The sequence below is a fragment of the Heterocephalus glaber genome, unplaced genomic scaffold (genome assembly GCF_053883595.1).
Source record: "Heterocephalus glaber isolate CG9 unplaced genomic scaffold, H.glaber_assembly_v1.0 deba00001613, whole genome shotgun sequence".
Taxonomy (NCBI): Eukaryota; Metazoa; Chordata; class Mammalia; order Rodentia; family Bathyergidae; genus Heterocephalus; species Heterocephalus glaber.
In genome coordinates this window covers 24,294,746-24,583,103 of record NW_028258384.1, presented here as the reverse complement: position 1 = coordinate 24,583,103, position 288,358 = coordinate 24,294,746, and the positions used below count along the sequence as shown (strand labels likewise).

Here is a 288,358-nt window from a genome sequence, read left to right as displayed (position 1 = left end):
GAGCTTTCTTTTTAATGTAGGTGCTTATTACTATGTATTTTCATGTTATGCTATTGCTCATTTCATAAGTTTAAATGTTTCATTTTACTAAAAACTCAACAGCCTTCTTGTACATAAATAACAGACTGAGAGAAAAATTAGAGAAACAATCTCTTTCAGAATAGCATCCAAAAAAATAAAATATCTTGGAATCAATCTGATGAAGGAGGCAAAAGACCTCTATACTGAAAATTAGAGCACTTTGAAAAAAGAGATTGAAGAGGATATAAGAAAGTGGAAAGACACCCCTTGTTCCTGGATAGGAAGAACCAACATAGTGAAAATGGCCATACTTCCAAAACTGCTATACAGATTCAATGTAATTCTGACTGAAATCCCAACAGTATACTTCACAGCACTAGAGAAAACCATTCAAAAATTCATTTGGAACCAGAAGAGACCTAGAATAGCAAAAGCAATTCTAGGAAACAGAGACATGGAAGGGGGTATCACAATCCCCAACTTGAAACTATACTACAAAGCCACTGTGATAAAAACAGCATGGTACTGGCAAAGAAACAGGCCCAAGGAACAGTGAAATAGATTAGAAGGTACAGAAACAACTCCAGACATACTCAGCTACCTCATCTTTGACAAAGGAGCCAACCATCCTCACTGGTGGAAAGATATTCTCTTCAATAAATGGTGTAGGAAAAACTGGATTTCAACCTGCCAAAGATTAAAACTAGACCCTTATCTTTCACCAAGCACTAAACTAAAATCAAAGTGGATTAAAGATCTAAATATTAAAACAGAAACACTAATCTTGCTGAAAGATGAGGTAGGTAGAACTCTCGAAGACACTGACATAGGAAAAGACGTTATGAACAAATATGTTGTGTTTTATGTTTACTTGACTCAAGATATTTTCTAATTTAACTTTAGAATATTTCTTGTTTGCCATGGATCTTATTTTTTAATTTTTTAATGATATTTTTGCAGTGATAATGATGACATTCATTGTGAGGAATTGGTATATATACATAACACATCTCAATTCTTTTTTCCCCTTCCCCTAAACCCCCCTTTTTTCCAGCATCAAATTCATTTATTTGTAAGTTCTTATAAAATTAATAATCATAATACAGATTAACAAGCACAGTATTAAACCAAAACTCATAAAACATATAAGAAAATTATACTAAAACAAGGTACATTTTGAATTTTCCTTTGACACATTGATTGTTCATGAACATATTTTTTAATTTCTACATATTTATATATTTTCCATTTTCCTTCTGTTGTTCATTTCTAGTTCTAGTATGCTGTCATCAGCAAATGACATTAGTATATTTCAATTCTCTTAATATGTTCAACACTTTTTTTGTGATCCAACATAACCTATTTTAAGAATAGTCTGTGTACAGCTGAGAAAAATGAATAGCTTCCTGTCATTGAAGGAATGTCCTTTGTGTGTCTTTAAGGTCTATTTGTTCTGTAGTGTTAAGCCTTCTGCTCTTACTAATTTTCTCTATGTGTGTTTTGTCCATTATTGTTAGTAGAATATTGAAGTTTCCAAATGTTATTATATTACTGTTATTTCTCTTCTGAAATCTGTCAATGTTTGATTCATGTACAGTAATAACTCTGTAGCTGAATGTCTCCCAGCTCAAACTTTCCACTACTAAAACATCAAAGTTTAAAAAAAAAATCTCCTCAGCATTTGTAGCTTTGCTGGATAGTTGCACTGAAAGTTCAATTAAAAAAAAAAAAAAACCTATACAAGCCTAGAGTGAGCCATGCATCACATCTTGTCATAGACACAAAGTGGTGAAATTTCAGTCTAAGTGTTGCTCTCTCCCAGACAACATTTAGTGCTTGTGTTAGTGTGTTAAAACACTCGTCATTGTGCTCTTTTTGTGCTTTCTTTGTATAAAATATTATAATTATGTCTCCCAAAAAAGTTAGTGATACCAGCACTGAAGCTTAGAGGAAAACTGTGAGACCCATGGTAGAGTTAAAAAATGAAATAATTGCAAAATTTGTTGAAGTCCAGGAAAAATGAATTTATAAATGTAATTTTGGGGCCTTAGAAAGAATTTTTTTTCTCTTATTTCTTACGGAAAAATATGTTCAGATTTTGAACTTTTCAGTGATCAAAAACGAATTTGGAATGAATTGAGTTCAACAACTAAGGTATCACTGTATTAGGTGTTATGATGGTGGGGGGGTGGGGGCACATATTTATGGAAGTGTTATACACTCATGAATCAATCATTTTGCCTATATAAAGTTCTTTGTCTTATGTGACAGTTTTTAGCATAAGATTTAGTTTATCTGAAATAACTATCTACTTGTCGCGTTTGTCTGCTATTTGAATGGAGTATATTTTTCTATCCCTTTCATTTCAGTCTATGTGTGACTTAATTCTAATGTAAATCAGTTATAAACAACACAGAGTTGAATATTACTTTTTAGTCATTTTGTCATTCTATGTGTTTTAATTATTGAATTTAATTTATTTATATATAAAGGAATTTTTGATGAAAAAGAACTTACTATTGGAATTTTGTTATTGATTTTCTGTCGAAGAATTTTGTTCTTCTGCCATCTGCTTTGTCTCTTTTTTTTCTGTAATGATATGCTTTGATTCTAGCTCATTACTGTGCACATATTTTCTATATGTGTTTTCTTTCTGTTTGCTATTAGGCTTACATAAAATATAAGATGACAACCTATATCTAAATCTATAATAAATACTGATTTATTTTAAGCTTAGAACTTAATTTCTGTCACACACAAATATTCTCCACGTTTACATGTCCTACATAAAAGCGCACTATATACTATTGATTTTTAAATCTACAGTATTTCATATACTGTAACCTTATTTATAGCAATAGTTATTTTTAATATTTTGCCTTTTGGCTTTTATACCAAAGATAAACATGGTTGTTAGAACTGTTAGAATAAATATCATTGTTAGAATATTATAGTATTCTCATATAACATTATTGTTAGAATAATATAGTATTCTCATATATGTAGTAATATATACATATATATATTCTCAGACTGTTGTCTTAATTTTTAACTTAAAAGATTTCAATCACATGCATTAGTCATACATATTTATAGAGATTGATGTGATATTTCAAAACATGCCTGCAGCATCCATTGATCAAATTCAGCCTTCATTCATCCTTTACACTTTCTCAAGTTTTAGTAGTCATTTCTCTACTTTCAGGTCAAACATATTGCTGTTTAGAATCCTGGTATTTCAACTTGAAGAATTCTCTTTTGATTTTTAAAATCTTTTTCAGTTGTGACAACTCTTATCAGTTTTTTTTTCACCTAGAAAATTTTTATTTCTTCGATTTGAATTTAAATTTTTCTAGAAATTTTGTTCTTGTTTGGTTGTTTTATTCTTTCATTTGTACATTTTTATCTTGTTATTTTCAAGATTCTATGCTTATTGATCATTGATAACTTGCTTGTAATTGGTCTTAATGTACACTTCAAACATTTCTACATCTTCGGGCTTCTTTTATCTTGGTATTAATTTCCCACTTTGGTTTCAATCTTTATTTCCTCAAATAAGTCTTCAACCCTTTTTTTCCCCCACTGAGAATTTTATAATGCATTTATTCATTTTGATATTCCATAAGTACTTTAGGATTTATTCATTCTTTTCAATTATTTTTACTGTTTGCTCTTCTACCTGGGTAGTTTCAAATGACCTATCTTCATGTGCAGACTTTGTTTATTCTTCTTGATGAAGTTTTTTAATCCTACATTGAATATTTAATTTCAGTTCTTGTACTCTTCAACTTCAGAATTCTTGTATCTTTAAATAATTCCTATCTCAGTGATGATATTCATATTTCATTTATGCGCTATTTTTCTTAGTTACTTTTCTACCGGTATTTTCCTGTAATTTATTGTGCTACTTTAAGATGATTAAATATTTTTTTGATAATTCATGGATCTCTTTTTTTTAGGATCAGTTTCTGAAGATTTATTTTGGTCCCTTTATTGAGGTGTTTTTCTGTTTCTTTATGTTCCTGGAGCCTTACATTTTTATCTGAACATTTAAAAGAAGAAGCACCACTTTCATTATTCACTAATTTACTCTAACAAGGAGATACCATCACTAATCAGCCACACTAGAACAGTTTTGTGTCTGTCAGACTTATATTTTCTGGAGTTGTACACATAAATTCCTAATGATGTTGGCTTATTAGTTTTTCTTATTTTAGAAATTCCTACCACTTTTCCTCACTAATATCTGATTCATATATTGGAGCCTTTTGTAAATATGCTTAATTTTTCCCTCTCTCCCTGGTGTGCGTTTTCAAGTTGTGTGTTTTCTAATTGCAAAGACATTTGTCAGTTACAACAAACCATCAACCTTTTCCCTTTACTTGTAGGTGTTTTAGGTATCCTAACTATGTAAGTTCCATCAGTGCTTCAGGTGAAGCAAGATAGCAATTTGTCCTGCATGCAGCAAATTTAAATGCTGGAGATTGTGAATGCATACTCCTATCACTCTTTACTACTAAGGGAGAAATTATAGGCTGTGAAAATATCTCCTAATGGCACAATGTCAGCTTAGATATTATTTGGGTAAAGTGAATTTGCTTTTCTCTTGTCTGGAATATTGAAACCTATCATAAAAGCATTTTGACTTGTATGACGTAAAAATAGTATTTTTATTGGGAATAAAGAACTGAGAATTCTTGTTTTGTCAAATTTCAGATATAATTTCCCTTCATGTCTGGAATTTTTTTCTTTATTTTCATAAATTTTTACATCTCTTTTGATATTCTCTATTTAGTGAGTCACTATTTTATTTTACTTTACTTTTTTATACATGGTTTTATTCATTTTTTTTTTCTGTACCAGGGATCGAACTCAGGACCTTGTGCTTGTGAGGCAGGCATGCTGCCACTGAGCTAAATCCCCAGCCCTTTTATTCAGTTTTTGAGCATACTTTTGCACCCAACTCAAAGCAGACGTCTGGTAAGTTCAACATCTGGATACCCTTGGCGACACTTTCTGTCAACTATTTTTTAACCTGTATATAGTCCAGAATTTCCTGCTTCTTAGGGTGTTTCATAACTTCTTTGCTATAAAGTGGGCATTTTGTAATGTGATGCAGTGACTCGTTAGACAGCTCTTCTCTTCTACATATTTTTTGTTCCCCTTTGCTTTATTGTGTTTTTAGCAGTATGTATTTCTTTAGTATTTTTTACTAATTGTCTGAAGTCTTTATTTCATGCACTTTAATGCCTTTCACCCTGGTCAGTTAGGTAGTTGTTGAAGAATTTCTTCAAATTTCTTGAAGCAATTACACTTTCCTGAGCGTCTTTATGTTTGTTGCTGCAGTCTGTCTTCAAAACTTGAGAAATTAATTTACAAAATTGCTTTATCTTCAATTTGTGTTTATGTGGAGCCTCAAAATAAGTGAGGTATGAAATTCTAGGGTCTTCTTGGGTCTTTTGTTGATATGTGCTCTGCTCTATTCATTTGCATAGACTTCTAGATCCCTAAGAAAATGTCAGAGTTTTTGAAAGCTCCCATTAATATTTTCTTATCAGATTTTATTTTTTTATATTTGGTTAGATAGTTGTTTGGAACAATAATACCATAGTATCCAAACAGCTGAAACATTACATAGTTGCAGCTGATTGTTTTCAGCAAACACCTTTGGGATAAAGATTTTCCCAAAGAGCAAGCTGTGAGCCACATCAAGTAACAGGAATACTCTGTAAATGGGGCTTTTACAGGAAGCTTCCATGCAGATTAAACAGTGAAAATGCTCTTGGGATCATACTTTTCAGAGCTTCAAATCTTGTCTCCTTCTACATAAAGGCTAGAAGAATACTATTTTTGATATCTAACTTGGAGCCAGAAGAAGGAAATTGTGAGTAGGGCAATTTAAAAATTTCATACCACCTTCTCTTTTTAATGTGGTTCAAATATTTTTCATGTATGAATTGTATAAAGATTATCATGTCTTTAATTTCACATTTTCTGAAAATGTTAATTTTAATGAAGCTACCAAAGTCTACACAGAATTATGGTCACATTCATCATTGGGAATTTGTGCCTGTACATGATATATCTTGCTTATTCTTTTTTCACCATTACCCTTCACTCCCCTCTACTCTTCCACTCCTCCCTATTTATAAAAAACTCTATTTCTTTTTTCCTTCATTTGTCATATTTTTTTTCTTTCCCCTATCCCCGCTTACTATTTCCATTCTACTTTGGAACTTTTCTTATTTCACATGTTCTATTACATATTTTGGTCCTCATTTACACTTTCAATTTCTTATAACAGAGAAAATATTTGGTATTTACACATGTGGGCCTATTTATTTAATTTAGGAGTATGGCCTCAATGTGCATCCATTTAGCTATAAATGTAACTAGTTTATCATTATTTAAGGGTGAGTAGTTCTCCATTATATTAAAGAAAAAAACCACATATTCTTTATCCAGTTACCAGTTGGTGGGATTTGGGGCTGTTTCTGAAGTTTTAGCAATTACAAAATGTGCCACTACAAACATAGGTGTGCATATATCGCTGTGGTATGATGCTTTTAATTCTTTTGGGAAGATACCCAGCAGCAGAAGAGCTGGGTCACATGGGACCTCTAATTCTAGTTCTTTGAGGCATCACAGTACTAATCCCCAAAGTGGTTGCACCAGTCTACACTCCGACGAAAAATGAAGAGGGTTCTTTTTTCCCCCACAGCTCTGCCAGAATTTGTTATTGGTTGATTTCATGATAGCAGCCATTCTTTCTGGGGTGAGGTGGAATCTCAGCATTGTTTTCACTTGCATCTCTCAAATGACCACTGGTATTGAACATTGTTTCATATGTTTACTTGCAATGCCTAGTTCTTTGCCTGAAAAATGTCTATTCTTTTCAGATGCCCATTTTTGGATTGAGTCTTTAAATTTGGGAGGTCTGATTGTTTTACAGTTCTTTATATATTCTAGATAGTAAAAATTTGTCTGAGGGACAACTGGTAAATATTTTTCCCACATTGAGGGTTGTCTCTTCACACTGTTGGTGATTTCTCTTGCTGTGCAGAAGCTTATTAATAGGAGATCCCACTTGTTGATTCTTTGTGCTAGTTCACATACAACTGAGGTTTCTTATGAAATCTTTTCCTATGCCAATGTCTTCAAGTGTTCTACCTAACCTCACTTGCAACCAGTTTAGTGTTTCTGCTTTAATATTTAGATATTTAATCCATTTCAATTTTACTTCAGTGTATGGTGAGAGACATAGGTCCAGTTTTAATCTTTGGCAAGTTGAAACCCAATTTTTCCAGCACCATTTATTAAAGAGGTTATCTTTCCCAGTGTGTTTGGCTCCTTTGTCGAAGATGAGGTGGCTCAGTTTGTCTTGAGTTGTTTCTGCACCTTCTAACCTCTTCCATTGGTCTTCAGGTCTGTTTCTTTGCTAGTGCCATGATGTTTTTATCACACTAGCTCTGTAGTATAGTTTCAAGTTGGGGATTGTGATACCCCCTACCTTGTCTTTATTGCCTAGAATTGATGTTGCTATTGTAAGTCTCTTCTTTTTCCACATGAATTTTTGGATTGTTTTCTCAAGTTCTGTGAATTATGCCATTGGAATTTCAATTGGGAATGCATTGAATCTATATAGCAGTTTTGGAAGTATGGCCATTTTCACTATATTGGTTCTTCCTACCCAGGAGTAAGGGATGTCTTTCCAATTTCTGATATCCTCTTTGATCTCTTTTTTCAAAGTGTCATAGTTTTCAGAGTAGAGGTCTTTGATTTCTTTCATCAGATTGATTCCTAGGTATTTTGGGTTTTTTAGATGCTACTATGAAAGGAGTTGTTTCTCCTGTTCCTTTCTCAGTAAGTTTGTTGCTCATGTACAGGAAGGCTATTGATTTTTATGTGTTGACCTTGTATCCAGCTACTCTTCTGAATTTGGTTATTAAGTTTAGAAGACTTTTGGTGGAGTTATTGGGGTCTTCTATAGAGTATCATGTTGTCTACAAATAATGACAATTTAACTTCTTCATTTCCTAACTTTATTCCTTTTATTTCTTTCTCTTGTCTAATTGTTGTGGTTAATGTTTCCAAAACTGTATTGAACAGGAGTTGTTATAGTGCACATCTTTGTCTCTTTCCTGATATTAATGTGAAGGATTTCAGTTTTTGATGATTTAGTATGATGTTGCCTGTTGGTTTTTCATAGATGACTTTTAGCTCATTGAGATAAAAACCTTCTATTCCAATATTTAAGGTTTTTTATCATTAATGGATTATGAATTTTGTCAAACACTTTTTCTGCATCTATTGAGATGATCATATGGCTTTTGTCCTTGGCTCTATTAATGTAGTGTATTATACTTATCAATTTCTGTATGTTGATCCAACCTTGTATCCCTGGGATGAATCACACTTGGTCAGGGTGTATGATCTTCATGATTTGCTGCCATTTTGTTCACCAGTATCTTATTGAGGATTTTTGTATCTATATTCATTAGGTAGATTGGCTTTTAGTTCTCTTTTTTGTTGGGTCTTTCTCTACTTTTGGTATCAAGGTGATGCTTGCTTCCAGGAATGAATTTGTGAGTATTGCTTCCCTCTCAATTTCACTGAAGAGTTTAAACAATAGTTGCAATAGTTCTTCTCTAAATATTTTGTTGAATTCAGCAGTGAAGCCAGCAGGACCTGGGATTTTTTTCATTAGTAAGTGTTTTATTACATTTTCAATTTCTTTGATTGATATTGGGTTGTTTAGAATTTTTATGTTTTCTTTTTTCAACTTTGGTAATTCACAGGTATCTAGAAATCTGTTCATTTCTTCTGTGTTTTCCATCTTATTAGCATATAGGTTCTCAAAGTAGGTATTGCTGATCCTCTGGATTTCAGCTGAGTCTGTTATAATTTCATCCTTTTCATTCCTAATTGTATGGATTTGTGCCATTTCTTTCCTTTTTTCATAAGGTTAGCTAAGGGTTTGTCAATTTGTTTTATTCTTTCAAAGAACCAATTCTTTGCTTCATTCATTTTTTATATTGTTCTCTTAGTCTCCATTGGATTGATTTTTGCTTTTATTTTTATAATTTCCTCCCTTCTATGGCTTTAGTTTTGTCTTGCTCTTCTTTTTCTAGAAGCTCGTGTATCAATAGGAACATTCACTGCTATGAATTTCCCTCATAAAACTGCTTTCATTTTGTCCCACAAATACTGGTATTTTGTAGAGGCATCTTATTAGCTTGTAGAGACTGTCTAATTTCTTCTTTGATTTCATCTGTGACTCATTGGTTTTCCAGAAATTCAATTTCCCGGTGATTATGGAGTTCTTGTGGTTATTTTTCCTATTGAGCTCCAATTTCACTATGCTATTGCCTGACAATATGCAACTCTTTTTGCATTTACTTAAGCATGTTTTATGAGCTAGCATGTGTTCTAGTTTGGAGAACAACCCGTGTGCAGATGAAAAGAATATTTATTCTGGTTTTGTGAGTTGAAACACTCTGTAGACATCTATCCAGTTCATTTGTTCAAAAGTTTGGCTCAGTTCTATTATTTTGCTGTTGATTTTTTGTCTCGTTTATCTATTTCTGACAGTGGGGTATAGAGTTCCCCCACTACTATTGTATTAGTGGTCATTTGATTTTTCATGTCTGTTAATATTTGTTTTATATAGTTGGGTGCACTAGTATTTGGTGCATATATTTTTATGCTTTTCATCTCTTTCTCTTGGATTGTTCCCTTTACAAGGATGTAGTGTCTCTCTCAATTACTTTTGGTTTGAAATCCACTTTGCCTACAAATAAGATAGCTATCACTGCATACTTCTGGGTTCCTGTCACATGGAATATTGTTTTCCATCCTTTAATTTTCAGTCTGTGAATTTATTTTTGAATTATATGTGTTTCTTGTATGCAGCATATTGTTGGATCTTGCTTCTTGATCCATTCTGCTTGTCTATTACTTTTGATTGGTGAATTGATACACTTTACATTAATGGTTATACCTGATATGTGTTGATTTGTATTTTCCTGTTTTTACCTCTTTTAATTAATTTTATTTATTTTTCCTCCTTTCCATTTAATTTCTTGCCTTGCTTGATGGCTTCATTCTATTGGGGTTCATGGAGTTGTAATCATCCTTGGTTTTTTTCTAAGATATTGTTTAGAAATTTTTGGAGTGCTGGTTTGGTATTCATGTCATTCCTCAGGTGTTCTTTCTCATGAAAGTATCTTATTTCTCCATCTAGTTTGAAAGATAGTTTTGCAGGATACCTTAATCTGAGTTGGAAGTTGTTTTCTTTTGGGGCTGGGAATATTTCACTCCAGCCTCTTCTTGACATAAAGTTTCATGCTGAGAAGTCTGCTGTGTTTCTGATTGACGATCCTTCTAATTGACTATCCTTTGTTTCTTTTCTCTAATTGCTTTTAATATTTTGTTCTTCAATTAAATTTCTGGAATCTTGACTATTATATGCCTAGGGGTAGATTTTTTTTTTAACTGTGGTTAGTTGGAGTCCTATATGCCTCATTTATGTGTATGTCTAATTCTTTTCCCCTGCTTGGGAAGTTTTCTGCCATTACCTCTGTGAACAATTTTTTATGTTATTTTCACTATCACCTTCTTTTGCATTGACTCCAATCAAGTGTATGTTATTTTTCTTTGCATCATCTAGCAGCTGCTGGATTGATTTCTCTTGGTCCCTTGCTATTTTAAAAAAATCTTTCTTTTCATGGTTGCTAACAGCAGTCCTGTCAGCTATACCTGATACTCTGTCTTCACATTGGCTCATTCTACTTTGTATGCTTTCAGTGGAGTTTTAATCTCCTGGATATCTGTTTTAATTAGCTTCTTGGATTGCATTGCTTTCCTATGCTGTACATTTATGTTCTACATCATGTTCCTGAGCTCCTATATTTTTTGTCTGTTTCTGTTCTAGAGTCTCTAAGCATGTCTTTTATTTTGGTCTCCATCTCTGTAGTAATCTGGGAAATTATTTCTCCTTTGAATTTTTCTAGAGCCTCACTCATTTGTTTTTTTATTTCCTTTGTTATCAGTTCAGCAAGACTAGGTCTTTGGCTTTTGGGATGTTCATTGCCCTCTAGATTTGCCTTTGGTGAGCTGATAGTCTGGGTTTTGGTCTTGTTTAGGTGCTTATTTTTGTTGTTGTTGATGTTTTTGTTTTAAATGATGGGTTAATCTTTGGGTTTTGAGTCTGTAGTGATCCTTAGGTAATCTCAGTTTTGGTATTCCCAGAAGAATCACTAACTAGAACAATCATGTCACTTTAGCCAGACTAATACAATCAGCATCAACAATAGTATCAAACACAGCTTAGAAAATGACACATTGTGGTCATTATTAATCTGTCAGCTTTAGCCCTATGAAGTAGACTTGTGGTTATATATCAAAATCTAGAATCAACCAGAAATATGTTTGCAGTGAATAAACCCTCAAAATAGCAAATTTACCCTCTTGGGAGAAGACTTGGAATTCCTCTTGTGGATAAAGAAATAGAAGAATAGGGATCAGTTAGAGGTAAGGCTAAAGTATATAGGTATATCATACAAACTTTGGGAACCTGGTGAGGGCAGAAGGAAAAGAGAGAGGGAAGGAAAAGAAACAAGAATAGAACAAACTAACAGCAACAGGGAAACTAGAAACTGTGTTCACACTCATAAAAATGGAAACAATTGAGAAAACACACAACACTGTAAAAGCTGGAACAAGAAAGGTGAGAAGAGAAGAAGAAGAAGAAGAAGAAGAAGAAGAAGAAGAAGAAGAAGAAGAAGAAGAAGAAGAAGAAGAAGAAGAGGAGGAGGAGGAGGAGGAGGAGGAGGAGGAGGAGGAGGAGGAGGAGGAGGACGACGACGACGACGACGAGGAGGAGGACAAGGAGGACGAGGAGGAGGAAGAAGAAGATGAGGAGGAGGAGGGAGAGGAGGAGGAGGAGGGAGAGGAGGTGGAGGAGGCAGTGGAGGAGGAGGAGATAGTAAAAATATTCCCTTCAAGGCATGCCACCTGTGGATAATGTGGGCTGCACACAGATCTGTGTTGATTGATCTCAGTGAGGCTACCATAGTCTACTGAAATACATGCTGGTTTCTGGCTGTGAGGCTGGAATTGAGCTCTCTGACCTTTGGGTTTCAATTCTGCATAGTTCTATTGCACGTTTGAACAGCTCATCCTCCTGGTGGAGTACAGGTAGCAGTAGGAGGTATTGACCCCAACTCACCAGCCACTGAGTTCCACTGACTCTTCATTGGAGTGACTCTTTTCACTATATCAATGGGGTTCAATTATCAACAATCCTAGGAGAGGCTCTCTCTCTGCTTCTCACCACTGAGCCATCTTCCTGGGCTCAGAATGATGGCTTTTCTGCTCTCTGTTATGGGAGTTCTGGACCCCAGCAGTGGTGGACTCCTGAGGCATAGCTCAGACCACAGGCCACACTACTCTCCCAGATGGTGATGGCAGGCTCCTAGGGGCAGACCTTGGACTGCGTACTTCTACACAACTTTTATGGAGCAATAGATTTCCAAAAGGCTTCACTTCATCATTATGGAAGTTCATTTTTAAGATGAAATGTAATACTTTGTTTCTGTTCCATCTTTTGAAAAGCATCTCATTATTCCAGCCTATTGAAATGTTTTAAATTTATTGTATCATATATTAACTCATTCAGTTATAACCTGAATTTCCTTTTCTCAATCCTTAAAATATTTGATTTCATTTTAGAATTTATAGATTGATTATGTCCTGCAGGATCCTACTAGAGAATTCTTAGTGAAGAACTTTGAGAGGTCAATTATCTGTTTGCTTTTTGTATCTTCCATTTATCAAAATTTATTCACCCTTACTGGAATAGTGTATATATCTAAATGTATACTGTATCCAACTTCAAATAGATAACATCATTAATATAGGATCGCCTCAATTGAGAACTTCATAACTATATTGGTGCTGCATCCTTTATACACTAAGCTTATGTAAACATATATATATATATACACATATATATATATATTTCTTCATTGAACAGTTGGGCTTAGAGAATGGAGAATTGAATGAACAATTAATTCTGCTTCCCATTCTACTCAATGAAAATGTGCCTTGGCTTGACTGTGAGATGCCATATATGATTTTGGTTCCCCTCTGTCTAAGTTTCAATATACTTCCTGTAATGCAAACATCTTGCCATAACCAGTATGTTTCTTATTTTTTCACAATATGTATTTTTGTGCAGTATGACTCCAAAAGGCAACCTAACTATTTCATCTGGTGCTCAGTAGGAGATAGAAGACACAGCAATCTGTTTCAATTTAAGATTAAAATTGGTTGTGATGGAATCATTCAGAGACAGTATGTAGCTGCTAAACATTGCACTCCTCTAGAGTAGTTATAACTATTTTATATTTATGCCTTATATGCCAACTTCATAATCCATCCTACATTTTCAACTCACATACATCTATGTCATATAGCAAAACTGGGTCATCCCAGAAAAATCATTCACTAAACAGTGGACATCGAATCCATTCTTTACTTTAATAGTTTATTCCTTATTGTAAGTAAGAAAATTTAAACCACCCAAGAGAGATCTAGCAGGAATTTTCTACTGTGGAAATTTATCTTTCTTTATCAATATAGGCTCTTGCCTGAAAATGTATGAGATGTTTTTGTAGCTCCATTTTCTAGACATATCCAAGGGTTCCAATTATTCTACTAGGTTGCAAATTTATCATAGGGTAATTCCTAAAAGTTTATTATAAACCAAGCACAAATTCACTAAAAAACCTTTGTTTCTATAACATTATTTGAGCCCAGAGGCAGAGTAAAGCTTGTGAAATAATCTTAAAGGTAGGAGTTAATTGGTGATCATGCTGTCTAATATGGCTAATTCTTGTATAAAAAGCTTCAGTTAAGCAATCTTTGCTTTCTAAAGGTTAAATTACCAAGAATTGTACTGCCAGGAAAATTATTTATGAAAAGGAAATGAATTTGTTAAGTGAAAAATTTCCCTTTCCTATTTCTGCTTTATTGGTTTAGAGGAGTGAGAACATTTGGAGTCTACAAACAAACAAAAACAGGCAAGGTCAAAGTTGTTGTTTTTAAATTCCCTATAAGTTAGAGTTTCCAGAGTCATATTCAGAATACCTAGCTAACAATTACCAAATGAGCTTGTTAAAAATGTAGATGCACTAGCTTCACCATTCCTCTTCTATTTTCTGAAGTATGTTAGGTTATTCTAACATAATGGAAAATGTGGACAGATACCTCTAGAGAATTTTGATGTAAAGTCCATTTTGGGAAACACCAATATAGGGATTGCAGCATCTTAGAAAATAAAGCTGATTTGTTGCATAAAACAGTGAGAGACCCTTTTGTTTTCATCTTGCTATGCTTTAATTTATTAAAGCTATATTTAATATGCTTTAATCAACAATGGAGGTTTATTTTTTTACTTTAAGAAAGTTCATATCTTTGCCATTTTAAGTTTGGATGAGATTTGGCCTCCTTATTAGTAACACATCAATACTATTTCATTGCCTTGTGATGAGGCTTACAGAGCCTGTTCAATGAGAAGTGCTCAGCCTTTGCATCAGAATCCTGACACCTGTCTCCTGTTTATGATTTAATAATAGTTCCACCTGAACTTGTCTCTGAAGAGAATAGCTTGCTGACCGCAGGGCCACTTTATTGATTTAAAACTGTATGGCTTTCTTTCCAAAAGAGGTTGGCTTCCAGAGTTTGTGAGTCACTTTGTTTTACACAAAGAACTAGAACGGCAATCATTTTGAAAGTTTTCCTTTCTACTAACTCTTTTATTTCCATCAGCAAAACAGATAATCAGTGCAACCCTATCACCATTGTGGAGAAATGTTCATTTCACTAGAGATTTGTCCATGTGTAGGAAATTACTTCTTTATTAGAGGACTACTGGTGAGTCACCAAATGCCTTAGATGAAAGATGGTTATAGATATTAGGTAAGTTTTCCCAATTCTGTGTATGGCTGTTCAACTTCCAAATATCTCTTTGAAATGGAAATTGGTTATATATTATAGTATAGGCAATGAACCAGGTTCTCCATTAGATATTCAGTCAATCTGTTATGCTAAAATGCAGTGAAAAAACAAGGTATCACAGAATTCTGCACTTAAAAGTGTTCTAGGAAGTTACTTTACTAGCTATCTTAGGTCATTTTGAAACAAATTTTAGTGATAATTGTCCACATACAGTTTTCTTCTCATTTTCACTCTCCCTACTTCTAAATCCCATTTATCTTCAGCCCATTTTATTCTTTCTGTCTTTCCTGACTATCCTTGGTACCTAATATATTCTGATAACATTACTCATTACCTAAGATAGTTCATGTTTTTGCATCCAGGGCTAAACTAAGCCTTTTATTAAAATGCTGAGTTACAGCAAGAATTACTTTGACTGTTACACCAAACAATGCTAATTTCAAATTTTAATAACACAAGTAGCAACATGAACTTAGATATGATTTTCAACCTATATAAGCCTCATTTTATGTGTAAAACATGATTCATGGTTCCTGTAGTACAACATATATTAAAAAGAGCCACCAATATTACAAGCAGAGTAAAATCTGCTGATAATACATTTAATTATTGAATAAATTATAACATGAAAATATTCTTCATAAAACTAGGAGAATGAAAGCTCTAAAATGCCTTCTGTAATTGGTAATGATTGAATACAAAAGCACAAAGTGCCATTGATATGGAAAAGTTTTAGATAATTTAATAGATTGAATATAAAGGTAGTTATAGAAGCAAAATAAGTAATGTGTTCTTTTAAGATTTGCTTTTCCCATAACTTCTTGTTTTAAGGTGAAGATTATCTGACTCTAACCAGTAACTTCATTAACCTAACAGAGTTACCATGCCAGTGTGAATTTACAATGTATATGGCCTATCTTGTGTCTGTGACTTGTAAATAGGAACTGGAATTGTATTTACACATCAAAGACCACTAGGGATGAGATAATAGCTAAAAAGGATATGAAAAGGGAAATGCTGAAAAAAGAGGGCGGATACTCACCAGACTGATTTCTGGCATTCCCGCCCACTCGTGAGAAGAAATTTTATTATTTCATCCAAATTCTGTGTCTCTTTGTATTTCTTTCCGAGATTTCTATAACATTTGGTGCGTTGGCCGGGAATTGGGAATGAAATAGCCCTTTTGGGCTTCAGCCCAAACCCCACCAGAGGGAGCGGCTGTCTCCATGAGAGGAAAGGCACGCCCCTCGGACTAATTTCCTAGGCAACAGGACACAGAGATCTGCTCACCAGGTGAAGGATCACGTGAACCCGAAGAGACTACAGAATGAGGACTGCTGTTCTTGTCTCCTCTGTCTCTTTCCTTTGCTGGGTGAGAAACCCCAGGAAACCCCCTAGTTGTTAACTTTCGGTTTCGCCTTGTGATTTTGTATTCTGTAACTTTGGGCAAATACAGCACAAGGGCCTGATCACCCCTTGTGCTTTGCCATTTGGAAAGATAGTTCCTCCCATTTATTTTGGTTCACTTTGTGAACTTTGGGCAAACATAGTGCAGGGGCCTGATCACCCCTTGTGCTTTGCCATTTGGGGAAGTAGCTTCTTTCATTTGTTTTGGTTATGGTTAGGGGGTCACTGGGAGGGAATGTGATAACCTCTGAATAAATGTGTGAGGGAAAGAGTTCTGGATAGGATTGTGTAAAATGAGCTGCAGAACAAGACAGAGGGAGGAAGAACTTGCACTTAAAGACTCCTCCCTGAGTCACAGAATTTGTGTGTGGTTGTGTTTAACAAAGGCACAATGGTGAGCTTAGACAAAAGCCCATCATAGCCTGAAGGGATCTTAAAATGGCCCAGAAGCCCACAGCCAGGCAGGCAAGCAAGTGATCCCCCACCTTTGTTTGTCTTGTGTCTCCTTACAAGGGCACCCATACACACACCAACACTCTGATCTGCGGATCGTGGGGACAGAAACATCTCATCCTACTGTTTTGGAATGCATGCTTAAGAATTTTAAGAAAGATTTTACCAGAAATTATGGTATTAAGATGAAACTCCAAAATTTAGAGCCTTTTGTGAGTTAGAATGGCCCAAGCTTTGCCTAGCTTGGCCAACTGAGAGATCCCTAGATGAGGGTCTTGTCTGGTCCATCTGGCTAACAGTCACTACCCCTGGATGGGAACATCCAGATCAATTTCTCTATATTGATTTATGGCTCAAATTGTGCCACAGAATGCCTCCTTGGCTTCATAAGTGCACCCTGGAAGTGAAAAACAACATCCTGGTCCTCTGTCAGAAAGGGGACAATGTTGAAAAATAACCAAAGTAACCAGTTCTTTCAGATCCAGACTGAGAGAATTTAGACTTTCCCCCTCTTTTTGAGTTGCTAAATTCACAGGTTTGGAGAAGGTGGGGACAAGAGCATGAAAACTGCTTGGCTTCAGAGCACCTTGCTGTGGTCAGACTCAGAGAGGATCAAATAGGGCCTACACTCAAATTTTAAAAATTAGTAAGAAAAAGTAAGTAATGGATTAAAAACAGCTAACAAAGCTCTCAAGAACATAAAGCCAGAGAAAGTAAGAAATTTTACAAGGGTTACAAATTTTAGTTAATTGATAAATGTACCTGTGTTTGAGTTTGAAAAGTTAGAAATTTTAGTTAATTGATAAATATCTGCTTCAGTTTAAAAAGTTAGAAATTTTAGTTAATTGATAAATATCTGTTTCAGTTTAAAAAGTTACAAATTTTAGTTAATTGATAAATATCTGTTTCAGTTTAAAAAGTTACAAATTTTAGTTAATTGATAAATGTATCTGTGTTTCAGTTTGAGTTGATGTTAAATTGGTGTCCTTAAAGTATTGTACATTGCAAATTCTTCAATTGTAACTATAAGGTTAACTTACACTTTTCTGTACTTTGTTGGCTAAAAAAAAAAACCCTCAAGGTTACTACCATTCTATTGACAGCCAACCAAATTTAAAGTGTAACAATCTGAGAATGCAAAAAGGGACACTTTAAAATTTTAACAGCTAAAGACAAGTTTGTGATAAAAGGTCTATAGTGGGATAAAAAATATATTTAAAAGCTATAAGTTAAAGAGATACAATTTTGATATAAAAATTTTTGTATATTGTCTTGTTAAAAAGATAAAAAAAATATACAAGACCACAAGGCCTAGGTATGTTAAAAGATGTGCAAAAGTGATTTATCAAAAAATATGTATGTTTGTTGGTTTCAAGTATGTTATAAAAAGTTTAAATATGTTTACATTAGTTGTCATCAAAGGGTTAAATTCTAAATATGTTACTATAATATGTGTACATTGGTCATCTTCAAAGTGTTTAAGAGCCATCAGGTTAGAATATGACCTCCTTTATAATGAGTTAGAAAAAAAGACTGTTGGAGAAAGGCACAAATATGTCAGACCAAGGTGTGGTATTTGAGATTTGACTTTAATAAGACAAAGGAGGCTAGGTCCAGAGAAAAGGAAAGTCATTTATTCTTTGCTAAGACCCCTCCAAAATGCTTCAATTATTTGATTCCATTTTTGCTACCCTTTATCCTAATTGGGAGGACTGTAAAGAACTTTGTAAAACTTTGTTAACCTCTAAAAATGCAGAGAGTTTTAGGAAAAATTAAAAAAATTAATGCCACTAGAATGCCAGGTGATATACAGAATCCAGACACTTGGCATGAACAACAATTCCCAGTAAATGTGCAGACTGATTGGGATCCCAACACCCAAACAGGACAGGAAAACTTGAGAAGTTATCAGACAGCCCTTTTAGCAGGAATGCAGGCTGCAAGTAAAAGGCCTAAAAATATGATTAAAATGCTAGAAACACAGCAGGAGCCTGATGAGAGCCCTGAGAGATTTTATGAGTAGCTCTATAAAGTTTACAGAATGTATACACCTTTTGATCCTACTGTTCCTGAAAACCATCAGCTAATTAATACAACTTTTGTAATCCAGTCAGCACCAGACATTAGAAGGAAAATCCAAAGACAGGAGACTTGGGAAGACATGAATATAACACAATTGTTGCAATTAGCTGGGAATGTGTATGTGAATAGAGAGACAATGAAAGAAAAAGAGAGTCAAAAAGGAAGATAACAGTATCTATGGGAGCCAAGGAAGAGAAGGAAAAAGACAAGGCTCAAGGAAAAGAAAAAGCAGGACTTGAAGGAAAGAAAAGATACTGGTACATTGTTTCCTCTGATGGAGGACAATGACTGACATAGACCTAGCTCAATGCAGCTAGGCCCCCATGAGCCCATGGTCTATATATAGATAGGGGACCAAAATATGTCCTTAATGGTAGATAGTGGGGCAGAACACTAAGTAGTAACAGCTCCAGTTGCCCCTCTGAGTGGAGAGCACATCCAAGTGATTAGTGCCACTGGAATTTAAGAAAAGCGCCAGTTTTGCTATGAAAGGACATATGAAATTGGAGGACATAAGATGAAACATAAATTATTGTATATCCCAGAATGTCCTATTCCATTATTAGGAAGAGATTTATTATCTAAATTGGGAGCTACAATAACTTTCATTCAACAGGGAAATGCATCTCTGCAGTTAGACCCAGGAAGAGATCTCATCATGATGGTAACAACTAAAAGAGAGGATGAATGACAATGTTACAATGTAGATGATGTTTTCCAGACTCTGCAAAAATTAAAAACTAAGTTTCCTAGAGTATGGGCAGAGGAATTGCCCCCAGGCTTAGCTAAGAATCATCCACCCACAGTTATAAAATTAAAAGACAATTCGGCCCGATTGGTGTAAAACAATACCCAATGTCCAGGCAAGCCCGAATTGGAATTAAACCCCATATCATTAGATTAAAGGAATTTTGACTTATTAGAGAATGTACATCACCTTGGAACACCCCTTTGCTGCCTGTTCAGAAACCCGATGGGGACTATAGGCCAGTGCAAGATCAATGGGCTGTAAATGACATAACAGTAATGCTGCACCCAGTGGTCCCTAACCCCTATGCTTTGTTGGGTCTAATACCCCCAGAAGCAACATGGTTTACTTGTTTGGATTTAAAAGATGCCTTCTTTTGCCTTCTCATCACTCCCCTCAGTCAACCCATCTTTGCATTTGAATGGGAAGACCCGAGTGATGGGAAAGATACTCAGTTTACTTGGACTAGATTGCCACAGGGATTTAAAACTCACCCACACTTTTTGGGGAAGCCCTAGCCAAGGACTTGCTTACCTTCTCTGTGGAACAATATACCTGTGTCCTATTGCAGTATGTGGCTGACTTACTGTTATGCAGCCCAACCCAAGAATGGTACTGGGAAGGCACCAAAAAGTTGTTGCTGCACTTACAAGAAACTGGATATAAGATATTATGGGAAAAAGCCCAGATTTGTGCACAGCACGTTAAATATTTAGGATTTCAAGTAACACAGGGCATGCATTGCTAGGAAATAAAAGCTTATTAGTGCCATCCCTGAACCCCAAACCAAGAAGCAGCTGAGAGAGTTTCTTGGGGAGGCAGGCTTCTGTAAAATTTGGATTCTGGGTTTTACAGAAATCTCTAAACTCCTTTCTGAAGCCCTAAAGGGATAAGAGGAGAATCATCTACATTGGACTGTAAAAAAGAGAAAGCTTTTAAAAAAATTAAAATTGACTTAGGCAGCCACCCCAGCCCTAGGCATACCAGATGTAAAGCGGCCTTTTGATCTTTATGTGACTGAAAGAAAAAAACAAAACACGTGTCCCTTGGAATGCTGACCCAAGAAGTAGGCTCATGGAATCAACTGGTGGCATATTTGTCTCAAAATTTAGATTCAGTAACAAAAGGATGGCCTCATTGTTTGGGGGCCTTAGCAACTTCAGTTCTGTTGATTAAAAAAAAACAAACAAACAAGCAGACATTAGGTCAGGAACTCACTGTGCAGGTTCCACACCTGGTCCTAGAACTGCTAAACACAAGGGAGCATCATTGGCTCTCAAATAATTGGGTTACTCAATATCAAGCCCTTCTCTGTGAGAATCCCCACTTGTGGTTTATTTCTATAAAAACTTTAAATCCTGCTACCTTCTTGCCCACAGAGACAGGCTCTCCCAATCATGACTGCTTGACTGTCACTGATAAGCTCTTTTCTAGCCACCCTGACTTGCAAATGACACCCTTGTCTGATGCTGACTTTGTTCTGTTCACGGATGGGAGCAGCTTCGTGGAAGATGGGGTTCATCATGCTAGAGATATGTGGTAACCATGAAGGATGAGGTGGTGCTAGCCAGGGCTGTTGGTGCAATGTGCTAAGCTCTGGGCACTCATACAGGCACTGTTATGGGCAAAGGGTAAAAAAGGTATATATACATATGGACTTTTATACATCATTGGCATGATTTACCGAGAGTGAGGTCTTCTCATGGCAGAAGGGAAGCTAATTAAAAATAAACAGGAAATTATACAGTTGCTAGAGACAGTATGGAAACCTAGCCAAGTCACAGTAATATATTGTTCAGGACATTAGAAAGGCAAAGACTTCCTTGCACAAGGTAACAATAAAGCTGATCCTGAAAGCCGAGAAAGATAATGCACTCAAAGCCCTGCCCTCACCACTCTGGAGGCTGATGAGTCAACACACAACTGAAGAATGGAAACACCAACAAGGACGACATGGATTATTGTGCTGTGCCAGATCACCACTGCCTTAAGTTTCTTTGTTTTCAAACTGTGTATGTCTAGGCCTAATAATGAAAAGTTTCATGAACAATATGTGACTTTTAAAATGGTAAAATGGAAACCAGAAGACTATCTGTCTACAATATTCTTTGATAAAAACATTATGGGGGACCTGGGGTAAACTTCTGACTGTGGGGGCTATTCTAATGAAAAATTATACTGCAAAGAAAAAACACAAGTTTGGATCAATGGCTCCCTTGTTGGAGGAGCCACTGGTAATTGTAACAATTGTAAACAAGGTCAATGTAATCCTATATCTATGTATATGCCAGCCCCATGGGATCTTATTTGGCTGCAAGGAGTAATATATTTCATTAGGACAAAAAATGGAAATTCGAGACACACTTCAGGTTTTAGAAACCCAACTAGATTGACTGGCCAATGTCATTACAGAATAGGCATGCTCTCGATTTGCTCAGAAAGGAGGGGCTTGCTTATTTCTTGGTGAAGAGAGTTGTTAATATGCTAATAAATCTGGTGTAGTACAAGAATCACTAGGCAAACTAAAAGATCAGATCAAGACTCTTGATGAGAAATTTGGTATAGGAGAGCTGTCTTATGGCATTAATTTTACTTGGGCAGGATGAACAAAGCTTGTATAGGACCTCTTCTGAGTCCCATTCTTGTTATAATATTAATATTAATGTTTGGTCCTTGTGTCATCCAATGGATTTCAAAAATTTATACAGTACCGAAGTGCTACATCTCAAGACTACCAAATGCTAGTGTTAAAAAATGTAGATAAACTGGATAGAACTTGTAATGGATAGAAGAATTATCCCAAAGTAAACAGAGGGAGGAATGATATGGAAAAGTTTTAGATAACTTAATAGATTGAATATAAAGGTAGAAGCAAAATAAATAATGTGTTCTTTTAAGATTTGCTTTTCCCATAACTTCTTGTTTTAAGGTGAGAATTATCTGACTCTAACCAGTAACTTCATTAACCTAACAAAGTTACCATTTCAGTGTGAATTTACAATGTATATGGCCTATCTTGTGTCTGTGACTTGTAAATAGGAACTGGAATTGTATTTACACATCAAAGACCACTAGGGATGAGATAATAGCTAAAAAGGATATGGAAAGGGAAATGCTGAAAAAAGAGGGCAGATACTGACCAGTCTGATTTTTGGCATTCCCGCCCACTCCTGAGAAGAAATTTTATTATTTCATCCAAATTCTGTGTCTCTGTGTATTTCTTTCCGAGATTTCTATAACATCATATGTGACATTTATTATGGCTTCATTAGAGACAATTTATGCCAATTAACAGGAAAGTATTACTAGTAATATTGTCATTTATTGTGAATATTTCAAGAGGGAATATTTGAGATTATCAAAATTGATACTTAAAATCACCTATGTAATAACATATTTAGGTACTAGCTGTATTTCTTTAAAATAGACTAAAATATCTTTTATCTGATTTCTATGATCAATTTTAGATTGGGAAATATGATCACCTTAGTTACTGGGGACCAAGTGAATTGCAGAGTAATTTACTTAGGGCTTTCTTGACAGCCACAACAGTATCAACCCTCAAATGTAGAAAAAAAGGTTTAAAAGCTAGTAAGCTAGAGATTAGTCTCAACAAAAGAAGTAAAAAACCAGTTCATTCTTTGTACACATCCAGAACTTCATTCTAATATGTCAGATCTACATATTTCTCAATGAACTTTCTTCACTGACATTTAGAAATGGAGTAGCTGATAACACAAAAATATTTTTGATAAATGAACTGATTATATTCATTACAGTTATGTGCTTTAAACTTTACAAGAAGTGTTCTAAGCTATGTTATAATATTGAGTAACCTGTGGCTGACTAAAAGAAATTTAGAGGAATTTGAAACTCTACTAAATATATTATGGATTCTTTCTTTCTCTGTCTAATTCTTTATAACACTGAGTACCATATTGGACAGACCATTCAAGAAAAATGTATTTACTGCGTTCTTTGTTGCTCCCATAAGATATAGTTAATCTACATGTGACCGTATGTCAAAGAAGATACCCATGGGATTATGTGAACCTGAGAGAGGTTCCATATATCAGGGACTACAGTGACAGAAGCAAAAACTGACAATATTTTGGAGTTATTTTTATGTAATAAATGTGAATATTTCCTTGCAAATAAAGCCATTTAAATTAGTACATATGTTTTATATACTTTTTATATACTTTTTTTTGTTTTTTAGTATCTATGATTAATCTAAACCATTACCTAGCTAGGCAAGGAAGAGACCATATCTCAATTAAAAAAAATTTTTTTTGGTGCTGGGGATCAGACTTGGGACCTTGTGCTTGCGAGGCAGGCGGAGGAACCACTGAGCTAAATCTTCATCCCTCAATTAAATTCTTATGAAGTCAATCAAAATGACTTATAAAAATCACAGGACTTTTATATATACTCTTTTTTTTTTTTGGTACTGGGGATTTTTATATATATTCTAAAGTCTCAGATACCTGTGAATGATTCTAAATAATCATCTGAATAAAGAACCAAAAGAGAAGAGGATAAAACTCAACTTAATTATGACCTAAATATATTCTTATTTTGAAAATAGCACCAAAGAAGAGATAAAATAATAAAATTGATAGTTTAAATACACAACACATATCGTCTTATTCTGTTAAGATTAAAAACATTAGAAGAAAAAAAGAGCAAAAAAATTACACTTTTAATTTGTTAGTTTACAGAAAAATAAGGACCCTGTTTTTTATGGACCTTATAGTGATTTAGTTCCTCATATAGAAGTTCAAAACCATCTCCCTCCTTTTCTTTCCCATAAAGAATACTTTTCTTTGTAATCTTTCTCAGCAAATGTTTAATTCAATGGAAGAAATATTTTATGATCATAGAGAATGATGGAGAATGGTCTCTCCCTTTTCTTTGGGGTAAAAAGTAATTTATTTGCAAAATAATTTTAACGATCAACCTAAAGGTGAATTTGGCCTGGAGAGGAGAGAAAATATCAACAGCTAGAACAGAACAGAATTATATTATACTAAAGGAGAAGTATTCTCAATAGGCTTCTACTTTTCTCATGAAATTTGTAAATTACGACAAATACACATTAGACATTTATCTAGGATATATATGTATAACCCAAATCTGGAGCCATCCATAGCTCCTGAAACATTATAATCTGTATTTTGATACCAGAAACATTGATATCTGGATGGGGTTTCAAAATACAGGTATTTTATACCTGTGTTTTATTGAGGTGAACTTAATATATTTATTTCAACTGAGTATCTGTGCTCTCTATTTTGTACCTCCAATATGTATAGAAAACCATGATTATGGAACTGATCCTTGCAAATAAAATCATGAAAATTTTTCAGGCTGACAAATTTTAGATTGTTATAATCATGATACTCTCAGAAACCATTTATTTGCTCATTTAACCTGGAAAATTACTTTAGATATGACAACTGTTTACTGGGCTCTTCATAATTCCTTGTTATCACTATCCCTGTGAATTTCTCTTTTCTTTTTTCTTTTTTTTCTTTTTCTTTTTGGTACTGGGGATTGAACTCCAGTCCTTGCGCTTGTGCAGCAGGTGGCAAAACCACTGAGCTAAATCCTCGGCCCTCCCTGTGAATTTTTCAAAATATAATAGAAAGAGGCTAAATAGTGAACAAGCATTTATTTATTCAAACAATTTTAATTATACACTAATTCATAAAGATTTTTAAAATTATCCACTATGAAACAAACACTGTGCTAATTAGTTGTACAAAAATACAGAAAGAATGAGGAAGCAAGGAAAGGATAAAACGGTACGATGACAATTTCACAAGTATACCTAACATGTTAGAACTATGTTGTATACAAACAAAATTGCATTAATTCCCTCCCCAGAATATAAGGCAAATTATCATTGGGTGATGTTTACTCCTAATATTTCATAACTTGAATATTATGACATAAGTTTAACAGTACTTAATAACCAGTATTAAATCTATAAACATTATATTACATAGGAAGCATATTAGGAGAGAGCTATTATAATTGCAATCCTCATTTCTGTAACTCATCATGGGATTTTAGGTGGTATTTAGGACTACCTACTTCTATTACCCATTCTGTATTCTCCCTGGGCTTCAGCAAGCATGTCAGCAGGTCTTTGTTTTTTCCCTGGTGAGGTGACACATATTTTCATTCCTGAATGTTCTGAGCCATTTGTCATCGTGCCTGGATTGGATTGTTATAGTTTCCCATTGACCTTAATAACAAGACATGGTAATACTAAGAGGCTCTGTAAAGGATCTCTTGCATTCCAAATATATTCTACCTTTCCTTCACTGTGGAGTAATAGCCCAATTTCTCCTTGATAGTCTGGGTCAATCACCCCAATGCCAACATTGTAACTCTTTTTGTAGCTTGTTTAGTAACAGGCATAAATAAACAAAAATGAACAGGCAGAAGTCTTGGATCTCACTTCAATGATATAATTTTTGTGCTTCCTGGTAAAAATATCCCCCCTATTGAACTAAGACTTCAAGGTAACAGAACATAAGTTTGGGGGAAACAGGAAACAAACATTTTGCCAGTGGGTCACTAGGAATAATGGTCAGTGATACCATTCCCACTTCCACACCTTGATTTCAGGACCTATAAATCCTGGCTATGGCACACACAACACCATAGAGTCCATGCTGATTCAAAGGCTATACAGCCTTGTGAAGAACCTTGTCTAACTCCTCCAAGTTATTGTCACCTAGCTAGCACAATAACTTCATATTGAAAAGATCATTTAACCTTTCTATAAATGCAGCTGCTCTTGAATAGTAAGGAACATGGTACATCTAGTTAATTCCATAAGCATGAGCCCATTGTTTTACTTCTTTGGCTCTAAAATGTGTTCCTTTATTAGAGTCAATGTGATATGGAATTCCATAATGGTGTATAAGGGATTCTCTAATTCCATGGATGTTAGTTTTGGCAGAAACGTTACATGCAAGGAAGGCAAATCCATACTCAGAGTAAGTGTCTATGCCAATGTGAAGTGCTGTCCTTTCCATGATGGAAGTGGTCTGATATAATCCACCTGCTACCAGGTCTCAGGCTGATCAACCCATGGAATAGTGCCATGTTGACTCAGCATTGGTCTATGCTGCTGGCATATTGGGCATTCAGCAGTGGCTATAGCCAGATCAGCTTTGGTGAGTGGGAATATATATTGCTGAGCTCATGCATACCCTCCATCCCTGCTAACATGACCACTCTTTAGGAGCCCATTGAGCAATAACAATGGTGCCTGAAGAAAGAGTTTGAGAGCTATCTACAGGATGAGTCATCCTATCCACTTAATTCTTAAAGTCCTCCTCTGGTGAGGTCACGTTTTGCTGAGCATTTTCATGAAATACAAATATTTTACATCTCTTGTCCACATGGGGAGTCTATCCACATACCTTTTCCTGAAATATCTTTGTCACCAATTTTCCATTTATGTCCCTTCCAATTTTCTGAACATCTGACCAGACCATTGGATACAGCCCATGAATTAGTATACAGTCACACATGTGGCCATTTTTCCTTTCAGACAAAATGCATTACCAGTTGCACTGCCTATAATTCTGAAGATTTCCCTTCACCATTGTCTTTCATGGATGTCTTGAAAAGGAGCTGTAATGCTTCAGCTATCTACTTGTGGGTGGTGCCTCCATAACATGTAGAAAACTCTAAAAGCCAGGCTTTGGCTTTTTCTTCCTCTGACAGGTACACCCATGAGGCCATAGGTGCATTCTTGTAAACAGAAGACAATATACCAATAGTAGGAGACATGGACATCTGGGCAACTTCTTCATGATACCTATTTATGCATTCTGAACCTGTTCTGGCTCAACTATATATATATATATATATATATATATATATATATATATATATATTCAATTTAATAATAGTCTGTTGCTGTGTATGTCCAAATTTATGACTCAATGGGTCAGATAATACCTTGCTGACAATGAGCAAATCAGGTCACCTGGTAACCTGGTGTGGCATGGTTAAGTGTTCACTTTTCACTAAGGCCCAGTAGCAGGCAAAGAGCTGTGTTTCAAAGGGAGAGTAGTTATTTACAGATGATGTCAAAACCTTGTTCCAAAATCCTAAAGGCCTCTGATATGTGTCCCCCATGGGGACCCGACAGAGACTCCAAACAGCATCCCCCCTTCCACTGGCACTTCAGAGACCACTGGACCTGCTGGATCATATGGCCCCAGTTGCATAGCCATCTGCATAGCAGTCTGAAACTATTGTAGAGCATTTTCTTATTCTGGGTACCACTAAAAAGTACCAGTTTTCAGAGTCATTTGGTAAATGGGCTAGATTAAAACACTTAATTGAGGAATGTGTTGCCTTCAAAATCAAAATAGGTTTTCTAGGCATTGTGTTTCTTCTTTAATTGAAGGATGAGCCAGATGTAACAACTTACCTTTTGTCTTAGAAGAGATATCTCTAAATGCCCCATACCACTAGATTCCTAGGAATTTCACTGAGGTAGAAGGACCGGGAATTTAATTGGATTTACTTCCCATCCTCTGGCTCACAAATGCTTTACTAACAAATCCAGAGTGGTTGCTACATACTTCTCACTTGGTCCAATCAATAAAGTCATCAATGTAATGGACCAATGTGATACCTTGTTGAAGAGAAAGGCCATCAAGGTCCCTGAGACCTAAGTTGTGACACAGTGCTGGAGAATTAACATAACCCTGAGTTACAACAGTGAAAGAATATTGGTAGCCCTGCTAGCTGAAAGCAAATTGTTTCTATGGGCCTTATGGATAAGTATGGAGAAGGCATTTAACAAATAAATAGCTACATACTAACTACCAGAAGATGTATTAATCTTCTCAGGGAAGAACACCACATCTGGTACACCAGCTGAAATTGGAATCACTGTTTGATTCAGTTTACTGTAATCTACCATCACTCATGAAAACCTTTCCATCTTCTGCACAAGTCAAGTGGGAGAATTAAATGGAGATGTAGTGGGAACCACCACCTTTGCATCCTTCAAGTGCTTTATAGTGGCTCTAATTTCTGCAATCCTTCCAGAGATGTTATATTGTTTTCCCAGGCAAAGGCAATTCTAATGGCTTCAATTTGGCCTTCCCAATCATAATAGCCTTCACAATACAGGATAAGGAACCAATGTGAGTATTCTGCCAATTACTAAGTACAATATATCTATCCCAATTATGCATTCTGAAACAAGGTAAATGACTACAGGATGAATTCAAGGACATATTGACCTCCTAAAACCTGACCTCAATAGGGTGCTACTCTTATTGGAGGGCCACAATGATGTTTTGGTTCCCCTCAAGTCAGTGCTAATTCAGAATATATGTCCTGTATTCCACCAAATATCTGATCACTTCCCTACCCACACTGTACAGTTACTCTGGTAAAAGGCCTTAGGACTCTTTGGGGAAGGATAGGAGAAAGATTTTCTGTATACTTTTGTGGTAGTATAGCAGGATCCTTCTTCAAAGAGATTCAAGCTTCCCTTCCTTTAAGGGGTTTTGTGTCTGAAAAATGACTCAAATCCAGGAACTGGTTGAAGGATGTGATTCTCTGTTTCTATGATTTGAAGTAGGTTTCTGTTCATTTGACCTTAAATATTTTTTCAATTATATAAATGTAGTAAAAATTTTATATGCTCCTTGTCTATTTCACTTTTGGGAACACTGGCTAATCAGTCAATGCCATAGGTCTACATGTGTCAAACCATTGTAGTCTTTGTTCTGCTTCTGCTGTCCATTATGGTAAATGTATTCACCTTGTCTTTGGCAAATAAGTGCTGCGACTTAACCCCTGCTACTCTAGGATCCAATTAAACCCATTTTCCGCAAGTTTTCAAAATGAGTAACTGAGGTCCCCACTCTAAGGCCTACCATACAAAGAAGATCAATGACAGGGCTCTTCAGGAATGGCAGTGCTCCTCTCATGAATCTGTTTTTCAAGATGGTATTGAAGGGTACATTTTATGGATCATGACAGTGTGGATTAATTTGAGCATGACAGATCCACTTCAGCATTTTCTATTTCCCTTTGCCTTTGAATCCTCTCATCAACAGTAAACCACAGAATATCAGGCATCTCTAATTCACTCACAGTGGGCCACATTTTGATCCATACTTCTTCCAACTAGCCAATAAACTATTAACCCCCTCCCCTTTTTTTCCTCCAAGAGCTGCAACATTAAATTCAGAATCACTGCTTAATGGGTTCATATTGACAACCTCAGCCTGATTTGTGTGTATGTTTTTGCCTTCATTATGCTACACCCACAAAATCCATGCCCACACTTGCTTATCAGGCCTCTGCTTATAAGAGTGAGAAAATTCAAGAAGTTTTTTGGAAAATAGCAGAATTTCTCATGAGTGACACTATGTACCTCACCTTTGGGAGTGTTCTGGGATTTGAGCCTTGTCATAGGCTTAGATACAAAAGTGGGTCATGAGGGTGGGTCCTGAAGAATGTCATCTTGGTCAACACAGGATTATTTTCCTCAGATACACTAGGAGAGGTCAACACCACAGGGGATGAAGGTGGGATGCCTCCACCACTGTGAGTGGAAAAGTGTCTTTCTCTGTCAAAATAATCTATTTAGAATCTAGGAACTCAACATCCTTAGCCTTGTGATGATCCTTCTTAACATCTCTGTTCCAATTTAAGGGTTTTCATTATGTCCCATCAGGGCCCTCACCTTATTTCAGACACTTTTTGAGATGGAGCATTATATTTATATTTAACTTCTCTTTCTTTAAATTGTGAGCATCAGCACTTATGTCCCAACAATGGGAAAGCTGGCTAATACAACCACTGTGAGCAAATTTGAAAAGACATGGTTGTAGAAAGCTTTTTTTGGTGGGGGGGTGAGACAGGGTTTCACTATAAGTTCAGGCTGGCCTGGAACTCAATATGTACCCCAGGGTGGACTTAAACTCCTGCCTTAGCTCCTGAGTGCTGGGATTATAGGTATGTACCATAACACTTGGCACAGAGAGATTTTTCTACATATTTATTTCATTTCTTTTGGCTATGTACTCAGAAGTGGGAGGGCTGTAGGCAGTTCCTTTAGAAGTGCCCAACCAATGAAAAGTAATCCAGGACCTTCTTGCCTTGAACAAAGAATTAGGTAAGATAAGCCAAAAATGGCACCAAAAGTTTATTTGAAAAGTGCAGGGTAAAGAGGTAAGAGAAAAATTATCTTTGTATTGTAAAATTGGCCTAAAGAAAGGAAAAGATAAAAGCAAAAACAAAAGGGCACTCTCCATCCAGAAGATGAAGATTGGGCTATCGACCAGATTGGGCTATCATGAGGAGTCATGATAATGGGTTCCTTATGCTGTCCACATTTGTGGGAGCCCACTAGAAGTTCCACATATGGGGTCCTAGTTATTATTTGATGCTGTTCTGGAATCTTGTAATTGACTGGTTCCATTTTTTTTTCAGCCCTCTTTGCCATGCCACTTTTTACATCATTTCCCCCTAAGAGACATAAATCCCACAAATCTATGTGGGATGGTGAAGGAGTGGTGGGCTATGCCTTCTATAGCTTCTTCAAGTTGGAAGTGGTTGTAGACCTTACCTATTAGGGATTATATCCTCTGCAACTACCTCTGGGTGTTGTGTCTTGTAGCTGGATTGAAGAAAGAAAAACATGTTAAAAAAATAACAAGAAAGGAATTAGTGACACTCAAGATGTCTGTTTGACAAGAGAAAGAAACTTCACTATTAGCCCAAATGTGAAGAGCAGATCAGAGTCCCATGCTTCTTGTAGAGAAGAATGTACATTAGAGAGGTAGGTATGTAAGATAAATTATCAATAATCTCAGAGCCATTGTCTTTGTAAGATCTTGTTTACTTATTTGTAGCAGCACTGGAACTTTGCTTTTTGAAGAGAACTCTCAAGTCTTCCACAGGATTACAGGAATAACTCTTACTATTTGGGTGATCTTTTTCTTTGAACAGTTCAAGTGGGACTAGATTTAATATAGAAAATTCAATCCAGCTGGAGCACATTTTTGAATTTGTGGCAATTATAGAGTCTGTGAGGTACCTTGTGCACTTTGTGGCATGGCTGGAGCCAGCTACTCAGGGTGCTGAGAAGCACAGCTGCACCCAGCATGAGGAGTTGAGCTATACAGGTGCCAGCAGCACCCCCCCCATTGAAATGAGAAGAAATGTAAACAAGTCTCAGCACCAAACTTCCAGATCACCTAAAGCAACCCCAAAGGAAAATGCAAAGGAACACTCTGAAACTCAATCACCTGGACTCCCTGAATAGACAACAAAAGAAGATCTGGAAAATATGAAATCAGAAATAATTTCTCACATAACACCAGATATTGTGTCCATAGTGCAACACATGACTAATGAATCTAGAACCTAAACAGATAAACAAAATAGAGGAGTTGAGGAACATGATGGAATCCCAACATAAGAAACAAATGGAATCCATAAAACAGATGCAAACATATTTCCAGGAGATTAAAAACTCCATTGAAAGTTTAGGCAGCAGAATGAGTGAATGGGAGGACAGAATTTCAGATATAGAAGGTAAGACTGCAATTAGCAACCAGGAAAAGAAAAAAATTCTTTAAATAGTAAGAAACCATGAGAAACCAATCCAGCAGCTGCTAGATGATGCAAAGAAGAATAACATAAGATAGACAGGAGTGAATGAAGAAACAGGAGAGAGTGCAGAAGACATAAAAAAAACCAAGCTCTGGACAGAGTGATAGCAGAAAACTTCCCAAGCAGAGGAAAAGAATTTGACATACAGATAAGTGAGGCATATAAGACTCCAACTAGCCTTGATCAAAAATAAATCTACACATAGGCATATAATTGTTAAGATTCCAGAAACTTAACAGAAAAACAAAATTCTACAAGCACTTAGAGAAAAGAAACAAATCACATACAAAGAAAAGACCATTAGAATCACAGCAGACTTTTCAGCACAAAACCTAAGGACAAAAAAAGCTTGGAGTGATGTATTTCAAGCCCTAAAGGAAAAGAGCCTCCAACCCAGATTGATGTACCCTGCAAAACTATCTTTCAAAATTGAGGGAGAAATAAGACACTTTCATGACAAAGAGCACCTGAGGAACTTCATGAATACCAAACCAGCACTTCAAAAAAGTTTAGACAATATTCTAGGAAAATATAATGAGGATCATAACTCCAGGGAGCCCAGCAGAATGAATCCATCGGGCAGGACAAGAGATTAAATGCAAAGGGGGAGAATCCTACATAAAGAAAAATTCATGACAAGGATAAGTCAATATGCATCAGTTATAACCATCAAAGTGAATGGTCTGAATTCACCAATCAAAAGAATGAGACTGGCAGAATGGGTCAAGAAGCAAGATCCAACAATATGATGCATACAAGAAACACACTTAATTCAAAAAGAAATGCATAGACTGAAAGTTAAAGCGTGGAAAATAATACTCCATGTGACAAGAACCCATAAAAAAAGCAGGACTAGCTACCCTCTTTGCAGATCATGTGGATTTGAAACCAACACTGTTTAAGAGAGACAAAGAAGAGCAATACATAGTTTCAAAGGGAACAATCCAAGAGGAAGCAATGACAATCTAAATATATATGTGCCAAACACTAGTGCACCCAGCTATATAAAACAAATAATAACACATAAAAAATCAAATAACCACTAATAAAATAGTAGTGGAGGGCCTCAATACCCCACTGTCAAAAATACATAGATCAACTAGATAAAAAATAAGCAATGAAATACTACAACTCAATCAAACACTTGAAAAAATAAACTTACCAGATGTTTAGAGTATTCCAAGCCACAAAATCAAAGTACACATTCTTTTCAGATGCACACGGGTTGTTCACGAAAGCACACAACATACTTGCTCATAGAACATGTTTAAGCAACAGAAAAGGAATTGAAGTTATCCCCTATATATTATCAGATCATAGTGCAATGAAACTGGAGATCAATAGCAAAAGAAACTACAAGAATTTCATAAACACTTGGAAATTAAACAACACACTTCTGAATAACCAATGGGTCACAGAAGAAATTAAAGAAGAAATCAGACAGTTCATATAATTAAATGACCATACCAATGCAACATATCAGAATCTATGGGACTCAATGAATTCAGTCTTATGAGGGAAATTCATATCAGTGAATACTCATATTAGGAAAATAGAGTGAGCCCAATTAAACAACCTATTGCTGAACTTCAAGCTTCCAGAGAAAAAAGAGCATAACAAACCCAAACTTCCTACAAGGGGGGAAATTATAAAGACCAGAGGAGAAAGCAATGCAATGGAGACGACTAAGGGAATGATAGAAAAAAATTAATGAAGCAAAAAGTTGGTTCTTTGAAAGAATAAACAAAATTGACAAACCCTTAGGCAAACTTATCACAAAAAGGAGAGAAAAGGCACCAATCCATGCAATTAGGAATGAAAAGGATGGAATTACAACAAACCCAGCAGAAATCCAGAGGATCATCAATACCTGCTTCGAGAACCTGTATGACAACAAGATGGAAAACACAGAAGAAATGGACAGATTCCTAGACATATATGAATTACCAAAGTTGAATGAAGACCAAAAACGTGTAAACAACCCAATATCATTCAATGAAATTGAAAACACAATTAAAAACTTATGAACTAAGAAGAGCCTTATCCTGATGGCTTCACTGCTGAATTCTACAAGACATTTAGAGAGTAAATATCGCCACTACTGTTTAAACTCTTCACTGAAATTGACAGGGAAGCAATACTGATGAATTCATTCCTGGAAGCAAGAATCTCCTTGATCCCCAAAGCAGAGAAACACCCAACCATAAAAGAGTACTATAGGCCAATCTCATTAATGAACATAGACACAAAAATCCTTAATAAGATACTGGCATATAGAATGCAGAAGATCATCAGGAAAATCATACACACTGATCAAGTGGGATTCATCCCAGGGATGCAGAGATGGTTCAACATACAAAAATCAATAAATGTAATACACTACATCAATAGAGCCAAAGACAAAAACCATATGATTATCTCCATAGATGCAGAAAAAGCATTTGAGAAAATCCAACATGCATTTGTGATTGAAAACCCTACAAAAAATTGGAATAGACAGTCTCAACCTCAATCTGATAAAAGCCATATATGAAGAATCAGCAGCCAATATCATACTAAATGGTCAAAAACTGAAATCCTTCACACTCAAATCAGGAAGAAGACAAGGTTGTCCACTATCACCATTCTTCTTCATTATAGTTCTGGAAACATTAGTCCTGGGAATTAGACAAAAGAAAAAAATAAAAGGAATAAAGATAGGTAATGAAGAAGTCAAATTGTCATTATTTGCAGATGACATGATACTCTATATAGAAGACCCCAAGAACTCCACCAAAAGTCTTCTAGACTTAATAACCAAATTTAGTAAAGTATCTGGATACAAGGTCAACAAACAAAAATCAATAGCTTTCTTCTACACAAACAACAGACTCACTGAGAGAGAAATAGGACAAAGAATTCCTTTCACAATAGCATCCAAAAAACTGAAATACCTAGGAATCAACCTAAAAAAAGAAATCAAAGACCTCTTCTCTGAAAACTATAGCATTCTGCAAAGAGAGATTGAAGATGATATCAGAGAATGGAAAGACATCCCTTGCTCCTGGGTAGGAAGATCAACATAGTGAAAATGGCCATAGTTCCCAAATTATTATATAGATTCATTGCAATCCCAATTGAAATTACAGAAGCATAATCCTTGGACCTTAAGAAAAAATCCAAAAATTCATTTGGAAGAAGAGACCTAGCATAGCAAAAGCAATTCTAGGCAACAGAGACATGGCAGGGTGTATCACAATCCTGAACTTGAAACTATACTACAAAGCTACTGTGATAAAAACAACATGCTATTGGCAAAGAAATAGACCTGAGGAAGAGTGGAACAGATTACAAGATGCAGAAACAACTCCAGACACACTCAGCCACCTCATTGTCAACAGGGAGCCAAAAACTCTCACTGGAGGAAAGATAGCCTCTTTAATAAATGGTGCTAAAAAAATTGGGTTTTAACTTGCCACAGGTTAAAACAAGACGTATATCTCTCACCATGCACTAAACTAAAATCAAAATGGATTAAAGATCTAAATATTACAATAGAAACACTGAATCAGCTGGAACAGAGGTTAGGTAGAACTCTTGAAGACATTGGTTTAGGGAAATGTTTTATGAACAAAACCTCAGTTGCCTGTGAACTAGCACAAACATTCAACAAGTGGGATCTCTTCTTATTACAAAGCTTGTCCACAGCAAGAAAAACAACCAGCAGAGTGAAGAGAAACCCAAAATGTGGGAAAAAGTTTTCCCCTGCTGTCCCCCAGACAAATGTCTACTATCTAGAATCTCTGAAGAACTTATATAAATCCTACCTCCCCAATTTAAAGACCCAGTCCAAAAATGGGCATCTGAAATGAACAGACCCTTCCCAGACAAAGAAGTAGAAATAGCAAGTAAACACATGAAAAAATGCTTAAAATCACTAGTCATTTCAGTGATGCAAGTGAAAACAAAGCTGAGCTTTCACCTCACCTCAGAAAGAATGACTGCTATCTTCAAATCCACCACCAATAAATGTTGGCAGCACTTTGGGGAAAGAGGAACTAGGTATTGCAGTTTTTTGGATGCTATTGTGAAATGAATTGTTTGCCCTATTTCTGTCTTAGTGAGTCTTTTGTTCATGGAGAGGAAAGCTATTGATTTTTGTGTATTGACCTTGTATCCAGATACTTAACTGAATTTGGTTATTTAGTCTAGAAGACTTTTGGTCTTGGGGTCTTCTATATAGAGTATCATGTTGTCTACAAATAATGACAATTTTACTTCTTCAATTCCTATCTTTATTCCTTCTATTTCTTTCTCTTTTCTAATTGCTGTGCCTAATGTTTCCAAAACATTATTGAACAGGAGTAGTGATAGTGTACATCCTTGTCCTGTTCCTGATTTTAGTGTGAAGGATTTCAGTTTTTTACCATTTAGTAAGATGTTACCTGTTGGTTTTTCATAGATAACTTTTGTCACATTATGATAAATACCATCTATTCCAGAATTCTGTAGGGATTATTTTTTACATTAATGGATTTTGAATTTTGGCACACACTTTTTCTGCATCTATTGAGATGATCATATGGTTTTTGTGCTTGGCTATATTAATATACTGTATTACATTTATTGATTTGCATATGTTGAACCATCCCTGCATCCCTGGAATGAATCTCACTTTGTCAGGGTGTATGATCTTTTTGGTGATCTTCTGCATTCTATTTGCCAGTATCTTATTAAGAATTTTTGCATCTATATTCATTAGTGAGATTGGCCTATAGCTCTCTTTTTCAGTTGGGTCTTTCTCTGCTTTGGGAATCAAGGTGATGCTTGCTTCCAGGAATGAATTTGTGAGTACTGCCTCCCTTTCAATTTCATTGAAGAGTTTGAACAGTAGTGTCAATATTTCTTCTCTAAGTGTCTTGTAGAATTCAACACTGATGACATTAGAGCTTGGGCTTTTTTATTTGGTAAGTTTTTAACTACATTTTCAACTTCATTGATTGATATTGGGTTGTTTAGAATTTTTATGTCTTCTTCATTCAACTTTGGTCATTCATATGCATCTAAGAATCTGTCCTTTTCTTCTGTGTTTTACACCTTATTGGCATATAGGTTCTGGATGTAAGTATCGATGATCCTCTTGATTTCTGCTTGATCCATTGTAAATTCACCCTTCTGATTCCTAATTGCATGAGTTTGGATCTTTTCTTTCCTTTTTTTGATAAGGTTAAGGGTTTGTCAATTTCCTTTATTTTTTCAAATAACCAACTCTTTGTTTCATTGATTTTTTGGATTGCTCTCGGTCTACATTGAATTGATTTCTGCTCTGATATTCATAATTTCCTCCCTTGTATGAGCTTTGAGTTTGTCTTGTTCTTCTTTTTCTAGAAGCTTGACATTTAGCCTCACCTTGTTGATTTGAGCTCTCCTTGTTTTCCTAACATCAGTATTCACTGCCATGAATTTCCCTCACAAGACTGCTTTCATTGTGTCCCATAGATTAGATATGTTGTTTTGACATTTTCGTTTAATTGTAGAAACTGATTTTTCCTCTGTTTTCCTCTGTGGCCCATTGGTTATTCAGAAGTGTGTTGTTAAATTTCCATGTATTTATGAAATTCTTGCAGTTCCTTTTGCTGTTGATCTCCAATTTCATCACACTGTGGAGTGAAAATATACTGGGGATAGCTTCATTTCCTTTGCACTTATTAAACATGTTCTATGAGCAAGTATGTGGTCTATTTTGGAGAATTACCCATGTGAAGCTGCAAAGAATGTATATTCTTATTTTGTGGAGTGGAACACTCTGTAAACATCTGTTAAGTTCATTTGTCTAAGAGTTTGATTGAGTTCTAATATATCATTGTTTGTTTTCTGCCCAGTGGACCAATCTCTTTGTGATAGTGGGTTATTGACATCCCTCACTACTATTGTATTAGTGGTTATTTGATTTTTCATGTCTGTTAGCATTTGTTTTATATAGCTGGGTGCACTAGTGTTTGGTGTATAGATATTTAGATTGTCATCTATTCCTCTTGGATTGTTTCCTTTGAAACTATGTAGTGTCCTTCTTTGTCTCTCTTAATCAGTGTTGGTTTGAAATCCACATGATCTGTAAAGAGGCTAGCTACTCCTGCTTTTTTTCCAGTCTCCTGTCACATGGAGTATTATTTTCCACCCTTTAACTTTCAGTCTACGCATTTCTTTTTGAATTAAGTGTCTTTCTTATATGCAGCATATTGTTGCATCTTGCTTCTTGACCCATTCTGCCAGTCTCATTCTTTTGGTTGGTGAATTCAGACCATTCACATTGATGGTTGTAACTGATACATATTTACTTATCCTTGTCATGACTTTCTCTTTCTGTTGGATTCCCCACCTTTGCATTTAATTTCTTGTCGTGCATGATGGATTCATTCTGCTTGGCTTCCTGGGGTTTTGATACTCATTGTCTTTCTTAGAATACTGTTTAAAATTCTTTGGAGTGCTGGTTTGGTATTCATGAAGTTCCTCAGGTGCTCTTTGTCATGACAGTATTGTATTTCTCCATCAATTTTGAAAGATAGCTTTACAGGGTATATAAATCTGGCTTGGAAGTTGTTTGCCTTACAGCTTGAAATGTGTCACTCTAGGCTCTTCTTGCCTTTAGGTTTTGTGTTGAGAAGTCTACTGTGATTCTGATGGGCTTTCCTTTGTATATGATTTGTTTCTTTTCTCTAACTGCTTGTAGAATTTTGCTCTTCTATTGGGTTTCTGGAATCTTAACTGTTATATGGCTAGGTGTAGATTACTCTGATCAAGGCTAGTTGGAATCCTGTATGCCTCACTTGTATGTATGTCAAGATCTTTTCCCCTATTTGGGAAGTTTTCTGCCATTACTTCTATGAACTTTTTAAAATTTCATTTGCACTCTCTCCTGTTTCTTCATTGACTCTGATCAGTCTTATGTTACATTTCTTTGCATCATCTAGCAGCTGCTGGATTCATTTCTCGTGGTCCCTCACCATTTTTAAGAAATTTTTTTCCTTGTCACTATTTGCAATTCTATCTTTTATATCTGAAATTCTTTCTTCATATTGTCTCATTCTGCTGTGTAAACTTGCAGTAAAGGTTTTAATCTCCTGGATATCTGTTTGCATCTGTTTTAAGGATTCCAATTTTTTCCTGTGTTAGGATTCCATCATGTTTCTCAGCTCCTCTATTTTTTTATCTGTATCTGCTCTAGATTTATTAATCATGTCTTGCATTATGGACACATCTGTTGTTATCTGAGAAATTTTTTCTGATTTCATATTTTCCAGATCCTCTTTTGTTGCCAGATCAGGAAGTCCAGGTTGTTGAGTATCAGGTTTTTCTATTTCTTTGCACTTTGGGTTTGCCTTAGGTGATCTGAAAGTCTTGTTTTGAGACATTTTTATGTATCTTCTCATTTAAACAGTTGCAGCCTGCTGTGCCTTTGTTGGGACAACTTTTTGCTAACCCAGTTGTCTTTAATTCTCAACAAACCACCCATCTGCCTTTTCTCTGCTGCTCACCACTGCACTGATTCTTGTGTTCAGAGTGGTGGCCTTCTGGATCCCTGTGCTCTCCTGTTGTCTGGGTGGTGTTCTACCTGGTGCTGTGTGCAGTTGGGATGGTATCCTGGGATGTTTCTGGATAGGGCCTGCCCTCCTATGTAGCTGTTGTCTGGCAGGGCCTTTGGCCTGGGGCTCTCCTCCCCAGTTGCTGGTGTCTGTGTGGGCTTCTGGCTAGGGTCTGTGCACACTTACTAATGGTATTGCTATTGCTTATGTGCCTGTGCAGCTCTTTTCCTAGCATGTCTTTGGCCCTATTAGCTTTTTCTCTTGATCATACTTTCCTAGGAGAAGAGCTTTAGCTTCAGTAACCTGTTTTCAACTGGATGACCTGAATTTTGATGTGCTTCTCAGACAAAGCTACTTTTATCAGTGAAACATACTTCCTCAAGATCTTGGAGGGAGAGGTCACTTATGTCCTGTCTGCTTGCATTGGTCTAGGAGATTACTTATTCACAATCGTGGCTACCTTTGGGGCCTGTTTGCCTCAAAGAATCAGGCTTAATAGTAGTGCAAGCTTTTATAACCTCAGGGGATTCTAAGAACATAGCCTGATACTTGATAAGACATACTTCTGTTAATTATAAGTAACTGTTTTTCTCCAGAATTTCTCTGATCTAATGAGGAATCAAAATCTAGTCTAAGTCCCAAAGTTAACTTTGTACCTTATTCTGTTTTTATAGCTGTAGCTGTGATTGCTTTCAGGCAGGTTGGCCATACAGCAGCCACCCCATCAAACTTCTTTGAAAAGAATTCCACAAGGAGGGGATCTTCTTCTAGCCTTTAAATCAAGACTCCCAAAGCTATTCCTCCCTTTTGATATACATAGAAAAATATGTTGTTGTTTTTTTAAAGTCAGGTACCTGAGTAAGGGCATGTTTTATTTTTCCAGAGGCATTTTCAGTGAATTTTGTCCATTATAGTGGCAGAGACTTGAGACCTTTTACTGCCTCATATAAAGGCTTGTTCTACCTTTAGGTTCAGTCTTTTTCTAGTGCTCTAGCAAAAATGTGAGAACTGTCTATAAACCTCTGTGGGAGAAGTGCCCAGTGTCCAAATTTTTTAACTTGAAACAGGAGCCCTTTATTTGGTTGTCCCTGGGTTTTTCCTTGGATGACATGGGTGGGTTTAAAATATTATCAATTGCAAAAGCTATAATCTTAATCTTTCTCCTTTTTCTCTCCCCTGCATCTCAACTGTTGAACACAGAAAAAGTCATGTCCAGCAATTGAGCCAAAAGTGTCTGTGGCCTCTTATGAAGTTTTTGTAGCTTATGGCAGATATCTGGGGGTGAGTGACAGATGAAATCTTGTCTCTTTAGTGCCTCTCCCTCCCTGGAAGGTGGATCTATATTTGTGTACTTGTAGAAGACCTCTTATAATTGGTTGCAAAACAAAACTGGATTTTCTCATGCACCCCATAAGATAACACTTACTTTACAAAAATTAACACATTTTAATGCACCCTTTTATCCCCATGTAAGAACAATGAGCATATTAAATATCACTTCTAGTCCATGCTGAATATTGTAGTCCCAGTTTGGCTCTGTGGAAGGGAGAATAGCTGTTCCAGGTAGTTTCCTTCCCTTTTTAAATCATATTGTTCATCTGCATAGCTCCTATCCTCTTGCAGGATTACTTTCCTTTAATCTCAAGTAAAACAAGTGGACAAAATTAATTGACTATCTCTCTATGATAAGTCAAAAACAAGATCAAAGTTTGGAAGTCATTAGCAAACTTACTAAGGTCTCCTGAAGTTATGCCTAATTTTTCTTTGGACTGTTGTACATCTGCCACTGAAAAAGGAACCTGCACTAAAGTATTTCCTTCCACCCTTAGGATGTCTCTTATGGTCAGGACAAGTTGTGATCTAGAGAAGTAGGAAGCACCATTTTGTGTTCCACTGATGGGTCTTAATGTGGCCTGTGTGTACCCATTTGGATTTAAGGCTACCTGAAGAGGCTGCTGAGGGAGATGACAATGTTGGGTTGCTGTGGGGCACCAGGTTCTAATGGAGTCCCTTGATTACTTGGAGGATATGAACTTGATTTATTGGCCTGAAGATTGTAAAGGAGAGGTCGAGGTGACCTCCTAGTGTATTAATCCCCCCTATATAAATCAGCAAGAACAAGATCCCCCTGAGAGATAAATGGGAATCTTAGAACAGGATATCTTTGTCTTTCTCAGGGGCCATACTAAGTACCATAGATCTTGAGCATTTCCTTTGATAAAGAGTTACAAAAGCCTGAACCTAAGTCATTTCACTTTACTTTTTATGTTACAAGCAGAAACTCTATAACTGGAGAATACTTTATAGTTTAAAATACCATCCTGTGCCCATCTTTCATCCCCTCCGAGTTTGTATTGAACCTAGACTGTATTACAATACTAGATAATCTGTTCTTGTTTTAAATTGTCAAGATTGAATCTGTCCCATTCATCAAGGATTCCACCTTGGTTGGTGGAATCTGTGTAGTGACAAGATCCAATAGATTTCTCATCTCCTTGCCTTGGGACCTATAAAGAGAAGTAGACAGCTAGCCCTGCACTCCTTAGAATGGCAACCTTGCATAAGGAGGAGACCCAAAATCCACAAGGTGTCCCTTGCGAGACTTTACACAACTGGATAGATGTCTCTATCTAAACACTAGACTGACACTGGCATCATTTACCACAGAAAAAAAAAAACATTGTCTTCATATTGGGACCCATTAACTCATTGAGGACAAGGCCATCTGTTGGCCTGCTTAGTCCAAACTCGCATGGTGTAATGGCAGAAATTTCCCAAGCAAAGTTCTTTTAACCACCTACTTGGACCCCTTGATAGCCTAATTTTTATTTATTCTAAGCCTCTTGATGGCTTAGCTACTATTTCAAGTCCTTTGATGACTCTGCTTAACTAGAGTGAAATCGTATGGGAAAAACTCTTGCATTTATTCTGATGGAAAAAATACAAAGAACTGCAGTGGCTGTTTTCATCTACTCACAGTTACTTTAGTTAGGTTTTTAAATGTTATATGTTGTTCTGTTTGGGCATTAGGCATCAGTCTTTAACTTATCCACTTTTAAACAAGAAAACACAAAAGCCAGCTGGTGATGGCCTCAGGAATACTCTTGAAGTGGCTGAGGCACTCTGTTTCAGTCAAAAGCTTTGGATATTTAAAACAGACAAGTTTTTTCCCCTCTATCATTGGCATTTCTTCTCCAGAGCCACAGTAAGATGACCAGGCATGATCTCCCCACCATATCTACTCCCATTTGCCCAGGGCCACACCTGAGGTCCTCTATTTGTAGCTTCACCACCAAAGTTTTTCCACTGGCAATGGCTGCATGAGTTCTTAAATGGATAGTCTACCATTTTTCTTTTTGTGCAGAAAGAAAGAGAAAGGTTCCTTCCTCATGTGTTTACAAACCCATATGTTGTTTAAAATCAGAGGCTTAGCTTATAAGGCCAGTTTAAAAAAAAAAGAAAAAGAATATAGAGAAAAAAGATGAAAGCAGTTGGTGAGGCATATTCATATACAAGTTATGCATCATCGTGCAACAAGATAGCAGCTGGTCATGTGGCAAGGCAATATAGCTGCTGATCACATGGCAAAATAATTTGGTGGCATTCCCAACTAAAATACAAACTTAGAAAAAGCTACTTACTAGATTAAGTGGAAACCAAGTTAATGAGCAAAATACACATCAAATGCATGGATAACAAAACATACCCACAGAATGAATCCAAGTGGATAGAAAGAAAAACAAAAGCCTGCATTTCTTTTCTCCATCCTCCATGACTAGAAAAGTTGCAAAAAGTTCTCTGCATGCCTTGAGAATAGTCCCCTGTATTCCTGCATTAAGGCATAGAGTGAGGGAAAGAGGGAGAGAACAAGAAAAAAAGAGTATCATGGAGATAAATGAAAATTGTGCCCAACATGTGCATTTCTTTGGTCTCCTGTACCTGAGCTTTACTCTCCTGGTTGGGCATGCCAAAATGTTCTATGTTTTGGGTTTTTTGGGGTTTTTTGTTTTTTTTTTTTTGGCTGGCAATGTGAACAATGTCATCTCCTGGTTGGCTTTGCCAAAATGTTGTTAGGTAGTTTGTCTATAAAATGGCTTGCCAATTAAAAGTATTTCAGGTCTTTCTTGCCTCAAACAAAGAATTGGAAGAGACAAACCAAAAACAATGCCAAAAGTTTATTTGAAATGAGCAGGGTGAAGGAATGAGGGAAGAACTAGCTCTGTAGAGCAAACTTGGGCCAAAGGAAAAGAAGTATAAAAGGAAAAATAGTGCACTCTGTGTCCACATGACACATATTGGGCTATTATGAGGAGTCACCATGGTGAGATCCTCATGACATCTAGTATCTTTTATGTCATCCACATCTCATGAGAGTCCATATGAAATTCTACACACAAGGTCCTGGGAATTATTTTACACTGTCCTGATATCTTATAATTGACTAGACCTATTTCCCCGGCCAACTTTGCCATGCCCTACCTCCTTAATCATAGTTTAGTTTAGTTTTAATTTAGTTTAGTTTAATTTATTGAGGATTTTTCATACATTTTTCAATTTTGGATGTATTAATGTATATTCCAAGTCACTATTCATAAGAGTTCATTTTTCTCCAAATCCTGACCAGCACTTATCTTGTTTTTTTTTTTTTTTTTTAATAACATCCATTCTAAAAGTAACCAGGTGAATCCCATTGTGGTTTTAACTTCTATTTCTCTGGTTATTAATGACATTGAGTATTTTTTCAAGTACTCATTAGGCTTTGTCTTTTTTTGTCTTTTTTTTTAGCTATTTTTTTTAACTAATGACTTTATGTGTTTCTCATATATTTTGAGCATAAAACCTATATCAAATAAAATACTTTCAAACTCTGTGTGCTGAGTCTTTATTTTGTTGAATATTTTCCTTACTATGTAGAAATGTTTTAGTTTGATACACAATTTTTCTAGTCATTTTGGGCTCATGTACAATGTATCATTGTTAAGACCAAACATCATGGAAAATTTTCTCTGTTCTTTCTTCTAAAAGTTTTATTGCTTACTGTCATAGGCTTTAGTTTTTAGTCTACTTTGTGTTGGGTTTTGTATGTAATATAAGCTTCTAATTTAATTATTCTACAAAAGGATATAAGGTTTCTTAATACCATTTTTTGACAAGATTATCCTTTCCCCATTGGATATTCTTGACATATTTGTTAAAAATAAATTTACCATAATTCCATTAATTTATTTCTAGGATCTCTATTCTTTCTCATTGGTTTATATGTTTGTTTTTCTATATAGGTACCTCAGTATTCAGCACTTAGTTTTCAGCTCAGCATGTTACCAACCTGTAAGAATAAAGATCTTTAGCTCAGTAAATCATCTGCTTACAATGGTCCTGTGCTTAGGTGTCTCTTAGCAATGTAATAGGCACAATGATCAGCAGTGATTTAGGAATTACAATTGAATATCTGTTTAAAGTATCTGGATAGGTTTATTGTTGAAGGACATGCCCTGGTAAAGGCAAACTACAAAGTCTGAAATAAATAAATGGGCAGGTGTCAATCCATAATTTAAAAGAAAAATATTAATCAGCAAAACCTGACATTGCTGATGACTGACCACAAACAAACGAACCTGTATGAATTGTCAGAAAACATATTCAAATAAATATTTTAAGAAAAGTCAGTGAATGTTAGAAAATACAGAGACAATTCAGAAATTTAGCCCACAAATTTAATAGATATTAAAATAATCAACTTCAAATGTCCTGAAAGTGAAAAGTGCAACAAATGAAATGAAAAATGTCAGTAGTAAAATTTACAAACAGAAGTAAAAAATCTGAACTCAAGGTCATAATTCAAATATATACAATCTGGGGAAAAAAAGAATAAAAGGAAGTGAATAAGCACATGAAATTTATTAACTATCAAAAAGGCAAATGTACCAACCAGATTGGTTTAATAGAGGGAGATGAGAAAGATAAAGAATAAAAATCTTAAAAATCAAATTTAAAGAAATACTAGTAGAAGAAGAGGGCAAAGTAGCTGACAAAAAATGTTCAGCATGCACCTGCTCCTCCACCAAGAAGAATTACATGACTGCATTTTAAGGTGTCACTGTAACCCAGCAAGGCAGACATAGGAATGCTGCAAGACAAAATGGTATGAAATTGTGTCACAGAGAAAATAATAAAGCAGAGCAGAAATATGACCCTAGTTATAAGGCCAAGGAGACTGTCTGTTGTAGGGGAAAATGAGAACAGTAAATTATCATTGTGCCTGATAGTTGTAAAAAAAAAACAGGAAAAAAAATCTATAGACCAAAATCCCTGATGAATATAATTGTGAAAATTAAAAAACAAACAAACAAAAAAAAAACAGCACATCACAACACATCACAAAGGTTATCCAAAATGATCAAGTTTGGTTTATTCCAAGTTTGCAAGGTGAATATACATACAAAAATCAATAAAGATAATACATAATAATCAATAGAATTAAAAATAAAAATTATTTTCTCAATAGATACTGAAAAAAAAGATAAAAATTAGTATTAACTCATGATAAAAACTCTGAGCAATGTTTGATACTTGAGGATTATATTTAAATACAATAAAGGCTATATATGATAAGTCCACACCCAACATCATACTCAGTTGAGAAAAGAGAAGTGTGTTCTCTATGCTCTGAAACAAAATAGGAACAACCATTTTATTGCCTCTTATTCCATACAGTACTGTAAATTTTGCTAGAATGATTAAACAAAGTGAAGAAAGAAATAGGGAGAAAAGTTGAATTATCTTTGCTTGGAGATGATATAGTCTTTTCTATATATAAAAAGCTAGAGTCATTCCAAAGCTATTGAAAGTCATGAACAATATTAATAGTCACAGAAAACAAAGTTAACTCACAAAAATAAATAGCATTTTTACAACAATAATGATAATGTTTAGAAAGAAAGAATGAATGCAACCCCACTCATAAGAATTACAAAAAGATGAAATACCTAGGAATAAAATTAGTCAAGCAAATAAAAGATTTGTACAATGAAAATTGAACAACACTGCTTAAAAACTTGAAAAAGAGACATAAAAGTAGAAGAACATTTCAGATTCACAGTTTCTAAACATAAATATAATTTAAATATTCATAGTATGTGTCATAGTCACTTTCTTGTTGCTTGGAGAAAATACTCAATATGTATAAAAGAAGAAATGTTTCTTTTGGCTCATATTTTTAGTCCATGGTCAGCTGGCTCCAAATCAGAAATAACATAGTAAAAAGCCCAGCAGAGTACAGCTTTTCATCCCATGGTAGCCACGAAGCAGAAAGGAAAAGAAAGAGCTTAAGAGGGAGATATACCCTTTTAGGTAACACTCCTGATGAACTATCTCTGACCAGGCATAATCACTTATTAGCACACTAAGCTACTGATTTCATTAGTGCATGACTCCACTGATAAGTACAGTATGTCTGTTGTCCATTCAACTCCCCAAAGTCCTATCTTTGAACACATAAGTCTTTTGAGGAACATTCTAGATCTAAGCCATGTTATTTAGAGATTTAAAGAAATTTCCATTAAAACATTAATATTATTCTTTATAAAAATAGAGAAAACAAACCTTAAGTTCATATTAAAATAAAAAACACCTTCATGCCCACACAATCCCTCATGGTGAACTAGAGACAAGCTACACTCAATTGTTCTTCTGGTATGTTTAACAAGTCAACATGTGCACAGCTGAACAAAGAGAGCATGACTAATCACAGGAATGAAGCTTGTGCAAGGTAACAACCATTTGAAACCCAGAAATATTGGTATTTAAAATAGTAAGTTAAGCTGCTACTCAATCGCAGTGATTCTCATTGCATGAGTGTGGTGCATGTGTCGCGTTGAGATATTTTCAAACTTCTTCTTGGAGAGAAGCCTTCAGAAGAACATGCACTCAGTGCCCAGCCTAGCTGCTGCCATTCTCAGCAAGAGTGCCCACATGGACCTGATTCTGAGATTCTGGGCCCTAAGACTGCTATGCTTTCCAGGGATGAGCTTTCTCCTAGGTGCCACTGAACCATAAGCCAGAGAGATCGAGTGGCCTGCATTGTGTCCAGGAGCTGGAAATGTGAAGAATATGTTGAGAGTGTGGAGGATATGTTGGGAGCACAGCAGGACAACCTAATTCTTAGACTTACTGGAGGAGTAATATAAGCACCACGTCATTGTCCTGAGAATATTAGTGGTTTTCAGTCATGGTGAACTAGATGCAGCATCACTAATGAGCCACTCTGGAGCATACATCAAAGCCAACAGTGTACACCATGTGAATGCAAATGTCTCTGGTCTGCTCAGAGACATTCAGAATATTCTCGCCAGTCATACCTACAAGAGCACAGACTGGGGATCTCTGGAATTGTAACCTACAGGATAGATCAGTGGGTCCCAAACTTTTTGACACAAAGGACTATTTTCATAGAAGACAGTATTTTCACTGACCTAGGGGGGAAAGTTTTGGGTGATATATAGTTATAGATATAGATATAGATATCTATATATGTATTGCATTTTATTAGTATTAGAGTATACTATATAATGAAGTAATTAAACAATTTATCATAACGCAATTGGGAATTATGAGCTTTTTCCCTAGAGAGTCCCATCTGTGAGGGATGTAACATAGTGACAAACAAAGCATGTTGCTCATATTCAGTCTAATCCATAATCTCATTGTAGTTTTTGTCACTCCAGAAAATCTTACTTCACAAAGATAAGATGTTGGAAGTGGAAGGAGGTTTTCAGTGCTTTTGTTGAAATCTCACTGCATAGATTTTAAGAAATAGCAGAGGATATTGAAGTATATTCCCCCTTAGCTTTAATCCACAATGTATGGAGATTTGAAGTTATCTCAAACCTACATTTAACACTACTATCATTTGCAATCTCAACTAATTTTTCCTCTTCTTGCAAGGGCAGGTTTCCTCACTTGGCTTATTTAAAATTGGGTCACAGATCCACTTCTTCCTACTTCAAAGGCCTTTTGTTTTTGAGCTCTTATGTTTAAATTCTTTTGAAAGCTGAGATAGGTAGTTGTACACAAGCTTGGAGAAAGAAGACACTAGCTAAGTCTTTTTCAGAAATTCTGTTAATGTTTGAAACATCTAGAAAGTACTGAAGTTCACTCATCACCCCTCACAAATCCAGTTTGGCTTTGAACACATCCATTTTATCTACTAACTTGAGCACAGTTGTCCTTTTCTCTGTCCTTTAGATTGAGTTTGTTGACCATGGTGAATATGACCACGGTGAATATGTCACATGAACAAGAAAGTTTTGCGACCCACTCTGTATTATTGAAATGTGTGGCTAGTGGTGAGTGTTTTTTATAATATATGTGTCTGGAGTGGGTCTCACTACTCAAAAGTTACTGGCCAGTAATCTACCTTCAAAAAGCCATCTCATCTATGTGTATAAAAGCATATGTGTCCCCCGTGTCTATGTCCTCACAGAGCTACATGAGCAGACAGGAGTTAAGGGCATGTAGTTTAATATGGTTGATAATTAGTCACAGTTTGCCTTAATTGCTAAATTTATGTGTCATTTTTGGCTTGGCAGAAGTCTTTTATGAGGGAAACATTGAGTAGACTCACATTCAAAAGTATCCACACTGACCTGAGTAGTAAAACCAGAAAACCATTTAGATGTGGCAACCACTCTGTCCATGCATATACCAACACAGTATGACCAATTCAGTTTCCTTGATGTCTAATTATACAAAAACTTCAATAGTTCCGCTTCTGTCAGGTTGCTTGACAACAAAAGTGTACATAACATTTTCTCATAAAAATCCTTCTGAAAAATTATGTCATATAAATTGAGCATTGTTGCTTTGTCAAAATCTGTACATCCATAGTCTTTTCAATGTGAATTACACACCATTGTGACTCATTAATTCTATATAGTCTTTTTGATTCAATGTACTTGATTATTTTATAAATTTATCTATTTATGTTGCTAGTCAAAAAAGGAATGTCTTATCTTTTGAACTTTTGTCTCTCCTAAATGTTAATATCAAACAACTTTAGCAGCAAGCAGGATCAAATTTTCACTAATAGTAAAGGGCTTTTTAGTTTTAGCAATGCAGTTAGCCACTAAAATTAATCCTTTCAAAGCAGACATATTTGATAAAGTGGAAGTCTTGAATAAGTGGTTCTCTTCCTAAAGTTTATATTTTATTCTTTTGAAAAACTCCAAAGGCTCCTTTTTAATGCACAGTTCTTGGGCTGGGGATTTAGCTCAGTGGTTCCGCCACCTGCCTTGCAAGCGCGAGGACCCAAGTTCGATCCCTAGTACCAAAAAAAAAAAAAAAAAATGAGTTCTTGGTCTCCATGTAGCAAAGCAGTTTTGAAATTTTCATAGGTTTGTTGGAGAACTGGTTATATATTATAAAAAGTAAGCTGGAAGAATATAAATAAACTGCCACAATGAACCTATAATTTAAGGAGGTCTTTTTATTTTCTTTAAATGAAAATTTTTGTTGGCAATCTTGGAGTCTACTGCTGTCTCACCATTGCATCTTTCTCCCTTTATAAATAGGCAAGCCAGTAAACTTTGTTTTTTTAGTTATTTTGGCTAGGGCTATGTTGTGGTTTTTCAAAAGTTTGGAGAACACAAGTTTGAAGTACAGGAAAAAAGCAAGAATGTAAATGACAAGTAAAATAATTGGTGAGCCACATCTGGACTGCAATAAATTTTGAATTCTGACTTGAATCCTGCCACCAGATAGAGCACGTTACTTGCCATTCACTGATAGAATTTTGATATGAATCAGCAAGAAATCAGCTTATAATTATCTTTGAAGTTAAACCTTTGTGGTAATTTTTTTCCTTAAATTTTTTTATTGGTACGTTTTAGGTAAACAATACATTTACATTTATCATTGCATGCTTGTACCTGTGCATGATGTATCTTGGTTCTTATTTTTTTCCCCATTACCTACACGCCCTTCACTCCCTCCACCCTTCCCTATTTACATAGACTTTGTTTACAATTTTTTCTTTTCTCATAATTTTTCCTTTCCCTCCTTTCCTTTCCCCTACTGTTAATCTGTATGTGCAGCCACTTCCCAGCACTATCATGATTGCTTTTGCTCCAGCTCAAATAATCAGGCATTAGATTCTCATAAGGGAGTGGTACAACCTAAAGACTTCATATGCCACAGTTCAGAGTAGAGGTCATGTTTCTATGAGAATCTGATGTTGCCATTTATGACAGGAGCTAAAGCTCAGGCAGTAATACAAGTGATCAGGATTAGGTGTAAATACAGATTAAAGGTCACTTGCTCACCCATTGCTCACCTCCTGCTGTGCAGTACTGGTTTCTGGTCTAGGGGTTGGGGTTCCTTAATATAGACTATTCCATAGGAAAGGTGAGTGAAAAGCTTGGCAGACAACTCTAACTCCACCTATGCCATCATTCTGTGAATAAAATAAAACAAACAAAGACAAAACAAATAAGCATAAAAGCAAAGATCTCACATCCTGGGAGTGAATCAAGCCCTTATATTTGGACAAAAGCTGAGAAGAAGGCTAAAAAAATGGTTTCTGCAACCCTCCTTACATCAGACAGTGTTCAGTAAGTGTGAGCATTATAAATACCTCCACAAGGTTCTGATTCTTTTCACTAATTTTTGCTTCATTTTGCTTGTTTGGTAGATTATTTCTTTCATTTGGTTTTGTATATGTGTATAAATGTGTGTTAGTCTCTGTTTGGCTTCTATAGTATTTTATTTGCTTTGTCTTATTTTTCCCATAACAGTGGTTGCTTCGTAAGGTAATCTAAATTTGTTTTACTGGTAGCATAACAAATGGAATCAATCTCTATCTCTTCTATCACTTCATATTTATATTCTCTTACTTTGTCTTCTTTCTTTATTTCTCTCATACCTTCTCCTGCCTGTCTGTGTTACCCACATTTTTCTTTTCTCTTTCATATATATATATATATGAATATATATGAACATATATGAATATATATGAATATATATATGAATATACATTTGATACTTTATCCAGCAGTTAGGCAAAAGAAAGAAAAAATTACAAATTAGAAAGAAAAAATTGAATTACTTGTATTTGATTATTATATGATCCTTGACATAGAATACCTGAAGAATACCATTAGAAGACACCAATATCTGATAATTAAGTTCAGTAAAGTGGTAGTATGTAAAATCAACACAAAGAAATCTTCAGCTTTATAATACACCAATATTTAATGCATTGAGAATAAATCAGTTTCACAGTTCTATTTACAAGAGGTTCAAAAAACAAAATGCCTAGTACTAAACTTAATCCAAAAGTGTAAGATGTCTACAATAAAAATTAGAGAACACTGAAGAAAATATTAGAATAGAAAATGCCATCTTATTTGTAGATCAGCAAAATAAATATTGCTAGAATAATCATCTTACCAAAAGCAATCTACAAATTCAATGCAAACCCTAGTGCAATACCTAAAATATTCCTCACAGAACCAGTAAAAGCAATCCTGAAATTTATATGGAAGCACAAAAAGACTCAGACTAGCCAAAGATGTCCTAAAGAAAGACAAGCTGGAGGGATCACAATACCCAATTTCATGTTATAATACAAAGCTCTAAAAACAAATCAACTTATTATAAGGACAAAGATTGACATGTACACCAAAACATTTGAAAAATGACAAAGAAACAAATCCATTAACCTAGAGCCATTTGATTTTAACCAAAAGAGCCAAACACATACACTGATATCCACATTCAGAATGCTATGCATAAATACATATCTCTCACCCTGTATTAAGTCAAATCAAAATAAACCAAAAATCTAGACATAAAACAAGAAACATTGAAACTGCTGATAAAAGCATAGCGGAAACACGAAGCCACTGGCAAAGAGACTTCCTGACTAGGACTCCAATAACACAGTAAATAACAACCAGTATGAAGAAATGGGATTACATCAAATAAAAAGAATTCTGTGCAGCAGAAAAAAGTGAATCAACATGATAAAGAGATCTCAGAGAAAAGAGTGCCAAGAAGAAATATTTATTCAAAAGGCACAAAACTTGTGATATGCTTCATCCACATTTGTTCAACCAATAACACATTCAGCTGTCAACATCAATATATTAATCTAGTGTCTTTTTGAAGATTTTTGCATCTACATTTATTAAAGATATTGGTTTGTAATTTTCTTTTTCTAGTTCAGTCCATTGAATCAAGGCAATGCTGGCTTCCAGAAATTATTTTTGGACTATTCTTTCCCCTTCAGTTTCATTGAAAACTTTAAGACATTCCTTAAAGATCTAATAGAGTTCAGCTATAAAGCCATTGGGTCCTGGACTTTTCTTAGTTGGCAGAGTGTTTATTTCTGACTCAAGTTCATTGGCTGTTATCAGACTGTTCATGTTTTTAAAAGTATTTTGTTTAAATTATATTAATTAATGTGTGTCTAGGAATCTATCTATTACTTCTATCTTCTCTGATTTATTGTAGTAGAGATTTTTAAGTAGTTACTAAGTTACTATTAATCTTGTTGGTTACATCAGCATGTATTCACTTTTTAAATTTCTATTGGCATTTACATGGAATTTTCTTTCTTTCATTTGATGTTTGGCTAAGTGATTGTCTACTTTGTTTATTATTTTGAAGAAACAATAAAAAGAATGCAATGAATCATTGAAAACATTATATATCATGATGAAGATGAGTTGTGCTAGATATCTAATCATTACTCAACATTCACAGATCAATAAATGTAATACACTGCATAAACAGAAGCAAACAATCACATGACAATCACAATAGATCTTGAAAAATCCTTTGATAAATTTCAACATGTATTCATGATAAAAACTCTAAAATTTTTAGATGAAGAAAAGACATGTACAAAGGTTTGATTTCAATCTGCTAAAAGCTATGTGTAGCAAACCTATTGCCAACATCATATTAAATGGGAAAATACTGAAAGCTCTTGCTCCAAAACCAGGAACATTAAAACTTCTCCTGTTCATTGTAGTACTTGAAACATTAGCCATGACAATCAGACACGAGAAAGAAATAAAAGTGATATGTGTAGAAAAGGAAGAAGTCAAATTGTCACTTTTGTTCATGACATAATCCTTTAGAATGGATTAAAAAATTATACAAAAGTCTACAAAAATGAAAGACCAAATTCAGCAATCTACTATGATACAAAACTAACACAAAAAATACCATTCATGTACAGCAATAATGAAACCATTGAGAAAGAAATTAGAAAAACAATACAATGTACAATACCTCCAAGAATAATTTAGTATATGGGAATTAACTGAAACCACAGATGTGAAAGACCTATATGATGAAAGCTATAGTATTCTGACAAAGGAAATTAAAGAGGACATCAGCAAAACCTCAGTAGCATGGGAACTAGCAGAAAGAATCAACAATTGGGATCTAATCTTGTTAAAAAGCTTCTGCACTACAAGAGAAACCACCAACAGAGCTAAGAGACAACCGACAATGTGGGAAAAAAAGTTTTAGCAGCTGTACCTCAGACAAAGGACTACTATCTAGAATATATAAAGAACTGAAAAAAAATCAGACCTCCCAAATTCAAAGACCCAATTAAAAAATGAGCATCTGAAATGAAAAGACATTTCTCAGACAAAGAAATAAAAGAAGTAAATGAATATATGAAAAAATGTTCAACATTACTGGTCATTCAAGAGATGCAGATGAAAACACTGAGATTCCACCTCACCCCAGAAAGAACGGCAGCTATCAAGAGATCAACCAATAACAAATGCTGGTGGGGTGTGGAGAGAAAGGAACCCTTCTCCATTGTTGGTGGGAGTGCAGACTGGTGCAACCACTGTGGAAATCAGTGTGGAGATACCTCAAAGAACTAGGGCTAGAGGTACCATTTGACCTAGCTATTCCCCTGTTAGGTGTCTTCCCAGAAGAACTAAAAGAATCATACAACAGCGATATATGTGCACCCATATATATAGTGACACAGTTTGTAATAGCTAAAATTTGAAAACAGCCCAAGTGCCCATCAACTGGAAACTGGATAAAGTAGTGGTTTTTTTTAATAAAATGGAGTACTACTCAGCCATAAAGAAAGAGAAGCTAGAGTCATTTATAGCTAAATGGATGCATATTGAAGCCATACTCTTAAGTAAAATAAATAGGACACACATGTGCAAATATGGAATAGTTTCTCTAGTGTGAGAAACTGAAAGTGAAAATAAGGATTAAAAGGATTAATAATGAATAATTGATACTTTGAAATAGGAAAAGGTCCAAAGGGGTAGGGGTGGTGGGAGGGGAAGAGGAGAGGGAAGAAGGGAATTTAAAAATTATGAGAAAAGAAAAAAAATGGGAATGAAGTCTATGTAAATAGCGAGGGTGGTGGGGGTGAAGGGCCCACCAGTAATGGGGGAAAAAAAAAAAACAAGATACATCGTGTACAGGTACAAGCACGCAATTATAAATGTAAATGTATTGTATACCTAAAATGTACCAATAAAAGAATATAAGGAAAAAAAAAAGAGGACATCAGAAAATGCAAAGATATTGGTTGTTACAGGACAGGAAGAATCAATATTTTCAAAACGGTCATACTACCAAAACTGATATATAGATTTAATGCAACTCCTATCAAAATACCAACAGCATTCCTCAGAGATACAGAAACAATCCTAAAATTTATCTGAAACAAGAAGAGAGCCAAAATAGCATAAGCAATCATGGGCAACACTAGCAACGCAACAAAAATCACAATCTTGAATTATAAGTTTAATTACCAAGCTACAATAAAGAAAATAGCATAATAGTGGCACAGAATCAGGTAGAATGATAGAATAGCATATAAAATGCGGAAACAATTCCAGGAACATTCAGTCATCTGATCTTTGACAAAGGGGCCAAAAATGTGTGCTTGAATAAAAATAGCCTCTTAACAAATGATGCTTGGAAAAGTGATTATACACTTGCAGAAAATTGAATCTAGACCCATATCTCTCACTATGTACTAAAATAAAATCAAAATGGATTAAAGATTCAGCTTAAAAACAATCTACTAGAAGATAAAAATAGGTAACAGCCTTGAAAACATAGGCAGGCATAGGTAAGGACATTTAATGGTGTACCCCTATTACAAAACAAATAAAATAAAAACTCAACAAAGTGGATTATATAAAATTAAAACCTTCTATACAGCAAAGTAAACAACTAATATCATTAAGACAAAAACTACAAAATGATAAAATAAATGGCCAGCTACTCTTCAGACAGAGGGATATTATCAAGAATATATGAAGAATTAAAAAATGGCATCCCAAAGACCCATTCAAAATGGGACATTGTAATGAATAGACACTTCTCAAAAGAAGAAATGCAAATTGTCAATAAAGAGAAAACAATGTTCAACATATTTGACCATGAGACAAATGAAAATTAAAACAACACTGAGATTTTATCCTACTCCAGAAAGAAAAGCTATCATAAATAAATCAAATAATACATGCTAGTGTGCCTTTATGGGAAAAGGAACTCTATTATACAGTTGGTTTGGATGTAAACTAATGCAACCACTATGAAAATCACTATGGAAATTCCTCCAAAAAAGGAAAATTGAAATTTCATTTAGCCCAGATATTCCCATTCTAGGAATCTTCCCAAAAGAGGTAAAGGCATCACATTACAGTGATACATGCCTACCCATATTTATATCAGTGCTTTCATAATAGCTAAAGATTGACAGTGGCCTATGAGTTCATCAACAGATGAACAGATAAAAAACATATTTATACGGTTTTCTATAAACAAGGATAAACTAAGTCATTTGCAGGAAAAGGAATGCACTTTGAGACTGTAATGTTAAATTAAATAAATCAAGCACAAACATAAATATTGCTTGTTTTCTTATATGAAGAATCCAAATTATAAATAATTCATGAAGCAAAACAAACATAATTTGAAATATGGTGATAGATCATTTGCAAATGGAAAGGGATCTATATAGGCAAGGAAAGTGTAAAGGGCAAGGGGAAATAAATGTACTAAAATGCATCATGTACATCTCCCAACTCCCCAGGATTAATGTACTCATTAGGTACAGCAAACATGTACTAATAAACACAAAAAGTAGCTTAATCCTCTGATGAGTATAGTATCCCAGTGATTTATACACTTCTCCATGGGTTTCTTAGTCCAAACAAATTCCTTCAGTCTTATTTTTTATGCTTGTCAACTTGACACTGAAAAACTTTATTTCAACCATATATGCACTTAAAATACAGAAAATAACAATGACATAATTCCATCTATTTTTTCACTATTCCACATACACCCAAATCACACTAATCTTTTTTCAAAGTCTCAATATTTCTAGCATTTCTTAAAATTCTAAATCAATCTCATCTGAGACTCAATAAAAACTCTTAGCTTGGAAACTGTAAAATTCAAAAGCCAAGTTACTTCCACCCAAATTATAATAGCACAGGGTAAGCACTACCAGTGCAAAAGGAAGGAATGTGGGATTTAAGGAATGGCACTAGCACAAGAACAAAACCCATCAGTGTAAACATTATTTTCTGTTGCTCCAGGTCTGGCATCCAGGACACATAGTGATGGGGTAAGAGTTCCAAAGTGCATAGGCAGCCTCATCCCTATGGCCTTGCTGATTGTCCATTGCAGACCAGAACATTGGGTTTGTAGTCAAGATATTTGATAAATATCTTATACTACCACCATCCACAGGTATCTGCTTTTATTTACCTTTTCAAATACCATCTCAACACATTTTTCACTTTTTAAAAAATTAACTTTATTGGTACATTTTAGGTATGCATTATGATCACATTCATCATTGAGAATTTGTACCTATACATGATATATCTTAGTTCTTGTTTTTTCCTCTTCCCCTTCCCTCTCTTCCACCCCTCCATCCTCCCTATTTACAAAAGCTTTGTTTCTGTTTTTCCTTCTTTTCTCATATTTTTTTCTTTCCCTTCTTTCCTTTCCCCCACCTCCCCTACTTCCCGTTCTCATTTAGGAAGCAAAGATTTTTCACTCTTGTCTCCTGCTCCACCTTATAAAGTGACTGTGCAACTGAATTTAGCTTTCATTTGATAAGTAATCTCTCAACAGTTTTCTAGATAATAATGAATAAAAATGGAGTGGGGTAATTATAGAGACCTTTATTGAAAATTCATATTTCTTCTTGACCATGCCCCTGCCGCATGCTCTGAGCATGATGTAACATTCTCTCCTCCAACAGTAGCACTAAATTAACCAGACGGATACATTCTAAAGGTGATATTATTTCTAAAATAGAGCCTAAATGAATCAAATTTAATTTTTATTAAATTTTATGAAAATTTCATTTGTCCTTGTACTTGATACTCGCATATGACAAGTATGAGTGTAAGTAGATTAAAACGTGTGTAAATGGATTAAAATGCCTATTTGAAAAGAATACACTGATTTTATGAAGTCACAGAGAGAGGAACACCTTATCTCCTGAAAGATGTTAGCGAGAGAAGCACCTTAGTAAGATTTGTCTTTCAGAACCATCTTGATAATTCTTTTATGCCTGTAAATGTGCTATTGTGCTCCCCCATACTCTTGCCTCTACCTGAAATTTAACTAACTTCCAAGACTTTTAACTTTTACTAGCTAGGTACAGCCATGACTTATTCTCTTTTACTTTCCTGAGAAGTCCTTCAGAACGAAGATAGGTCCAGCTACAATACCTCCCATATATAACTTTCAGATCTCTGTCATTCTTATCTACTATATTTGTTATTCTGTGGGAATGCCAGCTTGCTAATGATAAAAAAAAAAGCAGCACAGGTGATGTCATTGGCCTCATGCACTCTTACTGAAAACAATGGCAAAATCAATAATTAAACTGATTCCAGAATAATAAAGTTTACCAGCTGGTCAGGAAGCCATACTGTCAGTATTAAATCTGTGCCTAATAGTAGATTCCGTTAGATACGCCCCAACTTTTGAAAAACGTGTTCATTTCATGGACATCTTATGAACCCATGGAAAATAGTTTTTGTGTGGAAACAGGTATTAACTCTACTTAAAACATGGTGATTTGTACTACATTTAGTGATAGTTATAAGAGGTCATCAAGTACTTAAAGAAACAATGCTTTGACCCTGGAAGGCTTTCAGGTCAATCACAAATCACAAGCCAGGGTTTCTACAGAAGATAAATTTCTTCTTTCAGGATGAATGTAGATTCTGTATAGTTGCTCACACATCTTTTTGTGCTTGTATTAATAACCTGAGCTAAGATGAAAGTTAAAATAGAAAACAATAATCACTACTTAATGATAGAAAAATGCTAAAATAGTAAATTTAAATGTTCTAAGAACAAAAAAAATGATCGTTGTGAGGAAATAGTGTATGTAAATTACCTAGATTTAACTATTTCATAACATATACTCTCATGATTTGTATGTGATTTGTCTCCCAAAGGTCCATCTATTGGATGACTGGTCTTCAGTGTGATGATGTAGTAATAGGAATTTCTTGATGTGAGGCCCGGGGAAAATCACTACTGGCCCTGCCCCATGTTTTAGCTTCCTGTTTCTCCATATGATCTCTCACCATTGCACCACATGCTCTGACCATGATGCCATCTCCAATGATATGATATAGAGTGTGGGACCCTTGGCTGAGACAGTACCATGCAGTTTGGACTTTAAGCCTCTTGAGCTGTGAGCTATATAAACCAATTTACTTTATCAATTGTCCAGCCTCAATGATTTTATTATAGTAACAGACCAGGTTAATACAGAAAATTCATAGCAAGGCATGAGGTCATTAGTATAACTACATTTGGAAATTTGAAATCATTATTAAAATTCAACAGAAGTCTTGGAAGATTTTGGAAGTGCAGGATAGAAAATTGCAGAAAAGTACAGAACACTGTAAGTAGATCATTATAGATGACTCTGGTGAGGACTTAGAAGAAGTTGAGACTAGAGGACAAATCTCAGATGGAAATAACGATAATACTTGAAATTTGAATAAAGACTATCCCATGGTGGTGATACAAAGAACTTTCCTGAACTCTGTCCATGTTCTACAACTTTATAGAAGGGCAGATTTAAGAATGATGAGTTTATTTGAAGGAATACATTTATAGACACCAAAGAATTCCAGTTGATTGATCAGCAATGTCAGCTGCTTTTAGCCAGTTTTACAGTGCTACTCAGAGGGGGAAAAAAAGACAGAAATACTTGCAGAATTTGCACACTGGTAAAAAAACTGTGGATAGAGTACAGAAGTGTGCCAACCAGTGACAGAAGCTTATACCAAGGTAACCACTTTCTAAAGAGATTGGCACCACTTGCTAAAGAGATGATTCAAATCATCCAGATAACTGAATGAATGCCTCAAAGATATCTTAGAAACAGTGAAGCCTGTCTCTTCTTTCACATGCACAGCGGATTTCCAGGGAAGAATTGTTTCATTGACCAGGCCCAGGGAGCTAGCTCTTTACAGGCTCAAAGAACAGAGCCACCTCAAGATTCTTGCTTTCCAGTGAGGTGCTTTAAAGCTGCTGCAGTTATGTTGAGAGGAAATATTGAGAGTTATTGAGACCTTTAAGAGGTCAGGCCTAGTGGGAGGTCAATACTGACCTTTTTGTCTAAGCTGGTTTTCTAGCTCACCATGTGATCTTTCCTTTTCACATGTGCTCTGGCACTAATGCCATCCACCATGATGTGATTCAGTCAAGGGAACCTGTCTTAATTAGTTTCCTGTCCCTGCAACAGGATACCTGACACCCACAACTTTAAAAACGAGAGATCTATTTTGTCTCACAGTTTTAGTTTGTGTTCAAAAAGATCCAATCTAGAAACAAGATTTCAGAGGGGCATGGTGGAGGAAAATATAGTCAGTCCATAGAAGCCAGGATGTGGCGCGGGGGCAAGAAAGACTGACTGACTCTGAGACCCATTCAGGTCTCACACCCCCAGTGATCTACTTCTGACTGGGCCTTACCTTCTAATAACAAGTCAGCAATAGCACCCCCGTGATTCAGGCACCTTAGAAACATGACACTTTTAGTGAACATGTCAGGTCTAAATCATAACAGGGCCCTCATAAGAGTCAGTCATATTTCATTTGGACTTCCAGCCACCAAAACTGTGAGTTAAGTAAACCTCTCTTCTTTATAAAGTATTCCACCTCAGGTATTTTATGCTAACAGAAAATGAACTAATACTCAAGTGTGTATATGAGTGTATATGAGTTCATATACATTCAGCATCATATTGTAAATGACTGATAAGTACAATTTTTGTCTGTCAATTTTATAAAGGAAAGAAGAAACCTTAAAGACAAATGTGTTAGCAAATTAGTAGTAAAAAATGTTTGTAAACCCCCTCATTGCTTCCCAAATTCATATGTTGAGGCCCAATTTCCAATATGATAGTATTTGGAAATAAGTACTTAGCAGAAGTCATGAAGGCTAGATGATGCCATAAACATGGGGCAGTGATCTGATGGGATCAGTGTCTTTACAATAAAAGCTACCAGATAGCTGTCTCTTTTCATATGGATGCACTGTGGAGAGGTCATCAGAGGATCTGGCAAGAAGGTGGCCATCTCATAGCCAGAGAGAGAGAGGGAGCGTACTCATCAGAGATAAAATCTTTTGGAATCTTGATCTTAGACTTCTAACCTAAAAAAACAAAATTGCGAGAAAATATGTTTCTTTTGTTTGAATCATCCAATTTGTGACATTTTGTTATGGCAGCCCAAGCAGATTGAACAATTGGTAAGATACAATATTTATACCCTATAATATTCACTTAACTGGTTAGATTCAGGAATTTAGAGATTGAAAGAATGAGGAGGATATTGAAGTCAACTGTAGGTTAACTCCATCATATTGCTTGGCATCTTTATTAATTCAGTGATGTATGAAACAAAGTGAATATAATCTAGCCCTGTTAATCAGATTAATTAAATTAGCTGTTTAGAGGCATATTCATGGGAAAATTTGACAGGTGCAAAAGTGGTGTGAAAATAAGGGATGGATATTATTATTATTATTATTATTATTATTATTATTATTATTATTATTTTCCATAGATCCCACACAACTGGAGCACAAAGGAACTAAACAGCCCTTCTTCAGGATTTAGTTTTTCAAGGATGTTTATGAAGAAAATAGTCTTGAGAGATATAAATGTCTTCTTCCTGAGCAAAGGGCCAGATTTTTCCCTTTCCAAAATAATATGGATAATGTCTTCCTCCAAAACAAAATTCAAACATATTTTCTTAAAAGCCATAATGAAAGATTCTGGTACCCTAAGCTCAACTTTTCTCAGCTGTGATACAAGCTTACTATCTATGCAGAATTCAAGTATATCTATTTTGCCTGCATAATCAAAAAGAACTTGTATGTTCATGACATTTGATGTGCCATGAATAACATATTTTTTTGTCCTTGACCAAGCAGTCTCATTCTTCTACCAACTCACATGAAATTGTGGCAGAATGACACATTAACTTGCAAGTAGGATAAAATCTCAGATTCTTGACAGTTTTTGACAATAGTTTTGTCTCATTCTTTTAAGAGCTTCCTGGTTACACATTTACAAATTATTTAATCAGCATCTTTTTTAAAAATGATGGGTGTTTCATATAATTTACTCCTTCAAAACTGCTGCATCAAATGTCCATATACATTTATCTTTGTGCACATATGAATATATATGCAAGACTGAAAATCTTGTAATAGAAATGCTTCCAAATACACCACTTACCATTGATCTTACCATTGATCTTTCGCTAATTGTTTTTAAGTCACATAGAAAATTATAACTGTTATACTCAAATTAGACATCCCTTTTCTTTATGACTTACAGGTTTTCCTTATTGCTTATGAGTGTTTTTGCTATATGGTTTATTCTCCTATATGCCATCTTAATTTTCTAATAATTCTTTTTTTGTGGTTTTTAAAGTCCATCATTTATCACAGCAGCCCACAGCCATGTCTTGTGTGAATATCTTCCATGTGAAGATTTAACTTTTTAATTATTATACACTCAAAATTGTATCATTTCTAATCTGTTATTTGCCATCTGCTTCTTTGCTACTTTTAGTTAATAATCAAAACATTTTAAAGATAGTTATAAAATTTTTATAAATGTATAACATATACTTTGGCCAAGATAATTGAAGTAATGTTTTCTCTCTCATGGAGAAATTAAAAAATTGGTACATAATTTCCTTTGCATTTTTTTTTCAAATGAATAAACTCTAATGCATGGAAGTGAAGATTCTTGCCCAAGATCCTAGAAAGAATTGTTAATGAGACAAAAACCCATAGTTCCTGTGTGTGTGTGTGTGTGTGTGTGTGTTTATGTTTGTGTTTCCTTGCTTAACCACATTGACTCATATGTGAAGCTAAAAGATGGAAATATTTATAAATAAATATCTAGGAAAGTTACAGAAGAAATTTTTAAAGCCAAAATTGTATATTTAATCTTTCCAGTTCTATTACTTAGCTTAAATCCAAGTTCTTCCATTCTACAGTTTTAGATGTGAACAGCTGCTTGTAATAACATAGGCAGTCTTCTCCAACCTACTGCTTTACGCAGCAGTTTATTCCATGCACTGAAATTAGTTGGAACAATTTTAAGCATTTTCCTGTTTCCTCTATGCACGTGCATTATCAGGATAAGGATTAAAGCATCTGTCCACAAAATTGTATGAAGATTTTACAATATGTCTTGATTACTTGAGGAACAGAAATTTAAAAAGGTAAGAACAGGCAGTCTATAGATAGATCAAGTCATAACAGAAAACCAGAAGAATAGTCGTCAAGGCTAGAATATGGATGAGAAAGGGTATAAATGGAGAGAAGTAGTTCACATCACAGATGGTTCCACACAGAGAGGGGAAATATCAATTTCATAGAGATTTTAATTTAGTAATACATACCACAAATTAAGAAATTGACAATATTCCCCTGCTATTGGTAAAATAAATTGTTATGCTCCAGGTTTTCTTGCTGCATTAATTTTCTGAGGACATTTTTTGCCCAGTCAGCCCCAGTAGTCATACTCTAGCAGTATCTTTTCCTCTGCTTCCTGGCCAGCTGGACCTGCTTCCCACCTAGTCTCACTGAAAAGAGCCCATTATTACTCTCCATCATCATTGTTCTTAATATACTTGGGAAGTTTCTTTAGTTAAAATTAATTTTGCTGGAAGCAGATAATCAATGAAAATAAAAAAGGACATGAACAGGATGTTAGAAAGAAGAATGTAACAGTAAGAGAAAAAAAAAAAAGAAATACAAGGCTACCATAGAGTACAGAAAGGAATTTTAGAAGAATGGAATATTCCATCCAGAAAATAAAAGAAAAAGAATTATTTTAACACACACTGAGAGAGAGGGAAGGGGGAGAGAAAATGAAAGGGAGAAGAAATAAAAAAAGAGAAGGAAGAGAAAGAAGAGGGAGAAATGGGGAGAATGGAAGGAGGAGAGAAGAGAAGAGAAAAGAAGGAAAGAAAGTTATCATGTTAATGGTGGAAGAAAAAATAGTTCTTGGGGTAGTGAAAAATCTGTATTTAGTCATTTTACTCCTAGGAATCTATATAATACAGCTAACTTTTGTAATGTGATAACTTTTCTGAATACTACAGACCCAAGTCATATTACAAAATAGGTACTAGCATTAGCATGTTTTCATTTCACCTGGAAGTGTTAGCCTCATAATCAAGGTATATGTTGTGTCCTCTAATTCTGGTGGTTGGCCCTCATATGGAAACTGGTTATTACTGATTATTTTTCTGGGTTTTTTTTGTACCGGGGATTGTTATTACTGGTTGTTATGGAAGAGAATTATGCCTTTACCCAAGCATTGTATGATTTAAAATTATTGCTCAGCACTCAGAAGCCAAGTTATTTATGAAGGGTTCCTTAACCCTACCCTTTCACAGGCAGTGTCATATTCTCCCAATTCTGAGCTCTCCTATAAGTTATGAGTCTCTATTATTAAGACAACTACATTGTACTGTAATGATTTGCTCTTTCAGTCTTTTCCACTACATTGTGTGGTGTTTGTAGCAAGAGACATTTTACTTATTTTTCTATAAGTCTATCATTTATTGCTCTACCTGAAAAAGTAGTAACTCAGCAAATGATTAATGGAATTAGTATCTATTTTTATTCTTATTTATTTATGGTTTGAATTTTCTCTCTTTGCCTTTCTACCTCAGTTATGTTATAGCCTTTAAATGCTGATCTTGTCAAATGGGCATATGCTTTTGTTTATTTTTTATTTCTGATGAATGGGACTTAATAATTTTATCTGAAATTATCTAAGGCTTCTTTTACTCTTCTTATTATCTACTCATTCTTAATGTCTAGTTTTCTGAATCACTAGGCATATTTCACTAATAACCTCATTGATAATTATGTTTTTTCTATGGCAAACTATGACATAACATTTCCAAGTTATTGTACATTTAAATCTCACAATGTAGTTCAAGGATTTCAATATAAATACATGTAGAAAGACTTCCTACAAGAATATTTGAGCTGTTCCAATTTCTATAATGTGAATTCCCTAAGAAACATCTAATAATACATGTCATTAAGCATTTTAATATGTGGAAGAAAATGAAAATATAAGACTACTTTTCTGATGAAGATAGATGTGAACAAATTTGTATTCTGGAAGTTAAAGATCAAAGATCCTTTGTAGAAGTCGTAGTCATGACCCACTCTTTTTGCCAGAACTGGTTATGGTGAAGTATAGAAAGTTCAAGTCTGTAATTTTTTTATATTAGCACAGGTTTGCAGTACACAATGATCACATTCATCATGGGGGTTTTGTACATATACATAACATGCCTTAATTCTTTATTTGTCCCTTCCCCTCCCCTCACTCCAATCTTCCCCTCTCCATTTGGAAAAGCTCTTCTTCCATTTTGTTCTTCAATTCTTTTTCTTTCTTTCTTTAAATCCTTTTTCCCTTTTATATCTCTTGTTCCCATTCTCATTTGAAAATTTTCATATTCCCTGTACCACTCATACCAGCATTCCTGCTTTTCAAATTGTATGGAAATACACAGAGAAGTTACCTCCCAAGTGCACATAGTTCTTGGTAATAGTAAAAGATAATCTTGATCTACCTTGTTACACAAGTGACTCCATCTGTTCCAAAGTTTTGAAGGTTTATTATTCTCATAATATAGGTATTATTTGTGTCCTAGTAATCTATTAAAAAGTTTTCTGCTTATTAGGTCCAAGAATGATATCTGAAAGAATGTTTCTCACAAAGAGTTTTGCTAATGTTTTGCATCAGAATTATCTCTAAAATTATTTTTAAAATGCAACTCCTTAGGTCTAACATCAGAACTACTGAAGCAGATAAACTGGGCCTGTGGTACAGAATCTTTTTTTTTTTAATATTTGCCCATATGATTCTGATTCAAAGTACAGATTTTAATTAGAAACATATGGTATTGTCCTTCCTTGGATAATTAAGACCCAAAGGACCAAACCTCTAGTGACAGTTTCATAAGTACTTCATATGGGGAAAGAAATTCTTTGGGGAACTAAGTGATCCTTTCTGTCATTTTACAGATTCTATCATATAAACATTATTCTACATTTATGATCAAAATGTCATGTAAGGAAACCAAAGTATACTTTCCCATAATCTCCAGATTCATATCCTATATGCATTTGTATTTCTGTATTTTATGAATTACAGCCTCTGTAATAACTGAAGAGGCTCAAAAGAAAAACATGCTGTAATAAGAAGATGAAATTTATTTTACTGTAGTGATCATTTGTGGCTAAGATAGATGATTAAATCTTAATATATAAGTAAAATATAAAATAAAAGACAGATAATAGAGTAACAGAAAAATTTATTGTAGTCATGCAAGGGCAATGTATCTAAAATGTACTTTGACTTAGTAAAATCATCTTACATATTATATATGTTTTTAGCTTATTAGTCTGATATGATAATTAACTTTCTATATTTTATAAGATAAATAAATGAATCTGATGCTTACAAAGTAAAAGGGTGGTGGAAGGAAGGGGAAAATTGAAATGTGTTATGTACATGTACCAGTTCTCTGTAATGAATATAATCTTATGCACTACAAACATGTACGAATAAAGTCAGAAAATAAAATTTAAAAAATTTTTAAAAATGAAAAAGTGACTAATCTTATGATTGAACTGCTCTCAGAAAAGTCGGCTTAAGATGACTATTGCAAAGGCCATTGTTTTTGGTAGGCATTTCTCAATATTTGACCAATGTAAAGCATAAGCGTTATAGAAAGGACTCAAATTAGGGCTAGAACAATTTTCTTTAACTGTTTCCCCTTGGGTCTCATGTGAAGTCAAGTCTATGATAGATGTGGTTTAATAATAATTCATAATATTTCAAAAGTCAGTGTTAGTCCATTTAAAATACACAACACTGGAAAAAAAAACTTGCCCATTACTGATCATTAGTTTAGGAATATTGAGAAATATTCTCTCAGTTATTCCTCAAAACATTGCCTCACACCAATGTGAATGTTGACAGTCATCAAGTTACCACAAGTGTGTATAACTGAAACTAAAAAAAGTAATAAAAATGTGTGTGGGTGCATTGTTTTTTATGATTTTTATTTTTTTCATTAATTTTATTGGTACATTTTAAGTATACAATATGCTGACATTCATTATTGGGAATTTGTACCTTTACATAATGTATTTTGTTTCTTATTTTTCCCCATTCCTCTCCCCTCTGTTCACCCCCTCCACCCGTCCCTCATTGACAAAGGCTTTGTTTCCATTTTTTTCTTTTCTATATTTATTTACTTCCCTTCTTTCCTTTCCTCTACCCCTCCTACTTTCCCTTTGGACCTTTTCTTTCTATTTCACATTATCTATTTTACTTTTTTTTTTTTCTTTTGGTACCGGTGATCAAACTCAGTACCTTGAGCTTGTGAGGCAGGTGATGGAACCACTGAGCTAAATCCCCAGCCCTACATTATCTATTTCACATTTTGATCCTTATTTACACTTTCAATTCCTCACAACAGAGAAACTATTTGGTATTTAGACGTGTGTCCTATTTATTTCACTTAAGAGCATGGCCTCAATGTGCATCCACTTAGCCATAAATTTTTCTAGTTTTTCATTCTTTATGGCTGAGTAGTATCCCATTTTATTTAAAAAAACATTTTCTTTATCCAGTCTCCAGTTGATGGACAATGTTTTCCAAATCTTAGCTATTACAAACTGCTATTATGAACATGAGCGCACATGTATCACTGTGGTATGAATCTTTTAATTCTTTTGGGAAGATACCCAGCAGGGGAATTGCTGGGTCAAATGGGAACTCTAATCCTAATTATTTCTTAATCAATATGAGTTTACCTTTTAAAAAATTACCAATCCAAAGGAAATTTAGTATTTGAAAGAGGAAACAAATGGGCTCATTTAAAAAAAGAAGTGAGAGCAAGTGTATTTATTAAGAGGAGCAGAAAGCATGTGACTATGCCTTTTCAATTTGCTTTGCTCTCTGCCATCCTCTTAAACTGATACACACCTTTTCACAGCATTAGCTTCTTTTTGTCCTATATCAAATGTCTGAGAGAAAAATTTGATTACTCTGAACATGTAACATAGGGAAAGATTTTGTGTCAACATCACTTGTTCCTCATTCAAGAAGAATAGGCAATCTTATGTCACTGTTCTTAAGGTGTATAGTTTACCTAAATACACTCTTCAGGATATTAGAAAGCATGGTGCAATTATCAGTGGAGTGTACTTTATTCAGTACACGTTTTTCACCAAAGCCTCTTTACCTGAGAATTCCATATAAATAAAAACAAGAACTTTTTGTAATGATACCAGAAGAAATGCTATTGAATGACAATACATAATTTATTATTCATTAACATATTTTTAACTTAGGCACATTGAAAACAAGATATAGGTACAGTCTGATGTTAAAATAAATATGAGGGGCCAGGGATTTTGCTCAGTGGCACTGTGCCTGCGTCACATGCGCAAGGTCCTGTGTTTGATCCCTGGTACTAGAAAAAAATAAATAAATATTAGTTCTTCCTAAGGCATTTAATCTTTTGATAAAAATAAAGAAACCAAGGGCCAGGAATTTAGCTCAGTGGTTTCGCCGCCTTCTACACAAGCGCAAAGACCCGAGTTCGATCCCTGGTACCAAAAAATTAAAAAAAATAGAAATAAAAAAATAAAGAAACCATTTCTACCCCACACTATCAAACTCTCCTCCTTCGTTTATTCTGCTTCATCTATTGACTATATTTGTTGTTTGAATATTGATTCATGTCTTATACCTGTCCTTAACAATCTGTGTAAGAGAGATCACCATCTCTAAAAATTGCACAAACTTTTAACATTAAAATGTGAAGTCATTGTCAATTGTCTCTGCATAACTTTAGTCAGTTACATTACTGCACAAATCTATATAAATCTTAAAACTTAATGAAATTTATTTTCTCAAAACCTCCTCTTCAGAATTTCCTTTTTTAGCTGTTTGCTAATAATTCACAGGAATATAGAATGTTGACAGAATCCAAAAGACCATGGTTCAAGTTAAACAGAAATCACATGTAAATTAGCACAGTGCCTGTCAGAGTGAGTACTCAAAACTACTACCACTAATGATTAATAATTGTTGCAGCCCCAAATTTCTAACTCTACTTGTTGTGCGACTTAACATAATTTTTAAAATTAACTTTATTGGTAAATTTTAGGTATACATAATGATCTCATTCATCACAGGGAATTCATACATAATACATCTTGATTCTTCTTTTTTCCTCAATCCTTCACCCTCCCTTCAAACTCTTCCCCTCATTGTTTACAAAAGCTTTGTTTCCATTTTTTTCTTTCTATTCTCTTTTTTCCCTTCCTTCCTTTTCCCCTCCTCCCTCACTTTTTCCCCTTCACATTTGAATATTTTCCTCATATTTCCCAAATAGAAATTTGGAAAAGTCTATTTCTGAAATTTGAGAAGTGTCTATTCATTTCAGATGGCCATTTTTGGATTGGATCTTTAAATTTGGGAGATCTGATTTTTTTGTTGTTGTTGTTATTTATATATTCTGTATATTTGTAGTTTGTCTGAAAAACAGCTGCCAAAAATGTTTTCTCACTCTGTGGGTTGTTTCTTTACTCTGTTGGTGGTTTCTTTTGCTATGCAAAAGCCTTTAAATAAGATGACATCCTAGTTGTCAATTCTTTGTAATATTTCCTATGTAATTATGGTTTTTGCAAACATTCATGTCTTCAAGTGTTCTACCTAGTCTATCTTCCAGCAGACTTAGTGTTTCTGTATTAATATTTAGATCTTTGATCCCTTTTAATTTTACTTTAGTGCATGGTGACAGATATGGGTCTAGTTTTAATCTTCAGCATGTGGAAAGCCAGTTTTTAAAGCATCATATATTAACAGCACTATCTTTCTTCTAGTGAAGGTGTTTGGCACCTTTGTCAAAGATAAGGCAGCTGAGTGTGTTTGTAGTTGTTTCTGCATCTCCTATTTTGTTCTATTGCTCCTTACATCTGTTTGTTTTTTATTTTTACCAATACTATGCTGTTTTTATCACAGTAGCTTTATAGTATATTTTCTTTTTGGTACCAGAAATTGAAATCAGGACCTTGTGCTTGTGAGGCAGGTGGTGGCACCACTGAGCTAAATACCCAGATGTAGTATATTTTCAAGTCAAAGATTCTGATGCCCCTTTCTTTGTCTTTGTTGCTCAGAATTGCTTTTCCTATTCTAGGTCTCTTTTGGTTCCAAATGAATTTTAGAATAGTTTTCTCTAATTTTGTGAGGTATACTGTTTGGTATTTTTATCAGGATTGCATTAAAACTGTATAACAATTTTGGAAGTATCGCCATTTTCACTCTATTGATTCTTCCTAACCAAGAACACATGATGGCTTTCCATTTTCTGATATCCTATTTAATCTTTTTTTTCAGAATAATGTAGTTTTCAATGTAAAGGTCTTTTACTTCCTTCATTAGATTGCTTCCTAGGTATATCATTTTCTGGATGCTACTGTGGATTCCAGAATTTCTTTCTCAGTGAGTTTGTTACTTATGTACAGGAATGCTATTGAGTTTTGAGTGTTCACTTTGTATCCAGCTATGCTACTGAATTCGGTTATTAAATTTAGATGTCTTTAGGTAGAGTTCTTGGAGTCATCTATATAGAGTATCATGTCATCTGCAAATAATATTTAAACTTCTTCTTTTCCTATCTTTAATCTTTCTTATTCCTTTCTCTTGTCCAATTGCTCTGGCTAATGTTTCCAGAACTATATTGAATAGGAATGGTGATAGCGGACATCCTTGTCTTGTTACTGATTTTAGAGTGAAAGCTTTCAGTTTTTGACAATTTATTATGATGTTGACAGTTGCTTTGCCATAGATGGCTTTTGTTAGAATGAAATAAAGACTATTCCAGTTTTCTTTAGGGTTTTTTTTTTTTTAATCATGAATCAGTGTTGGACTTTCTCAAATAATGTTTTGTCATCTATTGAAAACGTCATGTGGTTTTTGTCCTTGTTTCTGCCAATGTGGTGTATTACATTTATTAATATGCATGACTGGATCACTGGGATGAATACTACTACTTGGTAATGTTGCATAATCTTCTTGATGATTTGCTGCATTCTGTTTCCCAGTATCTTCTTGAGAATTATTCTCTCTGTACATTAGAGAGATTGGCCTGTAGTTCTCTTTTTTAGTTGGATCCTTCTCTGGTTTGGTTATCAGGGTAATGCTTACTTCCAGGAATGAGATTTGGAATCTTGCTTTCCTTTCAGTTTTATTAAAAAGTGTGAGGAGTAGTGGCTGAGTTCTTGTAGACTTCAGCAGTGAATCCATCAAGACTTAGGCTTTTCTTTGTTCATAAATTTTTAATTAGATCTTCAATTTCATTGATGATATTGGTTGATTTAGGATTTTTATTTCTTCTTAATTCACCTTTGGTAATTCATAAATATCTAGGAATCTGTCCATTTCTTCTGTTTTCCATCTTATTAGGATATAGATTCTCTAACTAGGTATTGATGACCTTCTGGGATTTTGCAGGATTTGTTGTGATTTTACCATTTTATTGTTTAATTGCATGGATTTGAGTCTTTATATTTCTTTCTTTTTCCCCCATTAAGTTTATTGGTACATTTTAGGTATAAAATATAGTTACATACATCATTGGGATCTTGTAGCATTACATGAGTATCTTGGTTCTTATATTTTTCCCCTTCCCCTGCCCTCCCTTCACCCCCTCTGCCCTTCCTTATTTGCAAAGATTTTATTTCCATTTGTTTCCTTTTCTCATATTTTTTCTTTTCCCTTCTTTCCTTTCCCCTACCCCTCCCACTTCCCCTGCTCCTTTAGACCTTTACTTTCTATTACACAATACCAATTATACATTTTTAAAATTACAATATCAAGATCTAGGAGACATTACCACAGATTTTACAGAATTTAAAAGGATATAGAAAGCATATTTCCAAAATCTGTTTTGCAATAAATTTGACAACTTCTAAGAAGTACCTTGGAAGACAAATTAATGACACTAACTCGGAGGGAAATATAAAATTTGAATAGCACCTATTAAAGAAAGTATATTCCTAGCTCAAAAACCTACCTATATGACAACAACAGGCTCATATACATTTTAACCATTAAATTATATCAAACATTTAAAGCACAAAAAAAAGGAACACTTCTCCCCTCATTTTTAGGAAATCAAGATCGTGCTAATCCTAAAACTGGAGAAAGATAATAGAAGAAAAAAGTATGAACATAGAAATTTGTTTAACAAAACAAACTTTTAGAAGTCAGATTTGGCAGTATTAGAAAGTGGTTTTACTATAAGGATGGCAGTGTTAGTTCAGCATCGGAAGATGCACCTCCAAAACTCATTTTAACAGAGGAAAGGAAAAAGCCATATGATCTTGTCACTAGTTGCAGAAAAAAGTATCAGACTAAATTCTACAGCTGTTCATGGTAAAAGCTATCAGGAAACTACAAGTAGAACAGAAACTTCTCAACAGATTAAAGACATGTACTCCATACTTCCAGCAAAAATGTCTTATATGAATGGAGAAGATACAATGCTTTCTCCATGAGGTGGGGAACAAAGACAAATATGCCTACTCTTTATCTGTCCATTAAACTTTGAAACAGAGGCCTAAACCAAAATGAAATGACAATTAGGATAGGATTGGCATAGCAGAAGCAAAATCTTTATGTGTAGATGAAATGATCATCTACAGAGAAAATACTAAGAAATCTATAGGAGCCCCTAGAACTTGTATTAGCATTCACCAGGATTAGAAAACACAAGGTATATATAAAAATTCAGGTCTATGTATACTTGCTATAAATGAAGGATTGGATATTGAAATTTAAAAGTTAAGTAGGAGTACAAAAGACCTAGAAAAGAAAAAAGAAAAAGAAAAAAATGTGTTGGAAGATGTTAAATACTTAATTTTAAAACTTCCTCTAAACCTACAGTAATCAAGGCAGTGTTGGTGTAAGGAAAGACATATAGATCAAGAAATAGAAACAGAGAATCTAGAAATAGAATCACACATATATGGTCCACTGAGTTTTGAAAGATTATTTGACATTAACAATTTATAGAATATAAACAATTCAAGAACCAAGGAAAAGACAGTGTTTTCAGCAAATGGCACTAGAACACTTGGTATCCGTATATAAAAAATTAACCTCAAATCATTATTTCCATACATAAAAATAATTTGAAAGGGTCTATGAACCTAAATATGAAAGACTAAAAGTATAAAAGTTTCAGAAGAAATTATAAGGGAAAATATTTATGAATTTAGGGTAGGCAAGAACTTCCTAGGATACAATTAACATGATGTATAAAAGAAAAATATTGATAAATGAGATTTCATCAAAATTTAGAACTTTAAATGACATCGTTAAAATGAAAAGCAGTCCTTAAACTGACCATATTTACAATGCATATAACCAATCACCAGAATATATAAAGAACTCTTATAGCTCATTAACAGACAACCCAATTAAAAAGTAGACACAAGAAGATGATAAATAGCCAGTACAGTATAAGGAAAGGTGTGCAACACTAGAATCAGAAAAATACTAATCAGTACAATAACAAGATTGAATTATACACTCATTAGGCAGATGAAGTTAAAAATTTAAAAGCCTTGCCATGACTTTTTCATTTTGTTGGATTCTCCCCCTTTGCATTTAATTTGTCACCCCCAGTGGATTAATTCTGCTGGGCTTCTGGGGGTTGTGATCCTCATTGTCTTTTCCTAGGGTGTCTAAACTTTTTTGGACTGCCGGTTTGGTATTCATGAAGTTCCTGAGGTGCTCTTTATCATGAAAGTATCTTATTTCTCCATCAATTTTGAAGATAATTTTGCAGGGTACATCAATCTGGGTTGGAGACTGTTTTCTTTTAGGGCTTGAAATACATCCCTCCAAGCTCTTCTTGCCTTGAGGGTTTGCATTGAGAAGTCTGCTGTGATTCTGATGGGCTTTCCTTTGCATGTGACTTGTTTCTTTTCTCTCACTGCTTGTAGAATTTTGTTCCTCTGTTGCGTTTCTGGAATCCTAACTATTATATGCCTTTGTGTAGATTTTTTTTTTGATCAAGGCTATTTGGTGTCCTATATGCCTCACTTATCCATATGTCAAGTTCTTTTCCCCTGCTTGGTAAGTTTTCTGCCATCACTTCTGTGAATAGCTTTTTTATGTCATCTGCACTCTCTCCTGTTTCATCATTGAGTCCAATCAGTCTTATGTTATTCTTCTTTGCATCATCTACAAGCTGCTGGATTGCTTTCTCGTGGTTCCTTTAAAATTGTAATTTTAAAGCAACTTTTCTTTTCCTCCTCACTAATTGCAATCTTACCTTCTTTATCTGAAATTCTGTCCTCACATGCACTCATTCTGCTGCAGAGGCTTTCAATGGAGTTTTTAATCTCCTGGAAATCTGTTTGTATCTGTTTTATGGATTCCATTTGTTTCCTATTTTGGGATTCCATCTTGTTCCTCAGGTCCTCTATTTTTTTTTTATTTGTGTCCTCTCTAAATTTATTAATCATGTCTTGCACCATGAGCACAATCTTTGCTGTTATCTAAGAAATGATTACTAATTTTTTCCAGATCCTCTTTTGTTGCCAGTTCCAGGAGTCCAGGTGGTTGAGCATCAGATTGTTCCATCTGGTTTCCCTTTGGGGTTGCTGTAGATGATCTGGAAGTCTGTTTTTGAGGCTTGTTTATGTGTCTTCTCATTTCTTTGGTGTGGCGGTTGTGTGTGCTGTTGGCACCAGTGCAGCTCACCTCCTCTGCCTTAGGAGTGGCTAATGGCAGCGGGAAGCCTCCTCCTGGGTGCTGGGATTGGCTCACCTCCTCTTCCCTAGGAGCAGTGGAATGGCGGCAGGGAATCTTTATATTTCTTGATAAGATTGGCTAAGGGTTTTTCAATTTTATTTCATCTTTCAAAGAACCAACTCTTCAATTCATTGATTCTTTCTATTGCTTTCTTAGTCTCATTTGCATTAATTTCTTCTCTGATATTTATAATTTCCTCCCTCATACAAGCTTTGGGCTTGACCTGCTCTTCTTTGCTAGAAGCTTGTGGTTCAATATAAAGTTGTTCATTTGAGCTTGCTCTGTTTTTTTGATGTGGAAATTCACTGCTGTAAATTTCCCACATAGGACTGTTTTCACTGTGCATAGGATAAGTTGGCCCATTATGTTCTGTGTGTTGTATTGGCATTATCATTTAGTTGTGGAAACTGTCTAATTTTTTCTGTGACCCATTGGTTGTTCAGAAGGGTGTTGTTGAATTCCCATGTGCTTATGTAGTTTTTGTGTTGTCTTTTGCCATTGATTTCCAATTTCATTGCACTATAGTCTAATAATATGCATGGAATAATTTTTAATTCATTTACATTTAATAAGCATGTTCAATGGGCTAATATCTGGTCTATTTTGGCAAATGTCCCATGTGCAGTTGAGAATGTTTATTTGATGCTATGGGGTAGAACACTCTTTAGACATCTACTAAGTCCATTTGTTCAAAGGTTTGGTTCATTTCTGATATTTCTTTGTTGATATTTTGTCTAGTTGATCTGTGTATTTGTGACAGTGGGATATTGATGGTCCTCCATTACAATTGTGTTAGTGCTTGTTTGATTTTTTCTGTCCATTAACATTTGTTTTTTATGGTTGGGTGTGATGATAATTGATGCATATATATTTATGGTTGTTGTCTCTTTCAGTAGGATTGTTCCCTTAACAAGCATATAGTGACCTTCTTTGTCTCTCTTGATAAGCATTGGCTTGAAATTTACTTTTTCTGCAAATAAACTATCTACCCTGCTTTTCTCCAGGTTCCTTTTGCATGGAGAATTGTTTTCTATCCTTTGATTTTCAGTCTATACATTTCTTTTTGAGTTAAATGTGTGTTTTTTTTTATGCAGTATATTGTTGAATCTTGGTTCTTGATCCATTCTGCTTATCTATTTCTTTTGATTGTTGAATTGAGACAATTTACATTGATGGTAATAATTGACATGTATTGATTTATCATTGTAATATAATTTTCCTGTTCTTGGTTTCCTTTCTTTCCCTTCTGTTCAATTGCTTGCCTTGGCTAGTGGACATATTCCATTTGGGTTCATGGAACAATAATTTTTGTGGTCTCTAATACAAGAGCCTTCAAAATGCAGATTTGGTGGTTATGAATTTCATGGGGTGTGTGATGAGTTTCCTTGTTGTGCAAGTATCTTATTTCTCTTATTTTGAAAGATAGTTTTGCAATGTACATCAATCTATGCTGCACATTATTTTCTTTTTTTTCCATTAAGTTTATTGATACATTTTAGGTATACTGTACAATTACATTCATCACTGGGATCATGTACCTTTACACGATGTTTCTCAGTTCTTATTTATCCCCATTCCCCTGCCCTTCCTTTACCCCCTTCACCCTTCCCAAGTTACAAAGACTTTGTTTCCATTCTTTTCCTTTTCTCATATTTTTTCTTTTCCCTTCTTTCTTTTCCCCTACCCCTCCCACTTCTCACACTCCTTTAGAACTTTTCTTCCTATTTCACAACATCAATTATATATGTGGATCCTTATTTACACTGTTAGTTTTTCACACCAGAGAAACTATTTGGTATTTACACATGTGTATCCTATTTATTTCACTTCAGTGTATGGCCTCAGTGTGCATCCATTTAGCTATAAATGTCTATAGTTTCTCATTCTTTATGGCTCAGTAGTACTCCATTTTATATTTAAAAAAATGTGTCTTCTTTATCTAGTCTCCAGTTGACTGGCAGTTCGGCTGTTTCCAAGTTTTAGCTATTACAAACTCTGCCACTATAAACATGGCTGTGCATATATCACTGTGGTATGATTTTTAAAATTCTTTTGGGAACATACCCAGCAGAGGAATAGCTGGGTCAAATGGGACTTGTAATCTTAGCTATTTGAGGTATCTCCATATTGATTTCCACAGTGGCTGCACCAGTCTGCACTCTTGCCAACAATGAAGATGGGTTCCTTTCTCCCCACAACCCTGCCAGCATTTGTTATTGGTTGATTTCTTGATAGCAGCCATTCTTTCTGGGGTGAGGTGGAATCTCAGTGTTGTTTTCATCTACATCTCTAGAATGACCAGTGATGTTGAACATCTTTCATATGTTTATTTGCTGCTTTTACTTTTTTGTCTGAGAAATGTCTGTTCATTTCAGATGCCTATTTTTGAATTGGGTCTTTATATATGGGGGTTTGATTTTTTTGAGTTCTTCATATATTTTAGATATAGACCTTTGTCTCAGGAACAGCTGGTAAAATATTTTTCCCACTTTGTAGGTTGTCTCTGAGCTCTGTTGGTGGTTTCTCTTGCAGTGCAGAAGCTTTTTAATAAGATGAGATCCCAGTTGTTGATTCTTTGTGCTAGTTCCCGTGCTACTGAGGATTTGTTCATAAAGTTTTTTCTTATGTCAATGTTTTTGAGAGTTCTACCTTACTTATCTTCCAGCAAGTTTATTGTTTCTGTTTAAATATTTAGATCTTTAATCCACTTCCATTTTAATTTAGTGCATGGTGAAAATAGGGGTCTAGTTTTAATCTTTCACAAGCTGAAATCCAGTTTTTCCAAAAACATTTATTAAAGAGGCTATCTTTCCTCCAGTGAGCATGGTTGGCTCTGCAAGTTGTTTTCTTGTGTGGCGTCTAATACTTCATGTTCTTCTTGTCTTGAGGGTTTGTACTGAAAAGTCTGCTGTGATTCTGACAGGCTTTCCTTTTAAGTGATTTGTTTCTTTTCTCTAATAGCTTTTAATATTCTGTTCCATTATGTGCCTTGGTGTGATTTTTTTCTGATCATTGTTTATTAGAGTTCTATATATAAGTTCATCACTTACCTGTATGTCAAATTTTTTGTACATAATTTGGAGGTTTTCTGCCATTACTTATATGAACTTGTTTTTTTATGTCATTTGTTATTATCTTTTGCTTTTTCATTGAATCTAATCAATTTTAGTATATTCTTCTTTGTATCATCATGCAGCTGTCAGACTGTTTTTTTGTGTGTTCCCTTGATATTTTAAATAAATTTTTCTTTTTGTGATCACTCACCACACACTTGCCTTCTGGATCTGATATTCTGTCCTCACATTGGTTGTTTCTGCTGTGTATATTTTCAAAGGAATTTTTAGTCACCTGAATATCTGTTTGAATTGTTTTTATTGTTTCATTTTTTTTTAAGTTCAGCATTTGGTTTCCATCATTATGCTAAGCTTTTCTATTATTTTGTCTGTATTTACTCTAAATTCACTAACAATATCCTTCATTATGGTCATCACCTCTCTAGTTATCCGAGAAATTATTTCTAACTTGGTTTTTCTAGAGCCTCATTCATCTGCATTTTTAAATTTTGCTGTTAGCATTTCAGCAAGTTCAAGTGGGTGGTTTTCAAGTTGTTCCACCTCTCTCTCCCCTGGGTTTGTCTTGGGTGACCTAAAAGTCTCAGTTTGAAACTTCTTTCTATGTCTTCTCATTTTCTATTTTTTTCTTTAGTTTAGTTTCTGTGTTGATGCTTGTAAATTGCTTATGAGAGGTAGGTTTATTGCTAGTATTGAGAACTCCTTAGGAAATCACTACTTTTTGTCGATGTCTTCTAGATGTACCTGGATTTTGTCTTTTGTGTCTGTTGTAAGATCATAACTCTTCAATTTATTGGGGATGAGAAGTTGCTGCCTATTTGACCTAGCCTTTGGTTCTATGTTACTGGAGTATGATGTTTTTTATGACCCCCAAATAATTTCAATATTACCATATAAGGAAGAACTACTGATCATAAGAACTATACTACCTTAGCTAAAGTAGTAAAATCTGTAATAATAGCATCAATCACATCCTAGAAAATGATAAACTATGGTAACTATTATTTTGCCACCTATAACTGTGAGCAAGATTTCTAGTTATTTAACAAAACCTCAAACAAACCAGAAAATTGTACACAGTAAATACCCTCTCAGTAAAGTTATTTTACCCTCAGGTAGAATATTTAAAAGATGTAAGAAAAAATAGAATATGAAATAGAAGAGAAAGAGAGTTGAAGTCAGGCTATAGGACAAAGGAAGATTACCCAAGCTTTGGGATACAGGCATAGAAGAGACAATGGAGATATGGAAACAAGAGCAGAACAAAACAACAACAACAAAAAACCTAGAAACGATGTTTACATTCATAGAAAAACAAAAACAAACAATCAAGAAAAAGAAAAAAAAATGTCCTCTTCAGGTTATGTCTCTGCTGTCACTTACAGAGTACAAATCTGTGATGGTTAATCCATGGAAGTCCACAGCAGAAGTATAGTGAAGTAGTGGATAATCCCTGACAAGCTTGTGCTTCCAACTTCACTGAAGTTCAGGCTCCTCCTGACTTCTGGCTCTGAAGCATAAACCCAAGTTGGGGTGTCTTCCATTGCTTTGCCTCACCCTGATACTGAGAGGCCTCAGACTGAGACAACCCACTACTGGTATGAGTCCTGTGTGGGGAGCGGTGTCAGCCAAAAAGCTTCATTTTAATTTTACCCTTTGTTATAAATAGCCAGGAGACTATGTAATGGGGAACCATGTCTCCACTAACTCCAATGTTTCCCTTTAGAGTTTGCCCTAGCAACAAGGTGAACCTTCTGTAACCCCAGGAAACAAAGTAGCCCATGAGGGCGAGGAGTCTCTAGAAAACTAGCAAACAACGAAGCAGGTGTTTTGGATAAAGGTCATGGTTAATGACCTAACTCACTGAGTGTATAAAAGAGAGGTGAAAATAAACTTGCTTGCTCGGTCTTGGGAGCCCTCCCGACTCTGTCTCTTTGTCTTATTTTCTCAGTCCTCCTTTCCCCCATTCAGGAAACTTTCGACTGGTGATGGCTGGTCTGTCACAGGTGGTGCCCGAACAGGGACCTGAATATGGGGGATACCAGAGTGAAGGACGCCACGGGAATACGAGGGCTCTCGGTAAGTGACGGGCGGCGATAATACTCAGGAGAGTATGGGGCAAGGCAGTAGCAGGGCGCTGTTCGCTCAAACGCTTAAAAATATGTTACAGGCCCGAGGTTCACGCATCGGGCATCAACAGCTCTGTGCCTTTTTAGAGTTTGTTGAAAGGGTCTGCCCCTGGTTCCCCACGGAACTGTTAGTTTAGAATTATGGAATAAGGTAGGAAATTGTGAGCTCGGACAAGTAAGTACAGAGCAACGATATAAGATATGGGGACTACTAGTAGTCGGATGCTGTTCGCTCAGATATTAAAAAAGATGCTCTGTAATCGGGGAGCTAAGGTTGGACAACAACAACTGTGTCACTTTTTGGAATTTGTAGAGACAGTCTGCCCATGGTAACTTTGGACTAAAGTAGGAAAACAGTTACAAGATTATTATGATCAGGAAGGGCCTTCCAAATTTCCTGTTGATGTGTAATAATTATAGATTTATGGTAAAAAATTTAAAAAGAGGGGGACAACTTCAAAATGCTCTTTTTATATTTACAGGTATAAAAGCGCTTTCATTCCTTCTGATTCTAATCTCGATATCTCTGTTAATTGGCTATTCCAAAGTTTTTGACCAGTCATACAATTATAAATCTAATAATCATAAAAAGGATATTACGATTCAATTTGGCTAAATATATTTGAGTGCACTGTAATTTTATAAATTGTCTTATATGTTTGTCTGTTGTCTGTTGTTTGTCTGTTTGTACAGTTGAGCTCAATTTTTTTTTTCTCTTTTCCTTTTCACCTTTTGAAAAAAATTTTTTTAAAAAGATATTCACCTATTGTTAAATTGGCTTACAGATAAATGTTATTAAATTAAAGGCATGCCTTCCTTCCCAGGTTGCTAACTGATCAAAGTGCCACTGAGATTTATTTTATAAAAGTAATGTGTATTGTCACCTACATGCAATAATCAAATTGCAATAAGCAGTTATAAAATAAGAAGATATATATATTCTTATTCTTTTTTTGTCAAAATAGATAGAGACTGTGGGTACTCCCTTTGGTGAATAAAAAAGTGGCCACCCAGAAAATAATTATTCTGGTCTTAATTCACTAAAGGGACCCCCTAGTAATTTTTATAATCTTATGGGAGACACACCACAACAAATATTGTCTCAATATGTTATTATAAATTGATTACATTGGTTATCATTGATGTTTAAATTCTAAATATGTTATAAATTGATTACATTGATTATCATTGATGTTTAACTGTTAAATATGTTATTGTAAAATGTTTACATTGGTTAAGTTCTGAATATGTTATTGTAATATGTCCACATTGGTCATCTTCAAAAGCTTAATTTCTGTGTCATAAAAAAGAGAGTGTTATTAGAAAGATGGTTTTGGTACCAAACTACAGTGAAGAACATAAGGTTTTATGTAACTGTGATATTTATTACTGCTCCTTTTCTGGTGTACAAAATGTATTCATGCCCTCTAATTGTATGGGTCTTCTAACATTGTTTATGGTAATAACCTTTTGATTCAGGTATTTGCCCTTCTCTTATGCTCCAGCCACCTATGAAAATAGGCACACTTGTATGCTGATATATTTTCCTTAGATGACTTCCTATAAAAAGCTACTCAGGGATTTAACCACAAGAACAACTATCATTGGCAATAATAACAGTTAACTATATTTTTATTTCAAAATGCTTATATCCAGGTAAAATTATAATAGTTGAGTTCACTACTCCTCTTGCAATGCTAATGTTATCGATCTTATCTTCTGGGTGTTCAACAACCAAAGTTTAGAGACCAAAACTGAAGAGTTATTTGGGCTAAGAAGGCAACCAATATTTTGGCCCTGGCCCTCCAAGGTCAACAACAATAACAAAAAGATTCAGGACATGAGGGAACCATCTCCGAGATCCCGCATTTTTGGTGAGTCACCCAACCTCTTGAGCAGGGAGGTTGCTGAATACCAAAACACTAAAGATCCAACAAAAATTGTGCCAAAGGAATGTCACCTGGAGGAAAAAAATCTCCCATGCTTTCGCAGGAAGCAACATGGTCAAACAAGGCCGTGACATATCCTGATGGCTGACACTGACAGAGGAGCTAAGAGGCTCTATGCATGGTTCCAAGACAGTGCCTGTGGAGACTTAATTGACCTTGTTAGATAACAAGAGATTGATTTTATTTAATATAGGTCTCACTGTAACTTGGTCTTGAACATCCATTAGAAAAGTATAACTATATAAAACAATAGCTACTTTCAATTAAATAAGGTAAAGAACGGGGAGTTATATCCCCTATCCCCACAAAATTCTCTAAATCATGCATTATTTGTTTTGAATTTTTTGATTGTGGATGCTCGAGGGTTGACTGCAGTGGAAACATTATGGCATCCAGAGACCAAATCATCATATGCATTGGTAAAATGGAAAGATCCCCTCACGGGTGCATGGAATGGGCCCGGCCCGGTATTAATATGGGGTCGAGGGCATGTTTGTGTTTTTCCACAGGACACTGAAGGTGCCTGGTGGCTGTCTGAAAGATTGGTCCATTTCACGGGAAGTTCTTCTGCCCTTAGAGATGATTCTGACAACTGTCCTGCTGGTAAATCTAATGATGATGTGTAATGGAGAACTTTATTGGACTTACGTACCTGATCCACCTGTTGTACATCCAATGAGCTGGGAGAATAGAGAAGTAATGGTATGGGCAAATAATACCAGGCTGTTGGATGAGCCAGTGGCCCCTGACAAGAACGAGGTCTGATCGTTTAACTATACAGGATCAGGAACCGGAACCCCCATATGTTTCTCCAAAATCAACAAGACCGGGTGTATAAGACTGAGTGCTCGCACCTTGGTAGGAAGGCAGGTAGATCAATGCAAAAGTGGGATCATTGGAGTCCGTTTACATCTACCTGTGGGTATGGAGACTACTGGTGTAGTGCCTCAGACTTTTCCACCTTGTGGGAGGAGAGATTGCTCTAATAAGACTATTCCATGGAAGAGATGTGTGGCAGATGCTCCTGTGAGATATAATATTACTGGATTTGATACTTATGTCTTGGACTGGTCTGAATCTCGAGATTATGCCTCTGTCCAGGTGTATAATTCCCCTTCTCCTAGTCCCCCACCATTAAGCGAAATGGCACTCTCTGCAGGGTTATGATGGAGTGATAAAGGATATGCCCAAACATATATTTGGAAGTTGGCTGCAGCTTTGGATGAGGTTAAAGCCCAACCCGAGAATTCTTATCATCCCAAAGGAAATGTCACTGCATGTGTCATGCGCCCTTGTGTATTGCTTGTAGGAAATATTAATATTCAAAAAGGTAATGGCTATTATAATGTTACTTGTTCTGATTGTCAAATAAGTAATTGTGTTACCCGGACAGAGAATCAGGTAATGGTTTTGCAACAGCCAGCATTTGTTATGATGCCTGTTAATGTTACAGGGGCATGGTATGCAGATCAAGGATTGCAGGTGTTGGAAGAAATTAATAAGGCTCTAAGTAGGCAAAAAAGAGTAGTAGGGTTAATTATTGCTGGAGTAGTTGCAATCATATCTCTTATAGCCACTGCTTTTACTGCCACTGTGGCCATTTCTCAGTCTATACAAAATGCACATTATGTTAATGAGCTGTCAAAAAATGTTACTATGGCCTTAAAGACACAGGAGGATATAGATCTTAATATGGAACAAAAAATAGATGCCCTATATTCTATTGTCACATACTTAGGAAACAAAATACAGGGGCTCAAAATTAGAAGCAAACTGAAATGTCATGCTGATTATCAATGGATCTGTGTTACTAGTAAGATGTATAATGATACAGGTTATGAGTGGGATAGGATTAGAAAACATTTACAAGGGGTTTGGCACAGTGCAAATGTGTCTTTGGATTTAATAAGGCTTCATAAAGAAATTATGGATCTCCAAAATGCAGAGCCCCTAAAATTTGATGCAGCCCAGGCTGCACAGGATTCTATTGAACAAATTAGAAAAATTTTGCCATCTGCATCTTCATTTACATGGTTACTCATTTCTGTAGCAATCATTGGAGGAGGGTTAATTCTTGGATGCATAATCCTCCCGGTGTTATTACGGGTGTTTATGCATTCCTTAAGAAAGATGGCTGGAAGTATCCATGGTCTACAATTACATGTTGCACCGCCTAGGCCCACGGTGTAATCTTCTGCAGAGGCTGGTAGTCAATGATGGGTAAGAGGAGTATGAGACATCACCAACCTAAGACAGAGCAAGAGTATAATGATGCTCTTGACTCCATGACGGGTAAGAGATTTCTTTATATTCCTCACCTAAGACAGGCACAGTCTATCTGCGTGATCAAGGGACCTTGATCATATTATATAAAACAGGGGGAGATGTGGGGAGCGATGTCAGCCAAAAAGCTTCATTTTAATTTTACCCTTTGTTATAAATAGCCACGAGACTATGTAATGGAGAACCGTGTCTCCACTAACTCCGATGTTTCCCTTTAGAGTTTGCCCTAGCAACAAGGTGAACCTTCTGTAACCCCAGGAAACAAAGTAGCCCATGAGGGCGAGGAGTGTCTAGAAAACTAGCAAACAACAAAGCAGGTGTTTTGGATAAAGGTCATGGTTAATGACCTAACTCACTGAGTGTATAAAAGAGAGGTGAAAATAAACTTGCTTGCTCGGTCTTGGGAGCTCTCCCAACTCTGTCTCTTTGTCTTATTTTCTCGGTCCTCCTTTCCCCCATTCAGGAACCTTTTGACTGGTGACGGCTGGTCTGTCACAGTCCTGGCTTCAATTGGCCTCTTTCCAAAATTGCAAACACCCAATTGCTTTCTCCTGGGGACATTTGCATTGGAATCACTCACCAGCCACTGCCTCCTGTGGTCTCCACTGCTCCATTCCACTGGTACTTTTCTCCATGGCAGCCTCGAGTCAGCTGTAACCATCATGCCTCAGTAGGATCAAAACACCTCTCTCACACCACAAGCTGGGATTCAGGGCAAAAATGCCATTTACCACCTTCTTCTACTGAATTGAGATTCCTCCCCATGTGGGCACCACTCTCACTTCAGATTTGCCAAGTCCTAGGGAACCATTGTGCTCCTTTTTCTCTTCTCCATATTCTTGTATCCCAGTATGTGTATTCCAAATATCAGAAAGGCTGATTTGTTGCTTCTTACCACTCTGCCATCTTTCCAAAAGTAAAGGCAGGAGATTCAACATGGCTGAATGGAGGAGGATTCACATTGGACTTATTCAGAAATCAACTAAAAATACAAGTAATTGGATGAACAAGAGGTACATATATCTTGATGCCCAAATCAATCTGAAGTAAAAGACTAGGAGATGAAACAAAACATAGGCACAGGACTTCAAAGACCAGTGCATCAGCTCACAGGGCTACCAGCAGTGATGGAAGCTCTGAGCAAGAATCACCATACTAGGAAGTCCCCAAGAAACCAATGGATTGAAAAAGTGCAGCTAACTCAAGCCGCACAGGATAGATTTGAGTAAAAAACCCTCTGGCTTCCTTTGCCTTTCTCCACACAAAAGACACTGTAGCCTGGTTGCAAATTTCACTGCCAAACACAGAGGTGAGTGACTAGAAATAATCTGCTTCCTCCCCAAGGGATGGATTGCAGTCCCTTTTCTTTTCCTTTTTTCTTCTGGCTATCTACCACAAAGTTAAGGACAGTGGAGATGGGGAAAGGAGTGACAACCAGTGGCTTAATAGAAGGACACAGATGCAGGCACAGGATTTAAACAGTTCCAGGTTAGCACCTAACCCACTGGAGAGGAGATTGAAGCTGAACATAGCAACCCTGGGCTGTCTTCACAGCTATAACAGCATTCCTACCCCTACCTTCCACCCTGTGACAAGCAGCTGGACATCATAGAGAAGTTTCAATTGTGGTGAAACAGAAGAGGCTGTGCAAAGAACAGGTGGAGCCAACTATATGAAGGACTGGGAGAAGCCCCGGGTTGTCACTGCTTGATGGTGCAACAGCAAACCCTAAAGAGGCTTAGGGTGGCCAGAGAGAAACATTCAAAAAGCTGCAGGCTGAAGACCAGCCCCAACTCCCACAATATCAACCATGTTACTCACATTAATCCTACTGCAGACTTGGCAGTGGTACACAGCACAGTTTTGAGACACTACATGACTTGGACACTACCACAGAACTGTGGACTTCTGAGGAATTTATTTATTTATTTTTCTTTGTTTGGTTTCTTTCCTTTCTCTAATTTTTGTTGTTTAGGTTTTTACCTTTATTTTTATCTTGATCAACTCATATTCTTTCTCTTTCATCAACTATCTCACTTGAGTTTCTGATATTTTCTTGTGAGTGAAAATCATCTCTTGTCTCTCTGGTTCATTCCAACAATCTTTTTGCTTTATCCTTCATGCTTTCTCTCCTGCTCTCTTCTCCAGTTCCCCAAAGCTTAGGTGATCATCTGTTGTCCTCCAGCCTTGCCCTAACTACATTTTCCTTAATTTATCTCTCAGTTTTGCCCCTTATCCCTCTTAAATCTCCCTGAGAGGGTAAAATCACTCCACTAAGGGGAAACTCATTACATACAAGTTCCTGGTTAATGTTGGATTGTGTTGTATAACTGTAGATCATCCTCCTGTGGTTAAAGGTACCAAATTAATACTTACCACAATTTGTCAGTTTTTAGGCTGTACTTGATGCTATTGATATTGCTGACTGTACTATTTTAGCCAGGATGTCATACTTGTAACCAGTTGTTCTCCCATCTATGACAACACTGCAATTGTCTGGGTCCATAACCATCACCATAGTCCAGTGTCAAAGGACTGCTAGCCCAAATAAATAGCAACTTCTGATCCTTAATAAATTGAGAAGGTAGGATCTTGGGACAGACACAAAGATCAAGAACCATATATGCCCAGAAGACATCTCTGAGGAACAGATATTTCCTAGAGAATCCTCATACTAATGATGCTATCAACTATAAGAATTTTACAAGCATCAAGAGAGAGAGTAAAACAAAAAAAATAGAAAATGACAAGACACAGAAGCAAAACACCATCCCAGTCCATGTAGCACAAGTGTAGGGACAACAACATAGAGGAAATCAGAAGTCACCAACCTGAAATTTCAGAAATGATAACAGTAGAAGTAAAAATAAAAAAAACAGTTTCACAAGGTTATAGAAATAATAATCTCTCCAATAAAAAAGAAATGATCAAAATTGACATGCTCAATGAATTTGGAGTAGACACAATTAAAAAAAACAGGGGAGCTTAGGAAAACGATGGAAACCATTGATGTCTAACATAGGAAAGAAATAGAATCCATGAAACAAATTCAAACAGACACCCAGAAGATTAAAAATTCACTCAAATGTATGTGCAGTAGATTGAATGAAGGTAAGGACAGAATTTCTGACCTAGAAGACAGGATTGCTGTTAATGACCCTAAAAAGAAAGATATCTTAAAAATGGCAAGAGACCATGAAAAATCAATTCAACAACTCCAAGATGATGCAAAGAAAAATGATAAAAGTTTGATCAGAGTCAAGGAGAAAGCTGGAGATAGTGCAAATGCCATAAAAAGCCTGTGCAAATAAATAATGGCAGAAAACTTACAAAACATCGAAAATGAATTTGACATACAAAGAAGTGAGGCCTATAGAACTTCAATTAGCCATGACCAAAATAATTCTACATCAAGACGTATGATTATCAAAATCCCAGAAATTCAGCACAAAAACAGAATGTTGCAAGCTGTTAGAGAAAAGAAACAAGTAATCTATAAAGAAAAGCTCATCATAATCACAGCAGACTTCTCAATAAAAACCCTTAAGTCAAGAAGATCTTGGAGTGAACTATTTCAGGTTCTGAAAGAAAACAACCTCCAGCCCAGATTGGTGTATCCTGTGAAAGTATCTTTCAAATTCAATACAGAAATATGATACTTCCATGACAAAGAACACCCCAAGAAATTCATGACCACTGGACCAGCTCTACAAAATGCACTGAAGAATATTTTAGAAAGAGATAGCAAAGATCACAATTCCAAGAACACCAGTAAAAAGAAGCCAATAGGCAGGGCAAGCAATTAAACACAGGGGAAACACAGGGAACCATCAACAGGGAAATAATATGAGAAAGATAAGCCAATACATTTCAGATATAGCCATCAATGTAAATGGTCTCAACTCAATGTTCAAAAGAAGCAGACCAGCAGAAAGGATCAAGAAACAACATCAAACAATATGCTGTATACAAGAAATACATTTAAATCAAAACATATTCCTAGACTGAAAGTCAAAGGATGGAAAATAATACTCCTGGTGACAGGAACCTAGAACAATCAGGGGTAGCTATTCTATTTGCAGACAAAGTGACTGAGAGAAAATGAAATTCACTACATCCCTGTAAAGGGAACTATTCAAGAGGAAGAGATATCAATCATAAATATGTATGCACCAAATTCCAGTGCACTCAATTATGTAAACCGTGTATTAATGGACATGAAAAATCAAATAAGTACTAATACAGTTGTAATGGGGGACCTCAATATCCCACTGTCACAAATAGACAGATCAACCAGACAAAAAATCAAAAAGGAAATATCAGAAATGAACCAAACCTGTGAACAAATGCATGTATTCCACTACAAAACATCAGAATGTGCATTCTTCTCAGCTGCACATGGGACAGTCTCCAAAACAGACTACATAATAGCCCATAGAATATCTTTAAGTAAATGCAAAGTAATTGAAATTATCCCATGCACATTATCTGACCATAGTGCAATGAAATTTGAAATCAATGACAAAGAAACCACAAAAACTGCACAAACACATGGAAATTAAATATCACCCTCCTGAACAACTGATGGGTCACAGATTAAAGAAGAAATTAAACAGTATATACAATTATAAGATAATGCCCAGGGATACAACGTACAGGAACTTTCTATATTACATTATTTTATGTTAGATAATGAAATGAGAGTGGTTTTTTTACTTTGATGTTTTCCTTTTTTTTAAATTTTGGGATCCACTTAGTATGATGCCATTAGATTTTTGGTTCTCTGTAGTGACCCACACTGACTTGTAAAATTTTAAGAATAAAATATCATGAAAAGACTTTCTGTTCATTTATATAACTAATTCTGTCTTGCCTGCAGTTCAGTCTCCATTCAAGCTAATGGATATAGGGATTTATTGCAAAGAAAGAATGAAGCTTAGAAGAATTGATAAGTCCTTTAATTGTATACGTAAAGTTCTATATAATGAGTGATATTCTACATCTTCAAACTGAAAAAAGTCCTTGCCCACTACTGAGAAAAGTGAGAGGATAACGTTCTTGCCCAGAAGGACCTTAACAAGGGTCTCCCTATCTTCTGTTCTGGGTGGTCTGCAGTAGAGACAGGTTTGTAAGACTTGTTTTCAATTATCTCTTAGTAAAAATCTCTCACTTGCAATACTGGTCAATGGTCATTATAAAAATTTGTCTTGCACCCATGAGCAGAGTGAATTATTTGTTTAAGAATCATAAGGAGCAATGTGACATTGCTCCAATCAGTAGAGGGATGAAACTAAGCCTGTTGCCAACAAATGCATTTGGAATGAATTTTTCTTGAAGTGATATTTATCAAGTATCTATATATACATGGCATCATGGTAAGTACTATACGATACAAATTCAATAGATGTGGTCCTTGCTATCTGTTAGTTTATGTCTTCCTTTGATTCATATGTTCTTGAAGACTGGTTACAGGGGCAAAATCAGATCATGAAGTTTACATCTCTCTCCCTCAAGAATGTGTTATTGAGGTTTCCCTTGATGTACCTGACTGGGTACGAAACATAAGTGTTGCAAAAGCACTCTTTGTAACTTTCAGCAGTTACTTATTTGTGAAAAGGTCTAACCATCTAAAAATGCAGCTAGAAATTCCAAATAATTATCAAGTTATTCCAAGAAGCTAAGAAAAGATAAGAACCAACTTTCTGGAGGGTATTGGTGATTGCTTCAAAACACAACTTCCTCTCTATGATATTACCCTAGTCTTTGTTTTTCCATTTTGTTTATTGGTACATTTTAGGTATAGAGTACAGTTACATTCATCATTGGGATCGTGTACCTTTACATGATGTGTCTTGGTTCTTATTTTTTCCCCATTCCCCTGCCCTCTCTTCACCCCGTCCACCCTTCTCTATTTACAAAGACTTGGTTTCCATGTTTTTCCTTTTCTCATATTTTTCCCTTCATTTCTTTCCCCTTCTTCTCCCACTTCCCCTATTCCTTTAAACATTTTCTTCCTATTTCACAATATCAATTATACATTTTTACTCTTATTTACACTTTTAGTTTTTCACAGCAGAGAAACTGTTCGGTATTAACACATGTGTGTCCTATTTATTTCACTTAAGAGTATGGCCTCAGTGTAGATCCACTTAGCTACCTTAGAGTCTTTGAAGGTGATTTTTAACCACTATTAAAATCTGAGTAATAAACTAAGATACTCTTTGCCAGTCACAACTGCAAACTTATGTGTCTTCTAGACATATCATTATTAATTCACTTTAAATGGTCATGTGGTAAGTATGGTATGATGGATGCAACCTGGACTGAAAGAAGGACTGGATTTTAGACCTAGCTCAGATACTAAACAACTGGTTAGCCAGGGTAAGTCATTTTATATTTTGACTGTAATATCACATAAAATTAAAAAATTTGATTAAAATACTTTTCAGTTTTAATACTTTATGTGACTGTATGTGGATTGACCACTATGTGGAGGTTGTTCAGTGATCTAAGATTAAGTAAAAGAAAAGGAGATGTCTTTTCTGTGCTATCTTACACATCGATGTCCTCATAATATATTCTCAGTCTGGCAATAATTATTTTAAATTTAAACATTAAATAAATAAAAAAATCAAGTAGCCATCTGATTATAATAGAGAAAGGTAACCTATGAAACCAATAGAAAATTATTTTTAAAGATAACAATTAAAGGTAAAACTGTCTAGATAGCATCTAATTTTATGTTTTGAAAAATTAAAAGTATTTGAAATACAAAACTGGGATAGGCAAAGGGTATCTGTCCAAAATCATTAGAAGTATATTTTGCTTTGCTTTCAGGAGGAAGAAGATAGAGATATCTGATTCCACTTTCTTCATCGTTTTAGATGTCATGGCAAGTAGCAAATGAAAATAGTCCTGCTGGAAATTTTCCACTAAACCTTAAAAAGTAAAACAACAAGCTCATGATAAGGAGATGTGGAGTTTGCTATTCCAAAAATAAATTTAGTAGAGTAAATTTCTGAAACTCATCTATGAGGAAAATCCATTTCAGCTATTAAATCTGTGGCAACATCAATTTCAGTTTTAGTAGCTTTGACTTCCAGAGCATATATCTTTGCCAATTTTCTCTGTTTATTTTTCCATCCATTAGTTAAAAGTATAATCAAAAGATGTCATATCTGGGAAAAACCTTAGTGATCACAGAATTCAACCTGTTTATTTTCCATAACAGCAAATTCTATTTATAGAAGTGACTTCTTTGCTTGTCAGAATTGCCATTGGAAGAGATAAAGTGAGAATCCACCTTGAACTGTGAAAAATGGGAAGGCTAGAAGAAAATTGAAAAAACAAATGCAAAAGAATAGAGAATCTGAGTAAAAAAAACATAAAATGTACAAAATTTCGTCTCAAACAGGGATCATCAAATAATACTAGCTAGCCAATTTTGGCCTGTGTCTTACTTTTCTACAGCTCTCAAGCTATGAATGACTTTTAAAAAATTTTATAAACTTATTTGAATCAAAAGAATGTGTGTCAATATATGCCACATAAAATCCAAAATATTTATTATCTGGCCCTCTACAGAACAAAAAATCTCAGATTAAAACACTACACTGAGATCACACACATAGTATAGCTAAGCAAAGCTACGTTGACCTACATAACAGTTCCAAAATGACTGGATTAATCCAATTACAGTTTGATTCATATATTTTTTATTCCAATGCACTATATCCAATGATCTGACCACCAAAACTAAATGGACAGATGCTTTTTCAAACACCAAGAAGATCTTATTCTCTGGGGAAAAATACAATGTGCAGGATGGATCTAAAAATCAGAAAAGAAATTATCCGCTTTTTGTTTTCCTTCCCTCTTTCTCTTTACATTTTTACATTTTGAACACTTATCAGCTTCTGTTGTGTTTATTTTCCCCTTCTCTTCCTCTGAGGGAACTGTACCTTCAGCCATACAAAGGTATCAATATTAAACCAATTTTGACCTGTAAAATGACAATATCTTGAGGTACATTTGAATAGATAACTTTTCTTTTTGTACTTTTGCTTCTCATTGTTTTGGTATATTTTGCTTTATTCGTGTTTTATTTGAACATACCCGGCTTTTTATTAGTATAAAGCTTTTTTATACTATAAATTTTGTTTCTTGGTTTATAGACTTGTCTGTTTGCAAGACCTTAATTGATGGAAGATACTCCTTATGCTTCACTGAAAGTGCATTGACCTGGCCTTTACTACCTATAGTCATACACAATGATAGTCAATTTAGCATTTTTATTAGCACATGTTTCCATGACACGTTTATACTTCTCATTTGAAATTACTACATGTACACAACACTTCTCAAATCCTTTGTTTCTGCTTTCCCTCCCCCTGCCTCCCTCCATCTCTTGTTACCCCTCCTTCCACTTCCCATTATCTGTCTTTTATTTTGATCTTTATAACTTGGGTTTCTCATGTAAGAGAAACCATGCAGTATCAAAGATTGTGTGTCTGATTTATTACACTTAACATCATGATCTCAAGATATATCTATCTTCCTACAAATGACTCAAGTTCATTTTTCTTTGTGGCAGGTTAGTACTCCATTGTATGCAAATACCACCTTTTCCCTGTTCATTCATCTGCTGATGAACATATTTTATAGAGAAATAAACAAGTTCTACTGTAACATGGAAATGCATAGGCCATCAAAAATATACACAAAATTTCAAAGAATTTTGCTAATTAGCAGGTAAAACTATGAAGAGACAAGATATTTTTCACCCAAGTTTTATCTTCTATCTTACTTTTCTCATTGCTGAGACAAATACTCAAAAGCCAACGTTAAAACAGGAAAGGTTTATTTCAGCTGACATTTCATTTTCTAGAGGTTTCAGTCTATAACCAGTTGGCTCCAACACAGGGTGGCATGATAGAGGAAAAACAATTCATAGCAGACAGATGACAGCCAAAGCACCAAATACATGACTAGTGACAAGCAAGGAACACAGCAGCTCTTTCTGTCCCTTATATCTTATCCAGGCTAACCTTAGGGCAGGTAGCACTCACACCCTTAATCCTAGCACAGGAGAATCAATTCAAGCATCACATCCTTTATCCAAGTAGCACATATACCAGATCCAGCCACCTCCAAAAAGCCCCACTATGTCTGCATGAAACTTTGGGGAACATCTAGATATGTCATAACACTCTGTTCCTTGCCCCCCCAAAGATTCATGTATATTTCTTTATGAAAAAGGGCATTTTGTCCATCTCTAAGAGTTGCAAATGTCCTAATTTCAACATTGCTGAAAAGTCCAAATCCAAATTCTCTTCTGAGACATAAGGCAAACTCTAAGCTATGAGCCCCTGTACAAATGAAAAGAAAGATAAACACTTCCAACATATAATGGCACAAGTTAGCTATTTTCATTCTAAAAGGCAAAAAGAAAGGGCTAGAAATGAATAGCACCAAAGCAATTCCAGCATCCAGCCAGGCAAACATTAAGTCCTGTAGTTCCATGTCTAGCATCTGAGGTAAGCTGTGGCAAAATGTGAACTCCAAAGGCCTTGTGTGGCTCAGTCCTTATGGCACTGCTGATGGTTATAGTTCCCTTGGTTTCTCTCTTGGCCCAGTTCTGCTCCTTGTAGTTTTCCTCAGATGTTCCACGATCTTGGCTTCTCCAAACTTCTGGGGTCTCCACTGCATGTTCAGCTTCACACTCACAACTTCACACATTGCCCTCTCAGGGGCACACTGCCTAACCTCCCAGACTGTCTTCTGAAATCTGAGTGGAAGCCTTCTTTACACTTTGACTCTTGGATTCTGCATGCACCTAAAACCAGCACCAAGTGCATGATGCCAAGGTTTGCTACCAGCTGGAGCAGCAGCCAGGCTTCCTTCTTTCTTAGATATATGGGTAGAGTGCCTATGAACAAAACCATGAGGAACAAGTTCCCTAGACCACCACTATTCTGGAACATGGTGCTCTGAGGCTCTCTTCTCAAGTCAAAGTTTCTCACTTTTACAATTGTGAGGCTGCAAATGGTGGAATCCTTCTGGTTCTTGTAAAGTCTGCAGGCCATCTTTCTATTGTCCTCTTCTGAAATACTTGGCTTTTTTTGCTAGTCTTTTTAGTGACTAATTCCTCCTCTCTTTCATCTTTGCAGGCCACAGCTTTACTGGAGCTTCCCTTTTAGACAAACACAAAACATTTTAAATCATTCTACTGGGCTCTTTGCTCTTCATTCTCAACATAAATCTGGCAAAAATCCCCCAACAACAGCCGAGCCATGGGTTCAACATTAGACTGTCTTGAAATTTCTCCTGCAAAATTGCTTAGTCTGCCACCCATAATCTAAGCCTTAGACAAAGTCTCTGGACATGAGCAAAATGCAGACAAAGTTTCTGCCAAGGCATAACGCACATGTTCTAGAGTTCAATAACCAATGTAGTCCTTCTTAGACTACATGAGATTGATCTTTACCCACAGCATTTTATCAGCATTCTGGTCTTCTGAACTCTGACTAGAATCTACCGTCATGTATAGCCTCAGGTATTCCAGGGCTGCTTTTTCAGCTGGCCTCTCTGAACCTTCCCAAACTCTTCCCACAAGCCAATTTTAAAGGCTCCTGAACCACATGGTCAGATACAGTCACAGAAATGTGTTGGGAACACTTCTCTGGTACCAAATTATATATTAGTTACGTTTCTTGTTGCTGAAACAAAATGCCCAATACCCAAAATTAAAGAAGAAAGATTTATTTTGACTCACAGTTTGTAGAGGATTCAGTCCACAGTCCACTGGCTCCAAGGCAGGGTGGCATGTAAGAGGGCAACCTAGGAAAGAAACACTTCATGGCAGACAGAAGACAGCCAAAGCAGCAAACAAGTGACTAGCAACAAGCAAAGAACACAGCAGCTCTTTCTGTCCCTTATATCTTCTCCAGGCTAACCTTAGGGCAGGTAGCATTCACATCCTTATTCTTAGCACAGTTGAATCAATACTAGCATCACATGCTTGCTCCCAGAAGCACATATACCAGATCTAATCACCTCCAAAAATACCCATGTATGACTTCATGAAGCTTTGGGTGAACATCTAGATACAAACTCTAACATCATCCGTGTTTGTATATGGAATAGGTTAATTTAACTGAAACATTAACCTTCATCATTATCACCTTTTCTTATTTAAAAGTGGTACTAAGTCAAGCTTGCAGAAATGAGCCTTAGGGTGAGGAAATATAGTCAATTAGAATTTAAGATAATCTTCCTTTGCATTATTAGGGATTACGATGCAAAAGTGTGGAGACCAGAAATCAATAAGTTCAAATTTCTTCTTAGAGGAATATTGCTGTGAATGCAATTATTGATTATGTCAATATATTTACAAAGATAAACGAGAAACATTTTTAAAAGAAGTATACTGTACAGGAATGTTGTTTACTATAATCATTTAGAGCATTTAATTTGAAATCACCTCAATCTGAACTTGTGTCCCCATTTCTTCTCTTACTACCTATGCATATTTTTGGCATATTATTTGATTTTCATCTTTCTCTATAAAATGGAGATATCACCTACCTACCCCAGTTACTTCTTCTGAATGGAAAAGGAAGTAGTATAGATAAAGTATGTATTCAATAATGGTTTTGGCAATAATGTTTGTGTATATAGTAATAATGATTACTTAACATGTATGATGAAATTGTTGATAATCTTCAATTTCACTAGAGTTATGAATAAAACAGGTGTGTCAGGCAAGAAAGAAGTGCAAATAGAGGCATGTTATGTACCTCAAGATAATTTCTCATCTCACACTATCTTTTTCTTACCAATTCATGATGAAAGGAAAAATATTTTTCCATATTTCATGATAAAAATGAAGGACTCCAAAGTGGCTTAAAGTGAAACTATGCATATCTTACTTCATAAAACCAAAAATCTAGCCAGAGGGCATGCAAAAACATAAACAGAGAAAAAGTGTTGGACAAACCATCTTAAATTTGATCATATCAAAAGCAAAGGTCAATGACAACATCTATATTTGTAGAGTGGAAAAGGTGGTGGCAGGTTATCTTAGTATGCATTCAAACTTTTAGAAGTGTTAAATGTTATTAATAAGCTCTTAGAAGAAATTTCTATAATATATAATATAGGATCTATTATAAAATTAATACATGCATTAGATATAATAATAAACATATGCTTCTGAAGTTTGCTAAACATAGTGTGTTCCTAAATGTCAAAACAAGTCAAAGAGTATAACAACCTATCTACAAACTGACAGATTTGAGTGTTGTCTTGCTTTTAAAGTTTTATATATACTCTATCTGAAATACCATTTCTCCTCTCACTTCACTTACTAACTCTTACACTTTCCACAAGTCCTAGGTTTTACATTCAAATAATGATAAAAATAACAAGAAAAATTACTTCTTTGGCTGCCTCCAATTCCTTGTTTCTTCAAATCCATGCTGGTTGAATTTTCTGTGTGCTATTTTCTATGGTCTCAATATCATAGTACTCATTATATGACTCTCAACTTAATTATTTCTGTTTTTTCCTAGACTATAACCTCCTTTAGGATAAAAATGTGTTATGGTTTAGGTAAAAAATGTCCTCCCAAAGTTTCATGTATTCAGAAGTGGAGCATGATCAAAAGAATATATATCAGCATGGCCTCCAAGAACTTTGCCCCTAGATCCTTTCTTTTTTTTCCTGCTTCTTTATCTTCATGAAGTGAGCAGTTTTCTTCCACCAGGCCCTTTCACCATGCCACTTGTGCCATGGAGCCTGCTTACCATAGACTGATCCCCTCAAACAATGAGCCAAAATAAAAATCTCCTATGTTAAGTAGTGGGTGTCAGTTATTTTGTCCCAGTGGCAGGGAAGATGAATAATATAGAAAATTTGTGGCCTGGGGATTTAGCTCAGTGGTGCCACACCTGCCTTGCAAGCACAAGGTCCTCAGTTCAATCCCTGGTACCAAAAAAAATAATAATAAAATTTGTACCAAAGATCTGAGGACATTGTTATGAATATGTGTAAACTTGTGCTTTAGAAACTTTTGGAACTGAGTTGTTAGGAGAGTTTGAAAAACTTTGGAGATGCTAGGTAGAGAAGCCTTGGAATTCTGTAAGCAGACATTGATGAGAGATCCTGATGGGAGCTCAGAAGACCAGAATGCTGACAGGAATGCAGACAAAGAGGCCACCCTCAAGAGGTTACAACTGGGAATGAGTACTGTACTAAACTAGAATATATGTGTGTTTTATTCTGGCAAAGAATTTGTCTATGTTTTGTCCATCTCTCAAGACTTTGTGTGAGGCTAAATTTAAAAGTGGATGACCAATTGATCTGGTACAGGAAACGTCAAGGGAGCTCAGTATTCAGACAGTAACATAAGTACTGCTGGCTGCTTTTAGCTAGGCACTCAATGAGAATCAGGAGAGAAATGGAAAACTTAATGAACTAAGTTTGGAACATGGCCATTAAGGAAAGGCCTGTACAGTTCAGGTGCAGGAGAGCATGGTTCCTGAAAAGATTGGCGTTAAAAGAAAAAAAATAGGCTAAGTATTTTGCATCATGACAGTAAGAAAGGTGGACTGAGTGTATCAGGGAAAATTTCAAGATCCCTCACATCAAGGGCTGAAGAGTTTAATATGGTAAACTCAAGATTATGGTATCGAGGTGCATCCATATTCTTAAGTGAAATAAATTGGACATACAAGTTGAAATATTGCATTATTTCTCTTTTGTGAGAAACCCAAAAGGTAAAAAAGGAGTGTAATAGAGAATAGATATTCAGAAGTAGGAAGAATATATTCAAATGGTAAGGGAATTGGGGGAGTGGGGTAGGATAAGGGAAGGATGGGAGAAGGAAAAAAAGAGAATGGAAGGAAAAAATGGAAACAGCTTTGCAAATGGGAAGGGCAAGAAGGATTGAAGGGAGGGGAGGCAAAGAGAAACAAAGAATTAAAATATATTATGTAGAGTTACAAATTCCCTATGATGAATATGATCAATATATAGGACAAATGTGTACTAATACAAAATAAAGTTAGAAAGAAAAAAATAATAAAAAGGTAAACTCTTTAGAAACACTTTGCTTTGAGAATAGAGCCTCAGGGTATCCTGCTCATTGAGGAACATGGAGAGAGGAAAGTGTATCCCTTAGTTTAGCTACCAAGGCACTTTATTGAGGTAATTGCAATCATGATTCAAGGGGTTTGGCTACTGTTCCAGAGTCTGGCCTTGTAGTCATGCCTTGGCATTATGCATATGGTGCTGGCTTTTTTGGTGTGCAGAATGCAAGTGTGGTGGATTCATGGCAGTTCCCCCAGATTTCAGAAGCAGACCCAAAAGGCCAGGCAATAATGTGTCAGAGAGTCACAGTCTCTGCCATGAGCCACTGAGAGGGTGATATGCGAATTTGTGAGAGTGAAATTGAAATTGCAGTGGACACTTCAGGAAGTTGGAGATGCCAGATACATGCTTTGTTTGCTGAGGAAAATCTCAGACAGTGTGCAGAGCCAGACCAAGAAAGAGCTCAGGCAGGGTGCAACCAGCACAGCCATAGTATCTGGTATCCTGAAGACCTATAGATCTCACATTTTGCCACAAACTGCTCTAGTGCTACACATGTACCTACATTATTTAGTGCTTATACTGCTGGGTTTTTGTCTTGCTTTTAGTCTGATTCCTTTCTATCATCCTGGTTTTCCCTTTGGGAATGGGTCCTCCCTCATGCCATTGTATGTGAGAAATATTTAAGTTAATTTTTGATTTTTATAAGGGGTTCACAGCTAAGTGTTTGCCTTGAGTTTGGGAGGAGACTACGTCCTTTGACTTTTGAGAAATGCTGGAAATGTTATGTGTTTGGTGGCTCTAAGAAATAGATCGAATGAATTTTACATAATAAGGTGATAATATGGCATTTAGGTACCAGGAATTGAATGTTGTGATTTAGATTTTTAAATCCCCCCCCAGAGTCTCGTGTATTTGGAGGCAGAAAAGCAGAACCTATTCAGAAGAGGAGATAAGGTACTGACCTAGAAGTGTGTATGATTGCCCATAGCTCCTCCCTTTTATCACTGTTTTCTGGTACTATGAGGGAAGAAGCTTTCTTCTGCCAGGCCCATTTGCCCTGCCATTTTTGCTCTGGAGGCAGCACAACCGTCAGCTGCAGCCACTAAAACTGTGAGCAATAGTAAAGCTCTCTTTCAAATTTCAGGTGCTGGTGTTTTGTCTTGGGGATGGGAAAGTGTTGATACAAAGCATATCTGTTTTGCTCTTTACTCTATCCTCAGTGCATGGAAATAACAAGTATATAGTAAATAGAATGAATCCACTGAGAAAAAAGGGATGGAAGTCAGAATAAACAAATAGTTTATCCTATTGACTGCAAGTCTAACTTTGTGTATTCTGTGATTTAAATAGTACTAGAACCAATCTTCTCCCCCAAATAATTCCTTTACCTTTTCTTAGAGTTTCAATTTCCACTGTGTACTTCTACTTTTTTGGTTTATAAAGATCATTTAACATTCCATTAACTTCATTAAGATTCTGGAAATATATACTGTGTTACAGCATTTTGTTTCTACATTACTTGACAATATAAAAGTCTTGAGTAATAACACATCCAAAATAAGATTCTAGGATAGCATTGTACAGTAGACATTTTGTAATAATAACATTGCTATTGCTACTGAGAAAGTGAATTTTTAATTTCATTTAAATTTAATTAATTTATATATTGAATAGCAATATATGGCTAATGGCTACTCTATTACACAGTATATTTATAAAAGGGAAAGAAAACCAAAAAGGGAATAAGTAGAATAGCAATCCAGGAAAATAAAGGAGACCTTTATGGTTTTAGTCCTTTAATGTTCACAGTTCTAATTCTCATTCTGGAACTATTAAATTAGGTAATATATGACAACAATAAAATGACAAAATAACCAAAGACCTGGTAGTTAGAAAAACATAAAATATGTAGCTAACAGTGTAAATAGAGAATGCCATTATTTCAACATTCTTGTATTTAGGAAGCCTTTAATATTTACCAAATACAGAGAGAATCTGTACAATTTTTTCAAAGCCTAGAATCCCACCATAGTGCACACAACTATAATTTTCTTCATGTCATTGATTTATGTTAAAGTTAGAATCTCAAATTTATTAGAGCATTTTGCTTTTGATTTAATTTATCTCTATACTTGTCCTGTTTTTAGCATTTTTCATGTTGTTGAGTCATAGCATGCTGACATTTTCTGTATGCTTACTGATACATGATGACTTTGCAGCCAGAAACACAAACCACTTAGGAGTCATTTAGTGAATGGAACAATCACCAGAATCAATAATGCATTGGTTCATTCCTAAATTTATGTTAAACCTTTCATATGAGCAAACAACTTATCTAATAACTTTTTGCTATTGGTATAGAAACTTCAGATAAATATACGAATTTTCATTTTTCTGATTTTCTGTAACTTGGGATCATCGCATGAGCTTAAGGTCCATAATTTACAACTATATAAATATTCATAGAACATTTCATCTCTCATGGCTGCCAAATATATGGTTATAAAAGTTAAAAGTGGTAATGAATTTAAATATCATTAACTGAAACAAAAGCTATACCAAGACTGGTATATTTAAGTCAGGTAAGCATTTACCTGTTTTTTTTCTGATATATATTCTTTTTACATAAATATCAGCACAATATTCCTACTCTATATTGATAATCATTACAGAATTGTATACCCAATGCTGAAATACCAATGGATTTGCTGACTTTGGTTAGTTAAGTGGGGAAATAAATATTAAACCAATAGTTTGACTGTAATGACTAAGTGGTTCAGTGAATTGTCCAGTTAATTATGTCAGATATGTTGCTAAAGAATCCCCCCCAACAAGTAAACTGAGTGTCATTCCTTCTGATGAAAAGGAAAAGGCTGAAATTGAACCATTTTTATTTGTGACGATCCATATATATACATATATATGTATATATATATATATTATACATTTCAATTGCATTAAAATCTAAGTAGAAATTGAAGCCCCACCAGGAATATGTAAATATGTATGCAGTTCTATGATATTACAGCTCTGACTGTTCATGATCACATAGTATTCTACATTTGTATTTCTGACCATATGCTTGTGTTAAATCATTCAGTATGGCCTATCTTTATTGTGCAAAATTAGATGAAATCCTAAAGGTATTTGTGCCTTTTTGCCATGCAAGCATGTTGAGGAACTGATCTGCTCATTTTATAAAATAATGTGTTTATAAATCTCCAATACTACTTATCTCTGAGGTCATGTCAATGGCATGAGGTAACAAAATAAAAATGAGCAACTACCTAAGCCTAAATCTAAATCTACTTTCAATGTTCAATGTTATTGTCTGGTGAATCATTCACTTGTGATTCAATTCACTTTTATCTGTCCCCATGACTTGCAATCATAGCAAAGCTCACATTTACAGGTTAAATTTCACTATCAAATATCTACATGTAAAGCAATAAAATCTTATATTTTCTTTGGGTTCTTTTGCTACTATACATATCTGGTACATTAGGGACAGAAGTCATATCAAGGTAAATTCATGACTCAGTAAATACGGAATGATATAAATTCCAACCTAGCCACCAATCTCGTTGTCTAATCATTAGTTGTAGGACTTTGGATAAGTTAGTTAACTTTTTACTCCTTTATTGTATTTGAAAGAAAATAGTGTTGTGACTGGCATGAATCTTTGGAGCTAGGGGGTTTCCCATGAAATGACCCTCCATTTCGTGGGTTCGTGTCTTCACTCCCATGAAGAAAGAAGGAGCAGGCCAAGCCTAGCTCAAAGCTGAAAGCCTCATGTGGAAAGTGGGAAAGTCAGGATCCTGCACAGAATGAGGAAGTCAGAAAATGAAGGTAGAGCCAGGGATTTAGCTCACTGGGGCCACCTCCTGCCTCACAAGTGGAAGGTCCCAAGTTCGATCCCTGATACAAAAGAAAGAAAGAGCAGAGTCAAATGGGACTGCCAGTCCTAGTTCTTTGAGGTATCTCCATACTGATTTCCACAGTGCTTGCACCAGTCTACACTCCCACCAGCAGTGGAGCACGGTTCCTCTTTCCCCACAGCCCTGCCAGCATTTGTTATTGGTGGATTTCATGATAGCAGCCATTCTTTCTGGAGTGAAGTGGAATCTCAGCATTGTTTTCATTTGCATCTCTCAAATGACCAATGATGTTGAACATTTTTTCATGTATTTATTTGATATTTCTACTTCTTTGTCTGAGAAATGTCTGTTCACTTCAGATGCCCATTTATGGATTGGGTCTTTAAATTTGGGAGGTCTGATTTTTTTAAGTTCTTTACAGATTCGAGATAGTAGACCTTTGTCTGAGGAAGAGCAGGTGAAGATTTTTTCCCACATTGTGGGTTGTCTCTTCACACTGCTGGTGGTTTCTCTTGCTGTGCAGGAGCTTTTTACTAAGAAGAGATCCCACTTGTTGATTGTTTGTGCTAGTTCACGGGCAACTGAGGTTTTGTTCATCAAATCTTTTCCTACACCGATGTCTTCAAGAGTTCTACCTAACCTCTGTTCCAACTGGTTCAGAGTTTCTATTTTAATATTTAGATCTTTAATCCATTTTGATTTTAGTTTAGTGCATGGTGAGAGACATAGGTCTAGTTTTAATCTTTGGCAAGTTGAAGCCCAATTTTTCCAGCACCATTTATTAAAGAGGCTATCTTTCCTCCAGTGAGGGTGTTTGGCTCCTTTATCGAAGATGAGATGGCTGAGTGTGTCTGGCGTTGTTTCTGCATCTTCTAATCTGTTCCACTGGTCCTCAAGTCTGTTTCTTTGTCAGTACCATGCTGTTTTAATCACAGTAGCTTTGTAGTAGAGTTGCAGGTTGGGGATTGTGATACCCCCTGACATGTCTCTGTTACCTAGAATTGCTTATGCTATTCTGGGTCTCTTCTTGTTCCAAATGAATTTTTGAATTGTTTTCTTGAGGTCTATGAAGTATGCTGCTGAGACCTCAATTGGAATTGCATTAAATCTATATAGCAGTATTGGAAGGATGGCCATTTTCAATATATTAATCCTTCCTACCCAGAAGCAGGGGATGTCTGTCCATTTTCTGATATCATCTTCAATCTCTCTTTTCAGAGTGCCATAGTTTTCAGAGAAGAGGTCTTTGATTTCTTTTGTTAGGTTGATTCCTAGGTATTTCAGTTTTTTGGATGCTATTGTGAAAGGAATTATTTGCCCTATTTCTCTCTCAGTGAGTCTGTCATTGGTGTAGAGGAAAGCTATTGATTTATGTGTGTTGACCTTGTAACCAGCTACTTGACTGAATTTGGTTATTAAGTCTAGAAGACTTCTGGTGGAGTTCTTGGGGTCTTCTATACAGAGTATCATGTCATCTGCAAATAATGACAATTTGACCCCGCTATTCCACTGCTTGGGATCTTCCCCAAAGTATTAAAAGAATCATACCACAGTGATATATGTGCACCCATGTTTATAGCAGCACAGTTTGTAATAGCTAAAACTTGGAAACAGCCCAAATGCCCATCAACTGGAGACTGGATAAAGAAAATGTGGTTTTTTAAATAAAATGGAGTACTACTCAGCCATAAAAAATGAGAAATTAGAGACATTTATAGCTAAGTGGATGCACATTGAGGCAATACTCAAGTGAAATAGGACACACATGTGTAAATACCGAGTAATTTCTCTGGTGTGAGAAACTGAAAGTGTAAATAAGGACTAAATGTATAATAGGTAATGTGAAATAGGAAGAAAAGGGGCAAAGGGGAAGGAAGTGGGAGGGCTAGGGGAAAGGATAGAAGGGAATGGGATTAATATAAGAAAATGGAAAAATAGGAACAAAATCTTTGTAAATAGGGAGGCCTGGAGGGGTTGAAGGGAGGGCTGGGGAAGGGTGAAAAATAAGAACCAAGAGAGACTATGTAAAGGTGCAAATTTCCAATGATGAATGTCATTATATTGTATACCTAAAATGTACCAATTATTAGAATGAATAATCGATAATGTAAAATAGGAAGAAAAGGTCCAAAGGGGTAGGGGTAGTGGGAGGGGCAGGGGGAAGGAAAGAAGGGAAAGGAAAAATGATGAGAAATGGAAAAAATGGAAATGAAGTCTTTGTAAATAGGGAAGGGTGGAGGGCATGAAGGGAGGGCTAGGAATGGGGAAAAATAAAAACCAAGATGCATTATATAAAGATACAATTCCCAATGAAAAATAAATAAATAAATAAATAAAAATAAAGTCCTAAATTTTGAAAAAAAGAAAAAAAAAACGAAAGAAAGAAAGAAAATGAAGGTAATGTGAAGAGAAGATTTATTTATGATATCACAGATGCAGGGGAAAAGCTACATTGCAACAAGGTAGGGGGATGGGAATGAGATACACAAAGGTCAGGGGACCACTTTACTCCTAGGAATAAACTGGATTCTAAAACTAACTGTTTCACTGATTGGTGTAATCTAGACCAATCAGAGTCTTAGCCTTTGTTTGTGGGTTAAGCAAAATGTTACAGAGGGTAGGAGTACATGGGGAATACATGTAATAAATTCACAAGAGCTGGCTTCCTCAAGTATATTTTGCACAATCAGCATGTGGTCATTTTTATAAATGTCAGCCACCCAGGTCATGTCCTATCTCTGCTTAAGCCCCTCTAACAGTCTCTAAAACAGGGACAGTTGCCATTACCTTTGTGAAGGATTAAGTGACAAACCAATTTACTAGAGTTGATATCAACTGAAAATCTAAGGTGCCTGACTACTAGACAAGTGTTCTATCTCATCAGTCATGTTTAATTTCAAGCTAAAGTAATTTAATTTAGAAAAATTTAGAAATAAATTTCCATCTTTCTTCATCCACATTGCTTAGTCACATTTCCCCAAGTGGATTGTTATCTAGAAGTTTAAATGGCCTCACTATTTTCTTTACCTACTATCCACTCGGCATTCTCACTCCTCACCGTTGCTCCTGTGGAAATGTAATTTGGTTGATGTCTTTACTTTTGGCTGTTTTAGCTTCAATATATGAGCAATAAGCAGGTTTTTCAGCTTCTTTTCTCTTCTTTCTATAGTCATTCCTCCATTTATTTGAATTTTCTGACACAAAATTTTACATGTCATGGGTGGCCTTACACTGTAAAGCAGAAAATAGCTAAAGGTGAAGGAAGGGGAATGGAGGATAATGATTCTCTTTTCTGGAGAAAGAAAGGAGATCATTTTTATGATAGCAGCCATTCTTTCTGGAGTGAGGTGGAATCTCAGCATTGTTTTCATTTGCATTTCTCAAATGACCAGTGATGTTGAACATTTTTTCATGTATTTATTTGCTATTTCTACTTCTTTGTCTGAGAAATGTCTGTTTATTTCAGATGCCCATTTTTGGATTAGGTCTTTAAATTTGGGGGGTCTGATCTTTTTAAATTCTTTATAGATTCGAGATAGTAGACCTTTGTCTGAGGAAAAGCAGGTGAAGATTCTTTTCCCACATTGTGGGTTGTCTCTTCACACTGCTGGTGGTTTCTCTTGCTGTGCAGAAGCTTTTTACTAAGAAGAGATCCCACTTGTTGATTGTTTGTGCTAGTTCACAGGCAACTGAGGTTTTGTTCATCAAATCTTTTCCTACACCGATGTCTTCAAGAGTTCTACCTAACCTCTGTTCCAACTGGTTCAGAGTTTCTATTTTAATATTTAGATCTTTAATCCATTTTGATTTTAGTTTAGTGCATGGTGAGAGACATAGGTCTAGTTTTAATCTTTGGCAAGTTGAAGCCCAATTTTTCCAGCACCATTTATTAAAGAGGCTATCTTTCCTCCAGTGAGGGTGTTTGGCTCCCTTATCGAAGATGAGATGGCTGAGTATGTCTGGCGTTGTTTCTGCATCTTCTAATCTGTTCCACTGGTCCTCAGGTCTGTTTCTTTGCCAGTACCATGCTGTTTTAATCACAGTAGCTTTGTAGTAGAGTTGCAGGTTGGGGATTGTGATACCCCCTGCCATGTCTCTGTTACCTAGAATTGCTTTTGCTACTCTGGGTCTCTTCTTGTTCCAAATGAATTTTTGGCTTGTTTGCTCAAGATCCATGAAGCATGCTGCTGGGATCTCAATTGGAATTGCATTAAATCTATATAGCAATTTTGGAAGTATGGCCATTTTCACTATATTAGTTCTTCCTACCCAGGAGCAGGAGATGTCTGTCCATTTTCTGATATTATCTTCAATCTCTCTTTTCAGAGTGGCATAGTTTTCAGAGAAGAGGTCTTTGATTTCTTTTGTTAGGTTGATTCCTAGGAATTTCAGGTTTTTGGATGCTATTGTGAAAGGAATTGTTTGCCCTATTTCTCTCTCAGTGAGTCTGTCATTCATGTAGAGGAAAGCTACTGATTTTTGTGTGTTGACCTTGTAACCAGCTACTTGACTGAATTTGATTATTAAGTCTAGAAGACTTTTGGTGGAGTTCTTGGGGTCTTCTATATAGAGTATCATGTCGTCTGCAAATAATAACAATTTGACTTCTTCATTCCCTATCTTTATTCCTTTTATTTCTTTCTCTTGTCTAATTGCCATGGCTAGTGTTTCCAGAGCTATATTGAACAAGAGTGGTGATAGTGGACATCCTTGTCTTGTTCCTGATTTGAGTGTGAAGGATTTCAGTTTTTGACCATTTAGTATGATATTGGCTGTTGGTTTTTCATAGATGGCTTTTATCAGTTTGAGGTAGAGACCACCTATTCCAGAAACTCAACTGAAGAACAAAGTTCTACAAACAGTTAGAGAAAAGAAACAAATCACATACAAAGGAAAGCCCATCAGAATCACAGCAGACTTCTCAACACAAACCATCAAGGCAAGAAGAGCTTGGAGTGACATATTCCAAGCCCTAAAAGAAAACAGCCTCCAACCCAGATTAATGTACCCTGCAAAACCATCTTTCAAAACTGATGGAGAAATAAGATACTTTCATGACAAAGAGCACCTTAGGAACTTCGTGAATACCAAACCAGTGCTCCAAAGAATTTTTCCACAATATCCTAGCAACCAACATTAAGGATCACAACCCCAGGAAGCAAAGCAGAATGAACCCATCTGGCATGACAAGAAATTAAATGTAAAGGGGGAGAACCCAACAAAAAGAAAAAGTCATAGCAATGACAAGTCAATACATTTCAGTTATAACCATCAACTTTAATGGTCTCAATTCACCAATCAAAAGAAATAGACTGGCAGAATGGGTCAAGAAGCAAAATCCAACAATATGCTGCATACAAGAAACACACTTAATTCAAAAGGAAACTCATAGGCTGAAAGTTAAAGGGTGGAAAACAATACTCCATGGGACAGGAACCCGAAAAAAAGCAGGAGTAGCTGTCCTCTTGGCAGATCAAGTAGATTTCAAACCAACACTGATTAAGAGAGACAAAGAAGGACACTACATCCTTATAAAGGGAACAATCCAAGAGGAAGAGATGACAATCATAAATATCTATGCACCAAACATTAGTGTGCCCACCTTATAAAATAAATACTAACAGACATGAAAAATCATATATGCACTAATACAATTGTAGTGGGGGACCTCAACACCCCACCATCACAAATAGATAGATCAACTAGACAAAAAATAAGTAATGAAATACTAGAACTCAATCAAACTCTTGAACAAATGAACTTAACAGATGTTTACAGAGTTTTCCACCCCACAAAGTCAGAATACACATTCTTCTCAGCTGCACATGGGTCATTCTCCAAAATAGACCATATACTCACACATAGAACGTGTTTAAGTAAGTGCAAAGGAATTTTAGTTTTCCCCTGTGTATTATCAGACCATAGTGCGATGAAATTGGCAATGCATAGCAAATGAAACTGGAAAAATTTCATAAACAAGTGGCAATTGAACAACACACTTCCGAATAACCAATGGGTCACAGAGGAAATTAAAGGAGATCATTTTTAAAATATGTCATGTACTGTTATATGTAGAAAGTTACGTGACTCTCTTTTATTTCCCTTTGTCATAGAAAGAGTAGGAAGATGCTGCTTCCTAGTGTAGGGACAGTTAGTGGGAAAGGTAGATAGAGACATAGGTCATGACTGGGTGTCTGATGGATATAGAAATGACCCCATGCTTACTTTGTACTATGTACTTGAGGGAGTTGTCTTTTGTAACCGTTTCATTCATTTACTGTGTGCTCCTAGACACCATGACCCTTATCGCACACCAGAAGAAAAGGCTAAGAGAAAAATTGGCCTAGATTACACCATTCAGTTGAACAGTTATTTTTAGGGACCAGCTTACCTCTCTAAGTACAAGCAGAGTGAAGATCCCTTGTTGAGAAATTCTCTTGAATTCTCCCTGCCTTGTAGTCCCACTCCCTGGCAGCTTCCCTCCACATTCACAATATTATAAATAAACCTTTGCTTCACACTACTTTCATTTCTGACTTCCCCATTTTCCACTGGAGGCTTTTGGCTTTGTTCCAGCTGCACCTTACTTCATTCTTCACTGGAGTGAGGGCAAGGAGCCGAAGAAATGGAAATGTCTCTACATGGGAGACCCCTAGCTCCCCAGACTCCCACCTGACAGCTACACTGGGGTGCTAGTGAAACCTGAGCTGGCAGATATCATTTATAAAGATCATGAAGTAACTTTGATAACCATTAGAGTAATGAAGATGTCTGTGAACTTGGTCACGATAAACACTTAACTGTGCAGTTCAATGTATCATCTTTGGATGTAGCAATAAAATATGAATTGTAGAGAGACAGCCGTTATTTGATATTCCTATTCTTGAGCACATTGTTCCAAGATGTCTATAAGTAATAGTCACATGAGTTTCTGTGTGTGTGTGTGTGTGTGTGTGTAAAATTTAATCATTAACAGCAGAATTCTCTGGCTGATAAGACCCAGGAAGAACCACTGTAATACTAACAAAGGTAGTTGAAAAAATAAAAATATTGAGGTATGAGTAATTTCATTTGCTTGATACAAAATAACTTGACTGACTGTTGTGGTTTTTCTCTTGATTTAAATTCTCTAAGAATAAATTTTGAAATTTTGTTACTTCTTGTAAATTGTAGTTGTCAGTTTTCTACCTTTCATTACAAAGAAAGTAACCACACCCAACCTAATTGTTCTTCTAATTTATAAGCTAAATCTTTAGAGTATACAGTAAGCTTTCAACTCTGTGAGGATTAATTCACATCTAACTTTCCTGATTGTGTGTGGCAACCACACATGTAAAACAATTCATCATCCAATCTAATCAAAATGTAATTATGTATTCTGTAATATTCCTCACTTTGGCTTGAATTCAATGAACTGTGTCATACAAATAATAATCAGTAATAACCTGACACATAAAAATAATGTTTTCAATAATGATAAATGTTAAACTGCAAGAATTATTTCAACAGCAAGATATGAAGTTGTAAGAAAATAATAGACAAATTGTGTTACTAGTCTTCTTTTTCCTCATTTTTATTTCATAACTCAAATACAAAACTCAACTTCACTGAAGCTTTCCAGTGAAAGTTCTATCACAGAGACTCTCAAAAAATGTAATTTAAGGAAGGATAACCAAAAGTGATTACATGTAATGTAATGGGATATTAACTTCTTTAGGTGACTTTGGCTACAAAAAACCAAAACTTCAGTACTTCCCACTCAATAAAGAGGAAAATATTTTAACATTAAAATTAAGTTATTAAAGGATATCAGATTCATTGGATTGAAAAGATCAAGTAAGAGTAGCCATTTCTAATCTGTGGTATAAACATCACTTAAGGGGATAATTGTGAATGCAATAAATATAAAAATCAAAGTTGAAATTGCCATGTAAATAATAATAAAAGTGGCTGCTTCTGCCAAAATAATGTCAACTGATACAGATTGTACAGCATCATAATTATCAGAACTGACATATGTGAAATGATTATAAATTAATGGTTTGTAGAACAAATTCATATGGTACAGATTTTTGTTAAGTAGACACAATGACAGGGAACAAAAGACCTTTAAACAATGTAAAATAATGAAATTGATCTAAAATGGTATAGTGCACATGCAGCATAATTTATGAGACCATTTTTCATATGATTGAGGATGAATTTATATACCTAGTCACTTGAATGGGTGGACTTCATTACATTCAGCTATTACTACAGCCTGTTTGACAGATTTGATTAGCCTTACTGTAACTATTTTACCAGTGAGTCAATCTCAGGAAAGGTTACAAAGCTGAAAATGAAATCTATCACAGGTTATGTGATTGATTCCAAGAACTAAAAATAAATTGGAAATATTATTGCTCTTACAAATTTAAATGTATTAAATACAAACAAAATGATACCTTATTCAATTCTCAAGTTTTATGAATATCTCAAAGATTTCCCTTCATTTTTTTCATTCTTTTGATTTGATAAATTGAAAAATAGAAGTGGATTTTGCCCAGAATGTGTAAATTTATTTTTTCCAAAGCTCAAAATTTCTATAGAACGCTTCATTTCTTTTTGTTTTGTTTTTTGAGACAAGGTCTTGATATGTAGTCTAAGCTAGACTTGAACTTGTGTTAATCTTCCTGCCTCAACTTCCCAAGAGTTGGGATTATAGGCGTGCAGTACTACACCTGGCCCTTCTTTTTAAAGTCATAGCCATGTTACAACCACTGGAAAATGTCTTCTTTATTTTAAATATCTATTCATACAATATTATTTTCCACTTTATGGACAGGTTCAATATATAGGAAGGACATAAACTAGTAGATATATAGTATTCTTAATTAAAATCTTCTCAGAGAATAAAATTTTATTTCTTGGTTATATATTCAAGAACTTATTTTTGTGTGCTCATAGGATGGTTTTAGTTTACTAATGTTTGGCTAATGCTAGAAATAAGTATAAATTGAAATTCATTCATAAGAAAATGAGACTTCATAACTCTTTGTAAACAGAACTTGTGTTAATGTTTACAACATGATTCCACTTTTGTGAGCAATAAACTGTGTCTGCATGACACCAAAACATCTGGATGCAAAGTGAAAAATGTTGTCAATCATCTAGATGTTTCTGATGCTTTGTAGTTAGACAAAGTTTCCAAATGATTGACTGAGATGTTCATCCTCACAGTGAACATGAATAGATTATTCCATCTGGTACTCCACGGAGGTAGACCATCAAAAGATAGTTAAAAGATAGAACGTGAGATCCAAGACAGAAAAAATGATAAGATAATACCTATAATTATTTTATTTTCACATTAACTTTTTGTGTTTTTGTTAACAGAATAATTCAACATAAATTATTTTCTTTTCAATGTTCTATGACTTATAGAAAATAAATGTTGTGTTGACTAGTTGCAAAAATGTATAGGTACCTGGAGACAATATATATAAAATAGATAAAAATGATAGTTTTATTTGCTGCTTCCCTCAGTTACCATGGATTTAAAATGATATATGTCAAATAAAATCATAAATATAAAAAGTGGGCAGAAATTTTGGAAATCCTGGAGTCAATGAGTAAGCATTCATTAAAAATTTATGATAAATCATCTAATTCTTCACTATATATGTAGCCTCCATTATATGCCAGTCTCTAAGTACAGATTCAGGAATGCACATTAAATCAGATAAAATTTTTGCCTTCAGGAAACTTGCATTCTAGTATTGCGTATAGAAACATTAACAGGTAACAATAGCAGAGTGAGAGAATTTCCAAAAGATATATGAACAATATTATTAATACACCAATTATAGCACCATTTTCTGTCTGCTGTCTGGGAAGGAAAACAGTTAAGGAAACTTTAATAGGAGAAAGGTTGCTTGTGTAAAATCATGAAAGAAAAGGAGAAAGAACAATTCAAAATGCTGGAACTTTTTTAAAAGAGAAGACAGGAGATCATGCCTGAGCAAAGCCTGCATTCAGAGTCACAAGAATATTTGTCCCAAACAAAAAGTGCGTGGTTAGTCAGGGGATAGTATACACAATGATGTGACTGTGTCTTGAGAGATAGGGAACCAGGAGAAACCTCTAAATATTATTGTTTAGAAAGATAAGTAGATTACCTAAAACAACAAGATACTGAAGCAACAATCGCTGAATGGGAAAGGGAAATCTTCCCTTTCTGTGCAATGGTCAAAAGAAAAACTAAACATTCTCTTGTAAGTACTGGCTCTCCTACTAAAGAAGAATACAGCCTGAGTAGACAAAATGTCTGACTACACTCAAGTAAATGGGAAGCCATCAAGTGATGGGAAGCCTTCTTAGCAACTCCTCCTACCCTTTGCGTTTGTAGACAGAGCAGGAAATAGACTTGGGCTGATGTCGGCCTGGAAGACATCTTGGGTAATTCTCTCTGCCTAGTTGAAAAAAATCTCTACATTTTCTATAACTCCAAGATGAATCTATTACAGCACTACAGGGAAGAAGTGGAGATCCATTCTATTAATTACTGTGGACACTGCAAAAAAGGTGACTGGGACAAAGTAAAGCAAATATCACAAGAATTTGACTTCGCCTCTGAGGTCACAGTGGAAGGAAATCTGAGCTGGGATAATCCAAATGGAGTGAACAGATAGGAATGAAACAGTGGCAGTTTGAATATAGTGGTAGGCAAGGAGTTGATCATGTGGGGTTTCATAGGGGGAGACAGACTTAGTCTTGGGATACCCAGCATCATAAGGCTAGACACCAGAGGTGCCCAATGAAAACACAGACTATCCAAACTCATCCCTCCAACAACGGCTTAGAGGGACTGAGAATAAATGCAGCAGTGTGCAGAAATTGGCCAGACATGCCTCCAAAAGTGTAGTCTTCAAATTTACAGAGCTCATGCTTTGAATTTACCCACACATTATGTGTGTGACAGATTACATTCAGTTAAAAGTCTGAATTCTCTGGCCTACTCATTCCAGGTACAAAAGAGTTTAAATTGGTAAGTAGGAGATAGTTCCACCACTGCCAGAGTATCCTGATTTGCAATCCATAACAATAGAGTGTCAGAGCTTACATTCCTGTTCTATATGGCCTTTCCTATTTAGAAACAGGCAGAGGAAAACTCTGGAGTCACTTTGACTTTAATGTAAATACCACCACAAGGAAAAATATTGAATCAACTTTTTTCTTTTTTAGAAAAAATTTTGATAAGTGCCAGGGATGCACATATGTGTTTTGAGTGCTTATGAGTACAGTAACTCCCTAACTTATGAACATTTGTGTTGCAAACTTTACAGATATGAAAGGACCTCATATTAGGAACATTTGTAGATGTGAACAAACTGCAGAAGTAGCTCACAGGTCTATCAGACATTGTCACAGTTGTGCTGCTGTGTGCTTACTGGACACTGCAATGTTGTATAGTAGTACAGTGCTCAATCAGTGCTTAGGAAGTCTGAAACATTATATTTGTGTCAAAGGTGTATAAGACTTACTTTGTCAGACTTACCAACAAATCAAACTTACAAACATTCTTCAGGAATGGAGCTCATTTGTAAGTTGTGGACTTTCTGTACCAGTTGTTGATTTTTACTTCTATACACCTTACCATGACACACTATGTTCTCCTACATCAAGAGTTGTTTCATAGGGTTCATTAAAATTGTGTTTCTATTCATTAATTTAATTCTACTGCCCTCTATCTTTTCTTACATTCCATTTAGGTTTTTCATCTCCTCTATTTTCTTCACCTTTCAAACTCTCTCAAATATCTCTTTTTTCATTTTCTTACAAATAAATATTATCATTAAATATTATCTTCTTTCTCTTTTAGAGTGAGGTCATTCTGTGTATGTAACTGTGTAGGGGTTAATTATTGCTTTTTCACATATAGTGTCATGCCTTGTTTTGTCGGTTTCTCCCTCAAAAAGTGTTGTTTCCTGTGTATTCTGTGTTTTTCTGCTATATTATTAACCAGACTAAATCTCCCTTACTCCATATCTTTTCTTCCTGTCCATTTCTCCTCTCTCTCTTTTCCCTCACATAGCTCCTTTCCTGATATAAAGATGTCAACATGAAAACCTATTTTTCTCTTTCTTTCTCTTTTTTCTTTATCTCTTTTTTTTCTACTATTTCCATCCTCTCCTATATTACTATTCCTTTGCCTTCCTGGGTTAGTGAAAGAGTAGAATTTTTTTTACATTTTAAATTAATTTTTGATTTATGTATAGTTCTTTGGATGTTGATTTTACTAATAGATGTTCTCTCTTCACAATACAGTGCTAGGGATTGAACCAAGTACTTTGGATAAGATAGGTGGGTGTTACATCACACACAAAGTCAAGGACATATCACAGGGAGAAAGGCAATTGTTGAAGATCTCCACAATAGTGTTGAGATTTCTACTCAAACTGATCTGCAAATATAAACACAAAATATGAGTCATAAAATAACATGAAGCCTCTTAAAATGTGCAACTTCCCAAAAGATTACCCCAAAGATGCTGAAGTATATGAAATACCAGACAAATATGTTTTAAAACCCATAGTAAAGGCTGCAGACAGGCAGGTCTGCCCACACCCTACCGAGGTCCCCAGTCGCGCGGAACACATGCCGAATCAGCCTGCTGCAGACAGGCAGGTCTGTGCACGCCCTACCTAGGTCCTGAGTCATGCGGAAGACACCGAATCACCCCGCTGCAGACAGGCAGCCACCTGATTCCACACTACAAAGACACAGAGGACCCCAGGCCACCAGACCAAGGTACTGAGTCCCACTGTTCTCGGCCCAGAGGTAGGGGCTTCTGAGCCATCGTCCCACTGCTCCTGGTCCAGAGGAAGGGGCTTCCCGGTCACCATCCATCCTGATGCTCCCAGCCCAGAGGAAAGGGCTTTTGGGCCACCTTGTGTCTCGCTGCTCCTGTCCCAGAGGAAGGGGCTTCCGGGCCACCATCCCTCCCACCTCTCCCGGCCCAGAGGGAGGGGCTTCTGAGCCACCATCCCACTGCTCCTGGTCCAGAGGAAGGGGTTTCCCAGCCACCATCCCTCCGGCTGCTCCCAGCCCACAGGAAAGGGCTTTTGGGTCACCATCTCTACCGCTGCTCCCAGCCCCTGTCCCACCTCACCCAGCTCAGAGGAGGTAACCCGTGCAGGTGCTAACAGCCCCCTGTCCCAGTCGAAATGAGAAAATATGTAAATAAGTCTCAAAACCAGACTCCCAGATCACCTACAGCAACCCCAAAGGGAAATGAGATGGAACACTCTGATACTCAACCACCTGGACCCACTGAACTGGCAACAAAAGGGAATCTGGAAAAAATGAAATCAGAAATAATTTCTCAGATAACAGGAGAAATTGTGCTCCTATTGCAAGACATGATTAATAAATCTAGAGAGGAGATAAGGAACATGATGGAATCCCAACATAGGAAAAAAATGGAATCCATAAAACAGATGCAAATAGATTTCCAGGACATGAAAAACTCCATTAAAACCCATAGTAAAAATGATCAATGAGATTAAAGAAAATACACCTAAGCAGCTGAATAAATCAATTATTAAAATGATCAATGAGGGGAGATGAAATACAATAAACAATTGAATTAAGAAAGACGATGTGGTAGATGAAAGACAACTTCAATAAAGACGTAGAGGTTATAAAAACTCAAAGAGAAATAATAAAAATAAAAACTTGACTAAGTCTAAAATAACTCAAAAGTCTCAATAGTAGGCAAGTGAGTCAGAAAAAAAGGGTGTAAGTACTTAGACAAGTTGAGTGTAGTAGGACATTCGGACAGCAATAATGGAAAATAACACGAAACAAACAAAAAATAATCCAGGAGTCTAAGAATAACTATGGAAGAACAAATTTAGGAGTAAATGGACTCAAAATAGGTGACAAAGTAGTGACTAACAAATATAGCCAATGAAATAATCAAAAAATTTCCTAATCTGTAGAATGTGATGATTAGTCCACTAATACATTTCCATCAGCTTGAATCACCAGTGATGCATGCATAAATGTCCCATTGGGAAGCCTGTAACCACCCAATGGGACTGTCCTATGTCCCCCAAACAAACAGGCATGTATGTGCCACTGGTGGTTCAGAGTCACCCAACAGTGAGGCATCTCAATTATGGTCTCATCATAAACATATTAAAGGGAGGCATTTAGATCCTTAAATAGACATGACCATAAAAGAACCTCTTCATGACATATTATAGTCAAAATACCGTAAACTCAGAACAAAGAAAGAATATTAAAAGCTATTAGAGGACCCAAATCATTTATGAAATCAAGTCCAGAAGAATAAAAGCAGATTTCTTAGCAGAAACTTTAAAGTCCAGTAAGGCAAACCTTACTGAAAGAAGTTTTTCTATCCCTGAAAAACAATATTTTCCAACCCAAGTAATTCTATCATTCAAACCTATCCTTCAAATTTAAAGAGTAACAAAGGTCTTTCATTGTAAGTTTAAATAAAAACCATTCATGACCACCATTTCAGAACTGCAGAAAATACTTAAGGGGATCCTAAACAGAGAGAAAAGCAACAACAATCATGAGGACAAGGGAAAGATAAATCTGACTGGGAGATTATTTCATCAAATGAGAAAGAGAAATGAGTCAGTCAATCACTAGAAAAGCAACATGATCATAAGAAATGGTACATATATTTTAAAAATAACATCTCATTTATGTAATCTTGACTTTATAATTAAAGACACAGGGTGGCAGATGGGAGTAAATTGCAAAACTATTCTATATGTTGGTGGCAAGGGATCAATCTCATCTAGAGAGTTATCCACAGTCTGAAAGTAAAAGGATGGAAAGATTTCCCAAGCCACTGTAGCCCAAAAGCAAGCATGACTTGCTATACTTATATCAGCCAAAGTTGATTTTAAACCACACCTGTTCAGAAGAGACACAGATCACTTCATATTGGTCAAGGCAACAATTCACCACGAAGAGATAACAATTATAAATATACATGCACCAAATGTCAGCACACACAGTTTTATAACACAAATGTTACTTGACATAAAAATACAGGCATACACATATAAAATTGTAATGGGGAACTTCAATATTCCACTGGCAGAAATAGGCAGGTAAACCAGATTCAAAATCTAGAAAGAAAAATCAAATTTAAACTGCACCATGGAACAAATAAACTTAACAGAGTCTCCACATTGTTTCATTCAGTAATAGAAAAATACACAATCTTTAGAGCATCCCATGGGACTTTTTCCAAAAAAGATCTTATATTAGACAATAAAGCAAGTCTCAGTAAATTAAAAAAAATTAATTTCATGCATCTTACTGGATCATTCCATGAAATGAATGGAGGAGACCAAGAGATGGAGGGAGGAGTGAGGGTGGAGGGATGAGAGGGTGTGTTATGTACACGCTCTAACTCATGATGGTGAGTGCAATCGGTATGAACTGTAAATATATACTAATAAATATTTTTTAAGTATAATAATAAATTTACAGAAAAATAAATCACAGAATCTATAAACACATGAAGATTGAAAATGCACTATTGAATGATCAGTGAGTCACAGAAAAATCATGGAAGAAATTTTTTAAGTTTCAGAAGTAAATTATAAGGGAAACAACATATCAGAATTGGAGGAACACAATGAAAACAGTTGTAAGGAGAAAGTTTATAACGATGACTTCCTGGTTTAGAAAAACAAAGTGATTGAAAATAAATAACCTAATCATACATTTCAGTATCCTAGAAGAAATCCAAACCCCAGATCAACAGAAAGAAAGAAATAAAAGTTTAGAGTAGAAATGAACAAAACTGAGACTAATATCTAATACAAGGAACCAATGAACAAAGTTTATTCTATGAAAGTTTAAATAGAATTGATAAATCATTAGCAAAACTTACCAAAGGAAACAGAAGGAAGATCCACATTAATTAAATTAGAAATTAAAAAAGGTAAAATTAAAACAGACAACATTGAAACTTAGAGGATTATTAGAAACCATTTTAGAAACATATGCTGTAATAAATCAGAGAGTCTAGAAAACATGGATAAATTTCTAGACACACATGACCTATAAAAATTGAACTGAGAAGATACAAGAAAGCTAATTAGAACAATAAAAAATAATGGAATCAACTGAGTAATAAAAGCTGTGCAAACACAGAAAATCCTGGGGTCATGGATTTACCAGTGAATTTTACCAGCTATTTGGAGAAGTAATGACACCAATACTCATCAATCTTTGCCATGTAATTGTGAGGGCAGAAATGCTTCCAAATGTATTCAATAAAGCTATGATATTTCTGATATCCAATATGATAAATACTCAACAAAAAATAACATAAAATTACAGGTCAATATATCTGATGAACATATATGTAAAAATCCTCAGTCAGATATTTGGAGACCTTAAATCTTTTTTGTCTTATGTATATGAACCAAATATCCTCAATAAATGAAAACTGTATTTATCATAATTATGAACTGAAAATGATAATAACAATAGTGAAATGGGGAAAGGGGATCAAAGGTGGAGAAAGTACCTAGGGAGGGAGGGAATGGGGAATAAAAAAGAACCAAGACATGATATATACATGTACCTATTCCCTAAGATGAATGTAAATTTCATATATTGAAAACACGTACTAAAAAATGAAATAGGAATCAATCTCACCAAGGAAGTAAAACATCTTTACAATAAAAATTACAGTACTCTGAAAAAGGAGATTGAAGAGGATATCAGAAAATGGAAAGATATCCCTTTCTTGTGGGTAAGAAGAACCAACATAGTGAAGATGGCCATACTCTTAAAATATTTATACAGATTTGATGCAATCCCAATGAAAATACCATTAGCATATCTCACAGAACTAGAGAAATCATTCTTAAATTCATTTGGAACCAGAAGAGACCTAGAATAGCAAAGGCAATACTGGGCAACAAAGGCAAGGCAGGGGGCATCACAGTCCTTGACATCAAATTATACTACAGAGGTATGTTGATAAAAACAGCATGATACTGGCAAAACCAGACCTGAAGATCAATGAAACAGAATAGAAGATACAGAAAGAACCTCTGACACACTCAGCCACCTTATCTTTGACAAAGGGGGCAAATATGTTCATTGGAAGAAAGATAGCCTCTTTACAACAGTGCTGAAAAAATTGGCTTTTTACATGCTGAAGATTAAAACTAGACCCATATCTCTCACCCTGCAGTAAACGAAAATCAAAGTGTATCAAAGATCTAAATATTAAAACAGACACATAAAATCTATTAGAAGAGAGAATAGGTAGAAAGCTTGAGGACTTAGTAGTAGGCAAATACTTCATGAACAAAACCTGGACTGCATGGGAAATACTAAAAAAGAGTCAACAATTGGGACCTCATCTTATTAAAAAGCTTTTGCACAACAAAAGAAATCACCAACAGAGTGAAGAGACAATCCACTGAATGGGAAAATATTTAGCCAGTGTTTCCTCAGACAAAGGATTAATATCCAGAACACAAAAATAATTTAAAAATCAGTCCACTCAAATTTATAGACCCAATTCAAAAATGGGCATCTGAGATGAATACACATTTCTCAGATGAAAAAGTAGAAACAGAAAATAAATATATGAAAAAATGTTGGACATCACTGGTCATTTGAGAGATCCAAATTAAAACAATACTGAGATTACATCTCACTCCAGAAAGAATAGCTATTATCAAGAAATCAACTAACAACATATGCTGGAGGGACTGTGGGGAAAAAGGAACCCTTCCACTGTTGGTGGGCGTGTTGACTGGTACAACACTGTGGAAATCAGTGTGGAGATTCCTCAAAAAAAAAAAACAAAAAAAATCTAGGAGGTTCCATTTGATCCAGCTATTCTCCTTCTGGGTATTTTCCCAAATGAATTAAAAGAATCATACCACAGAGATATATGTGCACCTATGTTTATAGCAGCACAGTTTGTAATACCTAAATCTTGGAAATAACCCAAATGCTCAGCAATCAATAAATGGATTTAAAAGATGTGCTTTTAATATAGAATAGAGAACAATTCAGCCATAAAGAAGGGTAAATTTGGACATTTATAGGTAACTGGATACACCTTGAGAACATACATTTAAGTGAAATAAATCGAACACACACATGTAAATATTCCATTGTCTCTCTGGTGTGAGAAACAGAAAGTGAAAATAAAAACTGAAAAGAATAATAAATACAGTAAAATAGGTAGAAATTGTTCAAAATTTTGCAGAATGTGAGATACTTTGTGAATACTTAAAAGGTTTTAACCAAAAAAAAGATGCAGTATTATTGGAAAATGAGCTGAGAGATTAGCAAATGAAAATACATTCTTTTTAGATCTTCATGCACAGTGTATTTAGCATTGTTATTCTCTCATAATTTTTGTTATGAAAAATATTCTTTCATAGAATGACTTTTATATTTTCTTTATTAATATCTTCTTGTATTATATTAAAATAAAAAATAAATACAATTTTACAAAAATTTAAAAAAACTTACTTTCAGATATCTCTAGTAACCCATGTGGACTGATGAGGAGGAGTATTCCCTGGCACCCCAAATGGACTGAGCAGGAGCAGCCTGCCCCCTAAGTGACACTCACCCCTGGCACTCCCCTGTGGATTCCTCCCCATGGCTGTGGTCACCCGCAAACTCCAAACCCATAATGTGTTTTGTTTCCCCTTGACACTGGGCAACAAAGGCACCAAGCAACAGAATAACCTGAAGAAAATTAAGGACAAAAGGAGGAGAGAAGTTAAGCCCAGGTCAGTGGACAGCTCCAGAGGGAGATAATAGGACTGGCCCTCAGCACTAGCCCTAAGAGAAGCCCACAGAGAAAATCATGAATTTCTGGATTCCAAGACTGTATATCTTGGAAATAAAACACTCATTCAAAACACAGAAAAAATATTTTAAATCAACTCAATTTTTTCTCTTTTTTTTACCCCCTCTAGCTGATTCCTAGATTGGTTTTCTAGGGTTTGGGGTTTAGAGACTCTCTGTCTCCGTCTTTGTCTCTGTCTCTGTCTGTGTGGATCTCTCTCTCTCTTTTACTTTTGTTTCTTGTTCTTTTTTCTCCTATTTGTTCTGTTTTATTTTTATGATTTTCCTTTATGCTGTTGTATTTTTTCTTCTTTTCCTTGTTTTTTTGTTTTGTTTTGTTTTTCTGTTACTGTTATCTAATGCTATTGAATTACTTTTATTCCTCAGTAGGACCTCCTATATCATTTTTTCTTCTCATTCTCCATTTATTAATATGTCTAATTTTAGTTTTCACATTCTCTGGTTCACCAACCCCTCTATCATTATTTTTGCAACTACTAAGCTTTAAGAATAAGACACATATGCAAATACCGAATAGTTTCTCTAGTGTGAGAAACTGAGAGTGTAAATAAGGATTAAAAGGATTAATAACTAATAATTGATGCTTTGAAATAGGAAAAGGTCCAAAGGGGTAGGGGTGGTGGGAGGAGATGGGGAAAGGAAAGAATGGAAAGGGAAAATTATGAGGAAAAAAAATGGAAAGGAAGTCTATGTAAATAGGGAAGGGTGGAGGGGTGAAGGGCACACAGGTAATGGGGAAAAAATAAGAACCAAGATACATCATGTACAGGTAAAACACTCGATGATAAATGTAAACATATTGTATACCTAAAATGTACCAATAAAAGAATTTAAGCAAAAAAAAATAAAATAGATGCAAATATATTTTTAAAAAGAATATTGCGATAGTTTAAACTATGCTGTTCATGTTGAATACTATTCTACTGTTAGTGGAGGTAAAGTTGCTCCATCTAGTAGATATTTATGTAGGTTAATATATATTTGTGTTAGTGTTTATACTCTAAATATAGATACCATTCCTAGGTTCTTAAGGTATGTGAATATCCAATTTTTAAACAATATTATTATTGCTGATTTTGTTACTATAGCTAAGGTGACAGTTTACCTTTGCATCAGTTGATTTTCTCTGTATGCCAATATCTGTTCTGCCATTGTGTCATTTAGAACAACATACCAAATCTTATGAAACAGAAAGCAAGCAGTACTGAGAGCAAAGATTATAGACATGAATGCCCACATCAATAAAACAGAGTGTGCCCAAAAAAATACCCTGAAGATGTGGGCTATGAAGCCCGAGAAAATCAAGAACAATAGAAATGCAAAGCTAGGTCAAGAAAGGAAATTATAAAAATCAGAGTAGAAATGAATGAAATGGAGACTAATAAAAACCAGCACGAAGAATCACTGATTGAAGAGCTGGATCAATAAACCAATTAAGAAAATAGACAAAATCTTAGTCAATCTTACCATAAAATGTAAAGAAAAGACCCCCCAAATGAAATTAGAAATAAAAAGATGAAGTCACAATTACACTGTCAAAATACAGGAGTTATTAGCAGTTGTTTTCCAAATATCTATGTCTATAAAGAATTATGAAGAAATAGATAGATTCCTAGATACATATGAATTACCAAAACTGAACCAAGAAGATATAAAAGCCCTAAGTAATCTAATAACAACCAACAAAATTGAAGCAGTAATAAAAATACCTACCAATTTAAAAAGCCCAAGTCTTCTTGAATTCGCTGCTGAATTCCACAAGAAACTTAGGGGCAACCTAAGGCCAATATTCCTCAAATGCTTTCATGAAATTGAAATAGAGAGAGAACTCCCAAAGTCATTGCTAGAAGCTAGCATTACTGTAATTCCAAAACCAGACACGATTCCAACCCCCCCAAAAAAGAAAAACAAAAATGAAAACTAAAAACAGAACTACACTCCATTCTTTTCAATTACACAGATGCAAAAGGCCTCAAAAAGATACTGGTGAACGCAAAAAATCAGGAAAATGATTATATATCATGAACCAATTGGCTTAATCCCAAGGATAAAAGGATGGTTCAACATAAGCGAATCAATAAATGTAATACAAAACATAAACAGAATGAACAAAAATTACAGAATCACCTCAACAGATGCAGAGAAAATATATGAACAAATTCAGTGGTCATTAATGTTAAGAACTCTAAAGAGAAAATATATATAAAGGACCATATCTCAATCTGATAAAAGCTATATACGACAAACCTTTTCCTAACATCATATTAAAGGGGGAAAAACTGAAAACTTACCCTATAAAATGAGGAGAAAGACAAGAATAACCATTATCTCCACTTCTACTCAAGAGTACTCAAAATATTAACCAGATCAATAAGAGCAAGAGAATGATATAAAAGGGATAAGTGTAGTAAGGAAATCAAATTATCATTATTTCCAAATGACAAGAACTCAATTTAGAATACCTGAAAAATTCCACCAAAAGATTAAAAGAATTAATAACTAAATTCAGCAATGTAGCAGGATATATAGTGAACATACAAAAATCAACAGTATTCTTGTACACAAATGTGGTACTTTTCTCTCATTGGTGAGACAAAATACCCAACACTCAAAGTTGAAGGGGAAAAGGTTTGTTTGGCTTAGACTTCATACATGTTTCAGTCTATAATTGGCTGTCTCCAAGGCAAGGTGGTAGAGGGGCAATAGTTCATGGTGGCAGACCCAGCAAAAACAACAAGAGAGGCAGGAGGAACATCACAGAGAAGAATCAGTTCATGGTACCCACAAGGTAGCAAAAGCAACAAGGGAACTTAACAGTGTCTTTCTGATCATTTTATCTTATTCAGATTACTGGGATTATGACAGCCCCAAACACATCACTCAGGAGTAGTGGTTTAGTAATCACATGCCCTTAATTCTAGCATCACATATTCCAGATTCAGCTATCTTTGAAAAAAGACTGCACAAGACTTGGGGAGGGGGGAGTATCTAGACACAAGCTAAAATAACAAACAATTATCTTACCGACAAAAATCTAGGAAAACAATACTGTTCACAATGACATCAAGGAAAACTAAATAGATAAAAATTAACCTAACCAGAAGCGAAAGACTTTTACAATGAAATTTCAGTACTCTGAAAAAGAAGATTGATGAATAAATCAGAAAATTTAAATTATCCCTTATTCCTGGATAGAAGAAACAAATACAGTCAAAACTTTCATACTTCCAAAATTCATATGCACAATCCTAATAAAAATAGTACAATATTTCTTATCTGAATACTCTCTACTCATACAGTGGCTCTCTATTCTTTTCCTCTCTCTCTCTCTCTCTCTCTCTCTCTCTCTCTCTCTCTCTCTCTCTCTCCCCCCTCTCTCTCTCTTCCTTTCTGAGCCTTCAAATAAATCACCCACTTTTATTTAAAAAAAAATACCAACAGCATTTTTCTCAGAACTGAAGAAAAAATTCTAAAATTCATATTTTACCCAGGATAATAGAAGCAAACCTGGAAAACAGTAAAGCAGGAGGACACAAAACCACAGATGTGAGGTTATATCATGATGCTAGCATGATAAAAACAGCATGGTGCTGACAAAAAACAGACACACATACGGTGGAATATAGTAGAGGATCCAGAAAAAAGTCCCAGTACATTCAGCTACTTGATCTGTTTTAAAAGGGTCAAAAAATACAATGGGAGAAAGATAGCCTCTTTAATAAATATTGCTGTAAAATTGGCTTTCTATATGCCAAAGACTGAATTTAGATAATATATTTCAACATGTACTGAACTAAAATAAAAATGAACCAAAGATATTAATGTTAAAACAGAAACAATTAATCTGATGGAAGATATAATGGGTAAAACTTTTGACAACATAGGTTCTAGAAAAAACTTTCTGAAAAGAAGTCCAATGGCACTAGAAATGTCCCAAGAATCAACAAATGAAATGATATCACATAAAATTAAAACATTTCTGCACAGCAAAGGACACAGTCACCACAGTGAAAAAACAATCTGTTGAATGAGAAAAAAATTGCCAAGTACTCTTCAGAGGGAGTATATATGAGGAATATATATGAAGAACAGAAAAAATTAGACCCCCTCCAAAATAAAAGACCAAACCAAAAGATGGACAGCTGAAAGAAATAGATATATCTCAGAAGAGAAACTACAAAGGGACAATAAATACCTGAATAAATGTTCACTGCCACCCATCAGATGGATTCAAATCAAAACAAAATTGAGATTCCATCTCATTCGAGAAAGGCAGTTATCATGAAGAAATACAATAACTGTAATTCTGAGAAAATGGCAGATTGCTAAGCAACATTGAATAAGCCTCTCCAAGACTTGGAATCCAGACAGTGGAAAATACAAACTTGGGGAACAAAAGGAGGGAGGTGAATCCCTGGGGCCCAGAAAGTATCTGATAGGAAAATTGGGACCTACAGAGAAATTGAACAGATGCAACAAAGCAAGGAAAAAGGAAGGGACAATCTTCACTTTCTCCATGGCTCCTGACTTATTGTTAGTGAGAAAGGAAGACAGAATGATAGTGGGAGACTTCAGAGTGCTTCAGGGGAAAATGTAGCATTGGAACAGACGGGCAGTTGCTGTCTTCTACAACAGCTGTGCATGACTCAAGATAAAACACCTTCCACATCCCCTGGAAAGAGTTATTGGACGCCAATTCATGGAGGAGTGACCTGAACCTCGGATTCAGAGCAGCAAGAGGTTGGCTTCATTACTGTGCTCCTAGCGTTATATTCTCACAGTGACTAGATGAGAGTTAGCCATGGATAATATCCACAGTCAGGGATCTATGGTCATGCTGGCAAGAGATCTGTAGAGGTGTTTAAACTAAGCAACCAGACCTCCATTCAATGGTCAGAGGCCAGGCTCAGCCTGAAACACAGTGGATTTGGAAGTCCCAGACTTGGTGCCCTTGCCCTAATCCTACTGCCTGCTTGCTGGTGATTGCATACAGTATGGATCTGGGCCCTGACTGCCTTCTTCATACAACAGTGGGAGCAGGGACACATCTTGAGTTGGACACTGCCCCAAAACTGTAGACCTCAGAAGAAAACCACAATTCAAAATCACAGAGAAATATTATTTTTCCTTTTTGTTTATTTTTGTGTGTTTTATTTGTTTGCTTCTTCAGTTGGAATTTGCTATTATTGTTTTTTGTGAATGTGAGCGTTGTTTTTATTTTTTGCTTTTGTTTTGTTTATGCTCTGTTTTGCTTCTTTCCTCCCTTCCTTTCATCTTTACCAGGTTCCTGAGTCTTGGGAGAATCTTCCTTGGGCTTCAGCCTTACTTCATATTTCCTGTTTTTACTTCTTTTTTCTCTATTTTGCCTCTTCTACCTTTTAATTTTTCTGCCTTTAACTTCTTCTGTCTTATTTTTAGTTTCTATATAATTTCTTTCTTTTCCCCCTTCTTTTTTTTTTAATCTTATATTTCTTGCCAGGATCTCTTCTTACCTTTACCTAATTCCTTAAACTTTATTCTACTCCCCAGCAAGATCCTTCATATCTGTTCTCTCTCTTCATTCTTATATCATGGAGTTTAATGTTTCACAGGTTTTCCCTTGCTTTCCCCCATTCCCAAACTCTATATCTTTAATATAATTACCATAAAGCTTTGTTAATCTTTTGATAGTTAACTGTAAAATTACTGTTGATCTTTTTGTATCATTAGTGGAGCTATAGCTGTTGCATTTAGTACATCTTAGCTGTAAGTTAATAACTGTGTTGCCTTAATGTTTACATCACAATTATCAAGTTCTTCTCTGGGTTTAAGGGTGGTACATAATTGGTTCTTAAATATGTTCACATCTAATTTTTCTTGGATGATAATAACGTAGCTGATTCATTTGGCAATAACAGGGTCACATAATTATTGCTATTTCATTGTAAGCCAACACTCAGATTGCCTTTGTAACATTAATGATACTAGAGTACATTCCTAGACAACTTGGTTGTTGGGCTAACTACACTGTATCTTCCCCTCCCAAATTAACCAAGTTGATCAGACCTTGGGGCTGTGGCAAAGGATTGTAGTTAACCATGCCCAAATTATATCACTGAAAAGCAACTGAAATGATCTCTATAACAAACAGGTCTTTAGACTATAAGCATTCACAAACCTAAGCACAAAACAAGATGAACAAACAAACAGAAATATGGGAAGAAAAGGCAATAAAATGCCTCCCAAAACTTCCAACTCCCCCACAGCTAACGATCAGGCCACTGAGGGGCAGAATATCATGTGATACACAATCCAAGTACATGAAAGAATAGCAGAGCAGGTTAGAAAACATCTCAAAAATGTACTGATCAGGATTAATGAAGATATAACTAACCATATAATGGAGGTAGTAACCACATAGATGCAGGAGCTTTGAGAAAACATTATTAAATTTCTACCCAGAACCCATCTCTCGGATGCCAGCAGTGGCCCCGGCTGACCATGCACATGGGTGGAGAAGTTTCTGAATTCACACAGCAGAGGTGCCACAGGGGAGGGCTGTAAAGGCCATGGTTATGAGCCCCAGAAGATAGAACAGAAGTGAACAAGAGGGAGGGCCTCTCTGAAACTCCTCAATGAAAATTGAAGCCCACTGGGAAGGTGAAGAAAATCTCTTTAGTAAGGGCACACTGGACCATCATGGTTGGTAAGTTGGTGAGATCAGTACCTCTCACAGAAACCCAGACTCACTTATGGGGGAGGACAGCTGAAACCTGCAGTAGAACCTTGCAGAGTTTAATCCTGCAGGAGGTCAGGGACCTCAACTTGGGCCTTGCAGCCATAAATCAGGCTGAATCTCAGTAGACTACAGCTAGCTTGCTGAGACTAATCAACTTAGACCTACACACTGCTGCCCAAATTGCCTAGCAGGACAGCAGAAATATATCCTGAGGGAGACAAATATATATTTCTTTTCTTTTTCTCTTACTCTTTCCCTTCTGGCTCTGTATTTCTTTCCCTGTTGGTTCCTGTTCCTGTCCCATTTTGAATTGTTTCTCTCTCTGTGTACTCTGTACTCTCAACTGTCAATTATTATAGGAAGGTGAATACAATTTCTAGCTTCCTTATTGTCAGTTTGTTCTGTACTTGTCTCTGTTCTTTCACTCAGTCTTTTCCTCCTGTCTTCAACAGATTCCTACAATTTGCATGAACTTCTTTTGTCCTCTATCCTCACCTCTAACCTTTCTCTCTCCTATCTCTCTAACACTCCCTCCCCAACCCCTTCTAAATCCTTATCCTGAAGGGTAAATTTGCCATATTGAAGGGTTTATTTACTACAAACACATTTTGGGCTGACCCTAGATTTTGATCTAGCTACCCCAGTTAAAAGTGACAGATTATTTGTTACCACAAACTGTCATTTTCTAAGCTGTGTTTGATGCTATTGTTGATGCTGATTGTGTCAGTTGGGCTAAGGTGTTGGAAAGGAAGAAGTTAAACTGTCATTATTTCCTGATGATATGATACTTTACAAAGAAGACCCAAAAAACTTGATGAAAAGACTTCTAAACTTAATTGACAGATTAAGTACAGTAGCTGCATACAAGGCAAACACTCAAAAAATAACAACCTTCTTATACAAAAATAGCAGACTCACTGAGAAATTAGTGAAACAATTCCTTTCACAATGGCATCCAAAAAATGTAATATTTAGGAATCAATCTAACAAAGGAAGCAAAAGACTTCTATACTGAAAACTACAGTACTCAGAGATCAAAGAGGATTTAAGAAAATGGAAAGACATCCCTTGCTCCTGGGTAGAAAGAACCAATATATTGAAAATGGCCATACTTCCAAAACTCCTATACAAATTTAATGTAATACCAATTGAAACCCCAACATTATATTTCACAGAGACAGAGAAAACAATCCAAAAATTCATTTGGAACCAGAAGAGATGTAGAATAACAAAAGGCAACGGAGGCATGGCTGGGGGTATCACAATCCCCAACTTGAAACTATATACAAAGCCACTGTGATAAAAACAGCATAGTACTGGTAAAGAAACAGACCTGAGGGTCAGTGGAATAGATTAGAAGATGTAGAAACAACTTCAGACATACTCAGCCACCTCATCTTTGACAAAGGAGACAACCATCTTCACTGGAGGAAAGATAGCCTATTTAATTAATGGTGTTGGAAAAACTGGATTGCAACCTGCCAAAGATTAAAACTAGACCCATATCTATCACCATGCATTAAACTAAGATTGAAGTGGATTAAAGATCTAAATATTAAAACAGAAACACCAAACTTGCTGGAAGATAAGTTAGGTAGAACTCTTAAAGACATGGCATAGGAAAAGACTTTATGAACAAACCCTCAGTAGCAAGGGAACTAGCACAAAGAATCAACTACTGGGATCTCATCTTATTAAAAAGGTCCTGCACTGCAAGAGAAACTACCAACTGAACTAAGAAACAACCTACAATGTGGGAAAATATTTTAGCACTTGTACCTCATACAAAGGACTGCTCCCTAGAATATATAAAGAACTAAAAAAATCAGACCTCATCAATTTAAAGACCCGATTCAAAAATGGGCAGCTGAAATGAACAGACATTTCTCAGACAAAGAAGTAAAACCAGCAAATAAACATGAAAAAATGTTCAACATCGCTGGTCATTCGAGATGCAGATTAAAATAACATTGAGATTCCACTTCACTCAAGAAAGAATGGCAGCTATCAAGAAATCAACCAATAACAAATGTTGACAAGGTTGTAAGGATAAAGGAACCCTTTTCCATTGTTGGGGGGAGTGGTACAGACTGGTGCAACCACTGTGGAAATCAGTATAGAGATAACTCAAAGAACTAGGGCTAGAGGTCCCATTTGACCCAGCTATTCCTCTGCTGGGTATCTTCCCAAAAGATTTAAAAAAATTATACCACAGTGATATATGTGTACCCATGTGTATTGCGACACAGTTTGTAATCGCTAAAGCTTGGAAACAGCCCAAGTGACCATCACCTGGGGACTGGATAAAGAAGATTTTTTTTTATACAATGGAGTACTACTCAGGCATAAAGAATGATAAACTAGAGACATTTATAGCTGAATGGGTGCACACTGAACCCATACTCTTAAATGAAATAAATAGGACAAACATGTGTAAATATTGAATAGTTTCTCTGGTATGAAAAACTGAAAGTGTAAATAAGGATTAAAATGAATAATTGATAATGTGAAATAGAAAAGGTCCAAAAAAAAAAAGAAAAGAAAAGGTCCAAAGGGGTAGGGCAAGTGGGAGCAGTAGGGGGAAGGAAAAAATATGAGAAAAGGAAAAAATGGAAGCAAAGTCTTTGTAAATAGGGAAGGGTGGAGGGGTTAATGGGAGGGCAGGGGAATTGTGAAAAAATAAGAACCAAGATACATCATGTAAAGGTACAGGTTCCCAATGATAAATGTAAATGTGTTCTATACCCAAAATGTACCAGTAAAAAAATATAAGGAAAAAAATGCTACATGAGCTAAAGAAAATGAATGGCCAGTTTTCCAAAGAATTACAGTTCATAAATTGAACTCTAAATCAGAAATTCTGAACATTGAAAATCACATTGAAAATAGGGGTAGCATAATTGACCAAAGGGAGAACAAAATTTCAAAACTAAAAGAGAATGATGCTTTTAAAGATGAACAATGCTAAGACATCTTAGAAACTATATGAAAACAAAAAATTGATTCAATAGGCTGCTAGGTGATGCAAAGAAGGCTTATCTAAAAAAAATGAATTAAGTGAATAAGCAGAAGATAACACAAATGACAAAACACATCTATTCACAGAAATAATGGTAGGAAAATTTTGAAATATCAGAAAATAAATAAGTATACAGATAAGTGAAGAACTGAAAGCCATTCCATTAAAATCAGGAAGAAGACAAAGGTGTCTCCTCTTGCAATTCGTGTTCAAAATTGTAGTTGAAATTTTAGCCAAAGCAATTTGAATTTGAACAAAAATGAGAGGGATAGAGACAGGAAAGGAAGAACTCAAATTTCTGCTATTTGTAAATGATATGATATTTTACATGGAAAACCAAGTAAACACCAGATTATTTTATATATGATAAAATATTCATCAAAGTGGCAGTAAACAGTCAAAACACAAAAGCCAATGAAATTCATGCACAACTACAATAAACCCACTGAGAAAGAAATCAGAGAAACACTTGAATCTACAATAGCTTCAAAAATTAAATGCTTATAAATCATCCTAACAAGCAAGTTGAAATTCCTCCATAAAAATACAGAACTGTGAATAAAGAAATTGCAGAGGACATTAGAAAAAGGAAAGATATCATTTTTCTTGGACCAACAGTATTAATATTGTTAAAATGACTATATTTTAAGAAGTGAACTATAGAGCTAATGCAATCCCTATTAAAGTTCCAAAGAAATTTTCACAGAACTAGAAGGAACAATCCCAAAATTTATATGAAATCTCAAAGATTAAAAAGTGATTATATACTAATCACTTTCCCTTTGTGGGTAAAAGTACCAGAGACCTACAATTTAAAAGAAGAGACTTTTATTTAGGTTCATATTTTCAGTTCGTGATTGGCTGTCTCTTTGGCAGAAACAGGATAGTAAGTAGAGGAAAAGGTGCTCAACCTATGGAAACCAAGAAGAAAAGAGATAAGATGACCCAAAAGACATGAACATACTTTTCCATGTTATGTCTCTAGTGACCCACCTCCAACCAGGCACCACCCATTGACAGACAGCACATTCAGCTACAGACCTGATAATTGGATGAATCCACTGATGTACATAGCATCCTTATTATCACATTCCAAACACATGAGATTGGGGGGGCATCATAAACCTAATGCACAATACTTCCAGTATAGCCAAAATAATCCTAATCATAAAGAATAAAGTGAGAGACATCACAAAACCAGATTTCAAGTTATACTATACAGGTATAGGGGAAATAATCTGGTAGTGGCAAAAAATTAGATTGAAATCAAACAGAAGGTACAGAGAAAAAGTCCATGAACCCAGAGGTACATCTGTAGATTTTTGACAAAGGGGCAGACACATATATTGGAGAAAAATTAGCTTCTTTAACAAATGGTGCTAGGAAACCCGAATATCCACTTTTGGAAAACTGAAACTTGATCTACAGCTCTCATAAAATCAAATAAAAATAAATCAAAGACCTAGGTATTAAAAGAGAAGCTTTGAAACTGCTAAAAGATAACATAGTGGAAACACTATTGCACAGGCAATGACTTCCTAATTGTAACCTCAATAACAAAGAATCTATTACCAAGAATCTATAAATGGGATTACATAAAATTGAAATGGTTTTTTTTCCACAACAAAGGAAACAATTACCAGAGTAAAAATAATGCCTACTGAATGGGAGAGATTTTTGCTATCTACTCTTCTGATATAGGCCTACTATCTAGAATATATTAAAAAATCACACAAATTCTTCCCTAAAAAAGAAATAACCCAATCAAAAAAGGGAAAAACGACCTGAGTAGTAACTTCTCAAAAGAAATCCAAATATCCAATAAGTACATGAGAAATGTTGATCATCTCTAGCAATTATGGAAGTGGAAATCAAATAACCCCAAGATTCTGTCTTTCTCTAGTCAAAATGGCTATAATTGAGAACACAAATAATAAATTCTAGAAAGGATAAAGGGAAAAAGGAATCCTTTACATCATTGTGGAAGTATAAACAACCAGTATGGAAATAATTATAGATATTCCTCAAAAAATAAAAACTAGAAATTCCATTAGACCCAAATGCACTTCTTCTGAATGTATTGCTGAAAGATTTATGATACGTATATACTCAAGTTTCTATCAGTAAAATTCTAAATATCTGAGGAAAATCCTAGATGCTCATCAAAGAAAATTGATAAAGAAAATGTGATATATATGTATATATGAAATTACTCAAACATAAATAAAAATAGTAACATGTTGTTTTCAGGAAAATGAATGGAACTGGGCACTGCCATGCTAAGTGAAATAAGCCAAACACAGAAAGTTAAATACTACATATTTTCTCTATGTTAAAAAATTCAAAATATAAATAACCAAATGAATAAAATATAGTAGAAATGATAAAAAAAAATAACTAGAAGTGAAAACCTTGGAGATGGGAAAGCCAATCAGGTGAGAGCGGTGAAAAGTAGGGGCATAGGGAATGAAAGTGAAGACAAGGTTATATGCATGCACCAAATCCCCAAAGTGAAAATTATTATTCTATATCAAAAATATATACTAAGAAAAACAGAAGACATGAGAGGAAATGTATTGCTTAGCATTCTCTAGAGTAAAAACTCAATACAATGTACATGTGTAGGTATGCCATGGGATTTATGAGGTGGGCCTACAGATCAGAGATGGGAGAGTCCACAATGGCCACCTGCACAAAATCAATTCAGAATGGATGAAAGATCTAAATATAAGATCTGAAACTTTAAAAATGACAGAAGAAAAATAGGGAAAACATCTGAGATCGCAGGCAAACATTTTCTGAATAGGAGTCTAATAGCACATGAAATAATAGGAATTATAAACAAATAGGACTACATCAAATTAAAAGCTTCTGTATAGACATGGAAGCAATCAATAGTGAAAAGGAATCCTGCAGAGTGGGAGAAAATATTTGCCAGCTACTCTTCTGATAGGAGATTAATATCCAGAGTATATAAAGTAGTCAAAAAATTAAAATAAAAGAAAAAAATATCCCAGTTAATAAAAACACAAAATGAATTAAAGACACACTTCTCAAAAGAAGAGCTAATATTGCCCAATAAGTATATGAAACTTTTTTCAACATTTTAACCATTAAAGAAATGGAAATAAATACTGTATTGAGATTCCATCTCACCATTGTTGGAATGGTTATCACACAATAAACAATAAATCCAAGAGAGGATTCCAGGGGGGAGTAGAATGCTTCTATAATGTTAGTGGGAGTGCAAACTTACTATGAAAATCAGTATGGACATTCCTCAAATAAATGAAAAATAGTGGTACCATTTGATCCAGCTATAACACTCCTCACTCTATCCCTAAAATGGATACAGAAAGCCTGTTTAGTGATACCTGCATAACCATGTTTAGTGTTGGACAAAACTCACAGCAGCTAAACTCAGGGAGGAGTTTAAGTGCCCATTAACAGATAAATGGATAAAGAACATGTGTTATATATACATTATGTAATATTATTAATCTACAGGAACAAAATAATATAATTTGTGAGAAAATAAATGGAAACAGAGACCATCATGTTAAGTGAAATAAGCCAGATTTAGAGAGTCAAATATTACATGTTTTCTCTCATATACAAAATCTAAAAAACATAGATAAAGAAGAAATTTATTGGAAAGTAAAAAGGAGACTATTAGAGTTGAGGAAAAGGACAGGGGAAGGAGAGGGAAGACATGCATATATGCTCATGCCAAAATGAAAAACATTTTCCACATAACTAATATGTACAAATGCATAAATAATGCATAGATATATAGAGATAAGTTTCTATTTTTTATACCATCCAGTTTGAGGTGTTTCATTATGGCAGCCTGAGCAGACTAATACATGCTTCATATCCTTGTATCTAAAATGGGTGTGAAATATTCTTTGAAGCTTTGATGGAGGCAGTAGCTACCTTTATATAGAGTAACTAGCTAGTGTTTAGTAACAGTGATTTCTTTCCTCTTGATGTTGCAGCATGATGCTAGTCTGACATAGTTTTTCTCCATTACTTAAGCTTCTTGCTTGCTCTTTGTGAGACAATTTGATCATTCATTCACAATGTTCCTTCATCACCTGTGGTTCTCTTGACTATTGACCATTTACATGGACTTGCATTTCTTTGGCTTGTACTATTTTGAACTATTTTTGGTCTACCAGAGCACTGACTGAGTCATCAAATAATCAAACCTTGCTTTACTGGTGCTTTATCTAGTTCCTCAAAAAACAATACCAAAAATGACATGGCTTATATCTTGAATCATTTTACCATTACAAAAAAGGAGTATTATCAAGGTGATAAATACTAAATATTTTGATAAAAAAACTCAATGTACTATTGAAAACAATTCATAACATGTTATTTCAAAATTATGATTTAATTTTAACATCCTATCTTATTTCCTCCTCCTGTTAGATACATTTGTAAAACTAATGGTAGTACTTACTACTCTAGATCTTTAGTGTTATTCTGTGTCTTATGAAATAGACATGACACTATGCACCATTTCTTCAAATAAAGTGGATCGGAGTTCATTTGAGAATCCCATGAAATTTACAGAAACTCTTACAAATCCACTCCTAAAGATCTCTATATATTTCCATATAAAATTTTGTACACAACTTCAAAAAGTTCATAACACTTTAGAAACAATATTTTAACTGCAGTTTTTAAACCTCAGTATTATTTTTCTCTAATTTTTGTCTCTAATTTATATGTTTTAAATGCAGTATTCATTTTAATTAACATATATTATCCATATTTAGAAAACAAATACTAACAGGTTGAAAAGACTACAAGAAACAGTAAATCAGATACACTAACAGATTCACTGCTGAAATGAGTTTTTGATCTATGTAAGTGAAAGAAAGGACATAGCCTTTCATATATTGTCCATGTTATTATTTATTTATTTATTTTTTGGTACCAGGGATTGAACTCCAGCCCTTGCGCTTTCAAGGCCCCTTATATATTGTCCATGTTAAACAGAGTATGCCACAATAATACATTTGCCAGCCAGCAGATTAATGTCTGTGCATGATAGCATTGTTAATCAACTCACATTCCATTCTTGTTCAGCATCTGACTTTTCAAAAATGCTTATTTGTATGACATCAATTTGAGCCTGCCCTTGGGATTTCTGTGCTTCATGAATTATTATATGAACCTTTATTTGACTTTTTCATAATGACGTAAATCTCATACATGAAAGATACTTACTTATCTTTATAAGTACATACCTCATTATGGGGTTTACAAATATTGTCCTGTAACAGTTCTGCCATCATATTCATTGTGACCCCAAATGGCCATTTTAATGGGTCCATTTTGGACTTGTCTCTTCATGCATAGTCTCCTTGTATTTTCCATTTTAGTTTCATCAGAATTAGATCCCTACAAACTTTCACTAAAATTGTTATGAAGGGCTGGAGATTTAGCTCAGTGGCACTGTGCCTGCCTTTCAAGCACAAGGTCCTGAGTTTGATCTCTGGTAACAAAGAAAAAATTATTATTTTTTCTCATTAAGTTTATTGGTACATTTTCGGTATAAAATACAGTTACATTCATCATTGGGATCTTGTACCATTACATGAGAATCTTGGTTCTTATTTTTTCCCCTTCCCCTGTCCTCCCTTCACACCCTGAATGCTGCCCTATTTGCAAAGACTTTGTTTCAATTTTTTCATATTCTCATATTTTTTCTTTTTGCTGCTTTCCTTTCTCCTACCCCTCCCACTTCCACTGCTCCTTTAGGCCTTTACATCCTATCACACAATATCAATTATACATTTTTTAAATTACAATATCAAGATCTAGGAGACATTACCACAGATTTTATGGAATTTAAAAGGATACAGAGAGGATATTACAAAAATCTTTTTTGAAATAAATTTGACAACTTCTATGAAGTACCTTGGAAGACAAATTAATGAAACTAACCCTGGAGGAAATATAAAATTTGAATAGCACCTATTAAAGAAAGTATATTCCTAGCTCAAAAACCTACCTATATGAAAACAACAGGCTTATACACATTTTAACTGATGAATTATATCAAACATTTAAAGCAGAAAAAGGAAGGGGCACTTCTCCCCTCACTTTAGGAAATCAACATTGTGCTAATCCTAAAACTGGATAAAGATAATGGAAGATAAAAGTATGAACATGGATAGAAATTTGCTTAACAAAACAAACTCTTAGAAGTCAGATCTGGCAGGATGTAAAAAGTGGTTTTATTATAGGAATGGCAGTGTTGGTTCAGAATTGGAAGATCCACCCCCAAAAGTCATCATTTTAACAGAAGAAAGGAAAAAGCTATATGATCCTGCCACTAGTTGGAGAAAAACTATTGGACTAAATTCTACAGCTATTTATGCTAAAAGTTATCAGGAGACTAGAAGTAGAATAGAACCTTCTCAAAAGATCAAGTACATGTGCTACATACTTCAAGCAAAAATGCCTTATATGAATGGAGAAGATACAATGCTTTCTCCCTAAGGTGGAGAACAAGGGCAGATATGCCTACTCCTCTTCTGTCCATTAAATTTTGAAACATAGGCTTAAACCAAAATAGTCTGGCAATGAAATGACACAATTAGGATAGGATTGGCAAAGTAGAAGCAAAATCTTTATATGTAGATGAAATGATCATCTACAGAGAAAATACTAAGAAATTTCTAGGAGCCCCTAGAACTTGTATTTGAATTTAGCAGGATTAGAAAACACAAGGTATATATAAAAATTCAGGTCTATGTATACTTGTTATAAATGAAGAATTGGACATTGAAATTTAAAAGTTAAGTAGGAGTACAAAGGACCTAGAAAAGTAAAAAGAAAAAGAAAAAAAAAAGTGTTGGAAGACATTTAGTACCTAATTTTAAGACTTCCTCTAAAGCTACAGTGTTGGTGTAAGGAAATCAAGGCAGTGTTAGTGTAAGGAAAGACATATAGATCATTTGAATAAAACTGAGAACCTAGAAATAGAACCACACATATATGGTCCACTGAGTTTTGAAAGATTATTTAACATTAACATTTTATAGAATATAAACTCAATTCAAGAGCCGAGGAAAAGATAGTGTTTTCAGCAAATGGCATTAGAACATCTGGTATCCGTATATAAAAAATTAACTTCAACCCTTTATTTCTATCCATAAAAATAACTTGACAGGATCTATGAACCTAAATATGTAAGACTAAAACTATAAAACTTCAAGAAGAAATTATAAGGGAAAATGTTTATGAATTCAGGGTAGGCAAGAACTTCCTAGGATACAAAAAACATGATGTATAAAAGAAAATAATTGATAAATGAGATTCCATAAAAATTTAGAGCTTTAAATGACATCACTAAAATGAAAAGTAGTCCTTTAACAGACCATATTTACAATGCATATAACCGATGACCAGAATATATAAAGAACTCTTACAGCTCAATAATAGGCGACCCAATTAAAAAGTAGACACAAGAAGATAAATAGCCAGTACAGCACAAGGAAAGGTGTGCAACACTAAAATCAGAAAAATACTAATCAGTACAATAACAAGGTTGAATTAGATACTCATTAGGGAGATGAAATTAAAAGTTTTAAAAGCCTTGTCATGACTTTTTCTTTTTGTTGGATTCTTACCTTTTGTGTTTAATTTGTCAGGTCCAACGGATTAATTCTGCTGGGCTTCCTGGGGTTGTGATCCTCATTGTCTGTTCCTAGGATATTGTCTAAAATTTTTTGGAGTGCAGGTTTGGTATTCAGGAAGTTCCTAAGGTGCTCTTTATTATGAAAGTATCTTATTTCTCCATCAATTTTGAAAGATAGTTTTGTAGGGTACATCAATCTGGGTTGGAGGCTGTTTTCTTTTAGGGCTTGAAATACATCCCTCCAAGCTCTTCTTGCCTTGAGGGTTTGCATTGAGAAGTCTGCTGTGATTCTGATGGGCTTTCCTTTACATGTGATTTGTGTCTTTTCTCTCACTGCTTGTAGAATTTTGTTCTTCTGTTGGGTTTCTGGAATCCTAACTATTATATGCCTATGTGTAGATTTTTTTTTGATCAAGGCTATTTGGAGTCTTATATGCCTCACTTATCTGTATGTCAATTTCTTTTCCCCTGCTTGGGAAGTTTTCTGCCATCACTTCTGTGAATAGTTTTTTTATATTATCTGCACTCTCTCCTGTTTCTTCATTGACTCCAATCAGTCTTATGTTATTCTCCTTTGCATCATCTGGGCACAATCTCTGCTGTTATCTGAGAAATTATTTCTGAATTTCATTTTTTCCAGATCCTCTTTTGTTGCCAGTTCAGGGAGTCTAGGTGGTTGAGTATCAGATTTTTCCTTCTCGTTTTCCTTTGGGTTTGCTGTAGGTGATCTAGAAGTCTGTTTTTGAGGCTTGTTTTTGTGTCTTCTCATTTCCACATCAGGGAGGATGTGTGGTTGCCACCTGCACAGCTCACCTCCTCTGCCCTGCGAGTGGTGGAATGGCATCTGGGAAGCCTCCTCCTGGGCGCTGGGATTGGCTCACTTCCTCTGCCCTGGGAGGGGTGTAATGGTGGCCAGGGAGCCTGCTCCTGGGCGCTGGGATTGGCTTACCTCCTCTGTTCAAGGAGCGGTGGAATGGCAGCCTGAGATCCTCCTCCTGGGAGCTGGGATTGGCTCACCTCCTCTGCCCTGGGAGTAGTCCCAAAAACAATTTATTATGAAATAGTTAACATCATGACAACTCCAGATTAAACTGTACCAGAAATAAACATTGTAAAAGAAATTTAAAATCCTGATAATTAATTACTGGTTTGTTCTGTAATTCCTTTGTTTAAACAACTCTCTCTCTTAACTCAAAATTTCCCACAAAGATAGTATTCTACATTAAAAACACATGCTTGGAAGCTAGAAAAATGGAACTCAAGTGAGCAAATTTTTAGTTGAATTCTGATAAAATATTTAAAAGCTCAGCTTGTAGTTTAAAAACTGGAAAGTTATCAGAAATCTTTAATATTATGTTGATTTTTAATATAGTACATCTACTACAGCTACAAAAAACTGAAACTGCAAATGTCACACTTCTGGCTGAAATTAGCAGCTCAGAAACAGAGTCTTCCTTCTATAGATGTAGAAGCAGCCCAGAAGAATCAGTAGCATAACAGCCACGTACATCATGTAGTAATCAAGAGGGGCAAAGTGTTTGTTTAGATAGAAAGAAACAATACCCTTTACCTTTGAAAGGAGTCACACCTTTCAGGTAGTCTAATGAAAGTCATAAAGATAAGTAGAATTCTGAAGAAGGCTTCTAGGGGAAGGTAAGTTTGAAATGAATCTTTAAACAGAGATTGGGGATGTGACCATTAAATATTAAATTATATTTTATTCTGAGGCACTTTTCTGAGAATATGTCAATGTAGTGGAGGGTAGAGATTTTGGAATATAGACTTTAGAGATAAGCAGACCTAGTTTTGAGTTCTATTTCTGCCAATAGTAAATTTGGGAATTTTAGGAACTCACATAACTCTCCTGAATCTCAGTTCTCCATCAATGAGTAGATGATGAAATTGGTGCCTAATTTATGGCACCATACTGAAGTTCAAAAGACACAATTCATAAAGATTTTTGGTTTTTTATCTAACATGTAAAGACCTTAGAGGCCATAATTCCATTTCAATAAGTAGGAAAGTGAACAAACTGAAAAACCACTTTTTTTAGATCCATTTCAAAAATGCAGTCAAAGGATGAACCACTGACCTAAAAATTGAAACATAAAAACAAGGAGAAAATCATAATTTATCAGAACAGAAACCCATAAGAAAAAATTTTCATGGTAATCAATATGATGTTAGGAAAATGTGAACTGCTTTTGATGAATGAATAGAGGTTTACTATGGACAAGTTGAAGAAATAAAAAGTGAAAGGGGATGCAATCACAGGGAGGTCCAAACACTTTAGTGAGTCACTCCTCCAAGAAGCATCAACCAAGGAATCACAGGGAATAGTAGCGCAAAATCACCATATGTTTCTGGCAGAGGGAAGGAAGAAAGGAACCATGGAAACATTATGAAGTGTCCTGGAACTGTTTTTTCAACAGGGCCATGCTATATTGCCCATGCTGGCCTTGAACTCATGCTTCTCCCACCTTAGCCTCCCAAGTAGCTGGGATTACAGTCAGGCACCACCATGCCTGACAATATTCTGTTCTTCTTAACAAGACCTACTTAACAGAACTAGTTTGCTAGGACCTAAATTATTAGGGAGTTACTGGAACCTAACAGAACTGGTGAGAGGCAAATATCCAAATCTATCCAAATTAGTAAAACTGTTCTACCTATGGTGGCAGTAGTGAATACTGCAGTCAAGAAGTATAGGCTAAAGATGTTAAGACTTCATCTTAGCAATACAGAATGGCCCGCACACCTTACCACCACATTACTAACATCCTATTAACAGTTCCTTTGCTTCAGGTGTCAAGAAAATATACAAGGCACAATAAAAGCAAATTATACAATTTGAAATATCAAACATTGGGATCAGGTTTAGACAGGGCAGTGATGGTAAAATTATCAGAGTAGAAGTTTATAACAAATATGCTAAGAACTCTAAGAGATCATAAGCAGTACTCAGTAACAGATGAGTAATGTAAGCAGAGAGATAGACATTTTAAGAATTCTTAAATTATCAGGGATCAAAAATGCCATAACAGGAATAAAAATGTCACTGATAGGCTCAGTACTAGACCAGATATAGCCAGGGCAAGAATCTCTGAGCCTGATGGTATGTCAATAGAAACCTCCAAAACAGAAATTCAAAAAGACTGACAATAGGACAGAATATTCAGGAACAGTGGAAGATGTACAAAAGGTATAACCTATGCATCATTGTGCATACTAAAAAGAAGAAAGAGGAAGGAAGAAAATATTTGAGGCTATAAAGACTGAAAATTTCCCCAAATTAATGTCAAATGCCAAACAAAAATATCCAGAATGGTCAAAGAATACCAAGAAAAATGAATGTCCTCCCAAACCTGGTTAGACATATATTCAAATTTCAGAAAATCAAAGAGAAATAAAAGTAAGTTTACCAAGCCAAAGGAATAAAATGCCTTGTCTATAGAGAAGGAAGGATAAGAATGATGACTGCCTTCTCTTCAAAAACATTTAAGCAAGAAGATAGTGGAATGAAATTTAAAGAATTTAAAGATATCAGTCTAAAACTTTATGTCCTGTGAAATTATCCTACAAAAGCAAATATGTTTTTTCTTAGGCAAGTAATAATTGAAAATTATGACAAACACACTTGCTTGGCCACTAATGTTACAGATTGTCACAATGGATCATAAAACAAGATCCAAGTTTATACTGTCTACAAAAATCAACTTTTAATATGAAGACACATACTAATAAAAAGTACGGGGATGGAGAAACATAGTAATAATGATGAAAGGAATAAAAGAGTAGTAAACTAATTTTAGACAAGAGAATTCAGAACAAGGAAATTTGTCATGGATAAAAAAGGGTATTACATAATTACAATTAATTAATTCCTGAGAAAATGTAATAATCCTTAATGTATATGCACTCAATTGCACAATAAGAAAATATATGAAGCAAAAACTGGGAAAATGTAAGATAAATAATAATTCGTATTATAGTTGGAGATTTCATAATTTATTTGTCAAAAATGGGCAAATCCAACATCAGAAAATCAGCAAACATATAATAAATACAAGTTATTAATATAAAAAAAGGAAGAAGGTATCTGTAAAGACTCCATAGACATTAAAATAATAAAATATTATGGACAACTCTATGGCCATGTAATTAATAACACAAATTCATTGCATCAGTTCTTTGAACTACGTAATCTGTCATAATGCACAGAAGGAGAAGGACAATCTGAGTAGGCTTATATCTGCTAAAAATGAATCAATGGAGCCGGGGATTTAGCTCAGTGGTTTTACCGCCTGCTGAGCAGGTGCAAGGACCCGAGTTCGATCCCCAGTACCAAAAAAAAAAAAAAAAAAAATGAATCGATGATCAATGTCTTTCTATAAAATAAAGCATCAGTTCATAAAAGTGTTTACTGGGATATCTTAGCAAATATTTAGGGAAAAAAATCATACTTAATTCTCTGACAGAAAGAAACTGAAGAAATACTTTGAAACTCATTACATAAGGCTAACATTATTTAGATATCAAAATCAGACAATTATATTTGAAGAAATTTACAAAGCAATATCATTAATGGACATACAAAAATTTTCAACAACATATCAGCAAATCAAAGCCAGCAATAAATAGAAAAAATTATACACCATGATCAAAGAAATTATCCTGGTATGGATAGAGGAGGATTCAATATTTGGTAAATAATGCAAATCATCATGTCTATAGGCTAAAGAAAAAAAAATACATACACCAATAGATACAGAAACCATCTGACAAAATTCATTACCAATTTACAAGAAACATTCAGTAAAATAGTAAAAATTTGCAACTTCTTTGACTTCAATAAAGAATATTTACAAAAAATATAGTGCTACGATCATACTTAGCGGTGAGAAAATAAAAGTATTGAAGAACAAAAAGCAACACAAAGACGTTTTCTTTCATCACTCCCTTTCAACATCATACTGGAAATTGTAGCATTTGCAACAAGATGAGAAAAGGTAATAAAAGTTATATGGGTTGGAAAAGAGAAAATAAATTGAAACAAGATTGTCTTTCAAGAGTATGTGAAAGAACTTTTAAAAATGTTTTAGAATTAATAGGCAATTATAGCAATTTTGCTGGATACAAAATTAATATGTAAAAGTCAACTTCTTTCTTATATACAAACAAGCCGAATTTGAAATTTGAAAGAATATCCTTTGTTAATACCCCAAACATTGAAATATATATAAATCCTACAAAATACGTATATGACCTACATGAAGAAAATTATAAAATTCTGATAAAATAAGTCAATGGAAAACTAAATGGGAGAAATGCCATCTACTTATCTATCTATATCTATATCTCTCTATATATAATTCTTTTATTTATTAAGTTTATTTATTGGTACATTTTAGGTATACAATATAGTTACATTCATCATTGAGATCTTGTACCTCTTCATGATGTATCTTGGTTCTTATTTTTTCCCCATTCCCCAGCCCTCCCTTCACCCCCTCCATCCTTTCCTATTTACAAATAATTTGTTTCCATTTTTTTCCTTTTCTCATAGTTTTCTTTTCCCTTCTTTCCTTTCCCCTATCCCTCCAATTTCCCCTACTCCTTTAGACCTTTTCTTCCTGTTTCACAAATATATATATATATATATATATTCTTAATGTGTTATATCCAACAACAAAACATCAAATGCATAAAACAAAATTACAAGATACATAGATAAATCTACTATTATTTGTGTAAGACTCAATATTGACAACATTTTTTTCCAACTTGTTCTATAAACTTTATTGAATCCTAGTCAAAACCACAGCAAACTGTTTTGTGGCTATTTATATCCTGGCTCTAAAGTTTATACAGAGAAGCAAAAGACCCAATACTGAATGATATTTAATGATCAGTACAAAGTAGGATACAGACAAATTAAGAAACTGACAATACCCATTTTCACGTCACAATATAAACTACAGTAATCAAGAAAGTGTGTAATTAACAAAATAATAGACAAATTAATGGGAAGACAGCTCAAACATGGACTCTTTGAAATATGGTCAACTGATTTTGACAACAGAGCAAAGAAAAACAATAAATAAGAGACAATAATTTAAATGAATAATGCCAAAACACTTCAAAGGTCTTAATTTAAAATCAATTATATGATTAAACATAACATGCATAATTATAAAACTCCTAGGAGATAACATTGAAAAAAACTAGGTGGCTACCTGTATAGTGGTGACTTTTTACATAAAATTAAACATAAGTTATGTGAAGAAAATGATTGGAAAATTCATTGGAAAAATATCTGACTGGGGCCTGGGCACACTTTGAATTAAAATTAATTTTTTAAAAAATTTCACTAAAATAAAAACTTTTACTCTACAAAATATACTGAAAATAGGAAGAGATACAAGGAGGTGAGAGAGAGAGGAAAGAAAGGATATGAAAAAAACTGAGATGTGTTATATACATGTACCAACTTCCCACGAGGAAAGTTATTATGTACTACAAATGTATACTTATTAATAGTATAACTTAAAGACACAGACTGAGAAAATATTACCAAAATATACCTGATAGTTTATTGTTATCAGAAATACAGAAGAAACTCTTAAAACTAAACAATAATTATCTTAAAGACTAGATTTTAAAATTGGGCAAAAGACCTAAACTGAAACCTTAGAAAAGAAGATATATACATAACAAATAGGCATATGAAAATAGTTATCATATATTATTAAATAATTACAAATTAAAACAGTGATTATATACTACACATCTGTATTAGAGTGACCACAATCCAAAACACTGACAACTCCAAAAGCTTGAGAGTGTATAAAGCAATAAGAATTTTCATTTAATACTGGAGGGAATAAAAAATGTTAGGGTTGCTTTGGAAGAGAGTTTAGAAGTTCTTTACAAAGCTTACCATACTCACACCAGGTAGTCTAGCAGTTTTTCTTCTTGTAATTTAGCCAAATGAGTTAAAAAATTATGTACACACAAACATATAGACATGGACATTTATGGATATTTTATTTATAATCACAAAAACTTGGAAACAATCAAGATTTCTTTTGGTAGTTGAATGGATGAATAAACTGAGAACACCCAAATAATTGAACATTATTCATCACTGCTAAAAAGAAGTGACCTATCAAGCCATAAAAAGATATAGAATAATCTTAAGACATATTGCTAGCTCAGAGATGCCATCCTACAAAGGCTACCTAGAGTATGATTCCAAATATGAAGCATAATAAAAATGTCAAACTCATGGAGAAAGTAAAGAGATTAGAGTCTGTTAGGGATAATTGGAAGGAAGGATGAGTAGGTTATACACAGATTTTCATGCAATGAAACTACTGTATATGATACTATAATGATGAGCAACTTTCATTAAACATTTGTCAAAACTCATAGACTATACATCAGTAAGAGTGAACCTTCATGTAAACTATGGACTTGGGGCAATAATGTGTCAATATGGGCTCAATGTATTACTTTGGTTTAGAATTTTGATATTGGAGAAGCTGTGTGGTAATGGAAACAGGAAAGAGAAACATAACAAATCTCCCTAAGTTCTGATAACATTTTTGTGGGCATAAATCTGCCCTAAAAATAAAATATATTGTATTAGCAGTGTATCACTTTAAGTAAATATTTGAGATAATTAACTCATCAAAAGAAAAATGTCTATTTTTGTTCATGGTGTTGGAATTTCTGATTTCTGATCAAGTGGACCCATAACTTTGGTCTCTGACAAGACAGTGTATCATCACAGGAGTACTTGGTGGAGCAAAAAATATTCACTTCACATCTCATAGCTGGGAATCATAAAATAGTGAGGAGGGAGCCAGGGTTCACAATCTTATTCAAGACATACTCCCAATGAACTAAGTTTCTCCCACTAAACTAAATGTTCTACTACCATATTCTTCCATCCTGGAGAATATTGATTTTCTACATTTTTTTCTGTATTTCTACATGTATCTTCAGATATTCAACATTGAAACCTTACCATCTATTTTACAAAAAAAAGAGAGAAAAAAGCAATGTACATTATATTAAACAACATACAATATATTTTTTGATTGGCACAATGGTAGGAAATTAAAAGTAAATCACCTCAGTTTAAATGTGGTGTGTAAATAAATCGTTTTTCAGGGATTTTTTTTTTTACCAATTGTTCACCTTACTGATCTATTTTCACACAAATTAATTTTATAATACAACTAGTTTGATTTTGTATTTAGGTTGAGGTAGAAAACCTGAATTTTTTGAGAAAAGCTGTTTGTTTGCTGTTTCCAGAATGAATGTCATATAACTTGTCATTACATTGAAACTTGATTCTCCTTTTCTGCTAAGTAACTGTCATGGATGAGATTAAAAACTGTCTTTCAAATCTCTTGTGAGCTCAGATACTGTGGTTTTGGAAGGTGATTGAAGCATGGAAGTGCTATATTCATTAGTGCACTAATGCATTGATGAGTTTATAACTGAAAGTGTTGATAAGAAGTAGAGCCAGAACACTTGGACAGAACACTGTGAAATCATGAGCCAAACAAACCTCTCCTCCTGTTAGTTGCTGATGTCAGATATTTTGTCCCAGGGATAATAATATGGGTAGTACAGACAATTGGTTTCAAAAGTGAGGTTGTTACTATGGTGGTACCTAACTATGTGGTTCACAATCATTTGGAACTGGTTTCCTGATGGAATTTAGAGAAGTGGGCTAGAGAAGCTGTAAAATACTGTAAGAAGTGCTTGATGAGTGATTCTGGCTGTAGCTAAGAATGCCACATTGATGATAGGAATGCAAAGAGTGAAGGTCAGGATCAAAAAGTGACAAGTTCTAACAAAAAACTCTTTTGTAAAGTGGACTAGGGCCCATGCATGTTGCATTCTGCCAAAGAAGTTGTCTACATTTTGTCCATGTTCTATGACTATGTATGTGTGAAGAGAAAGTTAAAAATGGTGGAATATCAATTTGCTAAGTCAATTAAGGAAACCCCAACCTTCAGGCATGGGTGTTCCCAGCTGCTTTTACCTAGAAATACATTGAGAATCAAGAGAAAAAAATAGCAGAGATGAGAGGTGTAAAACTTGCTAATAGGCTGAAAAGAATTTGCATGTAAAGCAGGGACCAAGAATAGTGTGATTGCTGAAGATATTAACAAAATTAAAAAGAAGTCATGTACTCTAAATCCAGGGTAATAGGAAAGTTGGGTTGAGGCCATCTCATGGATTGATCAGACTTACCTGTCACAAGCTCAAGCATCTAAAATTCTAAACTCCTCTGAAAGAATTTTATTTCAGAAGAGAACTCAGTGGCACATTGCTCATCCAGGACTACCTTGGGAAATATTTGCCCACATTCAGCCATATAAGCAATCAGAGCATTCAGCAGCTATGGGACACAGGGGCCAGATTATTGCTCAAACTGGTGACATCCCTTGGTATTATGTATGTGGTAATGGTTTTGTATGCATGCAGAATACAAAAGTTGTGGGATCTTGAAGGTTTCCACATAATTTTCAGAGGAAGACAGGGGAGGCCAATCAATGTGCCCCTTAAAGGGTAATTCATTAATCTGTGAGAATAAATCCAAAAGTATAGAAGAAAACACAGAAATTTGAAGATACCAGGAAGTGGGATATCTGCAAAGAAAAAACCTGCAAGAAGTAAAAACAGCCAGCTGAGGTGAGAGAACATGTGGGCTACAAGGCCAGATAGGAGGGGATGCCCAAGCCCAGTAGAATTCATATCTCATCATAAACTTTTCCAGGTATTGAACATGGAGCTACAGGATTTAATCATTGCCCCACTGCCTTTCAGTCTTATTTTATTTCAATTAATTCTATGCCCCAATTCTTCCCTTTTTAAATGGAAATATTTCCCTTTGCCATTGGAAGTGTTTAACTTTAAAAAAAAAATTTTACAGGGACTCACAGATAAGAGTTTGCCTTGAATCTCAGAGGAGACTGCCGAGTTGGATTTATGGCAATTCTGGAACTGTTAAGACTTTGGTGACTCTTGGAGATGGATAAAATGCATTTTTCATAAGGAAATGAAAATGAGCTTTGGGGAATGAGAGTGGAATGTTATTGCTCAGACTTAAAGTATTTCCCCAAAGTTTATGTGTTCACAGGTTGGCTTTTGAAAAGTAATTGGATTATGAGGATTTCTACTCAGCAGTGGATTACTCCACTGACTAATTCATAGATGATTCTGTCCTGAAGAGGTGAGGTCTGAGTGGAAGTGGGACACTGGGTCTATGACCTGGAAGGATGTACTCTAATCCCTGACTCTTCCCTTCTCTTTTAACTTCTTAGCTGCCATAGATTAAGCACCTTTCCTTCTTTATGATCTTCTGCCATGTTGTTTCTGTCTTGGAGCCAGCCAACCTTGGACAGAACCCCCTGAAACCATCAGTTAAATAAGTCTCTCCTCCATGGAGTGGCAGGTGTCATGCATTTTGCACCCCAAAATTGGAAAGTGACAAAATACCTAATGTTCTCATTCAGCCATTCATTCAAAGTGTTTACTCATTCATCTATATCTGCAAAAGATTATAAATCCAGTAGATAGTCAAATAGACTATCTTTGGGAGGAAATATCATGTAAGGTTTCAAAGCACTGGCACTATAATCAGATTTTGGTCTATGATCTCATCTATTTAATTTCTTAGCCATGCAATTGTAGGTGAGTTAATTATCACCTCTAAGTCTCAGCTTATCTATCTTTAAAATTGGAATAAAGTAATACTTACCTTATATGATTGTTAAAAATCTTAAAGTAGAGCATATGATTTACAGCTTAGTGAATAGCACCTGATTTATTCCTAGAGTTTCTATTTAGCTATAATGTACTCAAGTTTATGGTTAGTAAAAGGACAGAGTTTTTCATCTAGTTATAATTAGGATAGAAATTTTTATAAAGAAGATAATATTTATTATTGAATTTTGCATTTTTCTCTGGATTTATCTTCCCATAGACTACAAAGCTTGTCTCACTGATGAGCTATATTTTTAGGCATAGACTTGTCTTAGGTTCTAAGACTATATAACAGGGAATATAAATTTATCTATAATGTCATATACACTAAGCATCTGTAAAAATTCTTAGGCTGGGTTCAAGTATTGTAATTTAAATTAATCCCTTCATTGCTGTTTTTGGTTTTTATGTGAACATTTGATCAGAATCTGAGAGTATCTGCAAATACCTTAGAAAAAGTGGATCACACAAATTCCTCTGTTTCTATAGAACTGATGATACTGAATTCCTTAATGTAGAAAGGCTAAAAAGATAAAAGGTGAGCAGAGCAGTTGAAAAATGTGTTCTAGTTTATATTGTTAAAACAAGTCTGATTTGTCTTTCATCAGGAATGAAAAGTTAAAAATACAGTAATGAGTACATCTTAAGTTGTACTTTTATAATTTATTCTATTATGTAAAGTAAAAAGACAATAATTGTGATGCCATGTATCTAGATGTCTCCCCAAAGCCCCATGTGCTCATAGGTGGGACTTATTGAAGGTGACCGTATCTAGGGTATATGGTACAAAATTAAGACTACTGATTGGAATTAGCTGAATTTTAGGTATGGCTGAATGGATTTTCTGAAGACAGAATCCTTACCCTGGGTGGAGGTAGCACCACCCAAATGAATTGTATCCTGGATAGAAAGTAAAGGGACAGAAAGAAGACAAGACTGTTGCCGCTGTTGCTTGCTGCTTGCTGCTTCCTGCTCGCTGTTTCATGCCTGCCTTGTCATGGCTTGTTTCTCCTCTCCTGTGTCCCTGTGCCATGTTGCCCTGCCATGAAGACAGCCAATTATGGACTGAAATCTCTACAAACTGTGAGTCAATATATACCTTTCCTCCTTTAATTTTGAGAGTCAAATATTTTGTCCCAGCAATGAGAAAATTAACTAAGACAATAACACCATACTTTCTCATAGTGTCTCAAATAATAGACCTCCTCTGAGTTAAATTTTGAATCCTGAGAAGGAAGAAATGGAGTAATCTATTCTAAATGGTAACAGTTTTAGAGAAGGATGATAAGAAAATGCTCTATAAATATAGATCACAGATTTATGTCACAATCATACTGATAAGGAAGTTAAGAGCTGGAATTCTGTCTTACAAACTCTGACTCCCCTTACTTTCATTTTAAAAACATAAGGGAAAGTATTGATATAAGTTGTGATTTCAAGCATGAGGCAGAATGGGAATATATTTTTGGACTCCTCCCTCCTTCTCTGCATGATGTCTTCAACTTGTAGTAGCTCTTCTCTCTGCCAGTATTTAGCATGGCTTTGTATGGTTTGAGCTTACAATTAGGAAGAAAGTATATCTTTTATCTTTTGAGATTTGCCATAGGCTTTTTGAAAACCCAGAACACAACTTATACGTTTGTGAAGGCTACACAACACCTATTTCACTGTGTGTATTCAACAACTATTTCTTGATTGCTATATTTCTAATAGTAATATTTTATATATATATCTACTAACAGCTTAGTGCATAACAAGCACAATTATAAATACTTGCATTGTTTTATTAATATATCAGCAATCTCATTAAATAAACAACTACATACTTTTAATTTTTATTTCACTTAAACAAGCCAAAAGCTATGAGTTTTGCAGAAAAAAATTAAATCTGTTCACTATTAACTCTCATCACTTAACCACTAATCTTTATTTGCAATGCTCATACACCACTCTATCATTACTATTTCAGTATATGAATAATTTTGATCAGTTATATTCCTCAAATTATTTGCATTTTATAAGACATATTTAAAGAACATGCAAGCTGAAATCAACCTCCAATAATGAACATTCATTAAGAAACTGTAAGTGAAGTCACAATGATATTTTCTTAGTAGTTTTCTACATTTTCCTCAAGTTACATCATCCAAGTGGTTACTACAAATGGTCAGTAAAAGTAAAAACAAAAGCAAAACCCAAAACAAAACAAAGCCTTCTAAAGAAGACAGAGAAAATAACACTTGACAATGGCAGTACATTTGGGGGGTGATGAGGATTGAACCAAGGATATTCGAATTGTACTACTTCCCCACCCCTTATTTTATTTTTAATTTTGAGACAAGGTCTTGCTAAATCACCAAGTTTCTCAAACTGAGCTCAAATTGTAATCCTACTGCCTTAGCCTCCCAGATAGCTACGATTACAATTATGTGCCACCTCTTTTAAACATAAAAGTCATGCATAATCTTTCTCTCAATCCAGACTTATTTTTTAGTCACATTGTTTATTTTATATACTTTCAGAAATACTGTATTCTATTTTTGAATGCACAGATCAAATTATAAATAAGATTTTGTGTTATATTCATTTTGTGTTATTCTTTTAACTTGTCTTTAGGTTTTCTTTGCTAACATTTTTCTATACTTTTTTTATCCTGGCTTGTAAATTAATTTTTTCCTAGAGTCTTATTGCAGTATCACTCAAATTATCCTTGTATGGTAATTATTTATCTTTCTATAGTTTTATTTTCTATTTAATAGCTTATCAGACAGGTTTCTTTTTTTCTTTATAAAAGTCAAAATCAAATCTACTTTACTTACCTAGAACATTAATTTGTCATGAGGATATCATGGAGTTTATACAATGGGAAGACTAGAGAAGAATGCTTAGAAATCAGAGAATAAAGAATGGCAAACTAAGCAACCAAAAAAATTGGGAACTTGCAAAAATATTCCTGATCCTGCTGGTAGTGAACATTCCTGACAACAATCTCTAATTTTCAACTCCAATAGAGTTGCTTTATATTGGGGGCCTGGGATTTAGTTCAGTGGCACCATGCCTGCCTCACAAGTGTAAGGTCCTGAGTTCGATCCCAGGTACCAACAACAAAAAAAAAGAAAGATAGAAAGGAGCTTTATATAATCTACTACTCTCCTAGCATTTTGTCACTTCCTGCACAGTATCATAATTTGGGGTAGAAGCATGTAATTGGCTTGATCTAATGTATATATTAATGCTCATGGCTAGAGGAAAGAAATGCCTATATTTCTTAAACTTCATACTGTGAAAAGTTGAGTATGTGTTACATTTTTAAAACGCTTCTTTTGTTGAAAAGAGATTTAGTTATTCAATTAAATACAGCATTTCTTGATCTTTTAATTTAAATCTTATACATTTAAATTTTCTTTGTCTACTTGATTCTTTTCTCTGAAATAAGTTTGATACTTCAAACTATAATTCTGTGTTTGTCAATTGATTTTGCAGTTTTTGTTTCACACGTAGCATTTCATATTTAACAGTTGAAGTCATACATAAGCACAGAAAACCACACCTTCCTTCCCTGCTTGAGTTAATGACACAAGTCATTATGTGAAGGTCAAGATACCACAATGATAATTATTACTGATAGAATTGATAGAAGAATGTGGCTTTAGGATTTCAGATCAATAAACAAAATAATATTTCATCTATGATTTATGAAAATGTAGACACCCTGTCATAAGGATACTTTAACAACTGCATTCTTCATTTGCAAGAGCAAGCCATTCTCTGTTAGTAAGCAGTTTAGAATGCTTGTGTGTTTGTAGAGGAATGATTTTTCATGAAAACAACAGAAAGAGACTGAGAAAGAAAAATGGAACATGGCAATTAGTATTCCATTTCTGTGGAGAAAAGTAATTAAGCAATGATGGGCATATGTATAACATAGTCCCTCAGGAGGAATCATAATACCAAATATATGTTTCTCTCTTAATGCATTAAGTTAAGCAACATAAAACCACCCATAATTTCAGGTCAATAATTCCCCCTTATATATAAAAATACTAGGTATTTCATATTTCAGTATTTTTATATCTTACATTAATATTTGTATGCTTTGTATTATTTACATTATGTGATTTAAGCATATACATGTAATTTTTTACCATTTTTAGATATTTGGAATTTTTAAGACATAAAGTTTAGAACTATTTTGAAAAATAGAAGAGCACAGTAATAGTTAACTGTTGTGTCAACTTGAATAAGAAATGCCCAATTGACTGGCTTAGCATAGTTCTGGATGTGACTGAATGGATTTATGGAAGATGAAACACCCATCCTGAGTGTGAGTGGCAACAAATAATAGGTTTGTATTCTAAATGGAATAAAAAAAGGGAAAAATATAAGGAAGCCTTGCTTCTGTTTCTTCAGAGGAAATGCAGTTTTTGCCTTTGCCTTGGAAATCCACCTCCAGCCTTGCAACACAAACTTTTCAGCCTTTTTGCCCAAATGCTTTAGCCTTCTATCCCAGATGATTCAGCTTCCTGATTGGAACATGCACAAGACTCTACACTGAGCTCTAGGCCTTTCACATGTGACTGGATCATTTGGAGCTCCAGCATAGAGGACACACTCTTCATCATTCCATGCCTGCCTCTGTAGGCAGCAATTGTAAGTTTACCATGCAAATCTTGTAAATGTATATATCTCAGGATATATATATTCTGTTCCAAGTCTACCTTGTACACTATTTCTGTTTCCTGTAATGGTACCAGGAGTGAGCCTACCTTGTAAATCCATACCTATGTATATGTGAATATATATAGTCTCTTTTTGTAGTGAGCACTTACTGATACAGATATCAAGTGGTACCAGGAGTGGCTCTAGAGAAGCAAGATTGTAAAGAAGAAAATTTTTAATTGCTTTAGTGGTTCCTGGAGTTGGCTTTCTCCCATCCAAGTACTAACCAGGCCCGACCCTGCTTAGCTTCTGAGATCAGACAGGATCGGGCACGTTCAGGGTGGTATGGCCGTAGACTGGCTTTCTAATTTGATAAATCCCAGAGATGTCAAGGTCTCTCCTCCTGATAATGTGTGGCACGTTGGTAGTTTGTTGTACCACCTGTTTAAAGTGATACACAATATAGATCCATTTAAGTATGCTAATTTGCCACCTATGAGATGCAATGAATTTAGTTACTCCATATAAGATACTTTTGAATATTTTTTGGCAGAGTGGGAAATATAATGATGGTGGATGGTTGCTTTTAACGTCTCTGGAAAAAATATTGAAGAAAAATAATGAGCTCAAAACATTCACAGGAAATTTAAAGTTTTCTAAATGTGAAGACAAATAAATAATGGAAAATAAAGAGCTCAAAGGTTTAAAGTCCTAGCTCCAAACACACATAGAGTATCTAGATTTTTCAGCGTGTACTAAAAGAGAATCTTCTCTCTTTTAGGGGCAGGGCTGAGATTGCAGAAACCCAAACACAGGGCATCATAATTTGATTGGTTGACATACAGCATTAGTTTAAGGTCAACCTTGAAGTGTATCTGAAGTAAAGGTGAGGGTAATGATCAGAAAAGAATGAGATTCCCTACATTGGGGGGTAGATTTTTAGGAGGATTCTGATGAGGCTTGGGATGTTGAGCTCCTAGACTCTAACAAGATTATTTTGCCAGACAAAAAGATTTCTCCTCCAACATGTCAGAGGCATCCATACCCCCACCACCTCTGATATTGACCTCATTTCCTATGACCTCATTTCCTAAGCTAATCCTGTGTTGAGCAAGCATGATAATGCTGACACTCCTCATGACCCTCACCACCCACTTTTGCTTCCAGGCCTATAAACAGGCTCAAATGTCAAAAGACTCCTAAATGTGAGGTGCACAGTGTGACCCATGAGAAGGTCTGATATACTCCCAAATAACTTCTTCAATTTTCTAATTCTTATGAGCAGAGGCCTAATGAGCAAGTGTGGAGATGGATTTTAATGGTGTGGGATAATGGTGATAAAATCATACATTTGGATCAGGCTGAATTTGTCAATAAAGGCCTATCAAGTAGAGATTCTCAATTTAATGTCATAACTCATGGAGTAAAAAAGGTTTTATTAATTTATTGACTTGTTGGCAAAAGTATAGATCAAAAGATATCCTATTGTGAATGAATTAGAGATGCCCCATATTTCTTTGTTTACTACTGATGGGATTCAAAGGTTCAGGAAAATGTTGCTGAAGTAAATTTGTATTGTTAAACCTAATCCCCCACACTGGGTCTTTCAACCAGAATTGTTCATCATGAGCTGAGTATTTTCTGATCTACCAAGTAATAAAGGTGGATGAACAGAGCAACAGTTTATCATTAAATGGAAATGATATGTATGTATTCTAGCCAGAGCAGATCCAGAGAGCACTAGTAAGTTATATGAAGAAGTTGCCCAAATGTTCATGGTTCCTGCTCTTGCTATATTGCCTTCTGTCTCCCAGAATGCACCTATGGCCTCATGGGGTGTACCATATGATCAGCTGACAGAGGAGGAGAAATCTAGTGCCTGGTTTATGGGTGATTCTGCAAATTATGAAGGCACCAACCACAAGTAGGCAGCTGCAGCATTACAGCCCCTTTCCAAGACATCCCTGAAGGCCAGTGGTGAAAGGGTGTCTTCACAATGGGCAGAACTTCAGGCAGTGCACCTGCACCTGCCTGATAATTTGATGAAAGAAAAAATGGTCTGATGTGAGACTGTATACTGAATCATGGGCTGTAGCCAATGGTCTGGCCAGATGGTCAGAACTTGGAAGGAATATGACTGATGTTCCATATCAAAATTGGTGTCAAAGTGGTGTCATGCCTGCCTGGCAAGTGCAAGGTCCTGAGTTTAATCCCTGGTACCAGAAAAAAAAATTGGTGTCAAAGATATCAGGGAAGAGATACATAGATAGACCGTTTCGTATGGGCAAAGAATGTAGTAAAGACATTTGTATTCCATGTGAATGCTCATTAAAAACTTACCTCAACAGAAGAGGAACTTTATTAATCAAGTGGATATGATGACCCATTTTGTAGATAGCAGTAAATAATTTTCTTCAGTCACCCCTGTCACTGCCCAATGGGCTCTTGACAAACTCAGCCTGATGTAGGTGTATGATTTTGATTCTATTATCCCACATCCTTAAAATCAATTCGCACACTTGCATATAAGGCCTTCACTTATAAGAGTTGGAAAACTAAAATGGGAGTAAATGATGCTGAGTACATGCATAACCTCCATTCCTGTTGTCATGGACTCAATAAAATGGACTCCCACTCACTAAAGCAGATCTAACTACAGCCACTGCTGAATGCTCAACATGCCAGCAGCATAGACCAGTGCTGAGTCCTCATCCTGGCACCATTCCTTGAGGTGATCAGTCTGCAACCTGGTGGCATGTGGATTATATTGGACCATTTCTATCATGAAAAGTACAGCTCTTCATCTATAGTGGTGTAGACACTTATTTGGGGTATGGATTTGTCTTCCCTCCATGTAATGCTTCTGCCCAAACTACCATCTTACAGAATGGCTTATCCACTGTCATGGTATTCCACACAGCATTTCCTCTGACAAAAGAAAATATTTTACAGCCAAAAAAGTGAGACATTGGGCTCATGCTCATGGAATTCATTGGTCTTACCATGTTTTTCACTATTTAGAAGCAGCTGTATGGATGGAAAGTTGTAAGGGCCTTTTGAACATGCATTTATAGCACCAGTTAGGTGGCAGTAGCTTGCAGGGATGGGGCAATGTTCTTCAAAGCCTGAATTAGCATCCATTTTATATTAATGTGCCTCCCATAGCCAGGATTCTTAGGTCCAGGAATCAATGAGCGGAAGTGAGAATGGTACCTCTCACCATCACACCTAGTGATCTGTTAGTAAAGTATTTTGCTTCCTGTTACCATGACCTTATAATATGCTTACCTAGATGTCTTGATTCAAGAGTGAGAAGAGTTTGTACCAGGAAGCAAAACAATTCCAATGAACTGAAAGCTAAGACTTTCATCCTCTAATTTTGGGCTCCTTATGCTAAAAAAAAAAAAAAAAGAATTACAATGTTGTTAGGGTTAATTGACCCAGACTATCAAGAGGAAAATGGACTGATACTTTACAATAGAGGGAAGGAAGAATATACTTGGAATGCAGGATCTCCTCCTATAACCATGCCTTGTCATTAATGTCAATGAGAAACCAAAGCGACCCTGTCCAGGCAGGATGACAACTGGCCTGGAACCTTCAGAAATGCAGATATGGGTCACTTCCTGGGAAAAGAATCAGGAACTACTGAGGTATCTGTTGAATGCCAATGGACTACACAATGGGTAGTAGAAGAATGTAGATATAAATACCAGTTATGACACCCCATGATCAGTTATACAAATGAGGATTTTAATAGTCTTCTCCTAATATGTTTTTTATGTACTATAATGTTGAAAATCTTAATATTGGTTCTTAAGTATTGTTAAATCTATTTTATAACATTAATGTTATGAAATGTTAGGAGCAAGCATCACTCACCAAAAAACTTACCTTCTGTTCTCAGGAGAGAATTAGTGCATTTCTGATTTTAGTCAGGATAGTTGTACTGTGTTAAGGCATAATTATGAATTTGTCTGTGTACCTGGAGAGTAAAATTTAAGGAAATTTGTCTGGTTACCAATTTGATAGGGATGGATATTGATAGTTCACTCCTGTGCCAGCTTGAGTAAGAAACACCCAACTGATTGAATTATGTTCTGAGTGTGACTGAATGGATTTACCGAAGATGAAAGACCTACCCTGGGTGTGAATAGCAACCAATAGTCTTGCAACCTGAATGGAATAAAACAGAGAAAGAAGAAAGAAGGCTCACTTCTCTTTCTTCAGAGGAGTTCCAGTCTTTGCCTTTGGCTTGGACATTTGTCTCCAGTCTTGGAGCACAGGCTCTTCCACCTTCCCATGCATACCTTCCATCACAAACCCTTTGGCTTCCTGATAAGGACTCACATGGGGCTCTACAGTGAGCTCCAGCCCTTCGACTTTTGGCTGGCTTATTTGGATCTCCAGCACATAGGATACTGCAGTCTTCCACAACTAGCTCAGTAGGATACCATTGTGAGCTTGTATTTTAAGTCTTAATATATATCTTACATTAAATGTGTTTCTCTAGTGAGCACTGACTGATATAAGTACATAGAACACCAAGACATTTTAATCTAAATTCACTTATGATCAACTTTGTTAACATTTTATATTTTGCTTTCATTATGTATGTCTATGTATGTATACACTTACAGCATATACATGTGTTCATGTGTTTGGGTTTCATTTTTAAAGCATCTGAGGATAATTTCTAAATGTCATGTCCTAGTGCTTAACATACTAGGTTATAAATTCAGTGCATTTAAAGTGTTACAGTAATTCAATCTAACAATTTTATGCAATTTTATACAATTTTGTCAATTGGCCCAATAAGGAAAAAGTCTAGAAGTATGTATTACATTTATTTGTCAAATTTCTTTAGCTTCCTTTTACCTAGACCATCTTTGCACTTTGTGACACTAAACATTTCAGGGATACAGTACCTACTATAAATATTATTTTTTTAAATCTTTATTTTTAATAGAATGATACTCATTATGTGTTCTTCTGATATTTCTGAATGATCTGATTAAAGTGTATGCATACTTAACCAGAGCACTGTATAGTTGATGCTGTATTTCATATATTTTTATGTTATTACTTTCAATCATTCCATTTTAAGTATGTTGCTTATAGAAATTATCTTGTTAGTTATTATTTTATTATATTTTTTTTTGGTACCGGGGATGGAACTTGGGTCCTTGTGCTTGTGAGGCAGGTGGTGGAACCACTAAGCTAAATCCCTGGCTCAAGTTATCATTTTATACTAATCAGAAAATATCTAACATATGACATTAAACCATTTATATTACCATGATTAGTAACATATTTACTGATGACATATTATTGGCATCTTTTTGTTATTGTTTTATTTTTTATGTGTCTGTATTTATTCCTTCTCTTTTGTGTTTCATTAGGCAGATTATAAAGTATAATGTTTTTTCTTTTTCTTTTTTTTTTTTTTGGTGCTGGGGATCGAACCCTGATCCTTGCGCTTGCAAGGCAGGCGGCGGAACCACTGAGCTAAATCCCCAGCAATATTTTTTCTTTTTGTACCTGGCTGCCTATTTAATGACAGTCCTTAGGATTCTCTAATGAGACATTTCCTAAGCATGACTACAACCAAAATTATCTGTAACAGTGTTACAGATACGTAACTGAAAATCATTGGTTTTAGTATTGTTTAGATCATATCCTGGAATGTTTCTGCCCCTGAAACACAAAAATTTGTGAAAGATTTTTACTCAGAATATGATAGGATCTAAATGATATGCTGGTGTCTCAATGAAACTTGTAAGGTCACTTTCCATTTATAGTTCTTTTAAGTATGTACCCTGCTACAATGATAAATGTAAAAATGCATTGGTCTAACCTCAAGAGATCCAAGTAGGAAATAGAAGAGATATTTCTACTCTTGCTATCATCTATTAAATTTTGATTATATTCTTCTAACTGTAGATTCAGTACCCATTTTAGTACCTAATATACAGAGATTTTCAGGCTTAATATGTTTTAGATAGCTTCTGCATTATAGAAAAAAACAGTATTGTCCTAAATCATAGTAGGTGAAAGTATATTCATGAAATCAATTTCAGTTTTAAGAGTAACTTGAGAATTGTTAACAGTTTTTAAAGTTTTTTTTATTAAGCCAATTGAATTTTCAGAGGTTGAGACTTTCAGATTCAGACTGTTAATTTTGCCTCAATTTGATTAAGTGTAAATGTAAGAATGAAAGAATTGCCTTAGGTAAAAATTCTAAGTCACACTTTATAGTACTACCAAAATTTATCACCACATCATGCAGGAGTATTTCTGTGTATATGATTAAGTTTCAGTGTGTGTAGATGCGATTCTCTTCATGTGTCTATATCTACATTAATTTTAGGCCAATACAGAATCTCAGCCCACCTAGAAATAGAAAAGGAAATAAAATAACATTTATCCTGGTACTCGATGCCCAAAGCTTTATATACAACATTCAATTTTATAATAACATTAGCCTTAGGAGGTTAATTATACTCTTTCCTTTTTTAGATGAGAGAACTAGAGTTCAGTAAATATTGTACTTTGAATTTTGATATTTTACTTGTGCTATTGATATGCGCTATAATCCTCTGTTGTGCAGCTGGCCAGCAGCAGCAAGCTACCACTCCCAGTCATCCATGTCCCCACTCTGTTTAAATAATGCTACTTTATAGTGCATTGTTTTGCTAAAATATGTTGTTTTTGTAGGTTAGAGGTATTAAATACATTGTTAACATGATACAAATTGAATTAGCAATATGTTTTTGAGAACATATGCACTTAGACATTGCTTTGGATATTGTAGTGTTATCCTTCTTGACATCTAGTTAATGCATGAGTTTTATATAGATGTATACTAATTAGTCAAATATTTCTATAATTGAAAAATAACATGCGCCCAATGCAGTCTATTTACAATGGTGCTCTTTTTATTTATCTCTTATTTTTAAGAAAGTAAAGCCTGTATTCAATTTATTAAGATGCACAGAAACTAACACTGCAATTTAGCATTCTACCACAAACATTACTGCTCTAAATTGTATTCCTTTTGTGATGCTTATCATCTTGAAACCACCTGATTGCCTATTGTGTTTAGTCTTGCTTATTGAAACTACTTCTTCATTTTTTGAAAAAAAAATTTTGTCAGTTTTTAATTTGCTTCCAAGGAAATAAAATTACACATGTAATAAGATTATTAGAGACACTTCATTTGGAAGTAAAAAGATACTTGATTCAAAAGATCTTCCTCTTCTTTATGTTTGTTACTTTCTTGCAGAAAGTTGACTAACATCCTTTAATTTCATTTCCAATTCTAGTTCCACTAGGCAAAGTAAATCTCAATTATTATTCTGCTTAATAAATATCGCATTGGATATTAAGTATTTGGGGGATTAAGTGGAAATTGTATTAATGAAAATTATTGTAAAGTTACAGACACTCTTGAATACCAAAATTAAACCTATTGATGAAATAAATAAAGAATATGAGCTAGTATTCGTGGAAGTAATCTATTGGGAACTTTTTGTAATTATGTCTACAATTAATAATAGAAGTTGATGGAATATCATAGGCTTCAAGATAATAAGAAAATTGTAAAGAAAATAGAATATTCTATATTATAAAGTTTCCATTACGATATTTGAATTTTTTTCTTACCAACATAGTAACTTTTATGGGGTTTGTTTTAATGTTTACTTATCGTTTTTTCCACTTTTCACATTACCAGCTCTCAGTTCTGCAGCTTTCTATGCTGGATTATGAAGCAGTTCTTAGGGTTGTCCTTTTCTAGTTACATCTTTCTGATTCAGTTTTCTACATATAAATGTAGTACTTAGAAATTACCACTATAACAAGATTGAGAATATCTGTCTGTCAAGCATAGCAGCTAAAAGTGAAGTTCTATCTTTTATTATGTAGTCATGTGACAATCTTGAGATACGCCCATTTTTGTGTCTCACAGATCTACAAGAAATTATTACTTGAATGAAACAGATATTTATTGTAGATTCCGTTTTTAAATTTAACATAACATACCTAAGAATAATGTAAACATAAATGCCATCTCATAAATATTTTGTCCTTGGAATATTTCATTACTATGTGGCATTAATTATGTCAGACATATTAAAGGAAGCATCTTCATATTGGCCCTTCATTAAAAATTTGTGATAGGCTTTTATTTGTATTTTTGTGTGTTTCAGAAAATGAAATAAAAATGTTTATTCTGTTTTTAAAATGCCTTCTAAGAGGATAGACATTTTTGTTCAATACTTCTTTCTTTGTGATTTTTATTGCTTTTAAAATTAGATTTCAACAGTTTCTGGTTGTTTGGGTTAAACAACAGTAAAAATAAATTTAAGGCTGTTTTTTTCTTTAAGATAAACAAAATCTTGCTTGTATTACCTGTAACAAAATAAAATCAACTTTATCTTTTGCCTTATCATTAAATAGTATATAAAACACTAATGGTTAAATAAAAGAAATGAGATTTATCAAATTGGATCACTTGCATATTACATATATTTGAGTCCAGGGATATAAAAAGGAAGAGCTTTATTATAACTGTCTCTATGTTTGAAAATTTTAGTACTTTTCTTAGTGTTTGGGATTCAGTACAAATTTTCAGTATCTCCTTAACTCTTATGTTATCTTGCATTGATCCACTTATCAGATTAAATATACTATGATTCCAAGAATATTCACTCAACCAAGGAATAGGGATTTCTTTGGTTATTGTATAAACTCATAGATTGAATTATAGTAATACTAATTTTTATCCAGAGAATTGAACAAATATAGTATAACTCATAGTATTTACATGAGCTACCTAGAGACTCCAAATATTTACTTTGGCATATTATAGTAGGAAATGAAATTAATGTTTTACTTTCAAATATGAAAGCCTAATTTTTAACTTTATGTTTTGAACTACATAGGGAAATTCTAACAGCATTTTGTCCAGTGAGTTTACAGTTTTTGGATTAAAAGATATAAATAACATATAAAAGTTAATATAGAGTTAATATAGAAGATTTAAAGCCAAAGTAAACACATGTTGTGGATGCATATATATTGTGATATATATATATATATATATATATATATATATATGATGTAGATATATATACATACCAGTGATAACAATGATATGCTAAAACGTGCAATAACATATAAGAATCTTTATCTTCTTTGTGGTACTGGAGATTGACCATGAATCTTTTTATTGATCTACATTCCAAGCCCCCAATTTTCTTTTGATTTTTGACACAGTATCTTTCTAAGTCACCCAGGCAAGGCTAAAACTTGTTATCCTCATTCCTCAGGCTCTCAGAGTGCTACATATGAATTTAAAAATCATTACATTAAAATGATGTCAGCATGATGGCAGAATAAAAAGGCCCAGGATCCTCTTTTCCACTTCACCAACAATACAGAATCTAATTCCCATTGTGGAAAATCTAGAAATGAGTTAAAATGCTCCTTTACCCCAAGTCAGTGCACACTCAACAGCATCAAATTTGGTAGAAAGCTCCATAGCAATCTTTTATTACTATCCCTCCCTCCCTTTGACTCAGTTCAGTGTAATTTGGAGAAAACTACCTGCTCTTAGATACTTCCTGAAGGGGGAAGAGAAGAATGAAGCATACATTCCCACCTTCATATATTTAGGAGACATGTCTGAATGAACTGGGTTTTTTTCTTTTTTTTTTTTTTTAATCTTTTCTGTCCCTAAGGACTGACTGGAAAGACCAGGATCAAAGTCTTGGTAAAGGGCAATAACTTAGGGAAACATACAAATATGCTAGAGTCACTTGCCCTGGCTCAGTCTGGAACTGATAGGAGAGAAAAGCACTCCTGTATACTTGGGAGAAAAAAAGGAGCAGACTTCCAATAGCCCAGCTTTGTGAAGTACAGTGAATAGAACAGATATCTGTCTTAGCTTTCTTGGAGCACTGACATAATTTAGCATTACTCTATGTTCATTGAGGTTGTAGGTAACAAAATAGAGTTGGACAACTTGCTGCTGTTCAGAAAATGTGTTGATAGCATACAGAGCCAAAAAAAGCCTGGAGGCCTCCCCTTTGAGGGTCTAGAAGCAGAGAACAATTTAGCAAACATCCAGCATTCCTGCATTTCAAGAGTCTGCTAATTTCTGTATTGCCTTACTTGGAGCATTGAAAGGACCAAAATTCTCTAGAAGCTTGGGAACAACTGAGAGAAAAAAGCTAAGTAGTTTGTGATAGCTATTAAGAACCTGAAATACTGCAGACAGACACCAGGGAATGAGTGATAATGACCTCCTAGGGAAAAAAAACCCCAGTAAATCCCACCAAATTTATATTTCAAAGCCCAGAGAGGATGTGTACACAAAAAAGTAGAAGAGTATCCCAGAATATCAAACACATGGTGATTATTGAAGATCATTTTATGTATTAAGTTATTGCAGTTAGGTAAGTTAATTAGATATCTTGTGTGCAGTTAGACAGGGCCAGCCCTCCAGGATCCAACAAGGAGAACAGTGAAGACACATTCACTGAAGGCCAAAATTGTAAAAGAAGAGAAACTACCACACCCATGTAGCATGAATAGCAGTAATTGATATTCTAAATAGGTATCAATCACCTGGGTGGGGGGCCAAGGTTTTAACAGCCTTTCCAGGAAATATCCCTGACCCCCACCCTTACTGAAAATCCTTGTATGCTTGCTAGGAGACTTGCTCCCCTATTTGACCCCCATTTAATCAGTATTACCTGGGTGACTGTACTTGTAATCTTATTGGTTGGTCATGGTTTTGCCCCACCTCATGCCCACCTTGTAAATTTCCTTTGGGTCTTATAGTTTTGTCCCACTTTGTATGGCCCCACCCTATGGCTTTGCTGTGTAAAACATCTTTGTAGAGTGGGGTGGGCGGGTAACCCACTTTCCAGTCCCCCTTCTGTCTCTTAGGCAGAAGCTTTCTTTCTCTCAATAAATTTTTCCTACTCTTAACCTCTGTTGTTGCTAGAATTCATTCTTCGAATTTAGAGAGAAGGAACTCATGTTTCACATATCTGGTAGGTTTGGGAGTTACAGCTCTTCCTCCTAAATCAAAGTGACCTTTAAAACTGGGAGAGGCAGCTGTTTTAGCAAATCCATAGGCCTCAGAAATAAGTAAAAAGGAATACAAAGAAACAAAGATATGTGGCACAATATAAAGAGCAAAATAAATCTCTAGAAAACAACAAATCCTAATTAAATAAAAGCATATTAATTGCTTGTCAAAATTTCCAAATAATACATGTAAACATATTCAGCAATCTCAGAAAAAGAATATGAAGAAATTGAAAATAACAAATTATGGAAAACTAAAACAGAAACAAAAAATAGAGAATTCTCTAAATTCTGATGAACACAGAAATTTACTGAAAAGCTTCCAAAAGAAATAAATAACAGATCTGATGAAATAGAAAAAGGAATAAGCAGCCTTGAAAACAAGTCATTTTGTGGGACTGTATGATTCAAAATTCAATTATTCCCCTAGCCTCTGTTGTGCTTAAAATTTAATGGTTAGAATGTGCTTGTTAGTCTTGAGATAGTAGATAAAATCTGTAACAAAGCAAAGTTCCTAAGTAAATCATTCAACCCCTTGTTTGTCCGGAGAACGAAAATTCCCGGACCCATTATCGGTAGAACAATCCATCACTGTGTCTGCTGATCATCAGTACGTGACGGTCGACCACTAACCTTTGTTCCTTTTTTCCGTGAATCTACATGTTGGCCTCCCCCTCAACCCCCTATAAAAATAGCCTCGGACTCTGAGCCAGTTGCCTCTCTTAGCTACTTTGCTTTGGGAGTGCCGTCTGGCCAGACTAATAAAGGTCTGTTTTATTTCCCAACTTGTCCGGTGTGTTCCTTCCCGGGTGTTCGTCGCTGCAGTCAGCTCCTCGGAGCGTTTGGTAAGGCCCTCGGTCTTACAATTTGAAATTATCCAGTCATAGGAATAAAAAAGCAAAAGCAAAAGCAAAAAAAAAGTGAAAAAATAAAGCTGAGGAAAATTATAAGAGAAACTGAAATGTAACAATATTCACATTATGAAATAAAAGATGGAGAATCAGAGAAAGAAATGGGTAGAAAGATTATTTTGCAGAAATAATAACCAAATTTCTTTCAAATGTGAGGAAGAAAATTGATACATGAATTTAAATAACCCAAAGAATGCAACCAGGGTGAATAGAAACAAGCTCACACCAAGTCATATTATAATGAAATTATCAAGTATCAAAGACAAATAAATTTAAAACCAATAGGAGCAAATGACTATCATATACAAGGGAGCCTCCATGGGACTATCAGTGGATTTCTCAGGAGAAATCTTGATGGTCAGAAGAGAGTCAAATGCAAGTGCTGAAATTAATACTTGCTAACTGAAAATACTACATTCATCAAAACTGTCCTTTAAAAATTAAGGAGAGAAATGTACCTTTCTACATAAACTAAAAACAAGAATATTCAACATCAGGAGACCTACTTTACCACTAATGCTAAAGCTAATTCCATAATTTGAACAAGAGATGCCAAACAGAAACCAGAAGCATATTAAATCACAAGTCTCTGAAAAAAGACAAACATACAGACAAATCTAGAATAACAGGTTAATAATGATGGTGTGTAAATAGTTTTGCATCTTAATATAAAAGGAAATATATTTAAAATAACCATATGTATAAAATGTTTTAATAGATACATAATATAAAAACATGTAGACTTTGACATCAATAACAAAGTGAGATATGGAATAAAGGTGTAGTATTTGTATAAAATTGATTTTAAATTTTTATTATCTTAAATAAATTGTTGTAATATATCTCATGAAAACACAAAGAATTATCTCCACAATATATAGAGAGAAGTATGGAAAAGGAATCAAAGTATGCCAGTACAAAAAAATCTCAAACAAAAAGAAAGGTAACAAGAGATTAGGGGATTAAAAAAGCTACAAAGTGTGCAGAATAAAGTTGACAAAATGATAGTAGAAACTATTCGAATCAGTAGTTACTTTAAATGTAGGGTTAACCTACAGTGTCAAAAGATACAGAGTGGCTGCATGGATGAATAAACATGATCCAATTGTTTTCTGGCTATAGACTGAATGAGTGAGGATAGAAAATAATATTTCATACCAATGATAATCAAAAGAGGTCAAAGTCAGTCATACTTATTTCAGAAAATATAGACTATGAAGAAAAAAATCTCATAAGAGAAAAGAAGAAAATTGTATAATTCGAACAGGTTTATTGGTCAGGAAAATATAATAATTCAGACACAAGAATAAAACTGAAAGAAAAACTAGAGCGAGCACAGTAATAGAAGATAAAATATCTCACTTTGATCATGAATAGGACATCTATGAAAAATATTATTAAGGACATAGAGAACTGAACAACATCATAAACCAAATTGACCTAATCAGTATGAACAAAACATTATACTCAACAGCAACAGTATATATTCTTTTTTTTTTTTTTTTTTTTTTGGTACTGGGGATCAAATTCAGGATCTTGAGCTTGCAAGGCAGGTGGCAAAACCACTGAGCTAAATCCATGTCCCTAACAGTGTATATTCTTTTTTTTTTTTAGCAGTAGATATTCTTAAGCACACACAGAACATTCTGCAGGATAGATCTTATACATATTAGAAGATAGATGTACCAAATTTAGAAACATTGAAATCATGCAAAGTATATATCCTGAACAGAATAAAGTGCAATTAGAATTTATGCAGAAGCAAAAATGAAAACTTCACAAATATGAGGATATACTTCTTAACAACCAAAGGGTCAAAGGTAAAATCTAAAAAGACATTTTAAAACATCTTCAGAAAATTGAAAATCAAAATACAATATAACAAAACTTGTGGTGTAGAACAAAAGCAGGCCCAAGAATGAAATCTTTAACAATAAATGCCTATGCTAAAAATTTTAAATCTTAAATAAATAATACAAATGCACATCTCAAGGAAATAGAAAACAATAAACTAAAACAAAAGTTAATAGGAGAAAAGAATAATAAAGATTACAGCAGAAATTAATGAAATAGAAAAAGTCAAACAAAAAGTTCGTTTTTGAAATATCAACAAAATTGACAAATTTTTAAATGAAATCAGAATTGAAAAAGGAAACGTGACAAGTGGTGATACAGAAATAAAAAGGGTTCCAAGTGATTGCTATAAACAGTTATACACCAACAACTTGGAAAATCTAGAAGAAATGGGTAAATTTCAACAAATATACAACCTACCACAATTGAATCATAAAAAGTAGAAAATCTGAACATACCTCCAAAAAGCAGATTGAAACAAAAGCCTTCCTTAGAGGAATAGACAGTTTTACTAGGGAATTCAACCAAACACTTAAAGAAGACAGTACCAATGCTTCTTGAACACTACCAAAAAATGAAGAGTATAGACCATTTCCAATCTCATTTTATGAGACCTGCACATCCTGATACCAAAAAGAAAAAGAGAATACAAGACAATCATAATCAATATCTCTCATAAGTACAGATGTAAAACTTTTCAGTTGAATACAACAAACTTAATTCAACAGTGTATTAAGAAAGTCACACTCCATGATCAATGAATGGGATTATGAAATAAAATTATTTCATTTATAGATGGTGTGATCTCACATGTTGAAGCTCCTAAAGAATCCAGAAAAGACTGTTAGACCTTCTGATTAATTTTGGAAAATGCTGGATAGAAAACAAACATAGCAAAGTCAGTTGTGCTTTTATTTAATCACAATGAAAACTTTGAAAAAGAAATTAAGAAAACAATATCATATATAATAACTTCAAAGTCTTAGAAAATTTAGAAATAATGTTAACCAGAAGAATAAAAGTATACACTGAAATCTATAATTCCTTATGAAAGGAGACACAAATAAATGTACATCCATTCCATGTAATTCATTAAGGGATTTAGTATTACTCAGTACTCAAAAGTATAGTGTCAGTGTAATCTTTATCAAACACTTGCGATATTTTTGAAGAAAAAGTAAACAATCATAAATTTGCTTCAAATCAAAAGAACCTATCATAGTCAAATATTCTCAAAGAAGAATAAATCTCACATTAAAAGATAGATTGATAGATGAGAGTAGAGAGCTCAGAAAGAAAGCCATACCCACATTGTCAACTAGCCCTCAATAAGGGTGCCAAAACTACACAATGCAAAGAAGTTCATTTCTTTAACATATGATGTTAGGAAATGATACTGTACCCAAATTTGCAACATACATAATCATCAAGTCAGTGTGCATTAAAGACCTGAATATAAGACCTGGAAATGTAAATTTGCTGGAAAAAAAATGGTTTAAACTTAGTGACATTTGTTCTGACAATGATTTCTTGAACATCACACAAAAAATTAGACAACAAAAGGCAAGTGGGACTATCTCAAAAAAGAAAACTCTGTATGATAAACATAATAGTTACTAGAGTGAAAATGCAACTTCTAGAATGGAAAAAAATATTTTAAAAACATAGCTGATAAATGATAATCTCCAACACATGTAGTGAATGCCTAACTCTTAATAGCAAACAAACTAGCCTAATTAAAATGAATAAAGACCTAAATATATATTTCTATAAATAAATAAAAATAACCAACAGTATATGAAAATGTGTTGAATATCAATAATCGTGAGAGAAATACAAATCAAAACCACATTAAGTCACCTAACATTTGTGAGTGGAACCATCTTTAAAAAACAAGCACACACACAAAAAAACCCCAGAAAATAGTAAGTGCTGGTGAAAATATGGGGAAGTCAGAAATCTTGCAAACTGTTATTATAAATGTAAGTGGTTCAGCTGTTAAGGAAAACAGTATAGAGTTTTCTCAAAAAAGTAAAACAATATAACAATAAGATCCAGCTATCCTGTTCCTGTTTTATTTTATATAAATAAAAATACTGAAATGGAATCCTGAAGAGATATTTGCAGTCTTGTACTTATTATGCCTTTATTACTAATAGCCAAAAAGTTAAATGGTCCACATGTTCATCTCCAGATGAATAGATATTTAAAATATAGTATAGATTCAATGGAATATAATTTAGTTTTATTAAATAGGAAATATTTCTATATTTGACACTGATGAACCAAAATATATTATTTTTTTATTTTAAAAATTTTATTTAATAAAAGTAGATGTTACACTAGAAAGAGATCAAATGTTAAGGGAAACAAAAGAAGAGGGAGGGAGAAAGGAAGGAAGGGACAAGAAAAAAAGTGAAAATAGAAAAAAATGGAATCAAAGCTTTTGTACATAGGGAGGAGATGGGGCTTGAGGAAGAAAATGGGATAAAATAAAATGTATTTAAAAAGCTCTAAAAAAGTACATATTAATAAAGAAAATATAAAAAGCACCCTTCTATAAAAATAAAACAAAAGTTTATAACAATAATTAGAGAATAGTAGTAGTTAATTAATATATTGTGTATCATAATCATAATAGAATAGTCAAAGCATTACTCAAGGCACAAGCCATAGACAAAAAAAGATTCTCACTTAGAAGGAAGAAACAAATAAATAAAAGCTTTCTTTTCAATGAACAAAAAGAAACTAGCAGTATAAATGAAATAAATTAGCATATATCTGAAAGTGTTATTGAAACAACATAATAAATAATTTGAACTTCTACCAAATTTCTATTTATCTTCTATTTTTCTCTCTCTCTGTCCCTCTGTCTCTATGTGTGTCTGTCTCTCTCTCTTGATCAGTAAAGTAAATATCCAAAGGTAGCATCATGATTTGGAGAGAAACTCAAAGTTAAAACAGTATAAAATAGAGAAATAAAATATAGATAATAGGAAAAAAATGTTAGTCAATTTGCAATTTTAAACAGGATCTAGAGATAAGTGAGAGCAGGGAGGAAGTAAAAAAGAATAAGATATGATATGTACATGTACCAACTTCCTATGATGAATATCCTCATTGTGCATGAAAAACATGTATTAATAAATATGAGAAAAAATAAAAATGTGTTTAAGAGTAAAAAAGTGTTAAGCTCAGAAAAATGTTAAAGTTGCAACTAAAACAATCAATTAAAAATTAAAAGTTCAGTTTTTAAAATGAGGCAAGCCAGAAATTATTTTCTTTCAAAATACAGTTCTTATAGTTACACATTAGCCTCACTTGCAGATGTCACGAGACAGATATTACAAACATATGGAAGCCAGACACAAACTGTCAACAGTAGTAATTCAAAAACATCCAAAGTTTTATAATACAATGTCTTCTAAGCTTGAAACTTAAAAAAACTATTAAAATATATATTAAATACTTCTTAGACAAAAAAGAGAAATTTATTCATGTTGGTTTGATCATTAGGAAAGACTTAACAAAGCAGAGAAACAATGTAAACTGACATAGCCATTGTGGATAATAATACAAAGGATCACACACACACACACACAAAACAAAACCATGAAGATAGAACTCTCATGTGATCCTGCTATCTAACTCTTGGTATATATCCAAAGGAAATGAAACCAGCATAGCAAAGATACATGCACTCCCATGTTTATTGTGACATTGTTGCCAATCACCAAGTGATGGGATCAATTTTTTTTTCCATTAAGTTTATTTGGATCAATCTTGGTGCTCATCAGTGGGTAAAGAGATAGAAGAAAATCGAATTCATATACAAAATGGAGTATGATTCTCTCTCCCACCCCAATGAAATTCTGTCACTTGAAGCAAAATGGGAGGCACACAGTGTTAGGGCTTGTATCTAGATTTTCCTCCAAAGTCTCATGAAGACAGAGGTGGGACTTTTTAGAGCTGACTGGATTTGGGGTGTCAATGTGAATTAAGGGTGTGATATTAGGATAAATTGTGTGGTACTAAATTTATCAGCTGATTGGAATTATCATAGTTCTAGATGTGGCTGAATGGATTTACCAAAGACCAGAGGACCCACCCTAGGTGTGGGTAGCACCACCAAAGGATTTGTAATCTGAGTGGAATTTAAGTAACAGAAAGAAGGTGGGCTTGCTGCTTTTTTGCTGCCTCTTGCCTACTTTGTCATGAACTGTTTATCCTCAGTGATGTCTTTCTAGCATGCCACCCTGCATTGAAGCCTTCTAAGTATGGACTAAAATCCCTACAAGTTGAAGTAAGCTGTTCCTCATTTAAAACTGAATGTTGGATATTTTGTCTCAGCAATGAGAAATGTAACTAAGACAAATTATGGTACCAGAGAAGTGGGATAATTGCTGTTAACACTACCTGGCCATGTGGTTCAGAAGCTTTGGAAATGGTTTACGGGAAGAGTTTGGAAAGGTTTGGAGATGCCAGCTGGAGAAGCAGCCCTGGCAGGTTGTAAACTATACTTGATGAAACATGCTTGTCAAAGCTCAGAAGACTAGAATACTGACAAATGCATTCAGTGAAGACCAAGCTGTGGAAGTTTCAGTTAGGACCAAGGACTTAATTGGCTGTTGGACTCCAGACTACATTCTTTGTCAGAAAATTTGTCTGTATTTTGCTTGTTTCCAAAGACTGCCTTAGACTGAGTGGGTTGGTTAATTGATTAATTGTCAGCTTGAAGGGGAATGACCAGATGAATTGAGTCAGCATGTTTCAGCTGATTTTCCTTCAAGGAGCTTCTTTCCTACTGCTTTTTTTCCAGAGGAGTTCTGGTGTTTGTTTTTCAAAAGAGTGCTGGCTGTTTTCTTTCTTCAGGGGAGCTTCAATCCTTGTCTTCATCTTGGACATCATTTTCTAGATTCCAGTGCAGATCCCTCAGCCTTCTGACTCAGATCCTTTGGCCATTTGGCAAAGACACTTCAGCTTTCAGCACTTCCCTTGAACTTTTTTGGTGTAGAACCTTTGGCCCCCTGATACAGACTTGCATGGGACATTGCCATGAGGTTTCTCCATTTCTCCAGTGTGCAGACAGACATTTTGCACTCTTCTACAATGACTCTAGTAAGCATTGACTAATATACTGAGATTAAAGGTGATGGACTAATTAATTTTGCAGAAGAAATTTCAAGGCAGTCTAATGTTGATGTAGTGGCATGGCTACTGTTAGGGAGTTTTAGCCAGATTTACATTGAGAATCAAGAGCAAATGGTCCAGAAGAATGATTTTAAAGGTTTTAAATTTAGCTAGAAAGAAAGCTCCAGTAAAGGTTCAGCCTGCAAAGATAGAACAGAGGACATTTTGGTTGTTGAAAAGATTAGCAATAAAAAAGCCTAGTATTTTAGAAGAGGACAAGAGAAAATATGACCTGAGAGCATCATAAGAACCAGAAAGACCCCACCCTTTGCAGCCTCAAAATTGTAAACATGAAAACATTTCTTTGAGAAGAGAGCACCAGAGCACCATGTCCCAGGTGCAGTAGAGACTTATGAATGTTTCAGAAGCCAACAACATAGATTGTCTGAGGAAATCTGCAAGCAGTGAGCAAAGCTTGCCCAAGAGAGAAGCCATGAGAACTGCTACCACTGGCAGTACCATAACTAGGGAACCACCTTAGCCCTTTGCAGTTCACAATTTGCCACAGACTGCCTTGAATGCTAGACATGGAACTAGAGGATTTACTGTTTGCTCTCCTGGATTTTGATCTTGTTTGGTCCCATTCTTTCTATACCCCTATTTGTACCTTATGGAATGGGAATGTTTATCTTGTGACATCATATGTTCAAAACATTTAGCTTTCTTTTGATTAGTACAAGGGCTCACAGCTAAGAGTTTGTCATCAATCTCAGGAGACTTTTAATTGGAGTTTTCAGTAATGTTGAAACATTTAGGACTTTGGTAACTTTTAGAAATGGACTAAATGCATTTGAATAAAGGGATATGCATGCGTCTTTTGCAGGCCAGGGGTGGAATGTTATGACTTATATCTAGATGTTACCCAAAGCCTCATACATCATAAATGGGGCTTTTCAGAGGTGGCTGGATCTAAAATGTGTGAATGTGGGTTAAGGGTGTGATGCCGAGATAATGCATGTGGTACAGATTAGTCCACTGACTGGAATTAGCATAGATGTGGGTGTGGCTAAATGGATTTACCAAAGACAGAACCCCCACCCTGGGTGTAGGTTGCAGACCCCCAAAAGACTTGTAGCCTGGATGGGATAGAAGGGAAAGGAGGCCATTGCTTGCTGCTTTATTGCTGCTTCTTCCCTGCTTTGTCATGGACCATTTCTCCTCTGCATGGCCCTCTGCCATCACACCTTGCCTTGAAGCCAATTAGGTCGATGCTTTAAGAGAGTAAAATTTGCCAGGATCAATAATAAATTAAAGATAGTAGCCTTCTAAATTAAATGAATTAGATCATGTTTAATCTGTAACTCAAAAGAATAGTACTCATTTTATAATAAATTACAGAAACATAATAGGAAATACTTTAGCAAAGAAATTTATGTAAGAAATTATCAGCACATTCATGAATGATTGTAATCTGAGGAAATAGTGATTGGTAAATCTCAGAAAATAGGTTTGATTTTTATTGGAAATGTTTTGAATGCATAGGAATGAATTATTTTCATTTCTTATATTTTAAGTTATAAGACACCATTAAATACCATGTAATATGCAGAAAATCATTTTTGAAAAAATCAATTCCTAACATAATTTTTCCTCTGTCTTCAATTTTTCTAAGGGGCAAATAAAAGGATAAATTATATCATCTGTACAGTCTCTTCAAGTCATAAAAGGAAACACATGAAAACAATATTTCCTTTTTTCAGCAAGAGAGTTTCATCCAAGGACCATTGCATGAGGAAGATAATCATTATAATACCACAAGAAGTTGTATCTTTTGCTAGTATGGAAGATCTATAAAATTATGGAGGCTATGGAAATAAGGGACCAGTTAGAGAGATTATGTGAAATGACATTTTAAGAAGAAAGTCATAGACATATTGTTGGTTTGTTGGTCAGAAGAGTGGGTATGAAATCAATATAAATTTTTGTTAATTTCAATTAGTCACAGATATATTTTACTTTTTATATAATAGTGTTTCTAAATAGGTAGATTAAGATGCATAATTACTCTATTGCTATGTGGGGATGCTTATGGAGTCTTATTGTTCTGTATGTGTGTATGTGTGTGTGCATGCATGTGCATGTGTGCACGTGTGTACATGTGTGCATGTTTATGCATGTGTGCATGTGAATACAGTCAGGAAAGTATATTCAGAGCAAAATAAGCAAGGAAACTTGGCACATGCATGTAATATCAACTACTTTGGTTGTGGATGCAGGAAAATGACAAAGTCAAGGACAATCTTGGAAATATATCAACACTCTGTCTCAAAATAAAAGATAAAAGTATAAGTCAGAATCATCTATATGAATGTTGAGTGAAATATATAAGACAAACAAGTTTAAATCTTGCATAACTTTTTTATATGAGAAACTCAAAGTAGAAATAAAAAGAATAAAATAAAAAAATAGTAAACAGAGTGATAGATACTTTGCATATGGGAAAGGTATCCAGAGACAAAGGGAAGGGGCAGAGGATGGCTAATAAAAGGTATTAAAATATGTTAAATATATATATCTATTCCCTAAGATGAATGTGAATCTTAGCTATTACAAACATGGGCAAAGATGAAAAAGGAGGAGAAGGAGGAGGAGGAGGAAGAGAATTGAGGATGTACTTCAGTGGTACAGCATGTATATAGCACTGGCATCAATCGCCAGTGCCACATAAAAATATAAAATAGAATGTATTCTCACTTTGCATATTTTGCCATTATTTACATTCACTAATACTTATTTCCATGACAGCCTATTTACTTTCTTATCTTCATATCAGATTATATCTAAGTACTTCAAACTATCAGTATTTATACAAACCTCTTATTTTTGTATTCATTAAGTTATTGGTACATTTTAGGTACACAATATGATGACAGTCATCATTGGGAATTTGTACCTTTATATGACATATCCTGGTTCTTATTTTTTCCCCATTTCCCTGCCCTCCCTTTAACCCTTCCACCTCTCATTATTTACAGACTTTGTTTCCATTTTTTCCTTTTCTCTTTTTATTCCTATCCATTCTTTCCTTTCCTCTATGCCTCCCACTTCCTCTTTGCCCCTTTTCTTTCTATGTCATATTATCTATTATACCTTTTAGTCCTTATTTACACTTTCAGTTTCTCACACTAGAGAAACTATTCAGTATTTACACAACTGTGTCCTACTTATTTCACTTAAGAGTATGGCCTTGATATACATCTATTTGCTATAAATGTCTCTAATTTTTCATTCTTTATGACAGAGTAGTACTCCATTTTATAAACAAAAGCCACATCTCCTTTATCCAGTCTCCAGGTGATAGGGAATTGGGTTGTATCCAATCTTTGGCTATTACAAACTGTGCTGCCATAAACATGGGTGCATATATATTGCTGTGGTATGAATCTTTTAATTCTTCTGGGAAGACACCCAACAAGGGAATGGCTGAGTCAAATGGGACCTCTAATCCTACTTTTTCCAGGTATCCACATAATGATGTCCATTGTGGTTGCACCAGTCTACACTCCCACAGACAATGGAGAAGGTTATCATTTTCTCCAAAATCCTGCAGACCTTTGTTATTGGTTGATTGCTTGAAAGCAGCCATTCTTTTTGGGGTGAGGTGGCATCTCTGCATTGTTTTCACTTGCATCTCTCAAATGACCAGTGATGTCGAACATTTTTTTCATATATTTGTTATTCCTACTTCTTTTTCTGAGAAATGTCCGTTCATTTCAGATGCCTATTTTTGAATTGGATCTTTAAATTTAGGAGGTCTGATTTTTTTAAAGTTCCTTATATATGCTAGATAGTAGACCTCTGTCTGAGGAACAGCTGGTGAAAATTTTTTCTCACATTGTGAGTTTTCTCTTCACTCTATTGGTGGTTTCTCTTGCTATGCAGCTTTTTAATAAGATGAGATAGCAGTTGTTGATTCTTTGTGCTAGTTCATGTGTGACTGAAGTTTTGTTCATGAAATCTTTTCCTAAGCCAGTGTCTTCAAGAGTTCTTCCTAACCCCTCTTCCAGTGGGTGTAGTGTTTCTGTGTTAATATTTAGATCTTTAATTCATTTCAATTTTAATTTAGTGCACGATGAGAGATATAGGTCTAGGTTTAATGTTTGGCATGTTAAAACCCAATTTTTCCAGCATCTTTTATTAAAGAGGCTATCTTTCCTCCAGGGAGGATGTTCGACTCCTTTGTCAAAGATGTGGTGCCGGATTGTGTCTGGACTTGTTTCTGCATCTTCTAATCTGTTCCACTGATCCTCAAGTATGTTTCTTTTCCAGTGCCATGAGGTTTTTATCATGTAGCCTTGTAGTATAGTTTTGAGTTGGGGATTATGATACTCTCTACCTTGTCTTTGTTGCCTAGAATTGCTTTTGCTAATCTAGGTCTCTTTTTGTTCCAAATGAAATTTTGTAGTGTTTTCTCAAGCTATGTGAAGTTTGCTGTTGTAATTTCAGTTGGGATTGCATTGAATCTATGTAGCAGTTTTGGAAGTATGGCCATTTTCACTATATTGATTCTTCCTACCCAGGAGCAAGGGAGTCTTTCCATTTTCTGAAATCCTTTTTGATCTCTTTTTTCAGTGGTATAGTTTTCAGAGTAGAGGTCTTTGATTTCTTTCATGAGATTGATTCCTAGATATTTCATTTTTTTGGATGTTATTGTGAAAGGAGTTGTTTCTCCAGTTCCACTCTCAGTGAGTCTGTTGTTCGTGTACAGTAAGGCTATTGATTTTTGTGTGTTGACCTTGTACCCAGCTACTTTACTGAATTTGATTATTAAGTCTAGAAGACTTTTGGTGGAGTTCTTGGGGTCCTCTATATAGAGTATCATGTAATCTGCAAATAATGACAATTTGACTTTTTTGTGTCCTATATTTATTCCTTTTCTTTATTTCTCTTGTTTAATTGCTGTGGCTAGTATTTCGAGAATTGTATTGAACAGGAATGGTGATAGTGGACATTGTTGTTTCAAATTTTTGTATTTTATTAGTACATGTTTTCAATACATATTAATTACAATGCTTGTAAGGAGTTGGTATATGTACATGACACATCTTAATTCTTTTGTCACCCCCTTCACCTCCTCTCTTTCCCCCTCCCTCCAGCTCTTTGTCCCCTTCCCAATTGTAAAAGATCTATCACCCTATTTCCTCTTATCTATCTTTTATTTTCCCTTTAACCAATTTTTAATCAAAGATGGATATAATAACCATAGTGTTAATGAATAAAGCAATATTCCATTCTGGGAAAATTTTTCATGATTCTTCTTTGTTCTTAAAATGACAAAATGAGAAATATGTATATATATATATATATATATATCCCATTCTTTAATTTCCAGTGGAAGCATATTCTGATGTTTAAGAAGCCAGATACTCAACACATATTAGCAACAGACAAAATATAGTCGAAAATTCACTTTTTAAGGAAACTTGCATGTCAAGAATTTGAATCCTTAGCACTAAATAACTGCTGAAATTTGTTTTACTTTTCTGCAAAAATGAAGATAATATCAGAAACTATATATGTTGAGCAACACAATGAATGAAAGACAAAGTTCAATGGCTGATACATAATGTATATAGTAGTTATTAAAATATTATGAATTAATTATAGTTTTCAGGTTCTCTTTGTATGTGTATATGAATGAAATGAAACATAAAACATGGAAAAGAAGGCATATATGAGTAATAAAGGCACAAAAAGCAATTGGTCTTGTGTCATTTGTATGTTGGAAGAAATTTGTTACTAGGATCCAAAACAATACTAGGAGCTAATCATAGACATTGACAATACATTGAATGGTTATTTTACCAATGCTTGCAAATTAACTTGCTTAAATCCGGTTTTTGCTTACCATTTAGAATCAGATATTTTGTCTATATATTGATCTTGTTAAATACATATGTTTTTAACATTATTGTCTATATTGGAAGTTACTAATAATATGACCATGTAAATTGGTGAACATGTATATACAGTACTTGTTTGCAGCACGTGTTCCCATTTATTATGTAGAGTGATACATGTTGATAACACATCTTAATTCCTTTTTTCATCCCCTTTTCCTCCACTCCCACCTTCTCCCTCCACCTCTTAATCTCGTTATCATTTTAAAAAAATCTATCTCCCTACTTGCTATTAATTATCTTTTATTTTGCACTTTATTTACATTTTGGTTTTCTTGTGAAAGAAAAACCATATGCTATTCATGCTCATGTGTCTTCCCAAACTGAGTGAAGAGTTATGGAAGAGATACAATAATAAACCCCTGAGAAAAGCTAGTTGTTTCAAATTGTACCAAATTACTAGTGATTGGAGTAAGAATTTGAGTTCTTGAATTATCTGGTTAATTTATAGGCACTAAAGAACTAGATGTGATAAAAGACAAATATTCACAAATCAGAAATATTCTGTTCCTTTAAAAGTTCTTTCAATGATAAAATAAAATTTTATATTTTTTTAAGTATGAAACTTACTAAGCTGCACTTCCTTCTTATGATAAGCATGGATTTCTTTATTTTAGTATGCTACCAAAGTATTATTTATAAAGAAATTTTTATAAATGCAAAAATACGTTGTTATAACATGAGTACTTTTATAGCATTGATTTTGATTTTCAATAACAATATTACTTCATTAATCTTAAACAGCATTTTCATTTATAAAATGTTATTTAGTTTTTTCCCTTTTGAAAAATTAATGTAAATAAAGCAGTTAATATACTCATGACTTCTAGTTAAACAATATCAACTTCATTTCACAGCATTGATTAGTAGAAAATATTTTCAATTATAATGGTATACAATTTATAAAAATAGAATGATTAAAAAGCAAGGTTTTTGAGACTTTTTTTCCTGGTGAGCCTAGAGTTTGAGATTTTTTACTTTTTTGCTGTGAAAGTTTCCAAGTTCCTCCCAGTTGTTAGCCCACATGATGCCATAAATAATTTTCATTGTTTCTGTAACTTTCATGAAGAATTTTAGTCACAAATTTTTATTGCATTTCAATGGTTTATTTACTGATGTTTATAAAACCAAAGGTCAATTCAGTAGTTGAAAATAGTTACAAATAGGTACAATTCCCAATGAGAAATGTAATTGTGTTGTATACCTACAATGTACCAATAAAAGAATTTAATACAAAAAAAGAGTCTATCATGTATTAGTGAGTCACGCATCATTTAAATTTAGAGAAAATTAAATAATATTTATTTCAAATATTAAAAAAAGAAAGAAAATAGTTACAAATAGCTCAATGAATCCTTACTTATAAGGAAGAGAAAAAACAGAAAATCTGGATGATAAGGTCACAAAGTTGGGCCACTGAATATTTCGGGTTTTTTTTTTTTTTTTTTTGGTATCGGGGATTGAACTCAGTTCCTTGTGCTTGCAGAGCAGGCGCCGGAACCACTGAGCTAAATCCCTGGCCCATGCACTGAATATTTCTAATGACCTTATTTTCTTATAAAATTTTATTTTCCATAAATTTTGTCATATTTTGTAAATGCCAAAGTTGCAGTTTCACATATAGGAATATTCTAAACACACCTTATGAAAGATAGAAGTTCAAAAGAGTTTTGAAAACTGAATGAATCCTTCACAAATCATCTGAAATAAAACTCAAGGAGCATCTAAATTCAAATGTTCACAAAGAAAAAATAGAAATGTTTTGTAAGAGAAAATATTTAAATTTTTTTCAGAAATCTAGTGATCTAATTTCATGAATCAAAATTCTGACAATATTCAGATTTTGATTTTGTTTGCAAGATAAGAATAAAGAGAACATAGATTATTTGCAAGATATCTTAAAGTCTGCATGGTGTTTAGCATTGATTTTTCTTTCAAGTTTCATTTTTTTGCACGATATTTGTTTTAGAGCACAAAGGGAAAAAGAAGCTGTTTTAGAATGTCAGTGTGTACTGCTAGTATTTCCCAGAATATATTGAATTTATTCACATTTACTGCACTTAAATATTAAATTATTAGTGTTTGTAAAAGCTGCACTTATAATTACTTGAAAAGTATAAGTATATATTTTATCCAGCTTCAGTGTCAGAGTAAGAAAAATTCTTCAAAATATAAAATAAAATTTAAAATGTAGGGATAGCAGTATCTAAATATCAAGTAGTCAACTCAATGATTATTTAACTATTTAGGATAACGTGTGCTTTACTATGCAATTAATTCATTAAAACCTATACTCTATAAAGTTATTTTACTTAAAAAAATTCTGTCTAGCAGGAAAGAAAGTGCTGAAAGTTATATTTTATTTTCCCGTAGACATTAACTGGTTTTGTTTCTAACTCAGCAAACATTTCAAAATGCCTGTTCTGGTGAATTACATAATCCTTTCTTCAGTGTGCTTGTTGAAATAGTTTTATCTTAAAGTTTGTATATTAATTACATAACTAGTAAATAATGTAATAACTCTGTATTTTCAGAAGAGTGGAGGGTTTTTTTTTATCATTTTGAAGGAACACAGCTTGTGCTTCCCTTACATGAAATGCTCAGAATGAGAAATGCTTCTGATTTGTTAAAATATATTTTGGAATTTTTGTATATACATAGTGAGTTATCTTAAAAATGGGAAACAAATCTAAACACAATGCATTTATGTTTCATACACATTATGTTATTATTTATATCTTAAATGTCCTGCAACACCCCATTTGTTAAAGCCTTGGTCCCCAGTCTGCAAGTTCTTAGTGTTTAGAGGAATGTTTAGGAGATGAGGCCTAGTAAGAGTAAGTTATGTCACTGGAAGTGTGCCTTAAAAGGAATATATGGATCCCAGGATATTTTTAACTCTCTCTTTCCTTCCTGTCCACCCCTAGGTGGGCAGCTTTCTCTGCTGCCTGGTTCCTTCTCCCTTTCCTCAGACTAACAGCAAGGGAATCAGGTTAACATGGACTAAAAAATCCTAAAACTGTGAACCAAATGAACCATTTCATCCTTTTAAATTGTTTATCTCAGGTATGTTGTCCCAGTAATGGTAAAGATGATGAACATATCTTGTATGGATAGTCTCAAAGTAGCTTTATACAATATTTTTAGAATTTCTGAATTTTGTCTGCAATGGTCACATGAGGTAAGATGAGGAATTTTCAATTTGTGTCATCACGTCACCACTCAAAAAGTTTTTAAGTTTGAAATATTGGAGATTTTAATTTTTTGAATTAGTGATGTTTAATCTGTATTTTAGTAGATTATTGGAAATCAATTTACCATGCAAAAAATTATTAATGAATGATTAATTTAAAAAGCCTTAGGTGGATATATTTAACAAAAGCATAACTTATTTTTTCAGTAAATAAAGGTGTTAATATTGGAGAAATAACAGCTAATACATTTATTTCTGTGATGAAACTTAATACTTCTATATATGATATATATCTGTGATATTTCTATGCTTTTTAGAAATATCAATCTCATTTCAAATACAGCATTGAAAGTAATGATAAAGCTACCAAGATACAACTTACTAAATTTCACCTTTGAAAATATTTAAAACGTCAACCCCAAATGAAATTTAAAAAACATAATTGTGTATCAGAAATAATAATGCCCCTTAAAATAATTGGCCCATGTAATTTTAGAAGAAATACTTGGTTTAAATAGAACAATGTATAGTTATAACTAATTCAAAGTCAATTTTCTATTAGAATATATCAAGAAGAAAACTAATAAAATTGTTCTTTTCTCTGTGTGAATATCTTTTTTAAAATCTTTCATGCATGAAAGCAGTGGTCTCCAAATTTCATGGTGCCAATGAAATGGTTTTATGCAGGACAATGTTTCCACTACAGGGGTAGTAGGGTGAGGGCAGTGTTCAAGAAGATTCAAAGAAGCTTGCAAAATAGATCCAATTCATACACAGTTCTTAGTAGGGTTCCTGCACCTATGAAAATATAATGGGGCTGCTGATCTGAAAAGAATCAGAGCTCATCCAGAAATGCCTGTGATGGTGAGTGGCTCTAGATACACATGTAACTTCTTCATGCATTGGTTGTGCACCTCCTGATGTGCAGTCTGCTCCCAAATTGCACACTGACTACTGCTATTCTATGTCCAGATATTGGTACTCCTGCATTAAAAACTTACTTCTGTGCCATGCACATGGAGTTGGTTTTAATAATATGAGTTCATTGTACATCTTCCCACCTTATCCAATGGCTATTTTAATTTATCTTTTCAATTTTCGTACAATAGATTTAATTTTGTGGTTTGCTCTTCTATGAATTTTAATGTCTCTAGAGAGTCATGTAACCAGTACTATCATAAACAAGGCAAAAAAATTTGCATTCCATCCATAAATTTCCAGTTAATCTCTTTTATTATCATTTACACCACCCATCCCTAATCCAAGGGAATTACTAATATTTTCAATTATAATAGTTTTGCCATTTTTAAAGTTATAAAAATTGAGCAGCTATGTGCATAATATTTTTCCCCTAGCCCTTCTTTCTCTCTCACTTCCCTCTATTTCTTGATTGCCCTCTTTTTTCCAAATCCAAAGGTTTGCTTACTTGACAAAAGTACAAAATGATTTTTATCAGGAATGGAGACAGCACCCTGGTTTGTGAACACTAAAGCATATACACTTTTTAAAAGTTGTAAAATAATATGAACATCACAAAAATTCAGAAATAAAATCACAATTTTTGACTAATAAATGAAGCCCCCCTCTAGCAAAATTTCCTTTTTTCTTCCTATTATGTTTTCTTTTGCTCTTATGTAAGAAATAAGGAAATATTTAAGATTGTGTGTGTGATTTATGTCACTCAATATTATGGTCTCAAGGTGTACCCATTTACTGACAAAAGACTCAGGCTTATCCTTCTTTATGGTAGAGTAATCCTCCACTGTGTATAAATGGCTCATTTTCTTTATCTATTCATCTGTTGATGGGCATATAGATCCTTCCAAGATTTAACTACTATGAACTGTGGTGCTATGAACCTGGGTACACATATAGCACTATAATGTGATGTTTTTAACTTTTTTAGGAAGGTACATGGAAGGGAAATATCTGGGTCAAATGGAAATTCTAATTTTAGATTTTTGAAAAAACTCCATACTAATTTCCATTGTGGTTTTGCCATATTTCCAGCAACAATGTAGAAGGGATCCTTTTTCCCTGCAGCATTTGATATTAAATTATTTCTTGATGATAGCCATTCCTTTTGGAGTAAGATGCAATCTCATTGTTACTTTAATTTGCATTTTTCTAATGTCCAGCAATGTTGAACATTTTTTCATGGATTTATTGGCCATTTATACTTCTGAGAATTATTTATTGATTTAATTTTCCTATTTTTATTGGGTCTTTTATTTTCGAGAGTCCAATTTTGAGTTCTTTATATATTCTATATATTAATCCTGTGCCCAATGGATGACTGGTTAAATTTTTTGTCATTCCATGCATTACCCCTTCACTCAATTAGTTGTTTCGTTTGCTGTGCAGAACATTTCTAATTTGATAAGATCCCATTTGTTGATTCTTGGTATTATTTCTTGGGCAATTGAAGTTCTGCTCAAGATGTCCTTGGCTATGTCTATATACTCGCGTTTTCCCTATTTCTCTTCCGATGGGTTAAGTGTTTGTTTTAATATTTTTATCCTGGATCCATTTTGATTTTAGTTTGCTGCATGGTGAAAGATAAAGGTTTCAGTTCAATCTTCTGCATGTAGATAGCCAGTTGTCCACACAGCATTTGTTATAGAGTCTTTCTTTTTTTTTTCTTAGTTCATATAATTTATTGCAGTTAGTACACAGTTTAAAAATTCACCAACACACCAATAGTACAAAACTAAACAGCATTATAAGTTATCCCCCCCTCAGGAAAATAAAACATACTATGATTGTCAAAGCTAGATGTCAGTCTAAATCTTAGAACAGAGGAAGAATGGGAAACTAAGAAAAGGAAGAAGCAATCACTCACAATGACCACAAAAAGAAAATCCAAAAGAAAGTCCGTTTTTCTCACAGACATTGTCTTCTCTAAATTAATAGAAATTATTTTAACATAAACTGTATTTAAAAAAACTAGAAACTCTTCAAGTAACTAAAGATAATGCCCCAAGGTCATTTTCACAGCTTTTTATGTTTGTTTGCTTTAAATGCCATTACAGCCAAATTAACACACATTTGACCAAATATTTCCAAAACAGTCCAGCAACACACAATGGAGTTTTCCATTCAGTATCTCTTTCTTGCAGCTGAAATTTTTGGCTCCCTTTGTCCAAGATCAGATAGCTGAATTTGCCTGGAGTTGTTTCTGCATCCTCTATTCTGTTCCATTTCTACACATGTCTGTTTTTTGCCAATAGCATCCTGCTCTGATCACTGTAGCTTTGCAGTATAACAGAGTCTAGGATTGTGATACAACCTTTCTTCCTCTTTTTCCTCAGGATTACTTTGGCTATTTGGAGCCTCTTCTAGTTTCATATGAATTTTAGGACAGTTTTCTCAATTTCTGGGCAGAATACTTTTGATATTTTGGTTGGAATTGCATGAAATCTGTATGTCAGTTTAGGAAGTATGACCATTTTAACTATGTTGGTATCTACTATCCAGGAACAAGGAATATCTTTCCACTTTCTGATATCATCTTCAATTTACTTTTTTCAGAATACTGTATTTTTCATTGTAGAGGACTATCACTTCCTTGATTAGGTTAATTCTTTTTAATTTTTATCTTTAACTAAGTTTATTGGTACAATTTAGATGTACCAATAAAGATCACATTCATCAAATGGAATTTGTACCTGTACATGATATATCTTAATTCTTTTTCTCATTCCTCTCTCCTCCCTTCAACCCTTCTTCCCCTCCTTATTTACAAAAGCTTTGATTCTATTTTATCTTTCTTTTCTTTTTTCCCTTTTCTCTTTCTTCCTTTCCCTTACCCTCTCCCAATTGTCCCTTCCTATTTGAACTTTTTCTTCCTTTTTCACAGTATCTATTAGACATTTTGGTCCTTCTTTACATTTTAAATTTCTCACACCAGAGAAGCAATGTGATATTTACACATGTGTGTCTAATTTATTTCACTTAAGAGTATGGACTCTAGGTGCATCCATTTAGCTATAAATGTCTTAAATTTATCCTTCTTTATTGCTGAGTAGTACTAACATATTGTTTTTATACAATGGAAGTTAATTCTTAAGGATTTCATTTTTCTTGATGCTATTTTGAAATATATTGTTTCACTAATTTTTTTCACATTGAGTTTATTATTGATGCAGAGGAATGCTATTTATTTTTCTATGTTGACATTGTGTCCTGCTATGTTACTGAATTTAATTAAGAATTCTAGTGGTCTTTTCATGAATATTTTTGGTGTTCTATGTAGGTGATCATGTCAGCTGCAAATAATGATTATTTAAAATTTTCCTTTCTTACACAAATCTCTTCTATTTCTTTCTATGCTTGTTCTGGTTAATATTTCTAGAGCTATACTGAAAAAGAATGGTGATAGTGAACATCTTGTAATATTCCATATTTTAAAAGGAAAGATTTCATTTTCTCACCAATTAACATCATGCTAGTCATCACTTTGTCATAAATGCCTTTTATCATATTGAGATAATGCCCTTCTATATCTATTTTCTTCAAGGTTTTTACCATGAATAAATGTTGGATTTTGTTGAAGAATTTTTCTGAGTCAATTGAGATGATCATGTGATTTTTATCCTTGCTTCTGTTTGTTATGTATTACATTTATTGGTTGTTTGTGTATGTTGAACCTTCGCTTCTGCATCCCTGGGATGAATTGTACTGAATTGTACTTTCTCATGATGTATGATCTTTTTGATAAATTTTGCATTTTGTTTGCCAACTTTCTTTCTTTCTTTCTTTCTTTCTTTTTGTTCTTTTATTGGTACATTTTAGGTATACAATTCGTTTACATTTATCATTGGGTGTTTGTACCTGTACATGATATATCTTGGTTCTTATTTTTTTCCCCATTACCTGTGCACCCTTCACCCCCTCCACCCTTCCCTATTTACATAGATTTCATTTCCATTTGTTTTTCTTTTCTCATAGTATTTCCTTTCCCTCTTTTCCTTTCCCCTTCCCCTCCCTTCACTCCTTCATCTTTGGACCTTTTATCCTATTTCAAATTATCAATTATTAATTTTAATCTTTCTTTCTTTCTTTCCTTCCTTCTTTCTTTCTTTCTTTATTTTTAAATTTTTTTATTTTTTATTTATTTATTTATTTATTGACGCTGCCTTAAATTCACTATATAGCCCAGGCTAGCCTCAAACTCACAGTGATCAGCCTGCCTCAGACTCCCAAGTTCTCAAATTACAGGAGTGCAACACCGCCACTGATTGCTATATAATTCTCCTATTGTTTAGATTCCTGTCTTATTTTGGATTCAGTGTATTGGTAGCTCCCAGGAATGACCTTGGAAGGATTCCTTCCGTTTTGATTTCATTGAAGAATATGATGTATATTGGCATTAGATCACTAAAGTTCTTATACAACTTCGTAGTGGATCAATCAGGACATGGTCTCTCTTAGTTTATCATTATATATTTTCATGAATTATTCAATTTAATTGCTGAATATTGGATTACTCAGGGTTTTTATATCTTCTTGGTTTAGCTTAGGTAATTATATATCTCTAGGAATCTATCCATTTCTTCTGACTACTCATTTTTTTTACAATATAGCTTCTCAATGTAGTTATTAATGATACACTGGATTTTGGAACAGTCTGTTGCGATTTTAACTTTTTTATTAATAATTGCAGTTATTTGGATCATCTTTCCTTTTTGAAATATTAGACAAAAGATTTGCCTATTTTGATTGCTCTTTCACAGAAACAGTGCTTTAATTGATCGACTCTTTGCATTTTACTTGCAGATTCATTAATTTCTGCTCTGACTTTTATAGTTTCATTCATTTTAGTACCTTTGGATTTGTGGTATCCTTGTTTTTCTAAAATTTGAAGTTTATCTTAGGTTATTTATTTGGATTCTATTTATTTTCTGATGTGGAAATACACAGTTATAAACTTCTGTCTTACAAATGCTTTCTTTGTGTGCCATAGGTTCTGGTATAATGTACTAGCAATATTGGTTGTTTCTATGAACAGTCTTATTTCTTCCTTGATCTTTTCTGTTACTTGTTGATTACTTAGTTGAGTATTGTTTATTTTCCATGCATTTGCATAATGTCTATGTTTTGGCATTGATTTCTGGTTTCATTGCACTACTATTTGATAATATGCATATAATTTTGATTCATGACAATTATGTAAACTTACCTTATGTGCTACATGTACGCTATGTTGGAGAAAGTCCTAGGTGCTGCTGAGAAGAATGTGTATTTTGTTGTTTTTATATGGAACACTGTGAATATCTATCAAGCCCATTTTTTGAGGTTTGGTTCAACTTTGATATTTATCTGGGGGTTTTTTTTGGGGGGGTTGTCCAACTGATCTGTTTGTGACAGTGGGGCATTGAGTTCCCTCCTTATAATTGTGCTTGTGTTTAATCTGATTTTTTTGTCTCCAGTACAGAATTTGTTATATGATATTGGGTATTCCAGAGTTTGATATGATTGTTATCTCTTCCTTTTGAATTGCTGCCTTAACCAGCATAGAGTAAGTCTCCTAATCACAAACGAGTTCCATTCTGGGTGAACATCTGTAAGTCAGTTTTATTTGTAAGTCCAAAAAAGTAAATCTTGTACACCATTAACACAAATATGGAATATAAATCATAGAAAATCAAATGTGAGTTGTATCTTTGAAAGTTCATAATTTGAATATTCATAAGTTGGTGATTTACTGTATAGTGACCATTTTTTATCTCTTCTGATCAGTTTTGATTCGAAGTCCAATTCGTCTGCAAAAAGGATAGCTACTCTTGAGTTTTGCGAGGTCCCTGTTGTATGCAATGTTGTTTTCCTTCCTTTGATTTTTAACTTTTTGAATAAAAGTTATTTGTTGTATAATGTTGGGTTTTATTTCTTCATCCATTTTTCAAATAGTTGTCTTTTGATTCTGGAACTGAGACTATTCACTTTGAGAGTTATTGCTGAAATGTATTGACATATCTTTATTGCATTATTTTCCTTTTACTCCTTTTCTTTTTTTTCTCTTTTCTGTTTAAGTGCTCATTCTATCTGGTGCATTCATTCTGTTGGATTTTCTGCCACTGTTGCCTTCATTGTTTGTAGAATATCCTTGAAATTTTTCTAGAGTGCTAGTTTGGTGGTCATAATTTTTTTTGTGGTGCTCTTTGTCATGGGAATACCTCATTTTACCACCAATTTTGAAGAAATATTTGGAAAGATATAATTCTGAGTTGGAAATTGTTATTTTTTAGGATTTGAAACACTTCACTACAAGCTCTCCTGCCCTTTAAATTTTGTGTTGAGAAGTCTGTTGTGATTCTGATGAGCTTACTTTATAAGTCATTTATACTTTACAAGTGATTCATTGCTTTTCTCTAATTGCTTTTAAGATTCCGTCCCTGTGTTGGGACATTTGTACTTTTACTATAATGTGTCATGGGAAAGTTCTTTTTTGATTGTGCCTATTTGGGGTTCTATATGCCTCACTTATCTGTATGTTTACTTGTTTCCCCTTTGTATCATTCAGTGCTTACTGGAGCAGCAGATTTAATGCACAATATACAAATATATAAGAATTTATAAGATTGACTTACAAAAGCTGCTCACAGAGTCAGATATGGAAGAATGCAAAACATCTGTCTTTCCACTGGAGATCTAAAGTCTCCAATCAAAATCCTGGCATTCAGTGTAGTGTCCTGTGAAAGACTATATCAGTAGGCCAAAGGGTCGCAAGTGGAAGGCTGAAGGGTCTGTGCTGGAGGCTAACAAATCTGTGCTGGAAGCCAGGAGATGGTGTCCAATGTGAAGGCAAAGACTGCAGCTTCTCTGAAGAAACAGAAGCAAGCCTTCCTTCTTCATTTCCCATCCATTCCATTAAGAGACCAGCCACCTTATTTATTTCACTGAAGAGTATGGCCTAATAGGACACATATGTAATACCGAATAGTGTCTCTGGTGTGAAATACTAAAAGTGTAAATAAGGTTCAAATGACATAATTGATAATGTAAAATAGGAAGAAAAGGTCTAAAGGAGTAGGGGAAGTGGGAAGGGTAGGGGAAAAGAAAGAAGGGAAAAGAAAAAATATGAGAAAAGGAAAAAGTGGAAACAAAGTCTCTGTAAATAGAGAAGGGTGGAGAGGTGAAGGGAGGGCAGGGAATTGGGGAAAAAATAAGAACCAAGATACATCATGTAAAGGTACAAGATCCCAATGATGAATATAACTGTATTATATACTTAAAATGTACCAATATAATTAAAGGAAAAAAAGGTTCTAAATTTTGATAGAATCTCATTTATCAATTTTTTTCTTTTATACATCATGTTTTTTGTATCCTAGGTAGTTCTTGCCTACCTGAATTCATAAACATTTTCCCTTATAATTTCTTAAAGTTTTATACTTTTAGGCTTTCATATTTAGATTCATAGATCCCTACAAGTTATTTTCATGTATGGAAATAAAGGGTTGAGGTTAATTTAATTTTTTTTTTTTTTTGGTACCAGGTATCGAACGCAGGTCCTTGCGCTCGCGCAGCAGGCAGTGAAAGCACTGAGCTAAATCCCCGGCCCCGAGGTTAATTTTATATATATGGATACCAGGTGTTCCAGTGCCATTTGCTGAAAACACTATCTCTTCCTCTCTTGAATCGAGTTTATATTCTATAAAATGCTAATGTTAAATAATCTTTCAAAACTCAGGGGACTATATATGTGTGGTTCTATTTCTAGGTTCTCTGTTTTATTCCAATGATCTGTATGTCTTTCCTTACACCAAAACTGCCTTGATTACTGTAGCTTTAGAAGAAGTCTTAAAATTAGGTACTAAACGTCTTCCAACACTGTTTTTTGTCTTTTTTCTTAAACTTTCCTTGGTCCTTTGTACTCCTATGTAACTTTCAAATTTCAATATCCAGTTCTTCATTTATAGCAAGTATACACAGACCTGAATTTTTATATATACCTTGTGTTTTCTAATCCTGCTAAATTCAAATACAAGTTCTAGGGGCTCCTAGAGATTTCTAAGTATTTTCTCTGTAGATGATCATTTCATCTACATATAAAGATTTCGATTCTCCCTTGCCAATCCTATCCTAATTGTGTCATTTTATTTTGGTTGGGCCTAGGATTCAAAGTTTAATGGACAGAAAAACAGTAAGCATATCTGTCCTTGTTCCCAACCTTAAGGAGAAAGTATTGTATCTTCTCCATTTATATAAGGCATTCTCGCTGGAAGTATGGAGTACATGTCTTTGATCTGTTGAGAAGGTTCTGTTCTACTTCTAGTCTCCTGATAGCTTTTACCATGAACAGCTGTAGAATTTAGTCCAGTACTTTTTCTCCAACTAGTGACAGGATCCTATGGCTTTTTCCTTTCCTCTGTTAAAATGATGACTTTTAGGGGTGGATCTTCCAATGCTGAACCAACACTGCCATCCCTGTAACAAAACCACTTTCTACATCCTGTCAGATCTGACTTCCAATAGTTTGTTTTGTTAAACAAATTTCTATCTATGTTCATACTTTTTTCTTCCGTTATCTTTATCCAGTTTTAGGATTAGCACAATGTTGAGTTCCTAAAACTAGGGAAGAAGTGTTCTTTCTTTTTTCTGCTTTAAATGTTTGATATAATTTATCAGTGAAAATGTATATGAGCCTACTGTTGTCATATAGGTAGGTTTGCAAGCTAGGAATATACTTTCTTTAATAGGTGCTATTCAAATTTTATATTTCCTCCAGAGTTAGTTTCATTAATATTTCTTCCAAGGTACTTCTTAGAAGTTGTCAAATTTATTTCAAAAAAGATTTTTGTAATATGCTTTCTATATCCTTTTAAATTCTGTAAAATCTGTGGTAATGTCTCCTAGGTCTTGATATAGTAATTTAAAAAATGTATAATTAATATTGTGTAACAGGAAGAAAAGACCTATAGGAGCAGGGGAAGTGGGAGGGGTAGGGGAAAGGAAAGAAGGTAAAAGAAAAAATATGAGAAAAGGGAAAACATGGAAACAAAGTTTTTGCAAATAGGGAAGGGTGCGGGGGTGACAGGAGGGCAGGGGAATGGGGAAAAAGTAAGAACCAAGATACTCATGTAATGGTACAAGATCCCAATGATGAATGTAACTGTATTTTATACTGAAAATGTACCAATAAACTTAATGGGAAAAAAAAAAGAGTATGGCCCCAATATGCATCCATTTGGCTGTAAATATCTCTAGTTTCTCATACTTTATAGCTGAGTAGTACTCTATTTTATTAAAAAAATCTTCTTTATCCTGTCTCCAGTCAATGGGCCATTGGGCTGTTTCCAAGTTTTGGCTATTGCAAACTGTGCCACCATAAACGAGGGTGCACATGTATTGTGGTAGTATGATGCTTTTAATTCTTTTGGGAAGATAGTCAGAAGAAGAATAGCTGCATCAAATGGGAGCTCTAATCCTAGTTTTTTGAGGTATATCCATAAAGATGTCCACCATGGTTGCATCAGTCTAAGGTCCCACCAAGAGTGGAGAAGGGTTTCTTTTTTCCCACATCCCTGCCAGCATTTGTTATTTGTTGATTTCTTGATGGCAGCCATTCTTTCTGGAGTGAGGTGGAATCTCAGTGTTGTTTTCATTTGCATCTCATGAATGACCAGTGATATTGAACACTTTTTCGTGTTTATTTGCTATTTATACTTCTGTGTCTGAGAAATGTCTGTTCATTTCAGATGCCCATTTTTGATTAGGTCTTTAAATTTGAGAGGTCTGATTTTTTTAAGTTCTTTATATATTCTAGATAGCAGACCTTTGTCTGAGGAACAGCTGGTAAATTTTTTCCAACATTGTAGGTTGTCTCTTCACTCTGTTGGCTGTTTCTTTTGCTGTGCAGAAGCTTTTTAATAAGAGATCTCCATTGTTCATTCTTTATGCTAATTCACGTGCAACTGAGGTTCTGAGGTTTTGTTCATTACATCTTTCCCTAAGCTAATGTCTTCAAGGGTTCTACCTAACCTCTCTTTCAGCTGGTTTAGAGTTTCTATTTTAATATTTAGATCATTGATCCATTTTGATTTTAGTTTAGTGCATGGTGAGAGATATAGGTCTAGTTTTAATCTTTGACAATTTGAAACCCAAGTTGTCCAGCACCATTTATAAATAAAGATCAAAATGTATAAGAGAAAATATGAAATAGGAAGAAAAAGTGCAAAGGGGAAGGGGAAATAGGAAGGGTAGGGGAGAGGAAAGAAGGGAAAGGAATAAGTATGAGAAAAGTAAAAATCAGAAACAAAATCTTTGTAAATAGGTAGGGGAGAGGGGTTGAAGAGAGGGCAGGGGAATTGAGAAAAAAATAAGAGTGCAGATATATCATGTAAAGGTACAAATTCCCAATGATGAATGTCATCATCTTGTACACCTAAAATATAGCAATACACTTAATAAATAAAAATTAGTGCTACCAAAATAATTATTTGTAACATAAAAATATTTTACATTGCTTCAGTTTTAAAATTTGAATTAATAAATGAATAAATAAAATTTAAAAATAGACAAGCCACATTATGATGGATCTTTGTCTTCAGTAAATCCCCTCAGCCACAATCAGAACTATACTGATTCAATTTAGTTGGCATTTATTATTCAAGTTGATACAATCAGTTAATCATTACACAAATATTTGAAGCACTTTTTTCTACTATTTCTCTAAGCAGATTTTATGATGATTGAGCTATCTCCTGATTTTTCATTTATTCAGATTAAACTTAAAGTAGTTTTCTTATCATCTAGCAGTAGTTGGATCCATTTGTCTTGTTCTCTTGTTGTTTTTAAGGTATCTCTGCTTAATTGGTCTTTGAAACCATCCCTGTTTTCTTGGTCTGATATTCTTTTATCATATTTGTTTCATCTGCTGCCTATATTTTAATATAATTTTTAATCTCAATTTCTGTTTAGCACCTTTTCAAGGACTCTATTCTTTGCTAATCTAGTCATTCATGTTTTATATTGTTATGTGCAGCTCAGCTCAGCTAGAATTTTTCAGAATGGTTCTCTAGTTTGAAGACCAATTTTTTAAATTAATTTTATCAGATAGAATTTTTATGTGTGTCTTCTCTAAACTCCCTGATCACTTTGATTTATACTTGTATTATATGTTCATTTTATCTTCTATGATCCCACGAACCACCTCATTTATGTTTTCTAATCTCCTTTTATCCTTCTCAAGAATTTGGTTGTGTGACTTTTGCTTTTCTCCTCAGCAATGCCACAATATAAGCCTGGGGCAATTATGAGCTGGGGAGATATTTTGTTGACTTGTCTTCTCATATGTCTATTCTTTTTTTAAAATTACCTGTTTTGTTTTGTGCTTAGATTTGCAGGTGCTTTTATGGTAAATTCTTTGCTGCTAGTATGAATACCTTTCTAGTTAGTCTTCTTTTCTGTGATGCACTCTGGGTGTGGCAAACTATAGTTCTTTTCCTCTATCCTAATATCTGGCAACCTCTGATAATTTGGGAGGGGAGGATGCAATGAAATTGGCTCAACACCTGGTTCTCCCTGGAAATAGAACACAGGATTGGATTGTTAATGACACAAAAGTAATTTGAATGTTGGCATACAGAGAAAACAACTTAATAGCAACAATTAATTATGAGACTGTAGCCATATAAAGCAAATCAACAACAGTAATATTGCCAAGACAATTCTGATATTGTCATGCCATAAGAACTAATAATGTACTACATTTATCCATAGAAGAGAAATCTCCAATTATAGTACAAACGCTAAGATAATAGAGATACTGACATGCATAAATATTCTCTAACTGTGATAACAATACCTCCACAATGATACAAATATATTCTACAATAATAACATAGTAACTATCCAAAAACTAATAAAACTTAATTGTTATATCATTTAAAATAGAGGCATGATAATATACCATTTTATTTATCAGAAGATGCATTTCAATTACTGACTTCTTATACCAGCTATAGAATTTACCAGAGAACATTATGTTCAGAGAGAAGAGATAAAGAAGATTTTTGCTTTGCTTTTCCATTTCATGTAAGGATTACAAAATGTTGAAGGAATGCCAAGAAAATTTTATTTGCTTCACCTAATCTACCTTCTTATAGAAAGTTATCCCCCCCAGAATATTCACTCAACTGTGTTTAAATTATTTGCTGAAGCTTAGAATAACAATATAATAGTAACAACAATAATAACTCTGAACAGTTATCTCAAGAGCCAGAGGTTTTGCCCAGTGTGTGCCAGGCCCACTCTTAGGAACATAAGGTCACTCACTGGTTCATAAAGTTGAAAACAAAACCGTAGATTATAGATGTGGTATCATTGCACGAGATACTCTCTTTGAGTAATGTGATCCTCTTCTTGGATATTTTAAAGGAAATTAAGAGAAAAGAAACAAATTCCAAGACTCAAGCTAGCAAGAGATTTGTATATTTACTATTTTCTTACAGAACCACAGAAGTTTCCAGGAAATTGAAACTATCCTAGAGCCATAAACTGAAAACTTGTTGCAGTGACCATAAGAGAACAAAAACTAAGGAAGAAAAGGAAGAAAAGAAGGAAGGAAGGAAGGAAGGGAAAGAAAGAAGGGAAGAAAAGAGGGAGGTAGGGAGGGAGGGAGGAGGGAGGGAAAAGGGGGAAAGGGGCAGATGTGCAGATAAAAAAGAAAAACGAATTGAAAAATTACAAAATTAGGGCCCTACAATCTCTACTTGGAACCAACCTGTTTTTTTCCTAGTTCTCACATGAGCTGAAAATTTTATCTAGGCCTGGCATACTCCTGGGTTATATGTAAATGTGACTGATGTGATGATGCTTTTTATAATGGCATGTTAGTGATTTATTGTAATTCTGTTTTAATGTACTTATAAAAGTTTTATGAATCTAATTTGGACATATGTAAGCTGTATTGGGGGGTACTGGAGATCAAACTCATGACACTGTGCTTGCAAGGCAGATATGGTGCCACTGAGCTAAATCCCCTGCCCACTGTATTTTTAATTCTATATATATATCTACTGTTAGAAAGGTATATTTTTCTCGGAACTGAGTGAATGTGGGTGTGGGTGTAAGTCTGTGTTTTCTACAATGGCTTCACTTTGAATGTCTATATTTTTGCATATTGTGTTCTCTATAGGTTTGCACAATGGCCTTTATTTGACATATAAAAAGGTATGTTTCTGAAATACATATATTACATGTTTGCATATTAAATCATATTCATAAATAAAAATTAAAAGTATATTATTTAATAAAAAATAAAATAAAATAGAGGACATTGAGAATGGGAGAAGGCAAAAGCAAAAATTCAAAAAATTGAACAATGAGAAATGAGACAAAACAGAAAAATGATACAAAATATGATATCAAAGAGTAGGAGGTTATTTACAGAATTCAATAAAGGTAACAGAAGAAAACAAAAGAGCAGTAGAAGATGAAAGATAAAATGGAGGAAAGAAGAAAGAAATAATATGGAGAATAAAAATAAGAAAAAAAATAAAAGGAAAAAACTAAAAAATAGAAAAGAAAGGAAAAACAGGGGAAAGGATAAGATAAAAGGAGGACAAAGGAAAATTCTTCATATCTCAACACACCAATAAATCAGTAAGAGATAAAGAGAAAGAAAGAGAATCCAAAAACAATTTAAAATGTCTCCATTTTTGAATGAGTCATTGTTTTCTTCCTGGATCTGCAGTTTTGGAATCCAGCAATTCACTTTTGTCTCTGCCTAGCCTTATGGCCTGTGGGTTGGTGAGTTGACACCCCTTTTCCAAAGGCCCCTCTGTTTACACCAGGGTATGGCAATGTTCAAGCCTAGATGAATCTCTGTTCACACCAGTAGATTAGAAATGCAATCAGAACTGGATTGGTGCTGGATATATACAGTAGGCTGAGGGCACAAGTACTCAATGCCAGCACTTTAAGATCCAGAACAACTGAAGCTGGGCCTAGACTCTCTTTGTTGGGGACAGGATTTGTGTCCTTCCAGACCAACCTCAAACCCCTCTGTGTTCTCTTTGTATCCTGCCCCGTGTTTATGCCTCTCTCACATGGCTGTCTGTCATCCAGTTACTATGTGAGGGTAACACTGGGAACCCTGCAGTTCCTAGAATGACACCCAACCAAGCACTGTCAAGCAATATGGCAGGCACCGACACAGGGATTCCTCTGTGTCTATTGTCTACCATGTAGAAGGAATTCCCTCAAAGCAAAACTCCATGCTGACCAAGCAGACCAAAACAACCATAAGCTCTCCCCTACCAGAGCCCACATTGGTGGCCCAGTCTGCCACTGCCATTTCTTCCTGGAGCCCTCAGCACTCATTTTGCTTCTGTAGAGTCTGCCTCCCTTTCCCATGAGCCATGAGTTGCAAGCTGAGTTAAAAGTCCAGACAGTTCCTTTCCCTTCTCTGCATTGTGGTCTATCTCTCAAACATCTCTGTATCTTTTAATTTTCCTGTAGTTCCTTCCAGATTTCCACTGATCTACTTCTTTTGTTTTTCATCCAGAAGTTTTTTTCCAATGTCTTTATTCTCAGAAAGGGTGGATTTTGCTGCTGCTTAGCATTCCACCCTCTTGATTCTCCTATATATCCTTTTAAGTTGAAATTTTTCTCTTAACATAATAACTTTCAGACAATAAGTCGGTTATATCATTATTTCATTGTTAATTCTGAGTGTTTCATTATATGGTTGTATCATTGTTAGTTTTATCTATTTACCTGTTGAAGAGCATCTGGATTTAATCCCATTATGAATAAAAGTCCATAATCATTCTTGCACACTGTTTTCTGTAAACATAAATTTTCAGCCACCTAAGTATAAAGAGCCAAAATAAGCTCTCCTGGATAATATTACAAGTATTTGTTTAACTTTGAAAGGAACTGTCAAATCTTATTTTCAAAGTAGTTGCATCATTCTTATCCTTCACTAATAATGCATGATTATTTCAGCCATTATACATCCTTGACAAGACATGACATTGTTAGTAATTTTTATTTTAATGATTAATGATATTGACTATCTTTTATATGTCTATTTGCCAATCACATACTATCTTTGCTGAAGCTTTGAAGTGCCACTTGAAATCTGTCATTTTAAAAAACGGTATTTTTTTGTAGTTTAATTTTGTGAGGGTTTCAAAAAATGTTTTCTGGATGCAAGACCTTTGTTAAATATGTGGCTACCACAAAGATTCCTCTAACTTCTGGCATATTTCTTTATATTTTTCCAGCCTTTTAACAGTGTTTTTGGAAAAGTAAAGGCATTAAGTTTTTGATTTGAAGAAGGGCAATTTTATTTTTCTGGAATGTGCTTTTATTGTCATGTCTAAAATTTCTTTGTCTAATCCTGGGTCACAATGTTTATTTCCCTGGTTTATTTTTTCTAAAAGCCTTACAGTTTTATTTGCTTTTATATATATCATTGTCAAAAAATCAAGTAGGTGTATTTACAAACTCTCTATTTTTTCATTTATCTATGTGTTTATTCTTTTAGCTATATCTTAATTAGAGTAGTTTATAGTAAGTCAAAATTTGGCAGATTAATAATTCCCAATTTATTTTTTCAAAATTTTTCATAATCATCGTTAATTTAATTTCCCATATATATTTAGAATAAATTCACTTTTATCTCTGAACACTTTTTCTGAGAACGAATGGATTTGCATTGAGTCTATAGATTATTTGGAGGGAAGACTTGATATATTTATAGCCCTCAAATCTAGGAACAGAGTATGTTTTTCCATTTACATTGACCATGATTTTCTTCATCGTCAAGTTACAGTTTTAGAAATAGAGATATGCTATGATAAGAATGTGTCCCACAAAGTTTAAGAAATTTACTTTCCAATGCAGCAGTTTGTGAAGAGATATTTTGGGGTATATGTATAGGTCTACCATCATGAGTGTCCTTATAAAAGACCTCTATGAGAAAATATGATCCCATTTTTGCTCTTCCACCTTCTATCATGTGCATCCCTCCCTTTCAGCAGGTAAAGTATTCACAAGTCCCATCATGAAAGTAGTGACCAGGCAGGCCCACATTAGACAACATATCTGCCAATGTCTTTTTTTTTTATACTTTGTTTTTGTTGAGACAGGGTCTTGCAATGTAGTTCATTGGCCTTGAACTCACTATGTTACTCACTCTGGTCTCAAACTTGTGATGATCCTCCTGCCTCAGCCTTGCAAATGCTGGGATTACAGGCATGAAGCACCTAGATTTCTCAGCCCCCAGAAGTGTGACAAAAATTATCTGGTGATTACAAATTACCTACTTGTTATGGCTAGTGTTTAGATGTCACCACAAAGCCTCATGCTTTTTCAGAGGTGTCTCAATCTAGAGTGTGTGATTGATTCTTGTTAGGGGTAGGCCCAAGAGGACTAGGCTTAACGGCTTGAGTGTTGTCCATGCTAAGTAGTCTGAATAAGATAAAAGGTGTAGAAAGATACTGCTAAATTTCCTTGTTGCTTTTGCTGTCTTCCGCTGCCATGAACTGTTGCCTCTTTGCTACCCTGCTTTGGAGCCAGCCAATAATGTACTGAAACCTCTATGAACTGTAAGTCAAAATAAACTTGTTCCCCTTTAATTTTGAGTGTTGGAATTTTGTCTCAGCAACTACAGAAAAGTAAATAACACAGAAATTTGGTACTGAGTTGGGGGTTGTTGCTGTGACATTATCTGGTCATGTACGTCAAGAGCCTTTGGAACTGGTTTGTGGGAAAAAGAAGAGTGAGAAAAGATTTGGAGATTCCAGGTGTAGGAACAGAGCTGGAAAACCTTAGGGTGTTCTCTATGGGAGATTCTTGTCAGAGCTCAGCAGACCAGAAAGCTGGTAAGGACCAGGCTTGAGAGGTTACTGCTGGGAAGAAGGACTGCATCGGCTGCTACACTCCACTTGATGTGTGTTATGCCTTGGGAGAAAGTTTGTCTGCATTTTGCTCATGTCCAGAGACTGCCTGAGACAGATTAAGTGTGGTGTACTACTTACTCTCACAGAAGAAATTTTAAGGCAGATTAATGTTGAGGCCATGGCATGGTTGCTGTTGGGGGATTTTTAGCCAGATTTATGTTGAGAATCAAGAGCAAAGATCCCAGAAGAATGATTTAAAATGTTTTGAGTTTGACCAGAAAAGAAGCTTTAGTAAAGTTGTGGCCTGCCAAGATAGAACAGAGGAAATCTTGATTGCTAAGGAAGAACAGAATAGAAAAGATTAGCTGAGGGCATCAAAACAATAGTGATTCTAAAAAAAAAGCAATTCTAGGCAACAGAGACATGGCTGGGGGTATCACAATCCCCAACTTGATACTATACTACAAAGCTACTGTAATAAAAACAGCATAGGAGTGGCAAAGAAACAGACCCAAGGATCAGTGGAATAGATTAGAAGATCCAGAAACAACTACAGACATACTCAGCCATCTCATCTTTGACAAAGGAGCCAACCACCCTCATTGGAAGAAAGATAGCCTATTTATTAATGGTGTTGAAAAAAATGGATTTCAACCTGTCAAAGATTAAAACTAGGTCCATACCTATCACCATGCACTAAACTAAGATTGGAGGGGATTAAAGATCTAAATATTAAGACAAAAACACTAAATTTGCTGGAAGATAAATTAGGTAGAACACTTGAAGACATTGGCATAGGAAAAGACTTTATGAATAAAACCTCAGTACCATGGGAACTAGCACAAAGAATCAACAACTGTGATCTCATTTTATTAAAAAGCTTCTGCACTGCAAGAGAAACACCACCAACAGAGCTAAGAGACAACCTACAATGTGGGAAAAAATTTTCAGCAGTGGTACCTTAGAAAAAGGACTACTATCTAGAATATATAAAGAACTGAAAAAAATCAGACCCCTAAATTCAAAGACCAATTCAAAAATGGGCATCTGAAATGAACAGACATTTCTCAGACAAAGAAGTAAAAGCAGCAAGTAAATATATGAAAAAATGTTCAACATCACTGGTTATTTGAGAGATGCAGATTAAAACAACACTGAGATTCCACCTCACCCCTGAGAATGGCTATTATCAAGAAATCAACCAATAACATATGCTGGTGGGGTGTGGGGGGAAAGGAACCCTTCTCCATTGCTGGTGGGAGTGCAGACTGGTGCAACCACTCTGGAAATTAGTATGGAGATACCTCAAGGAACTAGGGCTAGAGGTCCCATTTGACCCAGCTATTCCCCTGCTGAGTATCTTCCCAAAAGAATTAAAAGAATCATACCACAGCGATATATGTGCACCCATGTTTATAGCAGCACAGTTTGTAATAGCTAAAACTTGGAAACAGCCCAAGTGCCTATCAACTGGAAAATGGATAAAGGTGATGTGGGTTTTTTTTTGTAAAATAGAGTACTACTCAGCCATAAAGAAAAAGAAATTAGAGACATTTATATGTAAATGGATGCATATTGAGGCCATCCTAAGTGAAATAAATAGGACACACGTGTAAATACCAAATAGTTTCTCTAGTGTGAGAAATTGAAAGTTTAATTAAGGATTAAAATGATTAAAATGAATAATTGATAATTTGAAATAGGTAGAAAAGGTTGAAAGGGATAGGGGTGGCAGGAGGGAAAGGGGAGAGATGAGTTACAGGTTGGAATCTGGAAAGAATCCATATATAGATTGTGTTTAACACTATACGAAGAGATGTAGATAGAGACTAGGCTGGAGCTCATTAGTGGGTTAGGAAGGGAGAGTCACTGAGATCAAAGGAGAGGAGGGTTTGTTTCCAGAAGAAGCACATAAATCTATGTACAGTACACAGTACTCGATAGTGTGATAAATGATTGTTACTGTTTTAGGTACTTATCATAACATGCTGTGCTTTTCATCCTTTAGAGCATAACCCTACTTATATAAAAGTTTACTGTAAATCCGTGTGCTGCTCTGCCAGTGGTAGCCTCATGTATCTCGTGTTTAACTGTGCATTTGGATAATATGAAGGGGCCATCACAGGTGATTGATGTATACCTTTTCAGTTTGCACTTAGAAGTTGGCACCCTGTGTGGTACTTTGCAATACACATGGATGAAATTGCATAATAACATATTTCTCAGATTATATTTCCATCATGTGTCACATGACTGTATTGAAATTTAAATTTTAAAAAATTGGCCTATGTAGAGTGTACTAGCTAATTAGAATTTTCTTCCAGACCACTATTTGTTCAATGTTAGTTTTGAAAATCTTTCTAAAACAAATCACATCCTTTGATGTCATGTTAATGATTGAGATTTTTTTTTAAATTATATGGAAAAATGTTTAAGTACTTTTCACTTTTGCTTTGGTTAAGTTGCATTACATTTGAATATTATTATATTATTATAGTTTTTTCCCTTGCATTGCTTTTCCTTTTTTTTTCCTTTTTCCCTTTTCTCTGAGTTATTTTAATTTATGTATATATGTGTGTTTAGTGAATGATAATAAAATTATACATTTTTAATAACAAAAAATATAGCAGGACTCCACTCTTTGCAGCCTAAAAATTGCAAAAGTGAAATACTTTTCTTTGAGAAGAGAGCCCCAGAGCACCATGTTCCACAATGGATGTGGCCTAGAGAATTTGTTCCTCAGGATTGCATTCAGAGTGCTCAGTGATCCAGGCATTTGATCCCTACATACAAATAGAAGGAAGACTGCTACTGTTCCAGCTGGCAGCAGAACTTGGCATCATTCACATGATGCTGGTTTTAGGCGCATGCAGAATGCAAGAGTTGTGGGGTCAGGAAGGCTTCCACCCAGATTTCAGAAGAAAGTCTGGGAGGTCAGGCAGTGTGCCCCTGAAAGACCCATGTGTGAAGCTGTGAGTGTGAAGCTGAACATATGGTGGAGAAAACAGAAGTTTGGTGAAGCCAGGAGTGTGGATAATCTGAGAAAAGCTGCAAGGAGGGAGCCCAAGAGAGAAGCTATGGGAGCTACAATGATCTTCAGTACCATTGTGGGGGACTTATCCAAGTCCATTGGAGTTCCCAACTTGCCACAGGTTGCTAGGGATGCTGGAAGTGGAACTATGAGATTTAATATTTGTCCTGCTGGGTTTTGAACTTGCTTTTGTCCCATTCCTTTGCATTCCCATTTGTAACTTTTGGAATGAATATGTCCATCTTGTGCCATTGAATGTTGGAAGTGTTTAATTTTCTTTTCATTTAAACAGGGGCTTGTATCTAACAGTTTGCCTTAAATCTTAGAAGTGACTTTGGACTTGTACTTTTCACCAGTGCTGAAATGGTTAGGACTTAGGCAATACTTGGAGATGGACTAAATGCTTTTTGAATAAAGGGATATGCATGGGTCTTTGGGGGGCCAGAACCAGAATGTTATGGCCTGTGTTTAGATGATCCCCCAAAACCTCATGCTTTTTCAGAGGTAGCTGAATCTTGAATGCGTGATTGATTCTTGGTGTGGCTAGGCCCAAGAGTAGTAGAATTAAGAACTTGAGTGTTATCCACCCTAAGTAGTCTGAGTGGGATAAAAAGGGCAGAAATCCACTGTCAAGGTCCCTTGTGCTTTTGCTGTTTTCTGCTACCATGAACTGTTACCCCTCTGCTACCTTGCCTTAGAGCCAGGTAATTATGGACTCAAACCTCTACGAACTGTAAGCCAAAATAAAACTTGCCCCTTTAACTTTGAGTGTTGAGTATTTCATATCAGCAATGAGAGAAAAATAACTAACACAAGAGCCTGTTAGGTTTTTACAGCAACAACAAATAGACTAACAAATTTAAATCGAGAATGTTTGCTATTACAAATATCTTAAAATGTAGAAACAACTGTAGAGGTGAATCATCAGTAGAAGCTGGAATATTTGGGAATTCAATACTGGAAGTAGCCAGTATCACCATTAATAAAGCATTAAGGTAATTCCAGTAAGGACATAGAAAAAGAAAGCTGTAAAGAAAGCTTGAAACTTCTTAGAGTACACTTCTTCAGGTACAGAATATTTGTAGAAATATAGACTTCAAATGAGAATTCTCTGGCTGGAAACTGCAGAAAAGGCCATCTTTATTACAAAGTGACAAAGAACTTGTCTAAATTATGTCTATGTATAGGACTTTATATAAGACAGAATTCAATAGTGATAAACTTGTATATATAGCAGAAGAAATATCTAAACAACAGTGTTCAGCATATTGCATGATTTCACATAGCTTCAGATAGTGAAATGTCAGAAGAGAGAAAAACATATACATGAAATTAATTATTTAAAAGAAGCAAATGTAAAGACTTGAAAAAGAAACTTTTCATCCTAGTCATGTGATTAATACAAAACCATGTTTATGAGAAAAAAGAAGAAAAAAAAACAATGTTGCGGCAATAGATCCTTTAACAAGGATATTAGTATGGATAGAAAATAACCACGTGCTATCCATCAATTCAATGGAAGAATGGTAACATAGGCATTTTAGAGATTTTGAAGTTAAAACACATTCGAGGCCAAGAGTGCTAGGATTTCCCTGCCAAAACAATTTAAAAGAAAGGGTTTAAATCACCCAAGTTGTCTTCAGGATCCTGATAAAGGGTCATCTCAGTCTTTGATTCCAAAATTTTCACACAGCAGCCCTTAGCCATCTCAGTTGTAGCTCAGGCAAGCACACTATAGCTGAAGTCATTGCTGCAGAGGGCCTTGGCTCCAAGTGTTGTCATCCATATACCGCTAACCCTGAGTGCACATGAAATATAAACTGCACAGCCATGCCTATCTCAAACTAGATTTCAAAGGATACCTGAAGACCCAAGTAGAGACTTGCCACAGGGTAGAAGTACTACAGAGAGTTCCACACTAGGGAACTTATAAGAAGAAATATGGTATTGGGATAGGGTCATGGTGAAACCCCTTCTCTGACTTGAATAGTACTTAGTTGGGCAGTGGTACCAGGACTAAACCTGAGACCTATTACCTATAGCATCACAAGTGTTCAAAATCAACTCAAGAGAGCCATAAACACATGATATCAATGCATGAAAGCTGTGACATGGGCTGTGCCAAGTAAAACCAGGAAAGTAGGGTTTTCTGTGACCTAGATGACCCAACTTCTGCCCCAGTAGGTCTGGAAAGCAGGAAATAGAGTCAAAGATTATTCTCAATTCTTAAAATATGATGTTACTTCCCCTTTTGCTTTTCATACTTGGTACTTGCTTCGATCTATTTGTTCTTTCCACTTGCTTATCTTCCCCTTTTGTAATGCAAACATCTGCCCTGTGCCCATATCTCCAACATATTTTGTAATCACATAGCTTGTTTGATTTCACAAGTTCAAGCTGGAGAGAAGTTTGCCTCAAGATCAACTGATATTTGAATGTCACCACGTCTGAGGGAGACTTTAGACTTTTAAGTTAATGTTAGAAAGAGGTATGGCCTTTGGGTCTTTTGGAATAAAATGAATGTATATTCATGTGAGAAGGACAAGAATTGTGCAACCAGGAGTAAGTTGATGTGAGCTAAATGAGTAAAAAATTTCATATGTTAGAAATTTTTATTTATTTTTTTTCCCATTAAGTTTATTGGTACATTTTAGGTATAAAATATAGTTGCATTCATCATTGGGATCTTGTACCTTTACATGAGTATCTTGGTTCTTTTTTTTCCTTTCCCTTGCTCTCCCTTCACGCCCTCCACCCTTCCCTATTTGCAAAGATTTTGTTTCCATTTTTTTCCTTTTCTCATATTTTTTCTTTTCCCTTTTCTCATATTTTTTCTTTTCCCTTTTTTCCTTTCCCCTACCCCTCCCACTTCCCCTGCACCTTTAGACCTTTCCTTCCTGTTACACAATATCAATTATACATTTTTTAAATTACTATATCAAGATCTCCGAGACATTGCGACAGATTTTACAGAATTTAAAAGGATAAAGAAAGCATATTTCAAAAATCTTTTTTGAAATAAATTTGACAATTTCTAAGAAGTACCTTGGAAGATAAGTTAATGAAACTAACTCCGGAGGAAATATAAAATTTGAGTAGCAACTATTTATTTTTATTTTTTATTTTTTTGGTACCAGAGATCGAACTTGGGTCCTTCCGCTTGCAAGGCAGGCGGCGGAACCACTGAGCTAAATCTCCGGCAGAGTAGCACCTATTAAAGAAAGAATATTCCTAGCTTGAAAACCTACCTATATGACAACAGCAGGCTCATAAACATTTTAACTGATAAATTATATCAAACATTTAAAGCAGAAAAAAGAAAGAACACTTCCCCCTCATTTTAGGAACTCAACATTGTGCTAATCCTAAAACTGGATAAAGATAATAGAAGAAAAAAGTATGAACATAGATAGAAATTTGTTTAACAAAACAAACTATTGGAAGTCAGATCTGACAGGATGTAGAAAGTGGTTTTGTTACAGGGATGGCAGTGTTGGTTTAGCAACGGAAGATCCACCCCCAAAAGTCATCATTTTAACAGAGGAAAGGAAAAAGCCATATGATCCTGTCACTAGTTGGAGAAAAAGTATTGGACTAAACTCCACAGCTGTTCATGGTAAAAGCTATCAGGAGACTAGAAGTAGAACAGAAACTTCTCAACAGATCAAAGACATGTACTCCATACTTCCAGCGAGAATGCCTTATATAAATGGAGAAGATACAATGCTTTCTCCTTAAGGTGGGGAGCAAGGGCAGATATGTTTACTCTTTGTCCATTAAACTTTGAAACTTAGTCTCCACAAAAATAGTCTGGCAATAAAATGACACAACTAGGATAGGATTGGCACAGCAGAAGCAAAATCTTTATATGTAGATGAAATGATCATCTGCAGAGAAAATACTAAGAAATCTCTAGGAGCCCCTAGAACTAGTACTTGAATTTAGCAGTATTAGAAAACATAAGCTATATATAAAAACTCAGGTCTGTGTATACTTGCTATAAATTAAGAATTGGATATTGAAATGTAAAAGTTATGTAGGAGTACAAAGGACTTAGAAAAGTTAAAAAAACAAAAACAAAAACAGTGTTGGAAAAATTTTAGCACCTAATTTTAAGACTTCTTCTATAGCTACAGTAATCAAGGCAGTGTTGGTGTAAGGAAAGACATATAGATCATTTGAATAAAACAGTGAATCTAGAAATAGAACCACACATATATGGTCCACTGAGTTTTGAAAGATTATTTAACATTAGCATTTTATAGAATATAAGCTCAATTCAAGAGCTGAGGAAGAAATAGTGTTTTCAGCAAATGGCACTAGAACACCTGGTATCCGTACATAAAATATTAACCTCAACCCTTTATTTCCATACATGAAAATTACCTGAAGGGATCTGTGAACCTAAATATGAAAGCTTAAAAGTATAAAACTTTAAGAAGAAATCATAAGGAAAAATATTTATAAATTCAGGGTAGGCAAGAACTACTTAGGATACAAAAGACATGATGTACAAAAGAAAAAAAATTGATAAATGAGATTCCATCAAAATTTAGAACTTTAAATGACATCATTAAAATGAAAAGTAGACCATATTTACAATGCATATAGCCTATGACCAGAATATATAAAGAATTCTTAGAGCTCGTTAATAGACAACCCAATTAAAAAGTAGACATAAGAAGATGAAAAATAGCCAGTACAGCACAAGGAAAGCTGTGCAACTCTAGAATCAGAAAAATACTAATCAGAAGAATAACAAAATTGAATTATACACTCATTAGGGAGATGAAATTAAAAGTTTTAAAAGCCTTGTCATGACTTTTTCTTTTTGTTGGATTCTCCCCTTTTGCGTTTAATTTGTCACGCCCAATGGATTAATTCTGCTGGGTTTCCTGGGGTTGTGATCCTCATTATCTTTTCCTAGAGTATTGTCTAAATTTTTTTGGAGTGCCAGTTTGATATTCATGAAGTTCCTGAGGTGCTCTTTGTCATGAAAGTATCTTATTTCTCCATCAATTTTGAAAGATAGTTTTGTAGGGTCCATCAATCTGGATTGGAGGCTGTTTTCTTTTAGGGCTTGAAATACATCCCTCCAAGCTCTTCTTGCCTTGAGGGTTTGCACTGAGAAGTCTGCTGTGATTCTGATGGGCTTTCCTTTGTATGTGATTTGTTTCTTTTCTCTCAGTGCTTGTAGAATTTTGTTCTTCTGTTGGATTTCTGGAATCCTAACTATTATATGCCTATGTGTAGATTTTTTTGATCAAGGCTATTTGGAGTCCTATATGCCTCACTTATCTGTATGTCAAGTTCTTTTCCCCTGCTTGGGAAGTTTTCTGCCATCACTTCTGTGAACAGTTTTTTTTTTATGTCATCTGCACTCTCTCCTCTTTCTTCATTGACTACAATCAGTCTTATGTTATTCTTCTTTGCATCATCTAGCAGGTGTTGGATTGATTTCTCATGTTCCTTTACAATTTTAAAGTAATTTTTCTTTTCCTGGTCACTAATTGCAATCTTTCCGTCTATATCTGAAATTCTATCCTCACATTGGTTCATTCTGCTTTGCAGACTTTCGATGGAGTTATTAATCTCCTGGAAATCTGTTTGCATCTGTTTTATGGATTCCATTTGTTTCCTATGTTGGGATTCCATCATGTTCCTCAGGTCGTCTATTTTTTTATCTGTGTCCTCTCTAGATTTATTAATCATGTCTTTCACCATGAGCAAAATCTTTGCTGTTATCTGAGTAATTATTTCTGATTTCATTTTTTCCAGATCCTCTTTTGTTGCCAGTTCAGAGAGTCCAGGTAGTTGAGTATCAGATTTTTCCATCTCCTTTCCCTTTGGGGTTGCTGTAGGTGATCCAGAAGTCTGTTTTTGAGGGTTGTTTAGGTGTCTTCTCATTTCCACGGCGGGGGGGGGGGCGTGTTGCTTCTGGCGCCCTTGTGGCTCACCTTCTCTGCCCTAGGAGCTTGGGATGGCAGGAGGGGAGCTTCCTTCCAGGGGCTGGGATTGGCTCAGCTTCTCTGCCCTAGGAGCTTAAGTTGGCAGTGGGGGAGCTTCCTTCTGGGTGCTGGGACCAGCTCAGCTTCTCTCATATGTTAGAAATTTCATCCCTAATATAAAAATAGTGAGATATAACATCTTTTGGGAAGTATTTTAGTGATGATGGCTGCACCCTCATGAATGGGTCATTGTTCTACAAATTGCTTGATTGGAATTTTAAACCCCTTTGTCCTGTACATCTTCCCCTACATGAGGACATGATAAATCTACTGAGAATGCAGCATTCAAGATGCCATGAAAGCAGAGAGCATTTTTTACTAAGTATCAAATCTGCTAATGCCTTCATCTTGGACTTCTTAGCTTCCAGAAATATGAGAAATAAATTTCTTTCTATACTTATTACCCAGACTCTTCTATTTTATTATAGTAACACAAAATAAATATTAAAAGATATTGATATTTTCTTACTGTAATTCTTACTTTGGAGAAATACATCTGCATTGTGTATCCTTTTAGGTGTTTAAGACCTCAAAATGCAGAACAATTACAATTCTGATTCTCATTTGGATTGTTGGGTTTATAGTGGCTTTCATTCCACTAAGCAATAAGGAATTTTTCAAAAACTACTATGGTACCAATGGAGTATGTTTCCCTCTTCACTCAGAAGATACAGAAAGTGCTGGAGCCCAGATTTATTCAGTGGCAATTTTTCTTGGTGTTAACTTGGCAGCGTTTGTCATCATTGTGTTTTCCTATGGTAGCATGTTTTACAGTGTTCATAGAAGCACCTGGACAGCAACAGAAATACGGAATCAAGTTAAAAAAGTGATGATACTTGCCAAGCGGTTTTTCTTTATTGTATTTACTGATGCATTATGCTGGATACCCATTTTTTACTAAAAATTCTTTCACTGCTTCAGGTAGAAGTACCAGGTACAACTTTTGTTTCTTTCTGTAAAGAGTAATCTGCTTGCACAGTAGTCTTCTAAGAAACATAATTAAGATTCTTAACACTAGTTTCAAAATTGTTAAATCCAAGTTACATGAACTTTAGGCTCTGCTCATCAATAAATGTTTACTGACAGGAAGTTGTTTGGTTCTTTAATGCCTAATAATACAATTATTGCTGGAACAAAAGAACAATAACTAAAATAAATGGTATGCAGTGCTAAAAAAAAGATATTGAACACATTACTTTAAATTTTTACCTATTTTGTTTTCTTCTTGAGATATTTATTCACATGCTACAATATATTAAAAAAGTACTTTTTTAAAATTCCAATTGTTAATTGAAATATGATCTAATATCTAGGTTTCAATTTCATTGATTTCAGTTCTTATATTTTACATTTTCTTCTTCTGCTCTACTATGGATTTATTTTCCTTTTGATTTTCTGTTTTTAAAGAAGGTAGATTTTTAATTTTAGAAATTTTCTTTTATAATATCAACATTTATTGAGATAAAAATGTATTAGTAATATGTATGCTTTTAATTTCCATGTGTCCTGAGATTTTCCTGTGATATTTTGGTAATTGTAGCCATATTTTATTCCATTTATATCAAAGGGCATACTTAACCTCAAGTCAATTCTTTTAAATTGGTTAATATTTTATAAATAATATAATAATATAGCCTATCTTGTCATTGTTCCATGTGTACTTAAAAAGAATGTATATTTGCTTTTTTTGCAATGAAAGTCTGTAAAAGTCAATTTAATCTTTCTGGTTGGTCCTGTTATTTATCTCTTCTATAACTTTGATGATTTTATATATATATATATATATATATATATATATATTTTTTTTTTTTTTTTTTTTTTTTTTTTTTTTGGTACCAGGGATTGAACTTGGGACCTTTCGCTTGCAAGGCAGGTGCTGGAACCACTGAGCTAAATCCCCGGCCCCCTTTGATGATTTTTTTGATGGTCATTTCTTTGTTGAAAGTCGAGTGTCAAGATATTGAAAAGCAAGTGCAGTTTATTTTGTTTTTTAGTTCTAACTTTTTTTTCTTTTGTGTGTTTTGAAGCTCTGCTTTTTTGGTCCATAGACATTTAAAATTTCTGTGTTTTTTTGATGGACTTACTCTTTTTGTAATTATATAATATCTCTCTTTACCATTTCCCTTGTAATATTATTTGCTCTTACATTTATTTTACCTGACATTAATGCAGGTACTACAACTGTATTATGAATATGGTTTACATGATGCATCTTTTTTTTATCCTTTTAATTTAACTTCCCTGTATTACAAGTTTTGAACTGGAAATCTAATGTTCTCATCAAATAACTGTTTACTTATAAAAAACAATGGGAAAAGCAGAAGGAAAGACTGGCATAATAATTGGTAAATATGAGAAGAACAGAAGAAGTACAAAAATTGTATCTGCAAATAGTTCCGCAATTAGGATTTATATGTTAAAAATTAGGTGTAATTAGGGCCCCTTAGTTGTAGGTATTTCTGCACATATATTTGCACCCTCATCTAATTCTAGATGAAGAAATATTTTTTTCTGAATCATTTGTGTATCATATATTTCATCACTGAAGAGAGTTCTTGTTTATTCTTACAGAATATGCATACATTATAGTCATATTCTGATACCACAGACACTAAACCATGGAAAAGTGATAACTTTAAGTTGTTCTTTCCAGGTTTTTTAAGAAACAGGAGGGCCAGGGATTTAGCTCAATGGTGCTGGTGACTGCAAGGTCCAGAGTTTGATCCCTGCTACCAAAAAAAAAAAAAAAAAAAAAAAACGAAAAAAAGAAAAGAAAAAGAAAAAGAAAGAAAGAAGAGAAGAAGTATTTAAGTTTGCAAAAAAGTAAATATTTTTCTCTATATAAATATGCTGATGCCTCCTTAATCATGAACTTTTTATTTTTATTTGACATTACTATTGGAAATAGATACATATTTAAATGTTCTCTGCAGTTTAATGTTGAATAATGCATATATATGTACATATTATTTCTATCTTAACTTCTTTCTGTTTTTTATAGATTTTCCAAATCTCCTTTCTAACAAATATATTTTAAAGAACTATCTTTGTATTCCTTATATAATTCTACATTTCTACTTAATCATATTGCCCTACTTACCCTTCTCCATTTTTAGATTTAATTGTTTTATTGAAATCTTTATATTTTTAAATGCTTCAAATTTATTTTCATAGTACTACAGAATCATTATGCAGTGTTTTCATAAGTCCTACAAACAGTCTAATATACCTCTGTCACCATTCCAAAAACCACATGATGCTGTATTTCTTATTTTATGCTCATACACATCTTCATATTAGAAAATGTAAATTTCAAAGTTGTGCAACTGCTTCATTTTTTTTCTTTCATGTCAAATTTTGGATGTTATTTTCTCAAATAATTTAAAATAGAGAAGTTCTGTTCTGTTCTCTTTATTAAATATACCTTCACTTATAGCCAATATCTGAATGATTAACATCTACAAGCTATAACTTCTGACCTAATTCTGACTTCTCTTACCAGTAAGTTGTAGCTAACTGACTTGTAGCTCTTGGATACTTCTGCAGTTGGATACTGCTTCTGTGCTCTGGTGTGTCAACAAAATCCTTTATATTATTTTTTCAGGTTCAGTATTTTTTCCACTTTCATCACATCCCTTTTTCTATTATTTTACCATCTGTCTAATAAATTTATATCTTGAATTTTATATTTTCAGTTTTTTATATTTTCAAATCTTTGAAATGACTAGTGTAAATTATGTATTGCTAAGTTGGGAGTCTTGATTTTTATATAGGTTTAATTACTATTTTTTTTATTACTAATTTGAGTTTCTTAATTGGCTATGTCCTCAGTGGAATATAAAGTTCTAGAAGGTAAGAACTGTGACTTCTTTATGTAAGACACTCAGATTAACTGTTATGAATCATTTGTCTCTAAAATATTAAACAAAAATATATATTGCTTGAGAAAAATCTTATTTGTCTGTAAATAATTTTCTGAATAAATAATCTTTCAGTGATTCTCAAATAACTTATGCTAACAATAGAATGACAAAGTTGTGACACTGGTAAGTTACATGAAAATCAGCCAAATATTTTGAGAATTTAACATTTTCATTTTGAAATTTTATATATTCTAATTTAATATAATCATATCTACCAGGTAATTTCACATAATGGCAAGAAATCTATCTTCCCACATTGTGCCAAACATTCTGATGTTCACATATATTTTCTCAGAAATTATCCTATTTGCTTAAAATTACTCCAAATATTCTGCTTAATGATTTTATAATTTCTGACTCATTTCTAAAATCTAACTCATAGATGAATCATACCTCACCTAATTTATGTTGAATATAATATACCAAAACTAAAAAACAACATCAATATATATTTTTCATATTTTAATCAGTTATTGAAATTTGAAATTCCTATCTCACTATTCTAGCACTGAACTGGATCTGAACTCCAATACCCAGTTTATATCAAATAATGGATTTTTTTGTAGCCTAAAAAATGCAAGTTGTCCTTGTTAGCTTCTTGTCTCATCTTTGGAGATGGAAGGCACACATGCAGATGGAACATAGAGAAGCTGGGTAACCCCATATATAACTCTAGTTTAAAAGTAGGATGTGTCCTCTGTTTCTGTTTTTACAAAGCCAAAAGCCCTGCATATATGCTAAATAGTACAGAAGAAGGGCAACAGGAGGCTTGTCTGACTCTGTGAGAAGTGGAGTGCTTTATTAATGACCTTCCAGGCCTAGAGGATAGAAAAAGGTTCATGATTTTTTTCTATGTTGAGTTTTAATTTTCTTAATGGTTTTAGGTACTGTTACACTCATGCATCTCCACTCACTAACTCATCTCTTTGCTTTCAAAATTAACTTGCATTTTTTAGATAATAAAACCTATACAATCACTGATCTTGAAATGATCATTTTTAAAAAAGAAATTGCATGAAACAGCATACATAAATTTAGGGAGGTATTGAGGACTGTAGGTACTAAGGAAATGGGAATTACATAGCCGATGCATGCATTGTTGCAGAAATGGAAATAACTGGTTGAAATGGAAAATGGGAAAATTTAGTCTGAATGTCAAGAAAAATTGTCAACTCAAATATTTAATTAGGTAGTGGAATAGTTTCCCAGAAGGAGTGGCAGAAATTTATTGCTGAAGCTATTTAAAATTGGCCTAATCAAAGCATTAGGGAACATACAGAAGGGGCACCCCTTTACAGATTCTTGAATATTAATGTAGGTAACAATTTGTCTTTTGCATTTATAGTATTTCACTTCATAATGATAACTAAATATATTCTTTTTACCTTTGAAACATGGAAAATCAGAACATGACGTGATACCCACAAAGATATACCCAGCAAATTTTGTAAGAGTGATCCAAGTATAATACTATTTAATTTATCAATCATGAATCAGTTTTTCTTTACTTCTTCCAACTTGTATGATTAACCAGAAAATTATCTTTCTGGGATATATCTGATTAGTGCTCTTTTTCACTCTCTCTCATCATTTTATGAAGGCCAAGAACAGCAGTACTTTATTGATTTATCATATCATTTTTCCTCTTTTGAACACATAATCAGTTCTTTCAAAAGTTCACATACTTGTCATATTTCATCTGAATAAGTATCTTAAGAGGACTTTTTCCCCTTTGACTCTACTGTAAACCCCCTTGGATATTATGATAATCACTACATGCAGGATTCTAATTTAGCAGCTATTTTTTATCTAATAATTAAATGAGAGAAGGAAGCAACATAACTCTCTGTTGTAAAAGCTTTTACAACCAAATTAATAATTCTACTCTGGTATTTTTTACTTGGAGAAACACACACACATACATACATACAGAAAATTCTTTGGCCACATTCAATAAACTTGGAAAGTATTTTTATTCAATTATGATTTTTTCCTATTAGTAAAGCTATTAGAAATATACTCTATACTATACCACACACCAAGATACATCCCACAGCCTTTAGTATTCTTGTCAGTTTCAGACTCCTCTACTTGTACTTCTCAGCCTCTTTGAAATTTGAATTATTTCCATCCTTGGTCCTTCATTCTCTTCCTAATGGCAATAGTTAACAAAATACAACAAATTAAAATCTAATGTCTGCTGAAGTGTTAGTTTCTTTTCATGGATTATCATATTGAATCATCATAGCTCCGTAAGGATATAGTCTTGTAAACCTCATTTTTAGGAAAGTAATTTGTCCAAGTTTGCAAACCTAGTAATTGATAGATTTAAGCCTGGAATATAGATAATCTGACATCAGTGAATTTATTTATTTATTTGGTACTGGTTATCGAACTCAAGACCTTGTGCTTAGGAGGCAGGTGTGGTGCCACTGAGCTAAGTCACTGGGTTATTTTCATAATAATCAAAATAACATGTTAATAGCCAGTAACTGAATTGCCTTTAAATGGAGAATAAGGATTCCTATTCAATGCTTTAAAATCTGTGACTTTTAGAAACCTTAGTAACAAGCGTCAATAATTTATCTTCAGCAGGTTTTTCAAAGTCTGTAAGAGATTCAGCTGGACTGCAAGGTGAGGTATTTATTATTTACAAAATGTTAGTACCCAGTGACTGATAGTTTGGAGGTATTTAAGATTTTTTCCTTTTTGTTGAAGTTAACCAAAATAAATGCTCTTGTGTCAAAAATTTAAAATCTCTTCATAATTCTGCAAAAATGTACTTAGTTCAACACCAAGCCATTCTTTTCAAACCAGAATAACTGATTCTCTTAAGCTATGCTTATTGTACAAACCCTTGGTCTACTTTGGTATAACGGATAAGTACTAAGTCAGGCATAAATATATTTTCTGTGGAATGGTACAAGTACAAACGTGCAGATCTTGGCAGATTCTAATAAGTACTATAAAGAGAGAATCATCTTGGACATCCTGCTCCTTATTTCCATTGTTTCAGTAATTTATGATACACTAATATGTATATACATATACAGTTTTATTATTTTTAATAATATAGTTTCATGGCTTACATCATAAACAGTTATATCACTTAATTTCAAAATACTTGTTTTGTAATTTATGTTAATATTATATAAATGTTGCAGAATATATAAACATGGAAAACCAGATATATTTCATGGTCAAATTTGATATTGTTATGCAGTAAATATTCTAAGACATTTTTGATCAACAGGAAATGCTAGAAAAAAGTAACAATCTAATTAATAATAAAGATAGAGACTCAGAGCATACCTTGAAGCTGTTTTTGTTTCTGTAAATACCAAAGAAAACAAGGTTATCAAATGATTAATGCAACTTTGAGGGCTTGAACACTTTTGCACCAGAAACAAACATATATTGCTAATTGGATATTTGGATGCAAGAAATGAATAAAGAAAATAATGACAAGAAATGTGTATGAAATAATTTTATTCATTTGATCACTTGTTTGTCAGCTCAGGTAGTTGTGAAGAATTGTCACTAGTCAATACTCTGAACAGAAAGATCTAAAAATGCTATAGAATAATCTGACAAAAATGAAAGTATCATTGTGAATATTTATTTCCATTTACTATTATGTGAAATCATCTTCCTTAGGAAAAACCACCGTATGTTGTGAAATGTAGATATCATCATTTTAAATTGTATACAGACATATGCTATGAGCAAAATTTCTTAAGCAAAGTTAATATTCTTTTTATCAAAACAAGGACTAAGTTCCCATTGGAACCTGAGATCTAGGTGGATTGACGAGAATTAATGTAATTTTTGAGGTTGTAAAAAAGTAAAATATAATCATACCTTCTTTGGAGTTAATGTGTAATAACTGAAATAGAAAAAAAGTGTAGCCATAAGGGAACTATCACCTCAGTGAGGTAAAAGAAAGAAGTTCAATTCAATTATATTTTCCTATGGTCCAAGCAGAGTTAAAATGTAGCAAGGCCAGGCAGAAAGCGGAAAGAAATATCTGCCAATATGAGCAACCTAGTATAGTTGAGAAGAGCAGAGTGAGAAGATTGATGTTAGAGAAAATTTTGTAAAATTACAGATTCTTGGTCTGGTATTAATTTTGCTAAGAATGGTAGTGGATTTCCCTGAAAAGGTAAATGATAGTGATACTTCCAGACTTCTTGATGAATCAGAATTTAAGCCTCAACTATGACAGACATGAGTTAACTCACTAATCTATAAGGACTAGATGAATTCAAAGCCAGAGATTTTAACAGCTAGTTATAATTCCACCTGTTTGTTTGGCACTATTTTCTCCCAATGGGCCTGCATGTTCATGTATATCAGGTATTGGATAGCCAGATTGTTACTGGCCACTCATGTTCATTTGCTTGCTGCTGACCAAATAAAAGGAAGACATATAGGTTGGTACAAAGTAAAAAGGATTTATTCACACCTAGCTCCCAGGATATAGAAGGGTCCATTTGCCTCAAATCACCATCTCACTATTTATAAGTGGGTAAGAATATTTTATAGTAAAGAGCATAGGGGATAGAAAAGTAGAGAAATAATGCATATTCCCATACTTACTTTATCACTTCTAGCCATTTTAAGCCCATTGTTCCCTTTTCTGTGGAAAGGAAACTGGGATTCAGCCTCATGGGCCCAATATCTGAGTATTGTGTCCATTCATTGGATCCAGGGAGAGGAGGGAGTGTCGTGATGAGCTCAAGGAAGGAAGTTTGCATAAGTTGTTTATCTCTAAAAGAAAGAAATCTAACTTTTAAAGTTCCATTTTAAGATTCTGGTTGCAATTCTTCCATTGTTTTCTTCCAGTGCTCAGACTTGAAGTCCTTGACATGTCGTGTCATCTGGCTGCCAGTCTAATATTGTTTATGTCAAATACTTTTGGCTGAACCACTGTACATTTACTATTGATTCATACACACAAACTGGAAGTCATTCTTAACAAAGGTTCACATAATTCTTAGCTACTTGGATGCAACTAAAGCAACAGTTTTATAGGAAGGACAACACTCATTTCCATAGAATGCCTCATACTGAAGGACCTATTCAGACCTGCCAGGGAGAAGAAAAAACAATAGCTGTATTTTTCTGGGTTTAAATGAAGAAAAGAAACATGCTGTAGTATTTAATAAATTTTGTCAAAATATAAACATAATAATTTACTTCTTTCTGCCTAGGTTGCAGGTGGATGAAAACAACACAAAACTTTCTTCACTTGTCAGTCATTCTGTGCTTTTTTGATGATCTTTTTTATTTTATAAATCTTTTTGAGGAGATCATAAGTAACATTCAGATGAAAGCAAATTAAAAGATTGTCACTCAAGGGGTTGGGGATTTAGCTCAGTGTTGCCACCGCCTGCCTCATAAGTACAAGGTCCCGAGTTCAATCCCCAGTAGCATAAAAAAATATATAAAAATAAGATTATCATTCAAAAATACACACATTGTGACAAACTTAGTGATGCTTAATCTGAAATTGTATACAAACTCTAGTTATATGTATAAATGGAGAAAATTTGCATAACATAAAGAAATATTCAAGACTACTAGATTCACTGCTTACAACTTTTTGGTCTTTGTTTATTCTGGATTCCTCTCAGTGAATTAAGGAATGAAGCAGAATTGCATAAAAACTTCCTGTGTACTGATATAACTACATATTGCTTGTGCACACTGGATCTGTTCTAATAATTAGAACAAAGATGCACAATTTATAGTTCTGGAGATTTAAAAAATGATTCATAGCATAATAAATATTTGTATATCTTTTTGTTTTCCATTAAGTTTATAGGTACATTTTAGATATACGATACAGTTGTATTCATCATTGGGATCGTCTACCTTTACATGATGTATCTTGGTTCTTATTTTTGCCCCATTCCAGGGCCCTCCCTTCACCCCCTCCACTCTTTCCCTATTTGTAAAGACTTTGTTTCCATTTTCCCCTTTTCTCATATTTTTCATTTCCCTTCTTTCCTTTCCCCTAGCCCTCCCACTTCCCCTACACCTTTAGACCTTTTCTTCCTATTACACTATATCAATTATACATTTTGATCCGTATTTACACTTTCAGTTTTTCACACCAGAGAAACTATTCAGTATTTACACATGTGTGTCCTATTTATTTCACGTAAGAGTATGGCCTCAAAGCGCATCCACTTAGCTATATATGTATATCTACCCCCTGTACAAAGATTATCAAGCATGCACTACTAAAATAAAATAATGATAACAAGAAAATTGTTTGAAAGGGATATTCTTTGGATTAACTTTGATATAGTTTCTGATGCATTGAGTTTGAGGCAAGGCAATAATCTTCATATTATTTTTTTCTTTTTTATATATTCTTATTAGTACATATTTTCAGGACATAATTGTTACATTTATCATGGGAGGCTTGTATATATACATGACACATCTTTATTCTTTTTGTCCCCTTCCCCTCCCTTCATTTTCTGATCCCTCCAACTCTTGATCCACTTCCCCTTGGAAAAAGTTTATTTTCATGTTTCCTTTAATTATCTTTTTAAAAATCCCTTTCCCTTTCTTCCCCCTCCATCTCTTGTTCCATTTTCCATTTGAAAAACATCTTTCTACTTTAGGAAAATAAACAATCCTTTATTTTGCTCTTTAAAATATTTTTGATTTTTCATACAAGAGAAGCAATGTGATAATTAAACTTCTGTATCTGATTTATTTCACTTAATATTATAGAATACATCCATTGGCCTAAAAATGCCTCAAGTTTATCCTTCTTTATGGCAGAGTAATACTCCTGTGAGTACTATAACTACCACATTTTCTTTATTCATCCATCTGTTGATGGGGATATGTTTCCAAGATTTAGCTATTATAAATTGTTCTACTATAAACATAGTATGCACGTATAACTGTGATGTGATAAATTTAATCCTTTTGGGAAGATCCCTGGAAAGGGAATAGCTGGGTTGAATGGAATTGCTAATTTTAGTTTTCTTAGGAAACTCAAAGTGATACTGATATAGTTGTCTATGAAATTTAGAAAAATAATTTTCCAATAGAATCTTGGTTTTTGTCCTTGGCTCTATTGATATAGTGTATTATATTGATTGATTTGTGTATGTTGAACCATCCCTGCATCCCTGGGATGAATCCCACTTGATCAGGGTGTATGATCTTCTTCATTATCTTCTGCATTCTATTTGCCAGTATCTTATTAAGGATTTTTGCATCTATGTTCATTAGTGAGATTGGCCTATAGTTCTCCTTTTTGGTTGGATCTTTCTCTGCTTTGGCGATCAAGGTGATGCTTGCTTCCAGGAATGAATTTGGGAGTATTGCTTCCCTTTCAATTTCATTGAAGTTTAAACAGTAGTGGCAGCAGTTCCTCTCTAAATGTCTTGTAGAATTCAGCAGTGAATCCATCAGGACCCGGGCTTTTCTTAGTTGATAAGTTTTTCATTACATTTTCAATTTCATTGGTTGATATTGGGTTGCTCAGAATTTTTAGGTCTTCTTCATTCAACTTTGGTAATTCATATGTAAGTAGGAATCTGCCCATTTCTTCTGTGTTGTCCATCTTATTGGCGTATAGGTTCTGGAAGTAGGTATTGATGATCCACTGGATTTCTGCTGGGTCTGTTGTAATTTCACCCTTTTCATTCCTAATTGCATGGGTTTGGGCCTTTTCTTTCCTTTTTTTGATAAGGTTGGCTAAGGATTTGACAATTTTGTTGATTCTTTTGAAGAACCAACTCTTATCTTCATTGATTTTTTGTATCATTCTCTTAGTCTCCATTGCATTGATTTCTCCTCTGATCTTTATAATTTCCTCCCTTGTATGAGCTTTGGGATTTTCCTGCTCTTCTTTTTCTAGAACCTTGAGGTTCAGCATCAGGTTGTTTAATTGGGCTTGTTCTGTTTTCCTAATATGCATATTCACTGCTATGAATTTCCCTGGTAAGACTGCTTTCATTGTGTCCCATAGATTCCTATATGTTGTATTGTCATTGTCATTTAATTGAAGGAACTGACTGATTTCTTCTTTAAATTCCTCTGTGACCCTCTGGCTATTCAGAAGTGTGTTGTTCAATTTCCCCATTTTTATGGAATTTTTCCTGTTGCTTTTGCTCTGCATCTCCAATTTCATTGCACTACAGTCTGATAATATACAGGGGATAACTTTTGATTCCTTTGCACTTTCTTAAACATGTTCTATGCAGGAGTATGTGGTCTACTTTGGAGAATGACCCATGTGCACCTGAAAAGAATATGTATTCTGATTTTGTGGGGTGGAACACTCTGTAAACATCTGTTAAGTTCATTTGTTCAAGAGTTTGATTGAGTTCTAGTATTTCATTACTAATTTTTTGTCTAGTTGATCTACCTATTTGTGGCAGTGGGGTATTGAGGGCCCCCACTACAACTGTATTAGTGCATATATGACTTTTCAAGTCCATTAGTATTTGTTTTATATAGTTGGGCGCACTAACGTTTGGTGCATAGATATTCATGATTGTCATCTCTTCCTGTTGGATTGTTCCCTTTACAAAGATGTAGTGTCCTTCTTTGTCTCTCTTAATCAGTGTTGGTTTGAAATCTACTTGATCTACAAAGAGGATAGCTATTACTGCTTTTTTTCGGGTTCCAAATTGCATGGAGCATTGTTTTCCACCCTTTAACTTTCAGTCTATGAGTTTGCTTTTGAATTAAGTGTGTTTCTTGTATGCAGCATTTTGTTGGATTTTGCTTCTTGACCCATTCTGCCAGTCTATTTCTTTTGATTGGTGAATTGAGACCATTAACATTGATGGTTATAACTGAAACGTATTGACTTATCATTGCCATGACTTTTTCTTTTTGTTGGGTTCTCCCCCTTTACATTTAATTTCTTGTCAGGCCAGATGGGTTCATTCTGCTTTGCTTCCTGGGGTTGTGATCCTCAGTGTCTGTTCCTAGGATATTGTCTAAAATTTTTTGGAGTGCTGGTTTGGTATTCAGGAAGTTCTTAAGGTGCTCTTTGTCATGAAAGTATCTTATATCTCCATCAATTTTGAAAGATAGTTTTGAAGGGTGTATCAATCTGGGTTGGAGTCTGTTACTTTTAGGGCTTGGAATATGTCACTCCAAGCTCTTCTTGCCTTGATGATTTGCATTGAGAAGTCTGCTGTGATTCTGATGGGCTTTCCTTTGTATGTGATTTGTGTCTTTTCTCTCACTGCTTGTAGAACTTTGTTCTTCTGTTGGGTTTCTGTAATCTTCACAATTATATGCCTATGTGTAGATTTTTTTGATCAAGACTAGTTGGAGTCCTATATGCCTCACTTATCTGTATGTGAAGTTCTTTTCCCCTACTTGGGAAGTTTTCTGCCATTACTTCTGTGAAGAGTTATTTTATGTCATCTGCACTCTCTTCTGTTTCTTCTTTGACTCCAATCAGTGTTATTTTATTCTTCTTTTCATTGTCTAGCAGCTGCTAGATTGATTTCTTGTGTTCCCTCACAATTTTAAAGCAATTTTTCTTTTCCTGGTCACTAATTGCAATCTTATCTTCTATATCTGCAATTCTGTCCTCACATTGGCTCATTCTGCTGTGTAGACTTTCAATGGAGTTTTTCCTCTCCTGGAAATCTATTTGCATCTGTTTTATGAATTCCATTTGTTTCCTATGTTGGGATTCCATTATGTTCCTCAGCTCATCTCTAGATTTATTAATCATGTCTTGCACTATGACCACAATCTCTGCTGTTATCTGAGAAATTTTTTCTGATTTCATTTTTTCCTGATCCCCTTTTGTTGCTAGTTCAGTGGGTCCAAGTGTTTGAGTATCAGAGTGTTCCATCTCATTTCCCTTTGAGGTTGCTATAGGTGATCTGGAAGTGTTTTTGAGACTAATTTACGTGTCTTCTCATTTCGACCTTGGGTGGGTGCTACTGGCATCTGCTCGACTCACCTCCTCTGAGCTAGGAGAGGTGGGACAGTGGCTCAGAAGCCTCTTCCTCTGGGCCAGGAGTGGCGGGACAGATGGCTGCCCAGCAGCCCCTTCCTCTGGGCCAGGAGCAGTGGGATGGTGGCTCAGAAGCCCCTATCTCTGGGCCAGGAGTGGCAAGATGGCCAGCAGCCCAGAAGCCCCTTCCTCTGGGCTGGGAGTGGCAGGATGGATGGCAGTCCAAAAGCCCTTTCTTCTGGGCTGGGAGCAGTGGGCTGGATGTATACATGGTGTATCTTGACTCCTCTTCTTCTCCCAATCCCCTCCCCTCCCCTTGGTCCCCCTCCTTTCCTTATTTACAGTTTTGTTTCCCTTTTTTCCTTCTTTTTTTTTCTTTTCCTTTCCTTTCCCCTTTTAACAGTTTCCCTTTCCTTTTGAACAGTTTCTTTCTATTTCATATTATTCATTATATGTTCTTGTCCTTATTTACTCTTTCAGTTTCTCACATCAGAAAGACATTGTGATATTTACACATATGTGTCCAATTTATTTCCCTTAAGTGTATACCCTCAAGTTGCATCCATTTAGCCATAAATGTCTCAAGTTGATCTTTCTTTAGGGCTGAGTGGTACTCCGTTAAATAAAAAAACCTACATCTTGTTTTATCCATTTATTGGATGTTGGACATTTGAGTTGTTTCCAAAATTTAGCTGTTACAAACTCTGTCGCTATAATCATGGGTGCTCATATATCATTGTGGTACTATACTTTTGATTCTTTTGGGAAGATACCCAGAAAGGGAATAGCTGGGTCCAATGGGAACTCTAATCCTAAATTGTTGAGGCATCTCCACATTAATTTCCACAATGGTTGCATCAGTCTGCACTCCCACCAAGAGCTGAGCAAAGTTCCTTTTTCCCCTCAGTCCCACCAGCATTTGTTGTTGGTTGATTTTTTTTGTTGTTGTTGTTACTGGGGATTGAACTCAGGACCTTATGCTTGTGAGGCAGGTGGCATGGTTGATTTTTTGATAATAGCCATTCTTTCTGGGGTGAGATGAAATCTCAATGTTGTTTTAATTTGCATCTCTCAGATGACCAGTGATGTTGAACATTTTTTCATGTATTTATTTGCTGTTTCTACTTCATCATCTGAGAAGTGTCTATTCATTTCAGATGCCCATTTTTGGATTGTGTCTTTAAATTTAGAAGGTCCGATTTTTTTCAATTCTTTGTATGTTCTAGATATTAGTCCTTTGTCCAAGAGACTACTGGCTAAATTTTTTCCCACTGTGTGGATTGTCTCTTCATTCTGTTGGTGATTTCTTTTGCAGGGCAAAAACTGTTCAGTAGGAGGAGATCCTAATTGTTGATTATTTGCACTATTTACCATGCAGTCTGGGTTTTGTTCATTGCCTACCCTTATGTCCTCAAAAGTTTTACCTATTATCTCTTCCAGAAAATTTAGTGTTTCTGTTTTAATATTTAGTTATTTGATCAATTTTTTATTTTAGTTTAGTGCATGGTGAGAGATACAAGTCTAGTTTTAATCTTCAGCATATACGAAGCCAGTTTTTCAAGTGTTACTTATTAAAGAGTTTATCTTTCCTCCAGTGAACGTGTTTGACTCCTTTGTCAAATATATGGCGGGTGAGTATGTTTGATCTTCTTTCTACCTCTTCTAGTCTGTTTCATTGATCCTTGCATCTGATTTTTTTTTATGCCAGTGCCTTGCTGTTTTTATCATGGTAGTTCTGTAGTATAATTTCAAGTTATTCTCTACATAGAAACACCCAAAAACTCTATCAAAACTTTCTAGATTTAATAAACAAACTCAGTAGCATAGCTGGATACAAAGTCAACACTCATAAATCAATAGCTTTCCTGTACACAAATAACAAACTCACTAAGAAAGACACTAGGGAAACAACACTTTTCACAGTAGCACTGAAAAAATGAAATACTTAGGAATCAGTCTACCAAAGAAAATAAAGTCCTATACACTGAAAATTACAGTGCTCTTAAAATGGAGATCAAAGAGGATATCAAAATATGGAAAGATATCCCCTGCTCTTGTGTAAGAAAAAACAATATATTGAACATGGTCATACTCCCAAAATTGTTTCACAGATTTAATCAAAATACTATTGGTATAGATAACAGAACTAGAGAAAATGTTCTGAAAATTCATTTGGAACCAGAAGAAACCTAGAATGGAAAAAATAATTCTGGGCAATGAAGGTAAGGCAAGGGGCATCACAATCCCTGTATTATCCATATCTAGTGGTTTACACATTTCTCTGAATTCTAAATTTCCAACTGTTATTATTTCATTTCATTCTGAAAATACACATATTTTATCATTCTTGGTAGAACAAGTTTGATAAAATTTCATTATTTTTATTTTGATATTCTCCTGAATATATATTTAGTTTGCCATCATTCTTTTAAGTAAATATTTATTAAATATAAACTTCTGGATTTAAATTAGTTTTATGCTAAATATTTCTTGGAAGCTTTCTTATTGAGTTCAAGGCTCTTTGTTTTTATTTTTCTAAATATGTATTATGAAAAATTTTCAAATTTCACAATTAGATTTTTGGGTTTAAAACCATGTCTGTATTGTGCCTATATGGGGTTATGTTCTTCTTAGATTTTACTGAGAATCCTGAATCTCTATATTTACATGTTTTGCCAAAATGTTGGAATTATTCCTTTATATGTATTTCTTCTTCAGTTTTTTATTTCTCATTCTAGTTCTCTGAGTTAATGTCCCTGAAACTACTTGACGTTGTCTCAGAATTTTATATGGTACTTATTTTTTTTTCTCCGTTCTATGTGGTGCATAATTCATATTGCTCTATTATCAAACTGATTGATACTTTCTTGTTAATTCTGTCAAAGACTTTTAAAAATTATATAATTTAATTCTAAATTTCTATATGTTATAAATGTCTCTAGTGATAGTTTCTATCTTTTTATTTATTTAGGCCTATTTCTCTTTTTGAAGTAGAGTATGTTTATACTTACTGTTTACAATTCATCTGTCCTAATTATGCCAGCTTAATCACAGTTTTGTTCTTTACTATTCATCTTGATTCAAAAAATTTACAAATTTCTCCTCTTTCCCCTCTGTAGTAATCTCTCCTCTTTTTCTACCTGCCATGGAACTTCCCAACTCTGTATTCTATTTGTTAATTCCAGTAAGAATATGAACTTTCTATGTGCATGTTAGACATACAATATAGCATAAATTATGCATTGCTTTCAGACTAACAACAGGAAAATGGTGAATCTTACAAAGTTCAGTTACCTTCTATATTTTAGCTCTTAAAAAAATTATTCAAGGTTCCATATTTTCAAATCAATTTTCAACTATAAATATGTCAACAGAAGTATTTATTTCTAAGAATTAAATTTTGTGGTGTAATCCATTACGCATGTGTCAGCTTTTATATAATGCTTTTATTTTCTTATGAAAAATCCTAGAGCAGAAGGAGAAAATTTATAATATTCCTGAAAGTATAGGTTTAGCGAACTGAATTTCTAATGTATTATAGTCTAGCAGAAAAGAATGGCAGATCTGAATTGTTAATAGGCCAAATAAAGAAATGCTTGTAAAATATAAAAATGAACAGAGACTGGAATATATTATGATAATTTCTTTACTTTGACTTAAATGTGGATAAGAGAAAATATTATTTTGAAGTAAGTGTTCTATTTAGAAAAATATTTAAAATTGTTTTACCCAAAATTTTCTATTCTATTTTTATAAAGCTTCTAAACAGTTGCTAATATTTGGACAAAAGTCACATGTAGGGTGATGCCAACTCACTCTAAATACAGTATCCTCATTATGCTTTAATACAGGTAAAGATCATGTAGTACATTACTGAAAATATACAACTGTTATTCATACATTTATTTTGAGACCTATAAAATATTTTAACAGGTGGAATGTTTAAGCTTAATTCTATCAATTTGATTGACATGGGAGGTGCCTAAAGGATTGGTGGAATACACTTCTCAGTCTATCTGTGTGGGTCATAGAGACATGGCCATGGGTACTGTTTATTTCCTCACACCTTCTTCTGTGATACTGCTCTCCTGCTTTGGTTAGAACAGCCATGAAATGATCAGCTTTGCTGCACCTCACCCTTACACCATATTTCTACCTTGGAATAAGTTGAGCAGGGAAGGAGTATTATTTTTCCAATAAGTTTATTGATACATTTTGGGTATGCAATACAGTTACATTCATCATTGGGATTTTCTACCTTTACATGATGTATCTTGGTTCTTATTTTTGCCATATTCCCCTGCCCTCCCTTCACCCTCTCCACCCTTCCCTATTTACAAAGACTTTGTTTCAGTTTCTTTCCATTTCTCATATTTTTTCATTTCCTTTCTTTTTTTCCCCTAGCCCTCCCATTTCCCTTACTCATTTAGAACTTTTCTTCCTATTTCACAATATCAATTATACATTTTGATCCTTATTTACACTTTTAGTTTTTCACAGCAGAGAAACTATTTGATATTTACACATGTGTGTCCTATTCATTTCCCTTAAGAGGATGACCTCAATGTGCATACACTTAGCTACAAATGTCTCTAGTTTCTTGTTCTTTATGGCTGAATAGTACTACTTTAAAAAAAAAAATCTTTATCCAGTCTCCAGTTGATGGATAATTGGGCTGTTTCCAAGTTTTAGCTATTACAAACTGCTCCACTATAAACTAAGTGAGCATATATCACTGTGGTATGATTCTTTTAATTCTTTTGGGAAGATACCCAGAACAGGAATTGCTGGGTCAGGTGGGACTTCTAATCCTAGTTGTTTGAGGTATCTCCATATTGATTTCCACGGTGGTTGTACCAGTCTGCACTCCCACCAACAATGAAGAAGGGTTCCTTTCTCCCCACACCCCCATCAGCATTTGTTATTGGTTGATTTCTTGATAGCTGCCATTCTTTCTAGGGTGAGGTGAACTCTCAGTGTTGTTTTCACCAGCATCTCTGGAATGACCAGTGATGTTGAACATTTTTTCATATATTTATTTGCTGCTTTTACTTCTTTGTCTGAGAAATGTCTATTCATTTTAGATGTTCATTTTTGAATTGAGTCTTTGAATTTTGGGGGTCTGATTTTTTTCAGGTCTTTATATATTCTAGATAGTAGTCCTTGTCCGAGGTAGAGCTGCTGAAACATTTTTCCCACATTATAGGTTCTCTTAGCTTTGTTGGTGGTTTCTCTAGCAGTGCAGAAGCTTTTTTAAAAAAATTCTTTTATTGGTACATTTTAGGTATACAATACATTTACATTTATCTTTGGGTGCTTGTACCTGTACATGATGTATCTTGGTTCTTATTTTTTCCCCACTACCTGTGCGCCCTTCACCCCTAAACCCATCCCTATTTACATACTTTGTTTCCATTTTGTTTCTTTTCTCATAATGTTTCCTTTCCATTCTTTCCTTTCCCCTTCACTTCCTACCACCCCTACCCCTTTGAACATTTGAGGCAGAAGCTTTTTAATAAGATGAGATCACAGTTATTGATTCTTTGTGCTAGTTCCTGTGCTACTGAGGTTTTGCTCATAAAGTCTTTTCCTATGCCAATGTCTTCAAGGGTTCTACCTAACTGATCTTCCAGCAAGTTTAGTGTTTCTGTCTTAATATTTAGATCTTTAATCCACTTTTATCTTAGTTTAGTGCATGGCGATTGGTATGGGTCTAGTTTTAATCTTTGGCAGGTTGAGATCCAGTTTTTCCAACACCATTTATTAAATAGACTATCTTTCCTCCAATGAGGTTGGTTGGCTCCTTTGTCAAAGATGAGGTGGCTGAGTATGTCTGGAGTTGTTTCTGCATCTTCTAATCTATTCCACTGATCCTCAGGTCTGTTTCTTTGCCAGTACCATGCTGTTTTTATCACAGTAGATTTGTAGTATAATTTTAAGTTGGGGATTGTGATTCCCCCAGTAGTGTCTCTGTTGCCTAGAATTGCTTTTGCTCTTCTAGGTCTCTTCTGGTTCCAAATGAATTTTTGGATTGTTTTCTCTAGTTCTGTGAAGTATATTGTTGGAATTTCAATCAACATCGCATTATATCTATATAGTAGTTTTGGAAGTATAGCCATTTTCACTATATTGGTTCTTCCTACCCAGGAACAAGGGATGTCTTTCCATTTTCTTATATCCTCCTAGATCTCCTTTTTCAGAGTGCTGTAGTTTTCAGTGTAGAGGTCTTTTGCTTCCTTTGTTAGAATGATTCCCAGATATTTCATTTTTTTGGATGCTACCGTAAAAATAATTGTTTCCCTAATTTTTCTCAGTGAGTCTGCTATTTGTGTATAAGAAAGCTATTGTTTTTTGAGTGTTGACCTTATATGCAGCTACTCTATTGAATCTGTCAATTAAGTCTAGAAGTTTATTGGCTGAGCCTTTTGACTCTTCCATGTAAAGTATCCTATCATCAGCAAATAATGACAGTTTAACTTCTTCCTTTCCAGTCTTTAGTCCTTTTATTTCTTTCACTTTTCTAATTGCTGTGGCTAATGTTTCCAGAACTATATTGAACAAGAGTGGTGATAGTGGGAATCCTTGTCTTGTTCCTGATTTTAACGTGAAAATTTTCAGTTATTGACCATTAATGCGATGTTGGCTGCTGGTTTTTCATAGATAGCCTTAACCAGGTTGAGATATACAGTTAGCAGATAAGCACCAAAAAAGATGCACCACATCAAATATCAAAGGGAAATGGGAATTGAAACAACAGTGAGATGCCCCTCTAGACCTATTAGAATGGTGGTAATCCAGGATACTGACAACATCAAATGCTGACAATAATATAGAGTGACAGGATATCTCATTCCTTGCTAATGTAAATCCACAAAGATATGTTGGGAAGATAATTTGTTTTACTATGTCATACAAGAATCCTGTTTCTTGATATTTACCCAAAGTACTTGAAAACTTACATCCACATGAAAACCTACATGGAGATGTTCAGTAAGTGAATAGATAAATAAACTGTATCTCCAGATTCTAGACTATTGTCACTATTAAAAAGAAGTTGTCAAGCTATGAAAAGACATGGCTTTTCATGACGCCATAAAATTTAAATGCATATTAGTAAGTGAAATAAGCAAATCTGAAAAGGCTGCATACTTTACAATTATAACTCTATATTAGTTATATTTTTTTATATTCTCCCTATTTTAAAATTGGTATTATATGTTTTAATTATCTCTATATTTTTGGCTTTTTTCTTTTGAAATAATTATAGGTTTACAGAATTACAAGGAGAGGTATAGGAAGGTAGTGTTCACTTTTCAGCTTTGCATCTCTAAATCTGATATCATAAACATAGCATGATTTTCAGACCAAAATATGATATCGATACCATCTAGAGAGGTTACCCATATTTCAAAAAATTATGAATACTCACATTGTTGGCACTGTGTAGGTAATTGTATATGATTGTATTGCATGGGTTGGTATAACTGCCATTCCAGTCAAGATTCATAATCATTCTACCACCATGCAGAAACCTTTTGTTACCACTTCATAGCTACACTCACAATACCACTATTCTCAACCCTTAATCCCAAAAATCCTCTTAGCTTTTATCATCCCTATAATTTTTTCCATTCAAAATGTTATAAAATGGAATCCTTTAGGTCCCTCCAAGTTGTTGCATTATCATTAATTTATTTCTTGCTATTCCTGAATAGTAATTCATAGTACGGATTGTTTAACTTATGTTTTAATTTCTCCTGTACAAATACTTAGGATTTCAATTGCTAAATTCTATAAAGTTGCATGGTTAGTATTTTTAAAAACTCAATATGCCATATTGCTTGTACCACTTTGCATTCCTAGTAGCAATGTCTTGCCGAATTTTACTGCATCCTCTCCAGTATTTGGGGTTGTCACTATTATTTTTTTTTTTTTTTAGTTTTAACCATTCCAGGCAGTCTCTAATGATTTCATTTTGGTTTTAATTTTATTTTGCCTAATAGATTATGATATTAAACATCTTTTCATGTACCTATTTAGCATCTATATATCCTCTTCAGTGAAACATGGTTTCATGTATTTTGACCATTTTCTAATTGAATTATTTGGAATTTGCTTTGCTTTTACTGTTGAATGCAAAAAATTTAGGTGCAGTACTGTAATATGTGTCATTAATCAGATATATCATTTGTAAATTGTTTCTCAGCCTATAACTTATCTTTTCATCCCATATAAAAGTTCTCTCATAAACATTTTAATTTATATGAAATTGAGTTTGTATGGGATCTCTGACTAGTTCTAGATACCTAAGTTTTCTTCCTATACATTTTTAAAAAAATTTTCTTCAATTAAAATTTACATTTATGTTGATATATTTTGGGGTACTTTTCCAATATTATATGAAACAAGTCAAGTTACATTTTTGTACATATGAGTATCAAATTGTTTCAGGACCATTTTTTGAAAAGTCTGTCTCCAATGAAACATTTTTGAACCTTTGTAAGATAAAAATATATTAGGCATGTTCCATTTTCAGCTTCTCATCTCTGGTTGGTTTATCTATATCACTCCCTCTAAAAATGCTGTGTTCTATATAAGTATGGCTATACAATAAGATTTGGAATCACATAGATAATTCCTCCCATTTTACTCTTTTTAAAAATTAAGTTAGCTCTTCTAGCTCTTTTGCTTTTTATTTTTATTTTATTCTTAATAGAGATTGAACCCAGGGCCTTCACAATGAGTACAATTTCTATCCCCCCTTTTAATTTTTTTTAAGATAGGGTCTTACTAAGTCACTACATTATACAGGTTTCACTCAAACTTACAATTCTCATGCCTTAGCTTCCCAGAGTGCTGGAATTGCAGATGTGCAACACCTTGCATGGCTTTGACTTTTATGTGTTATCTAAAACTACAAAATACTTACTAAGAATTTGTTAGAATTTTTATATGAATTTGAAAATAACTGACATCCTCACAGTGTTGAATCTTGCAGTACATGAAGCTGTTTATATCGCCAATTATTATATCTTCATTTTATCAATATTGCATAATTTTCAGCAAACAAACCTTGTTCATATTCTATTTGAACTGTGCCCAAAAATTCTTCCAGTTTTTGAGCAAATTAAAAATTATGCTGTACTTTAAATTATTGATGTCTATGTGTTCATTGTTAGTATACAAATATATAATTAATTTTAACAACATTTGTGTAGTATACTGAGACCTTACTGAATATTCATTAGTTTTTAGAGATTAATTTTGTGGAGTTCTTAGAATTTTTGTATGTTGATAATTCTATCATGTTCAAATAAAAGACAGTTCATTAAGTCTTTCCCAATTTATATACATTTTATTTTCTTTCTCAGGCCTTGCTGTGCCGGGATAGAACTTTCAGCACTACGTTGACTGAGAATGGTCAAGTGCACATGCTCAATTTGTTCCTAATCTTAGATGTAAGCATTCAGCTTTCAAAATTAAACATAATATTAGCTGAAGTTTTCTATAAGTACAATTTGTCAAGTTGAGAACTTTCCTCTATATTCCCAGATTGCTGAGAAATTTTATAATGCATGGATGATGAATTTTTGTCAAGTGTTTTTCTACATCCATTGATATAATTATACATTTTTCTTTACCTCTTAAAATGAATTTGATTGGTTGATTTTTCAAATGATCAACTAGCCTTACATATCCAATGAAATTCCACTTGGTTATGATATGATGTTCATTTATCCATTGCTAAAGTTTATTGGCTAGTATTTTATTTGTCTTAATTCATACTTTTCTTTCTTTTTTCTTTTCTTTTCTTTTTCTTTTTTTACTGTCTCTTCTGGCTTTGACCTCATGTGGGGTGGCAAGTGTTCCTTTCTCTTTTATTTTTTGAAACAAATGTATAAATGTGGTGTAAATTCTTTAAATTTTGCTAAAATCCCTGAGGAAACTCATTTGGACCTAGAAACTTCACTTTAGTTTATCTTTACTTACAACTGTAATTTCTTCAAGTGATGTAGAACACTTTCATTTTCTATTTCTTCATGGTTGATTTTTAATAGTTCATGATTTTTAAGAAATTAGTCCATTTACTTCAAATTTGTGTGTGCAGTTGTTTGTAGTATTATTTCCTTAAAAACGTTTAAAAGCTCAGGGCTGTAATAATATTTCACGTTTTATTCTTGGTATCAATAACTTTTATTTTCCATGTTTTTATTTTTGTCTCTTTTGCTAGAGTTTTATTCTTTTTTAGAAAACTAATATTTTCTTTTACTGATTTTTCACTTTGTGTTTTCTCAGTTCCACCGATTTCTGTTTTTGTTGTTACTATTTCTTCCTTCTGCTTGCTTTGCATTGATTAATTAGTTTATTTCTTTTATTAGTGCTAACAGTTTTGCTTCACATGCATATTCTAAAGCTGTGTTGTTTGGTATATTCAAATTGATGGTGACTCTGTCGTTTAATAGTTGATCTTTTCAGAATTTCAGAAGCTGTTTTTTTCATACCTTCCTGCTCTGCACAATTCAACAGTTTGGTAAATGATTAAAAGGGAAAGCTGGCAGTGTGTCAACCTGTTTGATCTACCTTTCCTTCTCATTGAGCTCTTACTTTCTGGGAAGAGTAAATTTGAGTAGTTGTTTTGACTTCTTTCCACCCATAAGATTATTAAAAATTCTACTTGCTTCTCTTACTTGTCAGCAGCCCTATGTTCTGGCTCTCTGCCAGAATAGCAGACTAAAATTAAAGAAATACTATGGAATTTCTACTTATTATTCTGTTGATCCCTGCGCTCTGTAAACCAACAACTACATTTTACTCATAAATTGACATTTTGTAGATGTCTTTAAATATTTTATCTAGCTTTCATAATCATTATGAGTGAGACAGCTGGTCTCCCTAAAGCAAAGAGTTTGCTTAATTTTTATATAATTCTAAAGATTTACTCTGTTAATATCTTTTATGAAAACTGTTCTTTGTAAGAAAATTTCGTACCAAACCATTTTATGTATAAATGATAGTGACATTTATTAGCCATATCATTCAAGTATTCTGTAAGGAGAAGAATTTTATAATTTTTGGCTTTTATATTTTTTGTTATTTCATGTATATGTAAAGAATATTCCAAGAATAGTTTTCAAAGAGGACACTGAGAATTTTTTCTCATTTGTTATCAACAGCTGTATATGTATATTAAATGTCACTTTAAGAATACTTAGTAACTAGTTGTAACATAAGTTCTGCTTAGATTTGGACCAGTAACCATACACTGAAGTAATGAACCTAATTGCAGAAGTAAAAAGTGATATAAATTTCACATAACTTCATATATATCATTGATTTCTGTTTGGTGACAATTCTGAAATGAATTTATTAAAGAGCAATAGATTGTGGCAGTCAGTTTTCCTTCCCAAGTATATTCATTACATTTAACTAATATGAAAAATTATAAAATGAAAATATTAACGTAAAGTATTTTGCATTTGGGAAGTATGCTAATGTTAGACAAAATGAAAAAGAGTCTTAGGATGAGTGAAAAATAAGTAAAAATACTAGCAAAATAGTAAGTGAATAAATGAATGAGTGATCAAATGAGCAGGTTATAGGAATCTAGAAACAAAGATTCTTTACTAACCCTTAGATTTATACTCTTGTAGAGATTTGGTTTTCTCAAGTGAATGTAAAATATTACATATGTCTCTTTAGTTTACTATTCCATTCTATGTGTATTACAAAGAAGATGATGAAACCAAAGATATTGGATAGGCATTCTAAAATTAATGTATATGTTTGGATATAAATTTTGTTTCCTGTATTTATATTTCCCAACAACTATTGTGTTTCCAGCAAGAAATTGTAATCACATCACAAAAGCTTAATTAGCCATCTGTCCTTATTACATAAATATGAATGTAAAATATTTGTTGTATTTTTATGAATATATAAAATTTATCTCTATATAGAATTATATATTCTTTCCATTTCTGTTATATCTACTTGAGTAAATTTAAAGAAAATCTCCCCATAGTAGTTACTTTTTATGACAGAACTATTACAATACTATAACAATGCCATTGGTGAAAGGAATGTCAAGGTGCTTTTGATTTAACAAGACAAATCCTCAAGGAGTCTAGCATATTGCGACTCTTCCGTCCCAATCTGTTAAGGTACTGATGGTTTAGCATATGGGGTCAGAGTGGTGATTTCTTATGTAATGTCAAATGACCTAGAAAAGTCTATAGCATTTGTATTGTGAACACTTGCTAAAAAATTATGCACAGATGGGGATGTTTTACCTTATATGATTTGATTTTTGTCATTAAATTACTGAATACCATTTCTATACTCAATAATACATCAGTTCATAAATGATTCTGTTTGTGAACAATTCTGTTCCTGAACAGAAGTGTTTGGTAAAATTTTGCTTCTGTTTGCGAACTCCACATTGGGTGACTACCACAACCACAGCCATATTCCCCACATGAACACAATGCAGGCATCTTCCTCAGAATTGTGAAATGAATTATGTTCATAAACCAAGTATACTGTACCACTATACACTTTGGCCATCATGAGGAAATCCTTGATTTTGAGATCCTAACTACTGTTATTTCTCAATGTAAAATGCTCTACTTAGATTTATACACTGTAGTTTATTGTGATATAGATGACTCAATAAATTTGAAGGACAAGGGCTGGGGATTTAGCTCAGTGACACTGCACCTGCCTTGCAAGCACAGGCTCTTGTGTTCAATCCCTGGTACTGGGGGAAAAATAAATAAATAAATAAATAAATAAATAAATAAATAAATTTGAAGGACCAAATTACTCTTGAGAGAATTAGCCGTAGATGTCCTAGAGGTTCCATCCCCTAAGAGGGAGACGTACCTTGAATATAAATTTAAAGGAAAAAGAGAAAATGATTTTATAGGTCTTAATAATGACTTTTCTACATACATACTCACATAGATTAATCATTTTGCAATGGCTTGTGATAAACCATCTTAAATGAAAGCACAAGGTACAGAAGATGCCAATGGGCATGCAAAAAACATAAGGATAAATATATTTTAGAATGTTTCCATGATTGTAGTCAGAAAAATGTCAAGGGGCACTAAATATTTGATTTCACAGACAATTCAGGACAAATTTGAATGTAAAGTACAGAAAAAAATAGGTACCTATTTTCAGTGGAGGAAAACAAGATATTGGCCTTGTAATACGATCTATCACATGGAAATTGAACATATCACAAACTAAATAACAAGGGATTTGCTGTTGACATGAAAGTTTTTTTCTGGGGTCAGAAAAGCCAAGAAAATATGAATGGCAATTAACAGACATGGGGTTTAGTTTAGTTTAATTCAAACAAATGGTGGGAGAGAAATGAAAGTCTCTGAGTGGCACAGAGGGACAACTAATTGAGGGAGTCATAAGGGATATTATCTGAATTGATTAAAAGGCCATAGATATTTTTTACTCATTGCCCTTGATCTCCCTTGTTAATTTTCTTTCATTTTTATATTGGTGTGCTGATGAATGTATTTTGTTCCTCCTTTCATCATCTGTGTCTTAATGATGCAAAACCACCTAACCTTGGTCTCTCCTCATTAAAAAAAGCCACCACTATAACAAATGTTCACAATAAAATTATAACCTTGAAAATTGTATCGCTTTGTGAAAGGTGACTTGTGTTTTTCATTTTCATAAATTCTTGAAATTTGTTCAGTATTTGAGATTTGAAATAAAAGGTTATCCTTAGTTCACCTAATTTAGAAACTGCCAAATCCCCAGTGATGATGAAACTCCCATTTAATTTTCAGATAGCATAGTAGTGTCTTGCTCTACATGATTTTGCATCTAGTGAGCCTGCAAAATACATGCGTTCCAGGTAAATGCACACAAAATCTTCTCATTCTGCTCTCTGAGGGGTGATTGGATATTTTTTTTTGCACTTGGGTTAAGATCTTACTCTCTTTTACAGACAATAATATTATCTGTTGAATTCTGTTTATACATTAAATTTTCTCTAAGTTTTCCAACCAAGTTTACAAGTGAATTGTTTCATTGGACCACTTTAGCATAAAGAAAATAATAATATTATTTTAAAGCTATCTCTTGTAGCCATGATTAATGTAAACATTACATTATCCTAAAAACAGTATTTTCTTCATTTGTGAAATGAATTAAATCTTGACTTCATATGACTCTCAATGTCACCAAACCTCAGACACGAATTTGTATTTGCTTTTTTGGAGTTAAATACATTAGCCCTTTTTTTCCAAGATCATTTGATAATTTGTACTTCCCTTAGAATGTTCTCTTTCTTTGATGCTTTCTTGGATGAAACAAAATTCTTTACATGAACATCTACAACTTCTGTAAGTTTAATGAAAGTATTCAAGGAACAAACTGCCTGTTAGAAACACTGCATGGAAAAGGAAATTTGGAAGGCATTATGAGAGTAAGAAATCTGACCATGTGGAAATTATTACTTTGGGAATGAATAGGTTTCAGAAGCAGAGGAAAGAATAAAATAAAACCTGAAGGCATCAACTCATCTACTTTTAAATTGAATAATATCCCTTATAAGAGGAAGTTGGTGAAAGTAAGCCAAAATCAGAGGAATCAGACTGTAAACTGTATATTCTTTTATAACAGGTCGAGATGTTATGTTTTTCTAGTCTCCACTCCAAAGAATGATATGGCCCCAACACGTTAGTATTGCCAAAGTTGAGGATGTCATACCTTGATATCCAAGCCCTTCAGCTTTCCCTGTATCTGTAATATCGTCCTTCCCTTACCTAAAATATTATTAAAATCTAATCTTGAGGTATTTAAATAAATGTGATTTGATTGTCTTTATATATATATATATATATTTCCTGGGCAGGAGATGATGAATTAAACCAAAGCACAGATATCTTATTTCAAACAATAGTTTAATTAATGATTTTCCTTATTTTCTAAGTTTACTTATATTGCATGACAATTCAAACAATGACAAATGAGAATATCCATAAAAATTACATGTTTCTAGGGCCTAATTTTGGGTAAATATGCCTGCATGTAGGATATGCTTAAAATTACAAATTTAGGTTCTAAAGAGATATCTGTTTGTTGATATGCAAAAATACAACAGGTGTGAACCAAAATATCTGTGTGCACACACTTAACTCTTAATTTCATGTTACGGAATTATTTTTTTCTTTTTTGGGGGTACCAGGGATTGAACTCGGGACCTTGTGCTTGAGAGGAAGGTGCCAGAACCACTGAGCTAAATCCCTCCCCCTGAATTTTTTTTTTTTTTTAAAAACACTTTTTCGAACACATAAACCAAGCTTACATTCTGTGGTCCTCACTACTTATAATTACAAAACTATTTTACTGTGTACATCCAGAATGCACAATTGCACTTTGATAAATGGTATAGAGACATTCTAGTTACAGTCTGCTTGCTCATTAGATATCCCAAGTATGATGCTATATAACAGTGATTCTTCTCTAATATGTACATGAATACAATAGAGATCTTATAAAGAAAGAGTTATGACATAAAACTCTTGGGTAAATGTGGGCCATTGGGAAATCTTTGGTAAGCAATAGAGTCAAATAGCCAAATCTCCCTGTGTGTGTGTAAGTAAATTCATTTACATAACTAACTCAACAGACTTATTTACAGAGTTTTGTACATTACCCTAATGATGTGACTAACTCAAGAATGGCCTCTTCTTTTTTTTTAAAGAGTCATGAAAAGAATTTATTAGAGGAAGATATAGGATGCACCCAGAAGCAAGAGTGGAGTGCAGGTGCTCAAGGAAATATGAAGCACCAAGAAAGGCCTTTTTGAGGTACTAAGTACATAATTTAGGTTTTATAAGTTGACACATATCTACAGTGTATTTGAGGAATGGCTGTCAATTATACAGTTTGTCAATTATGTACAGAAATGGATTTTTGAAGAGCAAAAGTTCTTTAACATAGTTATATATTCATGGTGAGAATAAATCATTCAGGACTGGCTTGTATAACTGATTTTCCCATGGTTTGTGACCTAAAGTAGACCATTTAATCATTGGGGACATATTTAAGCCCCATTTGCCCATATGCATCTGCCTTCATGCAATGCTAAGAGAATTATTATTATAAAGTGCACTGAGACTCTAAGATAAATGGTTCTAAGGAAACACGAAGTATTAAATATCCCAATAAACATGTTCATCATGAAAAGATTAAGACTAATGAGCAACACTCAGTTTCTTCATTAAAGTCTTTCTCAGCTTTAGTTATTATTAAAGAAATAAATTTTATTGGCAGAGTCATATACTTTAGAAGGTTAACACACCCAGATGCAATGGTAATCACACACACATGCACGCACATATGTGCGTGCACACACACACACACACACACACGAGCATACAGATCTTAAGGCAGATAATTTATTTTCATCAAAAATGATATTATGCCTCAAAGTCAGGCCCCTTATTTTGTCTAATGGTATTTCTAACTCACGGCTTCTTACATAAGATGGGTTGTTTTTAGGTTATTAGTACATGTATGTACTACATAATGCTTATATTTCTTGGGGAAGTTGGTACATACCTCATTTTAATTCCTTTTTTATTCCCTTCCCCTTCCCTCCTTCTATGCTTTTAGTTTTTTAAAACTTAATATTCCTTAGCAATATTTAACTTTAAAATGCTTGAGTTACAAAAAATTCACACTCTGAGAAGCATTTTGAGAAATATGTAACTGTCTATAACTACACAGGAATGAAATAAAATGACTGAAATGTGGTTATACTAACTTTTAAGAGCATGGCTTTTTGAATCTGTATGCGCTTGAACAAATTCCAGTTATTTGCTTGGCCTCAGCTATTTTTAACATTTGTAGAAGGAGATAAAAATGACTACACCTCAAACTTACGGTGAAGATTAAAAAAGAAATTTATTTTAAGCACCCAAAATGGCACATTACAATGTGATAGGTATATCGGTGGCAAAAATCTGTGATGATACAGACTACATCAGTTTTAATATTTGTGATTTTAGTAAGATAAAGTTTTCCCCACAAGATTCAATAGAAAGATTGAGAAGGAGTATCTGTCATTAACTTCTTTTGAACCTGGATATTTTTAGTGACATGGTAGAAGAAAATCAGAGTGGTAAAAGGACTACTTCAGAAAACTAGTCTATAAGTTTAGAATGTGTTTTTTATTTTTACTTTTATTAATATAAGTTTGCAGTACACAATGATTACTTACCTAACACATCTTAATTCTTTTGTTCTTCCCTTTCTCCTCCTGTCCCTCTCCACTCCCTCTATCTCTTGGTCCTCTTCCCTTTCACAAAAGATCTATTTCCTGATTTCCTATTATCTTTTATTTTGCTCTTTAATTTATTTATACATAGGTTTTAGTCCATTGTTTTAGTCTGTTTCTTTTAACCTTTTGTTAGGGTATATCAAACTTGCCTAAATGTTTTTTTCACATTTATTTTGTTTTACTTTAGTTTTGACTACTCTGTAAGCTGAGCTCAGTATATGTATGTATTAGTCCTCCTTTCATCTAGGGCTTTCATTTCTTTCTTAACTTGATGTGTTTTACTAAAAAGTTCACATCATCCCAAAACTAGCCAACAGTATTCTTCCTTTTCCAAAAGAAGATAGGGAATGGGAACAAAGAAGCGAGGTATCTCATGTATAGGCACTAATTTCATATGATGAATATTATCATTATGTATATCTAAAATGTACCAACAAATGTTTTTGAAGCAAAACAAAGACCTTAAAGAAGGTTCAGAAGCATTTTTCGTGAAGAAAACATCATGCTATTCTTTGAATAATTACAAAAAGAGAAAGCCTACTGGAAATATTATAAAATAAAAAGGTAAGGATTTTTCAGTCTTAGGAAATTTAAAGTGTTTTTAAAAAATATAATAGAAATTGCTTTCTAAAAGTGAGATTAAATAGCATGTGAAGACCAATGAGGTGAAAACAAAGGCTAAAATTCAGCTATTACCACCGTCTGTATGTAAAGTTTTACAAAATATAATAATTTTTAACCTCTTATTATTTCTTTTCTTAAAATTTTATTTTTATTAATACACATTTGTCAGACATACTGATCACATTCATCATAGGGAATTTGTACCTGTACATAAAATATCTTAATTCTTTTTCCCCCATTCCCCTCCCTGCCCTTCAGCCTCTCCACCCCTCCCCATATCCAAAATCTTTATTTCCATTTTTTCCTTTCATTCTTTTTTTCTTTTCCCTTCCTCCCCTTCCACATCTCCCTTCCCTTGTTCCTCTTCCCATTTGAACATTTTCTTCCTTTCTTCCCAATATCTATCATCCATTTTGTCTTTATTTACGCTTTTGATTTCTCATACAAGAAAAAAAACAATGTGATATTTTAACATGTGTCTGATTTATTTTACTTAAAAGTATGGTTTCAAGGTGTATCCATTTACCTAAAATTGTCACATTTGTCCTTCTTTATGGCAGAGTAGTACTCTCCTGTATATAAAAACCACGTTTTCTTTATCTATTCATCTGTTAATGGGCATCTAGGCTGTTTTCATGATTTAGCTATTTCAAATAGTGCTGCTATAATCATGAGTGTTAATATATCAGTGTGGTATGATGCTTTTAACTCTTTCAGGAAGATACCAAGAAGGGGATAGCTGGGTCAAATGGAACAAGTTTTAGTTTTTTGAGGAATCTCCACACTGATTTCCATATTGGTGGTACGAATTTACACTCCCACCAATAGTGGAGAAAGATTCCCTGTTTCTCAGAGCCTACACATCGTTAGTTATTGGATGAGTTCTTTTTTTTTTTTTTTGGTATATCTTTTTATCGGTACACTTTAGGTGTACGATATAATGACATTCATCATTAGAAATATGTACCTTTACATAATCTCTTGGTCCTTATTTTTTCACCCTTCCCCTGCCCTCCATTCAACCACTCCATCCCTCCCTATTTACAGAGACATTGTTTTCTTTTTTCATTATCTCATATTACATTCCCTTCTTTCTTTTCCCCTACCCCTGACACTTCCCCCTCCCCTTTGTCCCTTTTCTTCCTATTTCACATTATCTATTATACCTTTGAGTCCTTATTTACACTTTCAGTTTCTCACACTAGAGAAACTATTTGGTATTTACACATGTGTGTCCTATTTATTTCACTTAAGAGTATGGCCTCAAAGTCCATCCATTTAGCAATAAATATCTCTAATTTCTCATTTTTGATGGCTGAGTAGTACTCCAATTTAAAAAAAAACACATTTTCTTGATCCAGTATCCAGTTGATGGGCATTTGAGCTGTTTCCAAGTTTTAGCTATTACAAACTGTGCTGCTATGAACATGGGTGCACATATATCACTGTGGTATGATTCTTTTAATTATTTGGGGAAGATCCCCAGCAGGGGAATAGCTTGGTCAAATGGGACTTCCAGGCCTAGTTCTTTGAGGTATCTCCATACTTATTTCCATAGTGCTGGCACCAGTCTACACTCCCACCAGCAGTAGAGCAGGGTTCCTCTTTCCCCACAGCCCTGCCAGCATTTGTTATTTATTGATTTCATGATAGCAGCCATTCTTTCTGGAGTGAAGTGGAAACTCAGCATTGTTTTCATTTGCATCTCTCAAATGACCAGTGATGTTGAACAATTTTTCCTATGTTTATTTGCCATTTCAACTGCTTTATGTGAGAAATGTCTATTCATTTCAGATGCCCATTTTTGGATTGGGTCTTTCAATTTGGAAGGTTCTGATTTTTTTTTAAAGTTTTTTATAGATTCAAGATAGTAGACCTTTGTCTGAGAGACTGCTGGTGAAAATTTTTTCCCACGTAGGGGGTGGTCTTTTCATACTGCTGGTGGTTTCTCTTGCTGTGCAGAAGCTTTTTAGTAAAAAGAAATCCTACCTGTTGATTGCTTGTGCTAGTTCATGGCAACTGAGGTTTTGTTCATAAAGTCTTTTCCTACACCAATGTCTTCAAGAGTTCTACCTAACCTCTGGGCCAGCCGGTTCAGCATTTCTGTTTTTATATTTAGATCTTTAAACCATTTATTTTTAGTTTAGTGGATGGTGAGAGATACAGGTCTAGATTCAATTTTTGGCGAGTTGAAACGCAGTTTTTCCAGCACCATTTATTAAAGAGGCTATCTTTCCTCCAGTGAGGGTGTTTGGCTCCTTTGTAAAAGACGAGGTGGCTGAGTGTTTCTGGAGTTGTTTCTACATCTTCTAATCTGTTCCACTGGTCCTCAGGTCTGTTTCTTTGCCAGTACCATGCTGTTTTTATCACAGTAGCTTTGTAGTAGAGTTTCAAGCTGGGGACTGTGATACCCCCTGCCATGTCTCTGTTACCTAGAATTGCTTTTGGTATTCTGGGACTATTCTTGTTCCAAATGAATTTTTGGATTGTTTTCTCAAGGTCTGTGAAGTATGCTGCTGGGATTTCAATTGGGATTGCATTGAATCTATATAGCATTTTTGGAACTATGGTCATTTTCACTATGTTGATCCTTCCTACCCAGGAGCAAAGGATGTCTTTCCATTTTCTGATATTCCCTTCAATCTCTTTTTTCAAAGTGCTATAGTCGTCAGAGAAGAGGTCTTTGATTTCTTTTCTTAGGTTGATTCCTAGGTATTTCAGTTTTTTGGATGCTATTCTGAAAGGAATTATCTGCCCTATTTCTCTCTCAGAGAGTCTGTTGTTCGTGTAGAGGAAAGTTATTGATTTTTGTGTGTTGACCTTGTATCCAGCTACTTTACTGAATTTGTTATTAAGACTAGAAGACTTTTGGTGGAGTTCTTGATGGCTTTCATATAGAGTATCATGTCATCTGCAAATAATGACAATTTGATTTCTTCATTTCCTATCTTTATTCCTTTTATTTCTTTCTCTTGTCTAATTGCTGTAGCTAATGTTTCCAAAACTCTGTTGAACAGGAGAGGTGATAGTGGACATCCTTGTCTTGTTCCTGATTTTAGTATGAAGGATTTCAGTTTTTGACCATTTAGTATGATATTGGCTGTTGAATTTTCATAGGTGACTTTTATCTGATTGAGGTAGAGACTGTCTATTCCAATTTTTGTAGGGCTTTTATCATAAATGTGTATTTGATTTTGTCAAGTGCTTTTTTGCATCTATTGAGATGATCATATGGTTTTTGTCTCTGGCTCTGTTGATATAGTGTATTACATTACTTGATTTGCATATGTTGAACCATCCCTGCATCCCTGGGATGAATCCTACTTGTTCAGGGTGTATGATCTTCTTGATGATCTTCTGCATTCTATTGGCCAGTATCTTAGTAAGGAGTTTTGGATCAATGTTCATTAGTGAGATTGGCCTATAGTTCTATTTTTTGATTGGGTCTTTCTCTGCTTTTTCGATCAAGATGATGCTTGAATCCAGGAATGATTTTGGGAATATTGCTTCCTTTTCAATTTCATTGAAGAATTTAAACAGTAGTGGCAGTAGTTCCTCTCTAAATGTCTTGTAGAATTGAGCAGTGAAGCCATCAGGACCCGGGCTTTTCTTACTTGGTAAGTTTTTAATTATGTTTTCAATTTCATTGATTGATATTGTGTTGTTTAGAATTTTTTGGTCTTCTTCATTCAAATTTGTTAATTTATATGTGTCTAGGAATCTGTCCATTTCTTCTGTGTTTTCCAACTTATTGGAATATAGGTTCTCAAAGTAGGTAATGATGATTCTCTGCATTTCTGCTGGGTCTGCTGTACTTTCACCCTTTTCATTTCTAATTGCATGGATTTGGGCCTTTTCTTTCCTTTTTCGGATAAGGTTGGCTAAGGGTTCCTCAATTTTGTTGTCTCTTTCAAAGAAACAACTCTTGGCTCCATTAATTTTTTTTATTGTTTTCTTAGTCTACATTGCATTGATTTCTTCCCTGATCTTTATATTTTCCTCCCTTGTATGAGCTTTGGGGTTGTCCTGGTCTTCTCTTTCTAGAAGCTTGAGGTTCAGCATCAGATTGTTTAATTGGGCTGGCTCTGTTTTCCTAATATGATTATTCACTGCTATGAATTTCTCTCATGAGACTGCATTAATTGTGTCCCATAGATTTAGATATGTTTTGTTGTCATTGTCATTTATTTGAAGGAACTGTTTGATTTCTTCTTTAATTTCCTCTCTGACCCATTGGTCATTCAGAAGTGTGCTGTTCAATTTCCATGTGTTAATGAAGTTTTTGCAGTTTCTTTTGTTATTGATCTCCAATTTCATCACACCATGGTCTGATAACATACAGGGGATAACTTCAATTCCTTTACACTTACCTAAATATGTTCTATGAGCTCGTATGTGGTCTATTTTGGAGAACGACCAGTGTGCAGTTGAAAAGAATGTGTATTCTGATTTTGTGGTGTGAAACATTCTGTAAACATCTGTTAAGTTCATATGTTCAAGAGTTTGATTGAGTTCTAGTATTTCTTTGCTTGTTTTTTTGTCTGGTTGATCTATCTATTTGTGACAATGGAGTATTGAGGTGCCCCTCTACTATTGTATTAGTGCTTATATGGTTTTTAATGTCCGTTAGTATTTGTTTTATATAGTTGGGTGCACTAGTGTTTGGTGCATAGATATTTATGATTGTCATCTCTTTCTCTTGGATTGTTTCCTTTACAAGGATATAGTGTCCTTCTTTGTCTCTTTTAATCAGTGTTGGTTTGAATTCCACTTGGTCTGCAAAGAGGATAGCTACTCCTGCTTTTTTTCAGGTTGCTGTCACAAGAACTATTGTTTTCCACCCTTTAACTTTCAGTTTATGGTTTTCTTTTTGAATTAAGTGTGTTTCTTGTGTCCAGCATATTGTTGGATCTTGCTTCTTGACCCATTCTGCCAGTCTATTTCTTTTGATTGGTTAATTGAGACCATTAACATTGATGGTTATAACTGAAAAGTATTTAATTACCATTGTCATGACTTTTTCTTTTTGTTGGGTTCTCCCCCTTTACATTTAATTTATTGTCATGCCAGATAGGTTCATTCTGCTTTGCTTCCTGGGGTTGTGATCCTCAGTGTCTGTTCCTAGGATATCGTGTAAAATTTTTTGGAGTGCTGCTTTGGTATTCATGAAGTTTCTAAGGGGCTCTTTGTCATGAAAGTATCTCATTTCACCATCAATTTTGAAAGATAGTTTTGCAGGGTACATCAGTCTGGGTTGAAGGTTGTTTTCCTTTAAGGCTTGAAAGGCATAACTTCAAGCTCTTTTAGCCTTGAGGGTTTGCAGTGAGAAGTCTGCTGTGATTCTGATGGGCTTTCCTTTGTATGTGATTTGTTTCTTTTCTCTAACTGCTTGTAGAATTTTGTTCTTTTGTTGGGTTTCTGGAATCTTCACAATTATATACCTATGTGTAGTTTTTTTTTTTTTAATCAAGGCTAGTTGGAGTCTTACATGCCTTGCTTATCTGTATGTTAAGTTCTTTTCCCCTTTTGGGGAAGTTTTCTGCCATCACTTCTGTGAACAGTTTTTTTTTATGTCATCTGTACTCTCCTCTTTCTTCATTGACTCCAATCAGTCTTATGTTATTTTTCTTTGCATCTTCTAACAGCTGCTGGATTGATTTCTCATGGTCATTTACTATTTTAAAGAATTTTTTCTTTTCCTGGTCACTAATTGCAATCTTATCTTCTGTATCTGAAATTCTGTCTTCACATTGGCTCATTCTGCTGCATAGACTTTCAATGGAATTTTTAATCTCTTGGAAATCTGTTTCCATCTGTTTTATGGATTCTGTTTATTTCCTATATTTGCATTCCATCATGTTCCTCAGCTTCTGTATTTTTTTACCTGTATCCTCTCTAGATTTATTAATCATGTCTTGCACTATGGGCACAATCTTCGCTGTTATGTGAGAAATTATTTCTGATTTCATTTTTTCCAGATCCTCTTTTGTTGCTAGTTTAGGGAGTCCAGGTTGTTGAGTATCAGAGTGTCCCATCTCATTTCTTTTTGGGGTTGCTGTAGGTGATATTGAAGTCTGGTTCTGAAGCTTTTTTACCTGTCTTCTCATTTCGACGTGTGTGTAGGGGGGTGCGTGGCTCACCTCTTCTGTGCTGAAATCTGTGGCATGCTTACCCGGAAGTCTTTTCCTTACTGGGAGCCATGGCATGCCTTCCCAGAAGCCTCTTGCTGGCTGGTAGCTGTAGCATGCTGATGTGGAAGTCTCCTCTGGGCTGGGAGCCATGGCATGCCAACCCAGAGGCCTCCTCTGTTCTGGGAGCTGATTGGATGTGTTCTTAATGGTAGCCATTCTTTCTGGAGTGAGAAGGAATCTCAGTGTTTTTTTAACTTGCATTTCTCAAATGATCAGTGATGTTCAACATTGTTTCCATATATTTATTTGTTGTTTGTACTTAGTCATCTGTGAAGTATGTATTCATTTCTTATATCCATTTGGAGGGCCTGATTTTTTTAGTCCTTTATATATTCTACATATTAGTCCTCTGTCTGAGGAATAGCTGGTAAAATTTTCCACATTCTGTGAGCTTGACTTCTCAGTCTGTCACTGGTTTGTTTTGCTGTGCAAAAGCTTTTTAATGTGATGGGATACTAGTTGTTGATTCTTTGCAATATTTCCCATGCAATTGAGGTTTTGTTCATAAAGTCTTTACATATATCTATGTCTTCAAGAGTTTTACCGATTTTATCTTTCGGTAGATTGTGTTTCTGTTTAATATTTAGATCTTTGATCCATTTGATGTCACTTTATGCATAGTGAGAGAAATGGGGCTCGGTTCAATTTTTGGCATGTAGAAACCTGGTTTTCCCATTTACTAAAGAGTCTGTCTCTGTTCCAGTGAAGATGTTTGGGACCTTTGCCAAAGATAAGTTACATGAATGTGCTTGGAGTTATTTTTGCATTTTCTACTCTTACGTTGATCCTCTGGTCTTTTATTTATTTATTTATTTATTTATTTATTAATTTATTGCCAGTAACACACTGTTTTTTTTTTTTATCACGATAGCTTTATAATATGACTTCAAATCAGAGATTGTGATGCCCCCTGCCTTTCCTTTGTTGGCCAGAATTGGTTGTGGTATTCGAGGTCTCTTCTGATTCCATATGAATTTTAGAATTGTTTTCTCTACTTCTGTGAGAAATGCTGCTAGCATTTTGATTGGGATTGCATTAAATGTGTCTAACAGTTTTGAAAGTATGGCCATTTTCACTATCTGGCTATCCAAGAACAGAGGCTATCTCCATTTTCTGATATCCTCAATCTCCTTTTTTCAGAGTATTGTAGTTTTCAGTGAGTAGGGCTTTTACTTCATCTGTTAGATTGATACCTAAGCATTTCATTTTCCTTGATGCTATTGTGAAAGGTGTGGTTTCCCTAATTTCTCTCTCAGTGAGTTTGTTATTCCTTTATAGGAATGCTATTGATTTTTGAGTGTTGACTTTGTATCCTACTACAATGCCATATTTGGTCAATAATTTTAAGAATCTTTTGGTGGAGTTTTGGGGATATTCTACATAGAGTATAATGTCATCATAAAATGATAATTTAACTACTTCCTTTCCTATTCATATGCCTTTTATTTCTTTATCTTGACTCATTGCTCTGGCTAATGTTTCTAGAAGTATATTAAAAAACATGGTGATAGTGGGCATCTTATCTTCTTCCTGATTTTAGAGTGAAAGTTTTCAACTTTTGATGATTTAATATGATGCTAGCAGTTGGTTTTTCAGAGATGGCTTTTATCAGATTAAAATAAGAACTTTTATTCCAATTCTGTGTAGGATTTTTATCATGAATGGATGTTGGACTTTGTTAAATTCCTTTTCTCTGTCTATTGAGACAGTCTTGTGATTTTTGTCTTTGGTTCTGTTGATGTGGTGTGTTACATCGATTGATATGGGTATGATGAACTATCCCTGAATCCCTGGCATGAATCCTACTTGACAATGGCATAATCTTCCTGATGATTTCCTGCAGTTTGCTTGACAGTATCTTATTGAGGATTTTTTTTCTATGTATAAAACCCTTTTATGAGTCTCCATTGTTTGTACCCAGCCAAAAGACAAAATAACCTATATTACCAGAGTCCACATCTCCATACTCATTTTTCTTTCTTCTTTTCTTTTTTTTTTTTTCTTAAATTCTTTTATTGGTACATTTTAGGTATACAATACATTTACATTTATCATTGGGTGCTTGTACCTGTACATGACATATCTTGGTTCTTATTTTTTCCTCATTACCTGTGCGCCCTTCACCCCTCCACCCTTCCTTATTTACATACTTCATTTCTATTTTTTTTCCTTTTCTCATAATTTTTCCTTTCCATTCTTTCCTTTCCCCATCTCCTCCCACCACTCCTACCCCTTTGGACCTTTTCCTATTTCAAAGTATCAATTATTAGTTATTAACCTTTTTAATCCTTATTTATACTTTCAGTTTCTCACACTAGAGAAACTATTTGGTATTTATACATGTGTGTCTTATTTATTTCGCTTAAGAGTATGGCCTCAATATGCATCCATTTAGCTATAAATGACTCTAGTTTCTCATTCTTTATGGCTGAGTAGTACTCCATTTTATAAAAAAAAAACACATCTTCTTTATCCAGTTTCCAGCTGATGGGCACTTGGGTTGTTTCCAAGCTTTATCCATGCTCATTTTTCTGTCCTTAGGTTCCATATTCAAAATAAACTTTCAGGATACACCCCATTTCTCTGTTATTGTTTTAAGAACATGCTTTTTCTGACTAGGTCATGTTATCAAGACTTGGCTAATGAGTCCTGTCTTCACCTTTCTCACTGGGCTTAGCCTCGTGTGTTCCCATAGAACCAGTACCATTCCTTGCAAAACTGCACACTTACTCCCTTGTGCATCATCCAGCTTTTTCCTCAGAAGGTCAGCTACATAAGAACAGGGCCATGCTTGTCTTGCTCAACTGATCTATGTTATCATTCCATGTTTTCAGTGTATATGCTAAATTCTAGCCTCTCTGTGTATATATGCCTTTGTTTTAAATCCTATGGCATTCACAGCCCATACCATTTTATTGACTGTGTCACTATGAGCTGCCTTTTATTCTGCTGCATTGTAAACCTTTGCAGGCAGAAGCATTCCTTTTTTTTTTTTTTTTTTTTTGGTACTGGGGATAGAACTCAGGTCCTTGCACTTGTGCAGCAGGGGGCAAAACCACTGAGCTAAATCCCTGGCTCGGTAGAAGCATTTTTAAAAGCACACAAAGGGAGGACCTAGCATGGGTGGCACTGTGTACCTGGTAAGTCTTGATGGGGTGGTTTTCCATGTTGAGATCCCAGACTTTCACAGTCAGATAGTCCCTGGTCATGATATACCTCCCACTGTGGCTGAACTTCACATCTGAAATTGAAGATATAATTTCAGAGAAAAATGATCTGTTGCTTCGATCTTCCAGCCCTTCAAAAAACTTGGTGTGCCTTTCACACAGGGGCCGATATCCTCATGTTGCACAGCCGGATTGTCCCTTTGCTGCTGCTGTACACAAAAGTGTTGCAGTGGTGGGGGTGGAACTCTGCCGCTGTGATCACCTCAGTGAGCTCCTCCATGTTGGCTGGCTTGATGTCCAGGATATTAAAACTTTGATTGGTTATTTCAAAGTTCCATAGGTTAATTCTCAGGTCATCAGCAGATATGTAGGTTTCATAGTCGCTGTTGACTGATATGGAGTTGATGTGATACATGTGTGCATTGGCAAATACTCTTCGAGGGGTGGCCTCCACCATCAGGTCCACGGGTCTCAGAATGGGCACCCGCAGGGTAGTGATGGTGGCAGGATCCTGGAGCCAGCCCTCCTCATCTTTTTGATTGTAGCCTTCTGGCCTCTTATCACACTCATTGACTTTCCATAGCTTCACAGTTTTATCATTAGTAGAAGAAAGTAAGCTGCATTCTTCTGAGGGAGCCATCTGATTTTATTGATTTTTTTTCTTCTCTTTCTAAACTCTTCAGGTAATCGAATTCGCGTTCATGGCTCTGGAATATGCTGTAAACATTGTATTCACTCCTACGATGAACTTGATTTTTACTTTCCTGCTCTCGTTGAAATATTACAACCCGACCCCCCTGTCCCCTGTTGCTAGTAATTCTCCCGTGTGGTTGATTTCTACCTTAGAGATAATGTCAGCTTCAGTCGCATAGCTGTGGTAGCGCAGGAAACTTGTTGATTTTGCGGGCATCAATGTCCTCCTCCTTTGACAGCAGGCTTCCTTGCTTGGGAACCAGAAGCCAGCAGACAAGTATCCATGATCCCTCCCCGCATCCAGTCTCACAGGAGAGGGGGACAGGGGAGCCAGTGGGAATGCACTATGGTCCTAGCCCTCACGCCCACACGCGCGCACTCGCAGCGGCTGCTACTGCTGTCTTATTGAGGATTTTTGCATCTATGTTCACTACGAAGATTGACCCATAGTTCTTTCTTTGGTTGGGTCCTTTTCTTATTTTGCTACCAGGGTAATGCTTGCTTCAAGGGAAAAGTTTGGTTGTATTGCTTCTTTTTCAATTTCATTAAGATTTTGAGGAAAAGGGACATTGGATCTTCTCTAAAATTCTTGTATAATTCACCAGTAAATACATCATTATCTGGGATTGTCTTTGTATGTAGGTTTTTAATTACATCTTCAATTTCATTGACTGATATTGGATTATTTAGAATTTTTATATAGTCTTGATTCAGCTTTGGTAATTCATATGTATCTAGGAATCTATCCATTTCTTCCGAGTTTTCCATCTCACTACAGCACAGTTTCTCAAAATAAATATTGATGATCTTCTGCATTTCTACAGGATACATTGTGATTTTGCTCTTTCTATTCCTAATAACATGGATTTGGGTCTTTTCTGTCTTTACCTGATGAGATTTGCTAAGGATTTGTCTGTTTCATTTAATCTTTCAAAGAACCAACACTTTGATTCATAGAATCTTTGTATTGTTTTCTTAGTGGCAATTGTATTAATATTTGCTCTGATCTTTATTTTTGGAAGAAGTTGTTTATTATTTATTATTTATTTAATTTTTTAAAATTTATATATTAATTGGTACATTTGAAGGTATACAATACATTTACATTTATCATTGGGTGTTTGTACCTGAACATGATGTATCTTAGTTCTTATTTTTTTCCCCATTATCTATGGGCCCTTCCCTATTTACATAGACTTTGTTTCCATTTTTTTTCTTTCTCACACTTTTTCCTTTCCTTTCTTCCCTTTCCCCTTCCCTTCCCACCATCCCTCCACCTTTGGACCTTTTCTTATTTTAAATTATCAATTATTCATTTTAATCATTTTCATCCTAATTTACACTTTCAGTTTCTCACACTAGAAATACTATTCAATACTTACACATGTGTGTCCTATTTATTTCACTTAAGTGTATGGCCTCAATATGCATCCATTTAGCTATAAATGACTCTTTTCTCATTCTTTATGGCTGAGTAGTACTCCATTTTATAAAAAACCCCACATCTTCTTTACCCAATTTCCAGTCGATGGGCACTTGAGCTGTTTCCAAGCTTTAGCTATTAAAAACTGTGCCACTATAAACATACGTGCACATATATCACTGTGGTATGATTCTTTTAATTCTTTGAGGAAGATACCCAGTAGGAGAATAGCTGGGTCAAATAGGACGTCTAGCCCTAGATCTTTGAGGTATCTCCATACTGATTTCCACAGTGGTTGCACAAGTCTGCACTCCCACCAACAATGGAGAAGGGTTCCTTTCTCTCCACACCCACTCCAGCATTTGTTATTGGTTGATTTCTTGATAGCAGCCATTCTTTGTGGGATGAGGTGGAATCTCAGTGTTGTTTTCATCTGCATCTCTCGAATGACCAGTGATGTTGAACATTTTTTCATATATTTATTTGCTGTTTTTACTTCTTTGTCTGTTCAATAAATGGTGTTGGAAAAATTGGATTTCAACCTGCCAAAGATTAAAACTAGACCCATACCTATCACTGTGCACTAAACTAAGATCAAAGTGGATTAAAGAGCTAAATATCAAGACAGAAACAGTAAACTTGCTGGAAGATAAGTTAGGTAGAACTCTCAAAGACATTGGCATAGGAAAAGACTTTATGAACAAAACTTCAGTAGCATGGGAGCTAACACAAAGAATCAACAACTGGGATCTCATCTTATTAAAAAGCTTCTGCACTGCAAGAGAAACCACCAACAGAGCTAAGAGACAACCTACAATATGGGAAGAAATTTTTAGCAGCTGTACCTCAGACAAAGATCTACTATCTAGAATATATAAAGAATTGAAAAAAATCAGACCCCCCAAATTCAAAGACCCAATTGCTCTGATCTTAATAATTTCCTTCCTTGCATGTACTTTGTGTTTAACTTGCTCTTCTTTTTCTAGAAGCTTGAGGTGCAACATTAGGTATTTGTTTGAGTTTTCTCTATTTTCCTAACATGGGAATTCACTGTTATAAATTTTCTTCTCAGGACAGCTTTCATTGCATCCCATAAGTTCTGATATGTTGTACTGGTACTATAGTTCAATTGTAGAAATTGTCTAATTTCTTCTTAAATTTCATCCATATTCCATGGGTTGTATAGCAGTGTGTTATTTAATTTCCATCTGTTTATGTATTTTTTTGGTTTCTTTTGCCATTGATTTCCAATTTCATTGCACTATGACCTAATAATATGCATGGGATGATTTCAATTCCTTTTCATTTATTTAAGCATGTTCTATGAGTTAATATGTGATCTATTTTGGAGAATGTCACTTGTCTAGCTAAGAATATGTATTCTGTCGTTGAGTGAAACACTGTGTGGATTTCTTCAAAGCCTTGTTTCAGTTCTGATATTTCCTTCTTGATTTTTTTCTAGTTAATCTCTCTGTTTGTGAAAGTACATATTAAGGACATGCCCTATGACTGAATTAGTGCTTATCTGAGTTTTATAACCATAAGTGTTTCTTTTATACAATTGAGTACATTGCTGTTTGGTGAATAAGTACTTATATTTGTTAACTCTTCTTCTTGGGTTGTTCCCTTAACAAGTATGTAGTGACTCTCTTTGTCTTTTCTGATCAGTCTTGGATTGAAATCCACTTTGTCTTCAAATAAAATATCTACTTCTGCTTTTTTCTGGGTTCCTGTCACATGGAATATTGCTTTCCATCCTTTACTTTCAGTTTATACATTTGTCTTTGAGTTAAATGTGTTCCTTGTATGCATCATATTTTGGGGTCTTGTTTCTTCATCTATTCTGCCAATCTGTTTCATTACACTGGTGAATTGAGACCATACACATTGATAGTTGTAACTGATATGTATTGATTTAACCTTGTCATATTATTTGCCTATTGATGGTTATCTTCCTTTCTGTTCCGTTTAACACACATCTTGCCTGGTGGAATCATTCTATTGGGAGTATCGGAACCAGTGTCTTCATTGTCTCATTCTTGAGTATCTTTCAGAACTTTTTGGAGTGCTGGTTTGGTGGTCATGAATTTCCTCAGGTGTTCTTTATTTGGGAAGTATCTAATTTCTCTGTCAAATTTGAAAGATAGTTTTGGAGTGTACAACAATCTGGGTTGGATTTTTTTTTCTTTTAGGACTTGAACTAATTCACTCCAAGCTCTTCTTGATTTAATGCTTTGCGTTGAGAAGTTTGCTGTGATTCTGATCAGTTTTCCTCTGTAGGTGATTTGTTTCTTTTTCTAACTGCTTTTAATATTTTGTTCTTATTTTGAATTTCTTGAATCTTGACAATTATGAGACTTGTGTTTTATTTTCTAATCACTGCTAATTGGTACTCTTTTAGTGTCACTTATCTCTGTGTCAAAATCTTTTCCCATATTTGGGAAGTTTTCTGCTATCACTTTGGTGAACAGGTTTTTCTTTCCTTTGTGTTATCTTCTGACTTTTCATCGATTCCAGTTAATCTTAAATTATTCTTCTTTAAATCATCTAACAGCTGTTTGATTGATTTTTGGTGATCTCTTGCTATTTTTAAGAAGTCTTTCATTTAATCTTCACCAACCACAACACTGATCTGGACTAACTTGGACAGATTTCTACAAGCCCAGTGGGTGCATAGAGTGCTATATAGTGTCTCATAGGTGTCTGGAGTTCCAGGCAGAATACACATCCATTAATTCTTGCTGCTTAACCAGGTAGAGGACTAGCCTATTGTATTAGGCATTAACTATGTCCAGGGCTCTGAATGAATGCAGAGTGGTGACCCTGCTGTGCTCAGGGTGTTTGGAACACCATGTATAAAACCTAGTTACACAGGGACTGGTATTTGGTGTCAGACAGAGACTGGTGAGTCTAGGATTGGAGCAGGTCAATGACAGCTTATTTTATGGTCAAGGCAGCCCCAGGTGCTGAGTATGGACTCAAGTTGGACCAGTGTTAGATCTGTGTGCTAGAATAAATATCCCATTTTGCTTGGGATAAACTTCAGGACCACAGTAGTGACTCAGGTGTGCTCGGGATCCAACATTGAAGACTTACTCTCGTCACAGGCAGTGATTGCTTATCTGCTCACAGTCTGAGAAAGAATGGGTGAGTCAGGGGAGGGAGCAGGTTTCTGATCATTTACCCTTGGTGTGTGCCAGTGAAAAATGCTGCCAGGTTGCAATGTCCTCTTTTTGGGAACAAGAAAATGAGGTGAGGGACCATGTATTCCAGGTCTATCCTGTGTGGCTTGGCTCTGCCATGCTACTTGGATCCCACCACCTATTTGGGTACTTCTCAAAATGACAGTTCCTATGTTGGGAACAGGCTGAGATCCCGTAAACAGCCTTGCTAGACTGCTTCACTTCTTTTAAATTCCTATGCCTATGTTTTGTTTGCAGTAAAAGTCTCATCTTTCAAATTGATATTTTGCAACAGAATATATTCCCCTTCCTTTCTTCCAATTACCTGTGCTTTTATATGATCTTATTTGAGTCTTTATGATGTGACTCCTAATCTCTTCAGGCATATTGCTCCCACGTGTGATGTATTTCAGAGAAATTCCCATGTATTTCTGAGAATAATGAACATTTTTTTGTGTTCATTTGGAACACTCTATAGATATTTATTAAGTTTATGTGTTCAAAGTTCTATTTGTTGAAAGGCTTAGTTCAACTCTGATTTTTTTGATATTTTTAAAATTTGATCTGTCTGTTTATGACAATGGGTATTGAAGACCACCACCAGAGCTGTGTTGGGTGTGCTGGGGTTGAATTCATATGTGTATAATTTTTAATCTCTTATAGTAGAATTTTTCTCTTAACCAATATGTTTTGACCTTCTTTGACTCTTCTGATCATTTTTGCCTTGAAATAAACTTTGTCTGAAAATAGAATAGATACTTTTACTTGTTTCAGTAGTCACATTGCATATAATATTGCTTTCCATCCTTTGAATTTTAGTTTATGAATTTCTTTTTGGATTAAATGTTTTTCATACACAGCATATTGTAAGGAACTGCAATATAGATTATGCTCAAAGCAGGTTGTAAGCACTGCAGGTTGTAAAGAGTTAACCACTCAATTGGCTTGTTTTGAGAAGTGAGTATGGCTAAAGCCTATGTGCTGAAGTCAGAGTAACTGGCACCATTTTCCATTTCCGCAATTAAAATTTTCTTAACTAGAAGGACAAAGTTCTACTTACAACCCTATATTTTGTCTATTCTGTTCTTAATGCAATAATTATTTTTCTTGTCCTTTACAAGCCTTGCTTGTATTAGTATCCATAGTAACTGCATGATTGCATGTCCTCACCCGTAGTTCCCCTTTAGCACTTAGTTCACCTTTACCCCAATTGATTACCAGTAAAATTCAGTGACTTGTACTGACCAGTGCCTTTGCTGCTTGCAACAACATTGGTTGTCCTGGCTCCCTGGTAGCTCTGTCTTTTTAGTTCTCGCTTTTAGTTGCTTTTGGTTATTCTTTTTTTTCATCAGCCTTGCACCATAGCACCAAACAGGAGATCAGAACCTACTGCACAGGTCTCTTGACAGCATATTATCAGGTTTGAGTTTTTTCTCCATTCTGGGAACCTGTGTCTTTTGATTGTGATAATTGAGAACATTCTCAATGAGAAATTTTACTGAAAGATATTGACTTATTCCTGTCATTGTATTATTTCCTGCTTGCTAATATTCTTTTTTCCTCTCTGTTAAACTCTTCACCCTGCGTCCTGATATATTCAGTTAATTAGACTTTTTGTCATTGTTCATTTCATTGTCTCTTCTTGGATATTGGATATCCTTGAGAATTTTTTTGAGAATAGGTTTGTTGGTCATGAATTTGTTAAGTGCTCTTCATCATGAAAAGAACTTATTTCATCTTCAATTTTAAAAGAGTGTTTTGTAGCATATATAAGTGTGGGTTGGAAATTTTTTTTCTTTTCAATCTTGAAACACTTCAAAACTTTATGCCTTTAAAAGTCTGTGTTCAGAAGACTGCTCTCTTTCTAATGAGTTTACCTTTATAAGTGATTTGTTCCTTTTCTCTAACAGCTGTCAAAGATTCTGCCCTTGATTGGATTTATGGGATTTTAACTATGATGTGTGGAAATTATTTTTTTATTATAGATATTTGAGATTTTACATGCTTCAACTATCTTTATGTTTACTCTTCCCCATATTTGGAAAGTTTTCTCATATTATTATTATAATAATTATTATTATAACCTGCAAACAGGTTTTTTATGCTATATGTTATCTTCTGACTTTTCACTAATTCCAATTTTCCTTAGATTGGTATTGCTTGCATCATCTAGCAGCTGTTGTATTCATTTTCGATGTTCTCTTATTTTCAAGGTATCTATGAGCAATTGGTACCCAGCATTTGACATTTTGTCCTCACATTGATCACTTATGCACATATTTTCAATAGTTTTAACCTCTTTAATTTCTGTTTGGTACATTTTCATGGATTACAAATCATGCTAAACTGGTCATTCATATTTTTAGCATTTTGTTTAGCTCATATAGTTTGTTTTTTATTACTAATTTTATTGTTATATTTTAGGAATACAGTATAATGACATTCATCTTTGGAAATTTGTACCTTTATATAACCTGTCTTGGTTCTTATTTTTCCCATTCATTTGCCCTCCCTTCAACCTCTCCACCCTTCATATAGTTTTTAATTGTGTCTTCTGTAAACTTGCTGACAGTTTTGTTTATTAAGTCCATTATCTATTTAGTTATATCTTCTGTGAGCTCTCAGAGTCTGTTATTGTTCTGTTTTTAATATTCTTTTTTATCATTTCAAATAATTAATCTATGTGGCTTTTGATATCCTTTCCCTTGATATCTCATGGATCAGCTTTGAGAGACTCAAGAGTTTTTGGAGGGATTTTGTTACCTTGTCTTTTCATATTTCTGTTGTTCTTGTATTTTTCATTTGTTTGTTCTGAGGTTTTTGGGCACTTAAAGTGGAAAGATTTAGTTTCTACGGTTTCTAGAGATCTCTTATTTTGTGGATGATTTGCAGTCATGAACAATGGGAGTGGCTATGTATAAGCTCTGTCCCAAGATCTGACCACCTCCATTAATTTGAAAGTGGAGGATGCAGTGTACTTGGCCCAGAAGCCAGTTCTCCCAGAATAGAATTGGTAATGATGCAAAGGCAATCCAGATATTGGCATACAGAGAAGATTTGTTAATAGAAACAACAATGTCTCCTTGGCAATAACATGTAAATCACAACAGTAATGACATCAAAGACAAACTCAATATGGAAATACTACAAGAACCAATGATGTCCCACCCTTAGCCATAGAAAAGAGATCTATAATTATAGTAGAAACACTAAGACTAACCAAATGTTAAAGTAAATATCTACTATAGGCAATAACTTTACTTGCAATAACAATAGAAAATAATTCACTAGTTATTGCATAAAATGAATTATGTTAAGATTAATAAAACTTAATGGTTATATTAGTGAAGATAGAGTGGGTGGGGAATGGGAGAATGAAATGAGAAAAAAATTAAAAATTAGCAATGGAAGATGAGAAAGGTAGAAAAGTGAAGTAAAGCATCTTATCAAAGAGTAAATGGAAATCAATACAATTAGATGATGGTAATGGAAAAGAAGAAAGAAGAAGACGAAGAAAAATAAAAAAGATAAAAATGAAAAAAATTAAAATTAAAATTTAAAAAAAGAAAGAAAAAAAAAAATCCCAAACCCCTAAAAAAACAACGGAGAAGAGAGAGAGCAAAAAGTAAGAAATGAGTCAAAAATAAATCCCCCCTCTATTTTTGAATCAGTGGTTTCTTTCCAGAATCTGCAGTTTTAAAATCGAGCTAGCCAGCCTGTGGGTTTGTGAGGTGGCCTCCCTGCTCCAGAGGTCCTTCTATTTTCCCCAGGCTGTAGCAATCATGCAAGCTGAAGTGTGTCTTTTCTTATATAGATAGATGGGTAAAGCAGTCAGACCTCTGGTCTGTGCTTGATGTAAGCAGCACAGCAGAGCAGGAGTGGCCCCCTGAGGAGTGGAGCCTTTTGGAGCCATCAGCGCTGCCCCGCGACCCCCACTCATGCCTCCCAGTCAGGAGTGGTCCAGTGAGGAGCTGAGCCCCTCAGGCAACTGCAGCACCGCCCCCCCACCCCCCACCCCCCACCTCTGGCCTCAGGACTGTGCCTGTACTTGGATCCACACCTCAGAGGCACAGGGGCTCATAAAGGCCATTGTCCTGAGCTCCAAAAGATACAGCAGTAGTGAACAACAGAAATACAGCCTCTCTCGGGCTCCTTGAAGAAAATTGAAGCCCACTGTAAAAGTGAAGAGAATCTCTGAAACAAAGGCACACCAGACCACCATACTTAGTAAGTTGGAAGGATCATCACCTCCCATCGGAACCTGTACTATCTTCAGGGGAAGGGCAATTGGAACCTGCAGTAGAACCTTGCAGAGTTCAACCTTACAGGAGATCAGGGAGCTCAACTTGGGACTTGCAGCCAGAAATCAGCCTGAATCTCAAGGGTCTGCTGCTGGCTTGCTAAGACTAATTTACTTCGATCTGCACACTGAGGCCCATGTTGTCTATTGTGACACCAGAAACATACCCTGAAGGAGGCCCTTCATTTTTATTTTTTTATTTTCAAAATTTTTTTTTCATATTTTTAATTTTTATTTTTCATTTTTTTCTGTACTCTTTTCATTTTTTTGTCTTCTTTTTCTTTTTTTCTACTGCTCTTTCTCTCTTCCTCTCACTCTTTTTTTTATTTTTTGTACCAGGGATCAAACTCAGGGCCTTGTGCTTGCAAGCGAGGTGGCGGAACCACTGAGCTAAATCCCTGGCTCTTTCCTCTCACTCTTCCTTTCTTGCTCTCCCACATTGTTCTTCATCTCCCTTTTTGTTACAGTTTCTAGCTTCCCTATTGCAGTTAGGTTGTTCTGTTCTTGTCTTTGTTCTTTCATTCTGTCTTTTCCTTGTCTTCAAAAGTTCCCTGGAGTTTGCATGATCTTCCTGTCCTCTGGCTTCACCGCTAACCTTTCCCTATCCTTCTACCTTTCTATCTCTCCCTCCCCAACTCCTTCTAAGTCCCTGTCCTGAAGGGTAAAGTTGCTATATTGAAGAGTTTATTGACTATAAACTTATTTTAGGCTGGACTTCAATTTTGATTTAATTCACATGGTTAATGCTGATAGAGGTGATAGATTAATAACTATCACAAGTTGTCATTTTCTAAACTGTGGTTAATACTATTGTTGTTGCTAATTGTATCACTTTGGCTAAACTGTTGTGATTGATTTAATCATTTATCCTTCCTGGTATAATGAAAATGAGATTGCCCCAGAGTCATTAGAGACTCAAAACCAAAAGACCAGCTGTATCTGGAAGACACTTCTGAAAGCAATCATTCCATAAGGGTTCTAAATACAAGCAACAAAGATACTTACAATAAGCATTACTGAAGTATCAACACAGGAATTTAACCAAAGACAATACCAACAGCAAAAACAGAAATGAGGACATCTAAGCAAGGCACAGTCACAGACTTCCACCCCACAAAAGGCAAATTCTGGGGGAAATGAAGTAGAAAATTCTGAGAATCAACCAGCTGGACACCCTGAACTGATAGCACAGGAAGAAGCAAAACAGATGAATGAGGCTCTAGAAAAATTCAAAACAAAAACAATTTGCCAGATAACTACAGAGATGGTGAGCAGAATGAAAGACATGATTAGAGACTCTAGAACAGAAGCAGATAAAAAAACAGATGCATTCAGGACCATGATGGAAGCCATGAATGCCCAGCATAGGAAAGAAATGGAAACCACGAATGCCCAACATAGGAAAGAAAGGGAATGTATGAAACAGATTCAAACAGATATCCAGGAGATTAAAAACTTTATTGAAAGTATAGACAGCAGACTGAGCCTATCTGAAGATAGGATATCAGATATAGAACACAGGATGACAGTCAGTGACCATGACAAGAGACATCTCTTGAAAGTAGTAAGGGACCATGAGAAATTGATCCAGCAGCTCCAAGATAATGCAAAGAAGAATAACATAAGGCTGATAACATAAGACTGATATAAGAATAACATAAAACTGATAGGAGTCTATGAAAAAGCAGGAGAAAGTACAGATGACATAAAAAAACTGTTCACAGAATTAATGACAGAAAACTTCCCAAATAGAGCCAAAGAATTTAACATACAGATAAGTGAGGCATATAGGACTCCAACTAGCCATGATTAAAAAAAAAAACTACACCTAGACATATGATAATCAAGATTCCAGAAATCCAACAGAAGAACAAAATACTACAAGCAATTAGAGAAAAACACAAATCACATGCAATGGAAAGCCCATCAGAATCACAGCAGACTTTTCAACACAAACTCTCAAGTCAAGGAGAGCCTGGAGTGAGTGAGGTATTTCAAGTCCTAAAACAAAACAACCTCCAGCCTAGACTGATGTATCCTGCAAAACTATCTTTCAAAATCGATGGGGAAATAAGATACTTTCAAGACAAAGAATACCTGAGAAACTTCATGAATACTAAACCAGCACTACAGACAATTCTAAAAAATATCCTGGAAAAAGGCAATGAAGGTCACAGTTCCATGAGACCCAAAAGAGTAAATCCATCAGGCAAGGCAAGAAATTAAAGGGAGAGGAGGAAAAATAAAAAACAGTCAACAACAGAAAAATAACATGACAATGATAAGTCAAAACATATTAGTTATAACCATCAATGTTAATGGCCTCAATTCACCAATCAAAAGAAACAGACTGGCAGAATGGATTAAGAAGAAAAATTCAACAATACGCTATATAAAAGAAACACACCTAGTTCAAAGAGAAACTCACAGACTGAAAGTAAAGGGATGGAAAACAGTTCTCCATGTTACAGGAACCCGATAAAAAGCAGGGGAGCTATCTTTTTGCAGACAAAGTAAATTTCAAACCAAAACTAATTAAGAGAGACAAAGATGATCACTACATCCTTGTAAATGGATCAAAGAGGAAGAGATCATAATCATAAATATATATGCACCAAATACTAATGCCACGAACTATACCAAACAAATATTAATGGACATGAAAAACCAAATAAGCACTAATACAATTGTAGTGGGGGACCTCAATACTCCACTGTCATAAATAGAAAGATGATCTAGACAAAAAATCAACAATGAAATAATAAAACTGATCCAAGCTTTTGAACAAATGGAATTAATAGATGTCTACAGAGTGCTCCACCCCACAAAATCAGAATAAACATTCTTTTCAGTGGCACACAGGTCATTCTCCAAAATAAACCACATACTAGTGCATAGAATATGTTTAACTAAATGCAAAGGAATTGAAGTTATCCCGTGTATATCATCAGACCATGGTGTAATGAAACTGGAGATTAATAGCATAAGAAACCGCAAGAACTTCACAAAAACATGGAAATTGAACACTCTCCTGAATATCCAATGGGTCACAGAGGAAATTAAAGAAGAAACTTGACAGTTTTTACAATTAAATGATAATGCCAGTAAAACATACAGGAAATCTATGGCACACATTGAAAGCAGTTCTATGAGGGAAATTCATAGCAGTGAATGCCCACACTAAGAAAACAAGAGCGAGCTCAAATAAACAACACAGTGCTAAAATTTAAGCTCCTAGAAAAAGAGGTAGACAAACCCAAAGCTGGTACAAGGCAGGAAATTATAAAGATCAGAGCAGAAATCAATGCAACGGAGGCTAAGACAATGATACAAAAAAATTAATGAAATGAAGAGTTGGCTTTTCGAATGAATAAACAATATGGATAAACCCTTAGCTAACCTTATCAAAACAAGGAAAGAAAAGGCTCAAACCCATGCAATTAGGAATGAAAAAGGTGCACTCACAACAGATACAGCAGAAATCCAGAAGATCATCAATACATACATTGAGAACCTGTACTCTAATAAAATGGAAAACACAGAAGAAATGGATTGATTTTGAGATACATATGAGCTACCAAAGTTGAACGAAGAAGATATAAAAAGTTTAAACACCCCAATTACAATCAGTGAAATTGAAAACATAATTAAAAATTTACCAACAAAGAAAAGTCCAGGTCCTGATGGCTTCACTGCTGAATTCTACAAGACATTTAGAGAAGAACTATTGCCACTACTCCTTAAACTTTTCAATGAAATTGAAAGGGAAGCTATACTTCCAAATTCCTTCCTAGAAGCAAGTGTTACTTTGATTCCGAAACCAGGGAAAGACCTAACCAAAATAGAGAACTAGAGGCCAAACTTCCTAATGAACATAGACCTAAAAATCCTCAACAAGATACTAGCAAACAGAATACAGAGGGTCATCAAGAAGATCATACACCCTGATCAAGTCAGATTTATTCCAGGGATGCAAGGATGGCTCAAGATACATAAATCAATAAATGTAATACACTCTATTAACATAGCCAAGTACAACAACCATACGATGATCATCTCAGTAGATGCAGAAAAATCATTCAACAAAATCCAACACCAATTCATGATAAAAACCCTGCAGAAAATTGGAATAGATGGTCTTTATCTCAACTTGATAAAGGCTATCTATGAAAAACCAATAGCAAACATCATACTAAATGGTCAAAAACTGAAAACCTTCATGCTAAAATCAGGAACAAGACAAAGATGTCCACTATCACCACTCCTGTTCAATATACTCTGTGGAACATTAGCCAGAGCAATTAGAAAAGAGAAATAAAAGGAATGAAGATAAGAAAAGAAGAATTTAAACTGTCATTATTTGCTGACTATATGATACTCTATATAGAAGGCCCAAAAAATTCCACCAAAAGGCTTCTAGACTTAATTGACACATTCAGTAGAGTAGCTGAATACAGGATTAACGCTCACAAATCAATAGCCTTCTTGTACAAAAATAACAGACTCACTGAGAGAAATTAGGAAAACTCCCTCTCACAATAGCATCAAAAAAAAATGAAATATCTCAGAATCAATCTAAGAAGGAAGCAAATGACCTCTACATTGAGAACTACTGCACTCTGAAAAAAGAGATTTAAGAGGATATAAGAAAATGGAAAGACATCCCTTGTTCCTGGGTAGGAAAAGCCAATATAGTGAAAATGGCCATACTACCAAAACTGGTATACAGATTCAATGCAATTCCTATTGAAATCACAACAGTGTATTTTCCAACTTGAAACTCTACTACAAACCAACTGTGATTAAAAACAGCATGGTACTGGCAAAGAAACAGACCTGATTATCAATGGAATAGATTAGACGATGCAGAAACAACTCCAGACATAGTAAGCTACCTCATCTTTGATAAAGGAGCCAATCATCCTCACTGGAGGAAAGATAATCTCTTTAATAAATGGTGTTGGAAAAACTGGATTTCAACTTGCCAAAGATTAAAACTAGACCCCTACCTTTCACCATGCACTAAATTAAAATCCAAGTGGATTAAAGATCTAAATATTAAAACAGAAACAGTAAACTTGCTGGAAGGTAAGTTAGGTAAAACTCTCAAAGACTTTGGCATAGGAAAAGACTTTACGAACAAATCCTCAGTAGCATGGGAACCAGCACAAAGAATCAAGAACTGGGATCTCATCATATTAAAAAGCTTCTGCACTGCTAGAGAAACCACCAACAGAGATAAAAAACAACCTACAATGTGGGAAAGAAATTTTACCAGCTGCACCTCAGACAAAGGTCTACTATCTAGAATATGGGCATCTGAAATGAACAGACATTTTTCAGATAGAGAAGTAGAAATAGCAAATAAACATACAAAAAATGTTCCACATCACTGGTCATTTGAGAGATGCAGATGAAAACAATACTGAGATTCTACCTCACCCCAGAAAGAATGTCTGCTATCAAGAAATCAACCAATAACAAATACTGTTGGGGTTGTGTGGAGAAAGGAACCCTTCTTCATTATTGGTGGGAGTGCAGACTGGTGCAACCACCGTGGAAATCAATATGGAGATACCTCAAACAACTAGGATTGGAATTCCCATTTGACCCAGCAATTCTTCTGCTCGGTATCTCCTCAAAGAATTAAAAGAATCATACCACAGTGATATATGCTCACATGTGTTCATAGCAGTACAATTTGTAATAGCTAAAACTTAGAAACAGCCCAATTGCCCATCAACTGGAGACTGGTTAAAGAAGATGTGTTTTTTGAATAAAATGTAGTACTACTCAGTCATAAAGAATGAGAAACTAGAGACATTTGTAGCTAAGTGGATGCATATTGAGGCCATACCCTTAAATGAAATAAATAGGACCCACATGTGTAAATACTGAATGGTTTCTCTGGTGTGTAAAACTAAAATTGTAAATAAGGATCAAAATGTATAATTGATATTGTGAAATAGGAAAAAAATGTCTAAAAGAATAGGGGAAATGGGAGGACTAGGGGAAAGGGAAAAGAAAAAATATGAGAAAAGGAAAAAATGGAAACAATTTATTTGTAAATAAGGAAGGGTGTCAGGGGTGAAGGGAGGGCCAGGGAATGGGGAAAAAATAAGAACCAAGATACATCATGTAAAGCCACAACCTCCCATTGATGAATGTAACTATATTTCATACCTAAAATGTACCAACAAATAAACTTACTAAAAAAATAGCATAGTAGAGATTCAATTAGACCTGTGTACTTAATGCCAGTACTTTCAGACCCAGACATCTCTAAAAGCCACAGACACAGGGCATGGTTTCCCATCATGGAGGGCCAGGCCCTGTGTCCTTTCTGGCCCCAAATTAAACTTCTTTGTGGGTCTATGTCTAGCATACACCCTCTCTATATCTGTTTCCTGTGTCTGTCTTTCACCCAGTCATTGTGAGTGGCAACACTGTGAACCTTAAAAACAATTTCTCTTGAGGTGGTTATGTGGCTCAGTCTTAAATAATCAATCCCTTCCCTTAATGACCCCTGATTAAAAACTCTGGCAATATGGCAGACACTACACTGTATGTCTTCTTTAATTGTAGACTGCCATATGCTAGAACTCAATTTTGGAGGAAAACCCCATGCTGTTTTTGACATTTACCATAGCCACACACTTTTCTTGGGACTAGCACTATTGATTCAGTCCATTGCTTCTGCCTGGAGCTCCCAACCCTGGGGGTTTACCTTGTGTCTGTGGAGACAGATTTTCTTCACCGGGAACCAGAGTGACTTTCTAGACTGATTCATTCTTTTCTCTGCATTTTGCTCCACTTATTGAGCTTTTCTGCAGTTTCTAATTTTCCTGTCACCTCTCTCCCAATTTTCAGAGATCGATTTCTTTTTTGTTCTTTGTCAAATTTTTATATTCTAGGTTTTTGGATTCTGTGTCCCTGAAAGGCTACATTTTCTTTCTGATCACTACTCTGCTATTTTTGCTTTTCCTTCTGGTGTTTTACATTTTTAACTGTTACTTCCTTTACCTTGATGCCTATGAGATCAGCTTTGAGGTCTTAAATATTTTTGGAATTATCTTGTTATCATGTTTTCTTGTGTTTCCATTGTTTTTGTTTAGAGGGTTAAGATCAGTTACGGTAGAAATCTTCCCTTCTTATCATGGTGATCTCTTTTTTTCTTTGCTTTGGTTAGTTTTTGGTAATTATAGACCTCATCAATCTATTCAACATAAGTGTATCAGTCACAGTAGTTACATTACAAGGAGAAAACTACTACCAGTCATATCATCATATACACAACCACCCATATATTAATGATGTAATTTAAAAATTGTTTTTAACAATTTCACTCTGTTTCAATAACTCATATATACTGTAATATAATACTAATGACAAGCCAGCTGGAATGTAGAGGATGAAAAAATGAAAAAGGAAGAAGGAAAGAGAGTAGTTCACAAAGAATGAGAGGAGAAAAAGATAATAGCAATGAAAGAAAACAGATCAGACTTTTTGGTATTATTTTTATATGGGGAGTAGAGGTTAGTTGGAGAATGTGTTTTAGAGGTGATTTTTTTGGTGTCAGGCAAAGGAAGAAAAGGAAGAGAAAAATAATTTCAGGTTTATGGAAGTAGTAAAGATGTCAGCAACAATTAGTATACTGATAGAAAGCTTGTGTTTGAATTCTCTACACACAATTTTTGCTCAATGTTTTACTGACATGCCCAGGAAAGGTACTATTTATTCTAAAGTACTAGTTAATTAGTTAATTCTTATTTTGAAATTTTTGGCCGAGTGTGATGGCACATGCCTTTAATCCCAGAAGTAAGGAAGCTGAGGCAGGAGAATCTCTATGAGTTTGAGGCCAACATGGACTACATGGTAAGTTCAAGGCCACCCTGTACTACATAGGGAGAACCTATCTCAAAGAAAAAGAAATATTAAAAAAAGAAAATTCATATATGCACACAATATATACATACGCATATATATATATATATATATATAATTAAAATTGCAAAAGAAATGTGAGGAGAGAGAAAATATACACACATAGACATACAAAAACAGAAAACATAAAGAATCTTCTCAGTCTTATTAATAGTCCCATCAATTTTCAATTCCTGTGTTTTTCCCCTTAGTTTTACATATATAGAAACTTTGACTTGTACCTGTTGTGGAGTGGTGAACTCCATTATTCTGTGGTTGAGTCCAGGATGATGGATGGCCTACTAGTGTTTGAGATGATTTCCTTTCTATAAGCTGGCTCCCTTCTTACATGCCATAGTATGAAGGAGCTTGGAATAAAGATGGATAGCTTAGCCTGCTTCTTGTTCACTTGGTAGGCAGTGCTCTGTTTGGTTTGAAGGTTGCTCATGTGGGTGTGAGTAACTGGAGATATTTTGCCTGTATCTTATAATTAGATTCCTTCAATTTTGTTGGAGTTGGGTATAGTGGTACAGAAGGTACAGTGTAGCTAGTCAAGTACACAGTCTGCCACTCACTTCCAAAGGAGCTTCTCTATCTTATTTCCCTTCCCTGTGTAATAATCCCCGAAGCTTATCTTTCCTCTTTTTATACCACTCCAGATGAATGTAATGTGTAACCTTGTCTGGGCCTACCAATTCTCTCTGACTTTCTGTACACACTAAACTTCCTCTCTATACACTACAAAATTCTCTATCCAGCTTGCAAATTCATTGGTGCCTAAAGTCCCAGTTATCAGCAGCTTTTGTCCACTGGTGGGAGGCTTCAGCTACTGATCTCTTTGACATCTGCAGAGTGGGCAGCAGGCAGGATATCCCAGGAGAACAGAGCCCTGTAGTGTTTGGGGAAGTGGTAAGAGAGTACCTCTTTTGGCACTGTTCCAGTGTCATCACTTTGGTCACAGGTACTGTTCACCTTTTTACTCACTGAGCCACAGATCTCTCAATGTCTTGTTCTGAGTCCTTAACAGGACAATGCTCTTGTTTCTTTCTTTCTCAGGGTTCCAACAGTTGTAACTCAACCCCTGACTTTGAAATGATTCTTTGGCCTTCACTTTCTCTAGTGTCCTGATTTTTAATAGTTTTCTCTCCAAGGTCTCTCTTCTAGTGAGGAGAGAGTTAGGGCAGGTAAACACTAGAATGTGGTTGGTAATCTGGGCACTAATTTGACTTATTCATTCAGGAAGTTGTATCTTGTCCAAAGATGTAATATTTGCTAGATCTGTGGTGTCAGCTGCGTTGAGATCAAGGGGAGGCTCTGTTTCTTTTTCTAAATATTGCTGATCCTGGAATTCATCTGGTGGGCTTCTCCTTCAGCTTGCCTTCCTATATTTGTGTTTTTGTTTGCCTCTTGTTTCTTAGTACCTGCACTTCCCTATGTGCATCTTCCCACCATGCCAAGAGAAATGCTTCCTCTTGTCAGCCATGATAGATATCTTTTAAATTTATTATATTCCTATAATGTTGGAAAAGAATCATGGTAGACTAAAAAATGGTTTTGGAATCCACTCACATAAACTAAAATATTGGTCCTGGTAGTTATAACATATCTAATGCTGTTAAATCACTCTGACATTTAATTTCTTTAGCTATAATGCAAAAAGAAAAAAAAACTACCTTCCATAATAAACAAAATTTTGAAAGGTAATTGCTGTGCCATACTAGACTAGTTTGCCTAATGTTCTCTTCAAATTAAAGATTTGTGTCCACTCAGAGTCTATGAATGTGACTTAACTAGGAAATAAAGGATTTGCTGATGTACTTAATTTAAGATGTGGTTATACTGAATTAAGATGGGCTCTAGACCCACTATGAGAAGTATCCTTATAACAAAATAGTAATTTGAACCCATATATGAAGACATGAGGGGGGAGGCCATACAAAGACAAAGAAAGAAATTAGAATGATACACCTTTAAACCAAGGAATGTTAAGAACTGTCAGTGACAACCAGAAGGTAGAAAAGACAAGGAAGAGAACATGGCCTCAACAAAAATTCAATTTCAAACTACTGGTCTCTAGAACTAGGAGAGAATACATTTCTGTTATTCTAATATAGCAAGTATATGGTACTCCACTATGGAAGGCCTAGGAAATTAATACGTATATCTACTACAGGATTTACAAAATCAGAACTTATTTAAGGAAAACTGTGTTATCTACTAGTGAAAAGCTTCTTTCTTAAACAGTACATCATTTTACTTTATAGTTTGTACTTCCTCTGATGTAGGTGACTTGATTATTTCCTGTTTTCAAAAAAGTGTCTTAGAGTCAGAGGTTAAATATTTTCCAAAGGGCACAAAATTAAGAAATAACATTTATTTCATATTGACTTGATTAAAAATACTCAGTATAAATTTTAAACATCATTTGACTTTCTTAGTTTAAATTATACTTCCAACTTTGGCCAATATTTAAATGAGATAATCGGAATGAAGTTTTGAACTATTATTCTTATTATCACCATAAGCTTTTAGTTCTCTATGCAAGATGTACAAATAACACAGAAAATTCCAGATACTTACATAATTTTCCTTGGCCATATTTAAAGAACTTGATAGACAAAGAATTTAAATGTTGATAGTTCAGATAATTGGATGAAAGATCAAAGATATCACAGTTTGCTATGGCTGATAATGTTTGTATTGAAGTGCTTTATGTGAGTAAATTTTCTTCCCATTAGAAAAAATAAGCTAGGCTAAGAGGTCAAATTAATATTACTACTTTAAATAATAAAGAGAAAGAATGTAGTAATAGCTTTTAAAATTTTGTTAGCTTATTCCTTCAATTCCCTAAGTAACTAAACTGATAAGGCTAAGAAAGAGGAAATTTGAACCAAGAATTCAAAGTTCATAAAAGGTCTCCTAAAGTCACCTACATTTTTTGCAAGTTATACTTTCAGTTACATACCCAAAAAAACACTTTGCCTGTGTTCATTACTTACTTTACAAATAACCTCTGAATTTCCAATTAAAGAAGGCAACTACTAGCAAGTGATCACAGACTCCTTTTTTACCTCTGATTTTACTATTCCTGACAGCTCTAAAAGGGAAGAATACTTTCTCTGCAAAGTCCAATTTGAAGTGTCTTTCACTCCATGAATTCTTATCCAATGACACCAGCATATATGGATCTCTCTCTTCTCTGACATCTCACTGAGCTTGTCCTTAATATAATTTCTATCCTATCATTATTGTGTACTTACTATGTTGAGGCACTGTGCAAGACATACAACACACATTATTTCTTAACTATTCAAATACACTATGAGGAAGGCATTTTAGTAAATGCCTTATATCAGGGTGAAGAAATAAATCATCCTGGACTTTCCAGTGTCATGTCTATAGAGACTCTATGTACTCTTACTATTTTGCCCAGAAACACAGGTAAAAAGAATTATACTGTCAAGAATATCTATACCTGCCAGGAATTTAGCTCAGTGGTTTTGCCGCCTGCTGTGCAAGGACAAGGACCCAAGTTCGATACCTGGTACCCCCCAAAAAAAGAATAGCTATACCTCTTTGCACTATTTTAGTTTCCAAATAGACATTCCACAAATATTTGCTGAGTGACAGATACTTAGTTAAGAAAGAAGAGTGTTGTAGTGGCAGGAATATTGTACTCGAAATCAAGCAGCATAAATCACATAGCTGTATGATCCATAGAAAGATGTTTCATTTTGTTTTGTATAATCTGAGGGGATCAGGTTAGATCTCTGATAGTCTTCTTAGCTTTAACACTCTAATAGAGTTCAAAAGGTACAAGGAAATGCTACCTGTAATGCAAAGAATTAACTATAGCAAACAAGGTAGGGTGTGTAAATATTTTAAGAGCATCTTAAACAATTAGTTCTTAGGATGGTGACCTGACATAGCTGTAGATGAAACTTAGTAAAAGACAGAAATTAAGTAGCACTTTTTAGATAAGGATCATGCATAGATTTGATTTTTTTAAGTAAAGGTCAAATCGACTCTTGATAAGGCTTCTTTCCTCTTTCTCAGTCTTCTCTTCAAAATTTATCCAAAGTGATTTTCCTAGCTTCAAATAAATCACTTTATCAACCTAATTGAAACACTTCAGTAGCTTTGCTTTGTTTCTAGAAAAATATAAAATCTTTAAAATGATCTGTAAGGCCTCCCTGAATATGACATTTTCCTAAAATGCTAACCTCAACTTTCACCTTTCTGATTCAAAATATTTCTTCTTGGCTTCAGGCATATTAAGCTTTTTATATGTACCCAAATGAGCCACATGTACAAAACACCACTGGTCTTTGAACATACCATTCTGTTTTCCAGATGAAGGTGATCATTCCTTAAAAAATGCTGAGGCGATGCCCTACCAAGGTCCTGAGTGGCACAGAACACGCTGAATCAGCCCACTGCAGACAGGCAGGTCTGTGCACACCTTACCTAGGTCCTGAGTTGCGCGGAAGACACCGAATCACCCTGCTCCAGACAGGCAGCCACCTGATTCCACACTACAAAGACACAGAGGACCCCAGACCACCAGACCAACGTACTGAGTCCCAGTGTTCCCTGCCCAGAGGTAGGGGCTTCTGAATCATCGTCCCACTGCTCTTGGTCCAGAGAAAGGGGCTTCCAGGTCACCATCCCTCCTGATGCTTCCAGCACAGAGGAAAGGGCTTTTGGGCCACCTTCTATCCCGCTGCTCCTGGCCCAGAGGAAGGGGTTTCCCAACCACCATCGCTCCGGCTGCTCCCAGCCCAAAAAAAAGGGCTTTTGGGTCACCATCTCTACCGCTGCTCCAGGCCCCTGTCCCACCTCACCCAGTTCAGAGGAGGTAATCCGTGCAGGCCCTAACAGCCCCCCACCCCAGTTGAAATGAGAAAACACATAAATAAGTCTCAAAACTAGACTTCCAGATCACCTACAACAACCCCAAAGGGAAAAGAGATGGAACACTCTGATACTCAACCACCTGGACCCACTGAACTGGCAACAAAAGGGGATCTGGAAAAAATGAAATCAGAAATAATTTCTCAGATAACAGGAGAAATTGTGCTCCTAGTGCAAGACATGATTAATAAATCTAGAGAAGAGCTCAGGAACCTGATGGAATCCCAAAATAAGAAACAAATGGAATCCATAAAACAGATGCAAATAGATTTCCAGGACATGAAAAACTCCACTGAAAGTCTACACAGTAGAATGAGCCAATGTGAGGACAGAATTTCAGATATAGAAGATAAGATTGCAATTAGTGAACAGGAAAACAAAAATTGCTTCAAAATTATAAGGGAACATGAGAAATCAATCCAGCAGCTGCTAGATGATGCAAAGAAGAATAACATAAGACTGATTGGAGTCAATGAAGAAACAGGAGAGAGTGCGGATGACATACAAAATCTCTTCACAGAAATAATGGCAGAAAACTTCCCAAGCAGGGGAAAAGAGCTTGACATACAGATAAGTGAAGCATATAGGACTCCAAATAGCCTTGATCAAAAAAAGTCTACACATAGGCATATAATTGTTAAGATTCCAGGAACACAACATAAGAACAAAGTTCTACAAGCAGTCAGAGAAAAGAAACAAATCACATACAAAGGAAAGCCCATCAGAATCACAGCAGACTTCTCAACACAAACCATCAAGGCAAGAAGAGCTTGGAGTGACATATTCCAAGCCCTAAAAGAAAACAGCCTCCAACCCAGATTGATGTACCCTGCAAAACTATCTTTCAAAATTGATAGAGAAATAAGATACTTTCATGACAAAGAGCACTGTAGAAACTTCGTGAATACCAAAACAGCACTCCAAAGAATTTCACACAATATCCTAGGAACAGACATTGAGGATCATAACCCCAGGAAGCAAAGCAGAATGAACCCATCTGGCATGACAATAAATTAAATTTAAAGGGGGAGAACCCAACAAAAAGAAAAAGTCATGGCAATGACAAGTCAATAAGTTTCAGTTGTAACCATCAATGTTAATGGTATCGATTCACCAATCAAAAGAAATAGACTGGAAGAATGGGTCAAGAAGCAAAATCCAACAATATGCTGCATACAAGAAACACACTTCATTCAAAAGGAAACTCATAGACTGAAAGTTAAAGGGTGGAAAACAATACTCCATGCAACAGGAACACACAAAGAAAGCAGGAGTAGCTATCCTCTTTGCAGATCAAATGGACTTCTAGCCAACAATGATTAAGAGAAACAAAGAAGGCTACTACATCCTTGTAAAGTGAAAAATCCAAGGGGAAGAGGTAACAATCAGAAACATATATGGATCAAATACTAGTGCATCCAACTATATAAAACAAATACTAATGGACATGAAAAATCAAATAAGCACTAGTACAAGAGTAGTGGGTGACTTCAATACCCCACTCTCACAAATAGATAGATCAACTAGACAAAAAATAAATAACAAAATACTAGAACTCAACAAAACTCTTGAACAAATGGAATTAACAGATACTTGCGGAGTCATCCACCCCACAAAATCAGAATTCACATTATTTTCAGCAGCACATGGGTCATTCTCCAAATAGAACACATACTAGCTAATAGAACATGTTTCTGTAAGTGCAAAGTAATCCAAGTTATCCTCTGTATATTATCAGACCATAATGTGATGAAATTGGAGATCCATAGCAAAAGAAGCTCAAAAAATTTCATAAACATGTGGAAATTGAACAACACACTTCTGAATAACCAATGGGTCACAGAAGAAATTAAAGAAGAAATCAGACAGTTCCTTCAATTAAATGACAATGACAATACAACTTATCGGAATCTATGCGACACAATGAAAGCATTCTTATGAGGGAAACTCATAGCAGTGAATATGCATATTAGGAAAACAAAACGAGCCCAATTAAAGAACCTGATGCTGCATCTCAAGCTTCTAGGAAAAGAAGAACAGGACAACCCCAAAGCTCATACGAAGGAGGAAATTCTAAAGATCAGAGGAGAAATCAATGCAATGGAGACTAAGAGAATGATACAAAAAATCAATGAAGCCAAGAGTTGGTTCTTCAAAAGAATCAACAAAATTGACAGACCTTTAGCCAACCTTGTCAGAGAAAGGAAAGAAAAGGCACAAATCCATGCAATTAGGAATGAAAAGGGTGAAATTCCAACAGACCCAGCAGAAATCCAGATGATCATCAATACCTACTTCCAGAACATATATGCCAATAAGATGGACAACACAGAAGAAATGGACAGATTCCTAGATACATATGAATTACCAAATTTGAATGAAGAAGACCTAAAAATTCTGAACAACCCAATATCAACCAATGAAATTGAAAATGTGATGAAAAACATATCAACTAAGAAAAGCCCGGGTCCTGATGGCTTCACTGCTGAATTCTACAAGACATTTAGAGAGGAATTGCTGCCACTACTGTTTAAACTCTTCAATGAAATTGAAAGGGAAGCAATACTCCCAAATTCATTCCTGGAAGCAAGCATCACCTCGATCCCCAAATCAGAGAAAGACCCAACTGAAAAAGAGAGCTATAGGTCAATCTCACTAATGAACATAGATGTAAAAATCCTTAATAAGATACTGGCAAACAGAATGCAGAAGATCATCAAGAAGATTATACACCCTGATCAAGTGGGATTCATCCCAGGGATGCAGGGATGGTTCAACATATGCAAATCAATTAATGTAATACACTATATCAATAGACCCAATGACAAAAACCATATGATTATCTGCATAGATGCAGAAAAAGCATTTGACAAAATCCAACATGCATTTATGATAAAAACTCTACAAAAAATTGGAGTAGATGGTCTGTACCTCAAACTGATAGAAGTCATCTATGAAAAACCAACAGCCAATATCATCCTAAATGGTCAAAAACTGAAATCCTTCACACTAAAATCAAGAACAAGACAAGGATGTCCACCATCACCATTCTTCTTCATTATAGTTCTGGAAACATTAGTCCTGGGAATTAGACAAGAGAAAGAAATAAAAGGAATAAAGATAGGTAATGAAGAAGTCAAATTATCATTATTTGCAGATGACATGATACTCTATATAGAAGACCCCAAGAACTCCACCAAAAGTCTTCTAGACTTAATAACCAAATTCAGTCAAGTAGCTGGTTACAAAGTCAACACACAAAAATCAATAGCTTTCCTCTACACCAATGACAGACTCACTGAGAGAGAAATAGGGCAAATAATTGCTTTCACAATAGCATCCAAAAGACTGAAATACCTAGGAATCATCCTAACGAAAGAAATCAAAGACCTTTTCTCTGAAAACTATGGCACTCTGAAAAGAGAGATTGAAGATGATATCAGAAAATGGACAGACATCCCCTGCTTCTGGGTAGGAAGGATTAATATAGTGAAAATGGCCATACTTCCAAAACTGCTATATAGATTTAATGCAATTCCAATTGAGATCCCAGCAGCATACTTCATGGACCTTGAGAAAACAATCCAAAAATTCATTTGGATCAAGAAGAGACCCAGAATAGCAAAAGCAATTCTAGGTAACAGAGACATGGCAGGGGGTATCACAATCCCCAACCTGCAACACTACTACAAAGCTACTGTGATAAAAACAGCATGGTACTGGCAAAGAAACAGACTTGAAGACCAGTGGAACAGATTAGAAGATGCAGAAACAAAGCCAGACACACTCAGCCATCTCATCTTCGACAAAGGAGCCAAACACCCTCACTGGAGGAAAGATAGCCTCTTTAATAAATGGTGCTGGAAAAATTGGGCTTCAACTTGCCAAAGATTAACATTAGACCTATGTCTCTCACCATGCACTAAACTAAAATCAAAATGGATTAAAGATCTAAATATTAAAATAGAAACTCTGAACCATTTGGAACAGAGGTTAGGTAGAACCCTTGAAGACATCAGTGTAGGAAAAGATTTTATGAACAAAACCTCAGTTGCCAGTGAACTAGCACAAACAATCAACAAATGGGATCTCTTCTTATTAAAAAGCTTCTGCACAGCAAGAGAAACCACCAGCAGTGTGAAGAGACAACCCACAATGTGGGAAAAAATCTTCACCTGCTCTTCCTCAGACAAAGGTCTACTATCTCGAAACTATAAAGAACTTAAAAAGATCAGACCTCCCAAATTTAAAGATCCGATCCAAAAATGGGCATGTGAAATGAACAGACATTTCTCAGACAAAGAAGTAGAAATAGCAAATAAATACATGAAAAATGTTCAACATCACTGGTCATTTGAGAGATGCAAAAGAAAACAATGCTGAGGTTCCACTTCACTACAGAAATAATGGCTGCTATCATGAAATCAATCAATAACAAATGCTGGCGGGGCTGTGGGGAAAGAGGAACCCTGCTCCACTGCTGGTGGGAGTGTAGACTGGTGCAACCACTGTGGAAATCAGTATGGAGATACCTCAAAGAACTAGGACTGGAAGTCCCATTTGACCCCGCTATTCCACTGCTGGAGATCTTCCCCAAAGAATTAAAAGAATCATACTACAGTGATATATGTGCACCCATGTTCATAGCAGCACAGTTTGTAATAGCTAAAACTTGGAAACAGCCCAAATGCCCATCAACTGGAGACTGGATAAAGAAAATGTGGTTTTTTAATAAAATGGAATACTACTCAGCCATAAAAAATGAGAAATTAGGACATTTATATCTAAGTGGATGCACATTGAGGCAATACTCTTAAGTGAAATAAATAGGACACAGATGTGTAAATATCAAATAGTTTCTCTGGTGTGAGAAACTGAAAGTGTAAATAAGGACTAAGTGTATAATAGGTCATGTGAAAGAGGAAGAAAAGGGGCAAAGGGGAAGAAAGTGGGAGGGCTAGGGGAAAGGATAGAAGGGAATGGGATTAATATGAGAAAATGGAAAAATAGGAACAAAATCTTTGTAAATAGAGAGGACTGGAGAGGTTGTAGGGAGGGCTGGGCAAGGGTGCATAATAAGAACCAAGAGAGACTATGTAAAGGTGCAAATTTCCAATGATGAATGTCATTATATTGTATACCTAAAATGTACCAATTATTAGAAAGAATAATCGATAATGTAAAATAGGAAGAAAAGATCCAAAGGGGTAGGAGTATTGGGAGGGGCAGGGGAAAGTAAAGAAGGGAAAGGAAAAAATGATGAGAAATGGAAAAAATGGAAATAAAGTCTTTGTAAATAGGGAAGGGTGGATGGCATGAAGGGAGGGCTAGGAATGGGGAAAAAATAAGAACCAAGATGCATTATATAAAGGTACAATTCCCAATGAGAAATGTAATTGTGTTGTATACCTACAATGTACCAATAAAAGAATTTAATACAAAAAAAAAATACTGAGGCTATAAGTGAAAAAACTATTGAATGTTCATAGCAGCATTATTTAAAATATCTGAAATGCAAACATAGCACAAGTGTCTACCTAGCAGTGAATAGATATACAAAAACCTTCACATATTTATCTTTCATTAAACTTATTTTTGTGTTCTTCATTAGTTAAAATTTTAAATGTAAATAAAAATACAATTTATTGCAAGATTATAGGAAAGTTTTAAGATCACAGCAGAGGCTGAAAACCAGAGAAGAAAGGCAGGAGCCTGGCAGCTTCACAGGAGCTCAGCATCATTGTTTCATGTATTACATGACAGTATTCACCAGGCATTGAAGACTAAGTATAAATACACTCATTCTCTGTCTTTCAGCACATGATTTGTATTTCAAGGACAGAACTTGGTTCACAGGCCTGCCACATGTGAGAAAGGACTGGGTTCCTTAACTGACACTCCTACTAAGTTTCATTTAATGGTACATAATGAAGGTCATCCCAAAGATACCAGTGATCTATTATTCAAAAAAAGAGAAATGTCTGTTATGGAAATAACCAATAACTTTATGTTCCCTGCAAATTGTATGGCATTTTGACATTTGTCAATGAACAGCAGCAGTTTCTCTGGGAAAAAAGTCACATATCCGTTTCATAGATAATTATTTAACCATGATAAGGAATGGTATAATATGGATGAATTGTGAAAACATTAAGCTCAGTGAAAGAAATCATAAACAAAATGCTTGTATGACTGCATTCATATTAAATGTGCTGAACAGGAAAATCCATAGAGACAGAAAATAGATTGATTAGACTTTGCCAGGGCTTGACAAAGGAAAAGAAGGAAATGATTGCTAATAGGCAAGGTATTTCTTTTTGAGGCCAGAAAAATTTTCTAAATTTAGATTTTACTAATGGCCGCATAACTATGGGAGTATTGAAAGATAATATGTTGTATGTATTTTAATTAGATTTAAATAAACCATCTAAAATGCAATTGAGGGTGCTTTGAAAGTAACAAGAAGTAGCTGAAGGGCAAGATGAAACAGTAGAAATAGAAAACTGAACTTGGGCTGGAGTGTTGATACTTAAGCTTCTAGCTCTGTGACACTGAATAAATTTTTTCTCATTCTTTAACCTTAGAACCAGGATTAATAAAATTTTCATTAATTGTGTAACCATTAAATAGTATGGGGAAGATAAGAATGTTTTGTAAGCTGCAAAGTGGTACTCAACTGTAAAACATAGTGAAGTAATGCATAATATACATATGCAATTATTATTATGCTACATAGTAAGCATGTGAAGTCCTGCAATTGACATATATTTTTATTCCTAGTCAGGCAATTATGACAATAAAAAATTAACGTTAGTTCATGAACAACATTATTAATTATCTTTCATTAAGAATAATATATCTTTTTTTTCTCATTCCCCTTCCCTCCCTTCCATCCCTCCACCCCTCCCTATTTGCAAAAGTTTTGTTTCCATTTTTTCTTCTTTTCTCATATTTTCCCCTTCTTTCCTTTCCACCCCCTACTTCCCCTTTCCCTCTGAACCTTTTCTTCCTATTTTACATTATCTATTATACATTTTTAAGACCATACTTTTAAGTGAAATAAATAGGTCACACATGTGTAAATACCAAATTGTCTCTCTGATGTGAGAAACTGAAAGTGTAAATGAGGATTAACCTCACTTTAAATACTGGTGGAAAATGAATCTTAATCCAATTCTGACATGATGCTTTCTGCTACAGTATCTTCAATGTTTTTCCCCTGATCAACTGAATAAAGTTCAAACTAGGGAGTCTGGTATATAGAGCCCACTATGATCTATGAAAAGCCTTTTTTCCCCATTATTTTCTAGCTACCTGAATCTTTCATTATTTTCATATCAAGCTTCTACTTCCTGATGAAACCCTCACTTTTCTATCTCTAGGACTTAGCAGATGATCTTTATATGTGGAAATATCTTTTTTTTCCTATTTGATGCTTAAATAATAGTTAGATACTTTTTTGAGTTGTACCACTCAGGGTTTTTCTACCTTTAATTCTCCTTAGGAGGCCGTAAACCTCAAGAGCTCATGGCATTCATGTGTTCAAACATATGAAGTGGAAAAAGAAATAAGAATGGGCCTACCATATGCATTTTTAAAAGCAAAGGGATGAAAATTCTAATGAACAGTATTTACTTTTAGAAACACTGGTATAAAGAAATAAACATTGACCTGGAATCAAGAGGCCCATTTCTAAACGTGGGTCCCCCAATAACTCACTGGGTGATGTGATATCAGTCAAAATTTCTGAAACTCAGATTTCTCTATCTGTGAAATTCATGAATGATGCAACAAACATAATTTTCCAAAACTTAAAGGTTGGCAAATGCGGGTTTATCTTCTTCTTGATCATTGATTTGTAAATATCTCCAATAAAGTCTGTTCTTACCTTGTGGTGTCTGATGTAGATTTGTCCTAAGCATTGTTGCATGATGATTGGCAACTGCAAAGAAACCTACCCTGCTTGATAAGAGTGAACTGCGTAATGTAGAAGTTCTTTTCCCTCACTAATTTCAGAGAAATATTTGTGGAAAAAAATCAATAAATGAAAGCAAGAAGTGCTAGCTTGCTGAGAACTGTGCATTGGAGCAGAAACAGAATCAAACTTTTTGTCATTGCAGTTTTAATATAAAGTCTATGGCTAAAACAATAGTGTAATGAATAAAATATTTTTACATGTCTAATATTTTTACCATTAGCTACACATACTATTCCCATAATACTTCCCAACATGACATTTGGAAGATTGTTCCAGATAGAAATATCCTAATTCCAGAAAACTGATGTCTTGACTCACTTGTTTTTCAAAATACCCTGAAAAAGGAAAAGAAAAAAGAAAAAAATATTTTTAAACCTGTGTCCACTATTCATTTATTGGGAGATATGGAATAAACTAGTTAAAATTTCTGAGGCTTAGATATTCTCATCTGCAACAGTTTAGGAGTGATAAAATAAAAATAATTATGATAGGGGCCGGTGATTTAGCTCAGTGGTTCCACCACCTGCCTTACAAGTGCAAGGTCTGGAGTTCGATCCCCAGCACCAAAAAAAATAAATAAATAATAATTATGATAAATAGAAGGGTCAAGAAGTGCATGCTTCCTTTTTGTTGACTGTTTATAATTTTCTCCAATAAAGTTTATTTTTAACCTCTTTGATGTTTTACACAAGGTTTTGAATGAAGATTGTATTTAATTTGGAAAAGCATCCTATTCAAGAATATGTTAAGTACTAAGGGTGATATGATACATTTTTAAACTACCAAAACATCCAAGAGTAATTCCCTAGATTAAAATAAAGTTATGCTTACAAAATGCCAAAACAACTAGATAATTTGGACAATTCAATGAGGAGAAAAATCACTAATATTACTTTTCATACATTATAAAAACAATTCTTCAATTTTCTTGTCAACAACTTATCTGTGACACTTTGTAGACATGATTTTCTGTTCAAAAATAATAGAACAACTCAGCTATGGAAATCATAACATGATGGCCTAAAGAAGATTCTGAACAAATTTTATACTATTGGGGACAAAGTAGTGGATGTTTTGTTTCTCAAAAACAGTATTAAATTTCAGTAAAATGAAAGATTGAAATATTTTAAAAAGAATTTCTCCTTTGTCTGTCTATCTGTCTGTCTATTGGTCTGTTTCCCTCTCTCTCTCTCTCTCTCTCTCTGTTTATATTTCTTGTTCTGTTATTGACATAAAATTCATATACTATGTGAAGTAACATTTTAAAATAAATTTATTAGATACTTTGAATAATCAAGTATTTGAAGTATTTGAAATCTTTCAGAATATGAAGAAATGCACACACATACACACACAGAAAATTCCTAGATATTACCACTCCTGTCATGCTCTTTGTCTTTTGTAGTCTTCATAACTGTTTTGAAAAAAATATAAATGAATAGAAAAAACAGACATTAAGAGTGAAAACTTGAGCAACCTAAGCTAGTCATATACAGGATAGATAAGTAGACTTTTCTAACGTAGATTTAAAGTGTTAAGTGATTACTTAAAGGAAGGCAGCTGGCAAAAGTAAGTTTCTTTTTTATCCCAAAGTATGTTGTGTCCTGTTATTTGAAAATTGTTAGAAACATTGATTGGGCCTGAAACATTTATTAAGAGCTGCTTGCTTCAAACAAATAATTTTAAAAGTTTTTCCATAATAGCTAGACTAACTAGGAAAAAAAATGTGGCATACCTGAAAGGTTGTAAATTATTTAAATAAAAAATCCATCAGTTTTCAAGATTGTTAATTTAAAAGTTTTGACCCAGACTATTAGATCTCTTCATTTTGAGCTTTTAAACATGCTTTTTATTTTGTGAACACATGCACTGGTTGAAATTGAATAAATATAACTTAAAAATAAATATTTTAAATCTATTATTTAGAGTTAATATTTAATTTATAATTCTCTTTTCATGGTGAAACAAAACTTACACAATGCCTTTGCTTTAGGGGGTGTGGCTTTAGATCCACTATATTTTTCAGTGCAGATAAAGATTTGTTTTATAGCCAAAGAGCCTTAATAATTCAGCTTCTACTTGCTGGGTTAATTACATGTCATGTTATTAATGGATTGCAGTTAGAAATCATCCCAGAATCCCTTCTAGGATATATATACATACTGAATATATTCAAACTATTACATTACACATTCTTTCAAAAGTAGTTTTCACAAAAGAGATTTCATTTTTTTCAAGTATGGGAGAAAGTACACATATATATGTGGTATGTATATTTTTTTTCTCCATGAGAATAAAGAGACCAAATTAGTACTTAGATTTTAAAAAATTTCATTCTGAAATCGCACAAAAGCCAGTCTTACAGAGAAACATATCTTTCTCTCATTACTAAAATTTATTTTCTTCTGTCAGTGACTATTGATATATGATTCATATACCATGAAATTCACTCAAAATGTGTAATTCGCTGAATTTGTAGCATATTTTGAGTTGTGAAACTGCCATCACAATGACTGAATTATTTATTTAGCATAATGCTTTCAAACTTTCATCTATATTTTAGCCTGTATGAAGACTTTATTGGTTCTCTAACCAAATAATGCACCCACTATAAAGATATATCACATTTTGCTTATCCATTCATCAGTTGAAATGTATTTCAGCTGTTTTCACATTTTGATGATTACAAATAATGGCGTTATGAGTGTTCATGTATTTGTGTGGATATATGATTTCACTCATTTCTCTTGGTATATATGTAAGAGTAGAACTAATAGATCATATGGGCACTTTTATTTTTGAATTTTGAGGAACTACCAGACTCTTCTCATAGCAGCTGCTCTATTTTACATTCACATTTGCAGGGTATGATGGTTTGAAATTTTTTCCACTGGTGTTAGCTCTTTCTTTTTTCTTTCTTTCTTTCTTTCTTTCTTTATTTCTTTCATTCTTTCTTTCTTTCTTTCTTTTCTTAGGTACAGCCTAATGAGTGTAAAGTAGGTATCGCATAGTACTGACTTGGACATACGATAGTGTGCTCATTCACTATTTCCATATATTCTTTAATGAAATTGCTATTCATTTTTGTTTGCTCCTTTTGGAATTGGGTTGATTGTGTTTATATTATTGAGATGTATTTGAATATTCTGGGCTTAAATTCCTTGTCAGAACCTGAGGACCAGTGGAACAGATTAGAAGATGCAGAAACAAAGCCAGACACACTCAGCCATCTCATCTTCGACAAAGGAGCCAAACACCCTCACTGGAGGAAAGATAGCCTCTTTAATAAATGGTGCTGGAAAAATTGGGCTTCAACTTGCCAAAGATTAAAACTAGACCTATATCTCTCACCATGCACTAAACTAAAATCAAAATGGATTAAAGATCTAAATATTAAAATAGAAACTCTGAACCATTTGGAACAGAGGTTAGGTAGAATCCTTGAAGACATCGGTGTAGGAACAGATTTTATGAACAAAACCTCAGTTGCCAGTGAACTAGCACAAACAATCAACAAGTGGGATCTCTTCTTATTAAAAGGCTTCTGCACAGCAAGAGAATCCACCAGCAGTGTGAAGAGACAACCCACAATGTGGGAAAAAATCTTCACCTGCTCTTCCTCAGACAAAGGTCTACTATCTCGAAACTATAAAGAACTTAAAAAGATCAGACCTCCCAAATTTAAAGACCCAATCCAAAAATGGGCATCTGAAATGAACAGACATTTCTCAGACAAAGAAGTAGAAATAGCAAATAAATACATGAAAAAATGTTCAACATCACTGGTCATTTGAGAGATGCAAATGAAAACAATGCTGAGATTCTACTTCACTACAGAAAGAATGGCTGCTATCATGAAATCCACCAATAAGAAATGCTGGCGGGGCTGTGGGGAAAGAGGAACCCTGCTCCACTGCTGGTGGGAGTGTAGACTGGTGCAACCACTGTGGAAATCAGTATGGAGATACCTCAAAGAACTAGGACTGGAAGAACCATTTGACCCTGCTATTCCACTGCTGGGGATCTTCCCCAAAGAATTAAAAGAATCATACCACAGTGATATATGTGCACCCATGTTCATAGCAGCACAGTTTGTAATAGCTAAAACTTGGAAACAGCCCAAATGCCCATCAACTGGAGACTGGATAAAGAAAATGTGTTTTTTTAATAAAATGGAGTACTACTCAGCCATAAAAAATGAGAAATTAGAGACATTTATAGCTAAGTGGATGCACATTGAGGCAATACTCTTAAGTGAAATAAATAGGACCCACATGTGTAAATACCGAATAGTTTCTCTGGTGTGAGAAACTGAAAGTGTAAATAAGGACTAAAATGTATAATAGGTAATGTGAAATCGGAAGAAAAGGGGCAAAGGGGAAGGAAGTGGGAGGGCTAGGGGAAAGGATAGAAGGGAATGGAATTAATATGAGAAAATGGAAAAATAGGAACAAAACCTTTGTAAATAGGGAGGAATGGAGGGCTGGGCAAGGGTGAAAAAGAACCAAGAGAGGCTATGTAAAGGTGGAAATTTCCAATGATAAATGTCATTATATTGTATACCTAAAATGTACCAATGATTAGAATGAATAATTGATAATATAAAATAGGAAGAAAAGGTCCAAAGGGGTAGGGGTATTGGGTGGGTCAGGGGAAAGGAAATAAGGGAAAGGAAAAATGATGAGAAATGGAAATAAAGTCTTTGTAAATAGGGAAGGGTGGAGGGGGTGAAGGGAGGGCTAGGAATGGGGAAAAAATAAGAACCAAGATGCATTATGCAAAGGTACAATTCCCAATGAGAAATGTAATTGTGTTGTATACCTACAATGTACCAATAAAAGAATTTAATAAAAAAAATTCTTTGTCAGATACAATTTCCGTTTTCTCCAGGATATAGTCTTTTTACTTAATTGAAGTCTTCCTTTAACCATAGATTTTTTTTAAAAATTGATTATCTTTTTTAAAAATTTGTTTTGTTTGGTTTGGTATTTTGGATTTTAGGAGTCATACCTAAAAAACTGTTGACTAATCCGAGGTTAGGAAGATTAACATGAATTTTTTTCTAAAAATTTTATAGATTGTGCTCTTATATTTATATAGACCAATAGCAATTTTAGCAGCCCTTCATCCAAATGGCAATAACATGACATTTTAGCAGTCATCTTCGGATTGTGTTTTTCCCAGGTCATACTCAGCTGTTAGGCTTCACTAATTGCTGACTCATTCTTCATAATGTCCTGGATCCTAATTTGTTCCATAGTCTGATCCAATTAATTTTGGGCCCCTTTCAAATGGAATTATTGAAGCAGGTATGTGAGATTTCTTTTCATTCCAGGAGATATTTTAGTTATTTATTTTACTGATTCACTCTGGTAAAGTAATGTCTTAGTTATTTTCACATTGCTGGGACAAAATTGCCAACCCCCACAAGTTAAAAAATGGAGAGTTTTATTTTAGTTCACACTTTGTAGAGGCTTCAGTCCATAGTTGGCTGACTCTCAGACAGGGTGGCAAGGCAGAGGAGAAAGAGTTCATGGCATGTCATGGCAGGCAGGAAGCAGAGAGTCTTCCTTCTTTCCCTTTTTATTCCATCTAGCCTATAAGCCTATTGGATGGGGCCAGCCATGCCCAGGGTCAGTCTTCCCTCTTCAGTTAATCCATGATCTATACAAACCCAGAACTATGCTAAAACAATCAGGAGACTAATCTAGTATCACATACCCATGATCCAGTCACTCCTGAAAGCCCTACCTTTAAGTGCATGGGGCTTTGAAGGGGGAAAATCTTGGTATCATCTATAATATTCTGTACCTGGCCCCTGAAAATCTCATGTGGATCGCTTTATGAAAAATACATTGAGACCATCTCTAAGAGTCGATGAAGTCCTAACAGTTTCAGTGTTGCTGAAAAGTCCAAGTCCAAATTTTCTTCTGAGATTTAAGGCAAACTCAGCTGTGAGTCCCTAGAAAAAGGTAAAGAAAGTTAAACACTTCCAATATACAGTGACATAATATAAACTTTTCCATTGCAAAAGGTAGAAATAATTCGACAGAAAGGAATATGATCAAAGCAAGATCTAAATCCAGCACTGTAAACATTAAATCTCATAGTTCTATGTTTATCATCTGGAGAAATCAATGGCAAAATGTGAACTCCAAAGGTATTGAGTGGCCTTGCCTGTATGGCACTGCCAGTGGTTGTGGCACTCATGGCCTCTCTCTTGGGCCAGTTTTGTTCACTTACTGCAGCTTTCTTCATATGTTTTAAGTTCCTGGCTTCTCTGACTTCTGGGGTCCCCGCTACACTTTCGGTTTCACACTCACAGATTTACATGCTGCCCCTCTTTGGGACACTGTGTAACTTCCTTGGCCTTTTTCTGAAATCTGAGTGGAAGCCTTCCTGACCTAACAATTTTTGCATTCCAAATGTATGTAAAACCAGCATCAAGTGGATGATAGCAAGGTCTGCCACCAGATGGAACAACAGCCAAGCTTCCTTTTGTCATGGCTATAGGGATTAAGTGCCTTGATTGCTGAGCACTATGGACCCAATCCCAAGGAACAAATTTCTTAGGATACCATCAGTCTGGCCCTGGGGCTGTCTTCTCAAAGTATTTTTCCTCTGAAATTTTGAGGATGTAAAAGGTAGAGTCCTACTCATTCTTGTGTTTCCCTCAGGCCATCATTTCTATTGTCCTGTTCAAATAGTACATGGCTTTTTAGTGGTAATCTTTTCAGCAACCAAGTTCTCCTCTGCTCCATTTTGGCAGGCCACAATTTTATCAGAGATTTCTTTCTGGCCAAATTCAAAACTTTTTAAATCATTTTATTAGACTGTTCTCAATTGTCAAGGTGCAGCTGGCTAAAAGCCCCCCAAAATAATCATGCCACTCCCTCAATATAAGACAGCCTTAAAATTTCTTCTGCCACATTAATTAGTCTGCTGGCCTTAATCTCAGTCTGCAGCAATGTCTCTGGATATGAACAAAATGCAGGCAGATTTTCTGCAAGATCATAACATACATGGCCTGGAGTCCAACTGACAATACAGTCTTTGTTCCAAATTCTGAATCTTATCTTTACTGGCTGCATTTCTATCAGTGTTCTGATCTTCTGAAACCTGACCAGAATTTCCTATTAAACTTGTTTCACAAC

General features: G+C 34.7%; 1 pseudogene; it reads right to left on the bottom strand.

Annotated features, from left to right (window-relative positions):
- Positions 1-84,109: 84,109 nt before the first annotated feature.
- Positions 84,110-260,029, bottom strand: LOC101725401 (serine/threonine-protein phosphatase 2A 55 kDa regulatory subunit B beta isoform pseudogene; annotated as a pseudogene).
- Between the last annotated feature and the right edge of the window lie 28,329 nt (positions 260,030-288,358).